Genomic DNA, 270,940 nt, shown 5'->3' on the forward strand with positions numbered 1-270,940 from the left:
TTTATGACGTCACTAGAATGACATAACAGAAAGGAGAAGGTCTTCCCCATTCCTTGTAGCATGAAATATCTTAGAAAAATGATATCTCTTAGAAAAATGATGTAATCAATTATCTCACTGATTCCATAGAAAAGAAAATCATTAGTTATACATACTCTTATAATTATTAAGGAGCATAAAGAACAAGAGCACAAACACTTTATTATATTGCAAGGAATATCATTCAGATCATTAGATCTCGACATTGCATCGATAAAGCAGTATATTCAATACTTCCCCATCTTGTCATAGGAGAAAGTAAAGGGAGATGGGGCCGAAAAAACTGTCTGTTCTGAAGAAGAAGACTTATTTGCCTGGCCACCAACCATGGAACAAGGGAATGACTTACAAGAGTGAAAATTCACAAAATAATTCTCTGACAACCTATATTCGCCTTACCAAGGAAGACTTTGAACGCACAACACTTTCAGACACTTGTGGAACCAACCCTCCAGATTGCGGTCAAGTTTCCCAACAAACAAGAACAGTCATGCTGTTACGGCCTAAAAAATCGGAACTGACACTTCTCAAAAGCTGTGTAACATCGGAAGATGGTTTGGCAAAAGGGCATCGAGTTATAGATGTACAAAAATTGACAGAAGCAATGAATGGTGTCTGTAAAGAGCACAGAGAGAAAAGCCCTCTGTGTAGTGATATGAAATTAGTAATACCAGAGGAAGCAGAACATCAGAGAGGAATCGCTGTGCGTACATACTTTGTTTGCACGAATTGTAATTTTGTGTCTTCCACTCACAAACTTTACAAGGAGATTGCTCGAACAGGACCAGGAAGAAGAATTGCTGTACCCAACATGGCCCTCCAACTTGGGCTTTATCAGAGTAATATCGCTCAGTCAGCAGCATCGCGAATCCTGATATCGATGAGTGTACCACCAGCTTGTATGAAGACCCTTCAGGTTAATTCTAATCAGTGTGGAGATATAATGTCAAAAGCAAATGAGATGGATATGACAAAAAAGCGCAGGAAAGTTGTGGAAGTACTAGAAAACAGAGGTATGGATCCAGACACACCAATCGACATCGAAATTGATCGACAGTACAATGTGCCACTGAGTCATGGAAGGAGGAGAACCCCATTTGCCCCAGCTACACAAGCAAGGGATATTGCAGTGGAAAATGTGACTTCAGAAAAGTATGTCATTTCACATCAATCCTTCAACAAACTGTGCCGATATGGGCAGAGGGAAATCCGTGCTGGTAATAAGCCCAGTTGCCCGAATCATCCAAAATGCACAGCCAATCTAAAACTGCATGAAAACATCGGAGACGAATTGAAAGGGGGCGAAATGTGTGCTAGAAACCTGTTTGATGGAGAAGAAAAGCTTCTGATTGGAAGTGTGACTACTGATAGCGATGGCCATTTTGCACGAGGAATACAAAAAGTAATGAATGAAAAAGCAAATATCAAGACAGAGATGTATCTATGCTCCATTCATCTACAGCGATCTCTGGCTCGTCAAATCACTAAATTGAAATTGAGCAAAACTTGCTTTCCTGGAAGAACTGCCCAAATCAGAGCAAAACAGCAACAAAATCTAGCAGATGACTTTGCACAGCGTGTTCAAGCAGAACTCAATGCAGCGCACGAAAGGTCTCCTGGTAATCTAACGAAATATACAAAGGAACTTGGTGAATGTGCAGAGGCTATACTATCATGCTATGTTGGGAATCATGAACTATGCCGTACTCAGAGTTTGGTTTGTAAAGGAGACTACAAATTCTCTTTCTTGGGACCAGCATTCAGAATAAGATTAACACTTAATGCTGATGACAAGAGACAAATACTCAACATCATCACACAGAGGTTGTCACCGAAAATGCTGCAAAAAACTAAACTGCATTCATCAACCCAGAAAGCAGAATCTATGAATGCCGCATTTGCAGTAACTAGTCCCCACTACACTGGGAGATATTCCCGTAATCGTTCAAACAGGGAACAGTCTGCTATCCAACTTACCAACAATGGACCGATCTCAATTCTAGAAAAGGCTTCGGCTGCTGGTGTACCACTGGAGGGAGGTCGAGTTCTCAACCGCAGACTTCTACACTTGCAAAAGCGACGGGAGTACTGGAGGAAAAGGAACAGAAAACATGGGAAGGTTTCTAAAGCTATACACAGGAATTACAGATACAGACTTTATGAGCAAAGCAAAAACTGGAAGAACGACGATCGATTTCGGTCATATGTTAAAGGGCAGCTTGAAGAAGAGCACTTCTCTGTTGCACTAGATCACAGCTATGACAGAATGATTACAAATGAACTTGAAGAGTCAGATGATGAATCCATCTAGATCTGTTTTCCTGGGGCGGGGGGGGGGGGGGGAAGAGAAATTCAACAGATTTACAGCACAGAAGAGAGAATCATCCCCTCCCTCCCCCCCCCCCCCCATAGACATGATAGACTCATACCATACTCACAGTCACAGCAGTTCAGTCTTTAATTTTAAGGGAAAAGTACAAGTTACAGTGTGGTTCTAAAGTTTAGACTTTCAAAATGGGGGATGCAAAGTCCAAAGAATCAATAAATTAAAGAATCTATCAATGACTTACTCTTTTCCATTTGCAAAGTTGGCATTGTGTGATAAAATTATTGAGCTGGTGGAAAAATGCACCTTGGTCTTGGATCATGTCCAGTGCAAACTTTATAAGTTTGACAAATTTGTCTGGATTTGTTTTCTTCACGGCTCTCTAGCACCAGGTGACTGGGCCTCACACAATTTCGTGTGCCACAAAGGTGGGATGCATCGAGCTCAGATGGAATATCCCATGATCCAGTGACCCAGATCATCAAAGCAAGTCGATGAGCATGAATTGTTGTTCGCACTTTGCTTCTCTCTGGAATCACAACATCCACCAGCCCATAACCATTCTTTTTAATCCTTCCCGTGAAGAGCCAGCAAGATGCTGGGTCTTCCCCACACTTCTTAGTTTTGCTTTGCAACCTTTCCTTGAACGGAGAGAAGCCTAAATCACTTGTAGCCATGACAAAGTCTCTTCTTGAAAATTAATTCACTGTAACTTAGCTCTGACATAGGACTAGAGACTAGAGAAAGAGTACAGCAATAATTAACTAGGAACGGATAGGACTGTACTAGGCCTACTAGTAATCAAACTTCCGCGCTCAGGCTCTCATTTAAGTTTTAACCTGACAGTGACAAAAAGACTCTACCACCTAATCTATAAAATTCATGTCGGTAATGAGAAAAAGACCACACTTGAAAGAAATTTGAAATCATTTTGAAAGAATTTACCAAATCTGCATCAGCTCCAGTTTAATCCTACTCTCATCAGGCGAAGATGTCGAAGAATAAGTATTGACTGTTTACATTGGCAATTCCCAATTGCATTGCCGAATTCACTGGACCGAGTACACGTATGTAGAATACCTATCTTGTACGCGGTACGCGTGTACGTGTATGTAGTGTCTCAGGCGAGCAGCCCACAATAACACGAGTATGTGACGTGACTAGTCTTACATCTAGCTGGATTTGCATTGTGTACAGACTTGCTAACTTGTACTGCACTAAACGAGCATGATAATTACTCTAACTGAAGTACATATTTAAAAAAAAAATGTGTAATAGATTGCCTAAATGATCAGTTTTCACAAAACAGCATTTACTTTTTGCTCACAGTAGCTGCCATCGTCATATCACAACAATGACTCCCAGTGCAATTCAGGTTCCCATTGACTTGTGTACAATATGACCATTGTCTATAGGGCTCACACCCATAAATATTTCCCCATAGGGATGTGTGTTAAAAATCAAACTTTAAAAAATTCTGTAAAATAACTCATACAAACGGCGTCTTTCATATCGCATGTCAAAATAAAGTAAGATGTGCCCTTTCACTCATCAAAATATCAAGCGGTTTTTTTCAGTTCAAACTCTGTCAAAAGGTCCGCAAAGTCAGACTACGTGTCTTTTTAACTCAAAAAGGCTCTGATTTTCTGTGCGTGCGCCGAGTTAAATTAGTCCCTTTAAATTCCACAAGAAAAACCTATCACCTGCCAAGCAGAACATATTTTGTAGAGGAATTCACACTCATCAACGTAAGCTAAAAACTTTTCTTCTACCTTCATTTCCTGATTTTTAATGATTTTTTTTCTGAATTAATTTTGGTATCTTTGGTACGAATTTGTGATCAGGCCGGGAAGAATCCATTATATTTACGGGTGTGAGCCCTTCACTCTGATAAAACCATTTCACTCCGATAAAAAAAAAATACGTTCCTCTTTTTTTCCGGCCAAAAGGTGGCGCCAGTCTGAGAGGAGTCACAGTGCCATGGCACTTTGTTAGCACTGAGCTGAGGTGAGTGGCCGGCCAGCTGGCCGGCTGGCTATGCAGTACCTAGATTTAACGCGCTACGCTGGCGCGGAAGCGACGCGAGGCGAGCTAGCAGTCGACGGTCCTGGCCTCGGCCTCACTCACATGTGGATATGCACGCTCGTGCCGTTACATGCATACTACATCGAAAATTGAATCTACGCCTGACTTGCTGAATAACGTGTGTTTTACAACGCTTTTCAACAGCGATGTTGTGGGGTAAGTTTGATGTCTGACTTCTTGTGATCGACATGCTATTTTTTCCGGTTCAAAATGAGTATTTTTTGCCGTTTAAATAGTATCTCGAAGTTGACATAGTATTTTTCCTCTTTCAAAACATTCCCGTGTTTATAGCTGGCTGCTGACCCATCTAAAAAGGGGATTGATGTGACTTTTTGTTCATCAGGTCGGCAATACTTCGTGCTTTACACAGATACCAAGATCGACGGTGCCCTAGAAGCATAACTTGTTAAAAATTAGGCCTGAAGATCGCATTTTTAGAGGCCAAATAATGTATTCTAGTCCTCCGGAAGGTCACGTGATCGCATCTAGTGCAGAAGGGGACTTTTTCGGACCATAAATGCACCGTTGTTAACGATCTCTGCGGAGGTGCAGGGTCAGTCCCATATATTGAAATTAGCGTTGTTCATTCGCTCAATTGGAACTTCGTGATATCGTGTGTTGTGTACAGTGAGTCAGTGTAGGCCGGTGGCGGTAGGCCTACAATTGTATGTGGCGATGGCAATTTGTAAATTTGAATTTACAACTTATTCACAAAAATTGTACAGTGTACAATGTGTATGCTGTCTATAATATCCTTCGTGATAGGCTACATTTTTATAGCCCTTTGAAGATTATAGAAGAAGAAGAAGAAGAATAAACAGGGTCTTAGTCTTCATCTCTTAGTAGTTAATTATTATATGATTTACTCATCACTTAATACAAACAAGAACAGTATAGATTCAATATTATTATTATTATTAGTTTTTTCTTTCGCATGGAGAAAGAAGGCACAAGAGCGATTCTAGTATTTGATGTAAACATAATTTTCATGACATGTTTAAGAGTTGACCCGGCTGCAATGTTAACACGAATAGAGTACCAGGCTATTTGAATTTTTCAAGTTGGTATACAAGTTGTCAGTAAATATAGAGATGTATTATTAGTCTTCCGCATCTACAATTTGTAACAATAAAGTTTACGAGGATGTCTGAATGAATGCAATTATTCTCAGAATAATATGAAGAGTTTGTTCGCAAAAACCGATAAGTCCATATTTGCCAAATGGAGGTATTTGCGATTAAAGGTCATGAAAAATAAAGAGAATACTAAGAAAATTTTTGCTTCTTTTGACCATAACTTCAAAAATGCCCTTTTATATGTAGTGACCAATATCTCATTTAAAAGGTGTTATTTTGTACTTTATGACAGAGACTGTACTTGAAAATCTTCAAAAATGGACTTATCGGTTTTTGCGAACAGACTCTTCATATGTTTACCATAGTACAGTACATGTCTGTAGTTTCTCTCTGCTTGAATTGGGGTTTACTCCAACATAATGTTTTCGGACATGTTATTGTGAATAATGGTTTATAATATCATCTATGATTAATTTGGAGTAATATCTGGAAAAGTTGTTATGCATTTTCTAATCCTTTCTCTATTTGTGTCACATTGTATATGTAGGTATCCCCAGTACCTGACATCACATCGATGGAACATGCATATTTAAGGTGATTCTCTTCTCTGTGGCCTCCAGGAAAATCTGCATGACATAAACGAGAAGATCTACACTGTCAGTTCTATAGTGTATTTTGTTTTCTTGGATGCACACGTACCATTCAATCTCTGACAGATTTTTATCAAGGAGAGCACTGCTGCTTTGCAAGCGCTGAGTGACTTCCTCACAAGAATAGAAACAACTGATTAGTACATAGATGCCAAGTTCAAAATTTTTTATGAGTGAGATTTTCATGCCTCAGCGTCTCGGCGCGCCCGCATGTGTGTGAGCGAGGGGAGGGTGTGGGAGGGGGATGTCCGCCCTCCCACGGTAGGGAGCTTTTCAAATTTTTAGCTCTTCATGGTGCAAGCTGGTGCATACTTTTTTAAGTGACTATTTTTTACGTATTTTGAAAGACAAAAGGGAAATATGCCTTCAATTGCAACTCTCACTCTACTCCTTTAAGCTATGCTCCCAAAGCGTGAGAAAAATGGGTGCCATGCGTGAGATCGTGAGACGGACCCTAAATGCTTGAGTCTCACGCAGAATGCGTGAGACTTGGTAGCTCTGTTAGTACACCTGTCAACTTTTTCATTTCATTGAAAAACCTAGAGCAGTATGTGATCATGATAACCTACCTCAGAAAGGTGCTAAATATGTGATATGATACAATAGGAAGAATGAAGTTGATATACAATTGTAACATATTACAGTATGTTACTGTATATCAACTTCATTCATCTTTACAGTAACATTTTTAGTAAAGAGGATGTACATGTATATTCTTTGAAAAGCACGGTTGTTGTAGTAAATGTGAAGTTCGACCATTACAGATACATCAATGTGTGGAACTATGCAAGATAGTATGTGTTAAATTATGTGCATATAAATTACTTTGGAGTCTCTACAGATGGCAGAATTATGAGCCCTGATTAAACTAAATATTATCCTTCATGATATTCTTGATAAATGTTATGGAAGCAAGTACATTGTACAGTATGAAGTAGTATCTGGACGTACAGCCATTACTCGACAGGGGGCATGTCTTGTTGCTGAAGGTATGAATTTAATTTGTACATCATCACTGAAGCACTATAAGAGGTTTAGTTAGTACATGTATGCATGTTTTATTGCTAATATTTTGGTTGTGACCCATTTCAGAAGAGGTTTCAAAGATGTAAGAATTCTGTTCGATCAGGAAGATACACAAGGTATGTCACCAAGAGGAATTGAACGGTCAAGAAGGGATAAGGAAGATGAAGATTTTGACACAACAGTTAGATAGATGATACATTACATTAGTACTTCCCCCAAATCAACCAAAATTTTGAACATGTTCGCATTGAACGGGCATGCTCTTATTAGATACCTATAAAGAAAAATTGTGGACCTTGTGAAAGGTAAGATGAGCAGATTTTTATAACACCTGGGGGGTTTCATGTTGGCCTGTAGTCTACCCCAGGGTTGTCGAGTGTTGTTACTGGTAAGGGGTTCGAATACACATTTGTATCATTCACTCAGTCATAACCATGAAGAGAGTGACACACAGATATTTTAAATGTGTATGATACTGCTTGTGTACATGTACTGATACATGTGTATTCAGTTGACAGAGATGTTGGGATGATTAGTTTGCCTTTTGACATTTCAGATAAGATTATATACAGTCAATGCTAAAGTTGGGAATGAAAGATTTCTTCACATAGATGTTTTGCAAGATGCTATAAGGCCAAATCTAATCTGTCTGCTTCGATTTCCAGTACTATTGATGTTTTAAAGTTACTTTAAATCTTTTATCTGTTTAGTTTCCAGTATAAAGTGTACTTAATACAGTGGCGGATCCAGTTAGGACCGCAACTGGCGCACGCCCCCCTTTATTTTTTGTTTAAACAAAAGAAATTAAAAGAAAAAAATGGGGGGGGGGAGGGGTGCATGCGCCCCCCTTTAATTTTGTAAACGCGTCCCCTCTTTACGGAATTCCTGGATCCGCCCCTGCTTCATATGTAGTATGTACACTTCTGAATTGTTGATGCAGCTGCCAGTTCATGTGTTTGAAACATTGGCAGTGTGACCAATAGATACATTGTACTTGCCTTCAAAGTATTTAAGGGCATATGTACACCTTCAAAACATTCTCTGCTGTTTGGACTGTCGATGAAGTTTATATATTTTGTACATGTTTCATTTTGTTTCCAGTAAGTACACTTCATATGTATACATGTACACCCTCAAATTGCTCTTGCAGCTGCCAGTTTACTGTCACCCTCTATTCATGTGTGTGAAACCTTGGTGATGTGAATACTATAGTAGATACACGTATGTGTACCTGCCTTCAGAGTACTCAAGGGCATTTGTACACCCTCAAACATTCATGCAGTTTGAACTATTAATGAAGTTATCTCTGTACATGTATCATTTGAGTGAAACCTTGCCAAAAGTGTAGATGGCATGTAATTTACAGAGTATTGCCTCAAAACATTTGTGGTATTCTTGCTTGATTTTATTCTCTTACATAACATTCAAGCCATATTCACAACTGTTTCATGTTTATGCAGCATCGGTATCAGTATAGTTTGTTTATTGCCAGTGTCAAAATTTGCCGGCATTTTATTTGTACAGATCTGCTCAATACAATGTAGCTCTGCAATTGTTCAAACTACTTGGTACTTTCATTTGCTCTTGTCTTATTACTGAGCTTCACCAGAAGATTTTTTTTTTGAAATGTTCACTGTACATCACTGTTGTAGTCAAGACAGACTGATCCTACTCGCGTTCCTACATGTACTCACAAGACCGCTGACAGTTGTACCTTTCGCAGGTCTCTTACATGCCACTTGGCTGGAGACTGAGTCCAATACCACCACCAAAAAATAAATTAAAAATAATTAATAAATGGATGAATAAATAAATGAGAGTTATAAATAAAAAAAATAAAATGATCTAAAACTGCATTTGACTATACTGCTAAAAAGTACATAAAACTGTAGACTGCTTATGCAGCTCTTACTTTAGGTATTATTTTTTTTTTGTTATGTGTGTGATACATTGTCATGAAGATTGGTTGATACCTTGAAACTTAACTGCAATGTAGTTCTTTCAACACTTACATGTAATAAATAAATAAATAAATATATATATATATATATATATATATATGGAGATGTATATACATTTATAAAGAAAAAAACTTGTGGATTGTGCTCCTTTCTCTGTTGTTATTAATGAAAAAAAAAAGGTATTTTATTAATTGATGAGAATGGCACGTGCAATAATGTATGTAAATTTCTCTGCCTAGTTAGGTAGGCCTATAGTAATAGAGTGAAGTAATGTAGTGAAGTCCTTGGGATCAACAGCTTTCTTTTGTTATATCAAAATGTTGTTATAACCAAGCATGTAAAAAAAAAGTGGATAATGTAAGCGGAATTTCGATATAATGTAACTGTGTTCACTTTAGCGGAGTGAACGGTATAAGTAGTGGTTATACAGTAATGTATTTGAGTGGATGCTTAGGATGCTTTGAATTGAGAGAGAGTGATGTGAGTGATTGATGGCAGAATGAAACTGAGAATCAGACACTTCCTGTTGACGAAATCAGAAGGGTGGACAAAAGCAAACAAAACAAACATACATTGTATTATGAATAACAAGAACAAGACATATAATCAAAAAAAAAGAGAGGGAGAGAGAGAGAGAGAGAGAGAGAGAGGGAGGCCCAGCAAGAGGCTGTAGACTATTAGTACGTAATGTCTAATGACAGACACAAGAACAGTATATCACAGCTAGACGCTCGAAACTGACCACGTGTATTTACGCTGGGGTCGCTCATACAGTAACACACACGTACAAAGGCACCGAGGACACACGCCAATTTTTATATGTGGGACAGTACAGTACTTCGCGATTTCGTGCCGAGAAAAAAAGGAATGACATCCCTATGATATCAGCTGGCTGCTGACCCATCTACAAATCATCACATTACACTTTTAGGTATCATCTTAAAGCTGAATAAATTTTCTTTTACATGATATAACTTTTGTTGGTGCCCACGATAAAAAAGAAGACTTTTAGGAGAATTTTAGAAGAATATCTGTATCCATTATTTCCGGAACATCTGCAATTAGTTAGCCACGAAGTTGATAATCTTTCATGTCGTTCTTGGAAAAATCAACAAGATAGCATCCAAGTTTTAACCTTTACCTATCAAATAAAAGAAAAATCATGTGAAAACGTAATTCAGTGACCAAGATATGAGCATTTCAAAACGATTCTCCAATCGCGCTCTCTATGACTTGCGGGGTCAACTCGCGTGCGAGGACTTGGATATTCTAGACGGGTTTATTCGGGCTTGCCGACTGACTGGCTACTCAGTAAATCTAGGTACTGCATGCATAGCCAGCCGGCCAGCTGGCCGGCTACTCACCTCATCTCAGTGCTAACAAAGTGCCATGGCACTGTGACTCCTCTCAGACTGGCGCCACCTTTTGGCCGGGAAAAAAGAGGAACGTATTTTTTTTGTTTCAGAGTGAAATGGTTTTATCAGAGTGAAATGGTTTTATCAGAGTGAAATGTTTTAGCGCAGTGAAATGGTTTCGTCTGAGTGATATGGTACGCCAAAGTGAAATGTATTTTTGTGAAGAGTGAAATGAATTTGTATCTAAAAGTGAAATGTATTTTTATGAAAAGTGAAATGAATCTTTATGTAAAAGTGAAATGTATTTTTGTGAAAAGTGAAATGAATTTTAATTCAAAAGTGAAATGTATTTTTGTGAAAAGTGAGATGAAGTTTAATGCAAAAGTGAAATGTATTTTTGTGAAAAGTGAAATGAATTTTACTTTAAAAGTGAAATGTATTATTGTGAAAAGTGAAATGTATTTTTATAAAAAGTAAAATCAATGTTTGTGAGTGAAATGTATTTGTTAAAAGTGAAATGAATATTGGCTGGAGTGAAATGAATTTTGTATTGTTTCCTTAATGGCGTTCCATAGTGGTCAGCCTAATTGCGTTACTTAACTTCCTAACTTGCTCTGCGTAATGAAAAATCCAACCGTCATCGTCTACAACTTAATAGGCCTATAGTATCGGCGTCGGGATATTTTGCGCTATCAATTTGTAAACATATCCATTATTGAGGTGTGAATTTTCTTCAATTTGTCTCCCTCTACAAATTATGAATGTGTAAGATCGCAACTGCTGATCTATAGTTTTAACTCACACCTCAATCTTCACCCCTCTGCTTAATATTCTCTTGATTTCATATCCATAACTATTGTTCCGTTCCCACTTCGTTTAAGAACTCGATGACTTGAATCAAACAACTATCGTGTGACAAGGTGAGAAATTATTCATTTACATTTATCACAATCAAACTCGGCTGACATTATGATAGAATTCGGAAGAGTGAGCAAATAACAACGCTGTGTACTTCGTTATCACGACACACATCTCAGTTTGTACAAAGGGGACTGCAAGAATGAAATCGCGCCATCCATTTTGTGAATTCCATGAGATTGATAAAATCGGCCAAAACGATATTCAGTTCTCTTGATCAATTCAATGTGACGTCTCATCTATCTATTTTCAATTGATGGAATAATTTTCTTGAAAGCATCCTATACCTTCTTCCTCTCATCCTAAATCTTGTAATAGTGAGGCTTTGTTTCGAATACTCCAGTGGACACCATGCAGGTATTGGGCCGGATGCATAAACGCTAGCAATTGCTTGTGCTAGCCGTTTACTCGAATTCGTATGCATAAAAACAAGCAATTGCTTGCGAGCAGAAGCTTTTGCTAGCAAGCAATTGCGTAAAGACTAAGCGTTTGCTTAAAAACGTATGCATAAAACATACCTTTTGCTTGTTCTTGCTAGCAATTTATTGCTTACGATTTTCCAAGTTCTGTAAAATGAACTTGAGCTTTTGCTTAACTTGGACGTTCCCTTTCAAGTATAATTTTCACATTCATACAAGTAAGACCACACTTGTGCAGGAGTGGTATAAATCTACAAGAAATTACTCTTTAGCAGTGTTAGAAACTTTTTCATTTCAACAACGGGAATGTCCAGTGATCAGCACGCAAAATGTGATGAAAAACAGGTAGGATGTCTGACTTCGGTGGAGAGCAAGGAGACCTCTCTCCACATGAGATCTGGCAGATCCGGGCTATCTCTATAAGCAGTGATGGGAATCAGCCAGTACGTGTGTGTGTATAGATATGTGTGTGTGCGTCTGTGTGCGCATTTATGAGTGCCATTTCATAGCTCTATTGCTATGTCAGGAAATGTTTCGCACACACGCACGCCCTTTCAAATACATGCTGTCACACTCGCTTTTGCTTGAAGCAATTGCTTGTTTTATGCATTCGGCCCATTGACGGCCACACATAAATTCTTGCTTACTACTTTTTTTTTTTAATTCATGCTCCATATTCCACATTTCATACAAGTTTTATATTCCATTTGATTTTAGAAAAAGAAATGTTTTTAACTCAATGGTCAGTTTGAAACAAAATTGCACAAATGTATAAGGACGTATAATTGACATGTAATATGAGGAACCACTAAAAAGCAAAGCTTGTAGGAAATATAAGGTTCCAAAAATATATATGATATAGGCTTTTAGCACACTATATATTAATGTAAAATTGTCTCGTATACGCGCCAAGGACTGAAGAAGGCAGATAGTATAATGAGCTGATGAGGAGACAGAAATATATATATACAACTATCAAATTGATTATCAACCTCTTATGACAACACCGGTGATACTGCTAGTTTGATACATGTACAGGTTGTTCGTCGTCTTTTAGTGTTATCCCAACGTTGAATGTGAAAGTTCTTGAGATATTAAATGATACGGTCTTCATGTATAAGATGTTGTGCTTATCCAACACTTACTATCTATAGGTGTGAACGAATTACATGTACAGAGATTTCAGTTCAGTTCAGTTCAGTTCAGTTTTTATTTCTGCATTTCAAAATCAATACAAATCAACAAATCAACAAAATACTTACATAGTCATTTACACAGCTAATATTCGTAACGTTTGGATCTTACATACATTTTCTTTTCTTTTTTTTCAAGAACGAATATCATATATGAAAGGAAGCAATAGGAAATGATAAAAATGAAATGCAGGGGACCATCATCATAAGCTAAGCTTGACGAGGAAGATGGCCCCAGGTAAAGAGATACATAAAGAAAATCTTGCCACTCACTGAGTGGGGGGTATTGTGCAAACAGTTTAACAGTAATGAACTTCATTGCAAACAATTTAACAGTAATGAACTTCTTATGTGTGTGATATTTGTAGTGATTGGGATTTTTAGAAATCATGTATTAGTCCTATTCTTATGCAATCTATTGTAGATTGTGTTATTCATGTCCAACGATGATTCGACTCTGTGTAATTGGTAAACATCCTTCATTTTTTGTTTTTGTTTTTTGATCCTGCAGCTAAACAACCTCATTTCCATGAAAAGATTTCATGGTCGGTGTTTCTCTTTCTTTCGCCTGCTGCGTTACCACATGGCTCTGATTTATCACAATGTTATGTGGTTGTGACTGCTACGAATTTCTTTTCCTTCCGAGGTATTGTCATAATTACATGTTGATCACAGTTGTAAACAAATCTTTGAGAACTACGCGAAACAAATTAAATGAATTTGATTCAACTGAAAACAAATTGTGTGGCGGTAAGTCTTGGAATTGGACGAGACAGAAAGGGGCAAAATAGAATAATAATTTTCTGACTGTGTAGACTTTTAAATTGTTCAGCAATACATTACGCGAATTTTCCATCATCCTATACGAAAAGGCCTTTGTTGGTGGAATTCCATTTGAGTCATTTGTAAAGTGACACACGGTAATTCCTCTGATATAATGACAATTGGAAAAGAAGTTTCCCATAACACAATGTTTGTTTCATCACATCGATACGTAGAAAACTCACAAAAGGAGACGGGATGAAGCTCGGGGACATTGGTGGCGTCACTCACGTGAACTCTCGTTCATCATTGATCGCCGATTTTCAAACATTCAAAGAATTTCAGATGTGCATCATTGCCTTATAGATACCGTTTTATACAAGTAAATAGTGTAATTTCCTTTGAAACGCAAGTCTGGCAGCTGAAAATCCTTTGTGATTTGATGGTTGTGCCTCTTTGTATCTTTCACATCCAATTTAGGCTGTTTAAGCCCTTTGTTACCGATATTCCTTGGAAAGGTATTTACTCTCACATGGCGTTGCATCAAACAGAGGTTAAGGTGGAGTTCAGTTGGATAGTTGCCGAAGAGTCAGTGATGATGCTCGCTGACAGAAATCTGCTCCCGTTTTACAAACATTTCTCACTAGCACAAAGGAGCAGATGATCTTATCATTAGGTTTCATCCGCGGTGACCTGGTTTCCGAGAAGATTTTCCTATAATATGAGGGAACAAAACAAGACGAAACAAAGGCTCTCAAAACACCATAGATAAAAAATATGTATATTACACGTGATTCACTATTAGCAATGCAGCATTCTGACGAATGTGATGTCAAGAATCTCTTTTGAGAAATTAGGTTGGTTTCATACGACGCCAAAATGCTCTTACATTATGAAAAGCTTTGTCGAAAAAGTTTTTTTAACACCATGCACCTTTCTGTTCAGATAGCAAGTCGCATGATAATACTTGTATCAGTTTATCTGGCATTTAATTTTAGTGATTATATAGGGATAATTCTATTGTATAGTGCTTCCTACACTTAAAGCATCATCATCATCAGCAAAATCTATACTTCTTCATTGATTCTGTCTATTCAATATCTATGATACAGGTCTATATTTAAGAATAAAACGATTCTCTGCTAACACACTACATAGACATATACCGCCGCTTTTGATCAATTAGAAAACTGTGATAATAATAGACGATCTAACAATTTTATACACTCTAAGAAAAAAAAAATCAATTCAACTTTGTGCCTTTACCAGTATCACAAATAAATAAGAATTGGACAATTACACATGACTTCGAGAAAGAGTAATATGATCACGACCGCTGTCCTCACAGTTTCTCACTACTCTTTCATTGCTTTGTACATAACAGTAAATATCTTGCTCGGATTTAACGATTGGGAAAATCAAAACCCTTTTTGCGCAATCACTTTAACTTAAGGGCAATTTGATGCCAAGAGTACAGTTCTAATTATTGTCATCTGTTGAGATCATTATGCAATATGATATTAATCATTATCAATTCAAACAAGTATTGTCACAAATGGCACGTTCGCCTTGAAGAGACTTTCCTGTAGTCAATAAAGAGTCCCGTTGTTTGTTTGACAAATAACGAGATCTACTACTTTGGAACAAATACAGTATACCATTTGCATAATGAATAGATCTGATGAGGTACAGAGTACAAACAGCGCAGTGCCGAAATAAAAAAATGCAGACCTAAAAAAAAAGATGGAGATCAGTGTTACACAAATATCAGCAACAACGCTTACGGGAACAAACTTTTCTGTAGACTGCCATGTTGAATGATTTGGAGACACGATGATAATTTCAGTCATAACTTTTCGTAAGATATTATGTCTATAGATTACTTTTTGATTTAGTTTGTTCAAGTTTTGCTGCAAATTGGTTGCTTTTGGTATATCTATTAATTGTATACCCACGAAAAAGACCCATCAAAAGATCGAAAGCTTGGCAGATCGAAATAATAATAATAATAATAATAATAATAATAATAATAATAATAAATATCATTTATAAAGTGCTTATTACAATGTTTCTAAGCGCTGAAGAAGAAATTGGAAAGATAGATTCAATTATGGAATACGTGTATATACAAATTGAGATACGATGAAACGCAATACAAGATACAAATACATAAAATAAACATTGTAAGTTATAACTTATAGAACGAACTAAGATATATACAGCTAGGACAGCTTTTTGGCTTCTCCTGAATTAATTTTGCTTATGTGAGATATGAGAAAGAAAGGAGAAATCGGTGCGTAGCTTTGACACCATTATTCCTCTCACTGTTCCTCTTTTTCGGAAAAGTGCAAGAGTTGAAAAGTTGGTCTCCGCCGGGAATCGAGCCCGGGTCTTTGGCATGGAACGCCAACGCGTGAAACCGTTCGGCCACGGAGACGTCATCGCGGTTCATGCACGCATGCAGACCCAAGCTCGATTACCCGATGGACCAACCTTTCAACCCTCTTATATGCGCATGTTCCTTTTGGGGGCAGAGAGTTATGAATAACAACAAGCCGCATGCCTCAGCTGGATCTTTGAAATGAGATTCACGTATCGGTGAACTAATTGGGATAATGTTTTGCGAAAGAAATCACCGCTATGCATATACTTGTGTGTGTGTGTGTGTGTGTGTGTGTGTGCGTTTATAAGTATGTACATATCATGATATGCAATCAGGCATATACTTATTGAATTCAAATTTGGTTTATTTATATCAAAATAATATGACAAATAATATTCCCATAAAATCAAAATCATAATGAACTAAAATCATTGGTAATTCTCATATCTAAATTTTTGTAAAGACTTTGATTAAACCATTGGCTGACCTGCTGTTGGAATTTTATTCTATATTTCTGAAAATCATTATCACTTTTGACAAACTTCCAGCGTCTAGCATTTATGTTCTATACCTTCTAGAAGCTTCATCACTGCAAATTTAGTAATGTCAGTTAGGTTAAAGAGGTAGAACAGGATGAAGGTTTATAATCGAACGAATGAACCACCTAAAATATCCTTGCAAAGTACATCGTTGCAGTGTGTAAAATAGTGAATTGGCAAGACGACAACTCAAGAGCAGTTCTGTACTTGCGTCAAAACTAGTGTCAACAGTGAATAATTACTGTCATTCTCTTTTATCTTTTGCCATGTTGCCGAACAAAATGTTGGCGTTATAGGCTATTTACGTCAATTATGACGAACATCTGACACCATAAAAAACCACTAAAGTTGCTTGAGATACTGTAGTGTAAGCATGCTTATTTGTTCGGATATAGAAAATCCGATTCATTCTATCCAAGACTTTCGTAAATTCAGGATTAGACCTTAATGAAGGCCTACTTTATTGTACTTGACAATCCCACCTTCCACATCACGCAAATTTTCTCCTTCGTTTCTGTTTTTTCTGCGAAAGTTCGATTCTTCCTATACCTCAAGTGTATTATACTCTTATTCCTGACGCACGAACATTAACAGAAACTTCGAAATAATGAATCGACATTGGTGGTTCACTAATAACAAACGTGGATAAAAGAGGACTGTTTTCTTGACATCTCTTAGTAATAACTATTCACGTTGGAAGAATTAATTGAAGGTGTTTGACGTAGATTTGTGTAAGTGCAAACAACTGTGGTAACCATGTATCGCTCTCATCTCTTGGTCAGTAATGAAGTTTGGACCCGGATTTGACCGAAGTGTTGCCCACGCAGTACGTCACAAACATGCGCATTATTGTGATAAATGTTTGTGTATGTGTGTGGTTTTTTCTTATGATCAATGTGACCATTCCACTGTTGTGTCGACGGGATTTTTCTGAATCCTAATAACAATGATCACTATGTAGACATAAAGGAAAACTCAACCAATGACTTCTTGGCAGACCATTGTGCCAGTGAAATCTATACGCATTTCTTTTTTTCCCCTTCAAATTACTGATATTGGCCAATCTTACAATGCAATAATAATGTTAACCCTGTGGAATACGGTCTTCGTCTCACAATGGGTATAAAGGGATGTAATAAGTTGTGACGTATTCAACTCACCAAATGAAAGAGGAATTAGGTTTTTCGGGTTTTTGTTCCCCGAATCGATTCACTGACCCATACCTAGGTCAGCAGGGCTATGTTGTCACCTTCTTTGACCTCGTCGCCTATTACGTAAATCGCGCTGGACAAACGGCAACAAAGAAAGGGGGCAGCGATGTTAGTTTTGGGTCGCTCTGTTTATGTGAAAGATGACGGTAAACAGACAGTGAAAAGTTTCTTTGATTTTCCTTTCTCTGGCTAGAATATAAATATGGCAGATTTGGACAAGTTTCTCCAGATTGCTCAAGAAGAGCACAACTTGACCTACCATCCCAGGAAGAGCACAAGAAGTTATCAACACTCAATCTCTGCGAGAAAGATTGATGTACAGAAGACCGTTTTGAAGAAACTTCCCTACTACTTCTACTGCACAACAGGCCAACAAAGCTACCACAATGCGAGTTTGCACGTACGCAGTACTTGCGCTGATAGCCCTCCTTGTCCCCGCTACCCTCGGGGTCCCGATCGGCAGCGGCGTACTACAAAGAGACGCCAATCCGCAAAAAGATGAACCAATGGTAAGCGCCTTTTCTCCCATACTCTTTGCTTTTCTTTGGGGAGTGGCAAATATTCAGACGGACTAGCTGTGTTCAGGACAGGGTGATCCCGACATTTCCTGTATAGATTCTAGAATCGAAGATATGAAGGACCGTTCATGTGTGTGTGTGTGTGTGTGTGTGTGTGTGTGTGTGTGTGTGTCTGTGTCTGTGTGTCATTATTCTCCTGCTATCTAATCACTTCTTTTCATAGGAATGTTCATTCTTGTAAGGCTGCCATTGCCATCGATAGTTATAGGGGTTGTTTTGTTTGTCAATAATGTGTTGAAACACGCCAACAAAATACGAAAATAAAAATTTATTCATGTGGCATACCATGATTCATTGTCGACAGGAAACCCCTCCACCTAAGAAAGAAGTGGATCTCTCCGTCTCCGAAGAGAAGCCGGTGTCATCCCACCAGGAGCCCAAAGATGAAGAAAATACTCCAGGATCTTTTCAGGGAGACATGATGTTGACTGACGAACAGTTGAGGGAAGTCATGGAGGCTATCGATGAAGAGAAAGCTGGTCGCAAGAAGAGGAAGGCTGTATCGAACACTTTGACCCGCTGGAATCAGAACATCGTGCCTTACGTCATCTCAGCTGCTTCAAGTAAGTCTTTCAAAATGGCGCTTAAAATCATACGAACAGTTTTGCAACTACGCATATATTTACGTCTTACCAAATACATTGCCTTGGAATTAGCTAAGATAACAGGACTGTAGTGCAGATATTGTTTCTGTTGTCATTTGCGTTGGAGGGGTCAAATGTCTTTAACTATAAACATCGGCAATTTGAGACCAGAACCTTACAATAAACACCTGAATTACTCCTGAAACAAATTCTATGAACACAAAAACAATGAACAAGCTTTTTCTTTTTTTACTCGAAAACGAAAGTATAAAACACTCTACCAAAACACTTATACATGAACAAAAAATGGGATGTTAATTTCACTCATAGCCTACTATTTATAGAATGATTTTCTGTTTATGCTAATAAACATGTATAGGTATGTAACTATACTAGTCTAGTACTTACAGATGAAATATTTCCTCAATTCTATTCTTTTAGTTTCTCCCGTTAAACTTTTTTTTTTCGTTTGTCACTTTGATCTCATCTAAGATTTTCATTCCGAGTGAAATGGCTTATACTCTATAGCTACTATACTTCAAATTACTTCAACATTTTTGTGTTCATCTATTTCAATTTCAATTCATTTTATTCCAACAACGCAATAAGATAGAGCATATCTATACAGTGAAAGTATGCTAGAAGTCACTAAAATCAGGACACATTAATAATGGATGCTTTTGTTTTAGGGGGTGACACGAGTGTGATCCGTTCTGCCATGGACCACTGGGAACAGCACACCTGTTTGAGATTCGAACCTCGAACCTCCCAGCACGCCCGTCAACTCGGTCACGGTACCTACCTGAACTTCATCAGGGACGGTGGGTGCTGGTCCTATGTCGGAAGGGTGTTTTCGTCTTCACAAGACGTGTCCATCGGCAATGGGTGCGCTTATGTGAGTACACTTTGTTCACTTTCTTGAGAGAGAGAGAGAGAAAAAAAAGTACTTAAGTTTCATTTGTATAGCAGATTGGCCATTGAACAATGTTGTTTATCGAAATCTAAATCTAACTTAACGGAGGTGATAGACAATAGACGCTAGTTTAGTGAGATGCAGCCAGTAGAAGTGAAAATGTTCTTAACATATCTGTTTTGACACAAACAATAGCTGTGAATGATCCATGCGTACATGTATAATGTGATAAATCGTAAGCTTCCTCTCATTTTATGATTGTCAACAACAGCTCGGCATCGTCGCCCACGAGATCGGACACGCCATCGGTTTTCATCACGAACAGTCTCGCCCTGACAGGGACGACTACATCAGAGTCCACTTCGAAAACATCGAACGCGGATTGGAAGGCAACTTTGAGAAATATTCCTGGAGCGAAATAACAACCAACAACGTCGAATACGACATCGGATCCCTCATGCACTATGGATCTCATGTGAGTGTTTTTGTCTGTACATTGTTAAAGCAAGTATTAAAAAAAAAACTCATTTCGGCTACTTGATATTCACTTCAAAATCACATTTTGCGCGACGAATCAATGAACAGGATATTTCATGAAAAGAGAAACGACAAGTCCTGTTTTAGATAGCGATTATGGGATTGGAACCTTTGCTGAACTTGAATCACTTTCAGATCAAATCTATGCAAACTAAAACTTAAAAACGCCCTTGCTCTTCTTCAAAGACAATATTAATGGTTAGGTAAATAATTCAACTATATAATACATGCTTGTGTATTTATGCATTCATTTATAGACACATTAGTAATTTAGGCCTACTTTCAAATTCAACATGTCTTAACAAAATGTGATCGTATAGGTGAGTGTGGGAGATGAAGAACTTCGCAAACAAAATACGCAAGCAAGCGCCTTGTATTGTAGTTAGGAGCAGCAACCTCCCTGATGTCAGTAAATGTTTATCTTGTACATACCATAAATATCTTATTTCTATCTGATTTTGATTTGATTTGATTGATCGCTTCTCAAATAGGGTTTCTCCCGCAATGGCCAGCCAACCATCACTACCATCGACCCGTTGCAGATGAGTCGCCTTGGAAACCGGGATTTCCTAAGCTTCGCTGACATCAAACTTGCCAATCTCATCTACAACTGCAACGACGACTGTAGCAATAACCTGGCCTGCCAAAACGGCGGCTACCAGGGTCCCAACTGTGATTGCGTGTGTCCTCCAGGATTCAGCGGAGACCTGTGTGAGAACGATGACGGCCCGACGGAGCCCGAAGGATGTGTCTACAGACTGACCGATTCCGAGGGAGAGATCATGTCACCAAACTATCCAAGCAACTATGACAATGAACAAAGTTGCCAGTACATGATCGAGGTAAAGCATCTCGAAATAACCGATTCCTTTTGCACTAATCTTGTTTCCAATACGAATATTTGGCCCTGTGATTTTTGTGGTTTTTTATGTGTAGATAATATCAACTATGTGCCGCTCATGTTAACCGTTGCCATGTTTCAATTTTGATGTTATCATTTTATTACATGTCTCTACAGTGATCATTAGATATAAAAACTAGATCAAGACTGTAAAAAATTGAATTCACAATATTTTCATCCGTACACTTATTTTTCCAGGGAGCTCCAGGTTCTACGATCACACTCACCTTCGTCGACATGGACATCGAGCCTCACCGTACCTGCGCCTATGACTCCGTGGAGGTCCGCACTGGAGATGTTAGCTTACCCGGACAGAGGTTCTGTGGTGCTAACCTACCAGGTGATCAGGTGTCTACCGGGAACCAGCTACTGGTTTCCTTCACCTCTGACTACAGCGTGACAGGGCGTGGCTTCAAGGCTACTTACGTCATCAACGGTGGCACCGTCACCAGCAGCCCTGTTGTTAGCACCACCAGCCCTGTTGTTAGTACCACCGACAGTCTTGAGGAGTTCGTGGGTACTTGTGGGGGAGACTTCACCGGGAACAGTGGGACGATGGCCTCTCCAAACTACCCAGACAACTATGACAATAACTTGGAGTGCGTCTACACCATCGAGGTCGATTCTGGTCGTCGAGTCGCGCTCAGCTTCCACGATTTGCTGATTGAGGATCAGAGGAGATGCGGCTGGGACTCTCTTGTGGTGGACCTTGGAGAAGGGATCAAGGTGCCTATGAAGTGAGTATCCAACATCTCGGGATCTATCGAAATATCTAACACTTTCGATATTGACATCAAATTGTCATGACAATACGATTCATGTATAAAGGTATATGATGAACATACTGCTTGACAGTTTTGTATATAGAACTAATTTAAAGACATCAATATTTTGTAAGTCACATTGTAATATTGCACTCAGATATGTATGTAACGTTTGCTTCTTGATCGATTACGTTTTCAGGTTGTGTGGAGGTGACTATCCAGCCGGTTACTTGATTTCACTCGACAACAAAATGGAGCTGACTCTGAAGACCGATAGGAGTGCGACGGAAAAAGGCTTCGCAGCAATCTACCGCGCCATCGACCTGTAAGCAGAAGGTACCAAAGAAAGAATCAGTGTTTCTCGACTGGTCACAGTAATGCATTGACCCAAGGCAAATATGAAGGTACTGATCGAAGTGTAGTTCTTTGGTGTGTAGAATTAATTCCGCTATCCTAAGTTATCATTTTTTTTTTTCAATCAGATGTCTAGTCCGTAGATGCCTGGAATAAGTTTCGGTCTCCGAAGGTAAATTTGAATTGAATGATCGCTGTTGTAGTAAAAAATATCCGGAACTTTGTCAACATTTTGTTAAAGGGGAATTCCAGACAATGTGATTTCAAATCCAAATTTTGCCATTTTTAGAACGTTCTATATGGATTTTTTTCTCTCTCTTTCGTATAGAATTTATTCAATTTGGGAGTGGATTTCCTCTTTAGGAGAGAAATACTGACAAGGACAGTAATGCTTCAAATACTCCGTCAAACAGGACCTAATGAGCATTATGTATTTTAAACTTTGTTTATTAACAGACAGTGCTTTCATCAGAATTTGGTGATTTCAAATCCAAATTTTGCCATTTTTAGAACGTTCTATATGGATTTTTTTCTCTCTCTTTCGTATAGAATTTATTCAATTTGGGAGTGGATTTCCTCTTTAGGAGAGAAATACTGACAAGGACAGTAATGCTTCAAATACTCCGTCAAACAGGACCTAATGAGCATTATGTATTTTAAACTTTGTTTATTAACAGACAGTGCTTTCATCAGAATTTGGTTTGCACCTAGAGCTGCGAAGATGTTAGAGTGAAATTTCTATTACAAGATACAATGTGAAGGGTTAATGGAAGACGTTCTTTTAATTTACCATCTAATGATGGGTCAAGCGAAAGAAATGTATCGTGCGTGCAGTGGTTAGATTTGCATGAAAAGACACTTAATAAGTGACAAAGTACTAGGGTAGAACGCTATCAACTGAAACTAGATTTCTATTTGAATGGCGCTTCTGCCAAAAGAACTACACTCAGACAAAAGCAGGTGTCTGTAAGTTGTTGAATAATTGCAATGAATAGAAACATTTTTTATCCCAGGCTAGACTGACAAGGTATACTATAAAAGGGATACAGTTGATATACAGCACGATATATAGCACAGTCATATCATAGACGTTGATTTCATAAGACCCAATACCATCTTCGTCTTAAGTCACAAACATTGAATTACCTTTTCCAAAACAATCTTTTCCAATATCTTTATCTTTATTTGGTTGATTTAATCATCTCATACTTTTATATCTTCATCTCTATCGCTCGATTACAACTACAAAGAAGTGGAATACAGTTCACAGTGATATTAATATTTCATTCGCTCAGTTTCTCTGTATTTCGTTCACTCAACGGCGTATCACAACAGTAATCAACAGCATAAAGATGCTACGTTAGAATCTGATGAAAGAGAATGTGCGTAGTTTCATTATTATCTTAAAAATCCTCTGCTGGCTGTCTTTATCTACAGTGTGTACAGTGCAGTTTGAATCAGTATACCTCTGGGTATTTGAGTGTTGCCTTATAGATCCGTCCAAATTCTTGATAGTACAAGGTTTGTATCTTGCAATTCATGTATGTTATTGCAAAGTGCCAATGCAAAAATTCTTGATAGTACAAGGTTTGTATCTTGACATTCATGTATGTTATTGCAAAGTGCCAATGCAAAAATTCTTGATAGTACAAGGTTTGTATCTTAACATTCATGTATGTTATTGCAAAGTGCCAATGCAAAAATTCTTGATAGTACAAGGTTTGTATCTTAACATTCATGTATGTTATTGCAAAGTGCCAATGCAAAAATTCTTGATAGTACAAGGTTTGTATCTTGACATTCATGTATGTTATTGCAAAGTGCCAATGCAAAAATTCTTGATAGTACAAGGTTTGTATCTTAACATTCATGTATGTTATTGCAAAGTGCCAATGCAAAAATTCTTGATAGTACAAGGTTTGTATCTTAACATTCATGTATGTTATTGCAAAGTGCCAATGCAAAAATTCCTGATAGTACAAGGTTTGTATCTCGACATTCATGTATTTTATTGCAAAGTGCCAATGCAAAAATTCTTGATAGTACAAGGTTTGTATCTTGACATTCATGTATGTTATTGCAATCAATGCAATGTGCCAATGATTTTGACTGAAGTGCTTTTCTATTTTTGTAACGATACATGTATAGCGAGAAATCCGTCTGGAACGGCAGGATCTCTATATAGTACTATATGTACTGGAAGAAATGTATCTTTTTTTTTTAGATTTTAAGCCATTTATGCGTTTGCTTTCTAGGTGACATGTAAACTTCAAACTTGAATGTTTAAACTTGTAACTCTTTAAATGATTTATTTCTAATTTCCTTCAGTGTGTTATTTGAATTATATACCTACAGAATTACTTACTGATCTTTGTATCATATCTTACCATAGATGGTGTGTGGAATTTCCGTCTGGTACGGCTGGTTTATGATTCTTTATCTTGCTTTATATTTGAAAATGTTCGATTGATTCGACATGATCAATAAATCAAAATCGAATATCGTAAATATTTGTGTTTTTTTCTCTTCACTGTTGTGGTTAATAAGTATCTATTAAGAATGGTTGATGTGTTGTTCCTTACCATAATGGTGTATGTTTTATCGCAGATTATTTTTTTTTCTATTCCTCTAAATGGATATCTGTATTCGTATGTGTCGAGTAAAATAGCATATAACATTTCATTTGACTAAAAAAAACGTATGATGTTTTCTACGGCGTCCTACGAAATCAATCAATGACAAAACATTTCGTGGAAATAGAGGCCAAATGAGAGAATAAGAAATACTGAGAAGGAAAACTACCCAGAGATAGATAGATAGATAGGGAAAGAAAAAGAAAGAGAGAGAGAGAGGGGGGGGGGGCAGGGTATAAAAAAGAGACAAAGAAGACAAAAGTAATATGAGATGGATTGTAAGTAGGAGTGAGCCCTGCTCTGCAAATCTCTGTTCACTTCTCTCACAGTTAGAAAGAATTAAAGCACCTTTACTTTTTTTTTTAAATTAAACTGAATAAAATATTTTTGGTGTTGTCGTACGTTTGGGCAACATACCATGACCTTAAAGGAATCGTATAGTTTTGGTTAAGACCTAATTTCAAGTTTCTAACATTTTTGTGACATAATGAGAAACCTCTTATGGAATATGAAAGAGTATGTAATTCTATGAGGAATTCAATTTTTATTTGATGAAAATTGATTTTGAAATGGCTGAGATATCCAAAAAAGAACGATTCTAATAAAGTGTGGGACCCACACTTCATTACGATCTCTTTGTTTTACCTTGTTTTTGGATGGTGCAGTCATGCCAAACCCGATTTTCATCAAATAAACTTTGAATTCCTCTTAAAGTGATATTCCCTGTACTAAATTATCATAAGTGTTTTCTTAGTATCTTGCAAAAAGTTAAGAGCCTAATTCTCATCTCCACCAATACTGTATCACCCCTTTAAACAACCTGGGTACCCTTTCATAAAAGTTGTCAGCACTGACAAGTTGTCAGTCTCTGACAATAACCATAGTAAAAGTAAGTGACCAGACCTTCTCATCCAATCAAAACCAAGGATTTTACTGAAATTGTCAGAGACTGACAATTTGTCAGCGCTGACTAAATTGATGACCCCCCCCCCCCAAGAACGTGCAAGTCGATATTGACAGACAGGTATGACAAAAGAGTAGAAATAGGTATATAGGCAGGTATACAGAAAAGGAAAATACACACAGATTGAAATCGGAAGACATACATAGTAAAATATAATTTTAGATTTGTCTGCAATCAAGGCAAGGAGTCTTGAGAGGAATGACGTGATGGTGATTAGCATTTGAAAACGTGGTATAAAACAATTATTCATTAATAAAGAAGGAAAAAAGAAGAGATATTTGATAATGATACAAGTACACACACACACACACACACAAACACACACACATGTATGTATATGTGTACACAAATACAAAGTTTATATCGGCCCTTTTGATGTATGCTGGTTGTACATACATATTTTTCATTTTTGGTGTCAATGATTTCGCAGTTAAGATTCCCTTTTTTTTTCTTTACTAATAAGATAGTGCTCGATAAGTTTTCGTGATGTGTGATTCTTTCGAACCCAGAACTTTATCATTGTTTTTCTATTTTTTCTCAATTTGTCTACATGCTGTGTGTTTAATTTCACATTAATCACAATCGTCACGAGCTCGGCACCCACGATTCATACAGCCCACGAGCTAGGCACTCAGTGAAGAAAGCCCACGAGCTCGACGTCACCTTTTCTTTTCAATGTCTAGATCGTGGGCCGTATCGTGATTCGTGGATGTCGAGCTAGTTGGATGGCCTTGCTATTGGCCACCGAGAATTTTCGCGAAAATCTCTGAAATATGAGCATGATGAGCCCGAGAAATGAATAGTTATCTATACTATGCGTCATGCATGCGCTTCAATACTAAATCACTCATTTAAGTTGTTTTTTCTTTAAAGGGATATTCATCTTGGTCATTTCCTCATTATTTTCGATCTCAATACTGATGATGACAACTAATGTTATCCGCATAATTATCATCACTGTCGAAATACGATGATTACTGCATATTTCTTTTGTTGAATTTAAATGTCGTTTGGCATTTTGTGCATGTTACGGACTTGTGTTACACACCATGTATTGTTCGTCTTTGAATGATATGAAAATGAATTAAACTGAAAAGGAAGAGGCTCAATTTTCGTTACTCAACGCTACTTACTTATTGAGCTTTGCGAATCCGTACAAAGCACAACGTTTTGCCCGGATTAAAGATGGCGCATGGCCTCTTCAAATTCGCACAGTATCTCCAGAACTGCACGCGCGGCGTGCGCAGTGCACGCTCTCCCTCTTAAATGTATCTCTATGGACTCTAACGGGAAATATTTTGTCTTAACGTTTTTCTTTTTCTATTCTTATGGTTGGTTGGGTGGTATAATCAAGGATTTTGTGATGGTTAAGTAGGTCCTTGGTACGTGAGAGCTATGCAATACTTGTACAGCGTGTGAATTCCTGTCTCAACCATTCCTTTATACTTTGCCCCGAAGTACAATTGTAAGAATTGTCAAAGGAATCAGCTCATTTAATCCACCATTTGAGAATGCCTTATCCTTTAAGTCCATGTAATCTTTCCTAAAGGCGATTTTCGATTAGGAAAGTGCAGGAATTATCATGGACTAAAGGCGCTTTTGTTCAATGGACCTCGTTCAGGTAAAAAGAGCTTCTTTTGCAAACGGATATCACGGTGGAAAGCAGGTTACAAAATTAAGACCAGCTGAACTGCCGAACATTTCTGAGGTGTCCTGCCTAGAGAACTGTTCACAACAAAACATTTATAAATCACTGAAATCTTTGGCAAAAAGGAAGTTTATGATATGTCGATATGAGTGGCAGTGACGAATCTGACATTCACCACTGAAAATAGTTTTTACTTGATAGTACAATCGCAAGGATCTATAGCCACGATGGCCATGATTTCCAAAAAAGAAAAAAAAAAAAAAAGGTAAGTGGCCAGGTGACAACCTATATATCACAGTGAAGAACAAAACCCCGGACATCACTGGTGGTCTAAAAGTAGATAATAAGCAGAGATGGGAGGGAAATGTGTTCACCTTCATCCCCTTTTGATTGATAAAGCGTGGGCTACCTAATCTTAAATTTCGATTTTTTTAAAAAAGATTTTGTATTTATGGACACTTCAAATGAATTAAGTTAAACAATTTATTGAAAAATTGGCAGCATAGTCTAACGAAAGTGTTAACCAGATTGCCGACTAGACTCCCCTCCCACACATTCCACGTTCGGTCCACCCCCATAAACTTAGCACACAATGATAGGTGAGTGCAGGAGAGATAACACGATTTAGCCATTCAATTCACATCGTCCCTGAATATTTATTGTTCATCCTTTTTTTTTAAAACTTGCATATTGATAGACAAAATGTGCGCCAATTCGGTGAAATGTGTGTGTGTGTGTGTGGGGGGGGGGGGGGTAAGTTTTATCACAGAATAGTATGTGAATAATGATACATACTAATAAAGTCATATGAATATTACAGCGTATATCACTGGGCAGCATATATATACTCATCTCATCTTTGTTGAGGCACTCTCACCACACATTCTTCATTTACAGAGGTGTGCCCAAAACATAGTCAAATAATTACATTGATATCTACATTTTTGTAAATCGCTTGCTGGATATACCAATAAATGTCACCGAACTTGAACTCGAATCGTGACTATCTCGTCTTCAATTCTGTAAACGCTGGCAGACCTTCCCCTGGCTTTAAGAATTTTTTTTTTCTTCATAGAATTGCTCAAAGACAGCTCTGATAAGAGTTTTCTACGAAGTGCAAACAATATGGCGTAATTGAGATACTTCAAGAGATTTAGGAACGCATTTCCGCCCGAAACTCAATGATCCGAATAATTCAGAGTTCAGAGTTCAGTAGCCTTTCGGATCTCAATAATCGCTTGACAAAATTACCAGATTCTATGAACCTTTCAACCTCTCGTCTTTAATCACTTAAAAAAGCTGGTCAGCCGCTTTAGTGTCATCTGAATTGAAGAGGCAACTGCTCATTCATGGATGTACAGAATACATGCAATTGATTCTGAAATGGTACCTCCATGTTTCGCCGGAAGTACAAAGTATCGCAGTTATATTCCCAGAGGGAAGTCTGTCTGTACGGAAAAGTCCGATTACCACATCTTGCAGGTAACTAGGACTCAAATCACCACGTTTGTTGTTAGTAATGTGGCAAAATTTTAGTTAAATGTTTATTAGATGTCATAGTTGGATCATTGTAGAAGTATCTGTGAATATTTACTGTATGTAATATACATTATCACTATGATTTAACGTACTTAAAATCCGAATATAATTATGAAAGGCGTTGTGATTTCGAAGCGCTTATGTGCCGTAAAGAATATTATCATTTTGAGAATATAAATACGTTCACTTCCTATACAAAATGAACTGAAAGAACCAAAGACGTGTAAGTATGATCAAAACATAGTTAATCAAGATAGGTTTGAAGAATATGTACTTTGTCGTACTTAAAATGTACAATAGTTATCAAATGAAGAGATGGACAAACATACACAGAGAAGAGGAGAGAGACTCTCAGAGTACCTGAAGTCCCCCCCCCCCACGCCCACGCACACCCAGAAACAAAGAGGAATCGATATCAATGATGACGACAAATTGGAATACGAAAACATACGTACACTTGAAGCCAAATCACCCATAACCATTGTATTGACGTGGTGAAGCAATTTCATGGATCGTTTGCGCTCGCAGATAAAACGTGCCGGAGGTGACACAGCGATTTTGTGTTCGAAAATAGACGCCTTATGCATTCTTGCTTCGACACAAAATGTCACGACATCAAAACAGAATAAACAATAAAATTTGCTCGTGATTCATTACCTGATCAAGGTATTGTATACGAAAAGCCTGCTCTTGAAGCTAGCCATATCTCACTAATTTGATGAGCAAGACAAGTTATCTCCGACACCCTTTGCGATATAGGGGTATATCCGGGTAGTGGACGTCATTATAGGATCATAATTATCTAGTTAGGAAAACGATAATTTCTATCACTTCACCATTTGATTTACCATGGTGCTTTAATATATATATATATATATATATATATATATATATATAATATATATATGTATATATATACATATTGTATATATATATATATATATATATATATATATATAATATATATATGTATATATATATACATATTGTATATATATATATATATATATATATATATATATATATATATATTGTGTGTGTGTGTGTGTAGCAAGTTGTGTAGTGCATATGATGCTCACAATCTTGATGTTGAATTTCAATTTCAATTTCAATTTTATTTCCATTTCCATTGAATAAACAGAAAAAAATTTATACAATACATTTACAGAACAAATTTATAACTATTTCAAAGAAAACGTACAAGTGGTCACGAGTAACAACAGAATTTCGTTTCTAAGGTATATACCTAATACAAAGATTAGAATGGAAATGGAGGGTCCCACTTAAAAAGCAAAGCTTGTAGGGTATGGGACCCTCAATTGATGGTGATGACTCATTGTAATGTTGTAATGATGATGATTCATGTTCATTATAATTGTAAATAGTACTGTCAAGAATTAATAACAGTGATATAAATCTTATAATCATGTTTTAGTCATAATCACTAGTGTTATTTATATCATTATCACTATGACTAAAGCGTTGTGTATTTCACAGAGGCACCGAGTAATGAAAGCTTCCCAAGCAGTCAAGGCAGATCATTGTATTTACTATAGCATGATTCTGTGACCAGGGTAATGATAATCGAGAACCACGTAAGAAAATTGTATTGGATAAAAGACCCCATATTTTACTTTATTTCACTAGCATCTTTTATCAAATTGTCATTTTCATGACAAGCTGATAATATGATAGCCTTTTGAGCCTTCGGGGTTTTCAAGCTCAAGTTTTTTTTTGTATATATGTGTATATATATATATATCGCTTGAAACGCATTTTCCTTCACTTCAAGACAATGCTTAATACAAAAAACACTTCACCTCCTAGGTCATCACATGAATATAAGGTACAAATTTCACTTAGTTGCGTTATCCTCGTTAAGTGATGCAAATGAGGCCTTAACGTTTTTATGACATTACAACTTTGGGACCAACTGGACTTAGTTTATTCCTGCTTCCTACAACAGCTACTGATGGCATATACTATTATTATCTAGTACTATAGTGCTTTAATACTATTAGCTAGATAGGATAAGTGGCACATTCAGATATTTCATTTTGTTCTCTCCTTGTAATAAAATTAAATTAGTTGCTGTTACGATGCAGCAATCCTTCAAAACTTCATTCAACCTGGTCGTAAAGTATTATAGATCAATAAGGATAGCTTCAATTCCAAATCCGATTACAGCTATTAAAGATCAGTTTGAATTGAAGTGAGCTTGACTTGTTTTTCCAGGGACGCAACCAGCTGGGAGGATAGGGGCTTCACGTCTCTGAAGGACGAGCCAATGAGGATAAGTCCATTCCCGTGGACACAACCACCGCATCTATAGGGTCTCGAACCACATACTTCATGATTAATAGTCCGTTGCCTTATCCACTGAACCATATCACCTCTTCATACCTCTGCACACATCAGATATACATATATATATATATATATATATATATATATATATATATATAATGTATAATACATTTATATGTGTGTGTGTGTGTGTTATGGAAAATAATATTTATATACGATTTCCATTTGTAGATCTTTTATTTGTCAAATACCGTGCGTGTCTCATTAAACTATGTCAAAATCAAATACATGTATATATATATATATATATATATATATATTTATATATGTATATATATATATATATATATATAATATGATATATGAGTGTGTGTGTGTGTGTGTATGTGAGTGTGTTAAAAAGTGTTTGTGCGTGTGTGTTATGTAAAATAATTTTAATATGCCATTTCCAGTTTTAGCTCATTATATTTCATTTGTCAAATACCGTACCTGCCCCCTATCAAACCATGTCAAAATCAAATTTGAAAGACACTGCTAAGGTATCTACACAAACAAGGTAACATAGGCAAGACGGCAGATACCCCTTGCACACACACACATACACGCGCACACACATTCCCACACACACAAACACTAACGTCCTCCAATGTTAACATAAGCACATGCAACAAGTAAACTTTCATTGCGATAAAGAAAGTCAGTATACAAGGCATGAGTTAAGGTAACATCATGTAAAAAAACAAACTTTATTTTTTTTCTAACTCGTTTCCAGTCGTCACAGACGGACAAGTTGTCACATATTGACATGAATTTTTGTTTTCATTCATGTCAGAACAACAATTTACATTTCTTGCAAGAACAGCATAAATAAGTAAAAAAGACATAAATTGACTAAAACATTTCATCTACAGCTAACATGGAATAGAATCTTTTCTCAAATCATGAAGGAATATCCAGCCGTTCCAGACGGATCGTTCTTTTTCATAAATAATATATGTCTTTCGGATAGAATCAATCAGCTTTTGCATATCTCATCAGTGATATATAATATTTAAAACACTGAAATTGTGTATTATATCATATCCAGCCGTTCCAGACGGTTTTTTTTTTAATCACAGCACACAAAAATGAGGTAAAATTGTTTGGCTCTTTGAGTTTCATAAGATCATTTTTCGGCATCACTTTTGTATTGCAACTTGTTAAATACAATTATCAAAAAATAAATATGCAAGAAATACAGTTCCATTAAATTCATGATTATTATCAATAGTCCTTTGCAATCAAGAGACTAATACACTGATCACTGACATGGCGGTGTATCGTAGGAGTCAGAATATTAAGTCAACAGAAAGTAGAAAAGAATGTGATTACCCAACGACCATACCTGCGAGACAATCAGAGGCCGTCAGAAAAAGATATCATCTCCGTCCCCTGTTAACTTCCTGCAATGATATTATAGGTTTCCCTATGTATCGCAGTTTCATTTCACCCAATTTGATTGCTGGAAAGCAATTCATGATAAGATATAGAGATGTGCCATGTTGGAAGAAAAATGGAAGGAATCTTTAGCAACGCATCCGGTAATGGGTTTTCATTTTCGTGGATTTTTTTTTTCAGTCCGTGATACACTTCTTCAACATATTACTGACTCAAAATACGGAATGGTTTGACACAGATTAATGTGTTATAATGTTAGACTTTTCATTACTGATTAAGCAACACAACAAATCTGAAGCGTCGCTATAAGGTGGTCGAAAAGCCAATAGTCTTCTCAGTTGAATTCGGATTTCTGTTAGCGCTTGTAGGGAATTCATGCACCTACAACCAACTCTTTTGATGCAAGAGCAAATGTTTTCTAAGATGAACATAATCTATTTTTACCAGCTCTTTTTCGAGTTACTGTGTTAGACGTCAATTGCACGGTAGATTGCAGCAAAGCCCCTATCTGTCACGCTTCCGTCGGTCCTTAGAGTCAGCTCAATTTTGTTACCAATGGAAACCAGAGAACCAATCGGATAGTCGGCACCACACAACCTGAGAAGGCACAACACAGAAAGAAAGCAAAATCGTTTCGTTAGTGTTACAGCAAGCAATCAAAGACACTTTTGAAACAAGTAGTACTAATCAGCTCTTCTAATACAATCTAGTATACACATTTTCCATTTGCGAATACAGACTAATGAACAACCTTCTACGTAAATGAGGCGTTAAGAAAGTTATCGAGGAGCAATGATTGTTCTTTAAAAACATTAACCATTAAAACCATAAACGAAAATCTTTTGTCTGACACGAAAAAACATTTCAGATGTCTTTTCAAGTGAAGACAAATTCGCTGTATACTTACTTCATAGGCACCTTGACTCCTTCTCCGAGGTCCACCTCAAGGTAGTCCCAGCCGCACCTCCTTTGGTCCTCGATAAGGAAATCGTGGAAGCTGAGTTCGACTCGACGACCAGAATCGACCTCGATGGTGTAGACGCATAGCAAGCCGTTGTCATAGTTGTCTGGGTAGTTTGGAGAGGCCATTGTCCCACTGTTCCCTAAGAAATCTCCTCCACAAGTACCGACGAATTCTCCAGGACCGTTGGTCGTACTCGGAAGTGTAGTTGGAGGTTCAGGATTATTGATGACATAGGTAGCCTTAAAGCCACGCCTTGTTACGCTGTAGTCCGAGGTGAAGGCCACCAGTAGCTGGTTCCCGGTTGACACCTGCTCCCCAGGTAGGGCGGTGCCGCAAAACTTCAAGCCTGGCGAGCTAACATCTCCAGTACGGACCTCTACGGAGTCGTAGGCGCAGGTAGCGTGGGACTCGATGTCCATGTCGACGAAGGTGAGTGTGATCGTAGCATCTGGAGCTCCCTGGAAATACCAATGTAGAATGGGGAAACATTCAATATCCTGTCATTTGAAGTTAATTTCAGTCAACTGTCAGTAGTAGTAATAGTAGTTTCAGTAGTAGAAGTAATAATAATAATGATGATGATGATGATAATAATAATAATGATAATAATGATACAGTACTTAAATCGATAGTCAGTATGACTACTACACTGTCTGTATAATGGAAAAGGAACTGTACTGATGTGTACGGTAAATTTTGAAGTTTCAAAGACTAAAAATTCATTCAAAGTAATTTTTAAGCAGAGATGTCTTGAGAAGGGGTTTGAACTTTAACATTATCATTTAAAGTAATCACTGCAACACTTGTCAGTATGACGTGTAGTTTACAAACAACAAACAAACAACAAACAAAAAGTTGAATCTAATTGTAATAACGAAAAACGTATGAAAGGTAATAAGTGAACATAGCCTTACAGCAATTCAAAACATGTATGAGCAAGATTGCATAACATTTTACATTGCTCACCTCAATCATATACAAGCAATCCTGGTTGTTGTCATAGTTATTTGGGTAGTTTGGTGACATGATCTCTCCTTCGGGATCGGTCAGTCTATAGACACATCCTTCGGGTTCCGTCGGGCCGTCACCGTCCTCGCACAGGACTCCGCTGAATCCTGGAGGACACACGCAGTCACAGTTGGGACCCTGGTAGCCGCCATTTTGGCAGGCCAGGTTACTGCTACAGCCGTCGTTGCAGTTGTAAATGAGATTGGCAAGTTTGATGTCAGCAAAGCTGAGGCCCTCTCGGTTTCCAAGGCGATGCATCTGCAGAGGGTCGATGGTGGTAATGGTTGGTTGGCCGTTGGAGGAGAAACCCTGCATGGTATGAAGGGAATAAGAGAAGGCAAGTTAATAACATTAAAACTTTGAAAGAATGATAGCACAAAAATATCTTTGAAAGAAATATGCTTCATGACAACACGGTCTATCACATTTACTGAATAGCGTCTCATTGGTTATAGTTAATGATACTGCCATTCAGTGTGAAGAAATAAAATGCCAATAATATACTAAAAGATATGAATTCTGGAAAACTTACATGAGATCCGTAGTGCATGACAGATCCGATGTCGTATTCAACGTTGCTGGTTGTTATTTGGTTCCAGGAATATTTCTGAAAGTTGCCTTCGAATCCCGACTGGATGTTTTCGAAGTGAACCGTGACGTAATCGTCCCTGTCAGGTCGAGACTGTTCGTGATGGAATCCCATGGCGTGGCCGATCTCGTGGGCGACGATGCCGAGCTATTTGTTAAGATAATCAAAGGAAGAGATACCGTAAATATTCTCCATCTCCTTCGATGAGTAATAACACAAAATGAATCAAACGCGTCCGTCAAAGTCGATATACGAAAATTGCTTCGTATCCATCTTTTCCACCAAAGCACACTGTTTTCGTTTGCTTGTGAAGTCTGAAATCCTTTATGTAATATTATGTCAAATGAAACTTTAGTACTTTTTTCTCTTTTTCTCAAGAAAGTGAACAATGTGTACTCACGTAAGCGCATCCATTGCCGATAGACACATCTTGGGAAGACGAAAACACCCTTCCGACATAGGACCAGCACCCACCGCCCCTGATGAAGTTCAGGTAGGTTCCGTGACCGAGTTGACTGGAGTGCTGTGAAGTTCTTGGTTCGAATCTCAAACAGGTGTGCTGTTCCCAGTGGTCCATGGCAGCACGGATCACATTAGCATCATTACCTAAAAGACCATTGACAAGGTGAAAATAATGAGCCTTAAATGCATGTTTCTCATTGTAGTTGTGTTATATAATAAGTGTTTCAGTCTGATTTTGCTATATACCTTAAATGTTAACCTAATGGTATATATTCATATCAAAATCTTGCTCACTCTTGCAGCACACTTTCCGCAAGCCTTAAAAAGGGACAAAAATGTGGACGATTTCTGAAAGCAAGCCCAGACACGTTACTGTCAACGTTCTTTCTGCAAAATTGATATCAATGAAGTGCTAGAACTTACTAGATGAAGATGAGATGACGTAAGGTACGATGTTCTGATTCCAGCGGGTCAAAGTGTTCGATACAGCCTTCCTCTTCTTGCGGCCAGCTTTCTCTTCATCGATGGCCTCCATGACTTCCCTCAACTGTTCATCAGTCAACATCATGTCTCCCTGAAAAGTTCCTGGAGTATTTTCTTCATCTTTGGGCTCCTGGTGGGATGCCACGGGCTTCTCTTCGGAGACGGGGAGATCCACTTCTTTCTTTGGGGGAGGGGTTTCCTGAAAAGCGCAGAGAATGGAGATGTTTTATCATTTTGTATCAAGGTCAGTGAAATCTTTGTAACAAGCATGGACAATATTAGTGTTTCAATATTGATGGTTGTATACAGGCCTGTAGACATGGTAGAATGAGAACAAAATAAACAAGAGGTAGCAACTGAATTCTATCGTGATTTTTGTGCTTACCATTGGCTCATCCTTCTGAGGCTGCGCGTCTCGAACAAGTCTGTGGAGGACACTGCTGCCAACCGGTATGGCAAGAAGGCCCGGGACTAGCAGGGCAACCACGGCTAATAAAAATGCAGCTTTCATCGTGATGTCTTCCGCGTCTAATACACTTGTGCTGTTCTGTCTCCGATATTTTATCTTCGATACGAAATCTCTGCTGTCTCCCCTTTAACGATGATAGTTGACTTCGTCGTTTCTTCCTTCTAGATTGATGTGTCACAATTTGCTCTTGAAGAGCGATCTGAAGAAAACTTTTCAATCCAGCCATATTTATACCTTCTCTTCGATCAAGACACGCTATATCGCTGACGTCTTCAATCACAAGACGTATCAAAGGCTATGTCGTCACTCAGCTTTGTCTGGTGCGGTTCAAAGGGGAAGTCAGTATTCCAAATCCTCCTCTAATAGGCTTTAGAAGGAGCGCCTGGTAATCCACCAAATAGGGTATTGATTCGGACTTACGTGAGTGTAAACAACTGTCAACAATAAACACACGGGGAAAGGACACCAAGTCTGAAACTGGGTCAGATACTCTTCACTTACTTCTTTTTACCAATGTAGGCCTACCATTGCCTACTGATAACTTGCATGAAATAATATTTTCGTTAATCTTTGCCTAGAATCAATCTGGTTGCTTAAGATAGAGAACATCTCGAAAATTCATCACGTCATCTTAAATGTTCCAAGTAGCTAAATTTGAAAATGAAACTATTGAGAATATTTCAAACATGAAATTTCAAATTGAAATAAAAAGCATGATAAACAAGGAGAAAGAATGAATAAGTTTATTTTAAACTGATCGCGGATAAGCTCTGGAAAGACACGAATTTTTCATGTATCATCTTAACATATATATATATATATATATATATATATATATTGTGGAAGTTGTCAAGTAATGTAAAATGCTAGATTGATCATGATGATAAAAACTGTTGAGTTTATTGCCAGTGCAATATAAAAGACGAACGAAGCATATACTTATTTTGTTGACTTTAAAGGACAAGTCCACCTTCATATACATGTGGATTGAGTGAAGGCAACAATATCAGAAGAACACATCAGTGAAAGTTTGGGGAAAATCGGACAATCCGTTAAAAAGTTATGAATTTTTAAAGTATCTGTGCAGTCCCTGCTGGATGAGAAGACTACTACAGTGTGTGATGTCACATGCGTGCAACAATAAAAGGAAAATAAAAAGAGAATTTCACAAAACTGTACTTTTTTAATAAAGTGCACATTTCTTCGACTTGTTACTGACGTATGTTTAGGGGAATATTTTCCCCCTGCCTTCTGAAAGAGAGAAGTTGAGTGTTCTTTTGTTATGCGAGAAAAATGGAAATATGTTGAATTTTCTTTATTCTTTCTTTATATCGTTGTACTCATGTGACATCACAATCTACAGTAGTCTTCTCATCCAGCTGTGACTGAGTAGAAACTTCAAAAATTCATAACTTTTGAACGGATTGTCCGAGTTTCCTCAAACTCTCGCTGATGTGTTCTACTAATATTGCTGCATTCACTCAACCCACATGTCTATGAAGGTGAACTTGTCCTTTAAAAGAATCCTTACCCAAAAGTGTTATACTTGTGGACAGAAATGCTGAGTTTTTCAGAAGGACATGATTGGAGTAAATTGTATAAATCTAAGTTTAAAAAAATATTAAGTAGTAAAGTAAAGTAGTAAAACAATTATTTTTATTCATTATATTACATCTCTATCTATCTCATCTATATCTGAGGGGGGTTAGTCTTTCAAAGAAAACTTGATTCAATTAAGGATAACATTACATGTGTTTTTAATCATTGTAAAGACGTTGAAACAGTCTCTCATGTTTTGTTGCATGTCCATGCAAACTCATTCTTGCGACAATTGACCTATTTCTTTTAGCAGTCAATTTAATGAAAATATTGGATTGGTGAGAAAAAAAAGGCATTTACTGGTAGTATAAGTCAAAATAATGAATATATTCATTTTGCAACTGTTATCTACATCTTCGCAAAATTCACGATGTCAGAGTGTATATAGAACGTTATGTCAGTTTTCTTCAAAACAGTTCAACTAATTTCTGCTATCATAATTCAAGAACAATCTTATTAGCAATGTAAAATTCCCTGAAAATATTATTAAGATGAATATTACGGGATGATAGCGTAAAGTAATACAAATTTCTTGATCTTTAAAACGATATTATTCATAGCTATATATGTTATAATTGTGAATACGATATAATTTCATTTGTTTGCCCCTTCATGGAAAAAAAATCTCTATGAAAAAAAAAAGAAAGTTTGTTTTTAATTATCTTTGCATACTCATAGAATTGTGCACCTAATGTATGTTTTTGACACATATGATACAAATGAAAAGACGATTTTCTTCTTAATCATGTTATTTTTTTTGTATAATTATTGCTCTCATGTGAGTGTGTGTCGTCGATTCATAATTGTGTGAATTATCAGTCGACTGATTTTCTACTTGACTAGATTCACCAGTAAAAAAAAAAAATCATAGAGAAATACAACAGAGGATAATGCACAAGAATCGAGAGGGTCATTTAGTTCTTGTTTGCCCAACATTTGTCAAAGTTTGGTACCCCTGCATTCTTCCTTCATCGAACCTTTTCTCTCAAACCTGCGTCATCACCTTTGACCTATACACACTGGGTCAAGATGAGGCGGCTGCAGTGTCGTTGTACGCACGAGGGTCAATTGACGCTGCCTTTACGTCACAGAGAGATTATGACACATTGTCTTGACGAAGTTTAAGCACAATGGGATTAAGACTACTACACGACGTCGTTAATTCTGATCTTGTATACTCTAACACATCCAGTGGCGAACCAAAATGGAGAGAAAGCGAGCAGTACGTATGAATGGCTCTATACGTCAGCTATGCACCACACGGCATTGTGCACTGAAGCGCAGTATCACTGACTGGTCTTACCCAAATAAGGAAAATTCATCAATAGCATTCTAAAAGATTGGGTAGAAAAACAGGGTATGACAAAACACGAAGATAGGACGAGAAAGCAATTCATGCACAGCATTTTGTGATATGCGTGACTTTTGATTTGAAAAAGTTTCTTTTTTTTTGAGGGGGGGGGGTTCTTAAGGAGATATATGAAACACTATTACTGCTCTGATAAAACTCGAATGAACAAATTCTAAGCAAGAAATATCATCTTAAGATCTTAAGTTTCTGTCCTCAGAATTGTTGCAAGGATATTCATGCAGAATTTATGTTGTGGCAACATAAGTATAAACCTTTTTTGGGGGTGGTGTTAGGTAGTATTTATTGGCTTTTTGGGAAGTATGTCTGTTTGTATAATATGTAGGCCTATATATTTACATGTGCGGTGAGCGTTTTAAACGCAAAAATGATGCCTGCGATTAATATTGCATGTTTTTCAATGGGTTTGTGGTGTGTACTTTGTACGCACGAGTGTGTAGGTGTATTTATGCAGAAACGAATGTGGCCTAACTCAACAACAAGCCACAGCATTTTCTCAGTGATTCAAACTGAAAAAAAAATGACCCATGTCATGTAGTTACGAATATATAAACCTCACTCATGAGATGGAAGATATGCAATTATGATTAATTATGATTAATTATGATTATGGTTATCATCGTCGTTAGTATTATCATTATCATTATTATCATCGCAATGCTATGTCATCGCATGCATAAAATAAAGCAGATTGACTTGCCACCATGATTAACTTTCAAAACAAACGGTTCAGCTTAAGGAATGGATGTAATTTTAGCTTAAGGAATGGATGTAATTTTCGCTGTTTCTTTTTTTTTCTGGTGCTAAACTTTGAAGTATGAGATACGAAGACACCAGAGGAAACATCATGGTTTTAAAATCATCTATCAAAGCTGTCCTGATGCGAATAGTATTTGCTGAAGAGACGAACGCATAAACTATTAGTTCCTTCCTTTAGTTAAATAAAAAAATATGTTACAAGGCATGATTATTATTATGTTCAGGGGCCGTTGTCCAAGTCAAGCGTTTTCCTTATTGATAACGGTCTCCTCCACCTGTTCACATAAAGATCTGTAATGAAGATTTATCCATTATTTCACATGACTATATATTTGTAATGCGACATTTTGTTTATATTTTCATGACTTGTGAATGATATGTTCGATATTGTTGTACTTATTTTCTGTTATGTACAAGTGGAGGAATAAAACTTACTGAAACTGAAACGATTAGGCAACAAAATTCACGACAGTGGAATAAATCAGGGAGGTGAGCATGAAAATTTTGATCTCATCAGGTTAACGCATCGCTTACGCTAACAGACATCCAAAAACGAGCGAACTCACGCTGGAAATTCTGCAAGGGATCTTTTTTTTTTTTTGCCGCTTTTTCAGTCGATAGATCTAAGTCTGACATTATAGATTTGATTTAAACTGTCTTTGTTAATTTTGGTTTTTGGTAGGAAGAGACATGATTCCTGAAAATATCTGCATCAGAGAATGTCTGTAGGAAGTTCAAATCTGTCACAATCTCAACAAATACTTTAAGGATTCATAATAGTGTCGATCGGTCGATTAAAGATGCCACCAAAAGATATGACTATGCCCCCTTACGCGCTGGGCTGGTGTTAACTTTTATCTCCATGTCTTGATGTACCTTTGTAGTAATCTTGCCAAGGTTTTCAAGTTTTCACTTGATATTTTCCATAACCCTCAGGATTTCCTTTATTTTCGGACAAATAACATCCCTCTTTGGTGTATAAATATGAGTTTTATATCTGCTATATACAAACAAATCATTCTATTTTTCTTTTTACATCATAAACTTTTACATTTGTTCAAGAGTTGTAGTTTATATCCGTCTTCTTTGAAACGGCAAAAGGAGGAATACCGATTGTCGTTTCTACCACGGAACAGAGCACCGAAACCGGAAACACAGAAGCAGTTTGTGCTCGTATTTTTCAGATTCCTTTCGATGAACAGCTTTTCAGATATAACAGTTTCTTCTGCGTCATTAACTGAGAACACATGAAACAAAATTAATGTCCTACCTACGTCACTGCGGCGACGTGAAGCGCTGGCGTGTTTGTTCCCGCACGTCCCCTAACCACGTAAAATGCGGGCAACCAATGGGTGCTTAACCCACTATTCAAGGGGGCTACGGTTCAACAGTCTCCATCCCACGACACGCGTTTTAACACGAGTTTAACGCCGAAGAAGAAAAGAACTTTTAGTAAAAGAGCAATTCTTGTCTCGATTGTCACGTAAGACCTCTGATGGACAATAGACGCACATAGAAAGGGGAGGATCTGAAGTCAAAGAAGCATTAGTTTAGTAAGGCGTTATTAAGTGGCACTAATCTAAGACCCGTCCTCGTAAGCCTTCAGTAATGACCCTCATGCACCTACGCACTCACGAGGTGGGAAAACCTTTGTTTCAGCCCAAGAACAGAAACAACTTACCCTTATTGACGACGTGCAAAGCGCAAAAGTGTAAGCCTCTTTTGAAAGATTGTACAGCAGAGGGGATGAGATTGCACCAAGAATCACCCAGATTTTAGGAGATAGTGTTTACAAGTATCATTTCCCTTTTCATAGAAGAGAGCAGGATTAGTATTTGGCTTGACCGGTATAATACTATAACATTGAGAAATAGATGCATGCACTGAATATGAAACGTCAAACATAATACTCTTGATAACAGCAATGAGTGTATAACAAAAATTGAAGAAAAAAATATGTATCATAATGATAACTCTTAATGGGAAATATTCTAAAAAGAAATTAAGTCTGAATCGGGGTGTGAATATACTGATCTTCAAGCTTATGATCAGTAGCTTTGCCCTGGGCACATCAACAACGTACATATTCAGACCCGATGCATTGGCTGTCATGAATTTTAACATGGCATCCATGTGCCGCAGTAATAATAATCCATTGTAAGTTCTCATGTTGAAAGACAAAAAGGGCAGTTTGCTTCAATTTTGAAAAACTAGTACATTCGTCAGGATGATTGTCAAATCTAAAACAACAACAGCAACAACAACCTGCAATGGAGGTGGCATAATAATTATTGTAAATAATAATTCTTATCCGATCGATTAGCTTATTTTGTTGCGACACGATTAGAAACCTACACTGCAAAAAGTCCGGTGTTAAATATGAAACACCGAGCTGGTGTTAAATTTCCGGTGCTCATTCATGGTGTTAGATTAACACCTCCGGGTGTCATTTCAAAATTTAAGATTGTGTTTTGAATAGTTTCTTAGTTACTGCACTTCTTGTTAATTTTGAACTTCAACAAGACGATAAAGAATTTTCCGATAAAGTACTTGGTTTTTGAAAAAAAAAGTGTGTCAAACACATTTACACCACATTAACACCAGTTGGTGTGGTCCCCTATTGAAGCTGGGCGGGTGTTATACCATTGAAATCAACACCACCAGTATCACATCAACACCATGCGGTGTCATTATTGAGTTAACTCTAGCGCAGTGTCAAAAATATCACCAGCCACAGTGTCAAATTAACACCACGAAGTGGTAGGCGAACACTTTTTAACACCGTCACAATACATTTTCAACACCTGTGGGTGTGGTCCTCTATTGAAGTTTGATCGGTGTTAGATTTAACACCCATGTTGTTAAATCTAACACCGATGTTTTAACAGTGTAGCTCTCCTGAGATCACTACCCACAATATTGCTTCTGTAACGTCGGCAGGCTCCTATATGAAAAAAAAAATATCAAAACATTCTGCCTAATTGCATAATAGCCCATTTTATCCCCCGCCAATACTATCATATCATCAAACGCGTTCCAGCCTGTGTGCATTTAGTTTGTATATTCACAAACTTCCAAATTGATACTCAGTACTTCTGTCCTTCCCTAACAATGTATCTCTTTCACTTGGCACAGCTTCCTATTAAACCTTGGGAGTGTTTTCATCTCAATTCTTCCTACCTAAAATGGTACATCAGGAGAATAACAGGTAATAAGCGGTATACATAAAGTCAAGCTAGCGAAGTGGTTTGCAATATTATGTGTAGGACCCTACATGTAGTGTGTAAGTTTAAAATGATACAAAAAACCGTTGTATTCTCAGTGAATATACAATCAATGTATACAGAAAGTCTATTATGACGCCATTAAATGCATATATGTTTTTGATCGCTTGTTTATAAAAAGTAACGATAATCCATATCAAAGAATAATGTCCCGCATTGCTAAACTGGCATGAGTAAACGTAAAATTAAACGTAAAAGTTCAAGAGTACATCTGAGTACATCTGAGATGTATTAATGTTTCAGGTTTCCCTGGCGAGGTAGGGCTTGTGGAAGCAACTGACCTGATTTGTATATTGTGGACGCGCGCGTGTGTGTGCGTGTGCGTCTTTTTGATACTTAGTTGGGCGGTCTATGCTCATGATTCAGGTCGTTGGTTCATGACAGCCCAAATAATCGCTTGACCTCAAACCATTCCCTTATCTCGTCAGTAGGTATCTACTGCACGGGAGAAGTGTTAAAACGATTAGCTCATTTAAGCTACCGTTTGTAAACGTCTTATCCTTAAAGCTAATGTAATCTATCTTAAGAACGATTTTCGATTGTGAAGGATTGAAGAATTATTCAAGACTATAAAGACTCTTTCTTAAAAGGGATTCCATGAAAGTAATAGTGAGTCTCGTTTGCCGACGGATTGTGGAGAACTGGTTACAAATTAAGACCAACCGAACTGTTGAGCATTTCCGAAGTGTAATGCATTGAGAACGGTCCACGCCAGAATCTTTATATAAATCACTAACCAGAGGGAGGTTTATAGTCTGAATTGAAATGATGGCTACCCATGAATAAATCTTTATCTATGTAATACAAGCAATCGCCGGGAGGTCGTATATAGTCATGGTTTCCATTGCAAAGGAAACAACTGGTTGCCATGTGAAGAACTACATAACAGAGAAGAGCAACAAACCAGTCATCATTGGTGGTCTGTTCTTCTTCATGATTTTGACAATGTACAACAGCATTGTCACCTCCTCTTGATCCTTATTGTTCTTGACCTCGTACTTGTACTCCATTAGGAAAAAAAAAAACAGGGAAAGAAAACTACGTCATTTCCTTTCTTTCCGGGAACGATGTAACGCTCGATTGTTCAAAACATTTAACAGTCTTCTTACCACTCAAGCAGTCCAAAGTATGAGGACCTAGGTACTTTCACTATTAGTTTTTCACAACGGTTTTTTTTTCTTCAAATAACTCACGATTTTTTCCTCTATACGCCTAAACATCACAACGTATAGCAGCATTGCCATCTTCTCAGCACAACTGTATTGATTTGCGTACCTTGATTCTATTTCTATACTGGTCTGCTTGAATATCTCGAAATGCATCATTATCAATTCACGCACTACAATTCAGAAGCTATACAGCCATTACAAGAGATGTATCAATGACACAGGAGTATTACGACACAAAATCTCTATAATTTTTAATCATGGTCATTGTGCAATTCATCAACTTTACTTTCAGAAAAAAACACAAATGATGTACGTTTTGGACTCAATTTAGCGGCATGCTACAATTTCATTTCGTTTCTGTATTTAGGTGGTTCTCATAACAAATTTTCTTTTCCGCACACACACACACACACACACACACACACACACACACACACGTTTGTAATATTAGTGTCTGATGTAAGATTGCTATTAAAACTTAACAGTGAAATCCGTTGTAGTGATATAGGAGCCAGTAGGATTGTTACTAGAATTCCTAATCAATACAGTCATTTGCAGTGCTTTCTATAAACACTAGCAAACTTTTCGCCTGCATGTCTTTTTTTTTCATTCATTGAATTACTCAAAGACATTTCTCTTAAGGAGATTTTTGTGAAGTGCAAACAACCATAACTTACCATTAAGATACTTCAAGAACTAGTGAAAACCTGGGGAACGGCTTACAGTCGAAAATTAACCATCCGACTAATTCCTGGGTTCACCAACCAGAAGGAATCTCAATAATCGCTTTTTAAAATTTGGGATTCTGTGAACCTCAACATTTCTCTTCTGTAATCATTCTTAAAAAGCAACAAAAACAAAAACAAGAACAAAACAAAATGTTGTATTGTTTAGACAATCATTCCTGAGGCCATTGTCCTCGTCAAGTGTTTGCTTATGATGATGGTCTCCTGAATTTCTGTACATCAAGAATTGTCTAATTTGTCTTTGAGCAAGAGATATACTGTAACTTATGTTTGCGTAAATGTATGCACAAAATAGTTTATTTTCATTATGAATTGTGTCAGGAAAAAAAAAGTTGACTATTTTGATTAATCATATATTTGCTGTAATTCTCAGATTCAACCTATACTGTGCTCAATTTGTTTGTTCAATTGACTTTATGTATGAAGAAGTTCAGTAATAAAATCAGAATCAGAATCAGAATCAGAAAAACAAAACAATATATCAATCTATCTATCTATCTATCTATCTATCTATCTTTATATATATTTATATATATATGAATATATTCGCATATATATGTATATAATTGTAATATGTATGGATATATATATATATATATATATATATATATTTGCATATAAAGGAGTAGGCTGACTGCTGATTTAATGGGGTACTATTTAGTTATCATCATTGTCTAAATATGTAATGAAACACGTATCCATCATATCTGTATGAATATGTGTGTGCACAAAAACAAGCGAGCGTGCACACACACATTTGATTATGTATACACATATATATAAACCATGTAAATACATATGCATGGTTGTATGTGATTATGTATGTATATATATATATATATATATATATATATATATATATTCATGAAAACATAAGTAAGTATAAGTATATACTCACAGTACATAAGTATAAATGTATTCAATGTTCACGGTAGGTAAATGTAGGAATCTGAATGTTAAGGCCCTGCATATAATGTGTTAACAATTTTGTAGTTGAAAAAACAACAGCAGTTTTAATGCTTTTAGATAGTTCTGAAATGTGAGTTAGGGATAAGAATAACTAACATAAAAGTGTTAGTATAATATATACAAAAAGTGAACCATTGTTTTATTGAAAACCGCTTCTATAATATACCGTCAACAGATATGGTTTATGGAGAAACTTAGTGATATCTTCTTATATTTGCGGCTTTATTGCAAATTGTTTGTGCGGTAGGGTGTTTTGTGATATACATGTGGCTGAATTAAACATTCAGTGACATATGCAAGTTTAATTCGAACATTTCTTTTTTAATCACTGCTCCCAACGTTAGTTTGTGGCTTTAATGTGGTTGATAAAGTGTGTATGTGCCGTAAGCGGTAGCCGGATCATTTCGATTTTCAATCCTGCATTTCCGTAAGAAGGTGATGCTTTGATATATAAATTGAAGAAAAGACAACGTCAAACATTGATAAATCATTTAGCACGATAAGTCCAACCGGATTTTCAACAAATACGCCTTTGTTCTACTTCATAAGAATGCAACAGTTATCCCATAAACAATACGGTGACAGTCATCTTGCGCAACTGCTAGGTCTTTAGCGGCCATTGTACATTGTTGTAAAAAGAATGTGGTGCATAGGCGTCTAAATATTTGCACAGTACACAAGGAATACACTGAAAAAAAAATATCAGAAAGCAAAGCAATGAATAAGTAGTTAGGGTGGGAAGTTCAGATACAGCATTTACTGTAATGGAGCATAATCAGACATTGAACTTTCAACCTTACTTGTTTCTTACGTGATCGTTACATCTGAACTGTAAGCGACACATATCGATGGCAAGATAGCAAAGGTCATCGTTAAGTCAAATTTCCGTTCATTATCGCACATTTTTTTTCCACTGCATGCCCCAAACAAAACCAATACCAGCATTATTTCAGGATTATGCATATATGAATAAGTAAAGTTTTGCAGTAAGAAGTAGTTGATGTTGATGCGTGACGTAATTGGCTAAAACCCATATGTTCTTTCAAATGTATAGTGATGGATGATAGAAACGTTTTCTTATTCTAGCACATACTGACCAAAAAAATAAAAATAAAAAACCAATAATGATTTCAACTTACCTATGGAATTCCTTCTGTAAAGAACTTCGCTTTCTACACAATGACAGGAGTGTCGTTTGATTCCAACTGTATCTTCATTTACCATTTCAAACGTTTAAGAAAGAGGGATGGAGAAAGAGAGAGTAGGGAAATTGGGAGAGAGTGAGAGAATAGGGAAAAGGCGGAGAGAGAGAGAGAGCTAATTGCTGAAGTCCTCACTCCTCCCTCACACACACACACACACACACACACACACACACACACACGGAGAAAATTTATTTGAATGACATAATCAAAAACATTAAGGTGTACGTACATCTCATCAAGTGTTATCCGTAACAAGGATTGTTTGTAAAAAAACAAAAATGGAACGTGACACAGCGATTTCGTTTGACAAAAAGAAAAAAAAAGGTTAATCAATCAAAGATGGAAATAGACAATACATGGATGCTTGACTGGACAAAATGAACAATAGAATTTGGTTCATGGTACGAAGATCCTGTTCTCGAAGTTTGCCTGCTACTCGTGTCCAAGTGAGCAAAACAAGTTTTCCACATCGCTCCCAAAGTGCGCATTAGGGTACATGATGGGAGGTTAAACGTCATGAAAGTCTGACGAGCATTTCCTTTAAATCATAATTCTATTTGTGTACTATGCTTTGTTTACTTACATAATTACACATATATTTTGGGAGGTGCTTAATTATGTTTAAAATTTTGTAGCATTTTATGATATTGACTACAATGTTTGCGATGGCTTTAATGGTTATAATGATGCTTTATTGTCACTGTAAATGACGTAGAACTGTCCACGATTTGACAACAGTAGGTATCATTACTTATTAGCATGATTTTTAAATACTTCTTTGTAGTACTGTAATCCAAAAAGATCATTCTCATAATAAAGCATTTTGTATTCCAGAATTTATGCACACACTTATTTTCAGTCTGTGTGAAATGAAAAAAGTAGAAAAAAAAATCAATGTAAGTTAAAAACCATGGATTGCTGATGTCTGCTGAAATTAGCACTCGAGGAAAAGAAAAGAAAAGAAATTATTATATTTAGCGGCAATTAGAGTCGATTTATTTCAAGCAAGAACATAAAAGTGACCAGAATCATTCCTATTATTAAAGACCGGCGCTGCAGATATAAGAATTGATTAAGCAAACTGAACACCCGAATTATCCCTCAATCCGTTAACTCTCTGCCTTAAATACTCTTCTAATTGAACAAAGCTTATTTGCTCGCAGGTGGAAAAAAAGCTTGAGCCTTCTAACACCAATTTTGATAGTTGTGGGTCGATTGTGGGGGAGAAAAAGGGCATTTAAAAATCCACCTGCAAATCCGGACTCAAATCCCCCTTCGTTTGAACGCTTCCCTGAAAAAAAGATTTGGTCGAGTTCTCGTACAAGCTGCAGGATCTGTTCCGGATGAACAATAACAAAGACCCGTACGACTGTCTAATAGGGAGAAATTACTGTCGTAAATTCCTTGACTACCAACGGATACGGTTGACGTCATAAGGGGCCAAGTCGACTCGATTCAATAATGAAGGTTCGAGGACTGCAACACACCTAACGGTGCAATCGTCGTCCTCGTTGTTGAGATTGGGATTTCAACTTTTTGAGAAAAAATTAAAACAAAGTGTTCCGAACAAAAGGCGGGACCCACCTTTAGAGGGTAAATCCAGTCCAAATATGAGTTAAAAGAGTAAATAAAAAAAGGAATAAAAAAAATCTTGCGAGTTCGACGGTAAAAATTCGACTGAAATCGGATGAAAAATAAGGAAGTTGTGTCATTTTGAAGTTTTGCTAATTTCTGCAGAACAGTTCTTGTACAGTGGATATTAATACGCAAATGAGTGAGCTAACCATGTCATAACCTCACAATTTTCCATTGATTGTGTATAAAGAAATGACGAAAATTTAATGTTTATGTCATTGAAATCTGAAACATGATGTTATTCCTGGTTGAATAACTTCAGAATAATGATCAGTTAGATATACCAGAATTTGAGCCTTGGGCATAATTGCGTTTGAATATAAAACTGGAAATTTCAAAATCTTATGTACAAACTATATGGCAAGTTGTAAGGGGATGACATGCTCACTTTCCATTTGCATATTCATATTGACCGATCAAGAACTGTGTCATAAAAAATTAGCGAAACTTCAAAATGTCATAACTTCCTTATTTTTCACCTGATTTCCATCAAAATTTTACCGTTGAACTCATAATATTTTACTCTTTCTTATCAGCCTAACTTATATTTGGACAGGATTTCCCCTTTAATCAGGACCAAATTGTTTTGCGTTTTGTTTGGATATCTCAGCCATTTTAAAATCGACTTTTATCATATGGAATTTTATTTCCTCTTGAGATGTATGCTCTTTAACATTCCATACAAGCTGTTTCTAATCATCTCGTAAGAATGTTAAATCTGAATCCCCATCTCAACTAAAACTATACCATCTTTTTAAGTTCTATCATTCTAATGGTTTTGATGATGATTAGAGATAAGACATACAAAGATTTAATCATTGCATTGGGGTAGTACATTCCAATGAGGTTTTTGTTCGCACAATACTTTTGTGCATAACATTATATTCGTACGAAACAAAATACAATACGTAACAAAAACTACGCGCACCCTTCCAAAAAGACACAATTACATTACACGTAACACAATGACACATTGTCAGAGAAAAAAAGAAAGAAACAGGAACGAAAGCAAAATAAAACAAATAATGAGACGAAGGAAATAAATGATGAGTTGACATGTCTTGAGGAAATGAAAAGCGGTAAAGTGCTGCTGTATTGCTTTTTCCCATTTTAGTTCACGTGGAAGAAATGTAATGTAATGGTAATACAGTAGTAGTGATATGCATCTATTTTTTCGGGGTGGGAGAGGGCTGGAAACTTTACAAGTGGAGAAAGTCAAATATATATATATATATATATATATATATATGCAAGAAATTAAGTGTAAGCTTGATTAGAGGTAAAGCAAAGAGCAACGTCTGTCTCAAACTTAATTTCTTCCATTACCGTGATTACTTATGTTTCACAATGAGACACCGAGTACGTTTTGGTAAGGATCGATCTCTCGCATGTATATATATCATATATATATATATATATACACATATGATCCGCCTATTGGCAGTAATATAGTATCATCATGATAGAGGAATGCCTTAAATGCCAAGTGGTGTTTATTAGAAATCAAAATTTTCGAGGGCCTACCCCTTTGCATTTTGAAAGTTTGCAATTTCATCCTAAAGGAGAAGGCCCCCGAAAATTTGGATTTTTCATGAATACCAATTGGCATTTAATGCATTCCTCTATCGTGACACTACTACATATATATATATATATATATATATACATATATATATATAAACTATATATATATACATACGTACATATATATACATATATATATATATTATATAAACTATATATGTAAAAGTATACACACACACACACATATATATATATATATATATATATATATATATATATATATATTTGTTGGTGTGTGTGTGTGTGTGTGTGCAGTCCTTTTGCTATTTGCAATTCAGATCATGCATGTCTTCATGTTATTGATCAATTTACCAACATATTCAAATTTATGGATGTTTCTGTGGTTTTGACGTAGGAACGAGTTTTTCTAAATACACTTTTCGGTACACCTGAAATCCAGTTTATATACATTAATTGTTGCTGCGTTTAGCAGTCTCGAGCAAACCTTCAAGTAGGACAACTGTCATTTAGGCATGTACATGTATTAAAATTTGAATATGTCAGTAAACCGGTTAATAATTGCCTCCTTTGTCAGTATTGCAATCATAGAAACCGCTAATTATTTTGTGCAACATTTGGTTATTTGTTCTTCTTTGATCATATTTGACAAGAATCTTTTGTACCCAAAGCATTTTTTTTTAAACTTTTGTCTTTAGTTGAACTTGTGTTCCTCATCCTGTTCTTCACACTGGGCTTCTGTTGAGACCTACATATACTCAACAAGCTTACTTTTTGCTGGACATTATGTATCATCATATTTTGTTGTATTTTATGTATTTTCAATCGAAAAATACAAAAATGAAATTGAATTTGAATTTGAAGTAATAAGTTGTTGTTTTTTTAATCCATGGCTGATTATTGGTTGAATGAGCTAGGTGCTATTTCTATTGCAGCAGAACAATGCTCTTCCGTAAAGTTAACAAAAGCAATCAGATGCACGCACGTTTTGAGATTAATTTTTTTTTTTTTCAAGTGTGTGGTGTCTAATCAGTATGTTGGGGGTGTTTTCCAAACACTGTGTCTTTGGTTTCTGTAGATGAGAGACAGACATGTTCTGATATGCGATCTCCCTATACGTTGCTAAAAAATACAATATGGACAACATAATTTTGAAAAGAAAAAAATATCAAAAATATAAAATGTCAAGTCAGAAAGAAAGATGAATGTCATGTTTTTGTTGAAAGATAGAAATATACTTGAATTTGCATTCTAGTGAAAAGCACAAAAAATATCTGTTAGAATTTGGCCACGTGTCAACCTAAGGTTTGAGCCATCCGGAACATACATGTTGTGCCTTTTATAACGTTCTGACATTGACTAGCTTCATAATAACTGATCATCAAATGGTCTGTAGATTGTACCTAGCATTGTAGGTTTGTGAGTTTTATTCAGAATAATCACAGCGAAAGAATATGATCTCTAGATCTCTAGAAGATCAAAATATAAACAAATGTTATAAGAATATTAACTATACAAACATTAATACACTAGTACATTCATGTAACTACAACATATAGATTATAACCGCAATTCTGCCGTAATCTCGGTGTATTCATGAACAGAGCTGTTCCTGTATCTTACTTTGAAATGTGTTTATACCAGGAAACACAGTGTAGGCCTAATGAGCGAAAATACCGACACATAGAATTCTAGAATATCTGAACATACAGTGCTTATCATTATGGCACTGGTTACTCTTGAATGTTTTTGAGTCAAAGAATCTCTTTTATTTTGCTTTGCTTTTCCCTCTTCTCACAGCAGTGAGCTAGTCTATAGTCCACGGACGTTATATTGTAACGTATGACGAAATGGAAGACATGGAAGTAGTAAGTAGTCTTACAGGTACTAACTCTTATCGCTGCTAATGTTGTAATCCTGAACGCAATTTCAACATTCTGTGCAGAAGAAACCAAACATCTACAAGACTTCATTTTCAGTACAAGTAAAAAATGAGAAAATAGATTTTTTTTTTTCCATTCGTGAGGAACTAGAAGAAGATTTTTTTCATTCGTACAGGTTTTGTGACGAAGACAAGTCATCTAAGCACTGATGAATTCTTAGACGTCGACAGCCCTGAAGATTGCTGCAAAGCCGCTCTCGGTCACGCTGCCGTCCGTCCTGAGAGTCACTATCATTTTGTTGTCAATAGAGACCAGAGGACCTGTAGGATATTCAATTCCACACATTCTGCAATGCAAAGAGAAGAAACACATCATTTATGAGACGGAAAATTACAGAAGCTTGACAAATTTACACGGCTGTAACAGAGATAATGTTCAAGGCCTCCTGACTTCTGGAAAATCGATGGACGAGACTGCAGCCAAAATTAACTAGTAAAATAATTGATTGCGACAGTTGGAATTAAGTTTCTGGTCAGGAGAGGATATTAGACACAAACAGGTCACGTGACCGAACTTTCGTTTTCTTGGGGAGCCCACAAAATAACGAAGTGATCAATGATCTGATTCGAGGACTTGCCATAAAAACCCTAGATTAAGTAGTTTTATATCAGGAAGCTGTACCAGAAGAGGTCGTGAGGACGAAATAACATTGATTGACCTAATATCACGTAGGTTGGCTGTGATCCCATAAACCATAATCATGTTACAGAATTAAACGTACGTGTCCACGATGAAAGAAATGATGTGCCATTAATACTGCAGTTTAAACCCATCATGGAGCTTCCGGACAAGAATGCAGATGATTAAATATGGGACTTGTTTACGAGAGAAGCAAAATGAATAGTTGTCCAGGTTTGTTCCAAATTCGATCCCCCAGTGATATCGGTTACTTCTCAACTTATTTTTTGAAGTATTGGGAAGTTTATATGTCATCTTTGAAGGTTTTAATGACGATAGAATATTGGGTGATGACGGGTTTCGCTGCTCACCATGTATTATTTCTTGGATGTGAGTGTGGTCCTGAGAAGGGGAGCGTGGAGGGCGGTAACAACATACATACCATCGCGGTCAGACTTTAAAAAAAAATTCGCTATCACACTCACATCAAGAAAGAATACATTGTAAACCATGACACCCTCCATTCAAGTGTCTTTGAATGTCGTGCTATTACGTAATACGTCACACTCAGTGAAAGGAAATAGAACCACGCTGGATTTATTCTCTGAAAAAAACAGAGATATCAATCTCTGTCAATATTCATTGCCAAACGCATGCCATCCTGACGTCACTGTTAAATCAGATTTGGCGAATTCAGTTGTCAAAATAAATCAATGAGCACATTTAATTACTATGTTGATTATTGCAATCACCGGCGGCAAAATGAAGAGTGGAGTATAATCATAAAGAAATGTCTTACTTCATAGGCACCCGCACTCCTTCTCCCAGATTAATTTCTAGCCAGTCCCAGCTGCATCTGGCGTTTCCCTCCAAATCAAACTCGTGGAAGGTGAGTGCGACATGGCGACCAGCGTCGACCTCGATGGTGTAGACGCACTGCAAGCCGTTGTCGTAGTTGTTTGGGTAGTTTGGAGAGGCAATCGTCCCACTATTCCCTAAGAAATCTCCTCCACAAGTGCCGACGAATTCTCCAGGACCCGTGGTCATGCTTGGGAGTGTGGTTGGAGGTTCAGGATTATTGATGACATAGGTAGCCTTGAAGCCACGCCTTGTCACGCTGTAGTCTGATGTGAAGGCCACCAGTAGCTGGTTCCCAGTCGACATCTGCTCCCCAGGTAGGGTGGTGCCGCAAAACTTCAGGCCCGGCAAACTGACATCTCCCGTACGGACCTCTACGGAGTCATAGTTGCAAGTAGAGTGGGACTCGATGTCCATGTCGACGAAGGTGAGTGTGATCGTAGAACCTGGAGCTCCCTAGAAAGGTCAATGTGGCGATGACAGTACGTGAAACTCTCATGTTCATTCATCCACTAGTTGACAAGGGATTGATAACATTGTGTAACCTACCATTCAATGAAATGCTGTTAAACGAACCTACTTCAAGGCATTGTCTTCGTTTCAATGAGCACAAGTGATTTCACTCGATCTTCACGTGTAAAGGAAGAATCAGGAGACAGCCATTTGTTTGTTTTTATATGAACGTAAATAGTATGGCTACTTCATTCAGCATAAGAACATTAAAGAAAGAACGTTTGTTTTGCAATCGTATATGCTTATTTCATTCAATGCATGTGGGAACAAGTTGGAAAAATAGACGAATGCAATATAAGTCAGTTTTTGTATAATGCCAAGAAGAATGTCAAGCAAGAATGTCACGTGACATGGTGGTTATATTTACGAGGCCAATATGGCGCCAAATTAAGTGTAGGCCTACTAACATTTAAACAATCATAGTTTTCAAGTGCCTTCGAACTTTCATCAGTTTCTCTCCCCCAGGAAGATGTTTACATGTAGATTTACCAAAATAAACGATGTGTCTTATTCCAGAATCTTGCATACAGTTTCAGTAATCTTTATTCCTCCATTAGTCTTGTTTGAAAGAATTCAGTTTGACAAATCAATAGAAATCACCTGAAAATGTGAACAGGGATACTCATAAGAAATAATACAAGTAGATCAAGGAAACCGTTATCGATAGGCAATGCGCTTGCCTTGAGTAACGGCCTCTGGACAATATGAATTGTTACTATTTTTATCTTATTTTCAGCTTAAGAAAGCCCACAGAATAAATAAAAATATTTGTTTTGAGTATATTCGATGTAATTTGACCTAGGAGGACAAAACAAGATGAATATAACAGGCCAGAAAAAGAATTTTGGGACAAGAATTAGGGGATACCCGAATAAGAAAACTTGAGAGAAGAGGAAAAAAGCGATAGCATATAGGCCTACCGTTTTCAGGAGTTGGGAGCTTTATACAGTAAAATAAGCCCTGCTAATGTTTACTTAAACACTTACTTTTTAAGAATGAGACTTTACAGCGAATCAATAATATTAGTTGGGGCGGGGGTAAACTGATCAATTATACTCATAATTTCTCATTCGAGTGATACGTTGTAAGTTGTTGTTGTTGTTTTTTTTTAATAAGAATGATTGAAAGCATGGTAGAGAAGAACTGCGGCTAATATCGTCAGTCAACGAGTTCCATACATTCTCCATCAACCCAAGAAGATAATCATTTTTTTTCTTATTTTCACAAAGACTAGCCTAACTGGTGGGGAAAAGGGTCAGGAGATAAGAATGGCTTTATTTCAATCAATTTCAGTATGGTTGACTATCGTGCTCGCAGTGGCTGAATACTCACCTCAATAAGCCATGTGCAGTCTTCGTGGTTGTCGTAATTACTTGGATAGCTTGGTGATGTGATTTCACCATCTTCATCCGTCAGCATATAGACGCACCCTTGGGGAGGTGGTGGTCCGGTAGGACCGTCCTCACACAGGATTCCGGTGTGTCCTGGAGGACACACGCAGTCACAGTCGGGACCCTGGTAGCCGCCATTTTGGCAGGCCAGATTATTACTACAGCCGTCGTTGCAGTTGTAGATGAGATTGGCAAGTTTGATATCAGCAAAGCTGAGGCCCTGTCGGTTTCCAAGTTGATTCATCAGCAGAGGGTCGATGGTGGTGATGGTTGGTTGACCGTTGGAGGAGAATGCCTATACAACAAACAATCAAAATAAAGAACAAAATATTAATCATTTTATAAAACCATCAAGGAATTTGCTGCAGAGATTATTGTTTCGAGGTCATTGAATTTTGAAAACCTTACAGCACTGTCATGTTGGAGACATAAAACTGCCTGTGTCCGGTTTAAATTACTTAATCTGTTGAAAATAATTTCTTTATTCCAGACATTATTTACAGAAGTTTACGATATTGAGAACACAAGGCAACTTAAATCTTGTAAAAATATGTTGGTATTCAGATTCAAGACTCACATACAAACTTATTCTCTCAAAACAAAATTATGTGCAATTGATACAAACAATGAAAAAAGAAATATGGGCCAATAGTATAATGATTGTTGAGAAAAAGACGCATATGCGTCGCCAATCCACAGGAATGTGGTTTCTGACACTTGATGAATATTAATATCAGATGCCCTTTGTCAAATGAATAGTGATAAATAATGATAAAAATTTTTTATAGACCTTTATGTTACTAAATTCAGAGAAAGCGGAGAATAGACAGATGTAGATGGCATTGGTTTTGCATATTTGCTATAATATTTGTGTCACACACACAAGCACACACACACACACACACACACACACACAAGTAACGATGTACACCTCTCTTCGTGTCACTTTTTTCTCAATCCCTCACTCCATCTCTCTCTCTTCATGCGCAATGTTTGCAAACTTACTGTATTTATTCATAATTATATATCAAATAATTTGGATGAAGACATATACGTTCTAATAACTATGTGTTAATGGGTTTCAACATATCTCTCTATATACATTGTAATATGATATGCTTGTATATATGTATGGAGTAGGACATATTCCTTTTTGCGCATAAAAAAAATCAAAAGAAATCAAGTCTGACTTACACCAGAACTGTAGTGCATAACTGATCCAACGTCGTACGGAACATTTTCCGTGGTTACATCGTTCCAACTATATTTCTGAAAGTTGCCTTCGAATCCCGACTGGATGTTTTCGAAATGGACCGTGACGTAATCGTCCCTGTCTGGTCGAGACTGCTCGTGATGGAAACCCATGGCGTGGCCGATCTCGTGGGCGACGATGCCGAGCTATTTGTTAACATAATACAAAGAAGATATATTAAGCCTTCTCATTTCACACTGGATCAGCTGTAAATAAACATATTGATTAAAAGCGTCCTTCAAATTGGGTGCGCGCCAATTCTCAAAGATGCCCCCTCATTTTTCTTATAGAAAAAAAAACACGGTAAATGAAGTATGACATTCTTAATGAGACGTGTCAAACGAAAGTTTATAAATGCCAAATTCACCTTAGTGAACATGTGAATCTAATAATTGCAGCAATGTCAGTATAACACATCGGTGAAGGTTTAGATCCAACTATCCATTCAAAAGTTATGGATTTTGAAAGTTTCACTCACGTGGTCTACTAATATCAAGTATTTTTTTTCTCTCTGAAGAACGCAAATCATGGGTACTTACGTATGCACACCCATTACCGATGGACACATCTTGGGAAGACGAAAATACTCTTCCAACGTAAGACCAGCATCCACCGCCCTTGATAAAGTTCAGGTAGGTTCCATGACCCAGTTGGTTGGCGTGCTGTGAGGTTCTTGGTTCGAATCTCAAACAGGTGTGCTGTTCCCAGTGGTCCATTGCAGAGCGGATCACATTGGTGTCACCGCCTGAAACAAAATCAGTTGATGTCCCAAGCTCGTAATTCTAAAATGCCTCTTTGCATATCACTGTTTTCTGAATAAAAAAATTAAAGCGATTATAAGCCAGTTTGTAATTAGCTCATGTGCACGTTGGTACAAATGACCTTTCTATTTTCTTGGTTGGTTAGGCACTTAACTCATATTCAAAGCAACATAATGCGTACCGGTAAGTTTGCCTGGCGTAACAATTTATGGAATTCGTGTTCAACAAAAAATGATCATGCATAGCGAGACCAGGGCCCTGTTGCATAAAACCCTTACCGCTGGACTTACCGCTCCTTTCTAGCGGTAAGTCTTCAAATTAGCGGTAAATTTTACAATCCTTGATGCTGATTGGCTGTGACGCTTAATTTTGATGGTAGTTACCATTGAAATTCAACGGTAAGTTTTATGCAACGGGCCACAGGTGACCAGAATGGTCCGTCAAACAACCCTGGGGGAAGCATCCATTTCTTTGTTTTGTATTGAAATCAATGCATTGAAACATGTTTATATTCGTATTGCCAAATACCAGGTTTGCAGTCAGGTGGATGCAACGGCAAGTATCATGTACAAGGATTGCATAAATAATCACTATATGACACATGCTTATCTCCGTGAATTTAAAAACCATCATGCGTTTTGGTACCTATAACCTTTTACTGCTCATGCGCAAAGTAGAACTACGAACTGGCTTATTGTGAGGGATCTCTGAATATGTATAATGTCGATTCAATCTCAATCGCCTTTATGTGAGACACCTCAAAGTGGCATCATTTGCTCTCATAGAACATAATATGCAGTTCTTATTTAAATGGTGTTCAGTGAAAAACTTCACCAAAGTTCTGGTCAGCTTTGATGGAAGCAAATTAAAGACCGGGTGAAATGAATTTCAAGTGTTTTTAATTTCGCGGAATCCAGGACATTAACAGCGGGAACAACCCTCGAAGCAGGCAGGGCAGTAGAATACATGGAAAGCGATGACGTGATTACCTCTTCTAATTCTAAAGTTATTCATTTTATCCGAGTTTGATGAAACATATTCTGCTATGATTCTTCATTAGCGTCAGCTTGATATAGGTTTGTGTTTCATTATCTGCTTTGAATCATAATTATGCGACTTCTGATGAAAAAAAAAGTGGGTAGTGATGCAGTCATAACCCATACGTCTGTACGTGCCGTCTTGATACACGAACAGTTATGTTTCTTGGTAGAAATACAATGCCGATTTCAATGTTGGAGTGCATTATTGTGGACAAAGAAAAAAATGTTCTTTCACCAATCTTATAATACTTTGTAAAATGGCGTATTTTCGCCCGAGGATTTTTTTTTCTGCGCGCGGCCGGGTAAGATGTATTTCGCGTGTTTCTAATTGTGCAGAATCCAGTAACCACGGGAACAAAATAAAGATAGCATGCAAAATTTTATCGTGCTTTTATTTTCGCGCTAGCTTCCATGGTTGCGCGAAAGGCGCGAAAGTTTCCACACCTCGAAAAAATCCACTTTTACAGAGGGTAACAATATTTCGATAGAGATAGGTTAAAGGCCTTCATGCCGAATTAAATTATACACTTATTTGATCCTGACGAAATTACATTTACCGACCTGCAGGTGACGAATCCTACAGAGATATCTTAAAGGGGATGGCTAGTAACTGATACAGTGGGAATCAGTGGTAATGCTGGGGGATGATTGTTCCAATTTTTGTGGGATTCATTTAAGAGTACATTATGTATCTATTGTTGTGCGAAAATTATTTGCTTCAGAATGGTCTCATATTCAAGTTATGTGCAGTTTAATGTTTCCAGGTTAGCATGCCTGCACAGTGACGGGGCGATTGAAGTGCACATTATTTGAATATGAGACAATTCTTAAGCAAATAATTTTCACACAACAATAAATATATAATGTACTCTAAAATGAATCCCACAAGGATTGGAACAATCATCCCCCAGCATTCCCATTGATAAGTTACTAGCCAATCTCCTTTAAAGAGGGTCCGGAGTCTAAATTGCCCACGTTTTCTCTTCATTGTTGATATCGTACAGGTGTCAGAACTTACTAGATGAAGATGAGATGACGTAAGGCACGATGTTCTGAGTCCAGCGGGTCAGCGTATTCGATACTGCCTTCCTTTTCTCTCGGCCATACTTCTCCGTGAAGATAGCCTCTTCGATTTCTTGAGCCTGTTCTGGCGTTAGTATCATGTCTCCTTCGAACGAGCCAGGAGTGTTGTCTTCGTCCTTCGGTTCCTCATGCTGTTCAACCGGCTTCTCGAAGGATACGCTAAGAGACTTCTCAGAGGAAAAGCGTGACAGAGGGAGAGGGAGATATATAGAGATAAAAAGTTGGGGGAGAGAAAGGAGACAGGGCGATAGAGGGAGAGATAGAGGGGAGAGAGAGAAAGGGGGTATATATATAGTAATATATATATATATATATATATATATATATATATATATATATATATATATAGAGAGAGAGAGAGAGAGAGAGAGAGAGAGAGAGAGAGGAGAGGAGAGAGGGAGAGAGAGAGTGGGGTGGGAAGAGAGAACAGGTAAAAGGGAAGTGAAAATGTAGCCCAGAAAAAAAAAATCTGGATGCGCGGGATAAAATTTATCAGAGCACCATGTGCACTCATGTTTTTTTTTTTTTTTAAGGTGGAACATAATTTGGAGCTATAGCAGCTTCCACACTCGCGACTTGTTTGAGCTATTAACTAGTCCTCACTATAGTACGTGTGTTTTAATTAATACACGATGAACGTTGTTGACTTGTATGCCATAGTGAATCCATTTACAACATTTAGATGTTTGTCAATTCACATCACAATGCATTCTTCATTGAAATGATCTATATGGAGTATGTATATTGCATTGATAATTTATCTGGTGATTCTTCTACAAGAGAACATATCCGAAGAGGTATATAGGTCAAGTAGCTGTAAGCACACAAGTAAAAGAGCCAACAACGAAACACACATGTTTATGTACATAAAATTTCTCATACTACAACATGACACCAACTATAAACAATAGCAACGATATGACAGGGAATGAACAATATATGGAAGTCAGATTCAAGCAAATTGAACTATTTCTACTTGTTGATAACACCAATAGAAATTGGAGAGCATGTAAACAACGCCGTTGATTCAATTTTTAAGGCGTAGGGGATTCCACGGCTTTTAAGACACTTAACAGGTTGAGAGAGAAAATTAAGAAATGATTAGGGGTGTCTGACAAGTTTAATTTCATCTTATTATTCCAGAGGGATAAAATCAATTTAAGGGCTTGTAGTTACGTGTGGTGAAAGTCCCTTCAGCATATTAGAAAAAAAAAACAAGTGGGAGAGAAAATGCAAAAATATGCACTTACACACACAAACAAAATGTATGACACGTATAGTGAAAATTGCTATTTTCCTTTTTTGTTTGTTTGTTGAAATCGATCTGTAGAAATCATTAAAAACATTTTACAGGCATTTGAAACGCTACTAGAGTCTTCAGTGTGAAGTGTCTCTTGGCGTTGGTCATAGTGGCGTTGCACGTGACGTAAATTTTCGTCCATGTGCAGTCACTGATAATTAGGACTTTGACAGTCTCTAATGCTGCCGATTATTGCTCTCTTTCAAATGTACGTTTTCTGGTCTTGGACATTACCTTTGCCAACTTTCTAGTGTCAACACGAAGGGTTTCTTAAAACTCAACGGAAATTGTAATTTTCTACTCTGGGAATGCTTGAAGATAATTATGTGTCGTTTTGATGATATTTCTGCATGATTGCAGACTAATTTTCGGAATCATATATGATACAATATCATACTCACAGGTAAAGCAATCATTCAAAACCAAAGCACGCGGAAATAAAGACAGCCGTGCTAATCAGGTCGGAGGGAGATGGAGGGTAATATCAATAAAAGCAAAACAACGAAATAAAACTCGAGCAAATAGTGTGACAGTTTTTTTTAATAACAGTGTATTGTTAGTATTAATGATGATGATAATAAAAACAACAAGAAAAATATTATTATTACAACTATCATAGTATTATTATTATCATTATCATTAGCATTATTACTATAATTATAATTATCATTATTATTATCATCATAGTTATAGTTATTACATTGGCACAGCGTACATACCACTGGTTTGTCTTCAAGGAGCTTCAAGTCGCGGGCAATCTTGTCCAGTAAGTCGTTAGCAGCAGGTGCACAAAGTAGGCCGGGAACGAACAGGGCTAGCAACAACGATGACACCACTGAAACCGTCATGCTGCTGATAGTACTTTAAACACTTGCGAGTTTTTGGAGTTTTTCCGTTGGTGAAGAATACCTCTTGATGATGTCTACTGACTTTGAAGTTAACGTAGCCGTCTTCGATGGCGAGTCTGAAGCTACGTTGTACAAACTGCCATATTTATATCTTCGAGCCAGCAAAGAGAAACCATAAAAGCAACCTTAACCCGACCAAGTTAAGATGAAGAACACAATTGACAATCTTCTTTCAATAATCTTCTCTTCTTTTTGTTGGTTAGTTTGGTTGTTTGTTGTTTTAGTCATGTTGAATCCGAGTGGATAAGCGTTTAAGACCTGCTCGTAGTTTAATACAATGAGAACAGCTCTTGGGTATTAGACAAGAAATCTTCGGGGTTGACAATGTAAGAATATAAGAAGTGAAAAATCACTTCATCAGACCCTTTCTCTCTTGCAAGAAAGACCCCACCCTTTCAAACGGTAAGATTCGAGGAAAGTAGGTAATTGTTGATAAGTTGTTAAGCACCTTACGAGTAACCTTTGTTTCTTCTGGTCTGAGCGGAGACATTTACGTGGCTGGTTAATTACAGTTCTGTATAGAACGTACAAGGTTAGGTTATTTGTGAAGCGTTCGAGCGTCAAGAATCACTGCCCTATAATACAAAAGAAAGACACTCTTAACCATGTCTTACAACCTACGCCTTGTATTCAGAAAGTCCATTTGAGGTGTTTTCTCTATGTGAGATTTTGACGCTATTATCGCCTCAGACATTGAAGACTGAAAGGGTTCGTTTCTTCTCACAAGAAGAGTATTACCCACCCTGAAACTAATTAGATTACTGATTGATATTTTTTTCGCCCACTAGTACTCAATCTCTGACGCACGAATCAGTATAAGCGTCTGGGAGTAGACTGCTCATTTAGATTTGCTTGAGCACTATACTTGTAGTAAATGAATAATAACGATATAATAAATCAGTATTGTTCAGCGAAGAATCTATGTGTCTTAATTGGCCCTTATCTTGCGCTGTAAGAGCTCCTCAAATGCTATTTTTCCTAGTAATCTATTAATTTGTGAAATATTTTAAATAAACATTAGGTGAATAGAAAAAAAATAGACATATAAGTCTATATGTTGTGCTAATTTTCGTCAGCAGAATAAATTGATAAGAAAATAACTACTATAAAAGAAATCCTATAGAATTTTTGATATGGGGAAACAATTTAATTCAGGAGGTGTTGTGAATAGTCTGACAAACCTAACGGAGACAGGTTTATTACCAGATATATTTACCAGCAGTTAAAGAATTTGTTCATAGGGCAATTTCAACTCACGGGGGCTCCATAGTATAGGCCTATATCTATAGGTCTAACCCTTACAAGACCACCTTGCATACAGTTCATTCCACATCATATCAAATTACAGCAAAATAAATGTATTATTACATTGACATCTGGATTTTAATCGATCAAAGATACTGTGATAAATCATAATATAATCAAATATACTGTATGCACTATCTCTTTTATTCATTTATTATTTTCAACTATGCAAGACAGGAAATATGAATAACTCCCTGTTAAAGAAAAAGTTTCGAGTTTTGATCCGATGGCTTCTATAATGACTGAGATTTTCTGATATCCAGTGGTGATCTTACCTAGAGGCTGCCAAAGGAAAAAAAAGTCACCTGACTTTATGTATACTGTGTTTTACAGGGAATCTACAATACGAAAATAATATAACCATTGGTTCGAGGTTCATTTATTCCATTATTGTATTAAAAAGGAGTTAAACCACTTAATGTTTTGTAGACTATGAGTCATCAGTATCTTCAATTCAACTCCTTGGCGAATGGGCAACCAGGTTTTGATTCTCCAGAAGTGGTGTAACACGGCCGAATCTTGGGAGGTTAGAAATAAATCTTGCATATCATGTGTTTTGATCCCGTTCCAACTTCACAATCTGCGTGTCTGATAATCCAAACAATAAATCATTACACCACTCTAGTTTACAAAACTATGATGCATCCATGAATAACAGTTTTCATATTGTTTTAATCGACACATTTACGAATGCATCTCGGGTTACAGATCTACGATATACCAAATTGCACTCGTAATTTGTGATTTCATATTCAGGCGAGTATCAACGAACACTCCAAATCATTATTTGATGGCATTATCAATGTTTCCTACTAATAAAACATTTGATCTAGATTTAGAAATATGATATGAATGACCAACAGGAAGGGTTGTTTTCTTGTCATTGAACATTAATTGTTCCGTAACAGACATTTTCAAATGTACTTAACGCATGTACGATGTAATTATGATGGAATTACAAATACAATACTATTTGTCAAAAATGTAAGGAGCTCTGTTAGTTTGTGTCTTTGTGAAATTTGAAATACTTTTCAAGTAGGCATATTATTGTGAGGAACAGTTTTGCAGAAAGAAGACGAAAATATCGTTTTGGATATAATGCTTAAATAACAAATGAGTGCTGTCATGTCTGACTGTATATCCAAGGATCACATGTTATGTAGCCGCAAAAAAAAAAAATGACAGTGTGTGGTAGTGCTTACGAACGTTTTCACCACCATGCCGCGTCAAAAATATGTAGCTTGAAGGTGAAAGGGCTATAGAATCTTTTACATCTTCCACATCTTCTACATCTTCCAAAGAGTAGTTTGATTCTGCGGTGCCATATATGGATGGAGAAGCCGATGTTTGTTATTTCAAAGGTTCGTTAAGCTGAAAATGAAAAAGGATTCATTAATCCGAAAGTTTGAGGCGTTATTCGGATCAGAGTTCGTTATTCCAAAGGTTCGTTAATCCGACAATGAAATATGATAGGGTTTATAATTCGAAAATAAAAATAAGATGCATACATACTAACGAACCCTTCGGAATAACGAACCTTTCTCTTATTTTAAATTAACGAACCTTCGGAACAACGATTCTTCGCAAATTTAGCACACAACATCGGACAGAAACCTTTCAAAAGGCAAAATATTAGATTAATCTAAATAAAATAGAGAACAATCAGTGAGGAAACGGAGCAATCATAAGATACAAATGTGATGAGTGAAACATAATTATGATGCAATGAAACATCTTCGGTCAGTGTATCTACGTAACGCTCAAATGCTTCAAATGACATGGACAGAGTTATCGATCTTTCAATCTTGTTTCACAGTATATAGTGACTCCATTCTGCGTACCTACTACGATTGCAGTGATTTATGATTGGATTTGGGTTTAGCTTCAGTTGATAATAGCCAGATCATGTATTGTACCTAGTGTCACGAGGACTAAAGAGTTCACTGATCCACGGAAGACCAGTAGTCAGCCCGCCAGCTCGGAAAGGAGAATGAGTTAATTGTTTGGACCTGCGAACATTTAGCAATAAGGGTGTAGAGTGTCCACAGGTCGTTTGTAGAGAACATACAATTAACCTGCAAAACATTTCTTACAGAACAATTTTGGATAAAAAGCAATATATCACATCAGTAATGCTTTCCAGTTTTCCCCCAGACTATGTTACAATCATCAAGATGAGACTGTATTATAGATTAATGTAATAACAACAAAGCACGGAAATCAAACATATCACGTCTCTACAAAAGATATTGACGCCTTTTCATTTCATTTCATTTCATTTCATTTATTTCATTTCATTTCATGTCATTTCATTTCATTTATTTCATTTCATTTCATTTTGTTTATTTCCATTTTCATAATTGGTTTAAAATTTTTTGCATAAAAAAAAACTGTGTGTGAATAAGAAGAAACGTGAACTTATATTTCTTGGTATAAACACCATCTCGTCCGAAGAAACCTGAACCAAATACCAAATACCAGGATTATGTAAGTAATCAAAGTGAGCGTTCCATTGCAGATTCTCATATATCACTGCATGCTCCCAGATATGTACATGCTGTTCTCTGAATTACGTATTTGTCAATATGTACGTTCATAATCCTGGTATTTGGTTCGTTTCTTCAGGCGAGATGGTGTTTATACCAAGAAATATAAGTTCACGTTTCTTTTTATTCACACACAGTTTTTATCCGATAACGAGTCCGATAGCGAAGCAAGGTCTTCTTAAAATGTTTAACAACGTCACCGGGTTTCTTTGCAGAATAAGATGAACAGGTGTCATTTGCGTAAAGTGACAAGTCACTATACTTAACAACAGCATGCAATTCATTCACATATAAAGAAAAGATTACAGGTCAAATCAGGGATCACTGTCGTACACCAACATCTCATAATTTGCTTATCTGAAACAAAACCACTCACACATGTACATCGTGTCCGGGTCGAAAGGTTATTTCAAAATCGTACAGTATTTCCATTAGAATCATGTATTTTTAGCTTTTGAGTCAATATACAGTGATTTACAGCGTCAAAAGCCTTTTTAAAATCAATCATTACTACCTCAACAATATTTCCAGAGGCAATACCATCAGACCAGTACTCTGTTACATTAGCAATGCATCTTTGGAGGTGGAGTGCTTCGGATGAAAGCCAAACTGTTTATCTGTCTGTCTGTAAGATTGTGTGTTTTCAATCAGAGAAGTCTGTAGTTGGTCATAAGCAACTTTCTCTACGGTCTTAGCAAAAAACAGGGTAACAGAAATAGGTCTATGATTGCAGATATCATCTCTGCTGCCTTCCTTGTAAGCAGGTGTAACACGAGCCTCCTTCCATTCATCAGGTATTGTGCCCTTGTGTATTGATTGTTTTATTAAGTTGGCGGGGCTGCAGCTGTCAAGGATGCAACTAGTTCAGAAGTTTGACGGGTATGTTGACCCGTGGCTAGATCATAGGTAGTCACTTTAACAAATCGCACACGTTCTTGTATAGCTTTAAATGTTTTGAGGGGGAATGTGGTCATGGTGGTGTAGCCTTTGCTGTAAAAAAAAAAGAATGCATTTATTTCATTGATTAAACGCTCAATTTTCACTCTCAATTTTTCCCTATGTTAACCAAATAGCGATTAAACAAATCAGCTAAATATCTACCACTAACACTTTTGTCATTAACATTGATTGAAGTGATTTGTGAGTCTGTTTTCTCTCCCGGTATCACATACCTCAAAGATTGCCAAATTTCTCTTGTACAATTTCCACCTGTTTCAATCTTAAGCGAGATTAACTAACTTGGCGTATTCTGAAAGTGACATTATTTCTAACCTTGTGATGTTCCACATCCGAAGACAGCTTCGCTCTTTTCAACTATCTTGTGAGCTTGTCCCTATATCACAAATAATATAGTTCGAATGGCACTTGCCATCCACCGAGATTGTCTTTTTACTCTCTCTCTCTCTGTTTATGTATATATATATATATATATATATATATATATATATACATATATATATATATATGTATGTATGTATATGTATAAGTAATAAGGTCACAGTAGAGGAATGCATTGAATGCCAATGGCCTTGATTTTATTTTAAGAATTTTCGGGGGCCTCCCCCTTCGTCAGGGATGACAGTGCGAATGAATTTTCAGTGATATTAATGATATATACATATATCATTCCGATTTCTTTATCGGTAATATCGAAATTCCTTTCTCATCTTTTTTTCCTTAATTGTACATTTACTGTTGAAAATCTGTAACAAAATGCCCCCCCCCCCCACACACACACAAACACACACATTGCAAGCGACAAGTTTTCTACTGCGCAAGACAAAGCGATAATAACTCAGTACACATATCATGAATTATGGTAACATCCATGTAAAAGGACTTTAATTCATTTCAACTCGTTTCCAGCAGTCCACAGACGGACAAGTTATCATACACATCTTCGTCTTCGTATGCATGATATTAGTACATTAATAAATTACTAAAACTGATGCAGCTTTTCATCGTGAGGTCTTCTGCTGTTCTGCGTCTGATATGTGTGCTCTTCAGTCTCCTTAATTCTTTCTTCTATTCGAAGTCTACGCTGTCTCCTCTTGAACAATGTCAGTTGACTTCGTCGTGTCTCCCTTCTAGATAGATGTATCACAATTTGCTCTTGAAGAGTGATCTGAAGAAAACTGTTCAACCTAGCCATTTTCATACCTCGTCCCGATCAAGAGGCATAGTAGCCAATGTCTTCAGACCCTAACGTCTCCAGCCACAGCACTTGTCTCAAAGGCTATGTAGTCACTTATCTCTGTCTGGTGCGGTTCAAAAGAGAAGAAGCATTCCCAATCCTCTTTCATGAGATTTAGATGAAAGGTCTAAAAGGGTATTGATTCGGATTTACGCCGTGGTGTTGAACAACAATAAACAATAAACGCACGGGGGAAAGAACACCCATTCTTTGACTGGGCTCAGATTTGTCCTTATAAGTTATTGTACCATTGCACAAATTTACAGATAACGGAGAGCTAGTAATGTAGTGTATCTTTAGCTATTTTTGTTTCCAGAATCGAGTGAGTGCCACATGTTATTTTGAAAATGGTAAATGAAGTGACGATTTATTATCCTTACCCTTCTGTTTTTGCAATTGTGAATACACGTGCATTAATTTGATCAAACAGTAATTGCGAATACTATTTGTTGACTGATTATAATAACTGACTGGATATAACAATGAAGGAAAAAAAAATCAGATCTGCCAAATTCTACCAGAATTGGGTAGGATAAGTAACCTAGGAATGTAATGATATTCATACACTTGTAGGGTGGCGATCTATGAAAAAATTAAGTATGTTATTAAAACAACAGTTCGACTTTGTATTTGGTCTCAAACTCTCAATCGTATTCGTCTTATTGGCCAAATGATGACAAGGCTTGGTTCCCCCCTTTACCGTTTTTCATTGGACCTTTATCCGTCAAACCTGCGCTATGTCTAGACCTGGGTACACTAATTAAGTCAAGACAAGGCTGCCGATCGTGAAGTGTCGGCCCTAAGCACTATAGGTCTCGGCTTAAATGAGGGCAATTGATTCTGTCTTCACGCGCAGTTTAACATATTATAAAAATAGCGATAGTACAAGGAGTCGTGTATCCTGATTTACCAGTTAATCCAGTGCTGATCGAGCCGAAACACAATGAGGGCACAGATTTCATGAATGAATATACCACAACCACGCCCTGCGTCATCGTGCATTGAAGCGTGGTATCGCCAGGCGTTCTTATTCCTGTCCATATAAGGAGAATTCACTTCTTCTTCAGACTCGGTAAAAAAAGCACAGACCTCGCTGTAGTAGAACAAATACAATACGCACAACATCAAGTGTTATTTGTGATTTGTACTTTGAAGATGATATGAATATGAGACAACATAACATTATATCAGCACTTCCTATAGAAAACTTGCACATAAAAGGTCTTAAACTTATTCTAAAACATTTTCGGTTTTTAAATTATATACGATATATCATAATTTATACTCTATGCCGGTAAAACATTGCAATAATGTTTATTTGGAACATTCAGTTACAAATTCTGAATTCAATTCAATCTATTTAGTTTACTTTCCAGTTAAGGAAATGTGTATGTATAAATGTATGCATGTCATTTACTATACAGTGTTGATTCTATGCTACAAATTATCTGATTGTAGTGACACACAGTATGTATCAATAGAGGTAGGCTAGATACGAGACACTATAGATCTTGTTTTTTTTAATTTTTTTTGTACAGTGTTTGCACACATGGCAAATGTACACACACATTTGTGTGGGCTTATCCATGAATCAAAAATGAATATTGTTTGTGCTTTTATGATATTTGTTTTTTTTCCTTTAATTGTTATTTACTTTATGTCAGTAGAAATATTCCAGTTTTGTTTATTTGGAGCGTCCATTTACAAACAATGTTTGATTTAATTCAATTCGTATAATTCACTTTCCAATTCAGGAAATAGTTTTATATATGTATACGTATATATGTAATCATACAATATATATATGTATATATATATATATATATATATATATATATATATATATATATATATAATTATGCATTCATTATAAAGCATTTATTCTGCTAGAATTATCTGATTGTAAAGACATACTTAGGTAGGCTGTACACGAGATACAAACACATCGTGTGGTTTTTTCCATGTATTGTATGTATGGGTGTTTGTGTATACACGTGTGTATGGGGGAGGGGAGGGGCTTACTCATGCATGGAACTGAAAAATTGTTTGTGTTTTGATGGTATGTGCTTTTGTGCATGAACACAATGCGCATGTGTGTGGGTGTGATGCACGATTAAAAAGAATGCCCATGGACCAAAGAGCAGCCGAAATATTTTTTAGTGAATCGAACTAAGAAATTAAAACACGTTGCAAAAATATAAACACACTGAGTGACTGAAAAGATGTTAACTATTATGATCATCATTCCAATACTGTTACACTCCAACACACATCATTGATAAAGCCGATTGATTATCTATACATGATAGGTACACCATATATATATATATATATATATATATATATATATATATACCTTCACTATTTTGAAAATTGTACTTTTAGTTGCCTTTACTTTTTTTCCCTGCTAGATTTGGAAATGTTTGATTAGGAGACACATAAAACGGAACATCCTCATTTTATTGAATATTATAATTCATACTATACTTATTACAACTATACGTAATACACAGATGCGCCATTCTGATGCAAACTGAATTTGCTACAGACACGAACATTATAACTCATCAGCTGGAATTTACAATCGTAGCATGCATTTAGACCATAAATAATGTTAAGTTTTATCGGCAGACACACACCGTTTACATTAACAAACACCAAGAATAATCAACTCACATTGGTGCAAAGAATGCCGCTCATCGTGTTATTTAAGCCCATAAAATTACTGTATTAGACCTTTGCGAATTTCGGCCAATATGCCCGGAGACACACAATATATCCCTGAACGTATTTGATATAGATGTCTAGAAAGCTAAAGTCTGTCACAGTCTCATCAAAGGTTGTTAGAAAAGCATGGGTCTTGGTCGATCAAAGTTTTATACGACCACTAAAAGATATGCGCTCTAGGCCGAGGTTCCCTCTCGAAGTCTATGTCATTATTGTTGTATTTTCAAGTTGTTCCGATTGTCTTTTTTTTTCGCTATAGTTCCTGTGCATTTCCTTTACTCTCAGGTAGAATAATTCCTCTTTCATGTTATGTGAGTTCCGTGCCTTTAATACATGTTATAAGCAAATTCTTCATGTGTTTTTGTTTGGTTTTATTTTGTTTTGTTTTGTTTTGTTTTGTTTTGTTTGTTTTTGTTTTGTTTTTGTTTTGTTTGTTTTTTTACTTTAGAACACATAGTCTGTTAAAACGGCGAATGGGAAATACTCATTTTACATTATTACCATGGAACAACTCACACACCACGACCGGAAACAGTGATGTAGTTGCGAGTTTGTTATTTGTTCGTTTCCTTCCATTCAACAGCTTTTCAGATACCATAGTTTCTTCCGCGTCATTAACTAAGAACTTAATGAACAAAGCGAATGTCCTACGTCACTGCGGCGACGGAGCACACCGCCAATGTGGTAAAGAGCATTATTGTTCCAGTGACCAGTGACTTGGTAACCAAGTAATTAGAAGGCAACCCATGGGTGCTCAATAGACAATGCAAGGGGGCCACGGTTCAACAGTTTTCATCTCACGCATTTGTCATTTGTAAATAGTTACGCTGATTACACCAAAGATGAAAGAAACATTTAGAAAAGCACGATGCTTGACTCAAACATGACGTAAAGCCTGTGATTAACAGCAGACGTACCCGAAGGATTTGGAGTAAAAGAAAAGCATGAGTTTATTTATAGTTGTTGATGAGGGAACTTTCATTGTTCTTTATCCAAGACCATTCAATCAATAGCATTGACCTCCTGCACGTCTATACAGGGGGCGGGGGGGGGGGGACGTTTGTTTCAGCTCGAGAACAGTAACATCTTCCCTCTTTGACTAAGTTAAACAATCTGCATTACACAACGGAGGAGGTGGCATGTTTCCATGCAAGTTTCCATTCACTTTTCAGAATAAAAAAGTAGAATGCTGAAAAGTGAAAATTTTATTCAACTTTTATTGAATTACTTAAGACTATATAGAGTCCAAAACTCTATGATCTTTGAAGGTGATGAACCGTAAACCCAATATCCGTTATTTACTCGTTATATATTAGAAATGTCGATAATGATAATTCTAATTACGGTTATGACATAATAATGAAATTATAGTAGTGCAAATAATCGTAACACTTAACTCTGATATTTTTTAAAGATAAATCTTTGTCTTAATTATATCGCTTTGCTGCTGGGCGTATTATACATTGCATCATACCCCCTTTATGCGTTCATATGCCCGCAATACGAATATGTAATTGTAATTTTTTGTCTTGTTCACTATGTGGACTACATGTAAAAAAAAAAAAACCAGTGAAAAGAGAATTTCCTTTATGGACAATAAAGCAATTCATTCATTCATTCATACAGACGGATTTTCGACGCTTTATTATACCATACTCACTCAGTCCAAGATGATGGACATTTCAAATACGTCATACAGAGTATGCCTGCTTGTCCGGCTGTGATATGAACGTCATTTCCGTGATTTTCGTCTCAGAACACTTATGAAAATTTTATTATTTCATATAGGGTATTTGTTAGATGAAAAAAAAAACACCCTAAATTCAACATCATTCGTATAGGGTATATGGCCCCATTTTTTTTCTCTCTCTCTTCTCTAAAACAACAACAACAACATCATTCGTAGCTAGCTCCCCGGTAAGATCGCCGCTCGCATGATACACGAAAATAAATAATAATGTAGGCAGTGTAAATATGATATGCTTACTCCACTTACTTTGCATGAACATGATAGAATTGTATCATCATTCATCATTATCAGCGTCAGTATTGGTATGCAAAATGAGATTGTGAACATAAGGACAGATAGAGAGGAACTTCAACCTTCAAGCTTGCCTTTTATTCTCAATTTTCTCGCCCAAACAAAGACATTCAGAAAGTAGCTGTCAATTCTTAGACAATTTTTTTTTAAAGTAATATCACACTATCCACCTACGTAACCTAACAACAGGGAAACATTCGATTCATGTTGGACAAAAACAACTTCCGTTCTTTCCTAGTTCTCAAGATTGTTACAACAATTTCTTTTCAGGTCCTTTAGTATTAACTATTGAATCACATTTATACAACAGAGAAAAATTCAAAATACACTATAAAAACGCAAATGTTGAATCAACATTTAAAAGGGCCGAGGAGTGACAGCATTTTTTGAAGTGTTGCATCCAACTTTTAAAATAACATTTTAAATGTTGAATCTAGCAGGAAAACCAACACTTTGAAAATGTTGTCACTCCTCGGCCCTTTTAAATGCTAATTCAACATTTGGGTTTTTAGAGTGTACTACACGCTGAAATGAGTCGTGGTACCCAATTCCAAACCCCAAATTCAAGTGTTCATTCTCACACTTACTATAGTATAAGATGTATCATAGTAACTGAGATTATTGGAACCATAAAAAGCCGGATCCAACCGTATAGCAAGGCGATGTACAATGAGGAACCTTCAAATTACCAAAACCCAGAATGAATCTGGATTTTTCGCCACCATAGGTCATGCGAAACAACTCGTTATGGTTATAGGACCCTGGACTCGGAAAAACCGTATTCTCGTACAAAGCAGCATTCTATAAACGTGATACAACTAAACGACGGACGTAAATCTTTGTGAGATATCCTCTTCCCGCACAAAACTTCCGAAGGTATTGCTGCCAATGATTTTAGTCATATTTTTGTTCTTTTGCGATTGTTTAAATTAACTGCATGTTTGGCTGGATTTCCTTTGCTTTTTAAATGCATACAGGAGTTGCGGAGATTTCCACTAAAACAGATAAACTGATTAAGTGATTACCTGAAATAAGAGTTTGCTTTGTTTGTGTTTTATTGCATAAAATGTGCATATATGATAACACCATCGAATTATAGTGCTGACACAAAGACATCCCGTTTCCGCAATAGTAATACTAGTAATCAATATCTATCTACCTATGTTGAAAGACAGAAAATACAAATAGCTAAACTTGAAGAAACAATATCTTATTTTCTTTTCTAAGATGATTGTCAAATGTCAAAAAAAAAAAACCTGCCTCGCAGTGGGGAACTTTACTTGTGCTTCTCCAGAGGAACCTACTCTATGTAAGACATTTCGATTTTCTTATGCTCCTCCCACAAAAATGTATATACCTGTATCTGTAGCTGTATTTTTCACCACCACCCCCCCCCCGAATCATTATATCATCTTGAACGTGACGTACTACCAGGATCTGCTCATTGAGGCGACTGCATTCGTTTATAATTAGTTTGTCTTACTTGTTTTAACTGTATAACGTCAAGTGTTATTTATTAACTTGAATGCAATCAGTTTGTGTCACATCCGGTAAAAGTGAAAATAAATGTGAATTTGATCAGTGTTTGTTAAATCGACAGGTTAAAAAAAAAGCGCAATGGCAAAAACAACAGTGACATGAAACATAATATCAAAGCTATATATTCATGACATGGTTGTGACGAGCTTGCGCGTTCGTGCGTTGCGCTGTTTACGAGTCCCCATTATGTACCAGAGTTAAGTGCAAACACAGGGGGCGCCTTATCTATTACCACAGGCGGATGCTGATACGGTAAACTAGTTCTAGACAATGTGGACCGCGAACGGAAATGTCATCTATAAATATATTATTTAAAGAGAACAGCAGAGTCATGTTGATTTATTCTTTGAAAGAAACGATGACTTCGTTGCCTAAAGGTCGCAATAAAAATCACTTCAGCGAAACGGTCGCCCTCACCCCCTTGAAGTCGGAATAGTTAAGATCATCAGTCAAGCGTGTTTGAAAAAAAAATGTCATTGTCAGTGACATTTGAAAAAAAAAACAGAAGAGGGGTAGTGACGACATTCACTTAGTTGTGCAACATGCAAACAGTAGTCACCAGTATTTGTTGTGGTACATGGACCGTGTGGGGGAAGATATAAATATGGCTGGACGGACAAGTTTTCTTCAGATCGCTCATCAAGAGCAAACTGCGACACATCAATCTAGAAGGGAGAAACGACGGAGTCAACTGTCAGCGTTGAAGAGAAGACAACATATATTTCGAATCGAAGAAATTATCAGTCAAGTTAGTATCAGATCTCAAGATGAAAGCTGCATTAGTATTAGTGGTGGTTGCTCTGCTCGTCCCAGGTCTTCTCGCCGGACCGGTCGGCAGCGGCGTCCTCGACAGACTCGCTCGAGACGTGCCTCCTCAGAAGGATGAGCCGGTGGTAAGCACAGTTAAATATTCACGAGTTCAAGTTCAGTTTCTTCTAGTTATTTCTTTCGCTCAGATTCTATAACACCGCCGATATTGCAGCACTTTTGATACAATGGTTTGCTAAACTCCGCTCTCTAACATCCTAGTCCACCCCCATTCTTTGTGCTTTTCAGGAAACCCCTCCCCCTAAGAAAGAAGTGGATCTCTCCATCTCCGAAGAGAAGCCAGTGGCATCCCACCAGGAGCCCAAAGATGAAGAAAATACTCCAGGAACTTTTCAGGGAGACATGAAGATGACTGATGAGCAGTTGAGGGAAGTCATGGAGGCCATCGATGAAGAGAAAGCTGGTCGCAAGAAGAGGAAGGCTGTATCGAACACTTTGACCCGATGGAATCAGAACATCGTGCCTTACGAAATCTCAGCTTCATCTAGTAAGTTCTGGCAACTGTATGATATCAACAATGAAGAGAGAACGTGGGCAATTTATACTCTGGGCTCTCTTTAAGATATCATCTGTAGGTTTCGTCACCTGTAGGTCGGTAAATGTGCTGTATTTCAAGTCTTAGAGACAGGACTTTGAAGATAAAGATTCTACACAAATATACAGTAACTGGTATTCGTTGATTAAACTTTATATACTGATATTTTCATTCTTAAGGTTCATTATCTTCGTCTTGTTGACTATATTTCAGGCAGTGATGTCAACGCGATCCACGACCACTTGATCATACTTGATAATGATCATTTATGCCTTCTTCGGCAAACAAAAACGCAAATTCTATACCAAATGTAGTCAGAATCATTGATTGTGATTTTTTCCTGGTGTAGAGTTCTTGGTAGGCTCATTATCATGATTGTTATCATCTTGTTGATTGTATTTCAGGTAATGATGTTGATGCGATCCGGGCTGCCATGGATCACTGGGAACAGCACACCTGTTTGAGGTTCGAACCAAAAACCGCACAGCACGCCAGTCAGCTGGGACACGGAACCTATCTGAACTTTATCAAGAGCGATGGATGCTGGTCCTACGTTGGAAGATTCTCTTCATCCATCTCTTCGCCCAGAGCTCAGGATATTTCCATCGGATCTGGATGTGAATCCGTGAGTTTGCTGCTATAGCTGATTTTGTAATACACGTAACATTTTTTTTTTATTTGATGCCAAATCATTACATATCATATGATTTCAAACAAATAATTTTCTAATCCGTAGTTCCAGAAAGGTACATCAAAAAATATAAGTATTATGTAAATATTCAAAAGATGTTAAGGTTCGGGTTCACACCCCCCCCCCCCTCACGTCCATTAGTGCGGATATTAAAAAGTGTGACGAATACAATGAGATGTTATTGCGGCAATATAACACCAGTGAAACATGTCACAATAGTAGCCCGTAGATGTAATTTCAGAATTGGTATTTTGGAAGAGTTGAAATTCGATTATGAATCATTTTTCTTCAGTTCCATTTAATAACTCCTTTCCTTTAATTCTAACAATGATAGCTCGGCGTCGTTGCCCACGAGATTGGCCACGCCATCGGTTTCCATCACGAGCAGTCTCGCCCTGACAGGGACGATTACGTCACGGTCCATTTCGAAAACATCCGGTCTGGATTCGAAGGCAACTTTGAGAAATATTCCTGGAACCAAATAACAACCAGCAACGTTGAATACGACATCGGATCCCTCATGCACTACGGATCTCATGTAAGTTTTCATGATTTCAAATCTATTAGGATATAATTGACATGTTCATTTTCTTCCCTTTCGTTTATACCCTGAATTGCAAATCAGGGGAAGCTATTAAATCAGTTATGATAAAGATGTGGAGCGGAAACATAGGCTATCTTTTCCTGACAGGTTCGAACAGCTAGGGTAACCTTGTTTGAAAGCGTTGGTATTATTATCATGCCCCTCTTTCTTTCTTCCTTACCATGCAGGGTTTCTCCTCCAACGGCCAAGCAACCATCACCACAAACGATCCTCTGCAGACGCTTCTTCTGGGAAACCGAGAGGGCCTCAGATTTGCCGACATCAAACTTGCCAATCTCATCTACAACTGCAACGACGCCTGTACTAGCACACTGTCCTGCCAAAATGGCGGCTACCAGGGTCCCAACTGTGACTGCGTGTGTCCTCCAGGATTCAGCGGAGACCTGTGTGAGAACGGTGACGGTCCGACGGAACCCGAAGGATGTGTCTACAGACTGACCGATCCCGAAGGAGAGATCATGTCACCAAACTACCCGAATAACTATGACATCAACCAAAAATGCCTTTACTTGATAGAGGTGAGTATTTCAAACTGCAGCCTTGTTACTGTATGGTGGAATTTAAAGAGCATTTGAATATACGGTTCGTCCTGTTTCACAGAGATCCTAGATTAGATAACAAAATCATATTCATCACCAACCTAAGTAATGATTGAATGTGACAGTACAAGGTTTTAAAATGTCTTCCCCAATTGTATATTTTTTATTTCCAGGGAGCTCCAGGCGCTACAATCACACTCACCTTCGTCGACATGGACATCGAGTCTCATTCGACCTGCGACTACGACTCCGTGGAGGTCCGCACTGGAGATATCAGTTCGCCCGGCCCTAAGTTTTGCGGCACCACCCTACCTGGGGAGCAGGTGTCGACCGGGAACCAACTACTGGTGGCTTTCACCTCTGACTACAGTGTGACAGGGCGTGGCTTCCAGGCTTCATATGTCATCAATGGTGGCGTCATGACAACTACTACCACAAAGTCTCCCACTACTGTCAAGACAACTACTACTACACAGTCTCCTACTACTACCACACAATCTCCCACAACTACCACACAGCCTCCCACAACTACCACACAGCCTCCCACAACTACCACACGATCTCCCACAACTGCCACACAATCTCCCACAACTACCACACAATCTCCCACTACCACCAAAACAACTACCAGCACCCCAACGGTATTCGTGGGTACTTGTGGAGGAGACTTCACCGGGAACAGTGGGACGATGGCCTCTCCTAACTACCCAGGCAACTATGACAACGACTTGGAGTGCGTCTACACCATCGAGGTCGATCCTGGTCGTCGAGTTGAACTCAGCTTCGACGATATGCTGATTGAGAATCAAAGGAAGTGCAAATGGGACTCTCTTGAGGTCAACTTAGGAGAAGGTGTCAAGGTGCCGATGAAGTGAGTTTTCTTTTACAGAATCACCAACAGCCTCATAAAGGTGAAATGTATATTGTCATGAACATGCATTTATGTTAAGCAAGTACACGTACTGAATAACCTATTCAGCCCAGGTGGGGCAGAGGAAGATTCGAGACTATGGGGACTACGGCGCTGGAGGAGGCGCGGGGACAAATAAAGTTTCGTTGTTACTTATAGGGGATGGGTAGTAACTGATCAGTGGGAATCAGTGGGAATGCTGGGGGATGATTGTTCCGATCCTTGTGGGATTCATTTAAGAGTACATTATATATCTATTGTTGTGTGAAAATAATTTGCTTCGGAATGGTCTCATATTCAAGTAATGTGTAGTTTAATGTTTCCAGGTTTGCATGACTGTACAGTGACGGGGCGATCGTTAACGATTAACTGCACATTACTTGATTATGAGACCATTCTAAAGAGAATAATTTTCACACAACAATAGATATAATTATAATGTACTCTTAATTGAATCCCACAACGATTGGAACAATTATACCCCAGCATTCCCACTGATTCCCACTGATCAGTTACTAGCCCTTCCCCTTTAAGTCTGGTATGGTGATGGTGATTTGTTTGGTGTCAATTATGATATGTGTGACATGTTGAGTTGCCACCATCATCTTTTCCTATCCTCCGTCATAATGCCATCTCAGGTTTAGTTGTTAGAGTAAAAATTTACTTGCCAGACTCACAAGGGTGAGGTGAAAGTCTTCATATTACTTGCTCTCCTTCGATGTTAATTTTAAAAGAAAAATCATTCATTTGGAAAGCAATGACTCTATCGAATAGTTGTGCATTTGTGCATTTGCTTTTCACATGTCTTTAAGCTCTTACAAAATGAATAACTACGTCTATTTTCTGTCATATTATGTTTGATTGTAATGATGCAAAACAATGTTTGAGGAAATCATTAAATATTAAATTCTGTGATAACTTTCTCTGAATAGTTTCGTTCAGGAGTAGAGTTCTTGACTCTACAACACTTTGATTTATAAAATAAACTAATGGACATTTAATTTTGTTTCTTCATCAGGTTGTGTGGACCTAACTATCCAACCGGCTCTCTGGTCTCAGTTAACAACAAAATGGAGCTGATTCTGCGGACCGACAATAGTGTCGCTGAAAGAGGCTTCGCTGCAGTCTACCGTGCCATCGATATCTAGTGAATTTATCAGGGAAGCCAAGGAATTCCAGTACAGCAGGAAAAATCAGTTCTTACCTTATTTTATTATCGTCATTATTATTGCTATTATCATCACTACTACTATTACTACTACCATCATTGCAGTTTTCATCTGTAGGTGATTCTATGTCAAAGAGAGTGATAGAACTACACAGGCAACTCTCCACACTCTGATTTTGTATATTGTTTTATTTATTTACTTTGTTTTTTAGCACGAAAGTCAGGAGTGGAGTTACCATAGTAAGAGTTTATAGGTAGGGCCTGTATGCATTGATTCATTATCATGATGACATGACTACATATTGACAATCAAAATGATGATTATATATACCTTTATATAAATTACATTCTCATTTTAATGCTGAGTGTTAACTTATTAGGATGTTGATACCGTCCTCGCTTCATGCGAATTATCTATGGTAACTAAACAGCCATTTATATAAGTAGACCCTGTGTCTGGTTACGATATCTTCCATTAGTGACGTGAAGACTATGCAATACACAGCTATGATGCCAAAGAAAACATGTCCGAAATGAAATCGGGTTAGTTCTTATATATTGTCGCTACATTGCGTGAGTTATCCGTCTGGGACGGCTGGATTTGTTTCTTTATTTATCCGTTTGTCTGTGTGCTTGTTAGCTTGATTCCTGTCTGGTTTATTTTTCCAGATGATGGTTTACTGTGACACAACGATGAAAGTTAGTTTGTCGTGCAAAATATTTAAGAAGAATGTGTTATTAATATTATGCCCCATATTATTCGTTCGAAGTATCCTCTGTATCTTCAGAGCATATTATTCACACGAGATGATGTGTTAGTATAACGCACAGACATAAATATAAGTTATAGTTGTTATCAGTTTTCTTCCCGTCTGAGACGGCTGGGTTCGCTTGTTATCTGAAATAAAGTTGAATTGTGATATGGAAATCTAACGTCTCAAATACCTTCCTTGATGACATTGCTCACTTAACGCACCAGCAATAGCCGCTGTACTTGAATATGCTACTATCATGAATGAACACGCAAACACACACATCCGCATATTATATATACATGTGTGTGTGTATGTGTACATGAGTTTGTGTGACTCTGGGCCTGCTTGATTTATCTCGTATCATGCAACAAAATGATAATGTATGAATCATAGAATTGTAGTGTCTAATAGTTTTCATTTTGTGATATGAACTGCATTTGGAGTGATAAAATAATACATGTAGTGTGTACACATATTTCAAATGAAGGCCCAGTATATATTTAAGATATGTATATCAATAGGGCTATTATGATAGATATGTGTGTGCGCATGTGGGATCATTCAAACGCTTACGGCAGAAATGAATTACTTTTCTCTCTCTCTCTCTCTCTCTCTATATATATATATATATATATATATACATATATATATGTATACATATATAAAAAATCATATATATATATATATATATAATATATTTATTTAAATTTATATTATATGTATTATACACACACACATACAAATATACATAATTATATACATACATACGTACATAATATGCCTCAAATGAATGCAAGCTTTGTGTTGCGGGATACTGTTTGAAGTGAAACAAAAATATCAAACTGCTTCATGTTCTGCTTGCTTCATCCAACAAGAATTGAACATTCAATCACAAAGAAAGTATAGGAAAAAAATCTCATTCATTCATTTTCTCAGGCAAGAAACTGTTATGTTACTTTTTAAAAATACAATGTTGATAATCATGATTATTTTCCGTATGTCTAAAAAAATCGAACAGAGAAGGAATGAAAATAGATAAAAGGTACCTAAGACACATGAAATAATACAATTCAAGTGATAATTCTCAGTACAATTTAGCATGCAATATATCGATGGAATGGAATGGCAATTTGAATATTTTATACTCAAGAATAAAAAAAAATTACGTACCAACTTCTATGGATAATGTAGACTAGGTAGTCAATTGATTATGTGCTTGCTTCTTTCACATACAAAACTACTACGTCATTAATAACGTCTGCCAGACTGTGCGTCAAAACATGAGCAGCGGTCTGATTTTTAGGAGAAATTGCATGATTGTTATTTTTTTATTCATCCTTGTGAGTACTTGTATTACCACAACGATTCTAAGAATAATGCTTACAATATCCGCCGGAATAGAAAGAAGATGAGCCATGCCTTGACGTACATAAAACAATTAAATGTCTGAGTAATGTCAATGTTATCATAGCTACCTATCGTCATGCACAGATCGAGGCCTTCAAGAGTTTTACGTCATGTCCATGGCTTTTCTATGATACTGGACTGCGTCAGAGAGGTGACGAAGTTGTGCCCTCGTGCGTTGCAGCTCATCCTAATCCCAGTGAAAGCGTTACACGGGGGCGCCTTACCTATTGCGACAAGTGGATGCAGTTTAGCTCACTTAGTTTGAGACGAAATAGAAAGTAACCAGAAATGACGTCTTTAAAACTAGCGGAGACAGTAATGTAATCAAGAAACTCTTTGTCAGTAGTTTCATCAATGTTTCTGATGAGCAATGACGACTTAAGATGTGACTACACCAAGTCTCAAGAATTAATGTACCGAATCAGAGGACTGCCCCCTCACCTTCGTGGATCCAAGGCAAACGTAGGTCCAAATCAATACCTATTGAGTTGATTCACCAAGCGTGTTACCCCAACAAAAGGCAAACCGTATCCCTCGTGAACACAAGCAGCGAAAGGAAAGTGACGACATACCACAAGATATGCATTGTGTCGACAGACGTCATTTTCCAAGCTGCAATGTTTGCTGTGGCGATTCTTGAGAAGGGTAAAACATATAAATATGACAGGATCAAGATGTTTTCTTCAGATCGCTCATCAGGAGCAGAAGAAGACACACCAGTCTACAGTGAAGAAACTACGAAGCCAATTGACAGTATTAGAAAGAAGACACTGTAAACCTCGACTCGAAGAAAGAATTTGGAGACCAGACAACGAATTTGCAACACCTACAAAACAGCGAGATGAAAGGCGCGCTTCTTTTGGCGATTGTTGCCCTGCTGGTCCCGGGCTTTCTCGCCGTACCGGTCGGCAGCGGGGTCCTCGACAGACTCGCTCGAGACGCGCATCTTCAGAAGGATGAACCAATGGTAAGCACAGTAACCCAACATTGATTTTATTCTAACTCTTGTTTAATTCTTCTCTTGATTGTTCGTTTTCTTTTCAGTTTCATATAGTTGCTACATTTGTTACACTGTGTATAGTTGTTACAGTATATATACAAACGACACACAATATAATTTCCATCTTTGCGTTTGTTTGTTGTTGTTTTTCAGGAAACTCCTCCCCCTAAGAAAGAAGTGGATCTCCCCGTCTCCGAAGAGAAACTAGTGGCATCCCACCAGGAGCCCAAAGATGAAGAAAATACTCCAGGAACTTTTCAAGGAGACATGATGTTGACCGATGAACAACTGAGGGAAGTCATGGAGGCCATCGATGAAGAGAAAGCTGGTCGCAAGAAGAGGAAGGCTGTATCGAACACTTTGACCCGCTGGAATCAGAACATCGTGCCTTACGAAATCTCCGGTTCATCGAGTAAGTTTATAACATTTACCTTAAGTCAATTCAGTTTGAATTTCAGGTTGAAGTTGAATTTTCAGTGACGTATAATAATGTATCAAACATAATTCACCAACGATACATCTTTCTTGATATTCGGCCTTTTATGATAAATATTATGGTCATATTTAATATGGTCACACTTGATTATGATTATAATATGTCTGCTTCGGCAAACAAATCGCGAATTTTATACAAAATGTAGTCTTTATCATTGATTGGGATTTTTACCTGTTGTGAACGTTCCCTGAAAGCTAATTGTTGTCATCTTGTTGATTGTATTTTAGGTAATGATGTTGATGTGATCCGGGCTGCCATGGACCACTGGGAACAGCACACCTGTTTGAGATTCGAACCTCGAACCTCACAGCACTCCAGTCAATTGGGACACGGAACCTATCTGAACTTTATCAAGGGTGGTGGATGCTGGTCCTACGTTGGAAGGTTCTCCTCATCAAGCAACACGCCCAGAGCTCAGGAAATTTCCATCGGATCTGGATGCGAATACGTGAGTTTACTGTTATTCTTGAGTCGCTGTGTTCATTTTAATAAATTTCCAAATACATAATTCCAGTGATTAAAATTTGGTTTGCCTTTCCAGTGTTTACAGGTACAATCTTTTATCTGCGTTTATGTACAGTGCAGTGGTTACAAAAGTTGCGGTAAATTATCACTAGGAAGACTGGAAAAAGTGTGCCAGTAGTTATAGATTCAAAATCTGTATTTTGTCGGTGATGTATTATGATCTTTAATTCCTATATTTGATTCCCTGAGGTTCTTATTTTTCTTTATTCCCCTTTCAACAACAGCTTGGCATCGTCGCTCATGAGATCGGCCACGCCATCGGTTTCCATCACGAGCAGTCTCGCCCTGACAGGGACGATTACGTCACGGTCCATTTTGAAAACATCCAGTCGGGATTCGAAGGCAACTTTGAGAAATATTCCTGGAACCAAATAACAACCAGCAACGTTGAATACGACATCGGATCAGTGATGCACTATGGATCTCATGTAAGTTTCAAATTTGAAATTGAGTCTGTGGTTAAAAGATTATAATGACCCTAATGCCTAATACTAATGATGAAAGCAGAACGGTGAATTCGGTGAGGCTCTAGGATGTCCTAATAGGCCTATATGCCTTTTCTTGTATTTTTCTGTATCTTCATTATCCTTTATAATTCTTCTCAAAAGTAATGTCTCACGTTAATTTCTATGTTAAGTCTCATCTTAAGTATGTATATTTATTCTTGTAATCAGTTATGATAAAGATGTGGACCGGAAACATAGGCTATCTTTTCCTGACAGGTTCGAACAGCTAGGGTAACCTTGTTTGAAAGCGTTGGTATTATCATCGTGCCCCTCTTTTTTTCTTCCTTACCATGCAGGGTTTCTCCTCCAACGGCCAACCAACCATCACCACAAACGACCCTCTGCAGATGCATCGCCTTGGAAACCGAGAGGGCCTCAGCTTTGCTGACATCAAACTTGCCAATCTCATCTACAACTGCAACGACGCCTGTACTAGCACACTGTCCTGCCAAAATGGCGGCTACCAGGGTCCCAACTGTGACTGCGTGTGTCCTCCAGGATTCAGCGGAGACCTGTGTGAGAACGGTGACGACCCGACGGAACCCGAAGGATGTGTCTACAGACTGACCGATCCCGAAGGAGAGATCATGTCACCAAACTACCCGAATAACTATGACAACAACCAGAATTGCCTGTACATGATTGAGGTGAGATATTTTGATTACCCCACCAAATTTGTATTTGCACCTAGCGTAATTACATACCACTTTTTTGAATAGGTAATTTTACTTTTTCCCTATAGATAACATCTTTGTACGTTTTAAATGTTGCTCGTTGATTGTTACCACTTCTTAATTAGTCTTAAGTGGATTGGGTAATAAATATCATGAAAATATTCACACTATTTTCATTCATCCATTGACCTTTCTAGGGAGCTCCAGGTGCTACGATCACACTCACCTTCGTCGACATGGACATCGAGTCCCACACTACCTGCGCCTACGACTCTGTTGAGGTCCGCACTGGAGATGTTAGCTCGCCGGGACTGAAGTTTTGCGGCACCGCCCTACCTGGGGAGCAGGTGTCGACCGGAAACCAGCTACTGGTGGCCTTCACATCAGACTACAGCGTGACAAGGCGTGGCTTCAAGGCTACCTATGTCATCAATAATCCTGAACCTCCAACTACACTCCCGAGTACGACCAACGGTCTTGGAGAATTCGTCGGTACTTGTGGAGGAGATTTCTTGGGGAACAGTGGGACGATGGCCTCTCCAAACTACCCAGACAACTACGACAACGGCTTGCTATGCGTCTACACCATCGAGGTTGATTCTGGTCGTCGAGTCGAACTCAGCTTCCACGATTTGCTGATTGAGGATCAAAGGAGGTGCAGCTGGGACTACCTTGAGGTGAACCTCGGAGAAGGAGTCAAGGTGCCTATGAAGTAAGTATTGCCGTCGTGACATTAATCACATCCACACACTTTAACTGAACGTCATAATTCATCCACTCTTCTCTGATTTAGGCTCATAATGGAGTGTTTGATAGCATGGACCTATGATATTGAAAATTTAGTATGATGGAGAATTCGAGAATTCCTTATCAGTTAAGAAAGTTAATCACAATAGTTATCATGATTTTTCATCTAATAAGTAGATTGAATTAGACAAAGTTAACAGTTGCCATTTCACAATATTACCCGTTATCAAAAATACGATTCTAACCGACTGTTTCGCTATTTTATATTATTTTCTCAGGTTGTGTGGGTCCGACTATCCGATTGGTTCTCTGGTTTCTATTGGTAACAAAATAGAGCTGACGCTAAGGACCGACGGAAGCGTGACAGATAGGGGCTTTGCTGCAATCTACCGTGCAATCGACCTGTAAGAAGCATCACCGAAGACACCTCGAATTCCATAAACTCGAAATAACCTTTCCGTTTGTAGTCTGCGAAAACGTATTACTTACAAATTACATAGAAAGAAAGAAATAGTATGAGTCAGAAAATTATTTTATTCCATTCTTCGTTTGCTATAGTTTGTTTGTATGTTTGTCTTTTATTTTGGAAAGGCCGTTGTAATGATTCACAGCAAGATTAATTTGATCTGTTTACTCTGAGCATTCGAGATTAATGAAAAAAATAAACCTGATTGCCGGAAAGGGATTATTTCTTCTAGAAGCGTTAAATTGTTTTAAAGGAGAGATCTAACCAATGTTACTTGAAGTGACGATAAAGACAAGATTTTGTGTGCATTCTGCAGAGTTGAACCTTAGCCATAGACTATTATTGTTAGTGCTATACAGAAATACTGAAATGTCAAAAGCCAAGATTATTGTCCAAAAAACTTGCATGTATATTCGAACTGTCTCTTGATATCCGTCTGGTACGGCTGGAAACTTATTTCGCTTAAAGAATTATATTCCAGGTATCTCATCTATGCATTGATTGTATTTATGATACTTTATGTTGGAATTTGTGATTGTATTTATGAAACATTGTGTAATGAAATTTACGATTGCACATTAATCTATGTATTTATAACTTGACCGTCTGGGACGGCTGGTAGCGAGTCAAAATATGATATTAAAATGTTTTGATAATTATAAACATAACACGCCATCGTAATATGATCATTGATTTGCTGAACTCATGCAATGAACGATGAATGGGTATGTGTGGGACATGAAAGTGTGTGACAGCGTTTGTGTGTACCTTGTGCATGTTTGGAGGGTATACAACATCTAAGTCAATGTCAGCGATCGTGAAGGTGTTTTTATCTAGGCCTATTTGAAGTCTTCAAGTCAGTTTTTTTCGTAACACAATCCTAAAGAACTTCCCAATTTGTCTTTGCAAAACTCTCTGATCCTTTGTCATCCACATTTACTTATCTCTCTCTCCCTATGTCTCTCCCTCTCTCTCTCTCTCTCTCTCTCTCTATATATATATATATATATATATATATATATATATGATATTAGCTTGTATGTATATTCTGCATTTGTGAACATATTCAAATCCATTCAATTCATTTTATTTCCATACTTCTCATTCATGAACTTTATAACAGAAATCAAACAAGTTTTTTCACCTTGTAAACAATGCAAAACACAACAATATACATGGTGATAACACAGTAATTATGTAATAACTGGTCAAATTCGAAATCGAGATTGGGTTGATCAAAGAAAAGTATGACGGGGCCTACATGAAAGCAAGCTTGTTTGGCTGTAAGCCCCGAGTAATCAGTGTTTGTGAAAAAGAAACGGAGAACGGATAGTAGATAAGACCAGATGATGTAAGGGTGCCAAATAAGAAAAAAAATATGCTAAAATGTGAACTATTGCGGTGACCGAGCTATCATTGGTTTCAGGAGTACAACATGATTTGCATAATCATAAAGCCTACTTTGGTATATACACTATAAACTGTCGTTGCATTAAAGCTATCGCCAGGATATGATCAGTAAGACACAAGAAGTAACATGTACAGCTATCAAGCCATTTGGTGCCCGCCGTCAAGCTCTGTATAGAAAGTTAGGGAGAGAAAGATGGAAAGAGGAGGAGAGGGAAGCGAAGTAGAATGTGGAATTGATAATGATGAATTCGGAGAGCCTGACAGCAAGACCCAAAATGGAATCTGCAGCGTGTTGACAAGAATGTTTGATCGGACAATAACATACCACAATATTGCATAAGACATTACAATTATTCAGTTTCTGCAAGATATACCCTCAATAAAGACTCTTTGAATTTGCGTTTAAAGGAATATAAAGACGAGCAGCTTGTTATTTCGGGGGAGAGGTCATTCCAATATCTAGGGCCCGTATACATTATCGTTTTTTTTAGCGAAAATTGTTCGAGTACGTGGAAGGTGAAATGCGTCACTTTGGCGGGTAGGATAATTATTAATCAAATAGCTTTTCCTGAACATGCGAGTGAAAACATCCGGTAACTCCTTGGCAGAAAACTTATACATAAATATGCCGACGTTGTAACTAAATAAATCTGATGTTTTCAGTATCTTATTTTTGAAAAATAAATCATTCGTGAGGGACAAATATCCAACATGGTTGATATTTCTGATGGCGCGTTTTTGAACACGGAACAGTATGTCAAGAAGATTTCTAGGTGCATTCCCCCAAACAAGAATGCCATAATCAAGGTACGGAGTAATCAAAGTAGAATAAAGATTAAGCAGGATTTGACTTGGAAAAACATTCTTCAGTTTATTAAGAACACCCGTATTTTGGGAAAGAATATTAATTAAATAACTGACGTGAGATTTCCAAGACAAATCACTGTCAATAAAAAGCCCTAGAAATTTTATACTACTAACTTGATTTAATTCAGTTTCATTAAACTTGATGTTACAAGGAAGGGTTTTAAGGCTGTTGCTAAAAAGCATACAATGAGTTTTATCGATATTAAGTGACAATTTGTTGGCGTATATCCAAGATTGCACAGATTTAAATTCTTTATTCATTGTGTTAACAAGAGTATAAGGATCTCTGTGTGTAAAAAAACAGATTGGAGTCGTCAGCAAAACATATAAAGGAAAGAATTGGCGAGGAACTAGGAAGATCGTTAATGTACAAAATGAACCAAAGTGGGCCTAGTAAGGAGCCCTGTGGAACACCACATGTTTGAGTATGTACCACAATCATTACGCTCAGTTGTTTTATCCTCCCCCCCCCCCTTAGTAATACTCATGCAGGCAGAAAAACAGTAACTATATATTATATAGATATAGTGTGATGATGCTGATACTCGTACTGTACGCCTCTGTCATCTTAGGAAGAATTATAGTCGAGACAATGTAGATGACAAAATATGTCGCATGAAGCCGGCTGTTACGAAGCTTTCGACCTTGGTCTTCCTCAGCTTTATCATCTGCTAAGCAGACGTGTGGGTTACTTGGGTGTCTTGTGGCTGCAAAGAAAGAGCAATATGTCAAGTTAAGAAGCAGAAGGGCAAACAAGAAGAGGCTGCATATCCCAATGTATCCTCCAATAGTATACAAATAATGAATGTTTATGAGTGCAATGGACAGAATATTTCATGAGGTGAAAGATGAAATGATCCATTCAACGAGGCGCGGCCGAGTTGAATGGATCAAACATTTCATCTTTCACCGAATGAAATATTCTGTCCATCGCATGAATGAAAAACATTTATTATTTGTTTTATATAACGCCTAAAATAGATCCTTGTCATTTGATGTTTTATTAATTTAGCAACAAAGAGAGAATCTAAAGGCCGTGTCACACCATTCCGGGCAAGCTACGCGGGCTTGTGGCGAGGAGGTAGTTTCCAGCACGTAGAAGATTTTCAGCGGGCGAACAAGAATGTTTGCAATTTTCATTCATGCCTTGTCATACCGTGCGGGGGAACTTCTGCGGCTCGACTTGCGGGGAAACAAATTTACTCCCCGGAGCTCTCCGCAGTTGGTCCGCACCTGACAGTATCTACCGCGTAGTTGCCCGGAGGTGCTCACGCAAGTCCGATTTAACCGCAGACAAGTTTTGAGCATGACCAAAACTTTTTCCGGGTGAGTCGCGGGAATGCCCGTAGAGGTCCACGCAGAACGACAGTAGGACACCCTCAGCTACAGTACTTCCCAGGCAATGCCCACGCAGGTACTTCGCAGTCCCGTATGCAGCCAAGATAATGAAATTCTGTGAGATTTCAGCCATTCCATTAAAGAAATTCCTTCACTGAGTTGTCAGCCCCCACGCGACTGGTACAAAGGTCACACAGTATACTCGCAAGTATAACGCGTCCAGCAAGTAAGACACAAGCGCTGACTCGCACAAATCCTTTTCCGCCCTCAGGAATGTCCGGTATGCTAGAAAATCCCTACACGTAACAAGCCCGTGTAGCTTGCCCGGAAAGGTGTGACAGGGCCTAAACACGGTTGCGGGTAAAAAAATATGCGTGCGCACCTCCGGGCGACTACTTTTGAGATACATGCTAGGTACTGTCATGTGCGTATCATCTACGGGGACCTCCGGGTAGTCAAAATTGTTCTTTGCAAGTCGCACGCAAGGCTGGTGTGACACGGCCTTTAGAGCGCGCTGTCGCATACACACGCTGCAAACGCAAGCTTCTTGCAAGCGCGCTGTAGCATACTACACACACTGCAAACGCAAGCGTTTTATACACGCGAGTGTGCCGGGCTCTCAGCGAGCGTGCAATGGACCAAATCGTATGGATCCAAAATTGCACGGTAAATGGAGCCACAATTGCACGGATGATGATGTCATAGTGAAATGGGCCGAATGATCAATGTCAAACAGCCAATCAAATGACAAGGATCTCTCCAGGCGTTATATAATATACAAATAATGAATGTTTATGAGTGCAATGGACAGAATATTTCATGAGGTGAAAGATGAAATGATCCATTCAACAAGGCGCAGCCTCGTTGAATGGGTCGAACATTTTCATCTTTCACCGAATGAAATAATCATTCTGTCCATTGCACGAATGAAAAACGTTTATTATTTGTTTTATATAACGCCTGAAAGAGATCCTTGTCCTTTCATGTTTTATTAATTTAGAAACAAGAGAGAATCTAAGATTGCGAGAGAGTGCTCACTGAGTGCTTTACCCTATTCTCAGTAGCGCGCAACTGCAACACGTACACGCAAGCGTATACGCGAAATAAGCCGGGCTCGCAGTGACCGTGCAATGGAGCAAATCGTATGGATTCAAAATTGCACGGTAAATGGAACCACAATTGCACGGATGATGACGTCATAGTGAAATAGGCCGAATAATCAATGTCAAACAACCAATCAAATGACAAGGATCTCTTCAGTCGTTATATAAATCAAAATATAAAACGGGTGGTATACACCAGTGCAAAAAGAGTATAGAAACTGGGCATTATGTAAATATGAAGTATGAACAATTCCATTTCATCACTCAGCAGAGTTTAAAAAGTGATTGCATTTCACCTTCATTTTAACTTTCTTTTATTTCTTCTTGTGAAGCTGCCTGACTTGACATTTCTAAGACAACAGAATTGCTACATTAATGTCTATATAGTAAATATGTCAAGTATAATTATGCATCAGACCCCCGGTGCGTTCACATGCACGCAACACACACGGATTTCCGACGCTTACCATAAATACTCAGTCCCAGATGATAGACATTTCAATTGACAGAGTACGTCTGCTTGTCCATGTTTACTGTTATATGAAAAATTTTAAGGAAACATGTCATTTCGATAATTTTCGCCGTAGGATCCTTATGGAACTCTTTTCATTTTGTAGGGTATTTGCTCGATAGATAAAAAAAACCCAACTAAATGTAACATCATTCGTAGCTATCTCGCCGCTCGCATGACACATGAAAACAGATATGTAGTGATATGCTTACTCTACTTACTGTACCTGTACATGTATGATCATTCATCATTTTAAACAAAAAAATAAGATTGTAACATAAGCAGAGATGGAGATGAACTTCAGCCTTCAAGTATCAAGCTTGTCGTTTATTTACAGTTTTCTCTCTCAAACAAAGACATTCAGAAGTATAGTTGTGGGTTCTTAGAAAGTTTTTTTTTCCTTTAAAATAGCACACTGTCTACACAGGAAAACACTCGATTGACGGTAGACAAAAGCAACATCCACTCTTTCTTAGTTCTCAAGATTGTTAGAACCATTCCTTTTCAGGTCGTATAATGAATATGTAATCACAATAACAAGAGAGACATATTCAAAATACTATATATACACACTGAAATGAGTTTTGGTACCCAATACCAAACGCCAAATTTAAGAGTTAACCCGTTTCCTAACGGAACCTAGTGGCTCATGTATTAAGTCTAAGGGATTTTAGAATTCAGTATGGAACGAGGTTATTCTCTCACTTACTGGTATAAGGTGCGTCATAGTAACAGAGATTATTTGGATTATCAACCATAAAAAGCCGGATCCAGCCGTATTATAGCAAGGTGATACACCATGAGTAACCTTCAAATTTCCAAGACCCAGAATAAATCTGGATATTTCGCCACCATAGGTCTAGCCTTTAAACAAGGCGACTCGCTCTGCGTGCCCCCGTATAGCGCGTTTACCCCACAAACCTGTTGGCCGGCGAGTGGAGCGAGCCGCCTTTATCCACTCGTTCAGGGATGTGTACTTTTGTCGTTGTTGTTGCTTTATATTCTTTGACAAATTTGCGTACAAATTTGACGCAGAAAATACGCACGGCACCAGAATATAAAGCAACAACAACGACAAAAGTACACATCCCTGAACGAGTGGATAAAGGCGGCTCGCTCCACTCGCCGGCCAACAGGTTTGTGGGGTAAACGCGCTATACGGGGGCACGCAGAGCGAGTCGCCTTGTTTAAAGGCTACCATAGGTCATGCGAAACAACTCGTTATGGTGATTGGTCCCAGATCTCAGAAAAACCTTATTTTCGTATAAAGCAGCATTCTATAAATGTGGTACAACTAAACGACGGACGTAAATCTTTGTGAGATATCCTCTTCCCGCACAAAACTTCGGAAGGTATCATATTGCTACCAATAATTTAATCATATTTTTATTCTTTTGCGATTGTTGGATTGACTGTGCTGTTTGACCGGATATCCCTTGCTTTTGAAATGCATCCAATAGTTGCGATGGTGTTCCTCCATTCTATAACAGATAATCTGATTAAGTGATAACCTGAAAAAAGAGTTTGCTTCGTTTGTGTTTTATTTCATAAAAAGGTGCATAATTGATAACATCTTCGAATTATAGTGCTGATACAAAGACATCCCATTTCCGCAATAGTAATAATCAATCATTATCTTCCTATGTTGAAGGATAGAAAATACAGTTAGGTCCACTTAAATTAACAATACTGTATTTTTGTCGTTAGTAATAATTGTCAAATGTAAAAAAAAATACTTTGCAGTGGGAAACTTTACTTGTGCTTCTCCCTATAGGAACCTACTCTTAGTAAACCATTTCAAGTTTCATATGCTCCCGGCACAAAAAAGAAAAGAAAAGAAACACACACACACACACACACACACACACACACACACACACACATACATATATATATATATATATATATATATACAGTTGTATCACAAATGTTCCACCTCCCATCATTATATCGTTTTGAAAGTGACGTACCACCAGGCTCTGCTCATTGAGGCGACTGTATTCGCTTATAATTAGACTCTGTGTTAGGAAATTGTTTGTCTTACTTGTTTTAACTGCACAGTCATGTGTTATTTATCAACTTGAATGTAATCAGTTTGTGTCACGTGTTATCCGGTAAAAGTGGAAATAAATGTGAATTTGATTGGTGTTTTTGAAATCGAAAGATTAAACAAAATGCGCAATGGCAAAAACAACAGTGACATGAAACAAGTTTAGTTTCTTCTTGTTTCTTTTGCTCAGATTCTAAAACACCACCAATATTGCAGCACTTTTGATAAAAAATGGTTTGCTAAACTCCGTTCATTAACATCCCAGTTCACCTCCATTCTTGTTGTTTTTCAGGAAACCCCTCCCCCTAAGAAAGAAGTGGATCTCTCCATCTCCGAAGAGAAGCCCGTGGCATCCCACCAGGAGCCCAAAGATGAAGAAAATACTCCAGGGACTTTTCAGGGAGACATGAAGATGACTGATGAACAGTTGAGGGAAGTCATGGAGGCCATCGATGAAGAGAAAGCTGGTCGCAAGAAGAGGAAGGCTGTATCGAACACTTTGACCCGCTGGAATCAGAACATCGTGCCTTACGTCATCTCATCTTCATCTAGTAAGTTCTGGAACCTGTATGATATCAACAATGAAGAGAGGACGTGGGCAATTTAGACTTTGGGCTCTCTTTAAGATATCATCTGTAGGTTTCGTCACCTGTAGGCCGGTAAATCTACTGTATTTCAAGTCTTAGAGACAGGACTTTGAAGATATAGATTCTACACAAATATAACTGGTATTCGTTGATAACACTTTATATAATGATATTTTCATTCTTGAGGCTCAGTATCTTCATCTTGTTGGCTGTGTTTCAGGCAGTGATATCAACGTGATCCACGACCACTTGATCATACTTGATAATGATCATTTATGCCTTCTTCGGCAAACAAAAACACAAATTCTGTACCAAATGTAGTCAGAATCATTGATTGTGATTTTTTCGTGGTGTAAAGTTCTTGGTAGGCTCATTATCATGTTGTCATCTTGTTGATTGTATTTCAGGTGATGATGTTGATGCGATCCGGGCTGCCATGGATCACTGGGAGCAGCACACCTGTTTGAGATTCGAACCAAGAACCTCACAGCACGCCAGTCAGCTGGGACACGGAACCTATCTGAACTTTATCAAGGACGATGGATGCTGGTCCTACGTTGGAAGGTTCTCTTCATCCAGCGATTCGCCCACAGCTCAGGATATTTCCATCGGATCTGGATGTGAAGACGTGAGTTTGCTGCTATAGCTGATTTTGTAACAAGCGTAATATTCTTTTGATTTGATACCAAATCATTACATATCATTCGATTTCAAATCAATTATTTCCTAATCCGTAGTTCCAGGAAGGTACATTTTTTTTTTGATGTAAGTGTTATGCAAATAATATACAAAAGTTGTTATGGTTTGGGTTCGCCCCCCCCCCTTCATTAGTGCGGATATACAATGTGATGAATACAATGAGATCTTATTGCGGCAATATAACACCAGTGAAGCATGTCACAATCAGGCAATAGTAGCCCGTAGATGTGAATTCAGAATTGGTATTTTGGAAGAGATGAATTTCGTTTATGAATCCTTTTTCTTCATTTCCAATCAATAACTCCTTTCTTTTAATTCTACCAACAACAGCTCGGCGTCGTTGCCCACGAGATTGGCCACGCCATCGGTTTCCATCACGAGCAGTCTAGACCTGACAGGGACGATTACGTCACAGTCCATTTTGAAAACATCCAGTCTGGATTCGAAGGCAACTTTGAGAAATATTCCTGGAACCAAATAACAACCAGCAACGTTGAATACGACATCGGATCCCTCATGCACTACGGACCTCGTGTAAGTTTTCATGATTTCAAATCTATTAGGATATAACTGACATGTTCATTTTCTTCCCTTTCTACCCTGAACTGTAAATCATGGGAAGCTATAAATCAGGTATGATGAACAATGTGGACCGGAAACGTAGGCCATCTTTTACTGGCAAGTTCGAATAGGCTAACTTTGTTTGAAAGCGTTGATATTATTATAATGCCTCCTCTTTTTTCTTTCATACCACGCAGGGTTTCTCCTCCAACGGCCAACCAACCATCACCACAAACGACCCTCTGCAGATGCATCGCCTTGGAAACCGAGAGGGCCTCAGCTTTGCTGACATCAAACTTGCCAATCTCATCTACAACTGCAACGACGCCTGTACTAGCCCACTGTCCTGCCAAAATGGCGGCTACCAGGGTCCCAACTGTGACTGCGTGTGTCCTCCAGGATTCAGCGGAGACCTGTGTGAGAACGGTGACGGTCCGACGGAACCCGAAGGATGTGTCTATAGACTGACCGATCCCGAAGGAGAGATCATGTCACCAAACTACCCGAATAACTATGACAACAACCAGAATTGCCTGTACATGATTGAGGTGAGATATTTTGATTACCCCACCAAATTTGTATTTGCACCTAGCGTAATTACATACCACTTTTTGAATAGGTAATTTTACTTTTTCCCTATAGATAACATCTTTGGACATTTTAAATGTTGCTCGTTGATTGTTACCACTTCTTAATTAGTCTTAAGTGGATTGGGTAATAAATATCATGAAAATATTCACACTATTTTCATTCATCCATTGACCTTTCTAGGGAGCTCCAGGTGCTACGATCACACTCACCTTCGTCGACATGGACATCGAGTCCCACACTACCTGCGCCTACGACTCTGTTGAGGTCCGCACTGGAAATGTTAGCTCGCCGGGACTGAAGTTTTGCGGCACCGCTCTACCTGGGGAGCAGGTGTCGACCGGAAACCAGCTACTGGTGGCCTTCACATCAGACTACAGCGTGACAAGGCGTGGCTTCAAGGCTACCTATGTCATCAATAATCCTGAACCTCCAACTACACTCCCGAGTACGACCAACGGTCTTGGAGAATTCGTCGGTACTTGTGGAGGAGATTTCTTGGGGAACAGTGGGACGATGGCCTCTCCAAACTACCCAGACAACTACGACAACGGCTTGCAGTGCGTCTACACCATCGAGGTTGATTCTGGTCGTCGAGTCGAACTCAGCTTCCACGATTTGCTGATTGAGGATCAAAGGAGGTGCAGCTGGGACTACCTTGAGGTGGACCTCGGAGAAGGAGTCAAGGTGCCAATGAAGTAAGCATTGCTATCATGTCATTAATCATATCCACACACTTTAACTGAACGTCATAATTCATCCACTCTTCTCTGATTTAGGCACATAATGGAGTGTTTGATAGCATGGACCTATGATATTGAAAATTTGGTATGGTGGAGAATTCGAGAATTCCTTATCAGTTAAGAAAGTTGATCACTATAGTTATCATGATTTTTCAGTTAATAAGTAGACTGAATTAGACAAAGTTAAGAGTTGCCATTTCACAATATTGCCCGTTATTAAAAAGTACGATACTAACCGACTGTTTCGCTATTTTATATTACTTTCTCAGGTTGTGTGGGTCCGACTATCCGATTGATTCTCTGGTTTCTATTGGTAACAAAATGGAGCTGATTCTAAGGACCGACGGAAGCGTGACAGATAGGGGCTTTGCTGCAATCTACCGTGCAATCGACCTGTAAGAAGCATCACCGAAGACACCTCGAATTCCATAAACTCGAAATAAGCCTTCCGTTGAAGTCCGCGAAAACGTATTGCTTACACGTAGAAAGAAAGAAATATTATGAGTCAGGAAATTATCACATTTCCTTCTTATTTTGCTTGTTTGTTTGTATGTTTGTCTTTTATTTTGGAAATTTCGTTATTATGATTTTACAGCAAGATTAATTGTTTCTGTCCACTCCTGAGCATTCGAGATAATAGTGGAAAAAAATGAACCCGAGTATAACGGAAATGGAATATTTCTTTTAGAAGCCTTAAATTGCTTTAAGAAGAAATCTAACCAATTTTGTCGAAGTGATGATAAGAATAGGATTTTGTGTTCATTCTGCAGGGCTGAACCTTTGCCATAGACTATTACTGTTAGTGCTATAGAAATACTGAAATGTGAAAAGCCAAGAGTATTGTTCTAAAAATTTGCATGTATATTCGAACTGTGTCTTGATATCCGTCTGGTACGGCTGGCTAACTTGTTTCGTTTAAAGAATTATATTCCAGGTATCTCATCTATGCATTGATTGTATTTATAATACTTTGTATGTTGGAATTTGTGATTGTATTTATGAAACATTGTGTAATGAAATTTACGATTGCACATTAATTTATATATTTATAACTTAACCGTCTGGGACGGCTGTTATAGTGAGTCAAAATATATTAAAATGTTTGGATAATTATAAAACATAACAGGCAATCGTAATATGATCATTGATGTGTTGAACTCATGTCATGTATGATGAATGGGTATGTGTGGAACATGGAAGTGTGTGACTGTGTTTGTGAGTTTCTTGTGCATGTTTGGAGGGTATACGACATAGACATGTCAATGTCAGCGATTGTGAAGGTATTTTTATCTATTTGAGCAGTCTTCAAGTTAGTTTTTCGTAACACAATCCTAAAGGCTTTCACAATTCATCTCTGCAAAACTCTCTGATCCTTTGTCATTCATATATATATATATTCATATATAAGATGAAGAAGTAGAGTGGTAATGCATTTTGACAGTCCAACAGTGCTATTTATTCAGACCAAATTTTCGACGAATACATTCGTCTTCCTCAGGGTCGACAATGACAATTCTGAAAGTAAACAAGGTGACTCTATTCTCTATCTAATAATACAAGATAATACACTCTTGAGAGAATAGAGTCACCTTGTTTACTTTCAGAATTGTCATTGTCGACCCTGAGGAAGACGAATGTCGTCGAAAATTTGGTGTGAATAAATAGCACTGTTGGACTGTCAAAATGCATTACCACTCTACTTCTTCCGAAAGCTTCCACCAGCCGGCATCTTCTGTCATCATTACATTGTCTCGATTATAATCTTCCTAAGATGACAGAGGCGAACGGTACGAGTACCAGCATCATCCCACTATATGTATCATAATTATATATACTAGTATGCATGTATATTGGGCATTTGTTGTTTGATTCCCCCCCCCCCTCTTATTAATACTCATGCAGGCAGAAAAGTAATACGTGTAAATATATGTATATATATACATATATATATATATATATATATATATATATATATATATATTTGTGTGTGTGGGGGGGGGGTGGAGCCCCATGATTATCAGTTTTATGAGCATCATGGCAATGAACACAATATAACACACAAACTTAACAATATAGAAACACATGCAACAGTCTACAGTATGAATTTGTAATTGATAGATGGGAGTATACCACGTAAAATATTTGGGGAAATAGAATATGATAAACATGTAACACGTCGGCAGAAATTCAGCAAAAAAAAAAAAGAGGAAACACACAAAAATTACTGTGTGTGTATGTGTGTGTGTGTGTGTGTGTGTGTGTGTGGAGAGAGAGAGAGAGAGAGAGAGAGAGAGACAGACAGACAGACAGAGATGAAGGGAGAGAGGGAGCAGTTGAGATTACTGACCAGGTCTTGGTGCAATTTGTTGATATTTTTTCCCGGTACCATTTCAAAAGTCATCTTTATTCCAATGTCACAGAAAGCAGTCACATTGTTTAATCTCACTTTCTTTTTAACGAAAAAAAAAACACATTTTATAGCAATTTCATTCAATATAGAATACATTCTCTTCACCATCTCATTATCTCTCAGATTTTCATGAAATTCTATGCGTAAGACAAGACAGACTAGCAATACAATGTATCAAGTGTTTGCTGCCACCAGGCTATCATATCTGTCAGATCAAGGAGGTTTTTATACATGGAGTTCCAACTGGCTGTAATTTATTCAAACAGTTGTCTGATTTCTATTGATGTACAAAAGAATTCCACAGGTGCACTTTTGCCTTTGATGATCGATGTTCCAAGCCGCCGTCTTGCTGAGCAATCTGAAGATTCATTTTGAACGTTATCATAATGTTGGCCATAATTTGCTTACCTATTCATTAAATGAAATGAAATTTCACTTAATAATAAAGCATGTAAAACAAAAGTCAATCCGTTCAAAAATTTGCGCAAAAGTGTAATTCAGAGCTGTATTATGTGAAAATGTTTAAAACTGTACCATCCTGGAAAGCTGGTTTTATCACTTTTCGACTTAATTTCCCCAAATGAAACTAACATGTTAATGATCTTCAAGTATGATACTTTATTGATAGATATATCAGATTAGTGCCCGCGTATGCCCAGTCGAGTAATTTTCATTTTCATTTCAGCACTTTTTCCTCAATTTCTGTTCTCGCATCCTGGTGTCTGTACCACCTAGCTTTTATAAGAAGGGATAGCGAAAAGTAATTACCATCACAAAGACATATCTTCCTTTGAAAGTGGCTGGTGATTATGTAATGAGGCACGAGTCAATTGTCTTCGTATCAGCGCGGATCTAATTGTTTGGCACATGATTCAAATATTTTTGAGCGGCGGCATCGAACATAGATCAAAGGGAATAACTCTGTTGTTACTCCATCTCTTCAACCTCCTTGGTCAGATATAACCAGAATCTTGGATACATACAATGATGTATTTGACTTCACATACGTTACAGAGAACCTGAGGGAGGACATTGTCAAACACCACTAGTACACTGACAGTCAGAGCTTTTCTAGAAACTGTTGAACTCTTCCAATTTTCACCTGCAAAATTGACGAGAAATGTAAAACAGCTAGTACACCGCATCAACATTAGGCGTTTTCACATCAGCCCGATAAAAATCCAAGCTCGAGATATTTTTTTATTAGGCGTTTTCACATCAGAACGATAAAAATCCAAGCTCGAGATATTTTTTAATGTCCCAAGTCAGAAAAATAGCGCGCTATTTCGAAACATCGGGCTGATGTGTAAACGCCTATTTTGGCAGTTTTAAGTGTTTGTTTTGTTTTTTTTTATTGTTGTTTTCTTAAATAGCCAGCTTGCATTGACAATATAAATGTTAAACCTAAATGTTTTCTTTTGAAAGCAATGAAGTGTTTTGAGGTGTTGACTCAGAAGATTCGCTCCTAAATTATGCACATTATGTATAGAAAGAGCAATAGGCGTTTTCACATCAGCCCGATAAAAATCCAGGCTCGAGATATTTTCCAATTTCCCAAGTCAGAAAAATAGCGCGCTATTTCGAAACATCGGGCTGATGTGAAAACGCCTAATGTGTCAAGTTAAGAAGTGGAAGGGGGTACAAGAGGAGGTTACATACCCTCCATTATTGATCAAAATATAAAACCAGCACAAAGAGAGCGCTAAAACTGGGTATTACGTAAATATGAAGCATTAACAATTCCATTACATCACTCAGCAAAGCAAAGACCATGTTAAAAAGTGACTGCATTTCACCTTCATTTATATGTGTTCAGTTACCTCATTCTGTGTTCAACTATGTTGGCAATTGAAACCAGAGGCATTTCAACCTTCTTTTAATTTCTCCTTGTGAAGCTGCCTTACTTGAAATTTCTCCTTGTGAAGCTGCCTTACTTGAAATTTCTAAGACAATGGAATTGCTATACTATGTCTTTGTAGTAAATAGGTCAAGTAAAATTTGTGTTCTGATCGGTTAGACAGCACCATGTGACCATGTGAAAATTTCAGTGTATAGTGCTCAACCATGCCCTATACCTAAACACTAGCACCTGTATACTTCACGCCAACGCTTTTTATTGTCTGTGCAGCGATATGCAAGGGGAGGGAGACGAAATTTGGGCAAGGCCTTCTTTAGTTCTTTCAGCTTTATACGTACAGCACAGGATGCAGAAAAGTATGAAGATATGGTAATTCACAAGTCTGCTCAGCACTACGTGGCTGTACAATCCCGTAGTCCATGGGCCAGGCCAGATGTTGGTACCACCTCACCTGAGGTGGCAAAACCTTTTTGGTGTCATTTTGTTTGTCGGACATAGATATGCTTATCAAGCTATGATAGCATTTCCAAATGAGTAGCTTAGTCATAATAAATGAATTTTTAACCAATTTGGTCTGTTTTTATATCCCTATACTTCTGAATCGAAACTAACCGCTACACAAAGAAGAGCACTGTCTTCTGTGGCGTAAATCGGGGGGGGGGGATGGGGATATATCCCCCCTGAAATGGAGGAGGGGGGGGGGGTGGCCTGTACAATCATCCCCCCCCTGAATTTTGAGGGAAAAAATGGAGGAAGCAGAAATGTCATTGTAACAATTTTGACATAATTATTGCATGACGCTTGTACGCCGGCCTTCAGACAGGTAACATAGCTGAACAGTATTCTAAATCTTGTAGGAAAATGCATAATATCTCAAGCGCTCGCTCGCTTCACTCGCTCGCGAAGAAAGTAACATCGACATACAGTCACTGTAAGGTATGGCTCAGACGTTGACAACGTCAAATAGTATAGGCCTACATGTAAACATGCTATGACGCGAGTAACTGGGGACCATCTGCAAAATATGTACGAAAACAAACAAACAAACAAACAAACAAACAATAACAAAAACTATGTCGTCATATTTGAACCCCCTCCATTTCCTGAATCATTCCTGAGAAACGACAGTGACTGATTACTCAGTCAGGATATATCTATGGGCATTCCCAGGGAAGATTAGGGGCGTCGAATATATTGTGACTATTTCATTTTCTTATTTTTCTTTTAAGAAAAGAAAAGAAAATTTTCACCAAAAGTGTGCACCGGATCGCTGAATTTCAGGTCTGAAAATGCAAAATCTTCCTCGTGTGGGAGAGGGATACCCCCCTACACCACCCCCCCCCCCCCCCGTTCGGTCGCTCCGCTCCCTCTCACAGATATTTAAAAAACAAAACAAAAATGTCTTCATACTTTTAAGGTCTGATTTTCCGCCGAAAGTCATCTGACAAGCAAAAAAAAAAAATCAACAACAAAAAATCTTCACATTTTTGCTGCCACTTTCCTCCCACTTTATATATTTCATGCAAAAGAGTGGGACATCCGATCCCTGTAAAGTGTGCTGGGGGGGGGGGGGGGCACCAAGCTTCTTCCCCCCCCCCCCCCCCCCACTCCTCAGTACGGATTTACGCCGTTGCTTCTGTATGTCCACAGGTGTTCTGTTGTAAACACGGTGCACTTAGTCTATTCTCCCTGGTACCAATAACCCATTTTTCGGGTCTTGGCCCATGGACTAATAAACAAGATTTCACTTTATACTCTACACACACAAAATCAGTACCGGTAGTAGATCTTGTAGGGCCTAGACCTACAGAAAATACATGTAGATCTAGGGGTTTTTTACTATAGCAATTAGTCCATGTTTTATTGATGCATCAGGACTTGCTGGGCCCTGTTTTATCAAGATAAAGTTGATTGTGAAATCAACGCTAACTTTATCCAACTTGGGCCCCGTCTTATAAAGCCTTGAAATCAATCACAAGTCCCCAAATCAATCGCAATTTGCATTGCAGCACACATAACAAGAAACTTGTGATTAATTTCTATCACAAGTCTTTATAAGACAGGCCCGCTCTAACTTTAAATCTACTGTACTGTAAGTTTCCGTTTTACGAAGAGACTATTATAGTTATTATAGTTATTGCTGATCACCATGGCCATGACTTATATTATCTTAATCGATATAACAATTTGTGGACGAGCCTTGCGCCTCCTCATTATCCGAAATTGCGCAATTTTCACTACTGAGTATTTTATGTTCACATGTCGTCTGCGCGGAGAGGAGAGGAAATTTTGGTAACCAACGCAACAGAACGTGAGTATAGAATATGCGTTAAATGCGTCATATGGTTACGACCAAAGTTTTCAGAGTTGAACACAAATGTTAATTTTATGGATTACATGTGCGTTTAGGCTCCGATGGTGTGTAGACTAAAATTACTTTCAACGTTTGCGCGTACCGCGTCATCGCATCGCGTTGTCAGCCGTAGTCCCACATTACTATGTACGTGTAATGCCGTTCATGCGGGTTAATTAAGGTTACTTTCATATGGAATGCTGCACACAGAGACATTGAAGCTGGGAAGTTTAACGTTACATTCGTTGACAAATGTATTAGACATGATGCAATTTAGAAGCCACTGTCTAATAATACAGAATATATATATACATGGATTCCCCGGAAATCCTGGGTTTTAGGGAGCTACATTTCTTACTCGATCCTCGATTTTTTTACTTAGCCTGACCGGGCGGGACCGTTGAGCGACGATGTGCGAGCTAGCTAGTAGAGTCTATAACGTTAGACTAACGAAAGGCCAAGGCCTACTCGGGTACTCGGCTGTGTCTGTACAGTGCTGTAGGACCTATAAATTTATAGCTTTGTTTTTACTTTCCGACGGTAGGCACCTAATTACTAGATTAGTTAGAGTATACAGGCCCATATGACTGGTACAGCGCCATAATATTGGTACACCCAGCACAGGGAGTGGGAGGTGACCTCCCTGGTGCAAAATAAAACCTAACGTTATAATTCTTTTACACACTGAAGCTGACATAGGCCTTTAGCCAAGTGCTAGTCTAGATTAGATAATTCATAACCTTGTGTGTAATTTGTATCATGTTTGAAAGATGCAGCCTGTTACCTCTTAAAATTTCACAGGCCTAAATTTAAACAAGGCGCCAGCAGAGGCCATGAAAAAGCTTCACCAAAAGTTCTTGTTCTTTGTGACCTTCCCGAACTAGAATTTCAAACTAGAAATTTGCAGGCAAGTTAAGATGCGGTCCTCGTCATTTATTTGTAGACCACTGTTTCCCAGTTATGCAGTTGTTGGGCACGGAATGGTGAATAGTCATTTGTGCAAGTGAAGTGTGTTTTTTCAGTCAGACTCATCAAGTGACAATTTGATGCAATTTCAATAGTCGCGCTCTATCCACACGTAGTGCTCCTCTACAAGTTAGTTAGCGTGGATGTGTCTTCCTGGACATTTTGCTGACTAAACCATACAGATAGTCAACAGCAGTCAGATTACAATTGACTAGTGAGCTCACAAAGATGTTTACTTAAAGGACAAGTTCACCTTCATAAACATAAGGGTTGAGAAAATGTAGCAATAATAGTGGAACAATCATTGAAAGTTTGAGGAAAATTGAACAATCCGTTCAAAAGTTATGAATTTTTGAAGTTTTTGTGCAGCAGCTGCTGGATGAGAAGACTACTGCAGTTTACGATGTCACATGCGTACAACAATACAGGAAAATATAAAGAAAATTTCACAAAATTTCATCTTCTGAAAAAAGTACACATTTCCTTGACTAGTTACCGACATATGTTGTAGGTAATATTATTCCCCCTGCCTTTAGAAAGAGGCAAGTCAAATGCTCTTTTATTATGCGAAAAAAGTGAAAATATGTTGAATTTTCTTTACATTTTCTTTATACTGTTGTACTCATGACATCACAAGCTGTAGTAGTCTCCTTGTCCAGCAGTTCCAACACACAAATTTTAAAAATTCATAACTTTTGCATCGATTGTCCAATTTTCCTCAAACTTTCACTGATGTGTTCTACTAATATTGTTGCATTCTCTTAACCCTTATGTTTATGAAGGTGAACTTGTCCTTTGATAAAATCAGCCTTTCCTCCAGACAGACTGTGACATGATTGGAACAGCTCCATGAATTTTTAGTGGTGACAGCGTGTTTGAAGCTTGCAAATTAATGAAGTTTTAATATCAGTGCATACAAATTGAAAGTGTGTACGAGTCATGGACAGGCTTAACTATGATACACAGCCCTGTCGCTGTACACAAGTGTAAAGTCGCAACAGGGCTGTACCGTGTGGACACTACGTAATATTATAATTCTTTGGCGCCAACTCTTGTTTTGAATTTACTGCACCACATTTGTTACAAAGACTACATAAGATGAAAACTTTACTACAGTGAACTCCCATTACAACGAAGTCCTCGGGACCGGCAATTTTCTTTCGTTATATCGAAATTTCGTTATAAAGGAGCAAATCAACAATAAAAATACATAGAGTGGATAATATTGCGGCCTGAATTTTTTCTTCGTTGTAACCGGAATTTCGTTATAACCGTGTTCGTTATAACGGGAGTGCACTGTATTTAGCTACCGTTTTCAGCTGTTGATATTGACATAGATATTTAACAACTTAACAAAGATGACACATCTTTTAATCCTGTACGCCGCAGAAATCGTAGAAGTGAGTCGAAATGTCGGCGCAGCACTTGGCAAAGGGGGCATTGTCGACCGCGTGGGCGTACAAACTCTAGCAGCACAATTTGCATCTTTCAAAGCTGGTAAAGATTTATTTTGAATCGCCCAGCGAAGATCACAGCATTCCGGGTTAAGATTATACTTTTTGCTCAGTGTATGTTGCGTGAAGGCTTTCTATGGACTGAAATACCATGCTCATAGTCTAAGCATCTCAATTCATATGAGTGATTCGTAAAATTAGTGATAAGAATGTATAAATTTTCAACAGTTTTGTTAGTGTGTGGCCGTGTTCGAGAGGTTTAGTAGATATGTGTACCACACACCGTCAGATGCCGTGCGCTAGCACGACTTCTGGTCGGGCTAGGACAGGCTGTACCAAACTTGTCACTAAAGAAGTCAACATAAAAAACTATTTTTGGGGGGGGCAAAATTTCTTCTATGAAATAAATTGTATGCATTTATACTGTCGTTATAATGCCACATAGTTTTCCAAACATACACTCAAGACTTAATCTATTTCGAAACTATAGCACAAAAACCCTAAAGTGTACCAATCTTGGGCATGTTAATCTATGTGTCTATACCCATAAACTAGGGTTTAATACATCTCCACTATTCTAGTGGAGCTGTTTGTTTGTTTTTGTTGGCCCAATCCAATGTCCTAAGATTGGGCCCCATTTCATCAAAAGATGAAATTAATGTAAAAACCAGGAAATCATTATTTTTGTTTTTGTTATGAAATAACTGCATCAAGTACATATGGCTTTTTTTTTAATTCAAAGGCTTACAGACATGCTGAAATCAAAGAATACAGGATGTGGATTGACTGATGATGCCAAGGTAAGCAGTTTTAAGGATCTTTCATCCCAAATAGATAAGCAATTTTTTTTTTCAATAAACAATCTACTTTAAGTACTTATGTGTTTCATATTCATTTTTCTCAAATCTTCTCTTAATACAATGACTTTTTTTTTTTGTTAAGTTTATCCAAATGATGGAAAGCTTTTATTGAAGCTAAAATAAGTAGTTGGCCAGTTAAACATCACTTGTGTTCTCTTGAAACTGTTTACTTACAGTGAGCTGATGGCACTTTTTCAACGAATACAACAGATGGATCATATCAAGGAAGACTGTCCACCTCAATAGTGATGTGCTGGCCTCTGGGATGATAGGAAAAATGCCATGACCTCTTGAAATAATAGGCCTACTTAGTTTTGTGATATGTAGGTTATTGATATGTGCAAGAAGTTTTTATTGATGTGACTTTGGCAATTCTGGAGCAACTATACTGTAGTTTGTCCAATCTAATTTTTGCCAGCATGGGTCATGGTTGTGAATATAAACTGTCCGTCCGTCATCAATTCTTTTCCTACTAATTGAATGTATACCATTTTATGAACAGGTAAATCGTATATTTGCTTTCCATGTTGCCTTTGCATACAAGTGAGATGATTGAATACTGCGTCTGGTCTGGCTATATCGCCTTGTGCATTTTCAAACAATTCTTGTGTGTAAATATGCTCTATAAGCCACATTTCTTGTCGGATTTATTCAAACTTGCTATGTAGGTTTTTGGGGAGTTAATCTAGGAATCAAAAGCTTTCATTGCCAGCGCTCTCATTGTTCAACCTTTTATAGGATGACATGTCATATCCCTTGTATGTTATTATATACATACATTTCTTGCCGGATTTTATTGTATCCTGTGACAGTTAACATATTTTACAGCATTCTTGCCTAAAAAGTAAGATGGGGTATAGGAGACAGGTTAGGGGGGTACATGTACATGTGCTCAATTGCGAGTGCTCTAGGTTTTTTAGTGTGTCAAAAACAGAAGGAATGTGAATGATAAAGAAATATTTATTGCATTAACTACTCTACACTATAGTAACTTGTAGAGGGGACAAGTGGATCACGAATTACAATTAACACCAATTAGGATAGTGTGGGGTAGTGGAGGGGGGAGGGGGCTGTGGAATCTGCCCTCTCCCCCCTCCCCCCCCCCCCCTGCATTTCTTGTAATAACTTGGCAACGCAGGAAGACCTCATCCCCCACCTTCTTTGCCTCTTTCTTTCAACACATTTTGAGACCAAATTGTAATGTCTCTGTATACTGTGATGAACTCACATAGATTTTTATAATGGCATGTTATCCCAAAACATTCACAAGTTGGTGATTTTGTTTACATTCTTGTGAGAAACAGTGTGTGTGTGTGTTTGGGGGGAGGGGGACTGAAGTCAGCCAAATCTAGCATCACCAAAAAAATTCCAACCTGTTAACGGTTAAAAAAGCTTAACTTCATAACAATGTTAAGGCCTATTCCAGTGATATGCCGTTAATATCTTTTTATTTGTCTTTCATTCAGGCAACTAACAGTGCAGAGCTGATGGATCAACTTGTTTCAGTTATCCCAACAATAGCAGTGCCTGTACTAGATGAATGTGAGTGCCAGACCTGCTCGTCTTTCATTTGCACATAATTAAAAAAACAACAACAATTATTAGCATGGAAAATTTTGTTATTTCAAAGGAACATTTTCTTGAAATTCGACAAAATGTAAACATACTTTTGTGAGTATGATAATTGATAGAATATTTATTTCAGTTCTCTGCAATTACAAAAATATTGTTCATATTAATTTTTTTCCCTGTCCCATTGAATACCTCAGATGTCACAAGAAATATTAAAGAAAAAACCTTTACCATGCGAACTTAATAAGATAAAATTATGCATTCAGCCACTAGTTTAATGTCAACAACTTCAACCAATGAATTCTGTGTGTTTGACTGTTTTTATGACGCTCATTATCATTAAAGTGGATACCTTTCTGTACTGAAGTCAGAAACTTTAATGACCATATCAATTACGCTGATGTCAAGGAACCAATTTAATGCAAATATTTTTTTTTTTTAAAGTTACCTAGTGCAATGGACCAAAATTACGCACTGTATAGTGAAATATAGGACACACAACTCAAGTCAGCTGGAGCTCCGTAAAGAGATTTTATATCTTTGGCTGAGATGAGGAATCTGCCGTTAACTTATTGCAAGATGCTTAGAAAACACTGTGATGTGTTAAAAAGTCTACAGGTCGTAAAGAGGAATTTAATCTTTGATTGATGAAGATCGCTTCTCAAATTACTTAGATATCCAAAAACAAAGTGCAACAAAAGCATTCTAATGGGGGTTTTGACCCACTTTTCAGTAGCATTAATTTGTTTTGGATAATTTTTGACATTTCTTAGCAAGTTGTTATCAAAAACAATTTGTATTGCTTAAAATGCTCTTTATTCTCAGAGTTTCAATACTCTATTACATCTCGTAAAAGGTTCATCCAAATAGTTGAAAACAAGTAGTCCCATTTAAACCATTCCATTAAATTGGACACCTCTATTGATTACATTTTTTAATAAAAAGATCTCTTTCCATCACATTAGCATTCATTCATTGTTAGTGTTTTATCTTAAGCTTTAAAGGGTGTGTACAGTTCTGGTTGAAGTGAGGATTTAGCTTTTAACGTTTTGCGAGATATTCAGATAACACTCTATGAGATGTCAAAGAGCATGCAATTCTTAGGTGTGCTGTAAAAGTGGATATTTTCGCGCGACTAATTTTTCGCGCTTGGCTGGGTAAGAAGAGTTTCGCATGTTTATAATTCCGCGGAATAAAGACATCACGCACAGGAACATATTACGGCAAGCAAAAATATTTGCGTGCTTTTATTTTCGCGCTAGTTTCTGGTTGCGCGAAAATTTCAACACCACGAAAATTTCCACTCTTACAGTATCAAAAGTTTATTTGATGAAAATCGGTTTTGAAATGGCTGAGATATCCAAAAGGTGAAACGAAGAGATCCTGATAAAGTTGTGGCCTGTAGTCTTTTATCATTACACCTGTATCACTTTTTTGGATATCTCAGCCATTTGAAAACCAATTTTCATCAAATAAACGTTGAATCCTTAAAATTACACGCTCTTTCATATTTCATAAGAGGTTTCTCATTTTCTCACTTAATTAAGAATGTTAAAAACATGAATCCCCACCTCAGCCAGTACTGTACAGTCCCTGTAATGTGAAATATAATTGGGATGCAATATGTGTGTAATATTTTCATAAATGACACTCCCTGACTTGAATCATTCGTATTCTCTTTCTGCAAAGTTGAGGCAACTCCACCGGTGCATCCTAAACCATGCCAGGCAACATCATCATGTCAGCAGCAAGTTCTGTCATCACAACCTTTGCAGTCATCAACAACAACACCAACACAACCAACACCAACACATAAACCACCAACATCAATGACGTCAACCAGGAAATCACCATCAGAACCAACCCTACATGAAATTCAAGTTGAGCTCCTGAACACCAAACGTGAGCTGCTCTCTGTTGAGAAGCAGGATTTGGAGGTTAGGAGGGAGGAACTTAACATTTTGAAAGACATTCGTACCTTGCTTAACAATCTTGTTTCTCAGGAGGATTGAATCAGATGTGCTCCTCTTTTGGCAGTATTAATAAGCCATTTTAGTTCTTGTAAACATTGGTACAAATGACCTTTCCTTTTATCTCATTTAGTTAGGCTCTTCACTTGTTTTCAAAGCAGTATAATGCATAAGCTTGCCCGATTTAACAATATATGGAATTCGTGTTGAAACAAATAATGCAATTGCATTGAGAACATGTGATCAGATTACTCCAGTAGTTTTCAATTTCACCGGCATCCATGTCATTGTTTTTATAGAATGTAATAACAGCATATTTCCTGTTATATTGCAAAATACTATTTTTTCTGTTAAATGGATGTGCTGGCAAGAACCATTTAGATAAGAATCACATGAATAATCATCGCATCACAGATGAGTACCTCAACGAATTTACAAACCATACAGATTGTTGGTACAAATAACCTTTTCCATCTCTTGCGAAAATTGGATTTACAATTTAGTCTATTCATGTGATCAACATCAAGTACAAACAAAACTACCAATACCACGAGTTCTTCATTTTCTAAAGACAGCTTTTCAGCTGTTTGCCATTTTATTTAAAGAAACATTAAGCTGAAATGATGTTGTTAGTCTCTCATTACTAGTCAACATTTCAGTAAACTATGTTAAGCAAGAGGTGATTGAAAACGTCTATTTCAATAGCATACCCTTCAGATGAAAATTGTGAATGGGATCGACCCTTCATTCTTTATAAGTCAGCAGGTTAGTACAGAGTAAATGCAACAACATTTAATGAAGGTGTATCATAGCATGTAAAAGTCAAGTTTAAGTCCACCAAAGCAGTTGCCTTCCTGCATGAATGGAAAAGAGTTTCCTCAGTAAGCAGATATAGAGACTGTGTCCCATCATGAAGTGATTGAAGTTATAATGTAGGTATCATACCTTTCCTGAAATGGTTGCACATTTTACTACTCAAAATCTCTTACTCTGTTCACATAAACATATCAAGTGTGTGGCAAATATCCCTGAAGATGCATTGGCAGTGATGAGATAATAATTCATAAGGAGCATTGAGTTAACTGCTCAACAATGTGTGGTTGTGAAGAAGAATGAGATAGATATTTCCCACAAGCAAGATTTCGCGCTCAGCTGAGTAGGATGGATTCGGCATATTTTCAATTTTGAGGAACCAGGGCGTAAATTACTGGAACATTTGGCATGCAAGAATAGTTGGTTGCTTTCATTTTTGCACTAGGGTCTGATTGTGAAAAGTGTGCTGAAATTTCCACTTTTACAGTACTTCATTATGTTATGACCTTCCATGAGTTTCTTGCATTGTTAACAATATAACCAAGTGATGTCTTCTATTGTACATGTAGTGATTATCACAAACAGTGCATGACGCAGCTCCAATATAAACACCTTAGCAAGAAGTTTTGTAAAATAATAATTACAGTAAACATTTGCAGAACACCTTTTTACACTGGATACAAATGCCCCTTCCAAAATAATTTTTTTTTCTTCTTCACACTTGCCAAACGCATCTATCAATTTGGTAATCAGTTTTATACCACCAATGTGGATAAAGTTGGTCTGGTGAACTGGTCATGTGCTATACTGATACAATCAAATGACATGACGCTATATGCAAAGAAGTTGTTATATGCAGTTGAAATATGACCGAAATCATATATAAGTTGATGTCCACGTTGTGATGTAGATGAATTCAGTGGTCCAGTCCACATCCAATCTTGCTTTGTTTCCATAAGTTGTTAGTGGCTGAAGAGAATTTGACAGAAATAGAGAAATTACTATTGATTAGATCATTATTCAGACATGATGATTACCCTTCAATATAAAACCAACACAATTTATCAAGACATTGACTTCTAGTTAAGACAACGTTTTGAAAAGAGCTGACTCTGCGCTTTAAGATGATGTACCCAGTAATTCAAATGGACTCTTCCAACCTACTTAATTTTTGGAAATATCGAACCTACTGTGGAATAGTCAACTGAGAAAAGAGGCTCTGAAATACAGCATCCATTCAAGTGCTTAATTTACACGAAGCTGTGCTATCTATTTAATGAATGGAACAAAAACAGGATGTATACCACCAGGGCAGTAACATTGAAGAGTTTTTCTGATTAAGCTGAAATTGATCATACTCAATTAACACATTATTTCCATAGTTATTGGCAACCTTTAAAGGTAATATCATTATTCTTTCAAATATTGTTAAAGTTCAAAGTGAAGAGTGTGCTAAGGATTTCAAAAAATAAAAAGGGACCTCTAAAATGTACCTCATCACACTGCTGTACAAAAAAAGGAGATTTTAAAAAAAGAATTGCTGATAACAAACTTTTCAGTTTATTTCATGATCGAAAGCTTAGGACTCATAGGAAAAAAGCTCTTTGAGAAAATATGAAAAACTCAAGATTGACTTTGTTGTTCAATTTCACCTTTTCTGAGTCCTCATGTAAGATCAAGGGGGTGCAATTTTCTATTGATATTGCCAGCTGGTTATTGTAATGCATGTTCACTTACATGCAAATAACCTGTAACCTTACAAAAGTAACTTCACATTGGATGGTTGGACGATTTCAGTATAAAGATATGGTTCACGTTTATGTTAAGGGATAAATATTTACGCCCAACCAAAAAGTGTCAATGGAGGTGTTTGATTTGATTGTTGTCTGTCTGTTTGCCTTTCCGTCCATCCTTTTAAAAGGAATTGACTTCATGTACAGCATAAGGGCAATTCTGCAGTTAGGTGAACATGACGTGGATAAAAGAAATGTGCCTCTTTATCTTATTCTTTAATTTAGGTATCAATTAATGCTGTGGATGTTCACCAATCACTAAGGTCTTTCAAATTCAGGTTTTATTTTTCGTATTTATTGATTTTGCGAGATCTAAAACCATCATTTAAAATGTACATGTGGGACTGGGGAGCTGAAATTCACTTAAATGCCAATTACAGTGGGTTGCTTTGAAATTTTTTCCTTAAATTTTTGCTAAAAGGTAAAAGATGAATACATTGAAGTACTCCAGAAGTCATGCAACATTTTGTCAATTATAAAAGGGTGAAATGACCTGCGGAATTACTCAGGACAAATGTAACGTTACTAACCGTAACATTACTAACCACGCATTTGGGGGTCTAGCTAATAAATTATCGGTTGAACTGCTAAAAATATTTGCATGAACATTTGTCATGATGCAATAATTGAAATCAATGCAACACTTTATATGAACTTTTTGTTACAAGACATTGATTTTTTGGTCATGTCTTTTTTCGTAACGTTACTAACCAGCCCTTCTAGTTGCCGTAGCAATTCTAATATTTATTGGATTGTACTCATTCTTTTCTATATCATAGACCTGGGAAGGATGTACATGTCTTAACATGATTTTGACTTGAAATGAATAAATGGTGATTTAGTAGTAAAAATACATTTCTAAATTTCTTTAAATGTAACGTTACTAACCGCGGCATTGCCCATAAGTGTTTCAGATGCCCTTTTCAAATGTGGCTTATGTATGTAATTATGTATTGGTGGAAGAAATTGTGCCTTTCAACTGTTGGATATACCTGCTGAAGTTATTAGGTTCAAGGTCACGTTTTGAATATGCCAGAAATTACCCCATATCTCTGAAATACATTTATTTCAGAAAATAAAGTGTGTGCATGTATTACCATGTAAAAAAAAACTGGAGGGAAAGTTTTGAGTCATTGGGTAAAACTGATTCTGATTCTGATTGTAATTTCTTGAGCCATTGGGTTCATAAGTAAAAAAAAAAGAAATTCCTAAGGTGAAAATGTCAAAATTTGTCATTCAATCCTCACATTTCCCATTATGACTTCTTTTTTTTTTGCCATAAATTTTTACCCTGTTATATCTCTTTTTATCTGTTATATCTCTTTTTTAAAAATCTGTTATATCCCATTCACGTACAATTTCTTTTACGCGATTGGGCGAGACACATTATGGCACTTGCCTTGTCTTGTATAAATAGCATCAATGTGTGTTAAAGATACATAATGAAATGCCAGATAGTTGCAATTACTCTATATCGAATGTTATTATTTGTATCTTAATTGTTATATTATTTTTATTAATATAATTGTTTTTAATATCTTCAATGATGTTCTCTACACCTTTAAATTATTTAGTGCAAAATAATAAATGTATATTTATATCCTGTATATTATATATTTATTCCTGTATCTTAACCCTAATCAGGCCGGGCTCCCGCCGCGATGTTTCATGACTTTTTTCTTTCAAGTATCGCGCAACTTTTGAGACCAAAATTGTTGCGCCCGCGCATACCGTTTTGACGCGACGCCCGTTCGAAAAAAATTTGTCAACCCCAAAATTGCTCCAAAACGTGATTTTGTGTACAAATCCAATGCAAATTGTGTTTTTTCAATTAATTCACATAAAAATTCATATCTTGACTTAGAATGGACGAAATTAATTTATTTTAGCATAATAAAGCTTCGAAAAATGTCTGTGACAAATTTTGGCCAAAAAAACAAACAAAAACAAAAGGTCGAAAAACAAGGAAATACATAAGAAATTAAAAAAACAATCAAATACATAAGAAATTAATTTCGATACAGATTTTTTTTATCCTATGTCTCAGGAGAATGATACAAGAAACATTTTTAAAAAGAAATTAGCTTAATTAGAGCATTAATAAGTGATTTAGAGCCCAGAACTGATTTTATGCATAAATTACAATAATTAATTAATATAAAATATAAGAAAAATTTTTCGGAGAAAGCAACCATACATTTTGATAGTATACGTCGCGGGCGTTGCGTGTGCCGATTTTCGGCGCGATCACGCGTTCCACAGGCGAGATCTGAAGGGGGGGCGGAATCCGCCCCCCCGATATAGCATAGCCAAAAAAGCCCAGCCTGATTAGGGTTAAAAGTATAGTTGCAGAAAGTCTGTTATAAATATTGGAAATTATCAGTAAAGCGATCTTGTGAAAGAAGATGTGGGCAAGAGGTAATTGTCAAGTGAAAATGATCAAATCCTCTAATACTAGCCCTCTGCAACAAATGAGTCATCAGAATGAAATCTGTAGTATTTCAAAAATGTTTGAGCACGTCATACATTTGAGGTTGTGGTAACAATATTTCAAGTCTCTCATTTTGAAGACCAGACAAATTGGAAAATAATGTAATATTGCAGAGTTATACTAGTCACAACGGCAGCATTTGTATTTATGTGTTAAAACCCACAGAAGAATAACTGATTGCATCGTTGTTTAACTTAATCATTTCTTTCAAAAAAAATATATTGTGTTTAACCAAACCTCTAGCCAGATATCTCTCTGCAAATGGAAAAAATAGAAAAGCACATGCCTCCACCAAGCCAGGAACTCATTTCCACCCTTACACGCATGCAATTTCCAGAAATGCTATTACTAGTAAAAGCCTTTTGCTTATGTCATTTTACGCTGCATTTAAAGGGAAGGTAAACCCAAAGAGCAATGTGGATTGAGTGAAAGCAGCAACATTAGTAGAACACATCAGTGAAAGTTTGAGGAAAATCGGACAATCGATGCAAAAGTTATGAATTTTTAAAGTTTTGGTGTTGGAACTGCTGGATGAGGAGACTACTAGAGGTTATGACGTATGAGAGGACAACAATACAAAGAAAATACATTGTATAAAGGAAATTCAACAAAAATTCATTTTTCTAGCATTATGAAAGAGCACTTGACTAACCACTTTCAGAAAGCAGGGGGAGTAATTGCTACCCTTAACCCTAAAGGGGCCGGGCTTTTTTGGCTATGCTCAGACCGGGGGGATGGATTCCGCCCCCGATCGCGATGAAATTTTGCATGCGTGAGACCCGAGTCATAATCTACAAGATTGTGTCATAAGATTTTTTTGAAACAATCAATTTCTAATTTTAATTAATTAATTGTGCAAATTAAGCTCAAGATGATATTTTAGCCTAATTAAAAGCAATGAGAGTCTAATTTTTGATCTGCAAATCTGTTTTAGCATATTCAACAATTGTACATCACAAAAACTTCCAAATCTCATTTCAATTCTTATGTATTTTATTGTTTTCAGAATTTCTTATGTATTTCTTTGTTTTTCAACTTTTGTTTTTTCTTTGTTTTTTCATTGGAAATTGTCACTGACCACTTTTCTACCATAATTAGCACAAAATCAATCAATGAAAGTGATTAATTGTAAAAATAATCAGGTTTTTATGACTTTCATGACAGAGCACTGTTTTCCATAGGAAATGTACACAAAATCACAAAATTGTGACCGTTTTGGGGCGACATTCCGTGACAAAAATGGGCGTGGCTTCGCAAAAGTATGCGCGGACGTTGCAAATTTGGTCTCAAAAGTTGCGCGAGACTTGAATGAAGAAAGTCAAGAAGTCTCGCGACGAGGCCTTCTCGCGTTACAGAATTATAGCGCGAAACGTCGAGGGGGGCGGATTCTGCCCCCCCCCCCCCCCCCCCCCCCCCCCCCCGGCACTTTTAGGGTTAACATGTGTCAGTATCAAGTTGACAGAATTTGTAATTTTCATGAAAAATGGATTTTTGTAGAATTTTCTTTATATTTTCTTTGTATTGTTGTCCACTCATACGTCATAACTTCTAGTAGTCTCTTCATCCAGCGGTTCCAACACCAAAACTTTAAAAAGTCATAACTTTTGCATCGATTGTCTGATTTTCTTCAAACTTTCACTGATGCGTTCTACTAATGTTGCTGCTTTCACTCAATCCACATTGTTTTTAGGGTTTATCTTCACTTTAAGGGCAGACCTTACTGTGTTGATGTTCAGGTAAATTTACATTTTTTGTCAAAAGATTAAAAATTCTTCAAAAATGCACATAAGTGTCAGGTCTTTACCAAAATCGAATGAGGAGTCTGTTGTATCAGTATTGACTTTCTATGCAAGTTTCATGTTTGTCCTTTCAAACCTTATTAGCAATTTTGCAAACAGACAAACCAACGCTGATTAACACTTAACCTCCTACTTTGTAGCCGGAGGCTATAAAGAAAATAAAAGGCGAAAATATGGCTAATTTAGTCTTTGTTTCACTGTCAAGGATGTCATGAGATTTTAGTGAAATGAATAGAAATGTAGCAAGTGAAAATGTAAGATTTCATTTGGTGATTACACTACACTGAGTATGTCTTAAATTGAGGAACTTGTTAAATATGTTACTGTCAGTTTTTGCATTGGAATTAGATATGTTACTGTCAGTTTTTGCATTGGAATTAAATATGTTACTGTCAGTTTTTGCATTGGAATTAAATATGTTACTGTCAGTTTTTGCATTGGAATTAAATGTTACTGTCAGTTTTTGCATTGGAATTAAATATGTTACTGTCAGTTTTTGCATTGGAATTACCTCTCTCATTACTGATGTACATATGGAGTAATAAATTTTAATGTATATAATATGAATGAATTAGTCTATCAGTCATATTGATTTCTACACTAACATTGGATTTGGTGGTTCAACTCTTAACAGATAGGTCATATTCATAAGCTGCTTAGAGTAACTTCTCACTTGTGTGCAGCAAGATATCGAACATATTCTGCACGGGCAGCAACATCAGACAGGTCACTCTCTGGGATGGCATCCTGTGGAATGGCATCATGTTGCAGCTCTGCCATCAACATGTCATCCATGACTTCATCAGGTCCACCACAGTCCTTGCTCAACTTGAACAGGATGCAGCGTGCCATTATCACCTAATGGGATAATAAAATTGTAGCACATTTATGTTTATGGATGAATCAAATATGGATATGATCTTTGGAGGAATGATGTTACCGTACAGAAACATGATGTAGAAGTTAAGAAAGATTGTAAATAATCTGTGAAGAAGTCACAAGTTTTACATGTATTTGGATGATACCATTGCTTGACGAGGATAAAGATTGCTAGTATAATACAGTTACATTAGTTGGCATAGACAAATATATACATGAATGAGATTTTTTTTTTTCTCATGTTCACTGAAAAAAAAATGCAAGGGTGATGATCATCGAAGAATTAATTGGAAAAAAGATATCAATATTACTCATGTTTTTGCACTGTATCATTTGAACTTTTTTTTTGCAGGGGATAGTGAATACCATTATTAGTAATTATCTATTATTACCTTGCAGGCTTTTTCTGGCCTCATCTGCATTCCGTGTCCAAGAAGACATCTGAATTTCTGTTTCAATTGCCCATTCACCTGCTCAATCAGGACCCTTGTTTTGATTTGAGCACTGTTTGATGAAACATACATATTAAAGAATGTTTGAATTGCATAATTATGATATTCACAAGTATTTTTTTTTTAATAGACCGTCCCTTTTATGAATCTGTAGATAAAAAATGAAAGCACAGTGCTTATGACGTTACGGTTTACCTTTCCTATACACACAGCTTTGATAATGAGTTAGTTTCATTGACACAAGTCACATACTACATTAAGATGATTTGTATTGTTTTCTGAGTTTATCTAATTTTATTTCAATACTAGAGTAGCATAGACGCTGTCATTTCATTTTTTTTAAACTGGTTTTTATGTACACCGTATCTTCCAGCAAGGTCACTCACTTGTTGTAGGCTTCTTCCTGCTGGTTTTGTGGATTTTCGAAGGGAGTCAGGAGCCATGGTTGGAGAGGGTAGCCCGAATCCCCTAGAAGTACTCCTTCCAGCTGTCCTCTTCCAAACAGCTCTGCTAGCTTGCTGGTCTGTTTTCAAATGACATCAATGTTAAAAAAATTGATAAGAGGTAAACATTATCATAAACAACTATAACATTTTCTCCCTAAAGAAAGAATGTTTGTTTAAAATAAATGTGGAGAAACTTTAAAAATGATAATAACAATAAAAAATTTGCCAACACTAAATACACAGATTCTAAGCCTCTAGGAACACATATGGCTAAAGGACAGAAGAAAATACAAAACCTGATTTCATTATATTTCTGTGCCTCAAAAAATAAATCATTACTTCATCTCAAGTAACATTGAAGTTAGCATTTAAAGAGTACTAGTCCCAAAGTGCTTATTCATGTTGTGTGTAAGAAGGCTATCTGTTTTAGTTCATTATATATTGTATTTACACTAACATCTAATTTATTATTTCTTGTTGTCAACGGCTATATCTTTTGAAGCTAACTCTGAGAATTCTACTATCATGCGTTGATCCAGGCCACTTTGCTACTACGCTTGTGATGCGATATCTGCTGTTGCAGACCAACTGCACATTTATGCTATGTCTGCCCTTTCGGTTGATGTATATGTGCTCATCTGGGCCAAGATGTGCTCCATGTAGTCCCACATGTGTCCCATCAACACAGCCGAGTACGTCAGGGAGACCTGCTACTCTCTGAAAGCCTCTCTTTGTTTCCCCACATGCTTCTCTTGTTCATGGGAATTTGATCACCTGTAAATGAAGAGGAAGTGTATTGCCAAAATTAGGCTTAAAATTGAATTAATTCACAAGAAAGATTGTCAGAATGAAGCATTATAGTCCGGCAGCCAAAAGCCATTTTTTTGGTTGAAGTACTTTTTCTCTGATATAGTTTTTTTCTCTGTTGATTATTCATCTTTGGGGTCTCTTCAATGATATTCAGGTGGGTGTGGAGCTCTCACCCTTGGGCAATTTTAATTATTCAAAATGGCGTCCAACATGGCCGCCACACAGCCCTCAAATTAGGAAAATGTATGTAATCATGTGTTTCAAGTGCTACTATACCAATGTTTAAATTGGAGCATTTGTCTAAAGGTCCAACAAGTTGAATAAGATATTTTTGACATTTGTTGCAAGACAGTTTTTATGGTAAACATTGAATAATTAGCTTAAAATCCCTAAAATGCATAAGATAAATACAAAATGATATGGAATCGGGTTTGCGATGTGTGATTGTTGCTGGAGGGACATGTTGACCTGAATGTTTGGCAGAAAATCGTAGAAACTATTTTACTTAAAGGACCTGAGTAGATGGTTGCCATGGATACTTGCTCTTTGGCTGGTTGCAGACATGATATTTAACATACGAATGTATAGTCCCGGGATGTCTTAGAATGTATATGAGTAACCTGTGTATATAGGAAGCTCATCAATCTGTATAAGAAACTGACTACATGGTCGCCATGGAAACTTGCCTTTTTCTTGATGTTATACATGTTACCATGAAAGTATCATCTTAAGAGATAAATGCCTACGATGTCTTGAAACATCATAAAATCATATACATTTACTGGTACATAAAGAAAATCCTATGATATCAAGTAGGGGAGATGCAGGAGAATTGAGCCACTTTTTCTAGTTTTGGATATGTTTCCTAATCAATCCTTGCTCACAACAAGTGTCTGTTACCAAACTGAAGTACAACTATAAACCTGTCTTGTAGCTATGAAAATTTCTTCTAGGTCATTGCCTAATTTTAAAAAATAAAAACTTTCTCTAGAAAAATAAATGTCAACACTCTGCAGTGTAGGGAGAGTTGAGCCATGTTTTAAGGAGAGTTGAGCCACCTTTAGAAGATATGTGCCACTTGTTTGAGAGTTAAACCACGACGTCAAACCATAAAGATTAGATTAAAAGATCGGCTTACAAGTAGCCAGAAATAAATCTTAGCTAACAAAATCGGTTTTATCCTAAATTCAGGCATAGAACCATCTGAAAATTTAAGAAGTTCAAACACTCGTAATATGCACTAGTGTCTTTATTCTTAAACAGAACCACTCATATTGGGGCTGGCGCTATGTTTTAAAAGTGAGGCGACCTGGTTTATATTTCTGGTGCCACTTCTGGGTTTTACTGATAAGCAAAAAAAAAAGGGGGGGGGGGAGAGGGCTTAACTATAAATTTCTGATGCCACTTCCGGGGTTAATCGGCTGAATCAGCTGACAAGAAAAATAAAAGAGAGGGGGGCCTATCTCACTTTTCTTGTGCCTCTTAAGTATAAAATAGTGTGGGGATCCTAGTGGTAAGACCCTATATATTCCTATATATTATGCCCCCTCCCCCCCCCCAAAAAAAAAAAAAAAAGTTGAGGCGAGCCCTCACCCCTTATTTGCGTCGGCCCTGTGTACTACAGTGAAAAGTACAATTTTGCGTCATGATATTTTGCAATGGAACTTCTTCAAGTTTGATTGAGAAAGGTTTGCGGTGGCACCACTTTGTTTGGCAGAAGAGACTAGAAAGAGGGGAATTAAAGAGGGAAGCGACATATGAGGGTTGTAAGGAGGGCAAAAAGTGAAGAGTGGGGGATAGTAAGGGGTCGGAAGTTGAAGTCAAGTACTTGTGGAGACGGTAGAGAAGGGAACAGAGAGAGTGGTAAGGAAGAATAGAGTGAGAATCAAGTAAGATATTTAAGATTTTTTAAGTTTACTCATCCCCTCCCTATGTCTTATAGATACTATAATCCCTCGCATAATGAAGCAAAGTAAAAATAAGCTACTCATCAGAACTGGAACCTGAATCTTAAAAACTAACAAGACCTAATTTAGAAACCTACATGTACTACAGAAATGAAACAAGAAAAGTAAGTCATAATAATATGTTATTTTTGTTACAGAAAATTATAACAAACACATATTTTCTTTTTTTTTTCAGATTGTTTGTGCCTTCTACACTTGTATAATATCAACTTCTGTTAAATTAATATGCATGACTCATGAATAAAAACTTCAGGCAAGTGCAGTAAGATAATTAACAAAAATCATGAAACAAGCTGGATTATTTCATTCTCAAGGATTGTAGTTTATAACAATGTATGTATTGATGTCAATGTCATGAAAACATGTGAAAGTTATTTCATTATAGCCTTCACCTTGTTGCACATAGGAAGTCTCATTTTGAAATGTTGTTTTCACATAACACCTAATGAACGATTTTGAGGACATTTATGCAGGTTGTAATATTGCAATGTATGTTCCAATAATCTGACAAAACCATGAAATTATTTCACACTGCATGATTTCATTCATATCATAACTTGGAAACAAATGAAACCATGCACATCACCATGCAGCTAACAGTCGGTTTATCCACCAATACGTATTACACAAAGATGTTGTTAGTCTCTTACCATCTAACTTAGTGTCAAACAATTTTGTTGCAATGTATATGTATGCATGTTATGGGACTGTCCTTGAAAGTGACATTGAGCAGTTACTATGGCAACCAGGACATATCAACTTCATATAACAGAGGGAGGTACCGGTATGTGCAACCAATATAGGCATATGTAAGACCTGAAATGTGATATGTCACATTTTCACATCATTGCTTTACTGCAGTTTAACCCTTCGGTACGTATTCACAATTAAATTCACGTCTAGGTTGCTATGGCAACTATAAATATAAATAAAGGCTAGATTAATGGTTACTTCATTAAGACTAAGGGGTATGCAGGTAATTGGTATTTTGTGCATGTCGCACAAATAACAAGCATTTTTGTGTATTTTGCATACTTTTCTAACTTGTTATGAGGTTTGTTTCGATGTATTGATGGTTACCATGGCAACCAGATTCTACTTATCAACTAAAGACATTATACTAATATTACCGGTCTTTTAGTTGAGTGTTCTAATTGAAATACTAGTTGTTTCAGTGACATTTTTCTGGCTTTTAGGCTTCATGGCGGCCATTTTGGACACCATTTTGAATAATTAAAATTGCCCAAGGGTGAGAGCTCCACACCCACCTGAATATCATTGTAGAGACCCCAAAGATGAATAATCAACAAAGAAAAAAACTATATCAGAGAAAAAGTACTTAGCCCCCTCGGCTGCCGGACTATTAATCAATTTCAACATTTTCCTAAACATTTGATTAATCAAAGAGATACATTCTATTACTCTTCTCATAATCAAACAAGCATTCATACTGTTTTGCATCTTTGAATGTGTTATAAACGTGAATAGTCCAAATACATTGTACATTTACTGCTTGACACATGTAGGTATGCTTTCTTAATGAAAAATCAGTTGGATTTTTTCTTATGATTGTAATGACTGTCTTTAATGATGAATATAATGCAAGTGGATATCATTCATACACTACATTCGATTAGATAACCAAACTTAGTAATGATACCCCATCACTTGGTAGTAAATTGAAACACAAGCTACGGTAAGAGATAGAAATTATGTCATTTCTATTACATGTGTACTGCAGTACCTTTGAGATATGTACTACATGTAGTAGTTGAAAAAGAAAAAAAATAGTTATTATAGGTAGACCTATGGGGCATAAACTGAGTAAAACGACCCATTATATTTAGAGTACAAAATATGTTATATGTTTCAAAGCTGGACTATAATGTAGTGCTTCCATGTTGTTCTGCAAAATTTTCTAGAAAAAGTTTAATGGTTATGAATTACCCCATGTAATGTTTATAATTCAGGTGAAAACAGACATCTTTGTGAGATATTTCACGTTTGAAATGACCTAATATTTTTGACCTGAATTTAATAGCAGGAGATATAGGCTTACTATTATGTCATAAATGTGAGGAAAAGCTGAAGTGTGAGGACAAGCTCTGGGGGTAGAGGGTTTACATGTTTCTTTGTGTCCATTTTCTACCTTTTTTAATTTTGAGTGTTGTTAGTGGGGGGGGGGGGGGGAGGGGAAAAACAAATGTAACCAAAAGTGATTTTTTTTTTTTTTTTTTTTAATGTACAGGCGTGTATGCTATGCATACAATATTGGAAGCAATGAAGGGGAAAGTTGCAGATATATAGGACCGGTGTTGTAGGAAAACTGTGATTTGATAAATTTTCTCTTATCTCTACTGAAATTCAGAATGGGGGACTAGCACCATTAAATATTGGTGTGATGGGTTATACGTGTATTTCCAGTTGACGTGTAATACATGTGCAAGTAGTGGCTGTCATGGCATATAGTTATGGATGTATACACCCGCTTTTAAAAAAAAAACTGTAGTGGGGAGGTGGTGGGGGGGGGGGAGGGAGGGAATCGACCCCTTACTAGAACCAAGGAGGTTCTAGAGAATGGAGTCACAACCGTCTTATTTCCTTTGCTAGATGTTCGAAGCCGCCTCTCAAAAATATTTAAAGCATGTGCCAAACAAGATCTGCCATGCAGATACGAAGACGATTGACTCGTGTCTCATTGCATAATCACCAACCACTTTCAAAGGAAGATATGTCTTTGTGATGGTAATCACTTTTCGCTATCCCTTCTTATAAACGGTAAGTGGTACACACACGAAGATGCGCGAATAGAAATTGAGCAAAAAATGCTGAAATAAAGATGAAAATTACTCGACTGGGCATACCCTGGCACTAATCTGATATATCTATCAATAAAGAATTATACTTGAAGATCATTCCATATTAATTCATTTGTGGAAATTAAGCGGAAAATTGATAAAACCAGCTTTCCAGGATGGTACAGTTTTAAACATTTTCACATGATACAGCTCTGATTTACGCTTTTGCACAAATTTCTGGACAGGATTATCTTTTGTTTTACATGGTTTATCATTAAGTGAAATTTCATTTCATTTAATGAATAAATAAGCAAAATATGGCCAACATTATGATAATGTTCAAAATGAATCTTCCGATTGCTCAGCAAGACGGCGGCTTGGAACATTGATCATAAAAGGCACAAGTGCACCTGTGGAATTCTTTTGTACATCAAAAGAAATCTGACCACTGTTTGCATAATTACAGCCAGTTGAAACTATTGTATAAAACCTCCTTGCTAGAACTATGCAGCGCCACAGATCGCATATGTAAATTGCACACCGTATTACCGCGTATGGCTACGTGGGCCCGGCCGAATAGCATGTATGGGATCAATGGACTAGGGGTTTTAGCAAGCAGAGAAACTCTGCGAGACACCGTCACATGTGTAAGCAGCTGCAAGAGGTGATCGTCATTAAGTGTACCATTATTCTTATATTTCAAGAATCTACCATACGGCTGGTTAATTTATCGTATAGCCTGTAGGCCTAGATATAGTTATATTAGTTAAATATCAAAAATGCTGTAGCTTCTCACTTGTGTTTTCAATTTTAGACAGATTGCATCTGTCACCCGGCTCACGGTTGTTGATGCCGTTGCCCTCGATATCCCATGCATAGTGGCAGTTGCATCTAGCACACCTCCAGTCGCGTAGAAGTTCTATGTGGTACAAACTTGCAGAAGAGGTGACAGTGCCTGGCTGCGGTTGGTGTCATGCTTAATTGTTTGTTCCAGCACCAACACCAACTCGATGAGACCCTCGTGAGAAAATCTGTATTTCCTCCACAGATCTTCCGGACTCCAGTTCAAAGGATTTGTGCGGTGTCGGACGACTCTTTCCCTTCTCAGGGCCCTTCTTGCCGCTTGGTCAGGCAATATCACAACTGCTACAGCAGCCATCTTGCTTGCTTCTCTGACTACACTTGGATAGAGTTATTAGGTGATGTGGATCAACGATTAAAGTTACAGTTGATTTGTGGAAGTTAGAGTGTATTTTGTAAACTTACCAGTTGATTTGGAAGGAAGTTAACTTTGATTACAACTCATGGTGTCTTGATAAAACGGACTTGGAGTTGATTTGGAAGTTAATCATAGATTAAGTGGACTTGGAGTTGATATGAGAAGTTAATGATCGATTATCTTGACTTAGAGTTAATTTCATCTTTTGATAAAACGGGGCCCTGGACTTTACAACTCCAAATACTAAGTTATCCCTCGTGCACTTTTATTTAATCTTGGCCTGTGGCCTCCGAGAATCAAAACAGCACTTGTGAAAACTTTATTTTGTTGTTCTATAATCTAGTTTAGTACATAATAGAGCATGCATTAATTGTATGTTTCACGTTCACTGGGTGTATGTGGTTGACTTAATTGTGCATCTGTAAATAGTACTTGTGACATCAATTTCTTCCTAGCTATTGCCACACAAGTAAGCATTACAATATAAATTTACTGGACCCAACAACATCAACAAAACAATATACACAATCATAATAAGAGAATTAGGATAACCATTATTATTTTATGCAATCAACCTTGATGTCAAATTTCAGTACATTTTGCACATAGATTATCACAGACTGTAACACAGTAGGAGCACAGACTTGACTGAGACTTGTTGCTGTTATGACACCAACTCCTGACTATATCCTTGGAGAGTATTATGAAAAAGGTATGAATTGTAGTACAGGTTGTGTAAACTGTAGTGGTTTCATGTGGAAAGCACAAAACTAACATTAGCCAATTTCGAGGTTTTCAATATCTTACTTACATGTAGGTCCTTTAGAATCATATTAAAGATGTAAAAGAAAAGGAAGACGATAGCAACATCTGAAAGAAAGCCTCTTGATGGGGACAAGGTCAAAACATTGCAGAAAAAGCACACACATAAGTGCTGGTTAATCTTAATCTTAGTTGAAGTTGTTTGCTTTTATTCTGATTTTTAGTTATTTTAGTTGTGAATATTTATGCCTTAGGTACTGGCGTCAGCAGTCTCACTAAAATCATATACTGTAAACGTGGAAATTTTCGCGGTACATTAATTTTCGCGGATTTCGCGCTACGTTCGGCTAGCGCGAATTCAAAAACGCGCGAATATATCTTCACAATTTTCTATGCACATTTTGAACGGGATGAATTGTGTGCGCTTCATCGATGATACTGCTACGTAGTACAATGTACAGGCATGTTTACGCTACTAGTGCTGTGCGAAGAGACCGTGACTACGGTACTACAGTCACAGCTGTACTACGTATTTGAGTGTTTGTACTCGCAGTCGAGCCGCTCGCTACGTCGCTTGTCGTACGCTGGCATAGCAAGCTATGTAGCAGAGGCTTTGGATGAAAGCAGTGAATGTGTACTACAGTGAAGTAACCTGCTGTGGAGCACGAATTTAAGAACCCGCGAATACGTTTTCGAGCCGCTCAGCGCGAAAAATTAATCGCGCGAAAATATTGACGTTTACAGTACTGGCATACAACTATCTTACATTGGAGCTTTATTTAACACTTCAAGGGGGGGGGGGGGGTGAGAAGGTCCCCAAGGAAAAAGAAAAAGAAAACCAAACAAACAAATATCTAGCAAATATACAAAATCATAGTGACATGGAATCTTAAATTGTAATCTGACACAACTGTGCATGAGATTAGCCAATTTTTGGTATAAAAGGTGCTTGAGACACAAAAAAGGAGTTAACAGGGCATTGTTAGATCTTCTTGCAGTTTGAAATAATCACAAAAAATTAAGTGTGTGTGTGTATGTGGGGGGGGGGGGGTTAAGGGGGGCATCATAGCTTCCCCAGACTTTCTAAAGTTAAGGAGTACCTCATAAGTTCAGTGTTGAAACATGAAGCAATTGCTCTTTGAAATCTTACAAAAAAATATTTCATCACAAAGTAGAGAGTCTGAAAATACAAGACATACCAGAAATTCAATTTCTAGGCATCTTTATGAGCATGTAATCACAGTCATCATTATTATCATAGTTATCACCATTGGGAAACGGCTATAGTTGGAGCAAGTCTTCATGTGTCTGTGTATGTTGTACACTCATTGCACTGGAAGTCACTGTGGGTGGGCTCCCTCTGTGTTTCCATGGCAACACAAGCACATTAAGCACTCCACAGAAAATATTGCTCATTCCATACACACCTTTCTACTTCAAGTCACATGTAACAACTTATCATTCCTTCATGTGTTATGACTTCCTAGACATTTCTGAAAACTTCCTCAGTAGTTCGTCGGCTGCCATCCCCGATGTGCACCTGCCCGCCATCACCTCCTCCTCCCACCGCTGGATGTCCCCTCCCAGCTCCCTGCTCTCCCGGAACTGCTCCATCATCCGGTCCTTGATGTGTTGCCACATCCACACCCGCCGCTGCACCTGACGCTTTCTCACCAGCTCCCCCGCCCGGCTCATGATGCCTCGGTACTCCTCCATCGTCTGCCATGCCTTGTCCAGCCCATCACCCGTCTTGGAGGACACCTGTTTCACCTTCAGTGATTCAGTTTGTTTGAAAAAAGAAAAGAAGAAGAAGATGTCAGTAATAATTAAGGGTCACAGGATATATTTGGCAGGAAGAAACAAGTTGGAATATAAGTTATTCATGAAACAGAAACCAAAGCCATAACTATTCCTTTGTCTTCTTCTATTTCTGCACAGTAGTAAAAGTTTTGTCTAGTATCTCCTCATTGCTCATAACTCACATTGACAGCATTTGAATGCAAAAAGGCACCCTAAAATACTTCTCAGATTTGTTGGCAAAAGTAGAACAAACTAAAAAAACCCAGAAAAGCACAAGACCCTCCAAATCCAAAACTCCAGTAAACATTGAAAATTCAGTAGGTGACTTATATTACAAAGTTTAGAAACTGACATCATGCTATACATCACAGGAAAAGACAAAAAACATACTGCTGAGCTCTTTGTTTGAGCATTCCCCTAACATGTTAGTAATTAATCGTATTAATCACACCAGACCTACTTTGCATGTCATTTTAAAAGCACTAATGAAGTGGCAGATACCAGCAACACAAGGTTTGAATTGGCATGGTGAAAATATGGCAAATATAACTTTTTCTTTTTTTTTTAATGGCGACCAAGTACACCAAACCCACACTACAAGATTTAATGATATTTGTAAGGCTGACAACATTCAAACACCACAATCATGTTGTAATGCAGAAAGTGATAATTCCATAATATTGGAAGATTTCATATTTTCTCATCGGATATTAATAAATATACAATTTTGCCGGGAGCCTCCTCGTTTCCTTAAAAAGTGATCTCAGGAAAATATGTCCCCATTCCTGCTGGCATAGGATGGACATGACAAAAGATTTACAGGAATACCAAACAAATGATAAGAAATAATAGTGAAGTACATGCCCTATGCTTTGTCAGAGTGGGTTAATACTGGTATGTGAATAGCCAAATACAGGCCCTTATTAGGCCTTTCATATCAGTCGACTAATCTGATTTATCATAAATGAAGAACAAAGACGCTTGGATGAGCATTTCAAAGGGTGTGCTTTGGTGTGAACATTTACAAAACAAATCAAACCAAAAAGGTACCTTATGAATATGTTCTTCCATCTATGCCGAGAGTCACACTTGCAAATCTTTTGGAGAATCTTTTTTTTTTTTTTATGAGGTACTTGCGTGTTGGATAAGGAAAAAATAATAAATATAATTCTTATTAGGTAACAAAAATTCTTGAGACCATATCATATCCATCAAGAAATAATATCTGTGTAGATCTCTCACACATGTGTCTCCGCTCACTCTGGAAAGTAGGAATTACATCTTGAACAAACAAGGATCAGCTAAAATAAGTTCCACACCTGTGGCTTCCACAAGGGGGAGCGTGTGTACATGAGTTTGACGGCGCTGGTGTACTCGCTGCGTATCCTCCTGGCCGGAATGAGGAGCTCTCCATCCGCCTTGTTGATGAGGATGAAGTCGGCTCGCTCGACGATGCCTTTCTTGAGGCCCTGCAGCTCGTCGCCCCCTGCTGGTGGGATCAGGAGAACCAGCATGTCCACCATGTCCGCCACCGCATACTCGGACTGGCCAACACCTGAATATAGATGACCGTTGCAACATGGAGTTACAAATAGCAAAAATGATGTATTTTCTTACTACATTGTTTTTGAAGGCAGCATATAAGGTTTCAGGTGAAATGGGGTGGTGTATAAGGCCAAGCCTGGAACAGGTTCTTGTACTTTGCACTGATACAGGTGCAACAGTAAAGCTGTTTCACACAATTTTTTTTTTTCAATGTAAAGTTGCTCACCAAAGAGTAGGAGAAAACAGCACTACTCAGCACTATTTTTTACACATTACATATACCAGTATGCTCACATTTTTTTTTTTTACCTAAGTAACCTACCTATCAAACGTTTAGTTTTCACAGTCAAGATGGATCTTGAACTGATGTCTTTTAAAAAAATAATCTATGGCAAGAGAATGGAAGTTTCATGTCTGGGTCATGTGTAAACTGAATTTGGCGTATGTCCTTAAGTGAAAACAAGCAAATCTCCCAGAGTGCTTGCTCAGTGACATATAGGACATATAGACTGTGACATGTTCATCTTCTGTATACGTCAAATATTTAGCGAATCTAAATTTTTGCGAATCAGAACTTCCTGATGATTTCGCGAGTGGTTAAATTCGCAATCATAGAGTCCTGTACCGAATGGAGAATTGTATACGTGAGCATCACATTCATAGCGTGATCAGAGTCAATATTTTCATGTGTCCTTATTTACACGAATAGCACCTGACTTGCATAATTCGTGAAAATAAATACCTCCCAAAATATTTGGTGTATACAGTATATCATGCTCATTATATATTGCCAAGTTGAGTTCAGACGAGTGCTTGCATTAGTTACCAATTGTTTCCACTATGATGACATCGTAACCAGCAGCTTCGCAGAGCAGGATGGCATCGTTGGTGTTCCTGGTGACCCCGCCCAGTGTTCCTGAGGATGGTGAAGCTCTGATGTAGGCGTTGGGATCACGCGACAGCTCAGTCATACGCGTCTTGTCGCCAAGAAGCGAGCCTTCATTAATGACATGATGTGACAATGTGATTGTATTTGCACAGAATCTGTCATAATATGTTGGAATATTCCAATTCATTGAAGACTACAATCCAGCTCAAGACAGCACAAGAAGCAAATGAGTTACCTTGTCTATTCAGTCTCAAATTTGCAGAATTTCTTGAAAAAAAACGGCTACAGCAATGATCCAGAATTTTATACACAATGTCGGACATATGTTAAAATGATTATCATGTTGGTAGCAATGTGATTTTATTGAATTCATTATGAATGGTCTTTAGAGGGAACTTTAACACATGACTCCCACTGGTTATTTCAGCTTGCAATAGAGGTTGACACAAATCATGTCAAGCTTTCATAATCGTGAGTTAGGCGTTACAAAACATAAATCTGAATTCAGTGCTTGCCTGCTTGCCTGGGGCTACTGTAAGCAGCTATATGGAACGTAAAAGGAATGGGTATTTGTCTGTTCAAAATACAGTTGTATCAAGTCCATAGGGGTAACCCATTGAAGGCTAGTCCCAGAAATACTCAGGCAGGTGTCTATGGAAAATATGTGACTTGTGTTATATCAAAATAAGCCCATCCTCAACAGGTAAACCTAAGGCCAATTGGGCAAGTGAGAGATTTTTTTCCGGGTTAATTATGACTTCTTTTCTGCTTAATAATGGTTGGTAAGTAGCTGCAAGAAAATATAAGAGACTACAATCCACAACACTTTGTCTCAGCATGATTCTTGAGCACAACTGGAAGATTGCATCTAAAAGAAAAGAAAAAATCCAAATCACTCACCTCCTGTGATTGATGATGATGGATCTACAGCCAGCACTGCAACACGATGTCCCTGTGCAGTCAGTTTCTTGCCCATGGCTTCTATGAAAGTTGACTTGCCAGCCCCTGGTGGCCCCGTCAAACCTGTATGACCCCCGGGAGAAATAATCAAGAGTCAATTCAACATGACCCTCCTGACACTGGCAATTTACTAAGTTGCATGTAATACACTTCAAGGTGTACTGTGACACATTTAAATGCTGTTTTGAAACCTTGAAATCATGAGATCTTCAAACATTGACAATTTATATTGCATTCAATTTGCAGCAGCCATGAGGCATGCACATTTCATTCATAGAGTTTCATAAAGAGAAAAAAATATTTCTAAACAGTAACAACTTTCACTTTTCATTTTCAAAATTTTGAGTTGGTAACAAGTAAATATACCTGTGGTCCAGCTCTGACAGGATCCTGAAGGTCTATCTTTAACTCCACAGCTTCATATCAATCTACTACTTGTCATCACAATGGATCACTGAACAGTATTTACGAACATACGCTTATTTCCCATAGCAGTTTCTTTCCACAATTCTAAAAATATTGTGCTAAGATTCGTTGATGAATAAGCCACACAACTCGGGGAATTACCTACTATTCAACTCACCGATCCTGAAGGACGGGGGAATCCCCCTGTGCCGGATCTGCTCTTGCTTCAGATGTTCCAGGACCGCTCTGAGCAGGACCTGGGCCTGCATCTTGCCCTTCTTGTTTGTGGACTCCACAACGGTTATCGCCCGAGCCAGTGCCCATCTCTCGCCAGCTAGGAGGGCCTCACTGAGCTCCTTTGCATAGGCATCCTCTACCTGCTCTGCATCACTCTTGGGTGCTGCATCTGCACTCCATCTCGCCGTCCGGCTCAACTGGCAGACCGGTGATACCAATATGGATCTGCCATGTAGCAGTAGATTGCAATTACTTTGAGTCACGTGTTGGAGTGCTCTGAGGTAGTTTTGATGCTGAGCACTGCGTGAATGCAAGTGTCCCTGAGGGAGTGGTTGGTAATGTGGTGCACTGAGAAGTGAGAATGTCCTGGTGGGTGATGCACTGGGAGTACATGACTGTCCATGAAGACTTGCTGCTCCAAGATACGTACGCCAATTTTGACAAGTGCTCTTGCCACGTCCGCGTCCAACCTGGGGTCCTTCAGCCGTCCTAACCCAACTCACGTGACCAGGGTAAATTGTCCGCTGGCCGGAGTTGGCTGCCAGCGATGACAGTGAGGCAATGCCGTCCTTCAGCTTCCTATGGCAGTGACTACAGACCACAGCCAAACCTCTCGCTCCTCTCATATTCTGCAGGAAAGCACTCATGGTGCTAACAAATCTCTCCAGATCATCAAACTCCTAAAGAGTGTAGTTGCAGATTGGTAGATATGTACAGAGATGTCTTTGGAAGTATTCTTCTTTCTTGATTTTGTTCTAAATCTGTAAGAAAAGAAAAATGCATCAAGGCAATTCCGCGGTTAGTAACGTTACATTTAAAGAAATTTAGATATTTATTTTTACTACTAAATCACCATTTATTCATTTCAAGTCAAAATCATTTTAAAACATGTTCATCCTTCCTAGGTCTATGATATAGAAAAGAATGAGTACAATCCAATAGATATTAGAATTGCTATGGCAACTAAAAGGGCTGGTTAGTAACGTTACGAAAAAAGGACATGACAAAAAAATCAATGTCTTGAAACAAAAAGTGTGCAAAATTTCAAGTTACTTGAAACAAAGTGTTGCATTAATTTCAATTATGTGTCATGACAAATGTTCACACAAATATTTTTAGCAGTTCGACCGATAATTTATTAGCTAGACCCCAAATGCATGGTTAGTAACTTTACGGTTAGTAACGTTACATTTGTCCGGAGTAATTCCGCAGGTCATTTCACCCTTTTGTAATCAACAAAATGTTACATGACATCTGGAGTATTTAAATGTATTCATCTTTTACCTTTTAGCAAAAATTTGAGGAAAAAATTTCAAAGCAACCCACTGTAATTTGCATTTAAGTGAATTTCAGCATCCCCAGTCCCACATGTACATTTTAAATGATGGTTTTAGATCTCGCAAAATCAATGAATATGAAAAATAAAATCTACTGAATTTGAAAGACCTTAGTGATTGGTGAACATCCATGGCATTAGTTGATACCTAAATTAAAGAGTAAGATAAAGAGGCACATTTCTTTTATCCATGTCATGTCCACCTAACTGCGGAATTGCCCATCACATGTTTTCATAGAAATATATAGATTTCACTCAACGGGATGGGATTAAATGATTGAAAGATAATAAGAGATTAAAGCTTTCACATTCTTAATCATTCATCATTGGTTTGGGTAACATGGTACATTGAGAAACCTTGCATAAAACCAATAAATGCAGTAGTGGAAGCTCACTGGAAATTTGGAGATTTGAAATATTACTAAAATATAAATAATTAGAAATGTCACTACAGTGACTGGTATGCCTCCGCCATAATGCCTCCGCAGTAATGCCTGGGTCTCTCAATAGGTCTAGAGTACTTCTTGACAATGTGAGATGACATTTTCACATTTTCCCACCGAAAGTGAAAACACACATCCTGGTCTTCAAGACTAGAGAGGAGGCTTGATTGGATCGATACCCCCTCCTTCAATGAAAAATGAAAGCCAACCTTAACAATTTTCTCCCTGGAACTAGTATGAAAGACTAGACATTCTGCCTACTCCCTGAAACCAAAAACATGATAACCACATATTTAGCTTTCATAACACAACTGGAAAAAAACAAAACAAAACTCAAGTTCATACACATTGCATGTCAACAAACGCACACCATAACAATGGACGATAGTGCTGTGATTGGTTTAATAGTGATCACAGATGTCCGCACTTCATACAGAGAGAGATTCAGGACATTCATCTAACATGTCTAAGTAGCAAAAATGCAGTGCAGAGACTAAAAGTAGATCTGTAGAGTATGTGATGTGGTCATAAAGACTACAGATACTAAAAGTGAGTAAAACTAGGTGTTGGTGAACACAGCTTGCACAGCGCCGCTTTTACTGCACAGTCTATACACTTTATGCAGGCCACTTCGTTCTAAGTTTTGATAATATTCTTACAAAAATGTCTGGTGATTGATTAGGCCACGGAATTATCTTTCAGATCTGAGTGTAACTGTTAGAACCCAAGACAAGTGAGTTGCTGAAGGGCCAAGCAATTGAGCAAGGGTCGCTAACTCTAGAGCAGTTTGAGAGCCCCTTCCCCTCTTTCACCTGTTAGACTCTGAATTAATCATGAAAAGAGGGATATGTGTATAGAACTAACGTTAGATCTCAATTACATACAACTTACCATTCTGTGTCTGTGATGATTTTATGAAGAGGCACAATTTCATAGACAACATAGACTCTAGTATTGTATTTTAGCGACTACGTACCACAGCACAAGTGACTGATTCTGTGTTGGATAGGTGGCCACGATTTGCTTGTAAATTTACTGGGTTCGTATCTTCTCGTATTTGTATGGCGATTCCAAGCCAGCCACGGAGATGAGAGAAAGCACAATTTTGCAGCGTATAAATTGCGAGTGTCCAAGAGAAAGCCGATAGCAATTGCAATACAACTGTACTAGTAGTCGTGCTGAAACGGAGTCTTCGCCTTCGCGGCGCCTAAGGTTGAGGCGTAGAAATCAGCAAATGCCCGCTGTAAGCTGCCAGACTGCTGCAGCTCCAAGTCTAGTCGTGTCCATCAAAGCAAGCAAGGTGGCGCATCTCTACGAAGTCAAGACCTGCGCCCTCTACGTTTCTGAGCGCGTTACAAACGTAACCCACGACCACCGAACTAAAAGAATAGCTAGTTCGGTGCCCACGACCCCACAACAAGGTCAGTGGTTGTACAAGTACTGCAAAATCAATATTAGTGTACGTACTTATATAGTAAGTGATATATTAGTACATGTACAATGTACCTTGTTTTCATACTATAATTTATGAGGAGCAGATCCATCCTGCTCACTTTTTTGGTATAGAAGTATAGATACAAATAAGCATGTATCAATTAGCGACTTCAACCTTCGCGAAATATCGTATTTCAGTACTAATTGTAATTATTAAATAATTACAATTAGTACTGAAATACGTAGAGCACTAAATCAATTTATGTGCATAATTATGTCACTTAAGACATACTGAAATGATAAAGTGAAAGTGATAAGAAAATACAGGATATCATAATCATAACTTCTAGAATATTCCTTGTTATGTCACAAGTGAGGTATTACAGGAAAGGTTTAAATTTGCTCTATCTGATGATCGATAAACCGTACTTGGAAATGTTTTAAAAATGGCGCTTATTTAGGTCATTTTGCAATAAAACTCTCCATATATATATATATATATATATATATATATATATATATATATATATATATGTATATGCATACAAAAACATAAAAGTGGAATCGAAGAAAATTGATTACGAATTGTAGAGGTAAGAAAACCGCAAGTGTCAGACAATTAGAATTTGCCTCTTTTCCTCATTTAATTTACTTCTTGTTTCTTGTTATGTAAAATAATATCGTACTATACAAGTGGAAATTTACAGTTTTTACATAGGCCCTAATCAATGACTGATTTTCTTTTGAAGTGAGTGATAAAAGACAATCAATCTGTCATAACTGATTTAGATTGAAGACAAATGTGCATAACTGACCAACAAACTAGATACATACTAAATACTACACGTTAAAGAGTTCGAATCCCCTGCTCTTTGTGTGCTTGACAATTCCAACATACTGTAGAAGACACTGTAGTTGACGTTAACGGAGAACTACAGGACATTCAGAAAACTTTTCGAGGGATTCTATAATTCAATCTAATTCAAAGTTATTACTTTTTCACTTCTATGGTGAAACACGCGCTGATCAGTGTGGGTTTTATCAAAATGAACATCATACGTGCACACGAAAAAAAAATACGCATGTCAACACAAAGTAGTGAGACAGTTATAATGGAATTGAACTACTGTTAGTGAAAAATAAGAACGATGAAAAATTGTCTTTCTTGAGAGCTTGTAAGATCATGATGCGATGACAAAACTGAAGAATACGCACCTTTGTCATTATGGAAACCGAAATCCTTGACTTGGTCAATATCATCAAGGCGGTAGTATAAATGGGCAAATTCATCTTGAATGGGATTTGGAATCGTTACAAGAAGCCTAGGGGTATCCCCCCACCCTTTGAAGCAAGTGCGTATCTCCTCAAAAAGATTTTGTGTTGTCTCTTATGGTCGAATCCTCATTTATTTCTTACGCATCTCTACTCTTAATGATAAGGCGTATGATAAGCATCATTGTAAGTAGACTATGTGATGTGATGCAGCCCTTTCTTAAACAGGAAAGAAATGCAAAGAAACCTTGTAGCATGAACGTTGCATTTTTCAAACGCAGTCACTGAATATAGAAAAACTGACAAATTAGAAATCGGTTTGTGTGTGAAATACTCTGTCTGATGCAGAACCACGTAAAGTAGAAAACGTAAAAATGAGGAAAACTGTGAAAGTGGATGGTTGAATGCTTTACACGAACAATTACTCAGTAATACTCTGTGACTGACCAGATTGTCTAGAATTATACAAGAACAATAAACCAGTACGTAAATGAAACGGTTTGACAGCAGAGCTAGAGTGATATACGATTTCTTTTTATTCAGAGCGAAATGATGACAACATAACATAATTGAATGCTTTAGAGTTGTTATTGTTTGTTCTTCTTATAATTTGTTTGCTTGTTCGTTCGTTGTTGTTGTTGGTTGTTGTTGTTGTTTGTTTGTTTTTTGGTTGGGTTTTTTTTTTTTTTTTTTGGGGGGGGGGGGGGGGTATCCATTTGAACATTATTGCAACCTGTATCAGGCAGCAAGATTTGAGTTTGTGTCTGTGTTATGTGAAGCGATGTCTATGACGCCGAGACCTTTCCCTATAGAGAGTCTACGTCTCCTCCATTCATTCATATACCTTCCTCTCTCATCAGCATAAAACACAAACAAACATACAAACAAACAAACAAACATTAAACAAACAAACTGTTTTGGACTTGTTTCATGCATAGTTTTGTTGAAGTCAGAGCAATATTGTTATTGTTGCAACGGACAGAGTTGTTGTTGTCTAGCTATTGCTATAGTACCGGTAACAAAGGTTCCATGACATTTGCTCCTGCGACAAGATTTATTGCTCCCATGAAATACCTACACGTTAAGCCAAACATACATCCTACCAACAAACATAACCATATAACCCTAATCCTAATCCTCACATCAAACTAGATCTAAAATGCTATTTGACCCTGACCCTAAGCCCTTTGAAGAAGTTTAGACCGGCGCAATTGTCGCAGGAGCGAATGTGTGTCACCGCTAGAAAAGAAAGAATCATCGCTGCTGTCCCTGGTCAACGACCATGTACCGGTTTGTATTTACGATCTACTCCTTAATCCTGTTCAGTATGAGCTAAACTCCACTAATGACAGGGAGGCAGTCCCTCCAACCTCTCTGCAAGCGTCCACTAAGCATCTTAACGATGTCCTTGTACTTTTCGACGTCAGCCACGTTGTTGTTCTGCTCAGGGTCGAGTTCGTTGACGTAAAGCTCCCGAGCTTTTACGTCGTTCCAGTCCCCTTCGAAAGTGGTGTTGCTGAAGCCGATCCATTCTGTATAGTGGTACTCAATCGTGCGCATCGAGTATCCCATGATGGTAATGTTGGCAAGGTGCGGAACGTCGGTTAGTTTCCCTGGATGCACGCTTGGGCGGGGGTACTGGCTAAAGGTTGCGTTCTTCCATCGTTTAATTTTTTGCAAGCTCCTGCTGTCATTGGTCGTCCAGCGATCAGCAATGTAGTCCTCCATTATCAACGGAGCAAAGCTGACACCTTCTGCGCAGAAGTCGACATCGAATGAATTCGGAGGACATATCGGCGGGATGGTCAGGCCAGCAAGCTCTGACACGCTTGGAAATATGTCCACGAGTTCTACAAAGGCATCAACACTGACACCATGCTGATTACCTTTAGGTTCAAGTACGTCATTGCCTTCGCTTTTGGGACTGCGAAAGGGTAAACCAACAGGTAGGCCGGTGCTTTTCTTCCATGTTATCTTGTCGTCTCTAAACTTCTTCCATGACAGTGTGCCATCAGCCTTGTGATCTACCAGAACCCTGTTGGGGGCCTTGAGCGGGTCTTTCAGGGTGAATTTTTGGGCGGAAAGCCAGTTAGTATCTGTCACACCGGGAACGTGCACCATGAGCGGGACGCGGGTGGCCAGCTCGAAGTTTGAGAACTTGCACCATTCACCGTGTTCACCAAGTTGCCAACCTGAGGACATCCAAAGTAATAACAACGGTCATCATAACAACTCTGCAAAGATGTCTGCCATTAATAGGAGCACTTAATTGTCACCACAAATTTCCCGCTGCAACAAATTCCAAATGAAATTGGTTTCTTGGTATTTGATAAGCTGACAGGTGTCAAAGTTGACTCAATCTGACAAGAGATTTCAATCCGTGAAATGCAAAGATGGTATCGAATGTTGCTGAAACATCCAAACCTATTTCAATTGCAAACAGAAAAAAAAACATACAATGAAAGCATTAATGATCATACATCTGCTTTAGACTCGAAAAGAGCCATCTGAAAAAAACAAACAAAAAATACATCTAGTGCATAAGATCGTTACAGACCTGACTGTGGAGAGAAGATAATGTTTGCTAAAGGTAGGAAATAGAAGTAGCATAATGGCGTTTGGTTCTTTATTGGTAGGTTTGGAGGGACGGAAGTTTGGAAGCAGGGAGTATAACCGACAGAAATTACCCGATAACCATGTATTTACCACGAATGCTCGATTTTTCACTTCAGCTTCAGATATGGTAGCATTATTACGTACAATGTATCTCATCCACTGAGAGAGGCTTCACAATCACTATCCAGGGAATAAAGTTAACTGCTCTTTAAACCATGTATATAGGAATGAGGTTTCTAAGGTTAATCTGATAAGAAGCGACAGACCTACTAAAATTAATGCACCACATGATTGTGATGAAATCTTAAACGCACTTTGATAGAGATGTGAACGCTAGAACGATGTAGGTATATTTTTCTCTCTCTTCCATTCTGTTTGTCTATCTTTCTTTCTCTCTCTCTCTCTCTCTCTATCTTTATCTTTCTTTATATTCCCCTATATACCCCTCCATTCCTTTCCCTCTTTTGTATAAACGGTATGATCAAACTCAGTTGATGACACCATACAGAACATAAAAGTTGACCCTAGTGACACCAAAGTTACTTTCTACGACCAGTAAAGAGATATTGTACAGTACCACCACATCTTAGGAACTGCAATCACAATATATAGCTTTTTCTTTGATTTTAACTGATTAAGATGCTGAAGCTCACCATGATCACCAACGAACAGGATAATCGTATCGTCGGCGAAACCGGAAGCTTCCAGAACCTGAAGCAGACGCCCAACCTGGTAGTCGGTGTACGTTGCTGCCGCATAGTAATTCTGACGCATTGGTCCCTGGAGGAAATAACATTAAAGTATGATAACACTCTATCATAGTTGCTGCTGCTGTTCCGTACGATTCTATCCAGGTACAGGAACAAATATTCATGATGAAAAAGGACAATTATATTTTTGTTTGCATTTTGGTCATTCTCTTTACCATCGCAATTATCGTCATCACGTTAACATCTTCACAAACCAATAATTACAGTCATGCCGACCCATTTATAACATTCTACTTAGAATCATTGACGGGGTTCTGTCGCATGTTTCCCTAAGTCTATTCCAAAAGCCATTTTTGACGGAACGAAATGTATAAAACTACATCGAGAACGCAGACCAGACTGATAAAACCTTTGAAACCACAAAATCTTGCAATTTTCTTAAAAATGTCTCAAGCATACATACATGAATGGATGTGCCTAAAAACTGGGAATATTTTCAGAACAGTCTCTCCTTCTTGTTTTTTAAACAGGAAAGAATCTCAGCAAGTGGATTTGATGTTGGTTCAGAGTTAACTTTGAAACAGGATAGATAGGTTTGATTAGCCAATTGAAAGCTCAAACTACGAATAGGAGAGCAAACTTTCCAAACCCTTCAGCGAATATGCCATACACTTTGGCATTAAAAATGGTGCTTATGGCAACAAAATTCTTACTCTAAAGGCTAAGAGAGTAGAGTTCCTTCAGATGTCATGTTGTTTTAGCTTCATACTGTTTGTTGTACGGATGATAATTATGTAGCTTCCGACTACGCTGTGTAAGTTTATTCGATGGTTTGACCATTTAAGTGCATATCAAAAGTGAAAAAAAAGAAGAAGAAGATGAAAACGTAAAAAGTTTACGCACAACGCACGACGGACGCCGGACGAAGAGCGATCGCAATAGCTCATTTGAGCCTTCGGCTTTATAGGTGAGCTAAAAAACCAGAGCAAAACAACAACAGAGAAACAAACAGTTAACCCCCACCCCCCCCCCCCCCCCAAAAAAAAGCACTAAAATGAAACAGAACAAAACAAAAATCAAAACAAAACAAAACTGACAAAGGTGGTAACACAAGAGATCACTGCTGTGTACTCAGACAAGATATTTTACTTCCTGTGTCCACGGAGTAAGCCAGGAGATTACATGGGTACCTGGTCATGCTATTATGCTGGGTAATATACACAGGGCCAAGCAGGAAAACAATACTTAAAGGGGATGGCTAGCAACTGATCAATGGGAATCAGTGGGAATGCTGGGGGATGATTGTTCCAATTCTTGTGGGATTCATTTAAGAGTACATTATACATATCTATTGTTGTGTGAAAATTCTTTGCTTCAGAACGGTCTCATATTCAAGTAATGTGCAGTTTAATGCCCCGTCACTGCACAGGCATGCTAACCTGGAAACATTAAACTGCACATTACTTGAATATGAGACCATTCTGAAGCAAACAATTATTTTCACACAACACTAGATATATAATGTACTCTTAAATGAATCCCACAAGGATTGGAACAATCCTCCCCCAACATTCCCACTGATTCCCACTGATCAGTTCCTAGCCATCCCCTTTAAATTGAAGAGAGCAAGCACAAATAAATGAAACCGACCTTTGTATTTTGTTGGTGCTGTTTTCACGAACAAACTTACATGGAAGTCCAGTGGTATTGTGCCAAACGGGAAACTTAGGTTCATCGCCTTCAGATCATCCCGAAGTCGCAACGAGTGAAAGTCATCCCAGGCCACACTCGGCATCTTCTCGGGTATGTTCGGATTCGACGCGATTTCCACCGACTCAAGTGGATACAGGGCTTGGTACGCCTTCGGGTATTTCCACGGAACGTGCGGTTTCCGGTACCCGACGCCGAGGAAGAACGGCGGCTTCATCGACTCCCGAAAACCAGCGTCCGCCGAATCGTCTGAGCCAGGGCGCCCTCTTGCGGAGACCGACAGATTCCGCAAGATTTCAGCTGCCCTTTCAAAGGCTTGTAGATCTGGAAGTGTATGCTCAGGCATTTCCTCTACATCTACTGGACACATGATGTTGTTATGTAATGTTCCATCCAAATTTGGGCAGACCTTGAAAATCGATAAAGTGATGGAAGGAAACGGATATTCATCTTTGGGCAGACCCATGAAACAGGAGATAATTGCATAGATTAAATTGAGGGCAATGTCCAGCGAAGGGTTAATATTACAACACACCTTATTCTAGATTGGTCATTTTGTATTGCTTTTATTTTCTAATATAGAGACGCGCACTACATGGACATTGACCAGATACCCATATACAAAAGTTGCATAGTTTGGAAGAAAAAAGACTCATACGCCATGATAACAAAGTGCTCATGAAAATGTACAGGTCTGTGTTACGTCCCTTTTGAGTCTGAGGGTTTTCATGGTTCTAGGAACACTACCCCCTGGAAAACCACCCTCCGGATAACTACCACCCGGATAATTACCCCCCAGGACAATTCCCCCCTAGGGCAACTACCCCCCGGACAACTACCCTCCAAGGGCAATTACCCTCCAGGGTAATTACCCCCTAGGACAACTACCCCCCGGACAACTACCCTCCTAGGGCAATCACCCCCTTGGGCAATTCCCCCTTAGGAAAACTACCCCCTGGATAACTACCCCTCGGATAACTACCCCCTGGATAACTACCCCCCGGAAAACTACCCCCTGGGTAACTACCCCCCCCCCCCCGGAGAACTACCCCCTGGATAACTACCCCCCGGAGAATTACCCCCTGGGTAACTACCCCCCGGAGAACTACCCCCTGGGTAACTACCCCCAGGATAACTACCCCCCGGATAATTACCCCCCGGATAATTACCCCCCGGATAATCACCCCCCGGATAACTACCCCCCCCCCCCTCCAGATAATTACCACCAGGATAATTATCCCCAGGTTAATTACCCCCTCCTCCGAAAACTAGACCCCAGATAACTTCCACCCGATAACTACCCTCTCCGATGACTTCCCATGGATGATAACCCCGGATAAATAGGCCTACAACTCCCCCTCCCCTATAACTATCAAGAGGAAAATTACTCCCAGGACAGTGCACCACGCCAATTACCCCCTGGGTAACTACCTCCCGGGTCATTGCCCCTACCCCCACCACCAATCTTACTTTTAATAAAAAGAATATCATTACTACAGGAAACGAAGTTCTTTGTATTATTTGCCAGGAATCACGGGGATGCCATATTGATACAACATCTTATGAAAAGAACATCTTAAGGATTTACGATTTGTATCGTTTGCATTTAGGACGATTTATGTACAAGCTTAATTTCTCCCTCTGTATTTTGCCTCTATGTTCATAAAAAACGAAGCTGTCCCTTCATATCCTACCCGGTAATCCAGTAAATGTCAATGCCTTTAACCAAAACTATTTTCGCTAAATCTGTATTTTCTTTTACTGTTCCGAAATTTTGGATTTCTCTTGATAGTATAGTATAAAAAAAAGTTTTAAGTTTGAATGCCTTTACCATTGAACTAAAGACATTTTGAAGAAATGTTACACTTCAGAATGAGTTAAACTTTTTGCAATATTTTTTTAACCACAATCGTCTATCGTTTACCACAACTCCATGTTCCACTTCTATATTTTGAGGAGCTTAGGCATTATCTCATGCCTCACGTGCCCTGGTTTTGACCCATCATCTTCCTCTTCCCTCTCGCTTTTCTCTGTCCACCGTGAAGGTAGTCTATTCCTGTCATTCATAACTTACCTTTCCTCTTTCTCTCATTACAAGGGATTTATCTCGTGTGTGTTCATGTGCAGTGCACTCCCATGAAAACGAAATGCTCAGGATCGGCAATTTTTTTTTTTCATTTTAGCGAAATTTCGTTATAACCGAACAAATATAATATGCGATGTATAACGAAAAGAAGGAAACCACGCATAAAAAATTCTGTTTGTTGAATCCTCATCATACACTGGAAAGCTATGTGAAATGGGAGATTACCTTTTTAATTTCGCTTAAATATTACATTTTAAAAAGAGCATAAAGTTGTTTGTGTTGTCACACATGTGTAGAAAATGACGGTGTACGATTTGGTTACAGTTCGCTATTCCAAAGGTTCTTTTCTTACTAAAGTACGTTACTCCGAAGGCTCCTTATTCCGAAGTTTCGCCATCCACGGGATTCCGATGGTTTGTTTATGTGAAGGTTCGCATTTCCGCAGAATCATTATTCCGAGAGTTCATAATTTAGATCAAAATAATATATTGTTCATTTTCCGAAGGTTAGTTGATCTGAAAATGAAATGAGGTTCGTCATTCTGAAGGTTTATAAATCAAAAAAAGAGAAAGGTTCACTATTCAGAAAGTCCGTTGTTCCGAAGGCTTTTTCATCCGAAAATGAAATAAGGTTCGTTACTCCGAAGAAATTTTGTTAATGAAAAAAAAATGAGAAAGGCTTGTTATTTCGAAGATTTATTTATCTTAAGACGATTATAAGAATTGCAATTCTTAAGTTTTGTTGTGTACTCTCCTTTTTCCACCATGGATTAACGATACTTTTTGTAATGTTCCGATTAACGAACGTTTTGAATTCCTGTCATTTTCGGACTAAAGAACCGTATAAGAATAAGAATAAGGACTATATTTTATTATCGGATTAATGAACCTTTGGAATAACGCCAAAATATGCTTAATAACAAACCCTCTTTCATTTCCGAACTAACGGACATTCAGTTGTATCAGAATCTGTGTGTTTTGTATTAAAGGACTTCGGAACAATGAAACAAACCTTATCTGAATTCAGATTATTGTATTACAATAACGCAAGTTCCCCTCGGAAACTGTGCGTGATACACGGGAGTGAACATTCAATGATGCGTTCGCTCATGCAGACTGAGATGCTTTAAAAATGCTTGTTCCGCTATGCATTTTCGAATGCGATCCGCATTTCGTTATAACGGAGCACATTTCTTTTGTTTTTCTTTGTCAGTGGCGCTCAGAAAAGACTTCGTGATAACGAAAATTTTGTTATAACCGTCTTCGTTATAAGCGCATTTTGTACCATAGACTTTAATAGCGATACTAGTAATTTTGGGACCAGAAGTTTTGCTTCGTTATGACGAAATTTCGTTGTAACCATGTTCGTTGTAACGGGAGTGCACTGTATCTTTATTTGTGTACTTCGTCTCTGTCTTAATGTGCTTTATTTATACAATGTATTGTTTCATCAATTTTGTAACTATTTTACTGTTATACCGTTAACGCTCATTTCAGAATTGCCCTACTGCATTATTGGGCATTAACAACTAGTATATCAAGGATGTGGGAAGAGATTGTTACCTCCTTGGTATGATCACCGCAGAGCATTACCTCCCTTGACAATTACTCCTTATTAAAATTAGGCTCCAAACAATCACCCCTCTTACGATAACTCTCCCCCAGAAAAGTACGTCTCTCATTGTTATTTTCGAACAACGTTTGCTATTTGAATTGAAAAAAAAAAATCATATCATCTGGTTTTGGTCGAGACCTAACTTCAGCTTTTAAACATCTTTTTGGTGAAATAATTAGAAACCCCTTACGAAATATTAAAGAGCATGTTATTCCAAGAAGGATTCAAGTTTTTGTGAAAAAAAAATACTCTTGAAATGGCCGGGATAAAACAGAGCAGCCCTATAATGTAAAAAGGATTCTGTCAACTACAACTCTCTATAGATCTATTCAAAAAGAGGTTGCAGGACAACAAGGCAGGACAACTAGGGGTGTTTTGTAAAAAAAAAAGAAATACCGTTAAACTCGTAATATTTTACTCTTTCTAATGAGACTAACTTATATTTGAACTGGATTTCCTCTAAAAGTGTCGAGAACATTTGATTTGAAAACTAGCACAATTCTACTTGTATGTAAAACAAGCTGTAATTTTACTCTTATGACAGATTAGGGCACCGTCTGATAAAAGTTGCCAGTTATGACATCTTGTTAGTCTCTAATAATTTCAATAAAACCATGGGTTCTGCTTGATTGATAAGCTCGAGTCACTGACTTGTTACCATGGACCTGCTTTGATCGACCTCCAACGATTGGTAATTGTGTGGAACTGACAGCTTGTCAGGACTGATAACTTTCATAAAACCGTGCCCGGATCCTAACAGAAATTATGGCTTTATATGGAAGGGTCCCTCTCTAATGTTAAGGGAATATGAATTGCAGTGAAATCAACTCTCCTTTTCTTATGTTTATCGTCTAATGTGTTATAACGGTAGAAAATGACAAGCCAAAAGAGTAAATGTGACCGTGCACCTCAAAACGAACATAATGTCGTACACACTGATTTTGCGTGAGGACTGAAAATAAGTGAAATGGGTCAACCTAGCCGAACTTGACTTTTTCATATTTTCTGAAAGAGCGGGTCATCTTTTACATTATGCTCAAATTTGGTATCATAAAACGGGCAGGAAAGTGTGTTTTCTTAGCAGTTTATCTCGAACATTTTTGGTAGAATAATGTGATTAGGCGTGTCTTTAGAATCCCTTTTTCATTTCTGAAAAACCTTGTCCACACTCTTCACTTTCAACTCTAATAACTTTTGAAAGGATAGTGCTACTGCTTTGAAAATTGGCATTAATTATGGACAGAATGTGTTAATGACGCATGCTTAATTTCAGTTTAATCTGATAATCCTTTCATTGTTGTAAATCTGGTGGTTGACTTCTTGTTTTTTGTCCCATTCATTGCACAGCCAGCACGGTTTGGTAAAGATTAAGCGCTTGAATAGACACTGTACTTCAGAGCCTCTTTTCTCAGTTCCCACTTTTCCTGAGTTTGTGCTTTCTTTTCAATATTTAGATAGGTTAGGAGAGTCCATTTGATTTGAGTTATACATCATTTTAAAGCTTAAAGTCTGCTCTTTCAGAATATGGTCTTAACTATAAAAATTCATATCTGGCGACTTTTTATTTGTTTTGAGGTACAGGGTCACAAAATATACATGATGACAGTGTAAGAGAAAGGTGCATCTTCTGATATGGTGTTATGAACTTATGGAAAAATTACAACGGGTGGTAACTTTCGGGGGGCGGGGAGAGAGGGTTCTCCAGTAGGTAAGTATCAGGAGGGGGCGGTTCGGGGTATGGTTATGGGGGGGGGGGGTAGTAATCCGGGTGGTAGTTATCCTGGGAGTAGTTATCCGGGGAGTAATTATCCGGGTGGTAGTTATCCTGGGGGTAGTTATCCGGGGGGTAGTTATCCGGGTGGTAGTTATCCGGGTGGTAGTTATCCTGGGGGTAGTTATCCGGGGGGTAGTTACCCAGGGGGTAGTTCTCCGGGGGGTAGTTATCCAGGGGGTAGTTATCCGGGGGGTAGTTATCCAGGGGGTAGTTATCCGGGGGGTAGTTATCCAGGGGGTAGTTATCCGGGTGGTAGTTATCTGGGGGGGGGGGGGGGGGATAGTTATCCGGGGGGTAGTCATCCAGGGGGTAGTTACCCAGGGGGTAGTTATCCAGGGGGTAGATGTCCTAGGGGTAATTGCCCTTGGGGGTAGTTGCCCTAGGAGGGTAGATGACCGGGTGGTAGTTGTCCTAGGGGGTAATGGCCCTGGAGGGTGATTACCCTAGGAGGGTAATTGTCCGGGGGGTAGTTGCCCTAAGGGGGAATGGACCTGGGGGGTAATTATCCGGGTGGTAGTTATCCGGAGGGTAGTTGCCCAGGGGGTAAGTGCCCGGATACGGGTTTTCATACTGCGGTTATTCCATTATAACTACCATCTTGATTGGTTCTGAAGAAGAGGTGATTGGAAGAGTTATACATGGGAAATGAACAGCAGTTCTTCAGAAATAGTCATCACAGTGGTAGCCAGAATCCTTATTTTTCTCTATGTCGAATTTGCATATTATTGAAGAAATGCTGGGCACTGGGGAACCCTGAAATGTACAAGGCTGCAGAGAAAGTTATAGACAAATTCACTCCCCTGGGTTTGAAGTATGAAGTATGCTGCGGGAATGGCATACCATTTCTCACCTTTGCCTTGATGTACTGTTCGGTTGAAGGATGGTAAGCGGGAATTGACCAACTGTAACGGTAGTCGTCATCGCCTCCACTAGGAACACCTGTTAACACCAATGAATAGATTTCCTACCTGAATAAACTGTAACGCACAATGTCTATTACAAAAGAGCTTGATCAGAAAACTGGTTAAGCACCATCTCTATACATTTTAAATTAAGTATATCATAAACAGAGCAAAAAATAAAAATAAAAATAAAACCTTTCCCGAGATAACATCCTTGAAGTAAGTGATAAAAACTTCCCATATTTCATATATATATATATATATATATATTTTTTTTTTTTTGGGGGGGGGGGTAGGGGTTAGCAGCTGAAATCGCAATTATCTCATATTAGCACGAATGGACTTAGTTCGTTTTGTGAAATTATATATATATATATATATATATATATATATATATATATATGATTCATATTCCAGTACATAGTTCATCTATTATATAACAATTGTGTATACCAATGATAAGCCAAGAATTGTGTTAATATAGACTTTATTCTTCGTTCCACCGATAAAAGTGCATGTTGCTTCTCAGGGGGCGAATGGGTAGTTCACTAACTACCTCTGGATTAAATATGGTCTGACAAAAACCTGCCGAAAATACGTTTCTTTTTTATCCTTTCTTTCTTTCTTCTTCTTCTCCATTATCACAAAATGAAGAAAAGAAATGAATGTGAAAGTTTGAAAGGCAATCATACAAAAATAGATTTCAAGTCCGAACGCTTTCGACCACGTGCTGGTTCACTACCCATGCTGTCAATAACATTGCGCACAAAATGATTAACTTGCTTGCGGTAAGTGAAGAGTCAAGTGAGACTCCAAGTATTCAGGGAAATGCAACTGGTTGAAGGTGTTGATCAGTTTTCAAATTATGTATTTTCTTTTGATCTGATAGTAATCTTGCAACAACATCATAACAACGAATAAGTCTTCTCCATACAACATGAGTGATTGGCCTATAAGAAAAAGAAATTACAAGCTTTGACTGTTTGATGTGTGCGTAATACAATAGCTGACAGTCGCCCACCCCTGGTCTCAACACCTTTTCAGAGTACAGTACCATAATGATAATTTCATAGTCTTTTGTTCTAGCTTGGGTTCGGACCAGGTACGCGCATAAACACTCGGTCCAGATGACGTTGTTTAGAACCAGTTTTCATGGCGATGAATGGCTTTATGATAACACACTTTGACACTTTTTATACTGTGATTCGATTTTAAGTTACCCGGATGAAAGACTTTGCCGACCGAAGCTGTGAAGTACCCACTCTCCTTGAAATGCTGCGGCAGCGTGGTGTAGTTGCCGCCCGAAACCCTCCAGTACGAGTCGAAGTTGTAGACCCTGGTGGTATCGGGTCTTCGGCCGGTCAGGAAGGACGTTCGGCTGGGAGCGCACAAGGATTGCTGATGAAGGCAGCGACGGGTCAGGAGAAAAAATAATGATAACGTTGTAATCATTTGATTTCCAACTGTACATCTTATTTAGACATGTGGAGACTGTAATCCGATGAGATCCTTATTAAGACATTATTATCATTCTCCTTGATGCACCTTGATGCACAATGATTACATTTATTCTCATGTCAATCTTTGCATATATTATTTCACTACATAGGAGCAAAGAACAACAACAAACAACGCACAGCTTTTCCCTAAACGCACATAGCTCCCGCTGTGCGAAGATCAGCAAATTGGATATGCCTAGATAATAAAAAAATACTGCAAATTAATATAACATTAATTGATAATAATATTTTCGACTGCAAAACATTTCAACTCAAGGACAGGACCTATCACCATTAATCATACCTGGACCATGGCGTTGGTGAAGACTGCCGACTGCGCAGCGAGTTGGTCGATGTTTGGCGAGATGATGGGGCCGCCATAGCAGTCGAGTGATGGCCGCAGATCATCGATCACGATGAAAAGAACATTGGGCTTGTCGATCCTACTGGCTATCACTAAGAATCATGAGGAGAATACGTGATGTATGATACATTATCTGGTTCATCTTGGTTAGATGAGAAAGGTAATGTGTTTGCTGTAAAGTCCAAATCCTATATTGCACCTATATACACCTATATGCCAAAAATGTTTTCCTAAGTAATCATATCTGCACCAGAAAGACCTATATGCCACAAATTGTTTTCGTATATATCAGCATCAGAAAGAGCTATATATGCCACAAAGTGTTTTCCTGTAATTATATCAGCACCAGAAAGCTCGTCCACGTCTTCGCCGACCCTGAATCAAAACATCACACATGTACGTATACTCAAACTGGATTCCAAGTATTGAACTGCATATTCAGCAGGAACAACTGACTGAACTGGTTCATTACTATAAAGGTCCTCAGAGAAAATAAAAACAGTAGAGTAGATTTCAATTACACGCTAAAATGTTATCAAATTTCATGCGTATTTTCTGAACAAAGATATCCATCAGAGCTCACGAGAGCTTGGTGGAGGCTTACCATACCTTATCTACAACGGCGTAGCCAGGATTTCATCTTAGGGGGGGCGGTTAGTCTGCGAGGGAGCGAAGCGACCGAGCCCGAGCGAGCGGAGCGAGCGAGGGGGGGGGGGAGGGTGTGGGAGGGGGGTGTCCCCCCTCCCAGGGTGAGAACTTTTTGCATTTTGATGTTGTAAATGGTGCAATTTGATGCATGCTTTTGCGCGTTTTATCGACGTGAAACAGTCCCACTTGTTTAAGGTAGCAGTTTATTTTGATGTAGATTATTATTGAACAATTTGCCTATAAAATGGTATAATTCAAATACACTTCTTGTATTAATTCTTTTCACTGAATATCATGAACGCGACTGAACCCGAGCAAGCGGAGCGAGCGAGGGGGGAGGGGAGGGTGTGGGAGGGGGTGTCCCCCTCCCACGGTGAGAACTTTTTGCATTTTGATGTTGCAAATGATGCAGTTTGATGCATGTTTTTGCGCGTTTTATCGACGTGAAACAGTAACATTAGTGTAAGGTAGCAGTTTATTTTGATGTAGATTATTATTGAACAATTTGCCTATACAATGGTATCATTAAAATAATCTTCTTGTATTAATTCTTTTCACTGAATATCATGAACGCGACTGAACCCGAGCGAGCGGAGCGAGCGAAGGAGGAGGGGGAGGGTGTGGGAGGGGGTGTACCCCCTCCCACGGTGAGAACTTTTTGCATTTTGATGTTGCAAATGGTGCAACTTGATGCATGTTTTTGCGTGTTTTAACGAGTTGAAACAGTCCCACTTGTTTAAGGTTGCAGTATATTTTGATGTAGATTATCATTGAACAATTTGCCTATGATATGGTATGATTTAAATACACTTCTTGTATTAATTCTTTTCACTGAATATCATGAACGCGACTGAACCCGAGCAAGCGGAGCGAGCGAAGGGAGAGGGGAGGGTGTGGGAGGGGGTGTCCCCCCTCCCACGGTGAGAACTTTTAGCATTTTGATGTTGCAAATGATGCAATTTGATGCATGTTTTTGCGCGTTTTATCGACGTGAAACAGTAACATTAGTGTAAGGCAGCAGTATATTTTGATGTAGATTATCATTGAACAATTTGCCTATAATATGGTATGATTTAAATACACTTCTTGTATTAATTCTTTTCACTGAATATCATGAACGCGACTGAACCCGAGCAAGCGGAGCGAGCGAAGGGAGAGGGGAGGGTGTGAGAGGGGGTGTCCCCCCTCCCACGGTGAGAACTTTTTGCATTTTGATGTTGCAAATGATGCAGTTTGATGCATGTTTTTGCGCGTTTTATCGACGTGAAACAGTAACATTAGTGTAAGGTAGCAGTATATTTTGATGTAGATTATTATTGAACAATTTGCATATAAAATGGTATCAATTTGAATAATCTTCTTGTATTAATTCTTTTCACTGAATATCATGAACGCGACTGAACCCGAGCGAGCGGAGCGAGCGAAGGGGGAGGGGGAGGGTGTGGGAGGGGGTGTCCCCCCTCCCACGGTGAGAACTTTTTGCATTTTGATGTTGCAATGGTGCAATTTGATGCATGTTTTTCGCGTTTTATCGACGTGAAACAGTAACATTAGTGTAAGGCAGCAGTATATTTTGATGTAGATTATCATTGAACAATTTGCCTATAATATGGTATGATTTAAATACACTTCTTGTATTAATTCTTTTCACTGAAAATCATGAACGCGACTGAACCCGAGCAAGCGGAGCGAGCGAAGGGAGAGGGGAGGGTGTGGGAGGGGGTGTCCCCCCTCCCACGGTGAGAACTTTTTGCATTTTGATGTTGCAAATGATGCAGTTTGATGCATGTTTTTGCGCGTTTTATCGACGTGAAACAGTAACATTAGTGTAAGGTAGCAGTTTATTTTGATGTAGATTATCATTGAACAATTTGCCTATAAAATGGTATCATTAAAATAATCTTCTTGTATTAATTCTTTTCACTGAATATCATGAACGCGACTGAACCCGAGCGAGCGGAGCGAGCGAAGGAGGAGGGGGAGGGTGTGGGAGGGGTCCTCCCACGGTGAGAACTTTTTGCATTTTGATGTTGCAAATGGTGCAACTTGATGCATGCTTTTGCGTGTTTTAACGAGTTGAAACAGTCCCACTTGTTTAAGGTTGCAGTATATTTTGATGTAGATTATCATTGAACAATTTGCCTATATTTAAATACACTTCTTGTATTAATTCTTACACTGAATATCATGAACGCTGTCTGTTCAGCAATCAAACAGAAAAAGCATGCACACGAGGTTGTAGATAGGGGCATATCCCCTCCCACACGAAGGGGATTTTGCGTTTTCAGACCTGAAATTCAGCGATCTGGTGCAAATTTTTGGTGCAATACTTTTTCATCGAAGTGTTAAAATCACGGAATTTAGCTCTTATTCCGAATGTGCACCATCTGTGTGTGAGTGTATAAAGTCTAGTGAGGTAGAGCTTAGGGGAAGGGGAATTCCGCCTCCCGCTCGCGGAGCTTTTGCGTTTTTAGAATTGAAATAAAGCGATCTGGGTATAGCCACAGTCTACTTCTATGCATGGCGGAAGGGGGGGGGGGGGGAGGAGGGGCGGGTGAGCAGAGAGAAGGCGTGGACGAGTGTTATCTCCACCTTTCCCTTCCGATGGAGCTTTTGCCCTTTTAAGGTTGAAATTGAGATATCTCGTATACGCATATTTGATGGAATCAACATTTGGGAAATCAAAAAAAAAAAAAAAACCTGATGGGGGAGGGGACTGAGGGAGGAAAGGGTCGATTAAAAGGGGAAATTCCCCTTATACATGAGGGAACCTTGAGTTTTTGGAAGGTATGTGATAAGTCTTGTGCACTCAGAATTATTCATAATTTTTTTGTAAATCTAAAAAGTGTACTAAGCTAGGGAAAGAGGCACAGAGGGGGAGGGTTTGGGAGGGGGATACCCCCTCCCAAGCACGAGAGATTTTGCATATTTTGAATTGAAATTCAACGATCTGGTGCACACTTTGAGTGAAATATTCAAAAAATATCTTATTTGATGAAAGGTTGCAAAGGAGACCCGCTTCATGTGCATGCATACAGTATACACGCATTTTTTTTCCGCCTCCCAAATCCCCGGTCAAAATCTTAGGGGGGGCGATCGCCCCCATCGCCCCCCCCCCCCCCCTGGCTACGCCAGTGCTTATCTACAACTACAGTACTAGTATACTGTATGTAACGTACAATCAAATGGATACATAGAGAAAACATTTTGATTGCATGAAAGTGGTAGAACATAATTGCTGGTTTTACGTTGCACCCATTGACGAATGCATGCTGCAACTCGTGAATTATCAAGATATCTGGAATACAATATTTTATGTAACATGCCTTCCAAAGACGTCGCCCGACTCAATGAGATAATGAGAAAATGAAATAGATTGGTAGGGCCTACAAACAAAACTAAAATTCCTCAAAAGGTATGCATTCATACGCATGTGACAAACGTTCCTCCTGACACTCTCGCCTTGCCTGGCATAGCAACAACTGTTGCGTTCAAATGGGATGAACTCCTACTGAAATGTGTCGAGTACACTATAATTATGTGGAGTACAATATGTGCATACAGGGTTGTTGTTTTTTTCTCTCTGTTTTCCCTCCCCAAACGGAAATACGTTCGGCCGCCATTAATACGGTTACCAGTTTCCACATGTCTACATAAACCATGTAAACCTATAGGCAAATTTAAAGGGGATGGCTAGTACCTGATCAGTGGGAATCAGTGGGAATGCTGGGGGATGATTGTTCCAATCCGATTTTTTCACGGGCCGTTAACGATTGCCCCGTCACTGTACAGGCATGTTAACCTGGAAACATTGAACTGCACATTACTTGAATATGAGACCATTCTGAAGCATATAATTTTCACACAACAATAGATATATAATGTACTCTTAAAAGAATCCCACAAGGATTGGAACAATCCCCCAGCATTCCCACTGAATCCCACTGATCAGTTACTAGCCATTCCCTTTAAACTGATAAAGTTTGTTGGCATGCAGGTTGGCTTGAAACCTATAGAAATAACGAGGAGATATGAATGGGAAATGAGGTGGGAAGACGGGAAATTCTCCAGAAATATTGGAATCACGCCTGATTACAATGACATGATACGAAGGGTTGAGCAATGTCGATGTTAAACAGCGAGAGGTCAAACTGTGAAGAAATTAACTTACCTGAATCCAGTTGGAACTGTGAAAGGAAACAGGCAACCACAGTGTATATCAGCAGCGGTACGGCCATCGTCCTGTGTGAACAAAATGCCGATTAAAACTGAGTTGACGAGGATTTGAGCTGTTTCCGTTCTTTAGAATATCTTCCGCTTTGTTCTGTGTTTATGCGATAAGAGCTACCAGGTACGGGGGGGGGGGGGGCATTCCTGTGGATGTAGATATTGCATTAACACATACACATACCACACACACACACACACACACACACGCACACACACACGCACGCGCACACACACGCACACACGCACGCACACACACGCACACACAACACACACACACACACACACACACATACACATGCACACAAACACGCAAGTATTGTTGAAAACTATAAAATTCCCTTCATGCAGTGTAAGGGTTTGTATCGTGAGATATGTCGACACTTTGAAGGCCGTCCATAATCAAGCAGTCATTCAAAAGGAACATTTCTGTCGTGTTCTCTCTTTCTTTTGTTAAGTTTGTGCGTTTATTTCCTCCTAGCATTCAAAACGATGCCTTCATTTCAGAGCCAATATACATGACAAAGTACAGCATAACGAAAAATACATGCTTTTAGAATCCATACTTAAAACCGTGATTTAAGTTACATACACACAAACAATCAGGGGCACATTTACACTCGTTTTATGAATGTTCTTTGATAAAAGCTCGTACATTTAGAAGACGATTATAAATTCAGGGAGACCCTGACTTATCCTTGGTAAACAAACATGAAAAGCAAAATGAAAACGCAAATGCTAACATTAAAAAAAACTTCGTCACTGACACAAACCACAGACCCAAATTTGTCACTATAGCAGCATAGGAAAACATATCACATTTTGTTGCACCTCACTGAAAATAAGTCATGTTAATATAAAAGTCCACAATCACAACGTAGAGGTAGCTAAAACATATAACGCAACGTAACAGACACTATAGTTGTTAGGTAAAACCTCACTTATGGAAAGAGTAGGCTATATGCATAGAATTTGAATAGTACACCGGTCTATTCAAGAGAGGCAAGAGTTGTCAACGAAAAGCATCTCGGTTATTTTTATTTGGTAAAAATATTAATCTCTGTCTTTTCTTTTTTTTTTTTTTGAGGTAAGGCTTTGCAGGATATGAAACACTTCAGACAAAATATTGCACTGGGTATTCATATGATCCGAACATTCGAAGTTGGCTCTATCAAACAAATTGATCAAACAACGAACATTGACAATCAGCTCACGTTTATATAAAAAAAAGTATTACACCGGAATTTCGTCAATACCATATTGCAAATGATATACAATAATTACTTAGCTTATCTACTTTCCTTTTAAATAATTATTTGCAGCAATTAAGCGAGAAATGGGAAATACAAAAACATGCTGAGTGCGACTGGCCCTTCTGTGCCAACTTGACACGACTCCTTGCATAATGCACAAAATTGAAAAAAAAATCAGTATAACGATAAAGAAATATAATGTAGTTCGCAGAAATAAAGCACATCCGAAACATGACGTAGATTTATTTGTAAAGATACTCTCCCTACCAGCTCTCGGGAAAACGGACCTAAAAAGCTCTGTAGAGGAATGAAAAGGAAGACAGATGCCTGACCCCTCCAAAGTATCTTTTAAGATAGCAAGACTTGTTTTGGCATAACATGGTGACGAAAGGGTACCGAGTTGACAAACGAAACCGGACGACTGGGGACCGTATTCCTGCAATATGGACCGTAGAATATAAAAATGACTACATTTTCGTCTTCTCGTGCGTGAAATATCTATTTACTTGCATATAATCGTAAGAGATCAATTTATTGCGTGAAAGCATAGTTGTACTTTCAGTCTGCCGAGAGTCCCGAAAGTTACAATGGTCATTTGTGCACAGGGAGGCAATCCCTCCAACCGCGCCGGAGCTGCTGGCTTAGAACTTTCACCAGAGCTTCGCTCCCAGCGTCATCGGCAACATTGTCGTTTTGCTCGGGGTCCTTCTCGTTGAGATACAGCTCCCTTGCCTTCACGTCCGACCAGTCCCTCTCGAAGGTGGTGTGGTTGAAGCCGATCCACTCGGTGTAGTGGTAGTCCCGCGTTCTCATGGAGTAGCCCATGATAGTGATCTTGTCCAGAGCGGGAAGGTCCGTGTGCCTAACGGGTTCGACTCCTGGCCGTGGATACTGGCTGAACGTGGCGTTCTTCCATCGCACAAATCGCTTTGTCGGCTTGATCAGCGGAGCGAAGCTTACTCCCTCTGTACAGAGAGTTATATTGAACGATTTATCTGGGCAGATTGGCGGGGCGGGAAGTCGGGTGAGTTCCGTCAAGGTAGGAAACAAATCAACCAGCTCAACCATCTCTTTGATCTGTAAGCCGTTTCTCTGCGTCGCAAATCTCTCTCCTCCTTCCATCACTGTCGCCACGGTCCTTTTGCGTGTATGCTGTCGTCGAAAGTCGCGAACGGACTGGCGCACGTCAATGAGCGGGAACTTCGGCGAGGACGATCGCCTGGAATCGGTCACGTTCGGCACGTGGACGAGCAAAGGCACTTTGGTGGCTAGTTCATAATTAGAACATTTACACCACTCTCCATGCTCACCGAGAAACCAACCTGTGTAAGGAAAGATGATAACCACGAAACTCATACAATAAAAGGTATTGTAACTTGCTTTTATCATTATGTTAAAAGACACTGTCCAACGCATATCAATGTATCATTTTGAATTAGTCACACAATCGGTAATAAAAAAAACGATGAACGAAACTAAGTTTTAATTGAACTGAACAATAACACTCTAGTTCGAAAGGTCCCCGTTCAATTTGCATAATACTCAATAAATACAGTCTAATTACACTTGAATGCACGAGATTCTATATCTCATCTTTAGTAGATAGTACACGTATCGAATTACACAGGTATGTCAATAAGTCATTACCCATCACCAAAGTCAGGATGCTGCACTTTCTAATACGTTTTAAAAAGGGCACATGGAGATACCAGGGGCCCGTTGCATAAAACTCCAACCGGATTTTTTTCCGGTTGAAATCACAAAATTCCGGTTGGAAGCTCCCAACCAGAGTTTTTATGCAACGGATTTTACCTTCTTAGATTAGCAACCTTAAAAAATTCAGGTTGGGCAAATACCAACCTGCATATTTAAAGGTTGCTAAAAAAAGTTTTATGCAACGGGACCCAGCACATCATACGCTTTGCTCCGTGACGATATTAAATCTAAACTTGAGCCTTCGAGATCTAGCTCTGGCCACTGATTTATTCGTAGCACAGCGACAGTGAACAAACATTTCTATCTTCACTGACATGAGACACAATTACTGATGACATGAAACCTGCTGGTAGTGATGCAGTTGATGGGTTAGGTGGTGGGAAGGCCGGAATCTTACCGTGGTCACCGACGAGGGAAATGATGGTGTTGTTGGCGTGTCCAGTCTCTTCCAGCGCCTGGAGGAGACGTCCCACAAGGTAGTCCGTGTATGACGCTGCTGCGTAATAGCCCCTTCTCATCAAAGCCTGTAGTATATATAAAAACAGGGGTATTCTATCACATTGTTACTTCTGATCGCTTATCTCTAATCCCCCCCCCCCCCCCTCTCTCTCTCTCCCCATCTCTCTTATGTACATAATCATGTGAGTTTTTTCCTTTTCGTCTGGTGCTGGGCTTTGACGGTGCATGTTTCTGAGCTTACGACTTCAAACATAACTATTTTGCCATTGTCTGTTATTCTAAGCAGCTAGCTTAACAATGAGTTATTCATTTATTTCGCATGAATATAATATCATGCTGTCTCCACCCCCCCCCCCCTTTTGCCAAACTTTATTTTTAAGTGTATTTTAGTAGAATTTCTTTACAATAATCATATTTTTCTTTTAAGGAATCTTACACCAAACCCAGATAATCTGATACGATTGATAACTGTGGAGCGTTCATTCATCCTCTGTATAATTATGTTGTTCGAAAATTCAATAAATTCTATCATTTGAAAAAAAAAACAAACTGTGGAGCGTTGATTTATACTCAGTGTGTTACTATACTAGGTGGACTGAAACCCTATCTTTTTGGTCGTTCTAAAAGTCTAACTGATATCAGTTGGATGTAAACTCACGTGATATTTTAGTGGGATGGTGCCGTACGGGAAACTCAAATTCAGTGCCTTGATGTCGTCTCGCATCCGGAGCTGGTAGTAATTCTCCCAGGCCACACTCGGGAGCTTCTCGGGTATATTCGGGTTGGGAGCGATTTCAATCGAATCCAAGGGATAGAGCGCTCGGAATTCCTTCGGGTATTTCCAGGGTATGTGCGGTTTCCGAAACCCCACGGCCAGAAAAAACGGCCACGTTTTCCCCGGCCTGTACTGGACCTTTGCTAGAAGGAAGGAGCGTAGCTCGGGGAACAAATGATCGTTTGGAGTCTCCGCGGCCGAGACTATCTTGAGGAGGTTTTCCGCCGTTTCCAAACTTTGAATGTCGGGAAGGGACTTTCCCGGCATTTCCGTCACATTGACGGGACACATGACGTTGTTATAGAGTTTGCCATCCAGCCCCGGACACACCTAAAGAACGCAGAACACAGTCAGACACTGATTAAACTTAAGCAGAATCGTTGTTACATGAGGGAGTTGGATCAGTTACAGATCTTAGGTTCAAAATGACGAATGTCTATAACCGAAAAATTACTATGCACGCACATTACGTCATGGTTTGCGAGTATCTATACTAAGAAATCCATGAATACAGTATTACACTATATCACGAGTACAAGATTTTTTTTTACATCAAGAATTTTTTTAACTTTATACTAAATTTCAATGAAAAGTCCAGTATTCTGATAATTTGTTCGGTCTTACTCAAATGGCGTGACATGACTCTTACAGGTCGGAACATGTAACTTAGCTGTGTATACCTTCGCTTTGTTGTAGGCATTTGTTGAAGACTCATAAGGAGGCAGAGACCAGCTGTACGGGTAGTCCAAAGTCTTTCCACCCGGAGCACCTGCATGCATTGACCAAGGAACGTGTCAATCAATATTACTGAATCAAAAGTCACACAATCTTGCTATCGTATAGTGAGGAAAGAAAATTAACTATTATCAGCCAAGCTACTCAGTAATTACGAATATATCACAGCATTGACAAGAGGACAATGACATCCATGACATTTCAGTACGATAGTCATTTCTACCGAAGTTTGGTCATAACATACATAAATAACAAAGCAAAGAATCACGAATCACTTGTAAATATAATGGCCTTCGGTGTTAGCAGCGTGGTACACACTACACAAACTTCGGGGATAGCTCTACACACCTCCTTGGAAGACCTTTCCAACGGATAACGTGATGTAACCATTGTCCTTAAAGTGCTGCGGCAGTGTGGTATAATTTCCTGCATGTGTTCGCCAGTAGGACCCGAAGTCATACAGTCTTGTGGTGTCTGGGCGTCGACTCGTCAGGAATGAGACCCGGCTCGGGGCGCACACCGCTTGCTTCAAAAAGAGGGAAAAGAAAACAACGTTTTGGACTTAAAGGATTATACTACTTTGATTGAGATGGGGTTTGGGGTTTCCATTTTTCTTTTCTTTCTCTTTTTAGATACTGAGAATCCACTTATGAAATATGAAAGTCTAATTGATGAAAACTGGTTTTGAAATGGCAGAGAATTCTTATACAAAGCGATTTTAATAAAAGATGAGATCCACCTTTTATGGAATTCTTTCTTTGCTTTTTATTTGATATTTCAAAACCAATTTTCATTAAATAAACATTAAATTCCTCTAAAATTGTATGCTTTGTAACATTTCATAAAGTGGTTCTAAAGTATCTAACAACTAGAAATATAGAGCCATATTGCATGGTTCTCCGAATAGGTCTATAGCACAATGTCTCGACAATGTGTGATGACAGTTTCACATAACTGACAAAATATTGAAATGACAGGTTTGCCACAAATGCATTGAGTGTTCACTTTCCTTGAACTAGGTTTATTTGGATGAATGGCTATACTGTCTAAGAGTGCAGGTATTTGGGCATTTGAGGATTGGTACCCAACTTTTGACCCTTTTATAAGTTTAAAGAAGAAGTGAAATTTAACACTTTCACTTGACCTTTGACCTTTTGGCAACAAACTTCCAAGAGAATCTGTATTGGATAATACATGCATACACTAAGTTTCAAGAAAAAAAATCCTGCACGCTTTGCATGGATAAAAGAGAAATAATGACATTTTGATGAAATGACCTTGACCTTTGACCCTTGACCTTTGACCCATGACCCCCTAAATTCCCTACATGATCACTGCCAGTCAGTACATGCATGTAGTTCCACGAAGATACCTTGAAATATTTATGACATATGGAGAAAAAGTGAAATTTTCATATTTTCACTTGACCTTTGACCTCATGACCCAAAGCTCTCTCTCTGGGGAATCTTTATTTGTTAGTTCATGTATACACCAAGTTTCAAGAAAATACCTCCAGGCATTGCATAGATATAGGAAAAATTTTAAAATTTGGAGCATTTGACCTTGATCTTTGACCTTGAGTGCCCAAAAGTTGATAGGCACAACTTCGCCTACTCATACATATACATGCCAAGTTTCATTAGGATACCTCTAACGGTTTTTCAGATACGCTGTCCACAACATTGATTACGGACGGAAGGACGGACGGACGGACAACCCGAAAACATAATGCCTCCGGCGACACTTCGTGGCGGAGGCATAAAAAGTTATAAGGTGAATTCGCATCTCGATCATATACCATTCCTTTAAACACAGTCACAGTCAGTTAACTTCATACCACGTATACCTTTACTACTATTTCTACAACGGCATGATCTTATCATTTTCTGAGTCATGAATTTCGTTTAAAATCTAGTTTGTCTATAGACCAGCTCAAAATCCACTTATAACCAACACAAAAGCTGTATGCCATACAACCAAATGGACGGGATGAGAAGTCATCATGGACTTTCTAATAATATCATCTACACTCCCACAACAATTGCATCCGTACATTAATGACCTTTTGAAACCAGCAAGCATAACACTTAAAAATAGTATCACATCTAACTACGGCCCATGACTTCATTAGTGCAATGTATGATGGAATATAAAGCTATACGACATAACGATGTAACATATAGGCCATATCTTTTTTAACCCAAAGAAATGTGATTGATGATAGAATCAGCCCCTCCGCAAAATTTTCGATTTTAAAACTGAAGCAATTTGTGGTTTCCACTTGAAAATGCACGATAATGTATGTCGCCATCTTTCAATCATGCCTTTCATAAGCAAGAATGTTTGACTTCAGTGGGAGTCTCTGCTCAACATGCTTCGTTTTCCCAGCCACTATAATAGGACCCAAATGTGTTTGGCGTGTTAAGTGTGACCTCAGATGAACTAACACACTACTGCAAACTTCTTCCTGCAAAAGGATTACTAAAGCTATTGAACTCTGCACAAATCCTTGACAGCAATATTATTCGTGCGGATCGTGATCTCGATCACAATCGAAAGAATAACCACCTGCTTCTTATAGTCCACAATAACGAACATACTAGGCCTATATCCTAAATTGTCATAAAAATCCGCTAACAACTTTTTTTTTAGACTGCTCACAGACAGAAACAAACAGTCTTAATGAACTAAAGCCAGCAGGAGAAAGACATTTACTTTAGTTGGCGGAGATAATTACGGGGTGTGATGGGCACCCTTACCTGAGCCATAGCGTTAGTGAAGACTGCCGACTGACGGGCGAGTTGGTCGATGTTTGGCGAGATGATGGGGCCTCCATAGCAACCAAGAGATGGGCGGAGATCATCGACCACGATGAAGAGAACGTTGGGCTTCGCGGCAGCGGACCCTTTTATGATTAAGTATTCAAAGTCATTACGCTCTATGTCAGTAAACTGTTGTCAAAACACCCGAAAGAAAACCTTTAATATCGACTATTCTCGTTAGTACATTCTTTTGTATACATGCACTGCATCTGCATACCTTTTAATAATTCTTTTTTCTTTAGTTCAGAAGAAACATATACGCTTTCACTTAATTCAATTTGTGGTTTGTTTATTTGCATGTTTTTTGTTTGTTTTTTTTGTTTTCGTATAGCGTTGATATTGTGTAACAATGAAAGGTATAGCAATATCTGCGGTGAAGAATAACAACATATTATTATAAACGGAGTAAATCAGACAAAAAAAAAATGAAAATTAATTATCCTCACAACACAGATTTTCTCAGTCGTCCCACTGGGGTCACAGATGCATCAACTTTACTGTGGAATCTCCCGTGCACTTTGCGCTTTGATTTCCAATGACAAGAAATATGCCTATGAGAAGACTGACCGGGACACTTGATCGTCAGTGAAAATAACTTTTCAGTACTGCTGTCAGACATATTCGATAAGTTTGAGACAGAAAATGGCGCATACCTCCATTCCCCTTATACACATAATTATAATGACATCACATACATACACACACATATTGAATAAGCACACGCAAAATTTTAAACTTATAAGTGGCATATCGGTATACGATGTCATTGCCGGCGGAATTTGTTTAGTATAGTAGGCCTACTTACTCTGGGAATAAACACTATTGTGCTTTCCTTTGCATTGTGTAGCTGATGAGACAAAGTTCGTCGAACTTCGCATCTTCCCGATTATGAATGTTAGGTAAGGTTCATGTATAATTGATAAATTGTGCGGGCATGATCAAGACAATAGATAACATTCATTTGCTGTATTCTCAATTAATGACCCTTTCACGATCAGTGAGTGGCGATTACAGTTTTGAACAGCTGTCCTATTAATGGCTGACGTAACATATTTATACAGTGCAATTTAAACCAGGGAACGTAGTCATCAACATAATAGAGCATATTGTTGTATTTCTTTTTTTATCCTGTTACAAAGAACGTCATCATTCAGTTTTACGTGTATTCAAATTCAGTATTCAACCAGGGAAGTGGCTACCCCCTTATTCAACCTACATTCATGGAGTTACATAATGCTATAGCTCCATGCGTGGTACCATGTATTCTTTTCCCGCTTTCCTATTATTACACTAACATTTCCTTCTGTCTTTGTCGCTCTTCGGACAAATTACTTCTCAAAAGTTAATCATAATTTCGGGTTTTGCTTGGTCGCAAAGAAATGAGCAAAATGAACAAAGGCAATGATGACTGTTATTTGGATCGTCTTGTATGATGGTCGTGGTAATGTCTTCTTTTCTTTGTGTCTACAGATTAAACTCCGCTGACAGAGAAACTGATCAACTGCGACCGTTCTTTTAGTGCAAAGCAATTCGAACAGGTGAAGTGGCTGAACTAAGAATCTGAAACTATTCCGATGCGTATCGATAAAATAATAGAGATTGTTAACAAAGCAGAGCAAAATAGGTGCTCTATCTGCATTTATAGTGCTGACTACGGTCCTTGAATACGAGTCGCAATACGAAAATTAATTGTTCTGTGTATTGGAGCAACAATATAGGGTGTAGCCTCATTTTGGTTGCAGAAATAGTGAGAAGACTAAAAGAAAAAAAGGTCAATCGCAATGAAGTAGTGTAACAGTGAGCAAAATAATACGGCTATGTGAAGCATTATAGGTTTCCATAAACACAATACCTACATAGCTTTCTTGGACGATGGAACGCGGAATTCGAAGATGATGGTCAATGATTATGTGATATATTCAGCATTCGATTGTCCTTTGCCAGAGATTAGTTGCGCTTTTAACAGGGACGCATGCAGTTTCTTGGAACCTACATTTAGATACCGTTATTGTCATCGCTAAAGTCTATATCGATTTGTGAGTCATTTATAATTTCGTGTAGGTGTAAACAGTATGTATTAAACAAAGTGAGTATATGAACCAACAAGCACATCAGTGCAAAATGCGCTGAAAAAACCGGTGCTGCACGTACACGATGTGAGTCATAGAGCATATTATATAATACTGAATAGATTAGAACATGCAATAGGCCTATATTTATCTTTCAATGTGCAAGCGCGATAGATAGGACCTCTACAGATTTTAGAGTGTTGGATTTCATCATTAATTAGATAATATCTATCGTATACACTGTGCGAGGGTATGCGTATTTCGCTACGGAAACTGAAAGTAATCCTTACGTCTATTTTTGAACAGATATCATTATGCACTGCCTTGACACGCTATACTATTTCAGATATGAAGGCAATCAAGGATATGCTTATCGATACTGCGATCGGGTTGAACGCAGGCATGTGACAGAAACCAATGTTTATAATATTCAAGGCATTAATATCATACATGTCATGGGATAGCCTGCTGTAACACTGCAGCCTGCGTGTATACTTGGCTGGGATCATACTAGTGCATGTCCACATTGCATTACCAATGACATGAACATACTTAACATAAAGCGGATGCTCCCCATTAAACTGCCACTGGATAAAAGAAATACACACTGTGACAGTGTAGCACTTTTGTAAGATTTTGTACAACGCGTATTTAGATGTTGTGCGTGCATGGCATGGGTCCGTGAATATGGTTTGCCATCCCCCATGCCATACGGTAATGGGCATACACATACAAGCTCAACGTTTGATCGCTGCTCGAATATGCAGTGTCGATTAATTCCTGAAACCCGCGAAAGGTCAGAGAAAGAACAAATTCATCTGACAAATCTATCGACAGCTGACAATTCATATTGAGGACTCGATAGTACGGTCATGATTAGCACAACTTGCACCGTTCAACTTCACTTGTTGTCCGTCCATCCAGGCCAGCGCCAGCTAGTGCAGTGGAGGGCAATTAAGGCATGTCAACAAAGTCTATCACACATCGCACAACCAATATGCATATCCATATAACCACTGGAAATGAGGATAATAATACACACAAAGTCATCTTACCTGGAGCATGAGCTAGACATGTCAACACAGAGATAATGTATCGCAGCTTCGAAAATGAAAGCGAACGAAATGTATCGGCTCCCACCATTGCAGTCTACACTCGGTAAACATCCATGCGAATTTACACGGCCCCACAACAAAACAGAGTTGTAGATTGATCACGTGCAATTCCTACATAGGGACCCTACCTATACACCCTTCGAGTGCAAGTGCAAGGTTTCGTGCCCACTGTTGCAACACGCCTGCGAGCTAGTGCAAGCTGCGGTGAGATCGCACAGTGGGCAAAGCTCGCTATGTGGAGGTCATAATATTTCGTATACAGTGTAGGCCCTATCATCATCATAAATGTGTTTTTAATGATATTTGCCCCTATACCTATGTGAAATTGCACATTTAAGGGTTTTAAAGCTTCTCAAAGAAACACTTTTTAAAATGATGCCCTTTGGAGTTTTTTTTTTCAAAAATAAATCTTGCAGTTTTGATTAGTTTTTCATAAGATGAATACATAGACGCAGGTATATAGGGGAGAGCGGGGCGAGTTGGGACGCGGGTCAATTAGTGGGACACGTTCTCTGAATCAAAAACTGTTCGACCAATCAGCGATTGGCTTATATCTACAATAAGCCCCTAGCAACCATACATCACACTAAGAAAGCCATGCAGTTCGGCAAATTCTAGGTACACATGTATGTATAAATTGCTATTGAAAAATTTCCCCAAAATATATTATTTTTTTAAATCAGGTTAATTAACCTGTTGTCTTTGTATTCATGACTTCAAGAGCACAATTTAAGCTGGTGGTGAGCCTTATTGATATGCAACTAATATAACTTGTTTTTTGACAAATTCCTGCATGGTTACTGAGTAGTCCTACATATTTATGTATATGTCATGGTGAGGGACAGTTGGGACAACGTGTCCCATTTATCCCTCATCATAATACCATTACAATCATGTATTTGGAATTCATACAAAACAAACAGACATATTAAGATGAAAGTTGAATCAAACGATATTTATTACACCCAAATTCACAGTTGATGTACTCTGAAAAGACAATGCAAAGACCAATAAAGATAATGGAGATACAGCAGGCATAAAGTTTATATTTATTAACTACTGGGCATAATTTGTTCAGGAAACAAAAGCAGTTAAGATTTTCAAACATGTTGTTCAAACTTGTTTTGTTGAAATAAAGATAGTTTTAAAGCATGTTTGACTGTTTTCAATACTAATGTTTCATTACGCCTTCCAACTTTGACATTTCTATAGATGTCCCACTTCCCCCCCCCCCCCACCGTCCCATTTCTCCCTTGTCGTTAAATTGTCCCACTTTACCCACGGGTAGGTTTTTTTCTTTTCATTAACTGCAGAAAATTGAGAACAGTGCCACCCCCAGTTTATAGCTCTTTATATAACCTACCATATGAACCTTCATGCAAGCCCGAAAGGAAATGTAATCATCTCTTCAATAAAAAGATATAAGAAGAAAATCGGCGAAATTGAAATAATGTCCCACTTCTCCCCGCTCTCCCCTACACTGTAGTTATTCTTGATTGAGGGGGTCTCATCATCACCTTAAATTGCCTACTAAGTACTGTAAAACACTTTTATTTATCAAACAGATTAACTTGATGTATTTTGACTAAAAGTGTGCGCCAGATTACTGAATTTCAGGTCTGAAAATGTAACATCTTGTTGATCTCCCACGTTTGAGAGGGGAAGTTCCCCCCCCCCCATCTCCCCTCTAGATATTTTCTTCAGTAAAATGTCCTCTTAATTTTATCTTTATTTTCCAAGGCCTATACTACATTGTATATGCTGTCTGGTTTTCGATATTACAAGTATATACACCGCTGAAAATCAAGCATGATTATGTTTTCCTGGACTGTATGTGTACAAATATAAAGTGTATATCCCGTCCTTTAATACAAGAATGAAAACACGTACACGAAATATACAACATTCATATTGTTTAAAGGTGAAAGTAGTATAATTCATATCGGTACATCTGTTGTCTGGCACGTCTGGTTAGTAAATTTTCGATATTATTACACCGCAGAAAATCAAGCATGATTGTTTTGAGAACAACACGTCTTGTCAGCTTGCTTGTTTATGAAAATATTATTGTATATCCTTCACTTTGCCAGAATGAAATGCGAACATGAACTATGTTGTTAAGAGGTAAAACAATGCGCGTAAATTTCAGAAAGACGTTAAGGCTGCTGCATTCAAGTCCATTATATCAAATGATTTTCGCTGTGCATAGTTCTTCTCACATTATAGATGAATGACTGCCTGTATGGATGAGTCGCATGAGATCACTAAATGTGTGAAAACATTTCGGAAACATAAGTGTTGGTAAACAAATAGACATCAGGATATAAAATGCATAGAAATGTAATAAATCACAATTTGAAATAATCAATGAATCTATCAATATTTTGTTCTAAGGTGATTATTAGCAATTTCTCATCTACAAATTTTATTTACATCTGCTTGACAAAATGTCTGGTAATGGCAACTCCCGCAAGAAATGAAGCTTCACCATTACACGGACTCGAAGGAAACTGGCTCAGTATGAGAAGCAATGGGTCTAGTCACAAAAGCGACCTCACGATCATTCATTCGCAGTCCAGTATACAAGTTGTATACAACTACACCAATTATAGGATTTTTGTCGTTTCTCTTTGTTGTGCTGTGTATGTGTGTGAGTATGATATATGCGTGTGCATGTGTTAGCCGTAAATAATTTTGATACTGAATGTCCACGATTTGACTGAAATTTGACGCTCTTGTTTTTACAGTCACTCACTTGTTGTTCACTGTAAACAAGGGTGCAGTAAATGCATCTTTTTCCTGCTGAAACGGTCAAATTTCAAGGTGCGGTGTAATAGGCTTATCGTTACAACCAATATCTATGACTGCTGCATGTCTGCATAAAGTGTGCAGATACAAATGAATGCTCACCAATGTGTACAACCCCATGTACAACCTACCTTTCTCAGCCTACCTGTGAATGATTAGAGAATTTGAATGTTCAAAAAGGCACATCGGATACCTTTTAATCACTTGAATTCAATGGCGCATCAAAGACTTGACGTAGTGCTTTGAAAACTCCTTGACAGGGATCCCTTGCAAGCCCTTGATCATGTTCATCTATACATACGTAGAGCTAACGGAAGAAACATCGTGCCGCTGTAACGATGCCTTTTCGTATTCCATACCCTGACTAGAGCATAGATAATCATAGTCCCATATATCGACTGTATGAAATAATCGCTTATGCATCACTACCAGGTAATGAATGGGGAAAGAATGTTTCGAAGCCAGCTGAAGTCGAGACCACATGCATGATTTCAAACGTTATGATTCCATTATTCTTTCTTTTAATCGGCCTCAAATAAAAACAATGATAAGTCGTTTTATGTATCTGATATGTTTGTTCAACCCTGCAAAAAGATGACGTCATCACGATGGAAAATCGAATCAAAATGTTCACAATCTAGGAAAATACGAAGAAATAATATCACGCCCAGGCAAATATCCCCCCTTCCATAATGGTCGACAAAACGGCTTTTACATGGGTGCAGCCTGTACATCGTTATTAAGGGGATAGAGCTGTTATTATTTTTCCTCCTTTTTAAATTCATTTTGCTTTACATCAGCACCGTGCATTAGAAAAACACGCAGTCTCATAATCTTCACTGTTTACCATACTTGAGGATCTTCATTAACATTGTTAACATAACTATTAATACTTGATGATTATATTACAATGGAAATATTGGAAAATCAAAGATACTTATTATCATCATCATCATCATTTGTATCATTATCAATATTATTATCATCATTATCATTTGTATCATTATCAATATTATTATCATCATTATTATTATTATCATTATTATTATCATCATTATTATTATCAGAAGTATCATCATTATTATGTTTTTGCAGCTTTTTGCGCACATTCAAAGAAGATATTACTAGTTTTCACTAGGAAAGTGAAAACGGTGCACGATCAACTTTAATCATGTCTTAACTTATGATGACATTCAATTTGTTAAAAGCTGTAAAAAAGGCAAGAACTTGCTGCACTCTGTGTCTCCGATGGAAAATGCAGCCATATTTACTAAAAGGCCATTTATTCTGTCGATCGAGAAGAGGATCGAACTTCAAGGTACTTTTAATGTTTGAACTGGAAGACTATCTCTCCATCCTCGCTGTAACTGTTGACTCAGTAGCCGCACCAATTCCTTGTTCTCGGTCTTATCGGCCACATTGTCATTTTGATCGGGGTCCGAAGCGTTCATGTACAGCTCTCTGGCTTTAACGTCGCTCCAATCCCCCTCGAACGTGTTGGGATCAAACTTGACCCATTCGGTGAAGTGGTAATCGGCTGTCCTCATGGAGTAACCCATAATGGTGATATTTTTCAGTTTCGGTAGATCAGTTTGTTCGCATGGCGTCACTCCGGGCCGGGGGTACTGACTGTAAGTGGCGTTCTTCCATCGAGTGTACATCGGCGGCAGGCTCACCCTGTGGTTCGTGACGAGAGACCCTTGGCTTAGCAATGGCACAAAGCTGTAACCTTCCGTGCACAGTGAGATGTTGAATGGTTTCGGTGGGCAAAGAGGTGGAACTGTCAGACCCGCCAATTCAGAGAGAGTGGGAAAAATGTCTACCATTTCTACAAACTGCTCTACTATCATCCCGTCTTTGACGCCTTTCTCTCCGTCTTTATTTGATTTTGTCACTGATTCCGCCAGCAAGGGGTTTCTCTGCGGGAATTTCTTCAGCCTTGACGATGTATTTCCTGCGGTAAGGCCAGGCACGTGTACGATAAAGGGGACCCGAGTAGACAATTCGTAGTTGGAATATTTGCACCATTCGGCGTGTTCACCAAGCTGCCAACCTATCAAGGAAACAGGACAATGAAAGAATAAACGTTTAAACAGGCAACAATAAAATCACACAACACCAATGTTGTAAGGCCTTAATTCTCTGTCTCTGTAAAGTAATTATATTGAGTGATATTATTCGGGAAAAACATCTTTAAAAAGGTAACTAGGTATTCATTCTCTAGGATTACAATGGATTGAAATTTCATAACTACGTTCCATTCAACGACCTCAGAACGGCAAACTTAAAGCTTCGCCTTTGCTGTCATAATGTGAGAGAACATTATTGTGTGGTAGATTTCAACCTGCAAAAGAAAATTGAAGCTTCGTGCAATAACAAGTGCTACTCATGAACTGAGATATTACAATAATTATGTAAATATATTTTCTTTCACTCTTCAAAATGAAACCTGATTTGATTTTTAAACCAAGTTGTCAAACGTAGCCCTATAAGGGGGAGCTCGAGTGATTTTAAGTAGGAAATTATAGTGAAAAGCCCACGGACAAAAACCGCTGGTGCCAAAGGGAACTCTAACCAGGACCTCAATGATGGACAGACCGTGAACTTAGCCACTTGGACACAGCAACTCCTGCATTGAGACGAGACGTACGTCTTCAAGAGGACTCACCATGGTCTCCCACAAATACAATGATGGTGTCATTCGCAAAGCCAGATTGTTCGAGAGCCTCAAGCAGTCCTCCAATTAAGAAGTCCGTGTAAGACGTAGCCGCGTAATAACTCTGTCGCATTGCAGCCTGTATTGGTGAAAATGGTTTCAAAATACGTGGGAAGCAATTTACTCGAGTCAATTTGGAAACACTGACATTACTGGACGCTATAAAGTTAGATACTATCTATCATAAACTGAAAGGGTAGCTCGCTAACTGAGTTAACGACGACAACAGAGATGACGTTGATAATATATTGATGATCTTTTGGAAAATTATCCACAAGATTTGTGGCAGGTACATGATTGTGACTTCTTTTGCATTCCCATCTTTTTTTAATGGCTTCACTCATACTGCAACTGTGATGCTCCTGCGCGTATTGAATACACCTTTTGAAAATATAGATGTATATTTTTTTGCACATTTTTGTGTCTTTTGAATCTCTTGTGCTACAAAGTGCTTGGTCAAAAATGATTCTTTGCTATATACCATAGTAGGAAATTATCATTATCATGACAGTGGGAACGTTTAGTCATTATTTTGCAGTTTTAAAGTTACTACATCATGCAAGACAAACATCAGATCAAACCCATGCTTACATGAAGATCGATTGGAATAGTGCCGTAGGGGAAGCTAAGATTCAGTGCGGCTATATCGTCTCGAAGTCGAATCGTGTAATAGTCCTCGTATGCTACCTCTGGTTGAGACAGTGACCGGTTGGGATTTGTTGCTATGGCAACTGAGTCGATTGGATACAGCGACTTGAACTCCTCCGGGTACTTCCAAGGGATGTGTGGCTTGTGGATACCCACTGCCAAGAAAAATGGCGGCTTCATGATACTTTGGTGGAGTTTTGAGTCGTCTGAAGGTCGTTTGGCGAGGGAGAGGTTCTCAAGGATCCTGACCGCTTCCTCGATGGACTGGATGTCGGGAAGAGTCTTCTCTGGCATCTTGGAGACGTCGACTGGACACATCACGTTATTGTGAAGCGTGCCATCTTCATTTGGACACACCTAGAAGGACAATATCAATTTCAGAACATGATCGAGCAAATAAACTATGGAGCCTTGTCTGTTCAATTTAAAGCAAGACCCGCCATCTTCTCGTTCTCTTGGGACTTCAAGTATTGTTTCCATACATAACGGGTATGACACCACAAAGTTTTGCAGTCTTCTGATCCCGCGATGACAGCATCAGAACTTTAAGAATTCATAACGTTTTAACGAATTGTCAGATTTTTCTCAAACTTTCACCGATGTAATGTCCTACGATACTATATGATGTTGCATTCTCTCAATTCACATTACATTGTATTACATTATGTGGGTTTCATTCTCCTTTAAGTAACTCTTATAAGATCGAATTATTTTTTTTTTACAACGATCCTGGAGCATTATACTACAGTTGTATTATATTATTTCATGACATGTATACTTTGTACTATGTTTTGATTTTCGTTGATTGGAAATAAACTATGATTGATTGATTGATTGATTGATTGATTGATTGTACTACGCTAATCTAGATATTTCCTCAGAGCAGTGTATGATAATATTCCAAAACTATTTCACTCATTTCCGAGTCTCATTCTGCAGCTTATCTTATTCTTTTTTAATCAATTAATTAATCAATTATTTTTTTGTGGAAAAGAATAATGTATTTTGAAGTTTGCACTTACTTTTGCACCTGAGTATTTCCTAGTGGATGGGTGAAAGGCGGGAACGGACCAGCTGTATGGGAAATCATCGCTTTTGTTACTAGGTCTTCCTGGAAAAAATGGAACAAAAAGGTGTAAAAGCAAATGCGAAACCAAGCGTTAGTTGCAAAAAGCCACACTCGTGTGGGGCAGAACATTTCCAGTGGAAAACCAGGAACTTACAGGTCAACTCTGTCGCATACCTAAAATACTGGAGGCGATTGAGCCAATATTAATCTAAGAATGTGAGATAAGTCAGTGCGGTGCAATATACATGTATCATCTATAGTATAGCTACCAACGCTTTGCTCCCTCTGTATAGGCCTACGTTAACTCGGTCCATTACGAGACTCTGAAATTCCCATGTGCAGTATGTGTATTGGAACAAACAGGTTTCCCTGGAGGCCATGTCACAAGTTCACGCTGCCTTTCTGTGTTTTGTTGTCCCAGTCTCATAACATGGAAGAGATATACGTATTACAGGGAAAGCTATCACATAATCCCAGAACGATCATGGACAATCTCTATTCTGCAAATGTTGCAATCGACTTCATTAATTGCTTCTATGAGAGTGGGACAAAGATTGAGATGAAGAGTGGGCGAAGGTACCTGTGGATGTGCTGATATTTCTAGCAATGACACCTGTATAGTAAACTGAGTAAATCTATATCTAAAGGGCAACATTTGGAATCGTAAAATCCGCGATATGATTATTTCATTGCAATAATAACCCCCAACTTCATGTGCAGCTCTCAATCATTCTAACCCCTTCTCTCAAGACATAGACCTATACAACTCCATCCCCACATCATCTCACATGTGAGCTTTGACGAGAAGTAATGTACATATCATTATATATATATTTTTTCTTGCCTTAAGCGAAATCTGATGGTGAAGAGTCGATACACTTTTTAGATACAATATTAGGGTTAGATTTCGTCATGCCAAAAGTACCCTTTTACTGGAGGTTAAGGGAACACGCAGGCATGCAGTTCCTCCGACCCAGGCGCCTGGAGCATAATTATAAACACATAAAGGGACGCCAGGACATTGCTTCACCTTCGCCTAACCAAATTACTCTCGTCTCTGAATAACATGAAAAAAAAAAGGAAGACTGAAGAGATCACGGCTTCCTGGGGATAAATGGTGTCAGATTGTAGGCCTATAATATTGTTGATTTCGCTTGACGGAACCATACTGCTTTGGATAGTCCTTCAAAGCTTCAAAGCTTCCTCTGCTTTATAGGTCCATGGAAACCACTTGCGTCGCTAGAATTAAATGTATTCCTGCGTAACTAGTATAATCGTTAGCAAGAAAAAAAAAGAAAAGAAAGAAAAGCAGGTGAATAAATAAATATAGATGCACCTGGATGAAAGACCTTGCCAACGGAAGCCGTGAAATATCCGTTGTCTTTGAAATGCTGCGGGAGTGTGGTGTAATTCCCTGCATGTGTTCGCCAGTAGGACCCGAAGTCATACAGCCTTGTGGTGTCTGGACGTCGACTCGTCAGGAATGAGACCCGGCTCGGGGCGCACACCGCTTGCTTGCAGGGAAAAATAATCAAGCAAAGAAATATAAAATGAAGAGTGACACTGACATACACATGAGGGACACAGTACTCTGTAATTTGATCATTGTTTAGTAGCTCCATGATTTGGTGCAACACAAGCACTATGGTGTATTTTTGCGATCAAAAGCCGAGAAATTGTAAATTGATTACTAAAATCCATGATTTTGATCTACTTGTTTAGCTTTGCTAGTATACGTTTCGTTTGAGAACTTGTAGGCCCTGCTTGTCAATACAACCGTAAAAAAAATAAATCTTTAAAAAATCACCCGATCACTAAAAAGTATGAATGATTAATTTCTTGCTAAGCATTTATTGTAGAAAACTGGTCAGTTACAATTTATACTGAAAAAAAAAACACAAAATCTAAAAACAAAGAAATACACAACTCAATCCAAAACGATATAATTCTTAAAAAGGCGACAATCAGATCTAGGGATTAGTTTGCATTATCAATTGATTAATCAAAATTAGAAATTGATAAATTCAACAATTTCTAAGACACTATCTTGCAGACTACAATGCGGGCGTCGTGTTTGCCAAATTTTGTCGCAGATCGCGCCCCTGATTGCTGTGATGGGGTGGAGGAGGGGGGAATCAGCCCCCTCCCCCATATGGCATACATCCAAAAAAGCCCAATCTGATTAGGGTTAAATTAATATTGTCATTAGTACATGTACCGACCAGCTGACAAATTCTAAGAGATCCGAAATCCATCAGTTTCTGAAGACTCAATTTCGCTGAAGCCTTGCACAACTTCATTATTATAATATAATACTCAATTCATCAAGTGAATCAGATTTTGGCGTAAAACTAGTTGACTTTCTTTCTTCGTACGCACATTGGAAATGACATTGTTCAAAAGCTGACACACCCTTGATCAATGAAAGTGGAAAACAAACAAACAAACAAATATACAAACAAGCACGTGAATGATGAGTAGCAAGCAAAGACGCGACAATCAAGCTATACCTGAGCCATTGCGTTGGTGAAAAGTGCCGACTGCCCAGCGAGCTGGTCGATGTTTGGCGAGATGATTGGACCTCCATAGCAACCAAGAGATGGGCGGAGATCATCGACCACGATGAAGAGAACGTTGAGTTTTTCACCTTCCGATGAACAAAATAAAGAAATAGATGATGGTGATGATGATGATGATATTAATGATAATGATAATGATAATGATAATAATAATAATAATAATAATAATAATAATGATAATGATAATAATAATATAACAATAATTAATAATATTAATAATAATAATAATAATAATAATAATAATAATAATAATAATAATTAATAATATCAATATTAATAATAACAACAATAAGAAAAATAATAAGAATGACAACAACAATAACAAATAATAACGTTTTGTGATGCTAATGATAATGTATCAAGCTTTTATCGAAAAGGGATACGCCATATTCGTTGACGCGATATTGTCATCCCTCCACTTATACTGTATATATAGTAGTCGATGTCGCGGCGTCATGTTGTATTTACATAGCTCCATGCCCGGGACGCCTCTGTTATACATGGTGTGGTTACATGTAGATCCATGGTTATTCCCCACCTCCCTGCATGATTAAGCGGGCATTGTGCGCTCAGTGCATATACAGACAGAGAAAGTACACTAGACAGATACAATTACGGCTGAGGTTTCGCTTGCCAGAGTGAATAGCACGCAGCCTGCAAATGTCAGCTGGCCTACAATAATACGTGTTGATGTCATTATGTACAAAGTTTATCACCCTCCTAAAATGGGACGAGCATTTACGTCTCCACTAATCGCGTTTGATCAAGTCTATATACTCCATTATAATGGAATCACACCACAATAATCTGATTAGATCGAACGGTGATCATAACGTTTTTTTCTGAGCGGAGGAAGCTATCTAAATTGGTTATCGAGAGCCTGATTTTGGGTCGATAAAATACAATTTGACCATTCGTGTACGGTAAGAAGACATTGGTGAGAGAGGGTCTTTATACTCTTGTGAGTATGCGGGTTTGAGGCCTATAATACCCTGTACATTCAGCGATATATTTCATATACCCACCAGTATCATATGGTAATATTTTCAAGACAGAGAATTCTATGTCCATGTAGACACAATTAAGAATATGTTGCTAGATCATCTGAAGGCCTATATTCAACACTCTTGGCTTTGGAGATGATTCCATGAAAGACACCATGACAAAGACATCGGTACATCGTACTCCTGATTACACCTATGAGACATTGTTTAGCTATACGTACCGTTCAATTCCGTGATGAGAAGCTGGGAAAAAATCAACATTAGCGAAACGAAGAGTCCCTGCTTTCGCATGTTTGCACACGTACTGTACAGATCGTGGATTTCATGCGAAGAAGACAGATGAGTGCATGGCAGAGCCTATAATAATGGCGCAGACGAGCCTTCTCAGATTTACAGCGTCTTTATCCTAGGGTTTGTGAAGATTAACTCTGCGAATTACCAATCCAGGTATTTGTCTCACCTTATGCACCCAAGCGTCTGAAGTAAATTGGATCAAGACATACGTGGATATGGACCAACATTATAATTTCCTCCATTCGCTGTACAGCGTCAACGGACCGTATGTGTATAATACGAATCCGCAAACATATTCTTGAGGCCTTGTCACTGGCATCATGAGGTCAAATCTTAAAGTTAAGTGAAAATGCTAGAATTTCATCTTTATAATTTTTACATATTTAAATCTCGGAATGGCTCAAGGTATCTTCTTGGTCTAATGTTTTAGCGTCAGTTGGCGTTGTATTGAGATCATAATTATTCTGTAGTAATTGTGCGCAACTACAGCAATGGAAATTCTGCTATTTTTTTCGATAAGATAACTTCGTTATTTATTTTTCTGTGCAATTTATGTTTGATATTTAAGCTATATATTTTCACAGATATGTTTTTATGATATTCCTTTGAATACAACTCAATATTCTGTATCGTTTGAAAGTGATTTGCATAATTACTATGTTATGATTTGTACATGGCAACCATCATACGGATCAGGTGTAAGCCAGAATCCTTTCATCAGTAGATAGCCACATGCTGTGATTTTATGACTATAAGCTTCAATTTGACGAATACAATGTAGATGTTTTCATCATCTTTAACCAACGCTTCACACGTTTGTACACACTAATGAATGTTTTCTTTTTGGTCAACTTGGTATGCATAAATGTTTCTAAACGCCACAACCAGGACATTTTATTATTCACTGTTATGTTAACATAGCACTATCATGCAGAACTATCTTACTAATGTTTATTACAGTACTATTATGTATACAATGTACTATATCTCCATGCCATAATTATGTTCAAGTATATTGTGGTCTCATTTTTTCTTAAGTGCAATGATTCCACTTTCATGTGATTTACATATAGTACTATAATGCAAGTCATTACGATGTTACAACATTGGTGATTGGTTTTTTTTTTACATAATTTATTATGATACATGTATAATTATGAGAGGGCAAGGTGCGCGAGTACGCGTGTATGTAAGCTTGTGAGAAGTCGAGTGTGAATACATTGCGGATTCTTTTTTTATAAGCCGTAGTGTGTGCGTGTGGTGTGTGTGTATGTGCGTTCGAAAATGCGAGTTGGTGAGCTCTTTATAGTTCGAACAAAAATTATTCATAAGTGTTCGATGTATGAACTTTTAATTGTTATGAAAACTCTGCACTCATGCAATATGTGCACTCATGTACAATTCAACTTCTGCTTGCCGTGCATGCATTGAGTAGAGACCATTATATCCGTGTATAATATATCTATCTATCAATCTATCTATCTATCTATCTATCTATCTATCTATCTATCTATCTATCTATCTATCTACCTATCTGTCTGTCTGTCTATTTATTCATTTATTTATTTTTCTATCTATCTATCTATCTATTTATCTATCTATCTATACTCACATCCGATTTAGTTGAATCAGGTTTTGGAAAATCGCCACGTTCTTATAACGCGATGCGAAACCAATAAGTCGGTGTACACACACACACAGTTCTGGAGGAAAAATATGTCAAGAATAAAACTGTCCGAGCCCTGCCACCTTTCAATGTATTCCGATTTACCAGAGTTGGACTTATAATATAAAAATGGGATTCCGTTCTCAAGCCAGCAAGGTTATATAGAACGTTGTTATTCATTCAGCTGGGTCCTAATAATATACTTGCTACTGCAGTTCGCCTAGAGACTAAGGTGGCAACTACACCGGGGTACAAGGATGCCCATCGAGCATACAATCTTAATTTTAATTAGTGCATGTCTTCGAATGAATTGCATTTGTGTAAAACAAACAAACAAACAAACAAACAAACAAACAAACATGAATTAGAACATAATTTCAGGACCTGAATACGTAGTAGTAGCAGTAAGACAGATAGTAAGTATGAGACGTAAATTTACAATAGCAGAGGAAGAATGAATCACTCTCATCACATGAACAGCGTGGCGCCTCGCACAATATAGGGACCAATATAGCGACCATACACCACGCCACATGTGAGGTGCTTTACGAAACCGTCTAGGTGCGATGTGTGCACCCCTCATCTCAGGGGTGAGCTCCTGACGGGGTCAATGTAGTTTGCAGGCACAAACCCTTGTTGGTCGTAAATAAATCTGTGCCAAAGCATCTCTTTCATATTTCCTCCACTGTAATTGTGCTCTTGTTAGGAGAGACATGCATTCGGGGCCTATAATGACGCAGTGCCAGTAGTCTTGGCGCAGACTCCTTTACGACCAAACAAGGGTTTGTGCCTACAAACTAGGGTCAATGGGTCAAGGGTCGGTCACTACCCCCCCCCCCCCCCCACACCCCACACCACCCTTCGATCCAGCTGAAAAATCTGAGGGCGGAAGCCCGATTGTTGTCCTTTGTTTTGTGAGCTTTTAATTTTGTCAATTTTAGTTTACATTTCTTATGAAAGCTGGAAAATGTGTGTGTATATGACAATGTGTGTGTGTGTGTGTGTGTGGGTGGGTGTGCGCGCGCGCGAGCGTGCTGTGGCTACTGCTCCTGTCTCTGGGAGTAGTATAGGTGCCTACTGTTATCCAATGTTATATTAGACAGGTCTCTTAGATTAACACAGCAAATGTCATAATATTGTTTGCGTTTAGTTTTTTGTATTTCTAAGCCCTATTCACTACATTATGCCGACGATCAGTGCTAAATCATGTCATGATTATTGGGGCCATGAGCGAAGAGGATGAGGGCTGTTGGCAAGGGATTCAAAAGAAATCAATCATAGCATTAGGGCCCATCTCAAAACCAGGAATAACTGGAGTTCTGGACTAACATTAGATAAACTCCTCAGTATGCAGAATAATCTAGAAGAAAATACAAAAATGACACTCATGATATTGAGAAGAGTCATGCAATGTGTTAACTGAACATGTGCAGCAGAATCATGTGTTTGTATCTTTATTTGTAACTTGATTGTTCATGTGCTATATTCAGTATTTCACCATATCCCCCACCCCATCATGAGGGGTGCACATATAAAAACAAAACAAAAACAACTTGGGTTTTCTGCTCGAGTGATTTCTCTGAATGAGATTCTGAATAAGGTAATTACACTGTTCCATTATTACTATCTCGGCTTCCAAAGGACAGATAACAGCTAGGTATGTGGTATTGAGTAAAATTACATGAGATACTTGTACATGCAAACATGCAAACATACATGCACTACTTACAGAATTACACCCATACATACACATATAGAGCATATAATATATATACACATATATCTATATATCTATATATATATATATATATATATATATATATATAATCTATATACATGTATGTATATAAGTAAAAATATATGTATATAATATATACACAAATGTATATATATATATATATATATATACAACACACAATTAAACATGAAAAAATAAACAAATACAGTATACATTGTATAATAATGCACATCATACACACATTCAATATAGATTATACATACAATTCATGCATACATAGATGTGCACATGTATATTTCTCTACATGGATAGATACAGAGATAACTTTAATAATTTTTAATGCTTTGTATTAATATACCTATGGCATATTTGTAAATATATTGTGAGAAAATTACATGCATTAACACTTTTACCCTCTTTTTTATTTCACCATTTAAGGGTTCTCCATGTGCACAGCATTACAGTTGGCTGAAAATTGCTATCCATATTCCATCCATATTCAATTAATTAAATTCCTCTACTATTAATTCATCATCCATTAGTAGAGATAATGAGGCAATACGTATTTTACCACGAATACTGACAGCAATAGATATTTTATCTAATGCAAACACAATCAATGCAAAAATCTCCACTTCCTGCCATTAATATAATTAATATCATGTTTTTTGCGCACATTCTGAGTAGATATTATTAGTTTTCACTAGGAAAGTCAAAACGGTGCACGATCAACTTTAATCATTATCTTAACTTATGATGACATTCAATTTGTTAAACGCTGTAAAAAAGGCAAGAACTTGCAGCACTCTGTGTCTCCGATGGAAAATGCAGCCATATTTACTAAAAGGCCATTTATTCTGTCGATCGAGAAGAGGATCGAACTTCAAGGTACTTTTAATGTTTGAACTGGTAGACTATCTCTCCATCCTCGCTGTAACTGTTGACTCAGTAGCCGCACCAATTCCTTGTTCTCGGTCTTATCGGCCACATTGTCATTTTGATCGGGGTCCGAATCATTCATGTACAGCTCTCTGGCTTTAACGTCGCTCCAATTCCCCTCGAACGTGTTGGGATCAAACTTGACCCACTCGGTGAAGTGGTAATCGGCTGTCCTCATGGAGTAACCCATAATGGTGATATTTTTCAGTTTCGGTAGATCAGTTTGTTCGCATGGCGTCACTCCGGGCCGCGGGTACTGACTGTAAGTGGCGTTCTTCCATCGCCTGTACGTCGGCGGCAGGCTCACCCTGTTGTTCGTGACGAGAGACCCTTGGCTTAGCAATGGCGCGAAGCTGTAACCTTCCGTGCACAGTGAGAGGTTGAATGGTTTCGGTGGGCAAAGAGGTGGAACTGTCAGACCCGCCAATTCAGACAGAGCGGGAAAAATGTCTACCATTTCTACCAGCTGTGATTTTATGACTATAAGCTTCAATTTGACGAATACAATGTAGATGTTTTCATCATCTTTAACCAACGCTTCACACGTTTGTACACACTAATGAATGTTTTCTTTTTGGTCAACTTGGTATGCATAAATGTTTCTAAACGCCACAACCAGGACATTTATTCACTGTTATGTTAACATAGCACTATCATGCAGAACTATCTTACTAATGTTTATTACAGTACTATTATGTATACAATGTACTATATCTCCATGCCATAATTATGTTCAAGTATATTGTGGTCTCATTTTTTCTTAAGTGCAATGATTCCACTTTCATGTGATTTACATAATTATAGTACTATAATGCAAGTCATTACGATGTTACAACATTGGTGATTGGTTTTTTTTTAACATAATTTATTATGATACATGTATAATTATGAGAGGGCAAGGTGCGCGAGTACGCGCGTATGTAAGCTTGTGAGAAGTCGAGTGTGAATACATTGCGGATTCTTTTTTTATAAGCCGTAGTGTGTGCATGTGGTGTGTGTGTATGTGCGTTCGAAAATGCGAGTTGGTGAGCTCTTTATAGTTCGAACAAAAATTATTCATAAGTGTTCGATGTATGAACTTTTAATTGTTATGAAAACTCTGCACTCATGCAATATGTGCACTCATGTACAATTCAACTTCTGCTTGCCGTGCATGCATTGAGTAGAGACCATTATATCCGTGTATAATATATCTATCTATCAATCTATCTATCTATCTATCTATCTATCTATCTATCTATCTATCTACCTATCTGTCTGTCTGTCTATTTATTCATTTATTTATTTTTCTATCTATCTATCTATTTATCTATCTATCTATACTCACATCCGATTTAGTTGAATCAGGTTTTGGAAAATCGCCACGTTCTTATAACGCGATGCGAAACCAATAAGTCGGTGTACACACACACACAGTTCTGGAGGAAAAATATGTCAAGAATAAAACTGTCCGAGCCCTGCCACCTTTCAATGTATTCCGATTTACCAGAGTTGGACTTATAATATAAAAATGGGATTCCGTTCTCAAGCCAGCAAGGTTATATAGAACGTTGTTATTCATTCAGCTGGGTCCTAATAATATACTTGTACTGCAGTTCGCCTAGAGACTAAGGTGGCAACTACACCGGGGTACAAGGATGCCCATCGAGCATACAATCTTAATTTTAATTAGTGCATGTCTTCGAATGAATTGCATTTGTGTAAAACAAACAAACAAACAAACAAACAAACAAACAAACAAACAAACAAACATGAATTAGAACATAATTTCAGGACCTGAATACGTAGTAGTAGCAGTAAGACAGATAGTAAGTATGAGACGTAAATTTACAATAGCAGAGGAAGAATGAATCACTCTCATCACATGAACAGCGTGGCGCCTCGCACAATATAGGGACCAATATAGCGACCATACACCACGCCACATGTGAGGTGCTTTACGAAACCGTCTAGGTGCGATGTGTGCACCCCTCATCTCAGGGGTGAGCTCCTGACGGGGTCAATGTAGTTTGCAGGCACAAACCCTTGTTGGTCGTAAATAAATCTGTGCCAAAGCATCTCTTTCATATTTCCTCCACTGTAATTGTGCTCTTGTTAGGAGAGACATGCATTCGGGGCCTAAATGACGCAGTGCCAGTAGTCTTGGCGCAGACTCCTTTACGACCAAACAAGGGTTTGTGCCTACAAACTAGGGTCAATGGGTCAAGGGTCGGTCACTACCCCCCCCCCCCCCCACACCCCACACCACCCTTCGATCCAGCTGAAAAATCTGAGGGCGGAAGCCCGATTATTGTCCTTTGTTTTGTGAGCTTTTAATTTTGTCAATTTTAGTTTACATTTCTTATGAAAGCTGGAAAATGTGTGTGTATATGACAATGTGTGTGTGTGTGTGTGTGGGTGGGTGTGCGCGCGCGCGAGCGTGCTGTGGCTACTGCTCCTGTCTCTGGGAGTAGTATAGGTGCCTACTGTTATCCAATGTTATACTAGACAGGTCTCTTAGATTAACACAGCAAATGTCATAATATTGTTTGCGTTTAGTTTTTTGTATTTCTAAGCCCTATTCACTACATTATGCCGACGATCAGTGCTAAATCATGTCATGATTATTGGGGCCATGAGCGAAGAGGATGAGGGCTGTTGGCAAGGGATTCAAAAGAAATCAATCACAGCATTAGGGCCCATCTCAAAACCAGGAATAACTGGAGTTCTGGACCAACATTAGATAAACTCCTCAGTATGCAGAATAATCTAGAAGAAAATACAAAAATGACACTCATGATATTGAGAAGAGTCATGCAATGTGTTAACTGAACATGTGCAGCAGAATCATGTGTTTGTATCTTTATTTGTAACTTGATTGTTTATGTGCTATATTCAGTATTTCACCATATCCCCCACCCCATCATGAGGGGTGCACATATAAAAACAAAACAAAAACAACTTGGGTTTTCTGCTCGAGTGATTTCTCTGAATGAGATTCTGAATAAGGTAATTACACTGTTCCAGTATTACTATCTCGGCTGCCAAAGGACATCAGCTAGGTATGTGGTATTGAGTAAAATTACATGAGATACTTGTACATGCAAACATGCAAACATACATGCACTACTTACAGAATTACACCCATACATACACATATAGAGCATATAATATATATACATATATCTATATATCTATATATATATATATATATATATATATATATATATATATATAATCTTTATACATGTATGTATATAAGTAAAAATATATGTATATAATATATACACATTATACATACACACAATTAAACATGAAAAAATAAACAAATACAGTATACATTGTATAATAATGCACATCATACACACATTCAATATAGATTATACATACAATTCATGCATACATAGATGTGCACATGTATATTTCTCTACATGGATAGATACAGAGATAACTTTGATAATTTTTAATGCTTTGTATTAATATACCTATGGCATATTTGTAAATATATTGTGAGAAAATTACATGCATTAACACTTTTACCCTCTTTTTTATTTCACCATTTAAGGGTTCTCCATGTGCACAGCATTACAGTTGGCTGAAAATTGCTATCCATATTCCATCCATATTCAATTAATTAAATTCCTCTACTATCAATTCATCATCCATTAGTAGAGATAATGAGGCAATACGTATTTTACCACGAATACTGACAGCAATAGATATTTTATCTAATGCAAACACAATCAATGCAAAAATCTCCACTTCCTGCCATTAATATAATTAATATCATGCTTTTTGCGCACATTCTGAGTAGATATTATTAGTTTTCACTAGGAAAGTCAAAACGGTGCACGATCAACTTTAATCATTATCTTAACTTATGATGACATTCAATTTGTTAAACGCTGTAAAAAAGGCAAGAACTTGCAGCACTCTGTGTCTCCGATGGAAAATGCAGCCATATTTACTAAAAGGCCATTTATTCTGTCGATCGAGAAGAGGATCGAACTTCAAGGTACTTTTAATGTTTGAACTGGTAGACTATCTCTCCATCCTCGCTGTAACTGTTGACTCAGTAGCCGCACCAATTCCTTGTTCTCGGTCTTATCGGCCACATTGTCATTTTGATCGGGGTCCGAATCGTTCATGTACAGCTCTCTGGCTTTAACGTCGCTCCAATCCCCCTCGAACGTGTTGGGATCAAACTTGACCCACTCGGTGAAGTGGTAATCGGCTGTCCTCATGGAGTAACCCATAATGGTGATATTTTTCAGTTTCGGTAGATCAGTTTGTTCGCATGGCGTCACTCCGGGCCGGGGGTACTGACTGTAAGTGGCGTTCTTCCATCGCGTGTACGTCGGCGGCAGGCTCACCCTGTTGTTCGTGACGAAAGACCCTTGGCTTAGCAATGGCGCGAAGCTGTAACCTTCCGTGCACAGTGAGATGTTGAATGGTTTCGGTGGGCAAAGAGGTGGAACTGTCAGACCCGCTAATTCAGACAGAGCGGGAAAAATGTCTACCATTTCTACAAACTGCTCTACTATCATCCCGTCTTTGACGCTTTTCTCTCTGTCTTTATTTGATTTTGTCACCGATTCCGCTAGCAGGGGGTTTCTCTGCGGGAATATCTTCAGCCTTGACGATGTATTTCCTGCTGTAACGCCAGGCACGTGTACGATAAGGGGGACCCGAGTTGACAATTCGTAGTTGGAATATTTGCTCCATTCGGCGTGTTCACCAAGCTGCCAACCTAAGGAAACAGGACAAAGAAGGAACCATCTTTTAAACTTGTAAAAATTGATAAAATAACACAACACGGATTTTGTAGGCCTAAGGCCTTGTCTATCTCTGTCTAATAAAGCAATCAAATTGAATGATATTATTCGGGGAAATATCTTCACAAAGGTAATTGAGTATACATTCTCTCAAGGTTACACTGGAATGGAATTTCACTGCGTCACAATGTTTGCGCCTTCTTTCATTAAACGGCCTCATGACTGTAAATTTTGAAGCTTCGCCTTTGCTGCCATAATGTTACGATAGGGAACATTGTTTTGTGATATAAGATTTGAATTTGCAAAAGAAAAGTGAAGCTTTGTGACATAGCAAGTACAACTTATGCATTGAGAATTTTTTTTACATGTTATGTATTTTCCTTTCACTCTTCAGAATGAAATCTGATTTGATTTTTAAATCATAAGTTGCCATACGTGGCCATAAGGGGGAGCAATGAGTGCTTGTAAGTAGGAAATTAATAGTGAAATGCCCATGGGTAAAAACCGCTGGTGCTAGGGAACTCTAAGAGGGATCTAAATGATGGACAGACTGTGATCTTATCCACTTGGACACAGCAGCTCCTGCATTGAGACGAGGTGTACGTCTTCAAGGGGACTCACCATGGTCTCCCACGAATACAATGATGGTGTCATTCGCAAAGCCAGATTGTTCGAGAGCCTCAAGCAGTCCTCCAATTAGGAAGTCCGTGTAAGACGTAGCCGCGTAATAACCCTGTCGCAGTGCAGCCTGTATTGGGGAAATAATTTTCAATACGTGGGGGCAATTTAGTCTAGCCAATTTGCACAACTGCAGAAATTATACTGATTATTGGACGCTAAAAAGTTAGATACTATCTAACATTAATGGTATCTCGCTGACTGAGTTCATGATAACAACAGAGATGACGATGATGATAACGATGGCGATTACCTTTCGCAAATTATCCGCTATTAAGATTTGTGAAAAGTACATGATTATGTCTTCTTTTGTGCTTCCGTCTTTTTTGTTTTCTACTTCCAGTCATACTGCAACTATGATACTCCTGCATGTGCGTATTGAATACACCTTTTGAAAATATGTATATATATTTTTTTCGCACATGTTTTGTCTCTTTTGAATCTCTTGTACTACAAAGTGCTGGGTCTAAAATTATTCTGTGCTATATACCACGGTAGGAAATTATCATTATCATGACAGAAGGAATATATCGTCATTATTTTGCTGTTTTAGAATTACTACACCATGCAAGACAAACATCACATCAAACCCGCGCTTACATGAAGATCGACTGGAATAGTGCCGTAGGGGAAGCTGAGATTCAGTGCGGCTATGTCGTCTCGGAGTCGAATCCTGGAAAAGTCCTCGTATGCTACCTCTGGTTGAGACGGTGACCGCTGCGGATTTGTTGCTATGGCAATGGAGTCGATTGGATACAGCGACTTGAACTCCTCCGGGTACTTCCAGGGGATGTGTGGCTTGTGGATACCCACTGCCAAGAAAAATGGCGGCTTCATGATACTTTGGTGGAGTTTTGAGTCATCTGACTCTCCAGAGCGTCCTCTGTGACTTCTCAAACGGTGATCATGGAGAGTGTTGGCCGGGTGGCGTCTGGCGAACGAGAGGTTCTTCAGGATCCTCACCGCTTCCTCAACAGACTGGATGTCGGGCAGAGTCTTCTCTGGCATCTTCGAGACGTCGACTGGACACATCACGTTATTGTGAAGCGTACCATCTTCATTTGGACACACCTAGAAGGAAAACATCAATTTCAGAGCATGATCGTGCAAACAGTAACAAGAGTTTTGTCTGTTTAGTTTAAAGCAAGACCCACTGTCTTCTTGTTCTCTACGAGGTTGCAAGGCTTAAATCTGTTTATCGACAAATAACGATATTATGTAGTCTTCACATTTCGCTATAAGTTATAGCTAGTTCTCCTTCCCCCTCTCCCCAGCATCCCTAATTAATCTGTTTACTTAATACATGTGCGTGGTTCATTTCACGTTGTGGTCGACGTGCTAACAAGGGAACTCTGAACTCTGGAGAGGGTTGATGATATCTTGATATGATTTTGTACAGCCGCCAATGATAGGCCATTTTTCGGAATATGTGCATCCACACACGCACAAATACACACACACACACACACACACCCACACCCAAAACAACAACAACAAAAAGACAACAACAAAAAGAGCTACAGGAGACATAACAAAACATTTTAGGATAATGAAACCCAAATATACATCTCGATTGAGTGACTGCAATAGCCATGAAATAATATATTAGTGGAACACATCAGTTTGAGGAAAATCGGACGTAAAAGTAGTTGTGCAGGAATCTTTGAGGTTTCGGTGCAGCCGTCGCTGAATGAGAAGACTACTGCAGTTCGTGACGTCATTCATGGAAAACTTCCTCAAAATTTCATTCTTTCACGAAAAGTACAAATTCCCTCGACTTGCCAAGTACTGATATATGTTAAAGGTTTAATGGGAACATTATTCCTCCTGCGTTCAGGAGGAAGTAAGTCGAGCAATCTTTCATTATATCAGAAAAGAGATGTTTAATTCACTTCATAATCATTTTCTTTGTATCGGTGTCCATTATGATGGCTCAAAGTTTAGTAGTCTTCTCACCCAGCGATGGCAGCACAGGAACTTTAAAAATTCATAACGTTTCAACGGATTGTCAGATTGGCCAATGTGTTCTACTGATTGTTGCATCCCCTCAGTGCACATTATTGCATATCTGGGTTTCAGTCTCCTTTGCGTGACTGTAAGATCGACTTGAACTGGACGATACTGGAGCATTTACTACGCTAATCTAGATCCTTCCTCAGAGCAATGATTAAATAGATGATAGTATTTCAAAACTTTTCCAAAAAAAAAATAAACAGTCTATCTTAATTTTTTTATGCAAAGAGTAGTGTATTCTGAAGTTTGCACTTACTTTTGCACCTGAATATTTAATAGTGGACGGGTGAAAGGCGGGAACAGACCAGCTATATGGGAAATCATCGCTTTTGTTACTCGTTTTTCCTGAAAATAGTTGAACAAAAAGGTATAAAAACAAATGCGGAAAAAAAAAGCGTTAGTTGCAAAAAACCAGACTCGTGTGTACAAAACATTTCCAATAGAAAACCAGGATCTTATAGGTCAATTCTGACGTATACCAAAAATACTGGAGATAATTGCTTCAATATCAATCTAAAAATGTGAGATAGATCAGTGCGGTGCGATATCAGCTCTAGAAACTAACAACGTTTTGCTCCCTCAATACGTTAAAAGAAACCAAAACCCAAAGAGAAAATGGATTGAGAGGAAGCAGCAACATTAGTAGAACACATTACTTTCACTGATGTGTTATACTAATGTTGCTGCTTTCACTCAATCCACATTGCCCTTTGAGTTTTAGTTTCCTTTAACCTTCTGTGTGCCATATTCATTTCATGTCAATAGGTTTTTATGTGAAATTTGTGCATATTTGACTCACATGCACAGAAAGGGTTAACTCAGTCCATATATTATGAGACTCTGAAGTTCATGTTCAGTATGATTTGTGTCGGAACAATCAGGTTCCCATGAGGCCATGTCACGAGTTCACGGTGACTTTCTGTGTTCTGTTGTCCCAGTCTCATAACATGGGAGAGATTACGTATTACAGGGAAAGCTATCACATAATCCCAGAACAATCATGGACACTCTCTATTCTGCAATGTTGCGATCGACTTCATCTCTTCTAAGCGAGTGGAACAAATATCGAGAGGAAGAGTGGGCGACGGTACCCAGTGGCGTATCTAGGGAAAACGGCGCCCGGGGCAAGCGCGAAAATTGCGTCCGTAATTTCTGAAAAAGACTAGTGTTCAACCCCAACCCGATCCCGGTAGGGACTTTAAGCAAAGTCCACATGATATGCTTTTCAAGCCCTTAAAAGGGGTCTTTTGAAAGTGATTTAAATGTAATGAATTTTGATAAATTTTGGCGAGTGAGCGCAGCGAGCGAGCCGAAAATTTTTGTATTTCAGCTGACAAAACATGGAATTCTTGTCATTTTTTGCTTATCAAATCTTACAATTCTAATCAAGATAGTGACGGCCTTATAGATAACGATTTATCTATACTAAGAAACTGAGTACTTTAAAAAATATTCTGAATCAGGGGGCATTTCATGAAGCATTTTGTCCGACAACTTGTCGGACAAAATTTGCTCTCAGCCAATCAGAAGCAAGGATTTCAGTAGCTTTTAACAGTTTGTCAGACGAGATATCTGACAAATTGCTTCATGAAATGCCCCCCCCCCCCCCCATGTACGCGCGAGTGAGCCGAAATTTGTATATTTCCGCGTCATATGACGTTTTGTTCTTATCTCCTTTTTGTTTTGATAAATTTTGGCGAGCGAGCGCAGCGAGCGAGCAGAAAATTTTTGTATTTCAGCTTACAAAACATGGAACTCTTGTCATATTTTGCTTATCAAATCTTACAATTCTAATCAAGATATAGTGACGGCCTTATAGATAACGTTTTTTACCAACAAACTGAGGACTTGAAGAAATACTCTAAATTAGTACGAGCGATTGAGCCGAAATTTGTATATTTCCACGTCATCATTTTGTTCTTATCTTGTTTGATTTTTTTTGGCGCCCCCTCCCGTATTTTCGAAACCGTTGGCGCCTTCTTTTGATCCAATTGGCGATCGCTTCAGAACGAAAGAAATTGCAGCCGCTGCTCCGTGAAACATTTTGCCTGCTAAACATAAAATGGCATGTGTGAACACAATAGACATTGTCATTTTGTCCGCGCCATCATCACATTTTGTTCTCACCTTCTTCTTCTATAATATTATAAAATTTAGAGAGCGAGCGCAGCGAGCGAGCCGAAAGTTGTTGTATTTCAGCTTACACAACATGGAATTCTTGTGTGAACACAATAAACATTGTCATTTTGTCCGAGTCATCATTATGTTTTGTTTTTATCTTTTTTTGATTTGGTTTTCTGCCCCCCCCCCCCCCCCCCCACCCACCATTCTTCCCCCCCCCCCTTTCCGGTGAGTTTTTCTTCTTCTTCTACTTCTTCTTTTTTCCCTTTTTCTTCCTTTTTTCTTTTTTCTTTTTTTATTTTATTTTTTTGCGCCCCCAAGGAGTGGCGCCCGGGGCACGTGCCCCCCTTGCCCCCCCCCCTAGATACGCCACTGACGGTACCTGTGGATGCGCTAATATTTCTAGCAATGACACTTGCAGTAGTACTGAGTAAATCTATATCTAAAGGGCAACATTTGGAATTGTAAAATCCGCGCTATGAATATGTTCAGAATATATCGCAATAATACCCCCCCTAAAAAAAAAAAAAAAAAAAAAAAAAAAAACTCAATAGGCCTATAGGGTATGCATATATAATGCTTGTTCCCGCTCTTTGAAAGCACCCCTATTCCGGGCTGCCAACGTTTCTGAATCCCTTTCGCAGGCTTTTCCTGTCTTGGAGACTTTAAACCCGGAACGCTGCTCATTGTATAGATCAATGCCCCCTACCCATACTTCAGAAGCAGCTCTCGATCATTCAAACCCCCTCTCTCAAGACATTAATAGGCCTATGCAACCCCATCCCCACCTCATCTCACATGTGATGTTTGACGAGAAGTAATTTGTGCATATTATTGCATTTTTTCTTGTCTTAAGCGAAATCTGAGGGTGAAGAGTCGATACACTTTAAGAAAAAAAACAATATTCGGGTTAGTTTTCGTCATGCCAACAGGCATGCAGTTCCTCCGACCCTGGTGCCTGGAGCATAAACACATAAAGAGACGCCAGGACATTGCTTTACATTCGCCTAACCAAATTACTCTCCTCTCTGAATAACATAAAAAAAGGAAGACTAAAGAGATCACGGCTTCCCGGGGATAAGTGGTGTCAGATTGTATTATTATTAGGCCTATAATATTGTTGATTTCGCTTGACGGAGCCATACTGCTTTGGATAGTTCTTCATAGCTTCAAAGCTTCCTCTGCTTTATAGGTCCATGGAAACCACTTGCGTCGCGAGAATTAAATGTATTCCAGCGTAACTGGTATAATCGTTAGGAAGAAAAAAAAACAGAAAGAAGAACATGTGATGGTGTATAAATAAATATTGATGCACCTGGATGAAAGACCTTGCCAACGGAAGCCGTGAAATATCCGTTGTCTTTGAAATGCTGCGGCAGTGTGGTGTAATTCCCTGCATGTGTTCGCCAGTAGGACCCGAAGTCATACAGCCTTGTGGTGTCTGGACGTCGACTCGTCAGGAATGAGACCCGGCTCGGGGCGCACACCGCTTGCTTGCAGGGAAAAATAATCAAGCAAAGAAATATAAAATGAAGAGTGACACTGACATACACATGAGGGACACAGTACTCTGTAATTTGATCATTGTTTAGTAGCTCCATGATTTGGTGCAACACAAGCACTATGGTGTATTTTTGCGATCAAAATCCGAGAAATTGTAAATTGATTACTAAAATCCATGATTTTGATCTACTTGTTTAGCTTTGCTAGTATACGTTTCGTTTGAGAACTTGTAGGCCCTGCTTGTCAATATAACCGTAAAAAAACAAAAATCTTTAAAAAATCACCCGATCACTAAAAAGTATGAATGATTAATTTCTTGCTAAGCATTTATTGTAGAAAACTGGTCAGTTACAATTTATACTGAAAAAAAAACCACAAAATCTAAAAACAAAGAAATACACAACTCAATCCAAAACGATATAATTCTTAAAAAGGCGACAATCAGATCTAGGGATTAGTTTGCATTATCAATTGATTAATCAAAATTAGAAATTGATAAATTCAACAATTTCTAAGACACTATCTTGCAGACTACAATGCGGGCGTCGTGTTTGCCAAATTTTGTCGCAGATCGCGCCCCTGATTGCTGTGATGGGGTGGAGGAGGGGGGAATCAGCCCCCTCCCCCATATGGCATACATCCAAAAAAGCCCAATCTGATTAGGGTTAAATTAATATTGTCATTAGTACATGTACCGACCAGCTGACAAATTCTAAGAGATCCGAAATCCATCAGTTTCTGAAGACTCAATTTCGCTGAAGCCTTGCACAACTTCATTATCATGATATAATACTCAATTCATCAAGTGAATCAGATTTTGGCGTAAAACTAGTTGACTTTCTTTCTTCGTACGCACATTGGAAATGACATTGTTCAAAAGCTGACACACCCTCGATCAATGGAAGTGGAAAACAAACAAACAAACAAATATACAAACAAGCACGTGAATGATGAGTAGCAAGCAAAGACGCGACAATCTAGCTATACCTGAGCCATTGCGTTGGTGAAAAGTGCCGACTGCCCAGCGAGCTGGTCGATGTTTGGCGAGATGACTGGACCTCCATAGCAACCAAGAGATGGGCGGAGATCATCGACCACGATGAAGAGAACGTTGAGTTTTTCACCTTCCGATGAACAAAACAAAGAAGTAGATGATGGTGATGATGTTGATGATGATGATAATAATAATAATAATGATAATGATAATGATAATAATAATGATAATAACTAATAATAATAAATAATAATGATGATAATAATGATAATAATAATAATAATAATTATAATAATCAAAAGAATAACAACAACAATAACAACTGATAACGTTTTGTGATGCTAATAATAATGTATCAAGTTTTTATCGAAAAGGGATATACGCCATATTCGTTGATGCGATATAAATGTCATCCCTCCACTTATATACCGGGTGTCCCAAAAAAAGCGGAACGGTGGATTTTCAGTACCTTGCGTTCTAAAAGTGATACATTTTTTGACATTATTAGAAAGAACATCTTCCGCAGAAGACCATGATACCAAAATCATTAAATTTGGTTCAGCACTTTTTATTCTACGCCAATTTTTGTAAATGCAGTCATTTTCAATTTTTTGCAACTTATGAGATAATAATTTGGGTGCGACACGCGTTCCATACGGTGAATTGTGTAAGCTCGTTGATCCATGTCAACAAAAGATAACGCTTTCATATTGGGAGCGCGCACACACACACACACACACACACACACACACAGACACACACACACGGGTTTCCCAATGTGAAAGCTGTATCTTTTGTTGACACGGATCACCGAGCTTACACAATATTCACCGTATGGATCGCGTAGTGCACTTTAATTATTATCTCATAAGTCGCAAAAATCCGGCGAAATTTGGCAATTACTGCATTTTCAGAAATTGGCGTAGAATAAAAAGTACTGAACCAAATTTGATGATTTTGGTATCATAGTCTTCTGCGGAAGATGCTCTTTCTAATGATGTCAAAAGATATATAACTTTTAGACCGCAAGATACTGAATATCCACCGTTCCGCTTTTTTTGGGACACCCGGTATAGTCGATGTCGCGGCATCATGTTGTATTTACATAGGTCCATGCCCGGGATGCCTCTGTTAATCATGGTGTGGTTGTAGATCCATGGTTATTCCCCACCTTCCTGCACTGTGCGCTCAGTGCATACAGACAGAGAACGTACTAGACAGATACAATTACGGCTGAGGTTTCGCTTGCAAGAGTGTATAGCACGCAGCCTGCAAAATGTCAGCTGGCCTACAATGATACGTGTTGATGTCATATTATATACAAAGTTTATCACGCTCCTAAAATGGGACGAGCATTTAGGAGATTACGTCTCTACTAGTCACTTTGATCAAGTCTATATACTCCATGCATAATGGAATCACACACAATAATCTGATAAGATCGAACGGTGACGTTTTCCTGAGGAAGCTAACTAAATTGGTTGTCGCGAGCCTGATTTTGGGTCGATAAAATACAATTTTACCATTATACGGTATGTTGGTGAGAGAGGGCCTTACTCTTGTGAGTATGCGGGTTAGGCCTATAATATACCCTTTAAACATTCAACGATATATTTCATATATCCATCAGTATTATATGGTAATATTTTCAAGACAGAGAATTCTATGTCCATGTAGACACCATTAAGAATATGTTGCTAGATCGATCTGAAGGCCTATATTCCACACTCTTGGCTTTGGAGATGATTCCATGGAAGACCCTATTATACTCCTGATTATACACCTATGACATTGTTTAGCTATACGTACCGTTCAATTCCGTGATGAGAAGCTGGGAAAAAATCAACATTAGCGAAACGAAGAGTCCCTGCTTTCGCATGTTTGCACACTCTACAGCTCGTGGATTTCATGCGAAGAAGACAGATGAGTCGCAGAGCCTATAATAATGGCGCAGACGAGCGCCGTCTCAGCTTTCCAGTGCCTTCTGTGTCCTATCAAGGGTTTGTGAACTAATCCAGGTATTCGTCTTTCCTAATATATGCACTCAAGCGTCAGAAAAATTGGATCGGGACATCAGGTGGATATGGACCAACATTATTACTTTCCTCCACTCGCTGTACAGCGTCAACGGACAGTATAATACGAATCCGCAAATATAGGCCTCTTCTCGAGGCCTTGATGGCACCGCTTTAGGTCAAAGGTTGAAGTCAAGTGAAAATGCTAGAATTTCACTTTTATAATAATTACATATCTCGGAATGGCTCAAGGTATCTTCTTGATGTAATATTTTAGTGTTTTGGCGTTGTATTGAGATCATAATTATTCTGTCGTAATTATGCGCAACTATAGCAATGGGAATTCTGCTAAGATAACTTCGTTATTTATTTTTCTGTGCAATTATACTTTAATATGTTTGATATTCAAGTTATATATTTTCACAGATATGTTTTTACGATATTCCTTTGAATACAACTCAATATTCTGTATAGTTTGAAAGTGATTTGCATAATTACTATGTTATGATTTGTACATGGCAACCATCATACGGATCAGGTGTAAGCCAGAATCCTTTTATCCAGTAGATAGCCACATGCTGTGATTATATGACTATAAACTTCAATTTGACGAAAACAATGTAGATGTTTTCATCATCTTTAACCAACGCTTCACACGTTTGTACACACTAATGAATGTTTTCTTTTTGTTCAACTTGGTATGCATAAATGTTTCCAAACGCCACAATCAGGATATTTTATTATTCACTGTTATGTTAATATAGCACTATCATGCAGAGCTATCTTACTAATGTTTATTACAGTACACATGCATACAATGTACTATATCTCCATGCCATAATAGTTCAAGTATATTGTGGTCTCATTTTTTCTTAAGTGCAATGATTCCATTTTCATGTGATTTATATATGTTCTATAATGCAAGTCATTAAGATGTTACATCGGTGATTGGTATCTTCTTTTTTTTTTTTACATATCATGATATAATTATGAGAGGGCAAGGTGCGCGAGCACGCGTGTATGTAAGCTTGTGAGAAGTCGAGTGTGTATACATTGCGGATTCTTTTTTTATAAGCTATAGTGTGTGCATGTGGTGTGTGTGTATGTGCGTTCGAAAATGCGAGTTGGTGAGCTCGTTATAGTTCGAACAAAAATATTCATAAGTGTTCGATGTATGAACTTTTAATTGTTATGAAAACTCATGTGCACTCATGCAATAAGTGCACTCATGTGTTATTCAACTTCTGCTTGCCATGCATGCATTGAGTAAAGACCATTATATCCGTGTATAATATATCTATCTATCTATCTATCTATCTATCTACCTATCTCTCTGTCTATCTATTTATTTATTTATTTATTTATCTATTTAGTTATTTATTTATTTATTTATTTATTTATCTATCTATCTATCTATCTATCTATCTATCTATCTATCTATCTATCTATCTATCTATCTATCTATCTATCTATCTATCTATCTATCTACTCACATTCGATTTAGTTGAATCAGGTTTTGGAAAATCGCCAGGTTCTTACAACGCGATGAGAAACCGGTCGGTGTACAATAATAAGTCGGTGTATACACACACACACACACACACACACACAGTTCTGGAGGAAAAACATATCAAGAATAAAACTGTCCGAGCCCTGCCACCTTTCAATGTATTCCGATTTACCAGAGTTGGACTTGTAATATAGTAAAAATGGGACTCCGTTCTCAAGCCAGCAAGGTTATACAGAACGTTGTTATTGATTCAGCTGGGTCCTAATAATATACTTGTACTGCAGTTCGCCTATACAGAGACTAAGGTGGCAACTACACCGGGGTACAAGGATGCCCATAGAGCATACAATCTTAATTTTAATTAGTGCATGTCTTCGAATGAATTGCATTTGTGTGAAAACAAACAAACAAACAAACAAACAAACAAACAAACAAACAAACATGTATTCATGAATTAGAACATAATTTCAGGACCTGTATACGTAATAGTAGCAGTAAGACAGATAGCAACCATGAGACGTAAATTTACAATATAGCAGAGGAAGAATGAATCACAATCATCACGTGAACAGCGTGGCGCCTCGCACAATATATGGACCAATATAGCGACCATACGCCACGCCACATGTGAGGTGCTTTACGAAACCGTCTTAGATGCGATGTGTGCACCCCTCATCGCAGGGGTGAGCTCCTGACGGGGTCAATGTAGTTTGAAGGCACAAACCCTTGTTGGTCGTAAATAAATCTGTACCAAAGCATCTCTTTCATATTTCCTCGATCCTCTGTAGGTGCTCTTGTTAGGAGAGACATCCAGGGTTTGTGCCTACAAACTATTGTCAATGGGGTCAAAGGGCGATCATTCCCCCCCCCCTTCGATCCAGCGGAAAATTTTGAGGGCAGAACCCCGATTGTTGTCCTTTGCTTTGTGAGCTGTTAATTTTGTCAGTTTTGCTTTCCATTTCTTATGAAAGTTAGAAAAAGCATGTATGTGGTGTGTGTGTGTGCGTGTGCGTATGAGTGTGTGTGTGTGCGTGTGTGTGTGTGTGTGTGTGTGTGCACGCGTCGTATATCAAGGGAGAGGGCTATGGCTCCTGTCTGTGAGAGCAGTAGGTGCCTACTGTTGTCCAATGTTAGATTAAAATTATATAGCACAGCAAATGTCATATTGTTTGTGTTTTAGTTTCGTATTCCTAAGCCTTACAAACTACATTCTACCGACGATCAATGCTAAATAATGTACATGATCAGGGGCGGATCCAGGAATTCTCTAAAGGGGGGTGGGGGGCGTGACTAATATTTCTGGTGCCACTTCCGGGTTTCATTTCATTTTTTTCTTTTTATTTCTTTTGTTTTTAACGAAAAATAAGGTGGGGGGGGGGGCGTGAGCCGGTTGCGCCCCCCTCTGGATCCGCCACTGATGATTGTTGGGGCCATGAGCGAAGAGGAAGAGGCTTGTTGACATGGGATTCAAAAGAAATTGCAATATTATTTAGGACCCATCTCAAAACCAGGAATAACTCGAGTTGTGGACTAACATTAGATAAACTCCCCAGTATGCAGAATAATCTAGGAGAATATAAAAAAATTGACACGCCTGTTCATGATACACAAGTATTAAGATGGGTCATGCAATGTCTCAGCTGAGCATGTGCAGTGGAATCATGTACAGGCGCGGATCCAGGGAGGACCGCAACCGGCGCACGGCCCCCTTTATTTTTTGTTGAAACAAAAGAAATAAAAAGAAAACTAGAAATGTCGCTATGGCGACTGGTATGCCTCCGCCATAATGCATGGTTCTCCGAATAGGTCTATAGCACAATGTCTTGACAATGTGTGATAACAGCTTCACATAACTGGCAAAAAAATTACAATGACAGGTTTGTCACAAATGCATTGAGTGTTCACTATCCTTGAACAAGGTTTATTTGGATGAATGGCTATACTGTCTAAGAGTGCAGGTATTTGAGGATTTGAGGATTTTTGTACCCAACTTTTGACCCTCTTATAAGTTTAAAGAAGAAGTGAGATTTAGCACTTTCACTTGACATTTGACATTTTGACATTTGACCTTTAGGCGAGAAACTTCCAAGAGAATCTGTATTGGGTAATATGCATACACTAAGTTTCAAGAAAAAATCCTGCAGGCATTGCATTTATAGATAAGAGAGAAAAAATGACATTTTTATGAGTTGACCTTGACCTTTCACCCCCTGACCTTTTACCTTTCACCCCTTAATTTCCTACATGATCACTGCCAGTCAGTACATGCATAAATACTAAGTTCCATGAAGATACCTTGAAATATTTGTGAGATATGGAGAAAAACGTGAAATTTTAACATTTTCACTTGACCTTTGACCCTTGACCTTTGACCTCATGACCCAAAGCTCTCTCTGGGGAATCTTTATTTGGTAGTTCATGTATACACCAAGTTTCAAGAAAATACCTCCAGGCATTGCATAAATACAGGGAAAATAGTGAAATTTTGAGCATTTGACCTTGACCTTTTGACCTTTGACCTTGATCATGTGCGCCCAAAAGTTGATAGGCACAACTTCGCCCACTCATACATTTACATGCCAAGTTTCATTAGGATACCTCTAACAGTTTTTTAGATACGCTGTCCACAAAATAACATTACGGACGGAAGGACGGACGGAAGGACGGACGGACGGAAGGACGGACGGACGGACGGAAGGACGGACGGACGGACGGAAGGACGGACGGACGGACGGACAACCCGAAAACATATTGCCTCCGGCGACACTTCGTGGCGGAGGCATAAAAATGGGGGAGGGGTGCGTGCGCCACCCCTTTAATTTTGTAAACGCGCCCCCTCTTTACGGAATTCCTGGATCCGCCCCTGACGTACGTGTACGTGTTTCTATCTATATGTGTATTACTTGTTTATGTGCTATTTCAATATTTCTGCAAATCCCCCTGCCATCATGAGGGTTGCCCATATAAAAACAAAACAAGAACGAACAAACAAAAACAAACAAACTGACATTTGAGTCTTCTGCTCGAGTAATTTCCATAAATGATAGATTCTGAATAGGGTAATCATACTAGTACAAGTGTATTACTATCTTGGCTGCCAGGGGGCAGATAACAAGTACGTGTATGTAGTATATAGAATATAATGACATGAAATACATGCAAACATATACATATACAGTGTACATAATCATATATCTATATCTATATTTCTCTCTCTCTCTCTCTCTCTCTCTCTATATATATATATATATATATATATATATATACATACATATACATACAGAGATGGTATACATGTATGTGTGATATATATATATATATATACATTGTAAATATATATATATATATATATATATATATATACTATATATAGTGTATAATATACTGTGCAGAATTACACTAGGCTGAAAATTGCTATCCATATTCCATCCCTATTCAATTAAGTAAATCACTCTACTCCCAATTCATCTTCCATTAGTAGAGATTATGAGGCAATACTTTACTGCAAAAAACTGACAGCAGTAGATATTTCATCCAATGTAAATGCAAAAATTCCCAGTTACTGTCATCATTATAATGGTACTATGCTACATACTGTATTATCATCAGTAGCAGTACTAGCATTATTGTAATTCAACAAATCTTTGAGACTTTCCCTCCCCTGATTTCTTTGTTGTTGATTTTTCCCTCGACTTGCGAGCTAAAACCTTCCAATAGCAGCGCTGCCAACATTGGAAACTAGTTGAGAGTGAGACTCCCATAGGCAATGTATAATATAATTTAGGAGTCAAATGAGTGAGATCAATAGAAATGCATGCAAGTGAAATAAAGTTTTAGAGTGAGAAAGGACCAAAATGAGTGAGTCTCACTCTCAATGAGTGAGAGTTGGCAGCCCTGCAATAGCATGAGCCTTCAAAACTCTACCCCATTCTGTGCATACTTGCAAATGAGTGCAATATGCTAGCGTACTCTCAACTTCAAGCATTGCTCCTTTTGTTTTGTACTTCTGATATGACTCAAAACCTATTATTTCCCAGCTTGCTTCGGTCCACGTAATATTGTACCATTACATCATGTAAAATGTAGAACATAACTCCATATCGATAGGAAAGTAAAAAACTGAAGACTGCTGTGAAGTTTTTGTACACCTTTAATTCAATGACAGAGAATACGTATAAAAAAAATGATTAAAAAAGATATACATGTACATTGTACTACTAGCATTACTTGAAAGACTGATCTACCAATATTCTTGAAAATATCTTCATTCATTTACTAAAGTACTGATTGTTCAATGCATAACCATAATATACAAATATGAAATCAAATTCATTCATGTTTTTTTCCTGTATGACCGCTGAATTGTCAAGTGGTGTTGAATTCAAAGTTTCACATGAAATGGAACTAGAAACTCTAGCTAACTGAAGTGTCACATGCTACATGATGCAAAGCAACCATAATGTTTATTCATTGCAGGATATGAAACAACTGAACTTGACAGAACTGATATATGGAGTAAAATATATCACCTACTATAGAGTATTGTTGATGTTACAAACTAAAGTGAACTGTCTAAACATGAGTTTTTTTAATATAAACATGTAGTACTGTAATATCAGGGAGGTAGGATTATATCTCCATGGTAACATCACTTCCTGCTGGCTAACATCTCACAGAATACCAATATCAAATTTTGTTGGCCAGGACCGGTTGGGAGTAGCGCCATCCATTTTGTAACTCTTGACTCAACTTCTTCACCAAGTCCTTATACTCGCTGTCATCTGCCACATTGTTGTCCTCCAGTGGGTCCACGCCTCTTATGTAAAGCTCCCTTGCTTTCACGTCCGACCAATCAGCTTTGATCGTGGTGCCATTGAATCCGACCCATTCTGTGTAGTGGTAGTCTTCAGTCAGCATGGAATAACCCATGACAGTGATGATCTCTAGGTTAGGCAGGTCTGTGTAGACACTCGGGGTCGTCCCTGGCCGGGGATACTGGCTGAAGGTAGCATTCTTCCATCTGGAGAACTCTTGCTTGATCTCTTGTCTGCTGTGTGCCTTTACCAGGGGTGCAAAACTGTTCCCCTCTGCACAGAAGTCCACCTTGAATGGCTGTGGAGGGCAAACAGGTGGCACCTTCAGCCCAGCTAGCTCAGAAAGACTTGGAAACATGTCCACCAGTTCTACCAGCTCTTCGACCGCCACTCCAATATCACCCTTTAATTGTCTCTTTTGCTTTGTTGCAATTTTAGATGACAGCTTTGATTTCTCCCTTCTCTCCTTGGTAGCACGCTCAAAGGGGTCTCTAAGAGGGAATTTCCTCTTTGAACGCTGATAGTTTATGTCTGTCATCCCAGGAACGTGAACCATCAGAGGCACTCTTGTTGCCACTTCAAAGTTGGAATACTTGCACCATTCCCCATGCTCACCTAGTTGCCAACCTGTGAGATTGTTGACAGCATGTAATCATATAAATGCTGAAATATAGGAATACATTGCTCATGTTAATTAATATTTACATCAAACTTGGTCGAAAATCTCTGTGCATCATGAGCCAAAGCCAACCAACGTGTAGAGAGTTATTTATATTGGGTGTCAGATCACTCTACACCAAGTGTAGAGCATATAGATCTGTGTAGATCTGTAATGTGTAGACACCAAGTGTAGATCTGTAATGCACATTTCTTGCCCATGGCTTTTGTGAGTATGAAAATGATGATCATTTTGTTTCTCTTAGCTTGAAAAAGAAATGCTATTTACCTGCTGAAAAATTTCGGTACTGACATAATTTCATCAATACAAGTACACTCATACCGACAGCTTGGATTTTGGTTATTATCTAAAGATGCAATCACCTTTCACCAATAGGCAGTGAACTTTTGTCAAAGCTATAACTGTCACATACTTTGCCTTCTGAAACTTTTGAGATAGCAAGTCAAAAATTCTTGGAGAGTTTCAATTTTGTCATGGTTTATTCCTTTATCCAGTCAAAGCCAATGTCTATACATTCCTTGATAGACAGTCCCAGAAATGCAGAATTATACCTTCAACTTTGACCCACCCAATCCCTCTCAAACAGATAAGAATATCAAGATCATCATAACAAATTTTTCTGTGCTATTACAGGTCCACACAACAACACTATTTATCAAAAAATACACCCACAAACAATGAGACATAAATTTGTAATACACACAAGTATATTGTGCATATGAAAAACTTCAACTTGATGGCTTCAGTGTTACGTGAGAATTAAGAATGACAATGTCTGAGTGTTAATGTCATGCATAGAATCTCTAAAAGATATCATACTCTCTCACCATGGTCTCCTACAAATGAGATGATGGTGTTGTTGGCAAATCCAGCCTCTTCCAGACCTTGGAGAACTCGGCCCAACTCGTAGTCAACGAAGGTTGATGCAGCATAATAACTCTGTCTCATCAAAGCCTGCACAGAGGCAGAAAAGAATAATTTATTGATGTTAAGATGGACACAGAAATGATATTCTTGTGCCGTCAGCAATGGCATTCCTGAGCAGTTAGAATTGTAAACTGTATGAAGCAATGCAAATGTGCATTTGTACTTAGATTTGACATCACAGAAACTGTCCTCTACTCGCATGCCTCTATAACTCTCCTAAGATATAAGAAAATATTCCTCCCCCCAAAGAAAACAAAAAACAAAAAACAAAGACTAAATTATCTACACTATCAAATCGTGACAACATCACTGTTTTTTTTCTTTCTTGTTCATGTTGAGAAGCATGTTTTGTGTGATATATCACCACAGTTGCTCACATGAAGTAGTGTTGAACTGCAGCCTATGGCTTATGGACAGCAGAGAACTGAGGCTGGCACTAGGGAGGACCACTCACATGATGGTCATCTGGAATGAGACCATACGGAAAGCTGAGGTTCATGGCTTTCATATCATCTCTCTGTCTGGCTGTAAAGAAGTCTTCCCAAGCCACGCTGGGCATTTTGGCTGGAATCTGCCTGTTGGGGGCGATCTCCACAGACTCCAGGGGATATAGGTCGCGGAACTCTTCAGGGTACTTCCAGTTCAGGTGTGGCTTCCTGAAGCCAACTGCCAGGAAGAAAGGCGAATCCCTGGTTGGTGAATCTGGTGAGGAATTTTTCCTGTAAGAGTTCAAATGCTTATCATCAAATAAACCTGAATACACAAATAAAACTGTAGATACATGCATGATCATTAATACATTATATGCTTTGTTCATTGTGCATGATAACATTTACATGACAAATTATTGCTCTGTCTTTTGTTACACATGAACAAACAATGAAACTCTTTGAATTTGTATGAAAAACTTTTTTGGTGCTTTGTTAAATTCAATCTAATTTTTTTTTGTTGCAATCTCAAGTAAGTTTTAATGACTTAACACTTGATTTATCACAATAGCAGATAGTTCTACCAGCTATTCATATCATGCCAATTCAGCTTTTGTGAACACTGTTATACGTAAGTATTAGTGAGAGGGTGATGAACATTTTTAGCTGTAAAACAAGGAAAAGTAGAAATTACGCGGTGGGTAATATATGTCCCCGCCGGAAGTAGCATTTAGTAGCAAAAGGTACAATATAGGTAAAAAGATCAAGGTCAAAGGTCAAAGAAGTCAAAGGTCAAAATTCTGTGTAGAAGTTTTGAAGCCCTCACCTAGTGCCATCATATAAAGCAAACGGAATCAAAATCGGGTTAGAAATGGCGAAGGAGTAGCATTTTGAAGCAAAATGTACAATATAGGTCAAAGGTCAAGGTCAAAGGTCACAACTGAAATTCTGTATAGAAGTTTCAAAGCTCCCATGTAGTGCTATCATATAAAGCAAACAGAATCAAAATCGGGTTAGAAATGGCGAAGGAGTAGCATTTTGATCAATTTGATCACACACGGACGCACAGACGGACGGACGGACGCACGGACGGACGGACGGACAGACGGACGGACAGACGGACGGACACACACACGTACGGAGCCCGTTTCATAGTCCCCTGCTCGAACTCGTTCGGCGGGGACAATTAAGAGTGATAAAGAGAATGTTGGACCTCACCTGGCAGCAGACAAGTTAGCCAGGATCTCCAAGGCTCTCTCAGTGGTCTGAAGATCTGGAAGGGAATGTTCAGGCATCCTGGACACGTTGACTGGACACACCACATTGTTGTGAAGTTTTCCATCTTCTGAGGGACACACCTATTATCAGACAAATTAAAGGGCAATGATATTTGACCGCAATAATTACAGAGTGTTTGTTGTGCATTATTTATGTACATGTGCGTGCCTATGTGTGTGCATAAGGATTTACAGATTAATAGGGACGAAAGATAGAACAGAGCACAAGTGTATCCTCAGATATAACCTACAACCATTTGTTTGCATCTTCTTCCTTGAATGATTATGAAACAATGATCTAGTCTAATTCAAAACAAACAAACAAACAAAAAACAAACAAACAAACAAATAAACAAACAAACAAACATATGTGCATATATATCGCGGATTCAAAAATAAATACATTTTATGTGTGGTTGCATTACTTTGTTTCATAAGTTCTTTATTATATAGCCTTCATTGGAAACATTTGCTTACCTTGGCATAAACATACTTCTCTGTAGAAGCATGATATGGAGGAATAGACCAGCTGTATGGGTAGTCATCTGTTCCATTAGAAGCTACACCTGAATTTCCAGTGAAATCAAAGGATATCTTGACATTCCACACACAGACACTGCATTGGACAATGCATCTTATAAAGTTATATTGCACTTAATGGATCAATAGCATGTATCTATGTGAAATTGAATTTTCAACAGAAATTAATAATGCTAGTTTGAAGCGTATGTGCTAGTAAAAACCATCTGAATGATTTGTTAACAGTGATAGATCTATAAAGAATCACTGCAATAAATGACATGTGAAAGTCTATTGATACGATATGTAATTCATGAGCTATTAGTATCATCATAGACAACAGTGACGGATCATGGGGGAGTGCACCGGATGCCCCCTTTTATTTTTTGTTAAAACAAAACAAAACAAAACAAAAATGGGGGGGCATATGCACCTCCACTTTAATTTTGTAAAGGTGTCCCCCTCCCCCCTTTTACAGAATTCCTGGAAACGCCCTTGTAGAAAGTAAGCTAAATTTGATAAGATGCATTATATCTTACAGACTTGGTATGGGGATACCATGCAATGGGAAAGCTAATCTGACTCAAATATATTCAAGCATCCCAGGAATAAATTGTGAATAACTTTATCACTGATCTCTATGTAATTACACAAGTAGCCAAAGAACACCAATGAGAGTATGCTTCCATGCACATATTCATGAACAGGCAAGTCTATTCCAACAGGCCGACAATGGCCATGGTTTTTTAATGTACAGATATTCAGGGGGGCATTTCATGAAGGAACTTGTCGGATAAAATATCAGACAAGTCAATTATATCCGACAAGTTTTGAGAAATTCTTTAGTCTGATTGGCTGATTTCTCTGAACTTGTCGGATATAAATGACTTGTCGGACATTTTATTCGACAAGTTCCTTCATGAAACGCCCCCCAGATGGCAGCGAAAGAAGACTGATTCAATCAGGCCAGCCTTATCTCTCCACACTACAGAGATTTTAACCCATTGAGGACGGACTGATTTTGCTACAACAGGGATTTCCCATAGACACCTGTCTGAGTACACTTGGGACTCGTCCTCAATGGTTCAAGAGAAAAAGACTGATTCAATAAATTGGCAGAAAACTTTTGTGTTTCATTTGGTTTGGGATGTCTCTACTTAGAGAAGCACAGAAGACAATTTTCAAAACATTGAGACTTTGATTTACATGTAGGTAGTCACAATCCATTTGTGACTGCTGACTATGTCCACATGCTGAATCTGAGTTTCGAAAACAAAAACAACAACAAAACCCTTCCTAGTTTAATAGTAAATATACCTGGATGAAAAACCTTGCCAACTGATGCAGTAAAGTAACCATTTTCCTTGAAGTGTTGAGGGAGAGTGGTGTAGTTTCCTGCGAAGGTTCTCCAGTAGAAGCCAAAGTCATAGAGTTTGGTTGTGTCTGGTCTGCGTCCTGTCAAAAATGAGATTCGGCTTGGGCCACAGACAGCTTGCTGAATTTAAAAAAAAAAAACCACCCAAATGAAAAATAATCAGTTTGACAACCGATATCTCATCACTGTGCATATCAGTTGCAATATGTATTTCCTGTGTACTGTAGGCCTATAATCCTACCTCCCCTCCCTCACCACCATAAAAAGAAAAATGACAATAAAAGAAAAAAATGCAGATCAACAGACTGTATTCAAAAACTATGATCCACAAAAATCATGATAGACTTATTGTACATTGTATATACCCACCAATGCAAGTGGATTGAAAGTCAGCTTTTCTTTTTTTGTGTACAGAGAACTTTAATTTAGAGAAGCTTCCAAAGATCTTTATTTGATTGAGTGTGTGTTTGGGCATGCACTTCTTGACCTTCTGATTTAGTTCATCAAGCCATTTTTTTTTAACCTGCCTATGATGGAGATGCTGTAATGCAGACAATATTTTTGATAGAAATGAATAAATATCTTCACCCCAGTTATACATGCAACACATTACCTGCACAAAGGCATTGTTGAAGACTGCAGATTGGGAAGCCAGTTGGTCAAGGTTTGGGGATATAATTGGACCACCATAGCAATTCAGCGATGCTCGTAGATCATCAGCAACTATGAACAGCACATTTGGTTTTGAGTTTGACGCTTCTCCTGGAAAAGCAATGAGAAACGTGTTTTAACCATTTTTGCAAGATTGGTTAACAAACTTTAACTTCCTTAATAAAAAAAACACCCTTGGTATATTGAAGCATGGTTGCAGCAGCTTACACAATGTCATGTCAAAGAAAACACTCTGTCTCTGTCATATGAAATATGGTGGAGTACAACGTATCTGAGCAGAGCAACTAATTCGACATTCTAGAGCACTGCAACTTTATTTAAAGACCAAGGGGGAAAAAAAGCAAATCTCACTTTCAATATCTCATCTGATGCTTTAATATACAACAAATTTCATCAATTTTACTAGGGTCTACACCAATTGTAGAAGTTCAGGACACCACCACAGCTCAGCCACACTGACATGACCACAATAGGGTAAAATTTACTGGTACATGTAGTTGATAGATGTGCAGGGGGCGGATCCAGGAATTCGTGGTAAAGGGGGAAGGGGCGCAAAAAAAAAAAATTCTGGTGCCACTTCCAGGTTTAATCAGCTGACAAGCAAAAAAAAAAAAAAAAAAAAAAAAAAAAAAAGAAAAAGCCTCACATACTTTTTTTTTTGTTTTTTTTTTGTCACGCGTCATTCTTTTAACTTTGTGCCAATAATCCAAGGAAATACTCTTCTTCCTGGTGGTGAGCAACCACAAAACAACTAGGCCTAGATCTCAGCCCCATCTAGTTTGTGTCATGGTTTACTATTATGAGAACTAGATTTTCAATATGTCACTTTCAAATTTAAATTGTTGAATTGGATGTCTACGGGCCGGACGAATCAGTCAACATGGACTAAAAGGAGGTCGGCATATGTATATAAATTCATAAATAACCATCAATCATAGCTAGTACTAGGTAGTAGAGACTAGAGTAGTAAACATGGTAAATAGTAGGCAGCACGGTCATTTCCTGTTCCCTGGTAGTTTGTGTCTTCCTAACCCCGTCGCGGGACGCGTTTTTTTTTAAAGACGGCACAGATTGGGGCATGGCGCGTGTTAAACCTATTTTATGGGAAAAACGTTGGGTTAGGGTTTTTGGTTATGGTTATGGTTAGGGTTAGGGTTAGGGTTAGGGTTTGATGGTTAGGGTTAGGATTAGGATTAGGGTTAGGTTTAGGGATAGGGTCCCCGATAGATTTTTAGTTTCCCCAATCTGTGCCGTCTAAAAAAAACACGCTCGCGGGACGCTGTAACACAGTAACAGCCCGTATTTGTCCGTATGGGGTCGCTGCTGCGGTTAGTGTCTTCCATAATATTTGTCTTTGCCTTTATACTGCCTTGGCTTTTAAGTTTTATCTCATTTTGCCGAGGGTAAATGAATAAATAAATCGTTACCTCTCCTGGTAAGTAACAGTATGAAAGGAATGACGAAGTACTGGTATCTTGAAAGGATCATCCTGTCCCTGGTTGTGGCAGAAGACATTGTCCAGAGGAAGTGAAGCAAGAAGCTCAGCACTCAGCGAACGCACGTCGTTGCATCTTGGTTCGTGTTGCCAACGATGTGTCACGTGACACTAGATGCATCATGTGACACGAATCTGAGTACACTGTCACGTGATCGTACTCCTAGGTTCGGGCTGCAGCTACAGAGACAGAGGCGACGGTCCGGTCCGTGTTTGATAACTCCTTGGAAAGGTTGAAAGAAGGCACAGCTTGTGAGCCAGCCACCCACAGGGATCCGATCTGAAGGATGATATCACTAGTGGTGTCACTTCAGTCAGTAACTATCCGTTTACGTTTGGCGTTTCTACACAGCCCAACCGTTAAGTTCTAGAATCTAGTAAGTTTTAATTCCCACTCCCAGGCATGATTCCTCATGTAATTTTTTATGTTATCTCGTTATTTTCTAGCTCCCTTGACCAATTGATTGTTGACCGCCGTGTGCATTACTAAATTAGGTATGCAGCACTTAACTTAAAGTAATTTTAACCATTCCAAAATTTATCATGATTTATATTCAGTATTAAATTATTTGTGTAATGTTACATTGTCATTGTGCCATTGAATTGTCACATTGATGATGCAGAAATCCAGTGGGGGCAGTGGCAGTGAATTGACCTTACAAATTACAATGAATGCAAAACATTTCATTTCGATGATCAATGCAAACAAGAAGTTGTATACCGGTAAGCTGTTATTTACGCTAGGGTTTAAATTTTGCGAATCACAGTGGGATCGCAAATTTAACAACATGGGAAAATGCCTCCATGCACTTTGTTGATACAGCATTAACGTAAGCATCAACGTCAGTTCGCGAAAACAACATCTCGGGAAATGTCTGCGACCAGGTCATTCGCAAAAATAACAGTGTATACAGTAGCTGACAAATGGAAGGTTGCACTGTTTGTAGGGCAGTTTAGAGTATGGTAACTAAAATTAGTTGGGAGGGCTGAGGGGGGATAAGGAAGTCTCAGATTTCCAGGAAGAGTGCCAGTATTGTCCAGACCAAACAAAAAAAAAAGCGAGGGAAGGGAGGGGAAGTGTTAGTGCATTGATAATGACTAAAGGAGTGAGAATTTAATTAGATCTAATTATCAATACCATTGCTTATAAATTTGATGATATAATTCTAACAGAAGTTCAAAATAATGAAGTCCCCAAAGATATATCAGAAAGAGTTGGTTTCCTTATGTCCCTCCACTTGTCTATACCACTAACCTATCCTTTTTAAATACAACTGTAGCTCACTCACAGATGCATGCACTCATAGTCCCACGCCATTGGAAAGTGGTGGGGTGGGGGAGGGGAGACATAAAGAAGGCTAATGTTTCAATGTGACACAGCAGAATTAATGGCAGTCAATGCATCATGTGACATGATCATGACTTATCCAGCAAATTATTGTGTAATTGAAATAAGAACATGCAGAAAAGGTGACTAAAGAGGATGAAATCATATGGAAAAATTTTCCAAACAGCATGCCATTTAACCACATGAAATGGAGGGTGTAGAGAGCTTAATGCATTGGTTTCCCTGCGAGTGAATGCAAGAATCCCTATGACAGATGTTAGTTGGAACATGATTTGACATGGCCTGACCTTTGCATTGCTAACAAATGGTGCTTCTGGTGATTTTGCAGCTCTGATTCATGAGTTTTACAGCCCAGGTCGGATCACTAGACTTACCCAGAGCCTATCAAGTGAACTGGAAATGGGACCCATGGTCATGAGTTGATGCTGATTGCTGAGTAAAGAAATTTAGTTGAGGAAACACCTTAATACTACTAGGCTGGTGGACACAGATGTAGCCGCCCCAGTATGCAGCTGCCAAATTCTCTTTTCATTTTTGTGCTGCTTCTCATCACTATCAGTAAGGGTAAGAAATTTATGCACATAAATTTACGTCTCAGATCTCAAGAATGAAATGACATACTGTCAGTGAGATTAGACTGCAAGGATAGAAACTTAGTTCAACCTCTCAATTCCTCCTGCTTTAGTTTGCCTTGTGGGTTTGCCAGGGTGAAAATATGAGTTGAAACCCCAATGATTCTGTGCTCAGAACAGACAAGAACAATGTGTCACTGGCTCAAAAGTGGTGCAGAGCATGGTGCCACAGTAGCGTGGTGGGCCAGTTAATCACTACTTCTGTACAAAGTGGTGACTGGGCAGGTGTCTCGTGCTGTGCTATGATTAAGAACTGCAATCCAGGGGATGATTCTGCAACTGCAAGCATGGAATCATTTGATAACAAAGTTTTCTTGACTTTATCAAGACTGTTGATTCAGGTATGCTTTGAAAGAGGGTTGGCAGATTTGCGGGGGTGATTTGCAGAGCCCTGGAAAAAAAAAAATTGAGAAACTTTGAATGTGCTGATGTTTTACCCAAACAGGACAAAGTAGAGAAAAGTTTCTGTAGAGCAAGGATTCAAAAGTTCTTCCTCTCTCTCATTAATAGGGTCTGATTTATTCACTATCTTACAGGAGATGCATCAAAACCAAATGTGCTGTTCATAGTTGCTGATGATCTACGAGCATCGCTGAATTGCTATGGTGGTCCGATTATATCCCCAAACCTTGACCAACTGGCTTCCCAATCTGCAGTCTTCAACAATGCCTTTGTGCAGGTAAAGTAATTATGATATTCTACACTGTACCAAAATGTGATCCCGTAGAAGAGTAACAAATGATTGAATGCAATGATATTGAAACATAAGATACAAAGGAGATGTAGCTGGCATGCATCATAAAAAGGAGATGCAGCTGCATCATGCAACACCAGGATTATACTAAGAAAGTTGTATTCATATCTGCATCCATGATTCAGTTACTGTGGCAAGCAATGAGGATACAGAAAAGAGCTTTCGTGATTACCCACAAGCTGTTACATCAGTTGTATTGGACTTCTTGTTTATTAATTGGTATGGTACATGAGATGTTACCATTTTTCAGTTTCTTTTTTATTGTATCAAAATTTGCTTCTAGCCATTTCAGCAACTGATTCGCGTCTAAAAATAATGTGCATATAGTAAATGGAATCAATCCTTCACAAGTCTTCAGATAAATTCTGCCTTTTATGTACAGGTGTTTTTTGTTTTGTTTTGTTTTGTTTTGTTTTGTTTTGTTTTGTTAGGGATGTCTTTGTATGTATTATGGGAAAGAGAAAATACTGCTTAATATGACAGTTTATTTGCATGACAAAGATGCTGTTATCGGAATCCTGCAGGTAATCCTGCAGGGAATAGTATAATACAGACATTCACATATTTATACAGGTTTCTATTTTATACTCCCTCCACTCTCCCATCTTCTTTTTGTTTTTCAGCAAGCTGTCTGTGGCCCAAGCCGAATCTCATTCTTGACAGGACGCAGACCAGACACGACCAAACTCTATGACTTTGGCTTCTACTGGAGAACCTTTGCAGGGAACTACACCACTCTGCCTCAACACTTCAAGGAAAATGGTTACTTTACTGCATCAGTTGGCAAGGTTTTTCATCCAGGTATGATTACTGACACACAAGAAAATAATAATAATAATAATAATAATAAAAATGATAACCAATATTTATATAGCGCTTTTTCTAAACAGACACAAAGCGCTTCAACAATTGTAACAAAATACAGAAAAATAAAATCAACAGTATTTACAAAACAAAACAGAGAAAGTACAAAGCAAAACAAATAAACAATGACTTTACACTTGTCAGATCACTAGCAGTGGAGGCCTTACTTCTGGAACAAATAAGTTTTCAACTGTTTTTTAAATTGATCTGTGTTAACTGCTGATTGGACATTTGCAGGGAGACTGTTCCAGGACTGAGGTGCTGCAATATTGAAGGCGCGACGTCCGGCTGTTGTTCGGGTTCTTGGGGTAGTTAGCACAATACGTGTGGTGGACCTGAGGTTATAAGTTGACTGGCGGATGTGGAGGAGCTCAGAAAGATACACTGGTACTTCATAATGGAGGGCTTTGTATGCAAGTGTAGCAGTCTTGAATTCAATTCTCTTAGAGATAGAAAGCCAATGCAGATCATTCATGAGGGGTGTCACACAGGTGAACTTGGACTTATTGTACACTAATTTAGCAGCATGATTTTGGAGAAGCTGTAAATGTTGGATATTTTGTGATGTAGTGCCATATAATAAACTATTACAGTAATCTAGTCTGGAGAGTACAAATGCTCTCACTGCGTCATGTGCAGAAGACTCATCGAGGTATTTTCTAATGCGACCCAGGTTCCTCAAATGATATCTGATATTGCACGACACATTGGTGACCTGGTCATCGGTAGTCATTTGGCTGTTAAAGACAACACCCAGTATGCGAACTGATGGCGAGGGCTTTAGCACTACAAATATATCATCCAATAAAATGCTCACATTTTGCAGATGTACAAGTCTTTTTGAAAAATAAAATGAAATCTCAGTGTCCACATACTCCATACTCTTCACTTTTATTTACAAATCAAAAGCAGATCATCACTGATACATAAATCAAATCTCCATGATACATGTAGTGAAATCAGTTTTGCTTAACAGTTTGAATTTCAACCTTGAGAACCAAATAAAAGTTTGGTGATAAGATTTTGGAAAAAGCTTCTACTTCAACACTATTTATTCTTTTGATTAATTAACATGTGCCAAATTAAAGCTTACCTAACCTGTGATAATGATACATAATTCGACACATGATTTTCCATTAGTTTTGTATCTATAAATGACATCAATATAACCCGTATGACAAGGATGATTACACATTCCACGTGCATATACACCTGTAATTTGAATTAGATGAATGTGTCAGTTTGTAAGAGTACTTGCCAGATATTGACATATCATACTTTGTTCATTCATTCATTCATTCATTCATTCATTCATTCATTCATTCATCCATCCATTCATCCATTCATCCATCCATCCATCCATCCATCCATCCATCCATCCATTCAATTGTTTCAATGCAGGTGAAATACATCATTCTGTATAATATATATGTGATTAGAATATCAAAAGTGAATTCCAATGGTAGCCGTTTGTTTGCTGTTATTGTTTCAGGTGTAGCTTCTAATGGAACAGATGACTACCCATACAGCTGGTCTATTCCTCCATATCATGCTTCTACAGAGAAGTACATTTATGCCAAGGTAATGAGCAATTCAAAGTGAAGGACCAATAAAAATTTTATTCAATTCAATTCAATTCAATTCAATTCAATTCAATTCAATTTATTTCACATCTTTCAAAAAACCACAAAAATAGACATATGTATAAAATGTACAGAACAGAACACAGAAATATACACAAAACAAAGCATAAGCAGTACAAGGACAGTTACAGTGAAGTATAAACACAGTAAAAACAGTAAGATCTGCAGCAGATGTGTGGGAATGACAAAAGGCCATTGGCCTGTCAAAGGTCAAACCCATGATGGACTGCATCTTACAAATTTGCATTTTAAAAATTGTGTTTGAATTACAGAACATAAACGGAGACAAAAAGAAAGACAGTAGAGAACATGGCAGGAATAAGATAGAGAGAAGCAATGACAAGATTTACATGTAATAAACTCAAAAGACAAATACAAACAAGCTAATGAGCTACAACAACAATAACAAACAATACATGAACAAACAACAGGCAATCAATAAAACTTCAAGATACCTCATAATATATTGCATATTATTTTTTCTGTAATAAATAAAAACTATACTTCCTTTTGAAATCACTTAAAGTTGAACACTGTTTGAACTTATCTAACATATTATTCCAAAGTACAGGACCTTTATAAGAAATCACTGTTCTTGAGAATTTATATCTATTAAAAGGAATATACATTTTATGGGAATTTCTAGTAACATATTCACATCAAAATTATAAATGAAATAATCATTAAAAGCATTTAGGTTATAACTCTTTGGTGAAGGAATTCATAAAAGAAGCAATCTGAAATTCATTAGTACTATAAATATCCAATAATTGCAACTTTAAAAATAACTCTTTAGTGTGTGCCAAATAATGTGTTTTAGTTATTGTACGTATTGCACGTTTTTGGAGTTTAAAAAGTTTCTGCGTTAAATACGTTGCACAATTACCCCATACAATATTACAATATGATAAATGTGATAAAATCATACTAGTATATATATTCACTAAAATTTTCAAAGGCAATATATGCTTCAAATTATGCAGTACTCCAATTACTCTTGATATTTTAAAAGAAATATGATTAATATGATCTTTCCAACTTAAGCATTCATCAATAATAACACTCAAAAATTTAATACTTTTGACTCTCTCAATCTCAACATTGTTAATCATAATATTGATTGAATTTGCATCAAAATATTATTCGGTCTGCAGTAATGCCATTGTGTAATTACACCCTGTTTTTTTTTTTTTATTTTGTTTTGAAAGATGTACCGTTACACATTGCTATCGTACAGGCGCGCCGGAAGCAGTTTTGGATTGGGGGGGCAAACATTGGAGGGGGCTCAAGATTAGACCATGCATATGTTACTCAATATACACATACACACACACACACACACACACACACGCACACACATCTATTATATATATATATATATATATATATATATATACATTTGTATATACATATATATATTAGTGGCGTACGGTGGGTCGAAACATGGGGGGAACCATAAAGTAATTTTGACGGTCTGTATGCTTGTGCGTGTGTGCGTAAGCAATAATGGGACTACATACATTACGGAATGTGATACATTCAACAACGCAGTCATTGAGGAACATTGCAAGTTTTCCTTACATGGATTATGGAATGACGGTGTGAAACGATCGACAAATTATATACTGTCAGCAACATAAGGTGAATGGCATAACAATAAAATGCGAGCGAGCGAAGCGAGGGAGCTTGAAAATTTTGATATTCTACAGTTCCAAAACTGGAGTTTTAATTGTAGCTATGTATTTCGCTTTGGAAATAAATGGGGGCGCATCGGGCGCAACTGCTGGCAATTACTGGCAGCAACGTTAGGAGAGTGCACGACTCAATGCGAGCGAAGCGAGCGAGCTTGAAAATTTTGACATTTTACAGTCCCAAAACTCCCGTTTGTAGCTATATTTATCTTTCGCTTTGGAAATTAAGGGGTGGGGGCATCGGGCGCAACTACTGGCAATTACTTTCAGCAACATTAGGAGAATGGCATAACGATTCAATGCGAGTGAGCGAAGCGAGCGAGCTCGAAAATTTTGACATTCTAGAGTCCAACAACTGCCGTCGTAGCTATATTTTTCGCTTTAGAAATTAAGGGGTAGGCGCACCGGGCTCCACTGCTGGATGCGAGCGAGCGAAGCGAGCGAGCTTGAAAATTTTGACATTTTGCAGTCCAAAAGCTGCCGTTTGTAGCCATATTCTTTCCCTTTTATTCATATATATACGTATTTATTTTATTTTCTTTGTTTATTCATTTATTTTTATTATTATTATTATTATTTTTTTTTTTTTTTTGGGGGGGGGGGGCAAAAATGCGTTTTGCCCCCCCCCCCCACTTTTTGGATTGGGGGGGCGGCTGCCCCCCCCCCCCCCCCCCCCCCCCCTATGCTATCGTATCAGCCAAGCTTGAGCAGTAATGATCTAAACGTCAATTCATCCCTGTTGTGACATATCAAATGTAATAAGAATAATGGTATCACATTTTGTATGCTTTTTAGCTCACCTGAGCCAAAGGCTCAAGTGAGCTATTGCGATCACCCTTCGTCCGGCGTCCGTCGTGCATCGTGCGTCGTGCGTAAACTTTTTACATTTTCATCTTCTTCTTGAAAACCCCAAGACCGATTTTCATCAAACTTGGCAGGTAGCATCCCTAGGGGGTTAGGAACTCAATTTGCTAAAATGGGCACCATGCCCCACCCAGGGGGCCCCCAGGGGGGCCCAAACCCCCCAAAATTAAGGAATCTGTAAAAATCTTCTTCTGTAGAACCAGAAGTGATAGAGCTAAGTTAATACTATGAGTTAGTACATTGATGACTGTAGTTTCAAGTTTGTTCATGGCAGAATCAGGGGTGCCCCCCTTGGGACCCAGGGGAGGGGGGTGGGGAGGGGTTCTAATGGGGCCTAAATTGTACATTTTCATCTTCTTCTTGAGAACCCCATGACCCATTTTCACCAAACTTGGCAAGTAGCATCCCTAGGGGGTTAGGAATCAATTTGCTAAAATGGGCACCATGCCCCACCCAGGGGGGCCCCCCAGGGGGCCCCAACCCCCCCCCCCCCCCATTAAGGAATCTTTAAAAATCTTCTTCTCTAGAACCAGAAGTGATGGAGCTAAGTTAATACTATGAGTTAGTACATTGATGACTGTAGTTTCAAGTTTGTTCATGACAGAATCAGGGGTGCCCCCCTTGTGACCCAGGGGAGGGGGGTGAGGAAGGGTCCTAATGGGGCCTAAATTGTAAATTTTTATCTTCTCCTTTAGAACCCCATGACCCATTTTCACCAAACTTGGCAGGTAGCATCCCTAAGGGGTTAGGATCTCAATTTGTTAAAATGGGCACCATGCCCAACCCAGGGGGCCCCAGGGGGCCCAAACCCCCAAAATGAAGGAATTTTTAAAAATCTTCTCTAGAATCAGAAGTTATAGAGCTGAGATAATACTATGAGTGAGCCATGACTGTAGTTTCGAGTTTGTTCATAGGAGATCCAGGGGTGCCCCTCTTGGGGGTAGGGGTGGGTGGGGGGGGGGGATGGTTGGGAAGGTCCAAATGGGGGCCTGAATTGTACATTTTCATCTTCTTCCTGAAAACCTCATGATGGATTTTCGTCAAACTTGGCAGGTAGCAGCCCTAGGGGGTCAGGATCTCAATTTATCAAAATGGGCACCATGCCCCACCCAGAGGGGCCCCAATCCCCCCCCCCCAAATTAAGGAATCTTACAAAATTTGGGCCCTTATTGTACATTTTCATCTTCTACTTGAGAATGCCTGGTCAAATTTTGGTAGAGCTGTGAATAATTTAGATTAGTGACTGCGTGAAAGGTGAACTTACGATACTCAGGTGAGCGCTAGACCCGCGGATCTCTTGTTTTAAATGAAATGTTACTGTATCAGTAGTTTTTGACAGTAATTTAGCTGAAGACCATCTAAATCCACAAGCTTGGCCCATGATTACTTTGTATAATATAATATGCACGAAAGGATCATGCAGTGGTACTAGCATAGGCGCCGGAAGTGGGGGGGCAGGGGGGGCGGCCGCCCCCCCAATCCAAAAAGTGGGGGGGCAAAACGCATTTTTGCCCCCCCAAAAAGCCCCCCCCCAAAAAAAAAAAAATAAAAATAAACAAATAGAAATAATGATAATAAAGATAAATGAATAAACAAATAAAATAAAATAAATATGTAGATCTATATGAATAAAAGGGAAAAAATAAAGCTACAAACGGCAGCTTTTGGACTGTAAAATGTCAAAATTTTCAAGCTCGCTCGCTTCGCTCGCTCGCATCCAGCAGTTGAGCCCGATGCGCCTCCCCCTTAATTTCTAAAGCGAAAAACATAGCTACGACGGCAGTTGTTGGACTCTAGAATGTCAAAATTTTCAAGCTCGCTCGCTTCGCTCGCTCACATTGAATCGTTATGCCATTCTCCTAATGTTGCTGACAGTAATTGCCAGTAGTTGCGCCCGATGCCCCCACCCCTTAATTTCCAAAGCGAAAGATAAATATAGCTACAAACGGGAGTTTGGGGACTGTAAAATGTCAAAATTTTCAAGCTCGCTCGCTTCGCTCGCTCGCATTGAATCGTCATGCCACTCTCCTAATGTTGCTGCCAGTAATTGCCAGCAGTTGCGTCCGATGCCCCCCCCCCTTAATTTCCAAAGCGAAAGATATAGCTACAAACGGGAGTTTTGGGACTGTAAAATGTCAAAATTCTCAAGCTCGCTCGCTTTGCTCGCTTGCATTGAATCGTTATGCCATTCTCCTAATGTTGCTGCCAGTAATTGCCAGCAGTTGCGCCCGATGCGCCTCCCCATTTATTTCCAAAGTGAAAGATAAAGCTACAAACCCCAGTTTTGGGACTGTAGAATGTCAAAATTTTCAAGCTTACTCGCTTCGCTCGCTCGCATTGAATCGTTATGCCATTCTCCTAGTGTTGCTGCCAATAATTGCCAGCAGTTGCGCCCGATGCGCCCCCATTTATTTCAAAGCGAAATATGTATATAGCTACAATTAAAACTCCAGTTTTGGAACTGTAGAATATCAAAATTTTCAAGCTCGCTCGCTTCGCTCGCTTGCATTTTATTGTTATGCCATTCACCTTATGTTGCTGACAGTATCTAATTTGTCGATCGTTTCACACCATCATTCCATAATCCATGTAAGGAAAACTTACAATGTTCCTCAATGACTGCGTTGTTGAATGTATCACATTCCGTAATGTATTGTAGTCCCATTATTGCTCACGCACACACGCACAAGCATACAGACCGTCAAAATTACTTTATAGTTCCCCCCATGTTTCGACCCACCGTACGCCACTTTACATATAATAATAATAATAATATATATATATATATATATATATATATATATATATATATATATATATATATATAATAGATGTGTGTGTGTGTGTGTGTGTGTGTATGTGTATATTGTGTAACATATGCATGGTCTAATCTTGAGCCCCCTCCAATGTTTGCCCCCCCAATCCAAAACTGCTTCCGGCGCGCCTGGGTACTAGTATGCGTACAATGTAGCTGCTGCTGAGTGCTGCTGCTGAGCTTCACATGTGTGTGCTGCCTATAACACTACTATACCGTAGAGATCCGAGTCGAGGCTTTAGCATTATAATGTTAAGTACTGTAATCAGAGAGAGAAAAAGAAATTAACTCAAATTACAGGATTTATTTGATGTAGTAGGACTTATGTATTGTGATGTGAAGATTACCAACATAAACATATCAACAGAATGGCAATGCTTTCATTGGTATGCAGGGGTACCAAATACCACATCATATACCACAACAAAGCAGAGTAATGCTTGTCATGTTCGATAATGAATGCATTGTCAGCGAGGTCTCCAGCTATGTCTGCTGCCCAGAAAACATTTGTATCATATCTGTATCACCTATTTCATTGTAGCCACTAAATCTATAGCATTCTTTTCTTATTATCATTCATAGTATAAACAAAGCATAGAAAAACTGAAAGCAAATGAAGGTAACATTGTTGTGTCCCTGTGCTCTTCTACAACACTGTGCAACCTCTAAATATGAATACAGTATATCACAAGCTCACAGAGAGTCATGCGCCACTTAATCTTATGTCATGGCTGATCGTCATTGCCCATTGATTTATTTGCCAATAGGTGTGCCCCTCAGAAGATGGAAAACTTCACAACAATGTGGTGTGTCCAGTCAACGTGTCCAGGATGCCTGAGCATTCCCTCCCGGATCTTCAGACCACTGAGAGAGCCTTGGAGATCCTGGCTAACTTGTCTGCTGCCAGGTGAGGTTCAACCTTCTCTTTGTCTTTCTCTTCTTTTTTTTCTTTTTTTTTTAAACAGCCAAAAACTTTTATAATTCACTCAGCAATACCCCGGACAGTTTTCATAACCAGAAAAACTGTGAGCTGTTAAGATGAATCAAACATCAAATCATATTGTTAACTTTTTTTTTCTTTTTTTCTTTTTACAAGAGTGCAACAACAAATAAATATACAAATTTAAAGAGCTTTGTGCATCGTTGGAAAAGACTGAAAAATAATTCGTCATATATCTGCTCTTTAGTAAATTAAGATGCACAGTACTGTGAGCCACATGTGTAAATGATGGTAGTTACAGCGGTGTTCAAATATATTTGTTTATCTTGTGGACTTTTGCAGAAAAGATTCCTCACCAGATTCACCAACCTGGGATTCGCCTTTCTTCCTGGCAGTTGGCTTCAGGAAGCCACACCTGAACTGGAAGTACCCCGAAGAGTTCCGCGACCTGTACCCCCTGGAATCTGTGGAGATCGCCCCAAACAGGCAGATTCCGGCCAAACTGCCCAGCGTGGCTTGGGCAGACTTCTTCACAACCAGACTAAGAGATGATATCAAAGCCATGAACCTCAGCTTTCCTTACGGTCTCATTCCAGATGACTACCACGTGAGTGGGCCGTCTCTAATACTGGCCTCTGATCACTTTTTTTGGGCCTAGGGCAATTACCCCCTGGGCAATTACCTGGGACTCTTCTCCTGACCCTAACCTTAATCCTAAATCCTGATCCTAAACCTAACCCTAACCCTAATCTTTACTCTAACCTTATTACTAACCAGTATTTAGCGTGGGGTAATTGCCCTGATACGGAAAATGCTGTGTAAAAACAGCAAGCTGTTGTGTCAATGCAGTCAACCTATCTGTACCAGCTGCTTGTGGGAAGCTGCAAAAGTGGCTATTGCAGACAGGTGGCCACTATTCCATTGGTTGCTATAACAGTTTGATTATGCAATCAAATAGTGACTGTGGGATACAAATCTTGTGTCTGCTGGCTGTGTTAAACAGGTTGCCGCCATATGCAGGGACTTAATCACTGTATTTCTTGTGGGAGAATTTTAGGTGACTGCATGAAGCAGGTGGCCACTAAAGACAGGTTTGACTGTATATACCAGTTAAGATGAAAACCTCAATCTTTCTCCCTACCGGTTCCATGACATTTGACATCTACACTCTAAGCCAACCCTAAATTCTACCTACAAATGTAACCCTAACCCTAATTCCAATTCTCACACCAAACTAACCCTAAATCCTTGTAGAAAATAAGACCAGAGCTATCGTCACAGGAGTAAATGTTGTGTCACTCTCCCTACCACATGATTCTTGTATTGTCCTCATACCTGTAGTCTAAGCCAGAACAGCCGGAAGACATTATTCAGAGGAGACCGCAAGATGAAAAGGAATGAAAAGAAAATAAGGAATATCAATAATTGCCAATCACAAGCCTTGTGGTGTATTGTAACAGTTTAAAGTCACAAACTTCTAAAACATGTGATCTTCAGTTTGTGGCAAGAATAGGTATTGATCGCTGAATTTAATGCAATTTTGACAAAGTGTATGCTTCAAAACATTCTGTTATTGTGGCATCATACATATTGTATCATGTTCTGTGATTCAAAAGTCTCACTCCACTCACAGAAATAAAATGATTTTGTATTTATGGCTGTATGTGCATGATTGTAATTCCATTGGATAATCTGTGTCAATGTCAATATAAAAATACAAAATCTTCAGTGCTACATGTGGAAACGAGCCTCACTTTTGCACTGCCATAAATATTTGCTACACACCAGGCTTTGATGAGACAGAGTTATTATTCTGCATCAACCTTCGTTGACTACGAGTTGGGCCGAGTTCTCCAAGGTCTGGAAGAGGCTGGATTTGCCAACAACACCATCATCTCATTTATAGGGGACCATGGTAAGGTTTAGTGACTGAAAATTTCCTTGTTAGAGAAAAAGATAGGAAAGCCACAGAAAGCTATTTAATACCCTACAATTTTTTTTTATCCTTGAATAGTTATGCCTGTAGTTTGTAAACTTCTAGTGTGTAGCAGTAGACTGCTACCTCTCTGGGTTATCCTTTTTCAATTTTATTTGATTTGATCAGAATCATATGCACAGAGCTAGCTCAGGAAGAAATTCCAAGCAGATGAATGAAAAGAAAATATGGATGCTGATTGTTCTCATGACATTCTAGAACATAATCGATAGCTTTATTAGAGAAGCTTAATGCAGATCTTTCTACCTGTTGGCAAAAGTGGTATGTACTTCGTCAAGTTTTGTGATGTAATTGTTTTGCAGGGTACCAACTAGGAGAGCACGGAGAATGGAGTAAGTGTTCCAACTTTGAAGTGGCAACGAGAGTGCCTCTAATAGTGCACGTTCCTGGGATGACCGACACAAAGTTTCCACAGTTAAAGGCTAAATTTCCTCTCAGAGATCCTTTCCAACAGGCTTCCAAGAACATAAAGGAGAAATCAAAGCCAACATCTAAACTTCCAGTTGGTGCAAAGAGACGCTTAAAGGGTGATATTGGAGTGGCAGTTGAAGAGCTGGTAGAACTGGTGGACTTGTTTCCAAGTCTGTCTGAGCTGGCTGGGCTGAAGGTACCACCTGTTTGCCCTCCACAGCCATTCAAGGTGGACTTCTGTGCAGAGGGGAACAGTTTTGCACCCCTGGTAAAGGCACACAGCAGACAAGAGATCAAGCAAGAGTTTTCCAGATGGAAGAATGCTACCTTCAGCCAGTATCCCCGGCCAGGGACGACCCCGAGCGTCTACACAGACCTGCCTAACCTAGAGATCATCACTGTCATGGGTTATTCCATGCTGACTGAAGACTACCACTACACAGAATGGGTCGGATTCAACGGCACCACGATCAAAGCTGATTGGTCGGATGTGAAAGCGAGGGAGCTTTACATCAGAGGCGTGGACCCACTGGAGGACAACAATGTGGCAGATGAAAGCGAGTATAAGGACTTGGTGCTGAAGTTGAGTCAAGAGTTACAAAATGGATGGCGCTACTCCCAGCCTGTCATGGCCAACTGAAATTAGCAAGACTTTCCTGAGACCATGTATATTATGTTATACTTTAACATGTTATTTGACCATTTGTCAAATACATAAGAAATTCAAAAAACAATAAAATACTTTTTCTGATGGCACAATTTTTTTCTCTTGCATTTGCGAAGGACACTAAAAAGAATATTTACTCAAAAAATGTGCCTTTTTTATGCCTCCGCCACGAAGTGGAGCTGGAGGCATTATGTTTTCGGGTTGTCCGTCCGTCCGGCCGTCCGTACGTCCGTACGTCCGTACGTACGTCTGTACGTACGTCCGTACCGTATGTACGTCCGTCCGCTTTCGTTTACGCGATAACTTGAGTAATATTTACTGGAATTTTACCAAACTTGGTCCAAGTATGAAGTATGATGGGGCAATGATTTGATTAGATTTTGGGTGAAATCGGCTAAAGGTCAAAGGTCAAAGGTCAAGGTCAAATCATGAAATTTATCCATTTATGCGATAACTCAAGACTGTATGGAGCAAATTTCACCAAACTTTGTTGGAGGATGATGTATGATGGGACAATTACTTGATTAGTTTTTCAGTGAAATCGTACAGAGGTCAAAGGTCAAAGATCAAGGTCAAATCCTAAAATTTATCTGTTTACGTGATAACTCAAAACTGGATGAATCAGCTTTCACAAAACTTGGTCCAAGGATGATGTATGATGGGACAATTAGTTGAGTAGATTTTAGTGACATTGACAAGAGGTCAAAGGTCAAAAGGTCAAGGTCAAATGCTAAAAATGTTGCTATTTCCCCCATATCTATGCAATGCCCACAGTTATTTTCTTGAAACTTAGTGTAGACATGTACTACTGCATAAAGATTCTCCAGAGAGAGTTTCATGTCATAAGGTCAAAAGGTCAAAAGGTCAAAGGTTAGGTGAAAATGTTGCAATATCACTTTTCTCGCATATGGTTCAATGTATCTTCATGGAACTTGGTACATATGCATGTACTGACTGGCAGGGATTATCTAGGGAATTTAGGGGTCATGGGTCAATAGCCAGGGGGTCAAAGGTCAAGGTCAACTCCTCAAAATGTTACTATTTCCCTCATAGTATATGCAATGATTGCATTATTAGTTTTAAAATTTAATATATGTACATGTATTACTTAATGGAGATTCTCTTGGACATTTCAAGCCAGAAGGTCAAAGGTCGAAGGTTAAGGGTCAAAGGTTAGGTTTAAGTTAAAAAAAAAGAGATATTTTGTACTGTAATTACACACTTTCTTCATATCTTGAAAATTATACTCAATGCATAAACTTATAATAAGGTCGGTCAGAAGTCAAGTAAAAATTTTCAATTCCCCAAATATGTGTACCTGCACTCTCTAATAGACAATTATAGCAAACCCAGTTCGTGGAAAGTGAACATTCAAGATATTTCTGACAAACCTGCTATTTCGATATTTTGCCAGTTATGTGAAACTGTCATCACACATTGTGAAGACATTGTACTATACACCTATTGGGAGAATCATGTATTATGGCGGAGGCATCAGTCGCCGTAGCGACATTTCTAGTTTAGCTTTATTTTATAATAATACCAAAATGTCTGATTTCATGCATCATTATGCATAAATTAGCATAATTTAGCATAAATGATAATTTGTTTAGAAATTAACTTCATGGTACTTTAGACTACGTCATGGTTAAGCAATGTGTGTGCCAATTTGCATGGCGATCGCGCGGTCGACGGCTGAGATCTGGAGGGGGGGGGGGCCTGGGATAGCTGAATAGCAATAGCTGAATAGTGTACAATTTTGTTGAAGGTAATTTCAAAATGAAAGCATAAATCAGTTTCATTAAATTCAAGATTTATTTTTGAATTAGGGTTCAGATTTTGATCTATTTTCAACCCTCTGTAGAAAACTTTAACTTTGCACAGGGGTCAATTGGTGTGTATGGTTGTGTGTGGTTAACATGCAGACAATGGTCCTGAACAATGGCCAGGATTGGAATGCTCTATTACATATTCACAAGAAATTCCACTATCACAGCTAGTCTTTATTCATCCTGAAATGTAGTGTATGCAAGCACACAAAAACATGTGCTTTAATACTTTTTTCATGTGCATGCAGTTTACCCTTTACCATTAATTCAGACTAGCAGTGCCCAGGGCAATTCGTCATGAATTATTAATCAAGCATTCAAGTGCCTTGGAGCAAGAGACCAGAAATGTAGTCAGCAGAGCTCTGAAAAGGTGGTATTCATGGTATTCTTGTCCATTGTTCAGGGTCATTGTAAGCACACATTGACATACACATCATTGGCTCCTGTGTAAAGCTCAATTTTGTACAGAGGGTTTAAATTTGACCAAAATCTGGAACTTAACTTTCAAATTAATCATGGATTTTGTGAAACTTCATGCTTTTATTGTCGATCACCTCCAACTAAATTGTACACTATTCAGCTATTACTAATATCAGACAGTGATATCTGATATATAATTTTTTAGCTATTAGGGATCAAAAGTGGGAAATGTTTTTTTGTAAAACCTAGCACATACTGTAAAACAATATTTTCGAGGCATGAAATTTTTGCGAATTGGAGCCGATGGCCTTTTTCGCAGCATGAAATTTTATGAGCTGCCTCTAACATTCAGGGCGTATAGTGTAGACAAGAACTTTCATGTGCATTTTGATTTTGCAAATCTTGGCTCTTGCAAAATTCACAAAATTAAAATGCACGCAAACATTCCTAGTTTTACAATAGTCATGGAGTCAATAATACAGATGATGTTGGCCTTCTGAGCAACATTACTACATGTACATCGACAATCAGTTTACTACCAGGTATGTTTTGAGCACTGCATACACCTATTTGTAAATAGTGCCTAGTGTTGTGTTAGTGAAGTGTGTAACCCGAGTACCAAAAATATTAACGTTAAGCTCAAATAAATATTTTGTTTCTTAATTGTTGCAATCAGAATACAACATATATGGAGTGTGTAATCATTAGATATGATACTGGTAGAAGTATCAACATTATGTGTTTCTTAATTCTGAGGTTGAACCTCAAATGGACTTGTGTAGGGACGATTCCAAGTCAAAGCTGCTACACATACATCTACATTGCAATGGCTATATTAAAGTGCACTTTGTGAGGGAAGAATTATTTAATGGTGCCTATTCATGCTCCATATTCTATTTTGATGTACATATCTTTAAAATGATATGCATTAATCATGCTCAAGCTTAAGCTGTATATTTTGCATTTTGATAGAGGCAATGCTAAGAGTTTTGATTGACGTAGCAGTCATAAAATTTGTGTACTAACTTTGGCTGTATGTTGTATTGTAGGATACCACGGGCACCTTCAAGCTTTGAATTGAGGATTGTCAACTCACCTGAGTCAAAGACGAAGCTCCAAATTCAAGAATCTTTGCAAATCTTCTTATTGAACCAGAAGTGATAAGCTAAGTTAGTGCTATGAGTGAGTGGATTGGTGGCTGTCTTTTTCAAATTTTGTTCATGGAAGTTCGGGGGGGGGGGGGGGGGGCAAATTGGGATCAAATTTTCTGGCTTTCATCTGCTCTTTGAAAATTAGTGCATGGTCAAATTCCCTACACACTTGGCAGGTATTATGGCAATTGTGATATAATTTACAAATGGACACCATGCCTCCCTGGAGGCTCCATGTAACATAGTCTGCAAGAATGTGTGGAAGGTGAACTTGTGATAGTTGGAGTTTGCAAGAATGTGTGGAAGGTGAACTTGTGATAGTTGGGTGAGCACTAGATCCATGATTGGTGTCTCTTTGTGTTTTTCTTCCATCCCATTAAAACAAATAAGGATAACGATTGAATAGAAACTGTGTCAAAGTATTGCTCTAGATCAAAAACTTCTACCAGTACACATGGTTTTGTAGTCTAAAATCTGGTACTTTTTGATGGAGCCTTGCAGTTTTCATTAACCCTATTATAACTGGGCTATTTGAGACCAAGTTTTTACTGGGGGGGGGGGTCAATTTGACCCGGGAACGGTGTACCCGGAGATCGCAAATTTGGTCTCAAAATATGCGGGAGACTTCAATGCCTGGCACAGTGAAGTATTGATTGATTTGGTTTGATTGCTTATGGATGGAATAAGGGCATATGTAAAATCTTACCTAGCTATCTGCGAAATGTGTTTGCTTGATGTTAGACATTTGATAAATGATTGATTTAAGTTGCTGTACAGGGAAACCCAGATATAATGAGTTTGCTCATGAGGTACAAGTACCACTTATAACAAGCTAAAATCAGTGGTCCAGAATTTGGTCCCACTGACCTTGTTAAAACAGGGTTTTCCTGTGATGTAGACTATTCATTTAATACATTCTTCTACACTCGGGTCATTGAAATGAAACTGAAATCAACCGTGTGAATCACACAGCAAAGCTAGTTTTGCATTTGGCTGTGGCGAGTGTAATGAACTTTATGTTGTGTGCCATTCTTCATGTTTGAAATAATGCTGTATGGGTAGGCTACTACTACTTAGGCATCACTTTTAACAGTACTATTTGTGATTTCCATGGAATTATGGCAATACATGTAATAAAATTAACACACATTTTATGCATTTGCATCTGTTGTAAATTATTTCCCATTGATGTTTGTATGAATTTGCTAGAATGATTGCTTTCTGATCATAATTAACCCCATTTGAATACTGTAAGAATGGATATTTTCGTGCGACTACCCGGCCGGGAAAATTTTCACTTTTACAGTAAATGTCCAGAAAAAGTTTGTACAGTGATAATTGTGGCTACTATGACAACAGCTAGGCAACAGAGATAGAAGAGCTTGTTAGATGTTGCTATGGTAGCTTATATCATGGCAACTGCAAATCTCTGAACAATAGACAAAACACACAGACACAGACACAGACCACACACCACATCCCACACATACGCCACACACACACATGCTCACAGAGTACTGTATGAGCTGAATTTTTCGCGTACAGATATTTTCGCGCATTGCTACTTGGAGGACATTTTCGCGTGTTGTTAATTTCGTGGTTGCGTGGGTCTAAATGAACTTAGTTATTCACGCGTTGTTATTTTCACGGTCCAAAGGCGATTCGCGAAATTTCAGCTCGTACAGTACATTTTGTACACATACTCACACCTACAGTGCACTCCCATAATAATAAACACGGATACATGTATTGTATAACAAAACTCTTGTTGCAAGGAAGTAAAAATTGAAGTCCTAAGATTATCACTAATCTATATCTTTATTATTTATATACCGGTACTATATTGTTTGGCTATAATGAAATTTCGATATAATGAAAGAAAGCTGGCAGTTCCAAGGACTTCATTTCAAACAGAGCCGTGCATCTGTACCACACACACACACACACACACACACAAGAGATGTATAATTTCAACTTTGTCATTTCGAATGGCAATGCGTTTTTACTACAGTATGTGAAATACATTTTTAGATTACAGTCAATACAGGGTTTACTGAGATATGCTCTTTCTGTCTTGTTTTATGTGTTTGTGTGTTAGTGCCCACATGATAGATTGGTTTTATATGAATAGTTGGATCCATGTTCATCATGGGTCTTTTCTACATTCATGTACATTTACTTGTGACAGTACAGCCCTATCAGATCTGGTAAACACACCCACAATGTAAATGCGCAAGTGCTGACGTAAAGGTTGTAATTTTATTGGTCACACACTCTTCAATGCAATCGGGTGGATAATTTGTTGCAGGACGATCTCCATTCACAACATTAAATGGATGTAGCTCTTCAAGTATACAGTGTACAATATTATGTCACGTGTTGACCACCTCTGAGGCATCAACTCTGCAGTGAATTCTACTAACAACTGGCGGGGCACTAATAAAAACAACTCTTATCTAGTTTGATGAAGAGCAAGTCGCACAACATTCACAACTCTTCCAGTTTTGAGAGAATACCAATTTGAGCTTAATCTACAGTAAGACTGGTTAATCCATGTTGAGTATGGTTGTACTTGTATGATGTAATTAATAAATTACTCAACTCTACAGTGTATGTGTGCCTATCATAGCATCCATGGAAGACACATAGCAAATGGATAAAACCAATTTTATTCAGTCAAGACAATGGTAAAAACGAACATTCCTGCACCCTCCTAAAAACATATCTAATTTCATTTACTACCCCAGTATACTGCACCACTTCAATTCTGCTAGTTAAATTACTCAACTCTGCAGTGTATGTGTGCCTATTATAGCATCCATGGAAGACACACACCAAACAGATCAGACCAATTCTATTCCTGAAGTCAAGACAATGGTAAAAATGAACAGAATTCCTACCCCCTCCTAAAAAAAAATATCTAATTTCATTTACTATCCCAGTATACTGCACCAATTCAATTCTGCTACTTAGAAACATATTTCAAGAATATCTGAATGCTCAAGGTTGGTTTACACAGTTATGTATGCAGTGTAGATCTGAATGCATACTGGATTGCATGGATTTGCAAAGAATTTGACATGGTTACAAAATTTTCTGCAGACTGACAGTAATTCAAAACAAAACACTGATAATTACACATGTGTGTCAGTTATAGTAATTACCAAGAGAATCCCCAGTTTAAATTTGTTGTGCTGTCTTTATAGAAAATGTTCTCTCAAACGACACAAAATTCTTTGTGTGATTAATCATTTATACGCATAAATATTCTATACACTCCAATATGCACAGGTAAGTGCACATGAACTGTGGGCACGACAGGGCTTATTTTTCATAATAATTTCAAGGCTTGTGTGTATATATCATTACAGAAAAAACAACAACAATACTCCTGTGAAGATGTATGTGGTGTATACATCACATCCAATATACTGGAGAGAAAATGTAATGGCCATATCAGAAGCATGACCAACTTTCATTTGCACAATACTTTCTTCTGGCAAAAGAAAGATCCAACACTTCAGTGTTTCCATTAAGATATGTATTGAGGTATCTAAATATCAATACACCTGTAGGTAAAATAGCTTTCGGAAAGCAAGGTGCACATATATGCAGTACGTACATTGACAAAAGCACTGAAAGGTCATGTAAGCACAATATCAATCTTTTTTTTTTTTCCCCACAAAATTACCACCATGCTTCTAAAATCTGGTGGGGTGTACAGGCATTGATACCTGAACAAGATTCACATACTAAGTATTTGGTAGTAGCTGTGTACGTGTATATAAGTGATAAGATGGTCTACATAAATATTGGTCTGTTTTTCGTCATACACACAATCCAGTGACTTCTACAGCATGGAACAGCATTGTTATATTGCCTGCAATGATGTCACATCAGGTAATATAATCCAGAATTTGACTAGCTGCAAAAGGAGATTGAATAAATTTATGTGTATTCATGTAGACCATATAACAAATATCACTATGTCTGATCACTCCCCCCCCCCCCCCCCCCCAAAAAAAAAAATACTTGCCCTCATAGTGTGAAGCGCTTCTCAAAGATATGATCTCTTCAGGAAAATATAACTCCTGTAGGGATGTCAAGTGCTTTAATGCACCTCCAAAGAGGCAATCTTTGCATAATACAGCTGTGCATTGAGCTGCATATCGACTATCACCATTATTCTCTGCTGCACATTCCCTCATCTATTGGCACTGATAACACCTCCAAAACGCTAAAATGGTATCAACTGTGTCGGTCTTTCCACATCCTCAATTCCCCTGGCTTCATGGACTGGTCCACTCCGCAGATGGGGGTGGCATCGTAGGGAGATATTGTGTAGCCATTCTCGTAGAGGAAAACCTTCTTGCAGGCCTCAAATGTCATGAACATGAAACCAGCATAGGGTGCTATCTGGAAGATAGAGAAAGAGAGAGAAAGAGCATGAGAGAAGGGGGGGGGGGGGGAATAGAAAAAAAGCAATACACAAAATGTTCATCATTTCATTTCAAATTTGCATTTGAGTACGGACTCTCTTATAATCCCTAATATTATATAAGTTGGTCATATACCAGTTGAGTTGGTATTAAAATGGATAATTAATTGTATGTGATAGTGGACCATTTGCAGTGGTCTTCCAAGATCACATCATCACTAGACATATATTATGGAAAAAGAAACTAACAATACAAAACAAAACAAAACAGAATGAAATACGCACACATTATTGTGCATGTGTCAGGGTTCGCAAAATAATGGCAAATTAGAAAAGCAGCAAAAATGATGTTGGGGGATGTGATTTTGGTATATGTTGTGGACATGAGACACTAAAGTTGTGTACAGTCGGTTGTGAATTTATTACAACCATCTTACGTTTGGTTTAATGGTGATGCTTTGAAAATGAGAAATTCATGTTGGCTGTGTGTGCTACTGCCAAATTTCTTTGACTATCCTATATAACAGTCCATAATAATGATCTTTCCCCCCCCCCCCTTTTTTTTTGGGGGGGGGGTGGGGGTATAAAGAGAATGTTCTCACCACAATGTTTGAAATGCCACTTTGTTTCCACACTTATCAATCATTCTGCAGATTCTGCCTCTTTCCATCCTTCATTTTATGTAATGGTGTTTACAAAGAAATAATATCAAAGACCCCCCTCCCACCTTGCATAGATTTGCTGTGTTTCCTCGCCAGAATCCTTGCCAGCCGTATGTCGTCTTGATAGCTCTGTAGCATCCTACCATGCCATGGAAATTCAGATCTACCCCACCTCCATTCTTCATCACTCTGCTCTGGGCCTGGGGAAAAAAAAGGAAGAAAAAACATTTGTAACATCAAACCCTTTTAGACCGGAATTCATAAGCAACATTTGATACAAGGCATTGGAGAAGGAAAGTTGAAGATGGTATGAAATCCCTCTCACTACTCTCCCACATCAAATCTTTCAAACAGCTCATTTTGAAATACAGTGCACAATCTCATAGAAACAAGCAACTCTGCATTTTTGTAAAATAGAATAAAATTGGCATATCATTGATCAAAAACCAGAAGGGCTTTATCGCAATTTTTTTTTTTTTTTTTTTTTTTTTTTGGGGGGGGGGGGGGAGGGGGATGGGGTATTGAGTTATTGGTATCATGTATTAGAGCTCCATTTGCGATACACTATGCTGTCAATTCTAATTATTTTCATGTCTAGTAAAATGCTAAAAATTAACACCGCATGGGTGCTATTTTACCTCATATTTGGAATAATGTATACATCTACCCACTTTTGATTTAAATTAACTTTTTATTGATGAAAATCAATTGTATAATTTTCTTTTTTTCAAATGCTAAAATCTTAGAACGCGACAGCGCCCCTCTGGTTCTCAGCAGATGATATCATTGTAGTGTTGTTGTTGTTGATTTAAAGAAAGAAAGAAGAGAGAAATTGTAGCGTCTATGGATGAGAATCTCTACCTGCAGCTTCTTCCTGACTGTGTCGAATGGATAAGACAGTGTCTGTGCAATAGCACCAGCAAGGCATCCATTGATGAAGTTCTCCAGTGGAGTCAGCATGTAGCGAGGTTTGGAAGAAAACATGTCCAGAAACTCATAGGCAGCAAACGTTCCAGCACTGAAGGGTATGGAGCCTATGGAAAGATTTATTTTCAAAGGTAACTCAGATGTTGATTCAATCTTCTTTTTTTTCTTCATTTAAAGGGTATGTACACAGTTCTGGTTGAGGTGAGGATTTAGCTTTTAATGTTTTGCGAGATATTCAGAAACCACTCTATGAGATGTCAATGAGCATGCAATTCTAAGGGGTATCAAAAGTTTATTTGATGAAAATTGGTTTTGAAATGGCTGAGATATCCAAAAACAAGGTGAAACAGAGAGATCCTAATAAAAGGCGTGGCCTGTCGCCTTCTATTATTTTCAATTTTTTTGATATCTTAGCCATTTGGAAACCAATTTTCATCAAATAAATGTTGAATCCTTCTTAAAATTACATGCTCTTTCATATTTCATAAGAGGTTTTTCCTTATCTCACTTATTAATGTTATAAACCTGAATCCCCACCTCAACCAGTACTGTACAGTCCCTTTAAAGACATCATTGATATTTGTTGATTTGGCAAGAGTTCTGTTGTAATAGTGGACCGGATTCAATGATGAACAGAGGACATAGTTGTTTAACGATAAAATGAACAACTTTAATCCACTATCACAAACTAGCGTCATGTAATGACTGCTGCTCTGACCGTATCACTCAAATATAGAATACATGGAATATGCGTACACTTGTGATAAATGTAGTGCGCTCATATAACACAACATCCCCCTCCTTCTGAAAAGATACAATCACGAATATTTTTAAACTGCACTTGTACTTAATTATGAAAACATTCACATTGATCTTCCAAGTATTATAAATGTGAATCTCTAACACAGAATGCTGAAAAAATGGAGGAAGCTTGTTTGAGATTTGCATAGATACGTTGAATTACAATCAGGCAGGCAAATAAAATCTATTCTTCTTGAAACAGCTGGTCTCACAAATGCAATGTACCAGAAATTCTTTTTATCAGTATAAGTTTTTACATTTCTCATATATACTGAACAAATCTCGACATATCTGGTATCGAAAGATAAGACGAATAAAACGATAACATTATTCAAACTTATTGTCACAAAATGCGTGCAGTTTAACGTACACCAGCATATTTACAAATAATATCACGTATATCTTCGTGATATCTTTAATTGTATGAGACAGGAACAATTATATTCATATGGAATGTATATATAGTATATAATATAATAGAAACAAAATGATTTAGCATTAGAGTTTGTACTCAGATTGTCATCAACACATTATGTTTGTTGTTTTTTTTTAACATTCAGTTGAGATGAACTTTTGTGTGTGAAATTAGTGAACAGCTACATCATAGTTTCAATGCATAAATGTGATTAACAGTTATACACAGATATATATATAGCATGCAACAACCATTTTGATAAATGTAGCATATGTCGTAGTTGTTATGGTTCCTGACTTAAATTTCAAATATTGTCTTGTGAAATAAAATGATGTGTATCACTTGGTTACACAAATGTGCTGTAAATAAATCTACACTAAACATAATGAATGAATATACTATTTACACTGACAATGCTGCTAGTTTATCTTCCAGCATTGCATTACTCTTGGTACCGCGATGGGGGTCTGACTTCACGTCCATATCGCGTTATGTACCGGGTAGAGACTGATTTCCTATCAGATTGTCTTTGTCTTCTGTCTGGATGTTGTCTCCTTTCCTCACTCCTGTCGTCGTCTTCGAAGTGAACCCGTTTTGGAACTGTTGGCTTCGTTCCGGTTGGCATCTCTCTCAGGTGAGATCTATTTCTCCTCAAGATGCTACCGTTGGGAGTTGCTACTTCGTAGGATCTTGGTTCCTGACGTACTTTGCTCACTTCGGCAGGAAGCCAAGTGTTGTCTTTGGGATTCAGAACTCTCACTTTCTGTCCAACGTGCAGAGGTGGTAAATCCCTACCTCCATGCAAGTCGTGATTGTGTTTCATGTTCTCCTGTCTCTGAAACAACAAATCAGGCGTAGACGATTGTTTGGTCAAGTGGTGACTTGGAAGTGTTGTCCTGATTGGTCTTCCAAAGAGTAATTCAGCAGGTGATGGTAGGTTGGAGTCGATTGGTGTGGCACGAAAATGTAGTAGTGCTGTCTGGATGTCTTGTCCAGTTCTGGTACACTTGGTCATGATTCCTTTCACAGTTTGTACCATGCGTTCAGCGAGTCCGTTGGATCTTGGATATCGCGGAGACGATGTAATGTGATCAATTGACCATTTCTCACACATCTCTTGGAATGGTCTTCCAACGAATTGTGGACCATTGTCTGATATCAGAGTTGCTGGTGGTCCGAAAAGACTGAAGATACCACTCAGTATGTTTGCGACTGCCGCACTGGATGTATCCGTCAACTTGCGAACGATTGGATACTTTGAATGGTAGTCGGTCACCAACAGGTATTCTTCCTTGTTGAAAGTAAACAAGTCAGTTCCAAGCTTCGTCCACGGCGAAGTTGGTATGTCGTGAGGTTGCAAGGGTTCTCTTTGTTGCTTGACCTGATTTTCTTGGCAGGCGTAGCAATTCTTTGAGATTTGCTCAATGTCTTTATTGATGTTCGGCCAATACACGGTTTCCCTTGCTAGTCTGCGGGTACGTTCAATACCTTGATGACCCTGATGAAGTTGATTCAGGATGTCTTGTCTGAGGTCTGTGGGAATGATGACTTGATTGCCTTTGAAAAGTACACCATCTGATACTCCGATTTCATCGCGGTATGGCCAAAATGTTCTGACCTCTCTAGGTACTTCCTTGATTGTATCTGGCCAACCATTCGTGACGATTTGCCACAGAGCTCGCAAGGTAGGATCTCTCGACGTCTCTTGTTGCAGCTCATTTCTTTTCTTTTGTCCAAAGAAGATAAGGTCAATCTGTGATATGTCGATTTCCTCACAGATCTCTTCCACATTGACATCAAGGGGAACGTCTTGATTCTTGCTTGGATTAGGCATTCTGCTCAAAGCATCTGATATGATCATCGATTTGCCTGGCTTGTACTTGACATCATAGTCATAGCCTTGAATTTTGATGAGAAGTCTCTGCAAACGTGGTGGCGCACATCTCAGTGGCTTTCTGGTGATCATCTCTAAGGGTTTGTGATCAGTTTGGACAGTGAACTGGTTTCCGAACAGGTATGTGTGGAAACGTTGTATTCCAAACACGAGGGCTAGCGTTTCTCTCTCTATGTTGGAGTAGTTAGCTTGTGACGATGAGAGAGACTTTGAAGCAAATGCGACAGGTTTGCCTTCTTGCATCAAACAAGCTCCTAGGCCTTTTGATGATGCGTCGACTTCTAGGATCGTTGTCTTCCTTGGATCATAGTACTGCAAACAAGATTCTGCAGAGATCGCTTTCTTGAGTTCGTTGAAGGCATGTTGATGATCGTCTTGCCATGTGAATGGCACATCTCGCTTCAGTAGTTCACGTAAGGGTGATGCCTTTTCAGAGAAGTTGGCGATGTGTGGAGCGAGATAGTTAAGAAGACCAAGGCACTTCTGTAGATCTTCTTTGTCTTGAGGTGTTGGCATGGCATGAATGTCTTCGATCTTCTGTGGATCAGGGCGGATGCCATCTCTGGTATATACAGAGCCGAAGAAGTTGATGCTGTCAGTTTTGATGATACACTTCTTACTGTTGAAGACAAGTCCTTCTCTTTGGGCAACTTCCATCAGTCTGTGGAGGTTTTTGTCATGCTCTGCCTCGGTACGTCCAACAACTGCAATATCATCAGCGATACAGATGCATCCATCTACTTGACCAACGATACGGTCCATGTGTTGCTGGAACAAGTCTTGGCTGACAGAAAGTCCGAAAGGTAGGCGTGTGTAGCAGTATCTGCCAAATGGAGTACGAAAAGTTGTCAGCTCCTGGGATTCTTTGGATAGGTGAACAGACCAATATCCGGATTTCGCGTCGAGTTTAGAGAAATACTTTGCTCCGGAGAAAGCTGGGTTGACCTCTTCAAGAGTCGGAATCTTGTGGGGACATCGTTTGAGATTCTGGTTTAATCTCCTGGGATCTAGGCATACTCTCAAGGATCCATCCTTCTTGAGAACTGTAGTAATCGAACTACACCAGTCGGTGTGATGGTCGATTTGTCTGATGATGCCTTGCTTCTCCATTGAGTCAAGCTCAGCCTTGAGTTTGTCTTTGATGTGGACGCTGCACTTTCTTGGTGCATCAATGGTGGGGACAGCTCCTTCTTTGACATGTAGTGTTGCTTCTCCACGAAAGTTACCAATACGATCAAACTGTTGCGGATAGAGCACTTGCAGGTCCTTGACAGATTTCAACGGAGACGGTCTGTTAGTTGGACTACGACTCTGAGGGTGCATCTCATGGATTGTTACCACGTGTAACTCACTGCACATAGGTAGTCCAATTATCACTGGTCCTGAGACATCGACCACGTAGAAAAGTTGATCTCTCCACTCGGAGTCTTTGTACTTGCACGTGATCTGAAGGGTGCCCAAACAATGTATCGGGGAACCGTTGTATGCGGTAAGACGTGCTGAAGTCGGGTGTACAACTGCTTGCCACCTGCTTCCATACATGGCCTTGATTGTCCGTAGAGGGAGTGTATTTCCACTCGCTCCGGTATCGACCTTTGCATGTAAGATGTGTTGTCCACGTTTGCTGGGACAGATGATTCCAATCTTCACGAATGCTTCTTTCTGATGCACAGAATCGATAGATGCGTCTAGGTCGTTTCCCAGTATGATAGTGTTAAATTCCTCAAAATCTTCCTGGGTTTCTCCTTCTGGCTCTTTGGAGAACTCGGCTACCTTTTGTTTGGTTGGCTGCCTGGTGGGTGTCTTCTGTCTTCGTGGTGAAAAACTGCGGTTACCACCTTGGCGTCCTCTGCTTGGACTTCGTCCTCGAAGCACTTTTCCGTGTTTTGTCTTTCTGCAGCATTTAGCCCAGTGTCCTTTGGAACCACATGCTTTGCAAATGTCTCTGTAGGCTGGACACTTTCGTGGTGGATGATTCAAATCACAGTTACCACACTTCTTGCGTCTATCTTGGTTATGTGATAGAGCATCTACGTTGCTTGCAGAGGACTCGATCGAACGAAGACACTGTTTGCCTACGGCTATGGCTTCGTATTTCCTGCCTTCATCAAGGAGGTTTGCTATCTTGTAGCCTTTGGTTTGGTCTAGAAGATCTTTCTGGAACGCCTCAATAGGTGTAGACGCAATGACTAGCTCTGTCACGCGTTCTGAGAGCTCATTTTCGGTAAAGTCACACTCTTTGGCTTTACTCCGGCATCTATTTACAAATTCGTCGATAGTTTCATTTGCGTGTTGACGATATCGCATCAGCTCCAGTCTGTGGATGCGAAAATTCAGCTTGACTTTCAGCTGACCTTCAAGAGTAGACCACAACATTGCAGGTTTTTCTTGATCCTCATTGGATAGACCGGATGCGTTAATTCTACGCAAACCTTCATTTCCTACTGCAAGTTTGATTTTGATTGCTTGCTTCTTTGGGTCTTGGACATCGTTGTCTTGGAAGTATAACTCCATGCGTTGTTTGAATAACTTGAATTCTTCCGGCACATCAGCACTATTCCAATTCATTTCTGGATACTTTGCCATCGTGCGTTTTGATTTAGATTGAGTTGGAGATACAAATGATACAATGCTTGATATTAATGTCACACTTTGCAAACTTACGGCTGAAAGGTTACAGATATAGTTTACAAAGTAAACAAATCAAGAATAGTTTGCAAACATAGAAATATATGACACAAAGTCACTACTGATATACATGTATCAATAATGTACACTCTCCATGAATATGCCCTTAGAATGATAGTACACTTGCCCAGTACTTTAAGTAATTCTATGTTGAAATATGCTGCTCCTGACTTTCGTACTATAGCTCTATGGTATGCCTGTACCTGTGGGGATAGGGTTTAGGGTTGGGGTTGGAGTTAGAACATGAATGTGAGTCCTATCAATGCCCCTACAGTTCATATAGAAAGGGTTGAGATAGGGGTAACCGAAAAAGAGACCCTAACAAGTATGTGTTACTGGTTACAGCGCCCCACAACTCCTACAAGGGGGTTGAGATAGGGGTTTAATAGTTAGGGTTTTTCTCTGACTGAAGTGAGTTGATCGAGGGTACAAAATGATAACTTTTTTGTATGTGTTTTAACTGTTATACGCACGTTGGGGATGGGGCAAGGGGGGTGGGGGCAGATGAGCCAAAGACAAAAACAACAATAACAATAACAACAGGTTGTGTGTAGACAGTATACCAAATACTGTATACGCTGTTATTTTCGCGAATGACGAGGTCATAGACATTTTCGCGAGATGTAATTGATTTCGCGAATTGACGCCAATGCTTACGTTATAAATGCTCTAACACAGCACATGGAGTCATTTTCGCGTGTTGTTAAATTCGCGATCCAACTGTGATTCGCGAAATTCGTGAAAATTAAACCCTCCGAAAATAACAGCTTATACAGTAAAAGTTAGTAACGTTAATCGTTAGATACGATTCCGATAATATTCGAGTGTGACACTGAGAGTGGTAGCAATATGAAATAGAGCCAATCGTGATCATGTTGTTGTCAACTGTTGACTTGCCAAGTAATGATGTGAACATCCCTTTGTAAAATGCCAGCAATCCTTCCTCCCTGAGAATAAGTCTGAATGCGTGAACGATTCCCTTGTATCTTCTCCTCTGACGATCGGTAGGCTGCACAATCAACCTTGTTTTTACCATGTCTGTTGGGTAAGTCACTATCGTCGCAGTCATCCCGCCGAGAGCTCCAGCAAGCATCGCTCCCGACGCAGTCAGACGACCGGTGTCGTCTGCTAGCAACACCTTGCACTTAGAAAATGCCATGAACTGGACGGCACTAAATGGACTCAGTCGCAAACAGCCGATAAGATTTCCTTTCCAAAATGCTCTGACTCCGTGTGAGGTGTAAATGTTGGCAAACGATCGCAAGAAACCTTGCTGAAGAGTCTCTTTCGAGCCTACTTGCATCCGAATTTTCACGACATCAAGGGGCGATGTGAACGTGCGACTGGTTAACCCGGCTACAGCGCCGCATGACAAATTCTGAAGATAGGTAAGCCGACTGTCTCTACCCCCTCGAACCATTTTGCAGAGATTGTGAACTGATCCCTGGTAATAAACGACACGTGAAGTCTAACTTCTAAGATAATACAGGTCTTCGCAAGTCTACTCGTAGATTTACTTCAAGGAACGAACAGTTTCTCGTCATCTTCTCCCGGTTCCCTCCCTGAGCTGCGCTACCAACTCTGTAAAATCTGCTTTTCACGTTCAACGACTCACACCCACACACACACGAGAGATTCTGGAGTACGAGAATTTTATAACGTAACAGAGAAATCGTGATCAGTGTTAGAAATAGAAACCTGGGTAATTTCTAATAAATTTTCAAGAAATCGATTGCTTAAAATATATTATTTGTCATATTATTATTTGACTTGACTAATGATATGTATTTTGGTGAAAATACTATTTATAAAATTTGATCAGAGCAAACGTTGTATTAATCGAGACAAATTTCATTTCTACGTCATCGTCAAGATGGCAGCGCCCTGTGGTCCTGGCGTTACGATTTTCTCTGGCGCTATTGAGGTATAGTTATCGTATTTTCTTCGACAAAGAGTAATGTAAACTTGTGTAAAGAGATTTATTGTTATTTTTTCAAGTTTTCTGTACAAGTTATTTGTTGGCTTGTCCTAACGGTACCACTTAAAAGCTGTTCGTTCCAATTCCATATGTGAGTGAAAGGTCAAACCTAAGTCCCATCCACGCTGAATCACGTTGGTTAGCCCCAGCTACACAGCTACAACTAAGAAAACTCGCTGATGCGCTGACGCTGCTAGTCCTGTGCCTGTCACAATGTGCAGGCTGTGGAACTTGGCTATACCCATAGCATGATAAAACCTTCATCATTTTAGCCTCTAGTAATGGCACTGGGAGGTCTAGGTCAAACTTCGTTACTCATCGGTATGGTAACGTACGGGTATGGATAGAATAGAAGCTATAGTAATACTCCGCAGCTCCAAGGCTGCCAACTCTCACTCATTTGACATTGAGAGTGAGACTCACTCATTTTGGTCCTTTCTCACTCTAAAACTTTATTTCATTTGCATGCATTTCTATTGATCTCACTCATTTTGACCCCTAAATTATAGCATTGGCCTATATGGGAGTCTCACTCTCAACTAGTTTCCAATGTTGGCAGCGCTGCAGCTCTGGCATGGCTCAAACCCCATCCAGGCATCTTAGGCCAAGTAAAAAAAGAAACCAGTTTCTCGTCCTCGCGCGCATCGATTTTGGCCGCCGCATCGATTTTTTTACTATTTACTATTTTCAAAATGGCGCTGAAAATACCAAGAAATTCATAATTCTCGTCCCAGCCCGCTCCCCGCCCGCATCGATTTTCAGTTGCCGCATCGACTTTTTTGATATTTACTATTTTTTCGGCCGTGTCTGTAACTTGCTAGCTGTCCAAATCGGTTCCCCAGGCCATCGCACGCATGAACACATTCGAATGTGTAGAGGCCCGTACACTCTGCTCTGTAACGTTGCATCTGATGGCGATGTATTTGAAGAGAAAATGAGTGCGCTTTTCCAGCAAATGTGGAATTATAAAATGGGTGTATCTACAAAATAAATAACTTTTCCACGGATTCTGGTTTGTATCGTATTTCTGCGGGATACTTTTCTTTACGACGTAAATTCACGGACACGGCCATGAATCGTAACATCTGTAGTGTGGTATACAGGGCAGGGGAAGCTCGGTATATAAAACGAACACTGCTATAACGAGATATCGGTTATTACGAGGAAATTTTCCCGGTCCCAAATTTCCTTCCACACAAGTCCATGTAAAATGCTACTCTTATAGCGAGATTGGCTATAACGAAATAACTGCTATAACGAGATAAATTTTGTGATTTTCAAACAAAGAAAAACATAGCCAATCAAACCTGATATAGCGAGGTAAAGCAAAATGTCTTCGGGTAAATCGCCTGTGCTATCACGGTCCGAGATTGTAAAGCTCGATGCGCCAAAAACTGTCTTGTACACACACATTTTCTTCATGACAGTTCACTCTACAGCTAGCACCGCGTGTTGTACGTGTATGTGTGTGTGTGTGTGTGTGCGCACTGATACATGCAGAAAATGTGGTGGGACGGCCGTATACATGACATCATCATGACATTTAGCAAGTGTGAGGCAATCTGATGCTGTGATTGGCTTTCTACGTAGGGAATTCCCCATCTACACACACACATGCAGTCATGTACATACAGAATGTGTCACACACACACACAGCATTGTGCAGACCATATTCAAGCTTTCCACACACAACACCCATACCATAACCACATACCAATCCACAGACGATCTTCACACAATCGCAAGCTATGTAGATTTACAAATTCAAACATCTATTCTACAATTAATAAGAAAAACATTCTTGATATCGGATTTCATTGGCGAAAAAACATCTTCTTACCCATAAAGGTGAGTAATTACCTCACACACATTAGCAAGTTATCAGTATTGATTGAAAGATGATGGGTAGTCCCACGTGTGCAAATTAATGTCTTTATGTTATGTTATGCCTTCTTTTATGCCTACTGATATAACGAGATATCGGCTAAAACGAGGAACACGACTCGTACCCGACCATCTCGTTATATCGAGTTTCCACTTGTACAATCATCATCCAAATGATGAGTGATTATCAAATGTCTTTTTAGAACATGAAGAAACATCTTTGTTTAATGCTATAATGCCATAAATCGTATCATTTTGACATCCATCTGCAATTGTACAAGCCAGTTTCCAGTTGAATGTGCTACAACACTACTGTGAAGAAATGCATATATACATACACTATACCAGCTGTGTGGACACAAAATGTCACAAACACAATAATAAATAAAGCAGTGTTTTGAATATCATGGAATTCATTTCAGTCGTACATTTGTTGAAAGACATGTTTTATACCTGTTTCAATTAATAGCACAATGCATCAGAATTGCAAGTACACTGGTATCAGAAATGCCATTACAACACTAAATACCAGTATTAAGATGGTCATTTTCCCTTGACATCTGTAATGGAAAGAAAAAGCAAAGGTATTTCTGCATGCATGAAGTTTCATTTCAAGTATGGTACATATATCTATTTGTTTGAAAATGTTTGAGAGTGCAGGCAAGACATACACTTGGGACCTGGTTTTTCATAACACAGCTACCACTTAACAGAGTGATATTTCATTTCATAAATTGGATATAGAAAATAGTAAAGCCCTCTCTCGTTACTTTTCTCAGAATTACCGGACGAGAAACACATATTACTTTGATTTTGACAATCCTCGAAAAAATAGTAAGATATCAAATAGTAAGGACCTCCCTCATCGCCTTGCTCAAAAAACCCGGACGAGAAACTGCTTTCTTTTTTTACTTGGCCTTAACGGCATTAGCTACGTTAGACCGATTGTATCTGTCTCTTCACGCGATCACGGTGAGCTTCTTATCCAGTGCTGGGACATGTATGGTCAGACATGTCCCAACATCACTCAGATAAGAAGCCCACTGTGAAGAAACAGATATTATCGGTCTAACCCCATCCCTGATTAATTACGAACGGTGTTCATTCTTGATTGGAATATGAACATGATGTCGGTCAAGTTTCTATGATATTGAAGTTTTGAAGCTAAAATTGTAAAAATTAAAAGTGTTCATGTCTCACAGTGAACAGGGAGAGTTCTCACTACATGTTTTACTTGTCAGTCAGTCAAGATATCCAAACACAATTTTTGTTGAAAATATCAAATTTATATTCAATGGCTCGATCAAAATTTCACAATGAATAGAACTAAAGTTTAACCACTGTCCTATGAAATTTTACCTAAAACACTCATTTTGATAGCTCCTACAAATCATTCTTGCCTCACCAAGTTTTCAGAATAGAGAGTACCATAATACAGTAATAAATTTCAGTACCTGGTATATGTAGTCTATTTTGAAATGTGTGGGGTTTTTTTTAATTCATTCTCATGATTTTGTGAGTCAACCAATATTTACATTATACATGTATGAACAGTGACTCTTTAAAATTGCATTTTTCTACTCCTGCGAGGAGGATACTAATTACTCCACAGAATCCACATGTCAGGATGTAAATACTGAGGTTTTAAAACTGGTGCGTAGGCCATTGAGTAGAAATCAGTAACATCACATTAAACACTCTATCTGTGACAGTAACACAAATTGTGATGTGGGTATCGTATCCAAAGTGGGAAATCACCAATTCTTCTCTTGAAAGTTTTATATCTTCAATACTTCTTACTCATTCTCTCAATGGGATTGTGGATGAAAATGGGAAAGTGATTCTATTTAAAATGGTCTTTTCTAAAATAAATTCATGTTTTCTTTGAATGTAGAATTACAGCAGAATTTGTCACATTGCATATAAATTCCTTTATTTTTGTCAGACCAATTGACCAAATCCTTGTTGTTGTCATTATTTATTTTTTCTTTATAGCAAATAAAGAATTTCAACTTTGCAAAGACACTGCTGCTGATTGGACCTGATAATGAAGGTTCAGGAAATGATGATGGACCGATCACCATCTTGAGCTGCTCTCAGCTGGCCGGGGGCAGAGATCTGGCAGAGGAAGCCATCATCATCAATTCCTTACTTCCAGCAGGTAGACAGATTTAAGCACCTTGGGAGGGAGTACATCCATCAAACTTCCTTATAGTATAAGACTTCCATATATAATAAATACGTCTACACAAACTCATGATCTTATTTGTTTTCTTTTAGTGTGTTCAATATCTTTTTATATGCTTTTTAATTCATTACAGTAGTATATTTATGCTTTGAAATATTAATGATTGTCAATGAGAAAAAAATGGTTTGTGAGTTATGCTACAAGTCTCAAACTTCCTTTCCAGCAAATGGATTTCTGTGCTACAGACTGTATGTTGATAGAGACATTGAAAAAAAAATAGAGTCATTGTGTCAGTATGCATATCATCCCAATTGTTTATATTGATTGTTTATTGATATTGCCCATCCTGAACTATGTGGTATGTTTTCGTTGTTGCAGGTGTGAATGTGCTGGGCCTTTTCCTAACTCAGTCTTCAACATCAACTCTACCAAGCTATGTCACTGAAATGCTCTCTGGTGAAATTGCGAAGGTGAAACACTGCAAAAAGAAGCTTCACTGCCTCATAGCATACATGCTATCTTATTCCATCCACTGAGTACATTGTGGTAGCGACTGTAGTATAACAATCCTGCCTCATCAGTACAGCATGGTCATCGTTGGTCACTAGAATAAGATTCGTGATTGCTCAATCGATACTTGTGCAAAATATTGAATCATATGGCAGTGATCATATGAAAAATAGTATATACCTGATGCATATCCTAATCATAATCTGTCACTCTTGATGCCTTTGAGAGGGAGATTATGAGAGAGAGAGAGAGAGAGAGAGAGAGAGAGAGAGAGACTAAGAGAGAGAGAGAGAGAGAGAGAGGGAGAGAGATGGGGAGAGATTGAAGGAGAGCAATTGCACAAATATAGATATGCTGAAATGTTCTATTTGTTTTTATCATTAGACAGCTGTCACAAAGTCATAGGATTCGATGACAATTTTCCATTTTATTTCGTGAGTTTACGCAAGAACTCACAGTGAGAGAGCCCGCTCAACGCGCGCGCAGTCATATCGCTTCTTCGCACGTTTTGCACGAGGGGCTAAGTTCCCTCATCGCAGTCTAAATCCAGTTTTATTCGTCCTTTTAACTGTGCATCTTCGCAATATCTTATCATATTGTGGATTGTTATTATTTATAGCTCAGTTAGAGCTGACTTTGCTTCGGAAGTGGATTTTTATTCACGAGATATCGCGGGATGGAAATTCCGCTTTCCGCTCCCCCACAGCATACAGCTAAGCCTGTCGTGGGTGGCACCACTAGTACGAGCGCCCTGCATACAGCTAAGTCTGTCGTGGCGATGGTGACTACAGCCGTGCATCATGAACCCAAGTGTTCGCCGGCTAGTATTAAGGCTCCAACAAAGAAAGAAGGGAATGGGAAAACCCTTAAAAAACCCACCAAACCGGGCCTAAGTAAGAAGGCAGCCCCCCCTAAAGAGAAGACGGACGCGGAGGTGCTTTCCCGCCTTTCTAAACTCGAATCCATGTTTGAAAAGGTCATGGATATACTGCCGTCTCAGCCTACTCGTATCCAACAACAGCAACTACGTGCCGGCCATGTTGGCACGGCTTGTACCGCAGAAAACCACGGTGGTGTGCCGTTTGGGGGCATGGATGTGTGTGCTACAGACGATAGTACGCAAGCACGCGGTACGCTGCACGACGACCACGGCGGCAGCAGCTACAGTGGGGATGAATGCGATTTCCCTGCGGCGGCAGCGGGTTACGCACCCGCAGAGCTCACGGGGCAGCCAGTACAAGTGCCATCCTTTGCTGCAAAATTTGCGGTCTCCGCCTGTGTGGGCGACCCTATCAATGACGAATTGGCAAATTCTACAAATTATCTCATCTCCCATTGTCTGGAGGAAAAATCTATGGAAGAGTCAGCGGCAAACTACCCAGCACCGAGCAATTGCCCCAACTTACTAGTCCCTAAAGTCAATCCAGTGATTTGGGATAATGTGACACAGACTACGCGCAGCAGAGACGTTAAGCTGCAGAGAGTACAGAAATCTCTTACCCGCGGGCTGTGTGCGTTCCTACAAACTCTTCCTACTGACTTGAACGAGGCGCAACAGGACGCACTCGCTTTACTCTGTAATGCCAATTACGAGATGAATTGCCTGAGAAAGGAGCTGATCAAGCCCGATATGAACGCTGCTTACGCACATCTGTGCAAGCCTACTACGCCCGTGACCGCGTTTCTATTCGGTGATGACTTGGGACAACGTGTAAAAGATCTCAAGGAGGAGAATAGGGCTGCCTTTAGTGTGGTTAAAGGCCAGGCTAAGAGATCTACTCATCAGCCGTACCACCCATACAAGCGCACGGCCAGCGGTGGATTCAGCCGGAAGCAATATCGGAGCGCAGGCTGGCTCGCAGCTGGCGATACATCCAGGCCTTTTTTAGGCCAGCAGCAGCGGGGATACAGACATTCAGCCCCGCACACGCAGACTCGCCCACCTCCAGCTCATGCGCACAACCGGGGGCAGAGCTACTCGACAGCAACCCCAGCCAAGCCAAACACTGTGTCACGGAGAAAGTAACTGCACTACCCAAGGAGGTAAGTTGCAGGCCTAGCTCTTGTTGTGGAAATACACAATCTACTCACACTGTACAGTCAGTTTTTGACATTGAACATGTAGATGTTCCATTAGACCTGCCCGTTGGGGGTCGATTGAGGCATTTTAGCAAACAGTGGAATCATATTACCACTGATCCTTTCATACTTGATGCAATTAGCGGTTACAAACTTGAATTTCAAGAGGCGTATAGCCCACCTCACAGAGGTAAACCGCCTTACCACTACAGAGTGGGTAATGCTGAGGAGAGCAAGATTGACATTGAAATTCGAAAACTGGCCGAGAAAGGCGTAATCGAAGAATGCCAGCATGTGGCTGGAGAATTTGTGTCCAATATCTTTACACGCCCAAAGAAAAATGGGGACATACGCCTAATTTTAGATTTATCGGACCTCAATGACAGTCTGAATGTACAGCATTTCAAAATGGATAACATCCATACGGCTACAACCCTAATTTCCCCTGGTTGTTACCTTGCCTCAATCGACCTTCGAGATGCCTACTACTCTGTCCCTGTTCACCCCTCATATCGCAAGTATTTGAGATTTGTCTGGCACGAGAAATGTTGGCAATTTAAGGTACTCCCCAATGGCCTTAGTACAGCGCCTAGGCTCTTCACAAAGCTTATGAAGCCGGTGTTCGCAAAGCTGCGACAGGCAGGCCACCTGGTTGTGGGGTATTTAGATGACACTCTCATAATCGGTGAAACTGAATCACAAGCACTAGAAGCGGTGCAAGCAACCACAAAACTGCTCTCTGACCTTGGTTTTGTCATTCATTCAGAGAAATCCATCCTAGAGCCTCAGCAACGGCTCCAATTTTTGGGGTTTATCTTGGATTCGGAAAGCATGACTATAACGCTCCCGCATGAGAAATGTCAAAATATCAGGGCAGTATGTGCGGAATTGCTAGGGAAACAAAACCCTACTATCAGGCAGGTGGCGCAGGTCATTGGGAAACTGATTGCTACTTTCCCTGCTATTCAATATGGCCCCCTCTTCTATCGTAACCTAGAAAGAGACAAAATTCTTGCACTAAAATCAAGCAAAGGGCATTTTGATCGACCTATGAATTTGTCTGAAGCTTCTAAACAGGAGTTAATGTGGTGGTTCAATAACATTCACTGCCAGTCGGCACCAATTAGTCGAGATCGGCCAGCTTTAGAGCTACGTACTGACGCCAGTGGGCAAGGATGGGGTGCCACTGATTTAAGCAGTGAAACTGGCGGTAGATGGGATGATCAGGAGATAGTGCATGCTCTAAACAATGAAATCAACTATCTTGAAATCTTAGCTGCAGGGCTTGGTTTGAAGTCATTTTGCGGCCACCTGCATGATACACATGTGCTCATTAGAACTGACAACACAACAGCTGTAGCCTACCTGAACAATATGGGAGGCATTAAATCTCGAGCCTGCGACAGGGCAGCACGAGACATTTGGGTTTGGTGTAAGGAAAGGAATATCTGGATCACAGCAGCCTATTTACCAGGTCGTGACAATACAGAAGCAGACAGGAGATCTCGTCATTTTAATGACAGAACAGAATGGATGCTGAATAAGAAAGTTTTTACTGATATCACTAAGAAATGTGGTACTCCCCAAATTGATCTTTTCGCGTCCAGACTCAATAAGCAGCTGCCTGCGTACGTTACGTGGCTGCCTGACCCAGATGCGGTTTCTGTGGATGCATTCACTCTGAATTGGGGTGATCTGTATTTCTACGCATTCCCTCCTTTCTGCCTCATCCCCAAATGTCTCCAAAAAATAGAAAACGACAAGGCACATGGTCTCTTGATTGTCCCAAACTGGCCTACGCAAGCGTGGTTTCCTCGCATGAGGAGAATGCTTAAAGATGAACCACTCTTAATTCCTAGACACAGGAATTTGATTACGCAACCAGTATCTGGGGAACCGCACCCTTTACACGCTTGCCTTGATCTGTTATGTTGCAGGTTTTGAAGCTGCCGTTCGAGAACTCTGGCATGAGCAGCAGAACGGTGGACATCTTGGCAGCATCTTGGAGGGCATCAACCCAAAGACAATATTGTACATATATAAGGAAATGGAGAAAGTTTTGTACACTTAAGAAGGAAAGTCACCTTCATGCCAAGATTAATTTTGTTTGGAGTTTTTTACACACATGTTTTATGAAGAGAACTTGAGCTATTCAGCTATTAACTCAGCACGGAGTGCACTTGCTACCTTTCTAGTGTTAGAGGATGAACAATTTACTGTCAGCACTCATCCGCTTCTCTCTCGTTTTATGAGAGGTGTGTTCCAGCTCAGGCCCCCAAGGCCGCGGTATTCGGAAATTTGGGACGTGAATATTGTTTTTAGATATTTGAGAAGTCTAGCTCCCGCTAACTCGCTTAGCTTGAAGCAATTAACGATGAAGCTGTGCATGTTACTGGCCTTGATATCCACCCAGAGGGTACAGACTTTGCATTGCCTGAATCTAGACAGCATGATTCTCAAACAATCTATGGTGTCATTCAAAGTTAATGAACATCTTAAGCAGTCTAGACCTGGGAATTTTGGATTGGACGTACTTTTGAAAGCGTACCCCCCAGACAGACGTTTGTGTGTAGTTACATACATTAAGGCCTACCTTCGGAGAACCAAAGAGATCCGAGGAGAGGAAAGTCATCTCTTCATTAGTTTTCGCAAGCCTTTCAAGAGAGTAACGGCACAGACAATTTCTCGATGGATCAAAGAAATCATGACTGGCGCTGGCATTGACACCACAATGTTCAGTGCACATTCAACCCGAGCAGCATCTAGCTCAGCAGCAAACAGGGCGGATGCACCTATTCCTCTGATCCTCGCAAAAGCAGGCTGGTCAAAAGAACGAACATTCCGTAAATTCTACGACAAACCTCTACAAGAAGAGGGACAGTGCCTGTCACAACTCATTGTGAGGGAATAATGGCCTCAGACCAAGGTAATTTGAGCTTACATTTTGCTTGCCATTGTGCATGCTTGAGTTTGTTCAGTTGGAACAAATGTGACTTCTGTGCTACAAAATCTCACTGTGAGTTCTTGCGTAAACTCACGAAATAAAATAGAAAGATTAAACGAGAACTTACCTGTTTGAAGTTTGATCTTTATTTTATGAGGGAGTTGGAGAAAGAATTCACAGTCCCTCCTCTCCCTTCCCATGGCATGAATACTATTACAAAATGTATAGATCAACTTCAAGTAAGTTCTCAATCTTTCCACTCTGACAGAAGTCACATCTTGTTGCTACGAAGTATGACTGCGCGCGCGTTGAGCGGGCTCTCTCACTGTGAATTCTTTCTCCAACTCCCTCATAAAATAAAGATCAAACTTCAAACAGGTAAGTTCTCGTTTAATCTCTCTATTATGCTCTGTACACTCGGTTGTACCCAAGCTCTGTGATAACCAGCAGTTAGTTTATGTAGGGACTTCATCCAATAAAATTCATCCCAGTTCTCTAGACATCTCTATCATCTGTGTCTGATCTGTTGCCCCTCCTTCAGAACTTGTTTTCTTGTGGTAGAGTGGTGCTGCTTTTCACCAATGAGGAGGACATTGTGCTGGAGGAAGCTGGACAGATCTTTGATGTAGAGACCCAGGAGCGACGGCCGTGTGATGTCAAAGTTGTGACCGATGTCGGTGATTTCACCAGAAATGTTCTGATGTTCAGAATCAGATCTACGATGAGCATGAAGTGCCACTACCAACAAAAGACAGGTATGATCATGCTGCTCTAACAGCAGGTGGGATTGTTGATATTGCATTGAAGTATCATTGTATTTCTCCTTTTTTTTGGGGGGGGGGGGGGTAGGTGTGGTGGGGAACTTTCTTTCTGTTAGGAATACTTTAAGATCATTACTGTGTGCTAAATTTAGAAGGAAATATGAAATATATATGGTGTGAATTATATATTTTGTTTAAATACCTGATGATCATTTGTGTAAGATAAAAGTGATTGATTATTAACCGCAAATTGTAAAGTTTGAGCCCTGACCTGTAAGACATTTAAATATATCTTTTCATGTGACATTATATGCAGATGCTATACATGGGCTGAGATTTGGTATTTCTTTGGGACAGGAATTAACTAAGGGCTGTCTGACATGCCACTTATGGGAAATCATGCCTTTCAACAATGTGATTCTACAGAGCCTTGGATGAACCAAATGATATTAACAATGAGTCTGCGACAGTACTAAACAGAAGTAAAAAGGTGATGTGACATCGGTGATATGCAATCAGGTTGATCTGTCATAATGCTGTTGTTTATTTCAAACTCACTTTGTAAACTTGTCTTTAAATGAAATGTATTTGTTTCAAGCCTGAATGGAGGATTCACAAAATTGCATTCTTAGAATGATATTGTAATGTAATTGCTAAAATGTTTGTGTGTCTTACATCCAGTCAGTACGGATGTACATTCATTGGATCATATTGTGTCTTTAATGCCATGCAGAGTTGCCAGATGTGTTTCTGTCACAGTACGCTCTCCTGAAGAACCAGCTGCAGTCCCCCACCACCCTATACCAGATCCAGGAAACAAGCATCCTTGTCAGTAATGGCTCTCCGCCATCTTCCTCCAGTGGTGGCAGTGGTGATGATGGTGCCGTGGTGATGGGGCCGGTATCCCCCGGGAACCGCATCCAAGATATACTCCAGCATAAGCAGGATGAAGGAGAGGATGATGGGTTTGGGGTGGCAGGAGGCAAAGGCGGGGCTGGAAAGAAGAACAAGAAGGTCAAAGTTGAGGGCCAGGTAATTATCAGGCACCATTCCAATTCATTACTATATTCTCGGTGAGAACTGCGAGACTCATTTTGGCTGCTGGTGGCATGTTAAATCAGTGTGTTTGTTCAGGTTGTTGATACACACACACACATAAGCAAAGTAATACCATTTCATCATGATTTTAAGCCAATTGTAACTTTGTAACTGCAACATTTAAATTTTTCTGAGCAAAGTAATATCTCTATTGATTGCCATTTTATAGATGTCATCCACTCACCTAAAGCGGCTAGAAATGAATGATGAGAATTTTCAAAGGATGATATCTTATTTCATGAATTTGTAAATTTAAGAGTTCAGTGCATATATAAGAAGTGACTGTAACCAACCTTCATCTTCATCATGCAGATGGAATGGACAGTTTATCATTGTGTTTTATTATTGTTGTGATTATGATGATGATGGTGGTGATAGTAGTAACATAAGTGATGGTGATGACAGTAGTAATTCTATCTTAACCATTACCATCATTACTAGCACAATATTATGTGTTGATTGAAGATTTACAATTATCATCATCATCATTGTCATCGTTTGCCATTTAGGTTCTAGATGTGGAAATTCTATTCAGAACTGGTACAGCACAGAACCAGGAAGAAGACGCACATGTGCCTATAGTACAGTACCAATCCTGTACGTTTGTCTTCTAGCATTCAACCTACTTCTATGTATTTATATTTTTTGCCATTTCCCAGGCATTTGAGTTGTAGCAGTAAAGGGAAATTACCTCAATGTTTTGTTTCTGCAGAAATATTAGTTGTATCAGTAGAGTGTGAGGATAATCCAATAGTTTGTACAAAAGCTATGAATCCTTAAAGTTTTGGTTAAATCCATGTACCATCATAACTAGATAAGATGACTAATGAATGGTACACCAATATGTGATTTCAGAGTTTGGCAATAATGTAAAGAAAATACAAAAAGACTTCAACACATTTCTATTTTTCTAGCATGATGACAGGGCACTTGACTTGCTTGTACATCTTTTACAAGACGGGGAAATGATAGTACTCCTAACACCTGTCAGTAACAAGTTGAAGGAATGTGTACATTTCTTATAAGGTGTCATTTTGTTGAATATCTGTACATTTTCTTTTTATTATTCTACTGTTGAGGCAAAGTATTTGCTCTGGGATTGCCATCTTATGATATACTCATCATAAGAAATGTCTTGGACATTGCAATGAATATTAGCATGGATGTTATGGAATCAAAATTTGAGATTTGAGATTCAGAATCTGTTTCTTCCTGCTTTCTTGACAAATTTTGGAGCTGCTGTCTGATTAAATGAGTTAACATTTATTTGGTGTTCATTCAGATGACACCGTATTGATTATTTGAATTTTTAAAGACTTCATACAATCTAAAGCATAGTCTGCGTGTTATGAATTTTAGACCATGTACTTTTGGGAGTACAATTAAGTAAAGACCAGGTTTCAAGTGATCATGCATTTTTCCCCTTGATGAAGCATTTTTTTTTTCACTGCACCATAGATCAGGCAGATATGCAAAGTCTGATGATGAGCCTTCCCCTGGATGTTGTTGTCATGGCACCTGCATCAGCACCTGTCTCCCATCTAGCTCCCATTTTCTTTGAGGGTGTGTGTAGACAGCTGAGAGCCATGGAGATGTGCATAGCAAGGCACTACATGGTAAGGCTTAGACCGATCATACACCACTTTCATCCAAGATATGTCTAGTGCTTTTTATCTCAGTGAAAGGGGGCAGAATTGGAATATATACTGCTCATACTTACTTTTTGTTTTGAAATGCCACAGTTTTCTAAAATGAAGATGTTTGTTTATTTTGCTTTGTAATATGGCATTTTTCAGTCAAGTGGTGGTAGCATAGAGGATCTCAAGCAGGCTGAATTAGTTCTTTCCCCAATGTAGATGCCTATTCTCTAGCATTTCAGTTTTCTCTATTCCTTTTTTGAACAAATTACTAGTAAAGTGTCCAATGGTTTTAGGTTTGATTCAAAGTGCAAAAATTAGAGAGAAAGAAAAAAAAAAGGAGAAAAATGTGAATAAAAATTATTAGTATAGCTCCATTTTAAGCTAGCCAGGATGTGACCCACTCCAGAGGAGGAGAAGAGGGGTGCAGGCTCAGGAGAACAAAGAAATAGAAAAGCTGCTGTAGTCCATATCAACTACTAGAAGCTCCTCCCAATGTAACTGCAAGACTGTATATAAAATGTTAAACTTCAAAGGACTTGCAAAAGGAGGCTGCTGCATGCATTGAGGATGATGAGGGAAATATTAGAGTGTGTTGTTTTGATGAAGGTATTCTATTATTTCTATTCATCTTTCTCTCTATTCTCCCTTCTCCCTCTCTCAGGAACACGATATATGCCAACCCCAGCCGTATCACTTCCAGCCTTCCAGCCTGCCCCACCTTATTACTGTTGTCTATCCAGTTGGTGTGAATGATGCAAGTTTAGGTAAGCTAATTTTTTCCCCTTTTTTTCTGTTTTTTGGAAATGGCATGTTTTGATCACTTTCTCCTGATTCACACAGTGGGAAGAGAGAGTGTGTGTGTATTTGATAGTGGACAAAGCTACTTTGCCTTTATTTGTCTCTTTTTGCATCCTCTCATGTTTCTACCTTGAAATTAATACAACTTTTATATCCTTTGAGTAGATTCTATATTCTATGATACCTGTACCATTTATATCACATTTGTTTGTTGGTTTTTTTTTCTTTCACAAAGGTATTGAGACCTGACTCTCAAACTGCATTGAGATTACTCACACTTCCATACACAGCAAATTTGCAGTTTATGTGATATTACTCCAGCAAGCATCTCCAAGTGGTAAAATCACTGCATATTTCTTTGCCGTTGTTGTTTCTACCTGACCCCAAAGTGTCCACCAGGCAGTCCCTACACCAGCAGTTCATCCTCCCACTGGACAGGCCCCTGCTGAGGAGGTGTAATGCGTTCGTCTTTCCAGAGGACAGCAAGAGTCGGGTCTACCTCATGAATACCCATGTGGGGCTGTCCCCCTCCGGAGGTGAGAATTGAGCAGAGTGGATGCACCCTTTTGAGTCATGTTTGTGAGATGAAGTCGTGGGATTCAGCTGTCACAGTTTTTATATTTGATACCTATGCAACCTTGCTGTATCGTAATTTACTAACCTAAGGTTTTGATATTGCTAACTTACATGTCATTTATATAGATTCTCCAAGACCAAGCCCTGACAGTCATATACTGTAAAGCAAGATATTTTCGCGGCATGAAATTTTTCACAAATTGGAGCCAATGGCCTATTTCGATGCCTGAAATTTCCGCAACTTGCCACTTGCATTAAATGCATGTAGTGTAGACAAAAACTTCACATGCATTTTGATTTTGAAGATTTTGACTTTTGCAAAATTCACCAAGTTGAAATGCACTTGAACATTTCTGGTTTTACAGTAGTCATGATTTTTTTTTTAGCTTCTGTCAAACGGCACAGATTTTCTGTAAATAATGAATTATCGTTTTGGTGCTTTTGCTCAAGATAAAAGTTTCTCTAAAGATGAGTTTTCAGCAATATGATTTCCTTCTTTCTCTAACCTCCGTCCTCTCTTCCCTCTCCCCTTCCAATCATCCCCTCTAGTGGCTGGTGGAAAGCAGTCCATCGTCTTTGGCAACTACACTTACCACCACTACATGCAGGACCACTTTAATGACGACAAGTGGGGCTGTGCCTACAGATCATTGCAGACGCTGTGTTCCTGGTTCAAGTTACAGGTGAGCTGTGCCACTGTGGTATAGAGAGTGATATGTTGTTTAAGTGTGTAGTATTCAAAACAGCCTGTCTTTCCAACACAAATCACCAAACTAGGCGTCTCAGCAATTAATTGCATATTTCTCACCAAGAGTGGTGATATGAAGTCCACAATTTTCACATCTTTTCTTCTTCTTTTTATTAGTGGAAAAATGAGCAAAGAAAATGGGATTCCGTAGGGATTCAAACCCAAGACCTCCGGATTGCTAGCCCGGCGCTCTACCAACTGAGCTATAGAAAGTCCTAGTTCAGTGTTCGTCCCAGAAACCCTAAATTCTCAATGCTTGAATATTCAGAAGCTATAGCAGTGTGTATGTGTGTGACACACATGTACACATTTAAACCTGCCATAAACGTGAAGGATAATTCAACTTGGGTATAAATGCAAGGGATCACTGAAGTGATGCAGCTTTTTGAGTATGTAACAAATGCAAACAGAAGGAAACTGACCAGAAATGAATATAATTTATTAGTGGAGAAATGAGCAAAGAAAATGGGATTCCATTGGGATTCGAACCCGAGACCTCCGGATTGCCAGCCCATTGCTCTACTGACTGAGCTATCTTTTTTTTTTTAGTGCAATACTGTCCAAGCTGGTGAAGTGTTACCGTGAATTCTTACATAGAAATAATTTTTGATCCATAATGATAACATGTATAATATTTCTCAGTTCCTAGAAATATAGAATGTTATTTTCTTTTTAATGCAACCTTCCCCTTCCCTTGACTGAATGACAGATGATGCAATGGTAGTAGATGAAAACTAAAAGATATGAACAATGTGTCGTGTACCATTGATAATAATTCAAAAAATATTCAAGATCATAAATATGCTCCCTATCTGTTTGATTGTTGGTTTGTTATTTTGCAAAAAATTGTGTGTAGTTGCTAAATGGAGATAAATTTGATTTTCATATTCGACCAGGGTTATGTAGACCACACCATCCCCACCCACAAGGAGATCCAACAAGCATTGGTGGATGTTGGTGACAAGCCAGCCAAATTTGTCAGCTCTCGGCAATGGATCGGCTCCATTGAAGTTGGCACTGTGCTCAACCAGCTCCTAGGGGTAAGAAACAAAAAGCAAGAAACAAACAGAAACAAAGAGAACACACATGCAAAACAACAATGCAGCCATAAAAAAAAGAACAGTACATAGAGAGGAGACTATTCGGTATGATTAATTCACCTCAGGTTAGGTAAATTCTGTTAATTAGTTCAAGATCTCATTCTTGAAATCTAATCCCAAGATTGAGCCAGCTGATAGACAGTGAGCATGTGGTTTTGTCTTTTAACCAGTGTATATTATACTTGACAGTTCACAGGAAATAATCTAGTCTGATTGCTACAGTGGACTCCCGTTATAACAAAGTCCTCGGAACCGGCAGATTTCTTTTGTTATCTCAGAATTTCGTTATAACTAAACAAATAAACAATAAAAATATATAGAGTGGATAATGAATAGATGCGGCCTGAATTTTTACTTCGTTGTAACCGGAATTTCGTTATAACTGTGTTCGTTATAACGGGAGTGCACTGTACTTGGTCATACTCTTGTACAGGCTGGAAGGGAGAGATACTCCCTCATCACTCTGACCAGACGAATAATATTTAACGACATGGACACAAGTTATTGATGAATATTTGGGGAAAATGACAACAGTGGGATTTACCAATCCAGCATCATCACTGCCTCTGCATGCAGTGTTTATGACGTCCATTTGGCAACAAAAGGATAAATTGATCAGCTGGACAAAACTTTCTTCTTTAATGCATGAGGAACAATGATACAAAATAGGATAGTGTGAGTGCTACATGGTTATCACCAGTATTGGGCAGCTTTATCAGAATGTGCCAACCAGCCCAATATCTTTGGGATATTTACTAGACCTTGCTCTCATGAAAATGGCATTGAAATCTACTTAAAAGAACCATATGTATGAAAGTAGAACTAGAAAGTATCATGATTGATTTTGTAATGATGAATGTATGTCCAATTACAGATATTTTGTGCCAAAATGTGGGTGGGGACAGAGAAATACAGTCTGTGATGCAAGTGCCGCCATAACACTATGTTTTAGCAGAACATGCTTTTGGGACAATAATTTAATTTTTCATTTCAGTCGTTACCTATGAATTAAAGTTGACAGTATCATTTGCCTGACTATATGTACAGAGTGTACTAAGATTTGCAGCTTCTTCTATTACTTTGAATATGAGACTGAAATGGAAGCTGTCCTCAATTTAACTCGAGCTTGGCTACTGCACCGTCCAACTAAATCCATACTGTTCATCAATATCATGATTCGTTGCCTTCCAGATAACAAGTAAGATCATGTTCGTCCCCAACGGAGAGGAGCTTGCTACCAAGGGAAGGGAACTAGCTCTCCATTTTGAGGTGCAAGGAACCCCAGTCATGATTGGTACGTTTCTCTCCGCAGTGCATCCCCAATAAGATACCTTGATGAAAATGGTTCAAAGGCCACCTTTGTGTCAAACTGCTGGTATGATGGTAGTTGGTGTACAGGTCTGTTTATGGGCAAGTCCAAGATAACACGCGCGTTACATACAGGACATTCAGAGACTTTTATGACCTGAAAAATAGTGTTAATGGCCTTTGATCATATTGAACTTTATCATGGTGATTGATATTTAAGAGAAGTATAATCATGTAAAAAATAGAGAAAAATGACCTGGACAATTGTATTCTAGAAGAGAAAATATGTGCCGTTATGTGTGGGACCAGAAAAATTTTGTTTTTTTGAACATTTTTTTCAACCTCAAAACTCTCTGAAAGTATTTCATTCTACAACTTGTAATTCACTGTGATGAAAGTCACAACAATAAAGATTATCACAGGTAAGTTTCATGTCATTAGGCAAAAAGCTCTAATTACAGGTTCTAATTAAAGACAGACATGACGTGTTACGTATGGGACAGTTACGTATGGGACACTTTGTCCCCCATTCATTTAGTGTGTGGAGAACCATGTTTATGGGTATTTTGCATAATCATTGAAGTAAAATCAGTTGAAACTACTCAAATACTGATCCAGATTGTCAAGGAAACAATATTCCCCAAATATTCACCATCATAGTCATATTCAATCATATATTTATATTTTTATGACCAACCTGAGTATGCATGCCCTTTGTCCCCCATTCGTTTAGTGTGTGGAGAACCATGTTCATGGGTATTTTGCAAAATAATTTTGCAAAATACCCATAAACAAATTTTTGCATAATTATTGAGGTGGAATCAGTTGAAATTACTCAAATATTGATCCAGATTGTCAAGGGAACAATATCCCCCAAATATTTACCATCATAATCATATTCAATCATATTCTATATTTTTTATGACCAACCTGAGTATGTATGCCCTTTTTTTATCAGGATAGTTACTACTAAAAAAATGAATAGTTTAAAGTGTTAACTTCCATTGATGAAGGGCAGTTTGCCATTTAGTTTCAATAAAAAACAACTTGACAAAAGAAATATTAATTTTGATAGATGAGCAATACCTGATGCGTGGAATTCCAGTAATAGAGTATATGTATGATGTCTGTCTAGCTGTCAGGACATTGATTTGAGTCACACCTCAGTATGTATACCTCAGTATGTATACCCATGAATTTTGTTGTGGCTACTATTGAAAACTGAATAAGGACAATTTGTGTATCACTTGCAATTAAAAAAAAAAAAAAATCATTTTACTTTTTTTTTTATATCACAACCGTTTCAAATTGGATCTCCATCAAATTATCTTTGAATTCCTCTAGTCTTAGAATTGTATGCTCTTTAGTAATTCATATTATTGGTTTCCAGTCATCTCATAAGATGTTCAAAACTGAATTCCCATTTCTACAAAAACTATACCATCCCTTTAATGCTGATTTTCATAAGTGTATTTTGCCATCTTCCCCTCCCTCTTTCTGAAAATTGTTCAGTCAAGTACATGTATTGTTTCACGTGTCTATAACTCAAAAAGTATCTACAAAGTTGGGATGCTTTCTTCAGGATGATTGACCATTTGTGTACTGAGAGACCTTCCCAGCTAGCTACATGCATTTACATGCAATGTATATGAGGATGTCCCACACGTAACGCATTTGTCCCATACGTAACATTATTTCAATGCCTAATAAAAAATATTTCTTATACTGTTTTTTCTTTCTTCTATGGTATTTAATTTCTCTATACAATAAATTAGAACTTTACAAAAGGGCATTCAAATAACCTTAGCAATTTCAGAAAAAACCTAAAAAAATGACCTCATTTTGTTACGTATGGGACATCTCATGATAGGACACGAGCTAATTTGCATAATCATTTGCATAATCCCTAAATTTTCATACCAAGTTAAACTATTTGATGAACTTCTTATGTCCACATATTAATCAAATATCATTTGCTTTCCTTTGAATAAATATGAATTTTTATAAATGTCCCATATGTAACGATGTGTTTTACATTCATGCAAATGAAGCCCTTGAAATTTGCATAAATTTACATAATATCATTTTTTCCTCCATGGAAATCAAAACTTCAACTCATAAGCTTCAAAATGATACCAAATATATCAATATTGAGCAAAGATGAAATTTTGCCTTCTGAGGGGACCTTATCTTGGACTTGCCCTTATGCAGACAGCTAGTATATTACCTCATAGAAAAAATTGCGTGTAGTGTCGTCAATCAGAATTAAGAGCCAAAGTGCAATTCACTCTATGTTTAATTTGACTTTAATGAACAGAATGGTAAACGTTTCATCAATGTCAGACAATAAGATTGAGAAGTTAACCCGTTGGGGATGAGTCCCGAGTATACTTGGGCAGGTGTCTATGGGAAATGTGTGTTGTAGCAAAATCAACCTGTCCTCAATGGGTTAAGGGAATTTTACAAATGTACATGTTTTCACCACAAAATAGCAATTGTGAAAACTACTTCTGCAAATTAGCTGATATGTTGATTTCAGCTCACAGCTGTCCATTTGGTTCATGCACTGAAATTTCCTAATGTCATATTTTTATTCATTTTTTGGGGAGTCTACAACCCTTGCCATGAAAATATGCCAATCTATTGCAATACAAACCAAACTGAAGGATACATTAATTGTATCTTCCCTTGATTTCTTGTCAACAACAACAACAACAACAACAACAACAACAACAACAACAACAACAACAACAACAACAACAACAACAACAACAACAGCAGCAGCAGCAGCAGCAACAGCAGCAACAACAACAACAACAACAAGGATAGATAATTATGCACATGTCATTCAGATTAATGTATGTATGTCTAAGTCAGAAGTTGCTAGGAGGGTCATCGGTAGTCGACAATCAGACTGATGTGTTTCATGTTCAAACTGAAATCTCTCCTGTGTCAGGTGGTGGCGTCCTTGCCCACACGATCCTGGGAGTGGACTTCAATGAGAAGACTGGTGACCTGAAGTTTCTCATCCTGGATCCCCACTACACGGGTGGCGAGGATCTGAAGATCATACAAGACAAGGTGAGGTGTTGTGGTGGCTACCAGTCTTCCTTTGCTGGAGGTCCTCTTTGGAAAGTTTTGTCAATTGCCAATGGCACCAGATGACAAATGACCATCAAGTGAATACTTTCTACCTCTGGGGGAAATATTGACAGAACATGTAGGAAGTTTTTGTCATGACCTTGCTGGAATTCAGCAATTAAAAACAAAAAGTGTCAATTATTGTGCCTTTGATCTTTACTTTGATACTAATCATTCAATTGTGATCAGAATTTTGTTGCTTGAACCAGATATGATTGGTAAACATTGTCGAAATGATACATATTGTCGTTATATTGCTATCAGTTGAAATTTGATCGTCCATTATTACTCGCACATTTTCATCCATTATTACTCACGACTCCTCCTTTCCAGCACTCCTTTTCATTGTAGAAAGAGAGCATCATCGTGTCTCTTAAAACAAAAGGAAGGTAGAAATTGCAATTAATTACCTAATGGGTTAATTATATGTAATATGCTATAAATGAAGAATTCCAGTAGAAGCTTATTTCCTTAGATTAAAACAGAGCAAGCAAAAAAAAAAAAAGTCAAACAGAATAAAGTAACAGATAATACATTTATTATGTAATACAGATATGATTTTCCTTACCTGAACAATTGCCTACAGCTGTTATAAAGACATCCTGCAAAAATCCTGTGTTTGTTTGTGTATTCATTAGTTTCTTTTTTTGTATGGGGAGTTGGGGGTTGCGGTTTGTGTTCTTTTTTTTCCCCTCTTTTTTGTTTTCGTTCATAGAAAACAGTTCACAGTGGTGCAAGAGTTGAATTTTGCATGGCGATGTACTCAACCTGATGTAAATAGATGACACTAATGCTAGACTAGCCACGCAACATCCTATGTTTATGATAGTAATGCATCTTTACCAGTCCTCGATGATTTACAGTAAAATTTATTTCTCCATCCCTCTCCTTTCCCCAGGGCTGGTGTGGATGGAAAGGCATTGACTTCTGGGACAAGACAGCCTACTACAACCTCTGCCTCCCTCAAAGACCCCGGGAACTCTGAGAAGATCTCTGCTCCCACTCCCCTGCATACGGACACGGGATGATGCACTGCTCTGCACGTAGAGTTTCACTTTCAACCTCTTAGATTGGGGCACAATAGACCAGTTTCACTAATATGTTCGTAGTGTAGACAATTATTGTGTTCTGTTTTGTTTTGTCTATACAGACCTAATTACCATCTCCATAATTCACCTGTTCCTGATGAATGCACTTCAGTAGGCCCTACATGGAAACCAGTTGGCATGCATGCAGTTGTTACTGTGTCAGGCAAGCCTTTACACAAGTTGTTTTGTTGCCTTGAACAACTGCTATGACATGGCATGTCTGGCAGGTGTGCACCAGCTCTGAATATGTTTGTGAATTGGCCCATTGCTGTTAAACCGAGAGATGGTTTGAAATCGAATTCATTGTGACCCATGTGGCAGGCATTGTTTGATTGTATACATGCATGGGGCTGGCATGTGTTTTGAAACAGGGTGTAGAACAAATGCCCCTAACTCCTGCTCTTTGTGTAGCATCTGTCTGTGTACTGCTCAAACAATAGAAAAATGTCAGAATGAATATCTGAAGATGGGAGGATAGTGTAGTGGCAGTGAAGATGATGATGAGGAGAATGAGAATTAATGCAAATGATTATGTTGTCAATGGCGATGAATGTGATGATGATGCGGAGGATGATGAAGACGATAGAGACGGTGACTTTGATGGTGATTATATTATGACTGGGAAGATGATGTCAACAATAATGACAACAATGAATATGATGATGATGATGGCTGTAGTGCTGTTGCCTATGATAACGTGTCAGGCAATAGTACTAGCTCAAAATAGGTTTCCGTCAATTGATATGCAAAACCAATGACAATGTTGCAGTGGTTACTATTATCGATAACTACATTTTATTTTGATAGCCACAATGAACCAATCACCTTGTCAAATAAGAGTGAGATGTGAAAGAGAAAGAATGATTTAATGAATCAAATGGTGACCATCATCTTTGTGTTTAAAATAGGCCAAGTTACTTAGAGCATGCACCATCAGATATGATTAATAACCTGTTGTAGGAAAGGTTACACATTATTGCCTGTGCATAAAGGCCAACAATCCACAAAGGCTAGATATCCTCCTATTGGTCATCATAAACAGGGTTGACTATCGTTGGTGCAATGTTGCTTCTTTGTAAACTATTGGCAGACTTAAGATAAAGTCATGATTTTGCATTGCAGGCCTTGAATATGGGATCAAAATTTGCGATGTTTCATGGCACTTTTGATCAGGGATGTGCTGATGTGTATTTTCCAGTCTGTAATTTTCCCATTTGATACTTTTGACCAATGTGCAATAATCAAATGATCCAACAAAAGTATAACACAGAGTCTTTATTTTGATCATTCTCTTTCTTTAGTGTATTTTCTGAAAGACTGCTTTGTATTGTATATAGCATGAGAGATAGTTTTTGCCAGAGTAGAAGAATCATGGTGGTGGGATTTGTTTTTTGTGATTTGTTTGGGTTTATTTTTAGTTGTATGATAGATATGAACGTGTGCATTTTTGTTCATCAGTCTCAAAGAGTATAGGAAAGACTGAAAAATATAAGTTTGCATACATCAGTTGGTTTGAATTGACGCATGTCCAAAATGATGGCATGCCATGTACCACCAACAAACATCGCTATCATAATGAGTTCACCAAATACCAGTCAGTGATTGGATAAACTTGGTCATGTGATGATGGACCACTTGTTATGTTTTCCCATGGGCAGAATATTTTTTCTCTCATGGGAGAAAATTTTCATGTGAACATATTGCAAACAAGGGAGGAGGCAGCATGTAATAAAGTTAGGGCGTGATATTTGGGTATACATTGTGCGCATATCAGGTACAGAGACCCTGCAGCTGCACATACAATATTGTACATTGTAGTTGTGCCAAGCTCAGTACAGTTTTAAAGATGTGGTTATTCAATAGTGTGACATTTTGGAATTGATCTGATGCATGTGACAGGGTCAAACGATAAGGTCAGATTTGGAATATTTTTATTTTGTTTTTATTGTTTGTTCATTTATATAAGATATAAAACAAAATGACAAAAAATTAAAAGTTTATAAAAAGGCTTGTAATGTAATGTTATAAATCACACCTTCAGATGCATGGTCTATAAATGAACATCAGCGTTTTTTGTGTTGCTGATATTATATTTTTTATCTCTTTGTACCATAGGCTGAAGACTAGAAGTTTTTGTGTTTGAATAGGTTTCCACCAACAGACATTTTATGGTAGTAGTTTGTCATTTGTGAGTATTCAGTACCGTACCAAACTGCTATGCAAGTTAACAATGAGATGTACGAGTTCTTTTTTTTTTAATCGTTAGAGTACCACGGAATATCAGATGGGTTTACTAACCTGAATATGTGACATTGTACAGTTGAGTCTGTGTATTCTCATAAGTATAACTACCACGACTCATTAACACATAATAAGTATTTGATATTACATGGGGGGGGGGGGGGAATTATTCATTTCAAATCTTCTGTTAGGCTGTTTCCTGATTATATTTAGGTTATGTCGGCCACGGGTGTCCCAGGTTCTGGGATAGGCAGCAGGCACCTAGAGTGTCTAATGCCCAAAAACTCACTATGCAACTCAGTTTTGTGGGTCAATGTGTAGGTTGGAAGGTGGAAAGGGAACATTAAGGGGGTTGTTCAAAATCTTAAAATTGGATATAACTATGTAGAACTTTCACCAGAGGAGAGAAAAAAAAAGTACACCAATTACGAAAAACTCCAGCTGTTATGCATTTGACATTATATAGCTTGCAAATCCTACGGCACTTTATACCTCCAGGTACAGCTTCAGTAGTCTTGAAAATACTTTTTTTTTGATGTCTTCCATGAACCGACTTATCGAAGTCAAACCAGTAATTTCCTATTCCAGTGCCAATGCTAGACTATTTAGTTGTTGATTTATTTTGTTTTCATTATCAGTCATTCCAAGTTTAGTGATTTTTGCCTGATAATCCTACCAATGATGTGCAAAAGTGAATATATTTCTTCAGAATGACACTTGGCTGTCATGTTCCAGGTACTTTTGCTTTGTGAAGTATTATGCAACATGTTTTCATAGAGCACAACTATTGGAAAAGAAAAACATATTAACTGATAATAAATTGTAAATTAGCATCATGTAGAATGCTTGATATCTGGTGTTTATTTATGTGTATGTCTCTTTGATTTTCATGAATTTTGTGCCAAGTTTGCTAAGTTTAGACATAGAGATGCTTTCCAGACACTTTTCAAAAAGTTTTCATTACATGTACTATAGACAACATTTCCCGGGAAGGTATTCCTTTGTTCTTGGTGTACTTCCAGATTAAAAAACAAAAACAAAACTTGGCCCTGTTTCATGAAACTGTTCGTAAAGTTATGCATGACTTTACGAACGACTTAAATGTGGCAAGCCAAGCGAGTTTCCTAATCATTTTTAATTGTCAATAGCTAAAGCTGAAATTCGCAGATGATACTGATTACTGTAAAACGTGATGTATTCGCTGCATGAATTTTTTCGCGAATTGGAGCTGACGGCCTTTTTTTGCGGCATGAAATTTTCGCTAACTGCCACTGGCATTCAATGCATATAGTGTAGACAAGAACTTTCGCGCGCATTTTAATTTCGCGAATCTTGGCGCTTGTGAAATTCGCGAAATTAAGATGCATGCGAGCATTCCTCGTTTTACAGTATTCTTACATTTTAACAAGTTTTTAGTTGAAAGTGTATTTGACCCAATGTAGATTAAACATTGACGTACAGTCGTACTTTGTTAAAACATAAGACAAAAGAAATGGGCACACATATTAGCACTTCATATTTCAGTCATTCGTAAAGTCATGCGTAACTTTACAAACAGCTTTATGAAACAGGGCCCTGAGCTGTTATAAATGTGAAATAACCATACAACAAAACAAAAGAGATTTCTTTCTTTGTTCCATAATTTGTATTGATCCAATTCATGTAAGCATGCACACCCAAACACAGCCAAATTCAAACTTGACCAACACAAAGCTGCTAATATTATTTGGATTTGTCTAGTAGGAAGATCTTTGCATCAGAGTGAGGAACATTTTGGCTGGAATTCACCAAACTTGTTCAAACTTGATCGCATGAATGTGTGCGGCACATCTGATCCCGCAACAGACATCCAATATCAAATTCCTACTGAGACACGCATGTACAAGGTAGGACTATTTCACACTCGATGGACTGTGCTTAAATCATGGGTATCATTTGTAAATTTTGGCCTATAGGCTTGGTGCTGGCGGAGACTCCTGTACCTGTTGCAAAAACTCAAGGCTGTCCCATATGGTATTGTACATGTATACATCATAATACTTAGTGGTGGTTTTATTTTCAACAACATGCAAGTTGATTGACATGAAGTGCAAAGTTCACATGCCAAAATACTTTCTCCAGCAACTCAAATGTAATGCATGTTGTCTCCAAGTTGGAAAATTGGCAACTTTATTACTTGAAAAGGGTTAATACTTTTTTTTTGTATTGTTGATGTGGTTCATGATAACAAATTTAACCACTCACAAAAGTTTACTGAATCCCCCGTTTATAAATTCTTGTTAGTCCAAATTTGCAAGCTATACTTGTGAAATGTGTATGGCATATATACAGGAGTACACTGTGATTTGTGGAGTGAATACATGGTGTAACATCTTTACCAAAGATCAACATGAAATTCTGTTTGTGTGTTTTAAAATAAAATCTTGATCAATGCTGTTCAATCAACATCCGGTCTGGAATTCATGTGACATTACCACCAAGTAAGGTGTATGCAGATGAAACATACTACTCAATGTGACCCAGAGTTTGAGTAATAAGATGACATCTTATTGGAGATTATCAAAATGTTTTTGTTTTACGATATTTAGAGTGCATTTTGGGCAAGGCTGCAGGGCTATCATGAAAAGGTGGCAGAATTTCAAACAAAAAAGTTTGCAGGATTTCTTAAAGCCTGCAATGGACAATGTGACTGTCTTAATATGCAATGCTGATAAAGTCACAGAACATTTATTTCCTGATTCGAGAATTTCTCCATTTAACTTGATGCCCCAGTCAATAGACATCCCGGATCACCCCGGACCACCCCGGATCTGATCCGGGGAGAGATCCGTGTTGACGCCGGGAGGCCAACACGGCAACTTCTGGAGGTCAAAAACATCCAGCGTCATCCAGGGATTGCCGTGTTGGCAGAGCAATCCGCGGTGGTCCGTGTGGCTGCCGTGTAGCTGCCGTGCTGATCCGTGTAGACGCCGCGCTCTTCCGGCCTTATCCTTGTAGCTGCTGTGTTGATACTGTGAGTACAGTCATACCAAAATCCCGGATCTCCCCGAACGTCCCGGGATCACCGTGTAAATCCTTAAGCATCCGTGTTTATATGTGACTGGGGCATCATTCTGAGCTTTTAACGGACATGTTATTCGTTTAACCTAATTTTCTAACTACCCACCATAGTAATGCTGAAAAAGTAGGTGAGGTATGCCAAAGGTATTGCGACAAGTGGCTTTGGCTTTGGAGTCCAGACACAGTCAAGCCAATTCGGAATTGTCCTTCACGTTACAGTCGGTGTGATTCTTGTATATGTAAAAGATAAGTCTACAAGTGTTTAATTTAATTACTTCTACCTTGCAACGAACTCTTTTAAAATGCAGCAAGAAAATATCTCTTGCCGCACAATGGAAATTGATTCCCAGGGTCATTAATCTTTAGTGTTTACAAGTATACATGATGGACAAGTATACCACAGAAAAACAAACAAACAAACAAACAAACAAACAAACGTAAACAGTATAAAAATGTGGCCAGTAGAGAGTATATACGTGTACAAGGCAACAATGCATACCCGGGATACAATGGCGCAATGCACAAACACAGACACACACACATGCATGCACATTCACACACAGAATTTTTTCCATGTACAGACATGAATATCTCACACACACACACACACACACACACACACACACACACACACACACACACACACACACACACACACACACACACACACACACACACACACACACACACACACACACACACACACACACACACACACACACACACACACACACACACACACACACACACACACACACAACATTATCCTCAAGATCAGGTAATCGTGCAACAATGAAATGAAACATGTCGAATGCACACCCAGAAATATTTTGAAAGAAACATTTTTATTAAAGAAGCAGACTCCTGGCCTAGTAATTTTATCTACCTATACAAGTGGCCAGTGTCATAAATACAAATATGCAAGTTTAGTCTCGTCTCTTTCTCTCTCCCTCTCTCATTTTATGGACAATGTGGGCTGAAATCTTTATACAATTGTTCCACTCCCCTTCATCCTTTTGAGGGGGGAAAAAATACAATTATCTTATATAACTGTGACATACACTAGAGGTCAAAACTAATAAACACTGTTTCAGTGTAATGATATACATCAAATGTGTATACATCTGTTTAATATAGAGCATACGCTAACAAAATATGACCATCGACACATATGCAGTCAAATCGATAAGTTTAAGGCATATACAATGCACTTACGAAACCAAATTACAAAGTATGCTCTCTCTGCAATATACAATATAAAAAGTCTGTCCTTACTCTCTTCAAACACGATTGCTACGAGAAACATGAACATCAACATCATCCCACTGGTGATCACAAAGCACATAATCAAGTTATGTGTTCAGATATGATTGACATCCGCACCGATATCATAGACATTTCTGACAAAAGAAGAAGCAGAAAAAAAGGAAATAGGAAACAAAAAGCAAATGAATTTGCCACAAAGTGCATCCACTATAAAAGACTGTTCTCCCCAATGCTAATCTTATGCTGCATATTGATAATAAAAAAATGTAAAGCTTTTCATAAGCATCTAGTAGCAGCACAATGGCTCTGATGAATACACAGATAACAGTGCTGTGTGCTGGTTCCAAGGTTGAGTTATCACATGGCAAAGGACTACTCTACTCAGTGCGGACGTGAGTGGTATGGTCCTCCCTCCTGCTATTAACCAATGTACTGTGCACTCAGCATCATCTGAACACTGCAATCATGTGTGCACAGTGGCACAGACCACACGCTTTACAGTACCGAGGCCTCACACTCACTCGTATCAGCACACATTGTGTAGATACACTGTACTGAAGCCCAAGAGTAGCACAACCCTGTCCGCCGTGAGGAACGGACGAGACTGGATCTGCAAAGACCAGAATTACCATTACTGTCTATACTTCGCTGCAGAAAATCCTCGGACGAAGCGACAGAA

At 38.4% G+C, this 270,940-nt stretch overlaps 17 protein-coding genes across 17 annotated transcripts; 8 read left to right on the top strand and 9 right to left on the bottom strand.

Annotated features, from left to right (window-relative positions):
- Positions 1-18,876: 18,876 nt before the first annotated feature.
- LOC139737357 (blastula protease 10-like) lies at positions 18,877-22,549 on the top strand. The gene is made up of 6 exons (XM_071648034.1): positions 18,877-19,084; positions 19,795-20,000; positions 20,290-20,493; positions 21,047-21,397; positions 21,655-22,193; positions 22,420-22,549. The coding sequence occupies exons 1-6, from the start codon at positions 18,940-18,942 to the stop codon at positions 22,547-22,549; spliced, it is 1,575 nt and encodes a 524-aa protein (XP_071504135.1). The 5' UTR covers positions 18,877-18,939.
- An 11,020-nt stretch (positions 22,550-33,569) lies between these two features.
- LOC139737358 (protein SpAN-like) lies at positions 33,570-37,119 on the bottom strand. Its single transcript, XM_071648035.1, has 7 exons — positions 36,994-37,119; positions 36,549-36,807; positions 36,064-36,269; positions 35,607-35,810; positions 35,033-35,383; positions 34,010-34,524; positions 33,570-33,699 (listed from the first exon to the last, which is right to left on the bottom strand). The coding sequence occupies exons 1-7, from the start codon at positions 37,117-37,119 to the stop codon at positions 33,570-33,572; spliced, it is 1,791 nt and encodes a 596-aa protein (XP_071504136.1).
- Positions 37,120-53,453: 16,334 nt separating this feature from the next.
- On the bottom strand, positions 53,454-60,941 carry LOC139737360 (protein SpAN-like). The gene is made up of 6 exons (XM_071648036.1): positions 60,749-60,941; positions 58,469-58,674; positions 57,872-58,075; positions 56,619-56,972; positions 54,715-55,229; positions 53,454-53,583 (listed from the first exon to the last, which is right to left on the bottom strand). Exons 1-6 carry the CDS (start codon positions 60,891-60,893, stop codon positions 53,454-53,456), a joined length of 1,554 nt encoding a protein of 517 aa, XP_071504137.1. The 5' UTR covers positions 60,894-60,941.
- A 15,587-nt stretch (positions 60,942-76,528) lies between these two features.
- LOC139737361 (blastula protease 10-like) lies at positions 76,529-80,628 on the top strand. Its single transcript, XM_071648037.1, has 7 exons — positions 76,529-76,688; positions 77,141-77,361; positions 77,762-77,965; positions 78,199-78,549; positions 78,744-78,982; positions 79,157-79,441; positions 80,499-80,628. The coding sequence occupies exons 1-7, from the start codon at positions 76,544-76,546 to the stop codon at positions 80,626-80,628; spliced, it is 1,575 nt and encodes a 524-aa protein (XP_071504138.1). The 5' UTR covers positions 76,529-76,543.
- Positions 80,629-84,002: 3,374 nt separating this feature from the next.
- LOC139737362 (protein SpAN-like) lies at positions 84,003-87,166 on the top strand. Its single transcript, XM_071648038.1, has 6 exons — positions 84,003-84,222; positions 84,534-84,754; positions 85,056-85,259; positions 85,634-85,984; positions 86,209-86,723; positions 87,037-87,166. The coding sequence occupies exons 1-6, from the start codon at positions 84,078-84,080 to the stop codon at positions 87,164-87,166; spliced, it is 1,566 nt and encodes a 521-aa protein (XP_071504139.1). The 5' UTR covers positions 84,003-84,077.
- Positions 87,167-94,846: 7,680 nt separating this feature from the next.
- LOC139737363 (protein SpAN-like) lies at positions 94,847-98,080 on the top strand. The gene is made up of 6 exons (XM_071648040.1): positions 94,847-95,054; positions 95,498-95,718; positions 96,120-96,323; positions 96,548-96,898; positions 97,122-97,636; positions 97,951-98,080. The coding sequence occupies exons 1-6, from the start codon at positions 94,910-94,912 to the stop codon at positions 98,078-98,080; spliced, it is 1,566 nt and encodes a 521-aa protein (XP_071504141.1). The 5' UTR covers positions 94,847-94,909.
- Positions 98,081-104,214: 6,134 nt separating this feature from the next.
- On the top strand, positions 104,215-111,257 carry LOC139737364 (uncharacterized). The gene is made up of 4 exons (XM_071648041.1): positions 104,215-104,260; positions 107,465-107,522; positions 109,049-109,124; positions 110,844-111,257. The coding sequence occupies exons 2-4, from the start codon at positions 107,475-107,477 to the stop codon at positions 111,164-111,166; spliced, it is 447 nt and encodes a 148-aa protein (XP_071504142.1). The 5' UTR covers positions 104,215-104,260; positions 107,465-107,474; the 3' UTR covers positions 111,167-111,257.
- A 17,569-nt stretch (positions 111,258-128,826) lies between these two features.
- LOC139737350 (methylmalonic aciduria type A homolog, mitochondrial-like) lies at positions 128,827-133,930 on the bottom strand. The gene is made up of 5 exons (XM_071648026.1): positions 133,131-133,930; positions 132,488-132,610; positions 131,525-131,695; positions 130,473-130,708; positions 128,827-129,123 (listed from the first exon to the last, which is right to left on the bottom strand). Exons 1-5 carry the CDS (start codon positions 133,834-133,836, stop codon positions 128,827-128,829), a joined length of 1,533 nt encoding a protein of 510 aa, XP_071504127.1. The 5' UTR covers positions 133,837-133,930.
- Positions 133,931-138,439: 4,509 nt separating this feature from the next.
- LOC139737365 (iduronate 2-sulfatase-like) lies at positions 138,440-166,802 on the bottom strand. Its single transcript, XM_071648042.1, has 8 exons — positions 166,709-166,802; positions 155,769-155,839; positions 150,890-151,035; positions 150,307-150,484; positions 149,035-149,123; positions 142,691-143,119; positions 140,944-141,070; positions 138,440-139,866 (listed from the first exon to the last, which is right to left on the bottom strand). Exons 1-8 carry the CDS (start codon positions 166,726-166,728, stop codon positions 139,007-139,009), a joined length of 1,920 nt encoding a protein of 639 aa, XP_071504143.1. The 5' UTR covers positions 166,729-166,802; the 3' UTR covers positions 138,440-139,006.
- Positions 157,573-164,203, bottom strand: LOC139737375 (iduronate 2-sulfatase-like). The gene is made up of 8 exons (XM_071648052.1): positions 164,152-164,203; positions 163,522-163,667; positions 161,111-161,288; positions 160,708-160,796; positions 160,232-160,357; positions 159,911-160,159; positions 159,191-159,317; positions 157,573-158,399 (listed from the first exon to the last, which is right to left on the bottom strand). The coding sequence occupies exons 1-8, from the start codon at positions 164,201-164,203 to the stop codon at positions 157,669-157,671; spliced, it is 1,698 nt and encodes a 565-aa protein (XP_071504153.1). The 3' UTR covers positions 157,573-157,668.
- Positions 166,803-170,780: 3,978 nt separating the features above from the next.
- Positions 170,781-177,884, bottom strand: LOC139737366 (iduronate 2-sulfatase-like). The gene is made up of 7 exons (XM_071648043.1): positions 177,814-177,884; positions 176,520-176,656; positions 175,346-175,523; positions 173,963-174,051; positions 172,884-173,297; positions 172,245-172,371; positions 170,781-171,629 (listed from the first exon to the last, which is right to left on the bottom strand). Exons 1-7 carry the CDS (start codon positions 177,881-177,883, stop codon positions 170,890-170,892), a joined length of 1,755 nt encoding a protein of 584 aa, XP_071504144.1. The 5' UTR covers position 177,884; the 3' UTR covers positions 170,781-170,889.
- A 4,147-nt stretch (positions 177,885-182,031) lies between these two features.
- On the bottom strand, positions 182,032-195,431 carry LOC139737351 (iduronate 2-sulfatase-like). Its single transcript, XM_071648027.1, has 8 exons — positions 195,360-195,431; positions 194,286-194,525; positions 193,111-193,288; positions 189,931-190,019; positions 188,262-188,732; positions 187,605-187,731; positions 186,228-186,958; positions 182,032-182,716 (listed from the first exon to the last, which is right to left on the bottom strand). The coding sequence occupies exons 1-8, from the start codon at positions 195,429-195,431 to the stop codon at positions 182,174-182,176; spliced, it is 2,451 nt and encodes an 816-aa protein (XP_071504128.1). The 3' UTR covers positions 182,032-182,173.
- A 6,747-nt stretch (positions 195,432-202,178) lies between these two features.
- LOC139737367 (iduronate 2-sulfatase-like) lies at positions 202,179-206,508 on the bottom strand. Its single transcript, XM_071648044.1, has 5 exons — positions 206,420-206,508; positions 205,884-206,023; positions 204,692-204,956; positions 204,138-204,264; positions 202,179-203,258 (listed from the first exon to the last, which is right to left on the bottom strand). Exons 2-5 carry the CDS (start codon positions 205,958-205,960, stop codon positions 202,504-202,506), a joined length of 1,224 nt encoding a protein of 407 aa, XP_071504145.1. The 5' UTR covers positions 205,961-206,023; positions 206,420-206,508; the 3' UTR covers positions 202,179-202,503.
- A 5,177-nt stretch (positions 206,509-211,685) lies between these two features.
- On the top strand, positions 211,686-224,614 carry LOC139737368 (iduronate 2-sulfatase-like). Its single transcript, XM_071648045.1, has 8 exons — positions 211,686-211,915; positions 212,520-212,662; positions 213,361-213,538; positions 215,094-215,182; positions 221,382-221,521; positions 221,897-222,161; positions 223,343-223,469; positions 223,853-224,614. Exons 1-8 carry the CDS (start codon positions 211,858-211,860, stop codon positions 224,599-224,601), a joined length of 1,749 nt encoding a protein of 582 aa, XP_071504146.1. The 5' UTR covers positions 211,686-211,857; the 3' UTR covers positions 224,602-224,614.
- Positions 224,615-232,276: 7,662 nt separating this feature from the next.
- LOC139737343 (solute carrier family 25 member 43-like) lies at positions 232,277-241,273 on the bottom strand. The gene is made up of 4 exons (XM_071648021.1): positions 240,751-241,273; positions 233,990-234,162; positions 233,194-233,328; positions 232,277-232,444 (listed from the first exon to the last, which is right to left on the bottom strand). The coding sequence occupies exons 1-4, from the start codon at positions 241,271-241,273 to the stop codon at positions 232,277-232,279; spliced, it is 999 nt and encodes a 332-aa protein (XP_071504122.1).
- A 450-nt stretch (positions 241,274-241,723) lies between these two features.
- On the top strand, positions 241,724-263,607 carry LOC139737369 (ufm1-specific protease 2-like). Its single transcript, XM_071648046.1, has 14 exons — positions 241,724-241,777; positions 245,711-245,876; positions 246,282-246,373; positions 251,978-252,191; positions 252,931-253,229; positions 253,805-253,892; positions 254,754-254,911; positions 255,597-255,699; positions 256,123-256,269; positions 256,859-256,992; positions 257,954-258,097; positions 259,349-259,451; positions 262,422-262,546; positions 263,505-263,607. Exons 1-14 carry the CDS (start codon positions 241,727-241,729, stop codon positions 263,589-263,591), a joined length of 1,911 nt encoding a protein of 636 aa, XP_071504147.1. The 5' UTR covers positions 241,724-241,726; the 3' UTR covers positions 263,592-263,607.
- On the top strand, positions 247,408-250,604 carry LOC139737344 (uncharacterized). Its single transcript, XM_071648022.1, has 2 exons — positions 247,408-248,456; positions 250,430-250,604. Exon 1 carries the CDS (start codon positions 247,504-247,506, stop codon positions 248,437-248,439), a length of 936 nt encoding a protein of 311 aa, XP_071504123.1. The 5' UTR covers positions 247,408-247,503; the 3' UTR covers positions 248,440-248,456; positions 250,430-250,604.
- Positions 263,608-270,940: the final 7,333 nt, after the last annotated feature.

The sequence above is a fragment of the Diadema antillarum genome, unplaced genomic scaffold, assembly GCF_040938485.1.
Source record: "Diadema antillarum isolate AM-2024a unplaced genomic scaffold, OU_Dant_1.0 seq00000690_RagTag, whole genome shotgun sequence".
In the NCBI taxonomy this organism is placed as follows: Eukaryota; Metazoa; Echinodermata; class Echinoidea; order Diadematoida; family Diadematidae; genus Diadema; species Diadema antillarum.

Coding starts and splice junctions, on each gene's coding strand:
- LOC139737358 (XM_071648035.1), bottom strand. CDS start 37,119: ATGAAAGCTGCATTTTTATTAGCCGTGGTTGCCCTGCTAGTCCCGGGC. Junction 36,808..36,993: donor CTCAGAAGGATGAGCCAATG/GTAAGCACAAAA, acceptor TGCGCTTTTCAG/GAAACCCCTCCCCCAAAGAA. Junction 35,811..36,063: donor TCGGCAATGGATGCGCTTAC/GTGAGTACACAT, acceptor CTTAACAAATAG/CTCGGCATCGTCGCCCACGA.
- LOC139737357 (XM_071648034.1), top strand. CDS start 18,940: ATGATGTTGACTGACGAACAGTTGAGGGAAGTCATGGAGGCTATCGAT. Junction 19,085..19,794: donor CGTCATCTCAGCTGCTTCAA/GTAAGTCTTTCA, acceptor CTTTTGTTTTAG/GGGGTGACACGAGTGTGATC. Junction 21,398..21,654: donor GTTGCCAGTACATGATCGAG/GTAAAGCATCTC, acceptor TTATTTTTCCAG/GGAGCTCCAGGTTCTACGAT.
- LOC139737366 (XM_071648043.1), bottom strand. CDS start 177,883: ATGCGAAAGCAGGGACTCTTCGTTTCGCTAATGTTGATTTTTTCCCAG. Junction 172,372..172,883: donor CTATTCCAATCGATCTTCAT/GTAAGCATGGGT, acceptor TCACCAATACAG/GCTGCAATGCGACAGAGTTA. Junction 171,630..172,244: donor TGTATTTGTGGGAGACCATG/GTGAGTCCTCTT, acceptor TTTCCTTGATAG/GTTGGCAGCTTGGTGAACAC.
- LOC139737363 (XM_071648040.1), top strand. CDS start 94,910: ATGAAGATGACTGATGAACAGTTGAGGGAAGTCATGGAGGCCATCGAT. Junction 95,055..95,497: donor CGTCATCTCATCTTCATCTA/GTAAGTTCTGGA, acceptor ATTGTATTTCAG/GTGATGATGTTGATGCGATC. Junction 97,637..97,950: donor GGAGTCAAGGTGCCAATGAA/GTAAGCATTGCT, acceptor TTACTTTCTCAG/GTTGTGTGGGTCCGACTATC.
- LOC139737364 (XM_071648041.1), top strand. CDS start 107,475: ATGCTGAAATCAAAGAATACAGGATGTGGATTGACTGATGATGCCAAG. Junction 107,523..109,048: donor GATTGACTGATGATGCCAAG/GTAAGCAGTTTT, acceptor TCTTTCATTCAG/GCAACTAACAGTGCAGAGCT. Junction 109,125..110,843: donor AGTGCCTGTACTAGATGAAT/GTGAGTGCCAGA, acceptor CTTTCTGCAAAG/TTGAGGCAACTCCACCGGTG.
- LOC139737365 (XM_071648042.1), bottom strand. CDS start 166,728: ATGTCTAGCTCATGCTCCAG. Junction 141,071..142,690: donor CAATACCACTGGACTTCCAT/GTAAGTTTGTTC, acceptor TATTTCCTCCAG/GGACCAATGCGTCAGAATTA. Junction 139,867..140,943: donor CCTGTTCGTTGGTGATCATG/GTGAGCTTCAGC, acceptor GGATGTCCTCAG/GTTGGCAACTTGGTGAACAC.
- LOC139737368 (XM_071648045.1), top strand. CDS start 211,858: ATGCAGCTGCCAAATTCTCTTTTCATTTTTGTGCTGCTTCTCATCACT. Junction 221,522..221,896: donor GCTAACTTGTCTGCTGCCAG/GTGAGGTTCAAC, acceptor GGACTTTTGCAG/AAAAGATTCCTCACCAGATT. Junction 222,162..223,342: donor TCATTCCAGATGACTACCAC/GTGAGTGGGCCG, acceptor GCTACACACCAG/GCTTTGATGAGACAGAGTTA.
- LOC139737360 (XM_071648036.1), bottom strand. CDS start 60,893: ATGATACTAACGCCAGAACAGGCTCAAGAAATCGAAGAGGCTATCTTC. Junction 58,076..58,468: donor TCGGTAATGGGTGTGCATAC/GTAAGTACCCAT, acceptor GTTAACAAATAG/CTCGGCATCGTCGCCCACGA. Junction 53,584..54,714: donor GGAGTGCGGGTGCCTATGAA/GTAAGACATTTC, acceptor TTTGCATTGCAG/AATGTGTGGAATTGAATATC.
- LOC139737343 (XM_071648021.1), bottom strand. CDS start 241,273: ATGGTTCGAGGGGGTAGAGACAGTCGGCTTACCTATCTTCAGAATTTG. Junction 234,163..240,750: donor GATGTTCACATCATTACTTG/GCAAGTCAACAG, acceptor ATCTTTCCATAG/GCTCCATACCCTTCAGTGCT. Junction 232,445..233,193: donor ACACAGCAAATCTATGCAAG/GTGGGAGGGGGG, acceptor TCTATCTTCCAG/ATAGCACCCTATGCTGGTTT.
- LOC139737369 (XM_071648046.1), top strand. CDS start 241,727: ATGGCAGCGCCCTGTGGTCCTGGCGTTACGATTTTCTCTGGCGCTATT. Junction 241,778..245,710: donor TTTTCTCTGGCGCTATTGAG/GTATAGTTATCG, acceptor TTTTCTTTATAG/CAAATAAAGAATTTCAACTT. Junction 262,547..263,504: donor TGAAGATCATACAAGACAAG/GTGAGGTGTTGT, acceptor TCCTTTCCCCAG/GGCTGGTGTGGATGGAAAGG.
- LOC139737361 (XM_071648037.1), top strand. CDS start 76,544: ATGAAGATGACTGATGAGCAGTTGAGGGAAGTCATGGAGGCCATCGAT. Junction 77,966..78,198: donor TCATGCACTACGGATCTCAT/GTAAGTTTTCAT, acceptor CTTACCATGCAG/GGTTTCTCCTCCAACGGCCA. Junction 79,442..80,498: donor GGTGTCAAGGTGCCGATGAA/GTGAGTTTTCTT, acceptor TTTCTTCATCAG/GTTGTGTGGACCTAACTATC.
- LOC139737351 (XM_071648027.1), bottom strand. CDS start 195,431: ATGATTAACAGAGGCATCCCGGGCATGGACCTATGTAAATACAACATG. Junction 193,289..194,285: donor TCACCAACGCAATGGCTCAG/GTATAGCTAGAT, acceptor TTTCCCTGCAAG/CAAGCGGTGTGCGCCCCGAG. Junction 190,020..193,110: donor TGGCAAGGTCTTTCATCCAG/GTGCATCAATAT, acceptor AACTATTTTCAG/GAAAAACGAGTAACAAAAGC.
- LOC139737362 (XM_071648038.1), top strand. CDS start 84,078: ATGATGTTGACCGATGAACAACTGAGGGAAGTCATGGAGGCCATCGAT. Junction 84,223..84,533: donor CGAAATCTCCGGTTCATCGA/GTAAGTTTATAA, acceptor ATTGTATTTTAG/GTAATGATGTTGATGTGATC. Junction 85,260..85,633: donor TGATGCACTATGGATCTCAT/GTAAGTTTCAAA, acceptor CTTACCATGCAG/GGTTTCTCCTCCAACGGCCA.
- LOC139737367 (XM_071648044.1), bottom strand. CDS start 205,960: ATGCCTGAACATTCCCTTCCAGATCTTCAGACCACTGAGAGAGCCTTG. Junction 204,957..205,883: donor GCTAACTTGTCTGCTGCCAG/GTGAGGTCCAAC, acceptor GAACTCTTACAG/GAAAAATTCCTCACCAGATT. Junction 204,265..204,691: donor TCATTCCAGATGACCATCAT/GTGAGTGGTCCT, acceptor GCCTCTGTGCAG/GCTTTGATGAGACAGAGTTA.
- LOC139737344 (XM_071648022.1), top strand. CDS start 247,504: ATGGATGTGTGTGCTACAGACGATAGTACGCAAGCACGCGGTACGCTG.
- LOC139737350 (XM_071648026.1), bottom strand. CDS start 133,836: ATGAGTGCTTTCCTGCAGAATATGAGAGGAGCGAGAGGTTTGGCTGTG. Junction 131,696..132,487: donor ATCATCATCAATCACAGGAG/GTGAGTGATTTG, acceptor TCATTAATGAAG/GCTCGCTTCTTGGCGACAAG. Junction 130,709..131,524: donor CATCATAGTGGAAACAATTG/GTAACTAATGCA, acceptor ATCTATATTCAG/GTGTTGGCCAGTCCGAGTAT.
- LOC139737375 (XM_071648052.1), bottom strand. CDS start 164,203: ATGTCTGACAGCAGTACTGAAAAGTTATTTTCACTGACGATCAAGTGT. Junction 160,358..160,707: donor ATGCCTACAACAAAGCGAAG/GTATACACAGCT, acceptor TGCGTTCTTTAG/GTGTGTCCGGGGCTGGATGG. Junction 159,318..159,910: donor CCATCCCACTAAAATATCAC/GTGAGTTTACAT, acceptor TATATACTACAG/GCTTTGATGAGAAGGGGCTA.